This window comes from Thunnus albacares, chromosome 12, assembly GCF_914725855.1.
Source record: "Thunnus albacares chromosome 12, fThuAlb1.1, whole genome shotgun sequence".
NCBI classification, from domain to species: Eukaryota; Metazoa; Chordata; class Actinopteri; order Scombriformes; family Scombridae; genus Thunnus; species Thunnus albacares.
The window spans coordinates 12,890,788-13,162,999 of NC_058117.1; the positions used below are offsets into that span (position 1 = coordinate 12,890,788).

The window sequence follows — 272,212 nt, forward strand, 5'->3', positions numbered from 1 at the left end:
TGTGCTACCTTTTCATATTTTTGGGAACATGTAAATATTGAGACATGACATTTATCCATGTTTATATTAACCTGAAAACAAAGACTCTCTTTTTTATATCAACTTTTATGGTTCATAATCTTTAAATTATATAATTAAAACAGCACACAGTTTATTGTGCATACACTACTCAGTTAGTGTGTTTATGTAGCTACAATAACAGGACGTGTGAAAGTACTCTTTGCCTAATTTGACCCTGAACGGCTACCGTACCTACTATCACCACCGAGGAGTGTCACTGCTGCCAGCTGATAGCAGTGTGTCCGGTGTGTGTAGCACGAAGCAGAAGTCCTTTTCCTGACTGCAGATATGAGCTGCAGCACTCCGTCACATCCCGAAAACATCAGATAGCGAGACAGCGACGTGTAACTGAGTTTCTACAACACAGTCACCGTTTTTCTCCACGGTGATCTGACTCCGTTAGCACGTTTTCGGTCGTGGAAATGTAGCCAGTTTCCCTGTTGACTTGTCTTCAACCTGCGTGTGTTACTGCGTCAGTGATCGTGATGCGTTTCAACGAGAAGGAGCTGGTGTGTCTGAGCCGTCAGCCCTCAGAGATGGCTGCTGAACTGGGGATGCGAGGACCCAAGAAAGGAGACGGTACTTATTAAATCACTTACTTCCGTTTCATGTAACGTGGGCAGCAGCAGCTGTTAACGTCAGCAACAAATGGAGATATAATGTCTGTGTCTTTCATCACCTGTGGTAACAATACTGCACTGTATGTTTGTGTGTGTGTGTAGTCTGATCAATTTCATCTCAGTTCCCCTTTTTTTGTTGTTATCATACAGTTGTAAAGAAGAGGCTGGTGAAACTCGTCGTTAACTTCCTCTTCTATTTCCGGACTGATGAGGAGGAGGTGACTAATATTTGAACACCTGTACTGTTTATTCTGCTTTTACTGTCACAGCAAATGTCCTTTTATTCTTTGTATGCACTCTGTCTACCTCATGATGATGGATTGAGTTAGGGCTGAGCGATATGGACCAAATCAAATATCGCAATATTTTTGACCAAATACCTGCTACAGTATTGTAGGGATGACCACTGGTGCTTTCACAAAATATTTACATAATGATAAATAATCATCAATAATGTGGATATAATGACTAAGTAGGTAAAGGCAAATAATAGAACAGCTAGAACAGTCTGGTAAGTTCAGAAAATTACATCACTTTACTGTAATGCAGCCTTTAAAATCAGAAAAAGAACACTTATGCCATATCATGATAGTACGATATCCAAAATCTAAGATGATATATAGTCTCATGTCATGATAGCAATATAATATTGATATATTGCCCAGCCATACATTTAATTGTTTCTCTGTCAAAGAACAGGTTCACATATTTTTCAAGTGTGTCCTAAAACAACAGTCAGGAGCCCAAATAAACATTCAAATAGGTTTTTCTTGCTCTTATCATTCCCCCTGTTCATACTGACCATTAGAAGATCCATTCACAATGCACTTACAGTGTAAGTGATGGGAGCCAAAATCCACAGTTCTCCTTCAGTGCCAAAATGTATTTAAAAGTTTATCTGAAGCTAATATTAAGTTTCAGCTGTCCAAATGAGTCAAATCAAGTAGAAAGTAAACAGTCTTTTAAGTGCCAAAGTTCCTCTTTTTGATACTATACTTCCACTGCAGCTCAACAGGGAAACACTGTCTGAGGGAATTTGATGCTAAAAAGACTGTAAATGTAGCAGATATCCACTTGATATGACTAACTAACAGGAGGAATGATTACAGTGAGGAAAACCTCCTTCAGTGTTCATATTTGGGCACCTGGCTGTTGTTTTAAGACAGAGCTGAAAAATTGTGAACCTATCCTTTAATAACACCAAATGTTGAATCGAAATTAAATAATCTTTTATTTGTCAGCCAATTGGAGCTTTGCTGTTGGAGCAGTGTCGGGTGGAGAGGGAGGACAGCCAGACCTTCTCTATTGGTGAGCTGCAGTTTACACGTTATTCATCCAGCAGAATGGATCAAACTGCTTTGTTAATATTTCACTGAACAGCAACACTGAAATGTACCAAAGTCCATCACTGATGCCTCAATATTTCTGTCACTGTTTGTGCATTTGCATTATGTATCTCTATTTAAGTGTGTGTGTGTGTGTGTGTGTGTGTGTGTGTGTGTGTGTGTGTGTGTGTGTGTGTGTCTGTCTGTTTGTAGCATTTCTGGACGAGGCAGAGAGGAAGTATCTGTTTGAGTGTGACTCTGAAGAGCAGTGTGGGGAGTGGATAGACTGCATTATCAAGGCCAGGTTGGACTGCTTCTGTTTTCTTTTTCCATCTTGTTACAACAGATGCAAAGGTTTACATTTGCCTTGAGACCTGTCAATAACTAATCAATCAATTGAGAGACAATAAATTGATTCAAAAAACAACAAATTATGTTGTCATATATCAAGTAAAAATACAGAAACGTATTAAAATATATTTCTGTTTTATGGCTATTGGTCACAGTGCAATTTAAAACATAACTTTAGGCACAGACACTTTGTGATGAGCATTTGCCTGTATTTTTATATTTATTCTAGAAAATAACATAAATAGTGATGAGTTGCAGCAGCTTGGGTTGTAATGTTACATTATTTGATGCATAACACAGATTCGGGGTCATAGTTTGACATGTGATATGATAATATGTGGCCCATATTCTTTTCTGTATATATTTAAACATTCATACATATTGTTTATGGTCGTTGAATAATGTAAAAGAAAACAAAAGACAGTATTTCTCCACAGTAATAACAAGACAATAGGCATGTGAATGAATATTGTAGACTCAAGGACTTTGTGTTCTCTACAGGAGAGTCCTGTATATTAACACGTCTGCAGTCAGTGACAAACACTTTGACATTGGTTGAGGCTCTGGCAGGTTTTGACTTGCAGTAAGATGCTATTTGAACACTGCTACAGTAGTAAACTCTCATGGGTGAAACCGTCACAAATGAATGATGTAGCTGTTTCCAGAGAAACAATGTCACAAGTCAACAATGTGACTTCAGTTAAACAGTTTGGAACAGATCCATAGCTAATTGAGCCTGTCTGGTGTTAATGTTTACTGGGAAAACCATAATAATCCTAATACAGGACAGTGTCAAAGCTTTCTTGGTGGAACATGAATTTTTGTATTACTTTTCTCTGTTAAGATGGTAATAAAGCTGTAATGATTTGGTTCATAGAATGTACTGAACTGAAACAAATCACATACTGAACCCAACACCCAAGTTGAGCAATTTGTGGCCCTCAAACGCATAATCAAGTTGTTATTTCATCTCTTGCAGTTACGAGTTCATGAGGAAGAACCTTATATTCTATAGAACAGAGATCCACAGACTTACTGGCAAGGTGAGACCCTTCACAACAGCATGTCAGTGCACTAAATGCCACACAGATGCTGCTTCTGTCCAACAGTGTCATACCAGGAATGGTTTCCCAGTCACTAAGGATGATTCACTATAACCTCTATGTGAACTGCTCTCAGTGATAGTACGTTAGTCTGAAATAGTTCTCAATTAATTTCATTTGACAATCTGGAGAGAAATTGAGTTTTTCAAATGTAAATTTTGGATGCTGTGAGAGCCACCAGTGAAATCTAGCTCATTTCCACAGTATTGAGGTGGAGGCAGAAGTCTTCAAAGTGGAGGAGATCTCTAAAGGTCACCAACATCAAACCCAAACTTTTTATATGGCTAGATGTTTTTTCTGTTTGTCTGCGTCTTTGTGAACTAACCATTTAATATAAAGTGTACTTTTGCTTCAATAACTGAGAATTCGCTCTGCACACCCTGAGCTGTTGTTTTCTTACAGTCTTTACTCATCGTCTGCGTTCTCCACAGGACCCGCTGGAGCAGTACGGTATATCAGACGAAACTCGCTTCCAAGTCAGCAACGGCCTGCAGCTTAAGCAGAGAGATACCTCCTCTCTGTAGACCAGCGCCCTGTGTCCAGATGTTCTCTGTCTTCATTTTAGTTCATTCCAACATCACTGGCTTGAAAACAGAGGCGTTACCATAAGCACACTAGCTTTTTAGATTGTCACTGCTCTGAATGTATTTAGTGTTGCTGTAAATTTACAGAGAGGCTCTTATGCAGTTAACAGGGTATCTTAGGCCATGTATTATTTCTGTTATCTCATTGTCACTCAGTACAGGTAACACGGGGCTTTGGAAAATTGTACTTTCCTTTTTAGGTTTATGGGATTTTTCACACTCTGCTTGACAGGTTGACTGCCTGTATAAAACGTCTCTTATATACTATGTTTTCTACTAGACATGCTGTAATTTTAGGCGATGTGATTCAGGAAGCATTTGTTCAGGAGATCTGGGGTTGTGCCCTGTCTCAGGACTGTTAGCACTAAAAGCAACACTTCCTTAAACAAGAATCAATCCAGGATATATTAACATTTGGTGCAAACCAATTTGGGAGTATTAACTGTCTTCATTTGAACTGCATGGGCCCTTTGATCTGCTGAGTTGAGCCACACATTGTACTCAGTTTTTGCTTGTGAGAAAAAAGACCTTTAGTTGTCCCAATATGTATTTATCATTTAGCCCATTTAGATTATTTAGTTTTTAAAAACTATACTTTTGCACATAGTACTTTACTGGGAGTTTTTTTTTTAAATTAGAATTTCAATCATGTACTTGAATCTACTGTACCTTTTCTGTGGCACTTTGAATGCAGTTCCTTTAGGTAAGCTGTTGGACCATGCTGGGATACCAGGCTCCTGACATGTTTGGTTTGTAAATGATCACACTATCTGTCAGTGTAGCTATAACAGAATTGCAGCTTATCATGAGCTCAAATTTTGCTCTCAACTACATTTCATTATAAGGCGTTGCTGTATCAAATTGGTAAAATATTTATTTCAGTAGTCAGGAGTTTACCCACAAAGAGGATATGTCATTGAATGTGTGTTTGTTTTCAAACTTGTGTTCAGTCTGTTTTTACTTCATGTTAGATTGTATTTGTTTCACTGCCTTTTCAGTTCTATAGGTTATCTTTTTTACTAATAAAGCCATTTGAAAGATACATGGATACAGTTTATCTGTTAACAAAGATGAAGATATTTGTGTCACAACAAAATGTTACATGTTGCTTTACACTCTGTGTCTAATGAAGCACTGGCTTCATCACACAGAGTACGGGCTAATACGGAGGTCCATTTGTGCCCCATTAAGCAATGTGCAAATCTGGATAAAACAATAGATAGAACAATAGATAAACTCATAATGAGGTGACTCATAATCAGCTTGAGATTTTTCATTTGTGACAAGAAGTGCTGTCAGTCATTTCCTGGTTTGTGCCACTTATGCTGACTTTGCAAGTTTGTGCTTCACATGTTTATACCCAGTGGTGGAAAATAACTAAGAACATTGTACAAGTATTGCACTTAAGTACAATTTTAAGGTACTTGTACTTTACTCAAGTATTTCCATTTTATGCTACTTCATACTTCCACTCCACTACATTTATCTGACAGCTTTAGTTACTTTTCAGATGAAGATTTGACACAGCTTTTAAAATACAACACATTGTTAAAGATGAAACTGGCAGTTTCCAACCTTTTTGGCTTTTGACATGTTAGAAAAAGTAGTGTGTAGTCAGGGTCACATTTCAGATGTCTATGTGTTGTTAACAGCTCCACCAAATAGTGATTTTTCCCTCTAAACTTCTCACATTGTTTCATTTCAATAAATGTTCAAATGATCAAATATTTCACCAAAAATCAAAGATTAGAGAAAAAACCCCAAAACTGAAAACAGATTTGTGTATCAGAACTTTGTTTTTTCTTCTTTCCTCTCCCATTAATCATCTCACAACCCCTCAGATTTATCTGGTGACCCTTTGGAGGGGCCTGACCCCTAGATTGGGAACCAGTGGACTAAACTAGCTAACTATATAAACTAGATCAAACTAGCTCCACCTCCAGCAGCTACAACAGTAACATGCTGCTTACACACTGATGCTTCAGCATTAATAATCTAATGATGTCATATGTAATAATTTATCAGTCTGAGGGACAAAATGAGTACTTTTACTTTAATACTTGTGTACCTTTACAAGATATGTAGGGTTTTTCATGCAGGACTTTTACGTATTTTTACATTCTTGCATTTGTACTTATACTTCTTCCATCAATGTTTGTACTTTCTTGTTGAGAATAGATTCAGAGCTCAGTGGTAACAGTGTTCGGCACCGTACTGATGCATTGTGACACGTTTCCTTGGCAACGCCAAATGTGTGATTCAAAAATATCGACGTCACATCCTTCCCGTGATGCTTAGCGAACACAAATTGAACGCTCGGCAAAAGAAAACATTTGTATTTTGTATGCCGTTTTTGAGATTAAAACTGTATAAAACAAAAAACATTTCATCTCGAATTGACACTGCTGGGAAACAGCAATTCATCGGCTCGTAACGGGTAGAGTTTATCAGGGCACGGTAGGTGTTAATTCAAGTGTAGATTGTGAACAAACAATGTTGCTAATACGTTAGCCAGGCAGCTATCGTATCTTTACGTTAGGTCAGCTAGCGTTAGCATTAGCTTGGCTCTGTATGCTGGATGATTGGATTATTTGTTTTTTTAATCATTTTAATGTTACGATTTCAAATCAGTGACAACTGCCACATTGTCTTTTTTTAATTTAATGGAAACAACAAGCAAATACCTGCTGTTAGAGTGGATTTACGGTCGTAAGTTGCTAGTTTTCTCAAAGATAATTTAAGTGCTGTTGTTAGCAGAAGACTGAACCCACCCGCAGCCGATCATGTGCACTGTAACTAATGTCATTGTCTTGTAACACATTTGTCCATTGTTAGCTAGTTAAAGTGGGATTTAAATCGTCCGTATTATCCGTATCGATTGTTTTTTATGCCATGAATCGTGAAAGAGCTTTGTTGTTAGCACCACAGAGCAATTGTCATGTCAGATTTCTCCTAAGATTAGATTAGAATTGATAGATAGATAGATAGATAGATAGATAGATAGATAGATAGATAGATAGATGATACTCTTTTTTTTCCTCCAATAATGACAAGCTCTAGTGCAACAAGAAAATGCACATTTTCTCAGTCTGCCACTGGTAGTTTAAGCTGTATCATTTATTTACTGTGTAATGTTAAGAAATAAATTGAACATTAGGCCTATATCTTAGTTTGCTTATTATTTTTTGAGTTGAAAAAGACTGAGCTCTCTAGTAAAGCACAACAGTAGCTATTAGATAATTGCAAAAAATATCACTTTTCCACATTGCTAGTCGACATCTGCTCTATGGTTAGTGGCTTTTACCGACCTGTCATGTGATGTGTGCATTCAGGAAATTGTGATATGATTGTGTTATCAGTCTCATTGTTTTTTTCAGGCATCATGGATCAGGACTATGAGTGCAGGCTGCTCAGGCAGATAAACATCCAAAATGAGAATGCAAGCCCAATAGTAAGTAAATAATACACACCCTGCATTGCTTTGTCTGTTATGTTTGTTACTGGCATGTACAGAAGCTGCATTTCCTCTTGAACTGAAACAAAACATAAAGTTCCTTATCTAGCTGTGGTTTCAAGTCTTGACAAGTATTACTAGTATCATGAGGTAATCATCCTAACTGTAGCATGATAATGGCCAGCAAAAGACTTAAGATAGGTAGAAAAGGCGTGTTAGTCTCCATGTGTTAGAGGAATAAACGGTTTAACGGCACAGTCTCTTTCATTTGACGGTGTCATTAGTGTTGAGTGAAAACATGACCTCACCAGCCCAATGACTGGGTTTTTGTGAATGTTGCCTCCTGTTGTTAACACCTCAAACAAATGCACCATCTGCCGCCTAAATGTTCTCCTGTTTTGTTATCGAGTTTTCTAGTCGCTGTCCAATGGCTTGTTTGTGTTTGGCTCCTGGTCAGAAATGGTTTCTCCTCTCCTCCTTTGTGCAGAAATCTTTAGGAGTGGTGCGAGCTCTGACACCCACCAGCTCCCCCTTGTCCTCCCCTAGCAAGCATGGCGATCGTTTCATTCCCTCCCGGGCCGGAGCCAACTGGAGTGTCAACTTCCACCGCATCAATGTGAGTCTGCTGCAATACACCAGGGATATAAGTGTTACTCCTACCAAAAGGACAGTGTTCTCAAGATCGGAGTGTTGATTTATGGCTAATAAAGAAAAAAAAACTAACCCTGTGCCTTTTATTTCAGTTTTTTTGTCTTGATGGTAAGTGTTTTAAGATTTGGTTGAGAATAATCATTTATTTATTTTATTTTCTGAAATAGGAAATTGAAAAGTCGCACAATCAAAACAGGAAAACCAAAGATGGCACAACAGACAGCAACAAAGGTAATTTTATATCATAATTTGATGTCTTGCAATATGTTGTGGATACACTGGCACTAATATCAAGAAAGATTCTGTTCTCAGACTGAGACTTACTTTACTGCAGACATCTGAATTCTAACTTGTTCTGCTTTCATTCAGCCATTTGTCAATCACGACATTTAAGTGATGGATATACATGAATATAGCGCTGCTACAATTAGTTGATCAGTATTTTGTAAGTATTTTGCTAATTGATTGATTGATTTAGTTCTTTTTTTAAAGCAAAAATGCCCCAAATTTGCTGGTTTCAGCCTCTCAAATGTGATGATTTAATGCTTTTCTTTCTCAAACATGACAGTAAACTGAAAATCTTTGGGTCAGACAAAACAAGACATCTGAAGATGATACCTTTGACTCTGGAAAAAAAATAACAGCCATTTTCACTATTTTCTGACAGTCTATAGACAAAATGATTAACCGAGAAAATATTGGCAGATTAATCATAACTGAAAATAGGACATACTGTAAGTAGTTGCAGCCCTACATGAGTACATATATTATTTTGTGTTAAAAACGCTCTGACTGAAAGTTCTTGATAATGCAGTGAATGCTTGGAGTTTATGGTTGATTCCTGTTTTAGAAAACATTTCACCATTTTAGAGGCGTATTTTTCTTTTCACTTTCACAGCTACTGTGATGTATTGAAGATGACTGCCTTGAAATATATTGTATTGCAGAATCACCTGTATTATAACACCTTATCGTAGGAGAATTATGATAGTAATGTATCTTGAGTTATCCTGTGATTCTCAGCCCAAAAAGAGATTAAAAAAAAAAAAGTCTTCTCTTCTGTAGCTGCACATTTGGCCCACGTCTTTTTTGGCTCATTTCCACAGGTATCTCTGTCTGTTCCAGTCAAACTTGATAATTTGACCTTCTCGTGTTTACTAAGTCTGGACAGGCTCATGGAAACTGGAGATAAGCGCTAAACAAAGCTCAGTGAGAAATTCTCCCTGATCTTTAGAGATGTGAGAGAGCTAAGAAATTGCAGAGGGAGCACAGTGTTTGAACTTAATCATTTCAGCAGCCCGGTTTGATTTCCCCTCTGTCTCTTCCTCTGTCTTCAGCGGACGGTCTGGCTTACTCGGCTCTGCTGAAGAACGAGCTGCTGGGGGCAGGCATCGAAAAAGTCCAGGACCCCCAGTCTGAAGACCGCCGCCTGCAGCCATCTACACCAGCCAAGAGGAGCCTTTTTAGTGTAAGAAATGTTAAAATAGCTGTAAATGTTAATGTATGAGTTTTATATGTTTTTTAAAAAAAAAAATCTGCATCAGTAATCATCTGCTTGTGTTTTGCAGTATTCTGTAAGTACTAAGAGGGCTCTTCCTGAAGAGGATGGAAACACAGTCTCTCCTTATTCTCTATCACCTGTCAGTAGCAACAGGTAATATTTTTTCCCTGTCATCACTTGAGTGTTATCTCTTCAACTGAGAAGACGACGTATCATATTCCTCATTATGTTGTCTTGTGCATTGCAGCCAGAAACTGCTACGGTCGCCAAGGAAACCAACACGCAAAATTTCCAAAATTCCATTCAAAGTTCTGGACGCTCCAGAGCTTCAGGACGATTTCTACCTCAACCTAGTCGACTGGTCCTCTCTGAATGTGCTCAGTGTTGGACTGGGTACCTGCGTATACCTGTGGAGTGCCTGCACCAGCCAGGTGTGTGTGTGTGTGTGTGTGTGTGTGTGTGTGTGTGTGTGTGTGTGTGTGTGTGTGTGTGTGTGTGTGTGTGTGTGTGTGTGTGTGTGTGTGTGTGTGTGTGTGAGATCTGTTGATTGAGTGTAGTGAGCAAACCTCCAGCTGTAAAAATATGTCTAAGAGTAAAAAGTTTAGACCTTTCTATCTGTCAGTTATGTTTCACTGGTTGAGCATCAAACATATTAGCTCATGTAAGAAAAAAAAAGGATTTAATTGGATGTCCGTGCTAATCTGTTTCCTCTCCGTCTTTTTAGGTGACCCGTCTATGTGACCTTTCTGTAGAAGGAGATTCTGTAACATCAGTGGGCTGGTCAGAGCGGGTGGGTTTTTCTGTCGTCTTTTATTATTTTTAAAGCTGTTGTCAAGTTGCATTAAAAGGCACCCAAATAAGGTTGAATTAGAATCTGCACACACAACTCTGTTCACATTTTACTGATCAAGCAAGCAACTGTCACTTTGACCTAACAAAGATCCATCATGGATCAAGTCTGTCACTTGATGTTTAATAGAGATGTAAAAGAAGTTTCTGTTTGCAGACTTTGTTTTAACCTTTAAAAATGTGTGCTCTTATATTTTTAGACTGTACCTGAATAATCCATACTTGCTGTTATTTTTGTCACCTTGCAGCCTGTGAATCTGTGTGTAGCAGGTTGCAGCTACAGGGTATTTATTTTTCATAAATGCTCTTACGTGTCATTGTGCTGTTTTTATTTTTTTTTTATTTTTAGGGTAACCTGGTGGCGGTGGGGACTCATAAAGGATATGTACAGATTTGGGATGCAGCAGCAGGGAAGAAGCTCTCTGTACTAGAAGGACATACAGCCAGAGTGGGTGAGTTGAGAGACAGTTACAGGAGTAGAATATTACTACATTCATTGATTTTCACACAGTTGTTTGGCATCATCTCTCATTCATGGTCGGTGAATCATCTTCCCTTCCATCTGCCTTTCATTGTCTGCCGCCAGGTGCGTTGGCATGGAATGCGGATCAGCTGTCGTCTGGGAGCCGCGATAGGGTGATCCTGCAGAGGGACATCAGAGCCCCGCCTCTCCAGTCAGAGCGCCGTCTGCAAGGACACAGACAGGAAGTCTGTGGTCTTAAGTGGAGCACAGACCACCAGCTACTAGCGTCAGGTGGAAATGACAACAAAGTAAGCAGGAAGAGATTTTAATCTTTACTAGCATCTTATCAAAACTGCTTTTTCCAAATATACCACAGAAAATGACCAAAAACTTACCAGACACCTTCTCTTTCTCTACCTCCTCTCTTGTTGTCTATAGTTGCTTGTGTGGAACCACTCGAGCGTCCTCCCGGTGCAGCAGTACACAGAGCACTTGGCCGCGGTGAAGGCCATCGCCTGGTCTCCCCACCAGCACGGCCTGCTGGCCTCCGGAGGTGGCACCGCCGACCGCTGCATCCGCTTTTGGAACACTCTGACAGGCCAACCGCTGCAGTGCACCGACACTGGCTCTCAGGTGTGCAACCTGGCCTGGTCCAAGCACACCAACGAACTGGTGAGTCACCTGAGGCTACTGGTTTGGAGCGTGCAGTTGTGAAGTAGAATACATGCCCCTGTAAGTGTTTAAAATGCTGGGAAATGTACAATACAGTAATATACAAGAAACTGTCTTTTTGGTCAGATGAAAAGATCAGTACAAATTTTTTCTGTGGAAGCTGCACACAGCATCTTAAAAGTCATGTTCTCAAAGTAAAGTTGACATTTTGACACATCATAGTAACTCTTGGATGAGTCTTTGATGTATTGATGAGTCTAAAATACATACCATGTAAATAACAGTTTTTAAATTGCTGAAAGGCATATTATTTCCGCTAGCTTTTACCGCTAAGCTAAACACAGCCCTCTGCACTAGAAGCAGAGATATAATTAGGTTTTTTTTTTATCTTATTTGACAGGCAACAAGCAAGGGTGCCAATTGAACAATGTTGTTCCTCAGGAGGTAAACGTGTTGTTCTTTTTCTGCAGGTCAGCACACATGGGTATTCCCAGAACCAGATCCTGGTGTGGAAGTATCCCTCCCTCACTCAAGTAGCCAAACTTACGGGACATTCCTACAGAGTACTTTACTTGGTCAGTATATACTGTATGTTTTGATATGTGTCTGTCTGAAGAACATTATAGTCCCAATAGTCCCATAGTTATCATGGCAAACTAAAACTGAAATAGAGAAAACTAGGTGCTAAAAACATAAATGGAAATGAAAATAAATATAAAAGCTAAATCTAATTAAAAAAGAAAAGAAAAAAAGTGAATTATTTCTACATTTTTAGATTAATCTCAAATAAAGAAATGTTTAGATGAACTATATGTGCAGCTATAGAAACTGTTATTATGTTGCTGTAGAGTAAGTAAACCATCCACAAGCTCGTCCTGCTCTCTACATAACCTCCCACACTGAAAGGGAACTATAATGAATCTGAAAATGGCAAAAAAAAAAAAAAAAAAAAGAGGGAAAAAGTGATATACTGTTTGCCTAATTTCTGTGTTAGAAAGATTTCAGTGTATAATAATGAGTTACTGTATTTGCAGGCCATGTCCCCTGACGGAGAGGCCATTGTGACGGGGGCAGGAGATGAAACACTTCGCTTCTGGAACGTCTTTAGCAAGATGAGATCCACTAAGGTATTTATTCTCTCCATTTTCTTCCTTGTGTATTTTCATTATCTATGAATGTGCCCATTATCTTCACTATTAATTGCTTGGTATATAAAATATCAGAGTATAGTGAAAAATGTCTGTAGCTGATTTGTTGAATTAAATGTCTTTTATTTGTCGGACCAACAGTCCAAAACTCAAGAGAGACTCAATTTGCTGCAATGGAAGACAAGAAAATGTACATGTTTGGCTGTTTTTTGCTTAAAAGTGACTCAAATTATTCATCAGCTATCAAAAATTGTTAATTTTATCTTGCAGCTCTAATTGAATCTGTTCTGTTTATAATATTACCTCACAGTATCTGTCGCTTCTGTCCTCCTTCCTCTTTCAGGAGTCGGTGTCAGTGTTGAACCTCTTCACCAGGATCCGGTAGTCGGCACACCTCTGTACTACGAGGGGAATAAAGACTGGAAGGGAATTTATTGTAGCATGTGTCAAGTCCGCGCTCTACATGATGAGCCCCTTCTTTTGAGTATTCGCCTCAGTAGTCGACAGAGGGCCCACTCGATTGGCCTTAGTTTAATTAGCGAAGTTGTAGCTGGAGGTGGGAGGAGCCGGTGACGTGCACAGCCTGAGTGTCGAGGGCAGAGGTGATACATACGAAAAGTATTCCACTTCCTCCTGGATGACGGAGCCGCTGCCTCCAACAGACCCGTGATCTCTGATGATGATGAGGAGAACTTTAGGGAGTTTGTCTCCCTACGTGATTATGTTTTGTTTACAGACTGAGTGTGTGCATACCTGCCAAATATTGAGTTTGTCCTTTTTGATTGTCTATTTATTTTCTTTTCTTTCTTCTTCTTCTTTTTTTTTTTTTTTTTTTTTTTTTTTACATATTTTAACATATATTATTACTAGTGTGTTTGTTTTGAAGGCTGGTAGGTTTTCTTTTATGTGTGTAATTGCAGTTTTTGGTCTGATCTGTGGAGTATGTCTGACTTTTTCCCTTCAAGGGTTAAGGTTTGCAGAAAAATGAAAACTTGTCATTTTGTATTTTACTGAGCGGCAATAACCTTACATGTTCACGCTGTACATACTGTAATCCTGCGCTGATCTGAGAATTGTTAATGGTTAAAAAGGACTGGAAAAAACAGGCCAGATCTCCTTTTTTTTTTTTTTTTTTTTTTAAAGCTGACATTAAGTTCATTTTAGTCTAATAATATGATATAAAGCAATGTTGGTAAACATTGTTTCATAATCGCTCAAGAAAAAACAACCAACAGCATGCGGCACATCTTAGAAGAAAAAAAAAAAATTCTAAATATAATTCACATGAAAAATGCTGTGTAGCCGCCACATTTTGCTTTTTGTGTGACTTGTGTGGAAGCTTTTCTCTCATCTTGTTTCCTTAAATTCTTAATAAGAAAAATCAGGCAAAAGGAAAATTAAAAGAAAAACTCGTTGGCTTATCAGTGCAGTCTGTAACAGCAACTGAAGCACACAGTAAAAACATTTGGGATTCAGTCAGACAGTGAAATGCTGCTCTGTGCTGCGTCTGCTAAGATATTCAAGCCGAGGGCACTTGTCTTTTGCTACTTCAGATCATTTCTGTCTTTTGAGGTGTGATGCTGTTTTTTGTAAGAAACTTTCATATCATCTGCAACCTTCTCCCCCTTCCATCCCATAATTTTTATTTCCTTAATTCCCACTTTGAATGTTGAGCCAACTAGTGTGCCACATTTAAATGAACACTATTTATTTGTGTTGTGTAGAAAGGTTGTTGTACAGCGATGGCATGTTTGTTGACTAATGTTATCTGAGGGACGCTGAGGAGCAGTTTAATGCCACTTGAAAATCAAGACGATGCTGCCAACTTGAATTACAGAAAGAATGTTAAAAAAATATTAATATTTCTGTACTGAGAGATAATCAACAATTAAATGATCATATCTTGTACATTATGTCTCAGCTGTTTTATTTTCCTGTAAGTAGACAAAATGTAACATTAAGTAAAAGAGGCTGTATCTGCGTTACACTTCTTTCTAGCCCAGGCTCTCTTATAGGATGGCTGATGTTCAATTTGTCAACAAATCCCATAAAATGACTAAAACCAATAATGTGTAATTTTAGGTTAAAAATATGAAGTTTGATTTTGAAACAATTGAGCTCTATAGAATAAGCTAATAAGATTACTATGTTTTAGTCAGATCAATTAATTGTTGTTTTGGCTCGACAATGAGAAAAATATAGAATATTTCAGACTTACCTTTTAACCCTTTTCTTGATTCCGTTTTAGATCCAAACAAATAATCCAACAAGTTTTTGTCTTGCTTGTCAAGAGCCATTTATTATTAAAAAAAATCATATAAAATCTATTGATCTATTTATTAGCTCTATCTGTGATACATCTTGAGTAGAGCTGCAACTCATCACCCCGTACTGGTCTCCCTTCACTGGTTACCAGTGAAATACAGAATTGATTTTAAGATTCTTGTATTTGTCTTTAAAGCTCTGAATATTTTGGCACCAGCCTCCAACTCAGGTCTCTCTGTTCCACGTTCCCAGTCAAAATCATAAAGGTGACGGAGCTTTTTCCAACACTGCTCCCAGACTGGAACAGTTTGCCCTTCACCGTCAGATCTCCACCATCTATCACCACTTTTAAATCCCAGCTAAATACCTATCTTTATAGAATCAGTTTTGAGTCCCCCTAATTTTTTTGTAGCATGATAAAACTGTTAACTGTGTCTGTTACAATTTACTTATCTATTTGTTTTATTTTGCTTTAATTACTTGAAATTATTTGACTGTATTTTACATTTTTCTGTAAGGTACTTTGGTCAACTCCTGTTTTTAAATGTGCTCTATGAATTGACTTAATTATATTCTCAATTAATCAATTAGTCATTTGGTATAAAAAATGTCAGAAAATGGTGAAACATGTCGATCAATGTTTCCCAAAGCTCAAGGTGACATCCTCAAATGTCTTGTTTTGTCCAGACCAGCAGTCCACGACCCAAAGATGTTCAGTTTACTATCATAGTGGACTAAAGAAACCAGAAAATATTCACATTTGAGAAGAAAAGTATGACATTTTTTCTTAAAAAATGTCAATCGATAATCAAAATAGTTAGCAATTAATTTCCTGTTGATCAACTCATCGTTGCAGCTCTAATCTTGAGGTTCTGACATCAAGATTGGAAAACTGTGTTCTGTCTTCATTTTGTCATGCAAAACATTGTGTTTCAGACAGATAAATACGTCATATGAGCCATAAATATGAGCTTCATTTTCATGTTCCCATGATAGTCTTCTGATTAATATAAATACAAATGGGTTATTTTAATTTATTTATTGTTTGGCCACCATGAGCTGCCTAAACAGTTTCAATGCTCATGGGCATAAAAGCGATTTACACCATTCTTCCAAAAGATGTTCCTTCATGTGGTTTTGATAATGGTATTGGAAACTGCTGTTTCTAGTATAAGTCAGAAATCTTCCATATATAGTACAGTACAGTATGTACTATTGTGTTGGGATCTGGAGACTGAAGGCCACAACATAATATACAGACACAGAAGTGGGTCTTTGTGTTCTTTATGGAAGCATTTGTAGACTTTATGTTTCTCCAGTCATGTATTCAGGTTTTTCTTTAACTTATCACCCATCTGAACATCTTCCAGCAGGTGTGACTCTCTGTGAACACCACAATCGACCTGTGTGCTCATTTAGTTGTGAGGACGTGTTGACCTATGAACAGCTTTAAATTTAGTGATTCACTGCTGCTACCACACTCAACCTTAACCAGGTTACCTTGAAGGTGAAAATCAGGTTGAACACTCACAAAGAAATATCCTGTCAGTAATATTAACTGTCTTTATCTCAGGCTACGAGGAAGGTTAAACATCCCAACAGACAGCTATCCTTGGTTACGCATCACATTTATTACAGAACAAGAGCTTTTAACGGCTACAAAACATCCTGAAGCTTCATCTTATTCCCTGGAAGTTTGCGGATTTTCATCAAATTACTAGTCAATCCCACACAAGCGTAGTTTTGACCCAGAGCATGAAAAATAATGAATGTTCGCTGCCTCCTAAAGCGCCTACACCTCTGCTTGCACCCTGTGGCCTATCCAAACTCACTCTTACACATTTAAACAGCAAATGGATTTTATCAGTGTAAACAACAGCTGAAGGGTGTAAATACATGAAGATAAAAGGGGATTTTGAACGATGGGTTTTTGCTACGATTTTACAGATAGAAATCCGAAAATGGCAAAGAATGAATATCATCCTTTAATAATTTGTAATCTGACTATTTATTAGATGGAGTTTAGATGGGGAAGACAAAATAATTAAAAAATCCCAGTGCTAATTTAGTGGTTTAAAAGGTAAAGATCTTTTTGGGTTTGTTTTTCTGTGTGTTGAAAATCATTGTACTGTTGTCCTGCGTGACCCAGCTTCTATCAACTTCTATTCTGAGCCCTTTCTTCTCCTTCAGACTCCATTATAATGTCATCTAAATAACATGTGTAGTCCATTATAGTAATCAGATAACTAATTTGAATGGAAGACATTCAAAACAGTCCTCCCAGCTCATCTTTGGCTCGCGGTGGGCAGATGTTAACATTAAGCCCTGAAAGCAGAGGGAGAACAGAGGAGGATCACTAACATGCATAATCCTACCTCCTGATGTTTCTATCAAGAGGCGCAGAGTGCAATGTTCATTATACAACTAAAGCCTCACAACACAGCGAGCGGGATCTTCCCCCAGGATTCCTCCCTAAGCCCAACTCTTGAGTCGCATTGATGACTGGCCCACACAGATATCAAAGGAACAAGGCTTTTGTGATAACTAATGGCTGCAGCCACCCAGGCTTCATTCAGGTCATTTTGTCAGAGGGAACAGAGCACAGAGAGGGTCACTCGTGTGCCTTATTTACAAATACACACACGTCACCCACCCCAGCAGCGCCTTGCATTCATAAAATGGGGGATGGGTGTTTTCTCCACAGCCTGTAAAAACTGTGACGGACCATCAAATAGCAGGTGTCAAAGAAGATGCTATGATTTAAATAGCTTACAGAACAACATAAAGATTCACTGGTTGATGACTGATTGTCATGAGATTTTGTCAAAATGTCACACAGGCCCCTGAAAGCAGCAGGAAACACACAAGCTTGTCCTTATAACCTCAAGGCAAACCTTTCCGCTGCTTTCATAGACCAAAAGTCAAATGTTGCACTGTCACATTTCATTTTTCTCTTTGTAAGAAAACAAACATTTCTGACGGTTAATGATGACACCAATGACATTAATCCAAAACTACAAAAAAAAGAGCTTTTAAACCTACAATAAGCACACATTTAAATCACTGCTTGTAATTTACCAGCCTATTGTGACTATTGTGTCATTTGAAGGTGGCACAGTGGGAGAATAATACAGGAATGACTTTATTATTATCTCCCAACCCACTGGATAGACTCGTGTCCAGCTGTGGTGCATCATAATTCCTCGCAGTAGACAAAATTTTATCGAAGGAGGGTTGGTGATGTATTCTGATATACACTCACCGAGCATTTTATTAGGAACACCTGTGCAATCTAATGCAATCCAATACAACAGCTCTGCCATAAATTCTACTTTTACGAAGCTTATACATTGTTTAGATTTCGTTGACATTGACAGTGTTCCTGATATTTTGTGTGTGTTAATGGGGTGGACAAATTATTAGAAACACTTTTCAATACAATGCACTCCAGTACACCAACACCACCCACTCCACTACGACCTCAATAATAAACATAAAGTAGAATTATCACCTTTCTGACAGCTTCGTGAAAGTAGAATTTATGGCAGAGCTGTTGTATTGAATTACATTAGACTGCACCAGTGTTTCTAATAAAGGGCTTGTGAGTGTATATCTGGGGTACCTGTACTCAAGGTTTGGAGTCCCTATTATTCGAGCTACAATTGACAGATGGCTTTATATTTGAGAGTGTATGGATATACAGTATTTCCACAGGAATAGAAGTAAAATTACATTTAAACTGTAGCCAAGTGCCATGTACCTGTACAATTTCCACTTATTGTAACAATTTCAATCTTGTTGTTTCCATCACAAATTAATTAGATCCCTAATCTTGATCTCACTGCTCAGGTTTAATTCAATTACATGTGAGCTCCTCGCCACAGTCAGGCGCAGGTGCTCGCTCAGGTGAAGTCTTTTGGACTCTTGGGACGCATGATTTCAATTAAGTCGGGGTGTTTCCTCGATCGGATTAAAATGATGCGCTGCCATTAAGGTTAGATTGATTTATTCCTGCAGTAATCAGAAATCTGTCCTCTTTCTGACTGAGGTTTTAAATTAAAAAAACAGGTGTCTTCCACCGACATACACCCTCAGCCATTTATCCATCTGCTTTATTCATATGGATCCTTAACCTTCATATAATGTAATTTGGCTACTGGTTTGGGCCGCACCCTTAACAGGTCTGGAAAAAAAAAATCCACGTCAATTGGCCTCCTCCCGCAGCCGTCACTCCACATCGTCCCGCCTCTTCCTCGTCTTCTCTCAGCGGACGTATAAAAACACACTGATCCATCTTCCCCCAGCCTACCCAGTAACATCACGATAACCATTACGTGGAGCTCAGATGGGAGGGCGCACAGGCTCAGATTGTGGCTAGTTTCATAGAAAAAACCCAGCAGTGAAAGAGACGCGCTGCATAACATTATGTCGGCATCACCTGTTGTTCCCGTCGATAAACGGTGAGTCCATCCACTTAGCCTTTGTCCTGCTCGTTTTACACAGAGAATGCAATGTTAGGATGTTTTTATTTGCAGGATATGAATGTGTTTGCAGATTTTTCGCTCCACAAAAGCTGCCTTTTTGCACTTCGGGGACTGAAAAGCAAACATCATGATGAAGCAAACAGCCTTCGAGCTATTAAGGAAAATATAAACAGCTGCTGAGACAAAATCCCGACTGCGTCTGAGGGAAATTAAATGACATCCCCTTCCTCCTCTTCCTGCCTCGCCTGGGGGAGAAATGTTTATCGTGTCGTCATGTTTGCCGTGATTTGAGAAGAAGGGAAAAAAAAGATAATTGACCTTATTTCAGATCAGGAGCAGCGTCAACTGCAGATTATACATGTCAGATATCAGTGGACTTGGGCTTTTTAACCTCCTGAGAGCAAACTTCGGTGCAGCAACAGGTGGCATGTTTTTTTTTTTTTTTTTTTTTTTTTTTTTTTACCCCGGGCCTGAATCGAGGCGAGATGCTGAGGAGATGGACGTGGAGGAAAAGTAGGGCGTCATTCAGCACCGAGACACTGGACAGCTCCCACGTCGAGGGCTACAGTACACGTTTCCTTCAGCCGCGATCTGGACGGAATAAAAGGTTCATTTCTCGCTTTTTTTAGCATTACTTCCCGTTATCATGTTGACACGTCTTCTGAATATTAACCTAATGCTCAGCGTTAACATGCACCTACTATTTGGAAACTAGATGGACGATTTCTGAGTGGTAGAACAGCAAATGAAGTCGTTTGTTTTTAATCAATACTGTATTAAAATGAGCTTACTGGACATCATGGATCATCCATTCTGGGGTCTTCTCTTGGTCTTAATAGAGTGCTGTTTCTGCTCAGCCATCCTCTTTTCATAGTTTGCATTCAAGGACCCCCCCCCCCCCCCCCCCCTTTCTCTCCTTCCTTGCTCGCTTCCTTCCTTCCTCCCCTTCCTTCCTCTCACTAAACTGTCCCCATCTTCCCATCCCCCTCTTCCACTGACTCCCAGTCTTGTTGCATAGCTACCAGCTCAGAAACATACTGGAGATGCAGGACAATCTGTCTGTCTCTTTTCTCTCTCTCTCTCTCTCTCTCTCTCTCTCTCTCTTTCTCTCTCTCAGTCCAAATGTGACTTATTGGAACACAAATCACTGGTCAGATTTCCATTTTCTACACCTAAATAGAGTAACCACAAATTGTGCACAGCTTAAGGTTTCTGTCCATTGCATATGGTGAACAGCATTTACTCTAAGTGCTGTGCTGTGATCCTCTCTCTCTCTCTCTCTCTCTCTCTCTCTCTGTTCCTCCCCTCCTCCTGTCTCCCTCTTTTGAGAGGAGCTGAAAGGTTGGCATTACAACAACAAAGGAAGGATGGAATGTCAACAGGCTTCAGAGAGAAATAGGTTGAGGGAAAACACAGAGATGGGAATTGCATGTAGTGTTTCCATCTCCGACATCTAAAGTTCAAAACCTGTCAACACACCTCGAGCTGGTGGTCGGATGCTCTGTAGCACCTGTTTCACATACCTGCAGAAGCTCTTTAAGTCTGAGGGCTTTATACGTGACGCTGCAAAATGAATATGTAATGTTTAACATCAGTGCAGTGAAGGGGAGATTCAAACTTGGTTGTCACAAGGTTGTTTCTTTTTCTTTCATTACAGATTGCCAGCCGTGGATGTGGAGCCACCAACAGAAAGGAGGGGAAGTGTTGGTAGTGCTGAGTGGAAGACTAGTGATTTTGTTGTGACGCTGATCAAAGAACAACAAGTCCCAGTCTGCCTCTCAGCACAAGCAGTGCTCTTCAGGCCACGTCAGCTGTAACCTGCACAGCTCTTCAGAATCTACGTGCATTTTCATGTTGCCATTGTGGCAGAGTTTCCCTGTTTGTTCAGCAACAACAATATGAGATGTCCTTTAAAAATGCACCAAGGCTCTGGTGTGCGCCTGTGTGAATGGGTGTAGCCTTAATGCTCAGCAATGTTAATTACCAGCATAATTGCAATCAAAAGCATCATTTAAGTGGAGAAATTCATGGAACAGAAACACACACACACACACACAATGAAAACTGGTCTCAGACCTTGGGGAAATACTGTAATAATGGCATGTAGCACACTTTGTACAGAACAGACTGAAATAACACAATGTTGATTAATAAATCTGCACTGGAGCGTATTGTTGAGTTGTTATAAAGGTGAACTAAAACCACAGTGTAAACCACTGAAGTGTATTTCTGCTTTCTTTTCTCACATCTGCATCAACACACACATGGCAGCATTGGATCTGAAACCACCACATACAGTGTACGACACACACCGAGGAGATCCTTAAAGACAAAATCTATCCAATCTATCCTGTTCTTTCCTGCTAACTATACTTCATCCTGCTGTCCAACATATTACTCCTCTTAGATCAGATGGCCTGCTGCCAGAACACTTTACTATGTGCAACACTTTGAGTACTTAGAGGACTAAATACATGTCATCCATTAGTAAGAGGGGTCTAAATCATTCTATGGACTTAAGTGGCTGCCTTGGTTGCTGTAATGGGCAGTGGAGTGGCTACCCTTCTTGTAGTGCTCTAGTAGTTTCTTCAGTATGTGTTTCAGTTCTGAGCGACCAGGTGAATGAAAAGGGGAGATAGAAGGACTCGTTCTGATCCCAGCTGTGGTGTGCATAGAGCCGGAGAGGTCTTTGTGGTGACGTATAGAACACAGACATGCATGCATCTAAAGTCACACAAAATAATAAATCACAAAACCAACAGTGCAGGCAATCATCCTCATTGTTAAAAAAAAACCCAACATTTGGAGGCTGACCTGACTTTCTGCATGGTGACTAACATGTTGCTATGCCTCATGGTGTCACAGAAACCACTCAGTGTGAACTTGGTGGCAGTGTTAGGGGCCCATTAGGACCAGAAATAATTAGGGAATGTGTCTCATGCACACAGTTTCCATTACTTTATGTAGTTCTGCATTACCCTTCACTTGCCAGTATTTGGTCTGCTTATGAGCTGGATGCAGAGCCAGGTCTTTCTGAGTTTTGATTAATATCAGTAAACAGACCTGAGCAAATATAAGATATCCACAGTCACTAAGAAGTCTGAGAGGCGCGCTCACACAGCAGAAGACATCTGTGATAGATCATAGTCCTCTGCCAGTATAACAGCTGATACTGTATTCATATAGGAAAAGAAGGATGAAGACATAACAGACACACACACTAAAAAGAATTAAATCAATCCACTTCACCAAGGTATGTCAGATTCTACCAGCTGTATGTAAATATATTAACGTAGACTTAAAAAATAAATGGATGAAAATGATTGAAAAGTGTTGAAGCTTTCAGAAATTCAAAAAAAATGTTGTTACTAGGATACCTGAATGATTTAAAACAATATGAAAAGTAAAGATTGTGACATTTATCTTGTATATCACTGAAATCCAAAGCTGTGAATATTTTTGATGAGACCAACACACAGTTACATTTGAACGATGAAGCACCTGAATCATCTTTATCTCCACTGACTGTAAATGCAGAGCAAAGAGCAAAAATCAATCATGTCATCACCGTTTCCTACAGTATTAATTACAATCCTTACAAACCCTGTCTTTTATAAAAAGCTTGCAAGGATTTAATTAAAAATGCGTCGTGGCTGGTCTCATTCACACTGCACCCTGTAAATCTCCAGATTGGCGGCATGCTGGTTTTTCATATATAAAACCAGGGACTGGCTTGCGTTGCTAAGCAACACAAAGGAGTCGAGTGTATTTGTTTATTGGCCAATAAGAATGCAGACAAAGTTTCAAGGTTTTCTGGGAAGGTCCTGTAATAATATAACTCACAGGAAAAAAAAAAGAGCAGAGCATTTTCTAATAACAACCTTTCATATACATATATCTGTGTATAAATATATTATGCATAAAGAGGCTGCTCCCCTTTGAATCCTTCATAGAGCTCTAAAACAGCTTTCAGCCTGTTTGGTAAAGGAGTAAACAGGTGACTAATTTACTGTTGGTTTTAACAACACTCCCACACACATAACAAACATAAAATCACTACTAAATCCTTTGTCTCCTGTGTGAAAGAGGCTTAATAAACGTAAAAATGAAATATAGGGTTCAAACCTTTTTGCACTAAACAGAAGGAAGCAGTTCAATCAGCCAAAATGAAAGCCACGGGCAGCAATGAGTGGGTTTCAGGCTTCACAAAAGTGAGCAAAGTCACTTCAGCTAGTTTAATTCTGTTAAAGAAGAAGTGACATCAATTACACACTTACTTGTTTCATCATCACAAAGCCTACAGCATTTCAATAATTGTGCACTCAAAGTTCCACCATTTGTCCCCCCTTCATTGGATTTGATCGAAACGCGATGTGTATGTTCAGGAAATAGTACAGGATGTCTCCAGTGTGTTTAATCAGGATTGCTCAAAAGCATCTTGAGTTATGAGCAGATTTGTGATAGGCCACGCCTATTGCACCAATCAATATTTTGGTTTACACTTCTTCTCAGAGCATGCACACCAACTTTGGTGAAATTCTGTCTGCCAGCTTTTCAGATACATGTCACGTGTGGCACCAAATTTGGTGTTAATGGAGTCAAAATCCAAAAAGTACATGCCATTATTGTTTTTTCAGTTTATGCAAATTAGCCAAAAATCTATCATGGCGGACTTTTATGGTCCAAGATAGGCTCGTAGCTACCACTGAGTACACCGAGGTCATGTCCTCAGTATTTTCTCAGTATTTTAAATTAAAGTGACAAATTGCTAAAACTACTTAGTTGTATGGTGTGTTGTGAACAAAGGATGGATGATACAAATCCACTTAAACAATTTAAGAAGAATATAGAATGGCAATAATAAGGAAGCGCTGCGGTTACATAGCCTACCTCTCGAAGCAAGATTGGTCAGTTCCATCAATGGTAAGCCTGGCTACGGCCCTCCATAGACTGTATTGCACCTGACCTACACACTCAAAACAAGTAACTACGAGTTACACCACAGGTACAGAAGCAGCAGCTCTGTTCAAGATCTGAGCTCACAAAGCATTAACCTATATGCTTGCAAAATGTGACATGTCCAAACTTTTGCACACAGAATCAACGAGGAGTTTCTGCTCTGACATTTCTAGTGGCAAAATATTCAGGGTGGGAAACAGGTTACTACATTATAATAAAGTTACACTGCATGGCAGCAGCTTTGAATAAACAAATACCTTATCGCCTCCAAAAGTGGCCCTTGCCAGGTCATGCATGAGGTTTGTGGTGATGAAGGATCACATCAGGGCATAGAGCCATATTCGCATGCATGAGAGAGAAGTCAATCTCTTCTGGGTCATTGTGCTGCTAAACATTTTGAAATGACAAGACTTGCTGTTTCCTTTGGCTCTCTAAAGCTGCACCTTCATGTATCAGAATCTTTGAGGACAGGAAATGAGGCACATTACCAAAATGTTTCAGTGATAATTTATCACTATAATTAATTGATCAATAATAAGAATTTTATACATCTTCCTTGAATCTGTGGAACGTGTTGTTTTTTGTTTTTTTTTCAAAGAAATAAGTTTGAATCAAATTGTAATTGTCCAAGTCAAAAATGTTCCAGATCTTCTTTCTTCCCTTGTATTGAACACGCCATTTTTGGTGGGTGTAGCACCCACCAAATTTGAAATTCATTATTTCTGTCCCTGCCAGGCTACTCCACACCCAAGAGTTAAAAAAATTACAAAGTGGGCAGTAAGCTACAGTACATTAGGTAAGCAGTGATACTGGCTCGAAAAAGCACAGCTAACTGATTGATCAATGCTAATTCATTGCTTGTGTCCCCATTGTGACATCAACAAGGGCAATAACTCTGAACAGCTTGTTTAGACTTGTTAATCTGAAGACTCTGTCCAAACACCACGGAGTACCACATTTATGTAATTTTCCTCCAGTACCTAAATAATATTTCAGCCTGCCAAATCCATACAAAGACTAGACAAAATCCATTTTCCATAACATGTCCCCTTTAAAATTGTAACCTCAGCCAGTAGGGGGTGCTGCAGCATCCTCAGACCCTGTACTTCCTGCATTATGAGTGAGCTATGTTTTGCAGGTAAATTGCCTTCAGAACTGATAACTTGACATACTATTTTATCATTTAAATAATTTCTTTCTTTTTTTTAACATATCTTTTTTTATCTTGCATTTTTATGTTGTGGTTGGGTCCAGGCCATATCTTTGTTTGGCTAAAGCTTTTCCCTTTGTTCTACTACATTGGCATGCTCCCGAACCTCCCTAGCAGGGCTGTATCAGTATTTCTATAATTCTGGCTACAACCCTGGTCCAAGAGGTTTTTTTATAGAGCACATTGTGCTGAACCTGAGTGTGAAATTTCAAGTCAAGACTTACAGTGTTAGGGGCGTGGCCTTTCCAAAATTTAATTTTTGGGTCTTAATGACAGCGCCACCATCTGGCTGATTGGGCTCATATTTCTTGGGAAGTACATGCACATAATTTCCAGTTATTGGGCCAAGTTTCATGGTTTTACCTCATTCCAGCTCACAGCAATTTGAGCTGGGGCAGAAGACAACAAATGATAATAACACAAACCCTTCAGGGTTTGAACCCTGAACACGTTTTAGTAGACAGCAGTGAGTATAACCACTTTCAGGGTCCAAAAGAAAAGGACATGTATCATTTTAAATGCAGGTCTACAACATACTGGGCCCCCAAGCTCTTCTGCCGCCCACAGGACAGGGACAGAGTTAGAGCCATAACCAGGCACATATGGTCCTTTATTTGTTCTGTTTTGCCTGAACTGAAAACCAAAGCCAGGCAGATGGTGTCATGAAGAAATAAAAAGGCAGAAAGTACTGATGGATGTGTAAAAGGAAGTGCACAACAGGTAATAAACTGCATCAGACACATTCTCAAGAGTGCAGACCTTGTGCAATGCATGTGTTCCCTCCTCATCATTATTACTATCTGGGCACCGAGCCTGGTGTGATGGTATGCCAACTGTTCCCCGATGGCTGTACTGGCACCCGTCACCACCAGCACCCTGGCACCTCGGAGTGACTCTGAAGGATGAAGGGTCTGACTGCAGTCATCAGTAAGCATGTGGCTACATGTGTGGTCAGGACGAGCAGGAATCAGGAGACAACATGTCCTCTCATCAAAGCTGCAGCTGACATTTGATGTAAAGACACAGATAACCCTGCTACATGGATATCAGATATAAGCTGCACCTCATGGCAGATTGTTTGGCATTAAATAATTGCAAATATCTGAGCAGGGGTCACCTCTAATATCATTTGTGGGTGTTGAATGATTTCAAACACCAGCATGACACCATTAAACAAATAGTAGCAAATAACAAGCAATCAGGACTAATTATGTGATCTCATGATAGTCTTTATGTTATTTCACCAGGTACAGAAAATAGGAGAAAGCTTTTCATCTCATAACAGAGGACATTTGCACAGACAAACACGTGCTGCATCTTTAATAGCTCACCTTATGGGGCACAACTAATGATGAGAAAGTAGTCATTAAGGAGTATGTTAATGTTTAGCTAACACAAGTGTCTATTGCTTTAAGATGAAACAGACATTTAAATTATGCTGATCTTGAATCATCTACAGCATTAATCACAAGCTTCTTTTCCTCTGATTTTATTGGCCTTTAAGTGCAGATGCTAATCAAGAATCTAATTTAAATGGGCTCCAAAAAAGTGAAGCAGCGCAACTAGAAGGAAATGTTGAGTTTAACTTTATCGTGTTAGTAACTTGACTTTTTAGCCACGCAAGCGGCACGGCAGTAGGGATGACTGTGTTGGTCAGTCTGTCCACCACTTTGGTCCAGACCGAAATATCAACAACTATTTAATAGACTGCTATGACCTTTTGACATTCATGGTCTCTAATGAGTTTAGTGATCCCCTGACTTTCCTTCTGGCACCACCATGAGGTTGAGGTTGCGGTTTGGGACTTTGGTGATCCCTTAGATTCCTTCCAGACATGTTTTAAGAAGTAAAAATACTATGGTTTTTCCACAGAAAAAAGTACAATGACCCCATCAAAACCCCTTAAAATGACTTCTCGTCCTTCTCCCTTATTGAAAAATACAGAATATATAAATATGCAAATATTGTTCATTTCCACACACAAGATGTCTCCTACTTCACTGGAAAGTCCGTTCTCAGTGTTTGTTCACTGGAGGCTTCAAGTTTCCACATCACACTTGTGTAAACTGTATACTGGACCATTATTGGCTCCAAACTAGTTGTGATGTCACAAATCATGCTCGGAGGTTCACACCTTAAACTCGTATTTTCAGTGAGAAACTTTCCTTCAGCAGATGCATGTGAAAACTTCTAGTGTCAAACTCTGCACATACATCATTCTGCACAGTGAAGCTCAAACATCCAACCGAAGGAAGAAAAACACATTTTCGAGTGGAGGGGGACTTTAACTTTTCCTCTAGCACCATCATCAGGTAAAAACTTTATTTGAAAATTTGTCCTGTACTTTGGTTTATGGCCAAATACTTGCAAAACTATTGACATCCCCACCAGTCTCAGTTGTACTTTGTGTTTAGTTAATTAGCAAATGTTAGCAAGCTAACACACTAAACCACGATGGTGAACATGGTAAACATCAGCTATACATTGTGGACATAGCATTTAGCTTTTATTAAGCTTTAGAGTAGAAGGTAGCATCTATTTTAACTTTAAAAATTAAAACCTTTAAACATTTTACTCACATATCTTTGAAAGTTGTTTTCACCACTACATTTGAAAGGTGAAAATGTGTTCTTTTGAAAAACTAGCACTGGATTGAAGTAACATTTTTGTCAAAATTTGTGAGTCCATTCACGTTTTAAAGAATTCACTGTGTTTAGGGAGGTCAAGATGAGACATTTCTCAGCTCATATAACTGTATAAAGACTGGCATTCACACATTCTGTCACTGCTGTATCAGCAATAAATAGTTAAAGATGTAACAACAGAGGTCATAAGGTCAGGTCCTTGGATTGTAGCTTTAAAGTGATGGATGTCATTATGTAAAGGAAAACAGCCCAATTACAGGGTCAAAATATGCTCAACATTTCATAACAGATTAAGAACAGTATGCTAATTAATCATATATTATATATTAAGATCCAACTTTTAAGCTTTTCATTGGTCATTTGAAGAGCTTAAATAAATAATTTATCAGGAGTTGCTCTTGTTCCTTATCTGATAAAATGTGTTTACTATTTGGTTAAATCTAAATGAATGTGTTACTGCTCACACCCTAATTCACATGATGGAACCACATATAATTTATCCACTGCAACGCAAACAGCTGTCAACAATAACTGGACATGAAAATAATTTTCAAGCATCTTTGTTTAACGTTCATAAAAATGTTTCAGATTATATTTACAGAACAAAACATATTTAGGGTCACAATGAATAATATTTTGAGGCCTGAATATATCATATCACATCATTCAGTTTTGGCAAATAAAGACTTCAGTTCAAAATACTAAACAATGTCTGTAGCCAATTTAAACTACATAAATAGTGTGTAGCACAAACACCGTTGAAACAACTTGACATAAACATCGGAATTTTCTGATATATTATTATAATGTAGAAAACTTGCAGTTTACATGTTGAAACAGAAATATGATACATGACTTTTTAGAATAATCTGTGGTTTATATCCATGAAGTGAGACACAGTCGAGTCTCATCGATGCCTATACACTTTAACTGAAATCTGAGTTCACTGTGATGTAAAATCAGCACACTGGTCAAATGAATATTACTTCTAGATTCAACAAACTGAGGCGTACCCAGTGACACATATAAAGCACAGCAGACAAGTTTTGCCAAAATGTCACCAGCAGCACAGCCAGATATTCCAGATGAAATAAATAGCACAGGCATATAAAAGTGAAATGAAATACAAGTAAAACACAGAGGTATAGGTAAGAAAGCGGATTCTTTTAGTCTTAAGTGTTGTTTACAAAAAGTATGAATTTGGAGTTTGAAAGTTGCACTATACAAGTGTGATTTAATCAAAACAAACCTCTAGCTCCATTTCATCTGCTGGGCTATACAGCTGGTCTCAGACCTGCTTTATTTACACTGAAGAGGACCTAAGAGTCATACATTAAGGTCAACTTAAAATTGAGAATCAAAAACCTAGAAGTCTTGTAATGAGAGAACGAAAAATAAAACCTCTGGGAGCCAAAAAACAAAAAACAAAAAAACAAGACGGGGCTTTTGATCTTCGGCACATCGCCTCCCATTGAGGGAGAAGAAAAATCTGTAACACTAGAACAGGTAACGACTGGTCGGCACGAAGATAAGCCGTCAGCTGAAGACGAGACGGGACAGTCAGTACTAGGTGGTCTTCACCAGGTCGTAGACGTGGATGTGGACATCATCATCATATTTGATGTAGTATACCGTGGGCTTAGCTGGAACCTGGTAGATGACCAATCCCGTCCTCTTCAGACCATTATCTGTGACGTACTCCACCTGTTTACCCACAAGGCTCTCCGGCTCCTCACCCGGCTTTCTGTCAGCTGGCAGCAGGTGTTTGTTTTCTGTGTTAAGGACAGATAAACAATAAGATAAGGTAGAGAAAGACTGAATAAGACCAGCCAGTCAAAGTTTAAACATTTATTAAAAACGCATGGATAAAGGATATACCTCGTGATTTCCTATTTTTTTCTTGTTGTCAACAAAGCTCACATGCAGAGCCAAACCAGCAATGAACTGATCCTACTTACAAGTACTGCGTGTGTAGTGTATACGGTGGTTTGTTTAGAAACAGCTCCAAAGAGTAATACCAGCGATAAGACTGTCAGTCTCAGAAGAGAAGTTCCTTGTAGAGCAGGCGCCACTACACCTGCACAGGAATGCAGTTCTGTTTACAGAGCTTCGCTAGCTTGTTGTGCTACATACCACAACCTCTTGACTTTAGACTGAACTTCTTTGAGAAATTTAAAATGAAGTACAAAGTCAAGAGCTTGTGATGTGTAGCACAACAAGCTAGAAAAGCTATGTAAACTAAACCGCATTCTCACGCATGCACAGTGGCATCTGCTGTACAAGGAACTACTCTTGTGAGAGCGCCAATCTTATCGTTGTTATTACTCTTTGGAGCTGTTTCTAAACAAACCACCGTATACACTACACACACACAGTACTTGTAAGTAGGATCAGTTCATTGCTGGTTTGGCTCTGCCTGTGAGATTTGTTAGTTAGTTTTTGGAGCCGTTCCTAAACAAACTACCGTGATCACAATCTTCATGAGGAAGCATGTCAAAGCAGTGTGGCACACTGATGAGTTTTTAATAGTTTTTGGACAACAACAGAGGCTTATGGCACAGAGGAATATGATAAATAAGGCTTTGGATACACATACAATGTAAGTATTGTATGTAAGATGAATTCATTGTTGGTTTGACTCTGCGCATGAGATTTGTTGACTATAAGAAAAATACAGAAAATGCCAGCCAAATCCTTTAAGGTAGTAAATCATCTACAATATGCTTGCCCCAGTTTATATAAGCGTTTAGCCTAGTTTCCTCCAAGATAGTACTAGTCTCTTTGTGATAAGACCTGAGTGCTCGTTACAAAATGGATTCTTACTTTTAAATAAAGCAGAAACAAGGCAGAGACACTGAAGTGTTTTAATACTGACTATGTAAATTTGTCATGTTCTCTTCCTCCCACCTTTCCAGGAGCATCTGACATATGAAACATTGATGGTTTTATGCGCATAAACAATAAAGCTCTATATATGGTACCTGACTCAGGCAGCACACGTAGATCTCCGTCCTTGTAATCATCCCACAGCTGGTACATGTACAGCACTGGGTCCTTCTCGTAGGTGATATAATACCAGTGGGTCATGATGGGGGCTCGGGACAGCACCATGCCTCGCCACTCGTTTTTCTCACCGTCCTCCTTTTCAAACAGATGTTCCACAGCTCGGCCCACCAGCTCCTCTGCCCCAGGAGGCACCTTGATCTTATTATTCACTGCGGGAAGGACAAGACACTTTGATACGCCTATTAACCAGACTTTTTTTTTTATAGATCCCAGATGATAAAGCATACTGGGACATTCAAATATTATTATCTGACACTGCAGACAAAGCACCAATAAAATCTGCAAAAATCCTTGACAGACAATCAGTTGTGCTTAGTTCAGCTCTTTATCATATTAGACATTCTTAATTAAATTAAATTATTGACTCATGTATTAGATATAATTAGTGTCTCAAGACTCAAGTGTTTCTATAACCAATTACTTTAATAAAAAATGATTCAACATACAGTTTAGTTTAAGTTTTTACATTGCAGGCATATCTGGTAAAAAGTCAAAATATATCCATGATTAGAGATGGATGCTGTGACACTCACCGACTTTCTCTGACAACACCTGGAGGTTGGACACCCGATTGTCTTTGAACAGCTCGATGCCATAGACGCAGTCAAAGCCATCGTATTTGACCATGTAGAGGGAGCTGTTAACGGTTAGGCGCTCCAGGACCGTGCCTTTCCACTTGGTCACGTTACCCTTCTCCCTCCAGGTGTGCTGGATCCTGCGGCCCAGCAGGTTGTCGGGATCTGGGCTCAGGGTCGACGCCGAACTCTCACTCAGCTCTTCACTGCTACGCTTCCTGTCAGCATATTAGTATTAAAATGAGTTGGAGATCTACAGTGTGATGATCTTTTTTAAGCTACAGATAAACACATTTCTGTCATAGGTACTACTAATGAAGACTTTAGTGCTTCTAGACAAGTCATTATTAATATAAACATGGCAGGGTAACTTCACAAGTGTTGTCTTCTAACTGTAGTGCAGACAGGTCGGTGCTAGCCATTCATTGTGAATAGAGCTACAACGACAATCAATTAGTCGATCAACAGAAAAGTAATTGTCAACTATTCTGACAACTGAATAATTGTTTTAGTCATTTAAGCAAGAATGATAAACATTTGTTGGTTGCAGCTTCTCAAATGTGAGGATTTTAGGTTTTTCTGTGTTATACATGACAGTTAACTAAATGTCTTTGGGATTAGGACCATTGTTCAGACAAAACAAGAAATTTGAAGACATCGCGATGGACTAATTTTTCACTATTATCTTACATTTTATAGACAATGCTATCAGCCATATGCCAATCAGCAGATTAATTGATTCCAAAGAACTGGTCACAACATAGTGTAAATGGCATTACAAAAAAATCTATTCAATGAAATATGAATGTTTTAAGGCAGTTTGACACCACTGAGGCTGAGGTTAAATTTAAGAGGGATGCTGGAAACTTTAGGATTAAAGTTGTTAATAGAAGTTATTAGCTTTGTAGGGGGTTTGTTTACAGAGCAGATTACTGTGTGTTCCTGCTGGTGGTGGATCATAGATAAGTATACTGAGGTTCACTGTAATGTACTGTAGGTAAGACTGGCTTGGTGAGCCTACCTGCCCCGTTTCTTTGACATGTTTCCATAAATTCACACAACCCTGTGAAACACAAAAGACACTCAGTTAGTGATAATGACAGGACCCTTCACTCCTCACTAACTTCACATCTTAATAAAAATATTTTAACAGTACAATGATCCACACTTAGTTCTGTACCCAGCGGGTCTGCTGCCCTGAACTCAATCAACCACAGTCATGCAAATTAGCCAACAGACCCGCATTACCGGATGTAAACAACAAAACTGCGACAAGCCCAATGCTACTGCTAACTAGCATAGCTCGATGCTAACACAGACTACAGGTTATATATTTACACAGCTAACTATATGGCTAATAAATGTCTAACTTCACCGAGGCTAGCTGAATAAATGTCAACGAGTCGAGTGTCGTCGAAAATGTGTTGCAACAGTCTGTCTTAAAATAGTAGGTAGCCATGTAGCTTAATAACATTAATGAGTCCTTTCAGTCTCTGTTTACCTTAAATGAGTCACAATTCTGAGAATTTGGCTCCTGCATTTCTACACATAAGCTAACTGAACAAAAGGAAATGCATCGCCATGTAAGCGCTGATTTTGCACCCTGGTTGAAACTGAAATTAACGGGTAAAATAAGGACTGACTTTCAGAAATTAATTTACATTTTTAATGTGCTCGATAAGCTCAATAGGCGGAAGCCGCCAGAATAAACTGTTTGCCCTACCTGATCAATAATTTCACATGTGTTTGTCTTTGCAGAGCAGATTCCACCACCTAACGTAGGCTAAATACACGGAAACGACCCTGATGTGGACTACAACTACCAGAAGGACGTCAGAGCTCTCAAAGCATTCTGGGACTTGAAGTCAGTTTCATGTATTTCCTGTCAATTTAGTTCAACCACTAACAACTCTGGTGCAAAGTGACCACGTTTACATAGTCCTGTGTTTAATGTATACATGTTATATTATGAATTACTTGATATTCATATTAACAATATTTTTTCCCTTTTCGTTGTTTGTGATTATGTTGAAGCAACGAAAGTTTTAAAACTACATTCCCCATCATTCACCACATGTTAATGCCACTGTTTGTTTGTTTTTTTTAAGTTTAATCGTTGACTACTGCAAATTTCCACTATTTTTTTTATCCCCTTAACACCAAAATAAAAATATTACAGTCACAGACAGAGCTAGAGGAAGCAAGTTTTAAAAAGCAAGTTATTGAAGGTAATCAATATAGCCTAGCTCGGCTAAAATGTTTTTCTTCTTCTTTTAAATTAAATTTTAAGTTTAAATTACATTCCGCTAACACTTTTTAATCTGATGTAGGTTATAACCCCTCAATGTGTATCTTTATTGAAAACTAAAAGCCAATTTATGAATTTAAAATAATTATTTTAGCTTAAAATCACACAATTGATATGGGTTTTGCGGTAGCCAATATGGGCAGAATAGCTAAACTGCTAAAGTGTATATATACACCATAAGAAGTACTTTCATATCAACAACATTTTGACTGTTCGCTATCAAGACAGAGCACTGAAAAAAGGAAGGTGGGTGTTTTTTTTAGGCTGAAATGCTAATATCTGCCACAAGATGTCACACTAAACACAAACTCTCTGCCACTGGCTCTATTAAAAGACTTGAGATGATGGAATGACTAGTGTAGAGAGTGAAAGATGCAGTACCCTTGGGTGCTTGTCTGACAGCTTTTTCAGGGTGAAAGCTTTTGCTTTTATCTTGTGCCAAACCACCTGCGTGTGTATGACTCACCTGAAGTGAATAAATAGAGTGCATAAACCTTCACCTCCTGTCAGCAGTGATTATACACACATCCTAAATTAATGATGGTTCCATTCCTTAAAAAAAACTTTATCATTCCATTCATTCACGTTTATTTCTCTCTTGTTGGTGTGAAATGTCAATTCTCTGACATACTAATACCCATTTACCAAACATTACACATATTCTATGACCAAACTGAACAGCACAGTATGATGCATTTGCCTGCAGCCCATTTTTGAAAACAATTAAGTATAAATATAAATGGCTTTCCAATGAATTAACAATCCAAACAGTCTGTTTTGATATTTACTATCATTTATATGATCAGGATCAGAGCTGCAGCTACTATTAAGGACATTAAGGTCATGTCCTCTGTATTTTCCTGGGAATTAAGAGGTACATTTTACAATTACAAAATTACACATTGTGGGTATTTCATAGGCTGATTTCAATATTGTTAGACTTATTGTATTCAAATTTGAAAACTCTTGATCCAAATAGAAATAAAGAATTTAGTACCCAGAAATGTATTCCTGGCAATGTGGCAAAGGTTCAGAAACTGTATTTTGACCTTCACACTTTCACAGAGAGTATAATTCAATAGTTAAGTGTAATTTTAAGTAAATACAATTGGTTTTTAAAAACACAAAATATGAACCGATTAGAAAAAAATGTAGACCTTTTTAGTGTGTGGTCCAAATTTCTGAGGCGAATGAAAGGGGTTTTGGGGGCACGTGTGCTGATGATCTCGGTTTTTAAAATCCTTGCTGTGGTTCTGATCATAATTTATATCTGCCTTAAAAAAGTTGAGTGAACTACTCTGCAGATACAGACGGAAATGCTGTGAGCTGTGAGTCAGTGTTGTTGCGCTGTAAGCTGACAGCCTTCATGAGAATGCCAGTGTTGTATCGACACAAAGCTGTCCGGCATCCAAGGTTGCCTCTCTTGTCCTTGTTGTTGTCACAGCAACAGAAAAGACCTGGATGTTGGAGAACCTGACTGGCTTCTTCTTTTTGTTACATTTAGTCCCAAGATGCCATACAGTAGGCGTTCAGTAAATCAGTAGAGGTCACTCAGTTTTCAGGGCAAAAGCAAGTATGGAGCGAACCTGCAACTCAGCACATCTCAAACCCAGCAGTCACATCTTCGCCACTCAAATGTGTTGATTTAAACTGAGTGTGTTGCTGTTTCTCAGCCACAAGGCCCCAAAATATGTTCACTCATCTGTCTGACTGACATCTTCCGATGCTCGTCTCTTGCAGTTTTCTCCAACGCTGCCATCTGAGGAGGGGAGCCCACAGCGGCCCTCTCTCCCTTGGGATACCGTGAGAATACCGTCTCCAAAAATAGAGGTCTCCTCCTCTCCTTCCAACCAGCTCCTCCAGGTATCTGTCACTTACATTTTTTATGACTGGATGGAAGAAACACAGATTATCCACACACTCATCCACATAAATGATCTCCCACTGAGAAGTGCTGTTGATGGTTTTTGTCAAGTATTGCAGGGAGATTGCATAGTAGACTCATAAAGTCAGCCCAAGGTTAGTGTGTGTGTGTGTGTGTGTGTGTGTGTGTGTGTGTGTGTTTGGCCATTGATTAGATATCTCTATTATTAGCAACATCCCTATGCAACCTGAACTATGATAGCTTTAGAGGGATGGCATATCATGGCTGTATCATGCGTCTACAGCTGAATTGAACTTGACTGTTATGTGTGTGTGTGTGTGTGTGTGTGTGTGTGTGTGTGTGTGTGTGTGTGTGTGTGTGTGAAGAAGGGTGTTGGAGCTAAAAGTGAAGTGTGCTGCTGATGACTGTTTTCAGCAGCTTTAATTAGCAGGCTTCTGTCTCCGTCTGGATCACAGCTCACCTTTCCTCTCTGAGGATAAAATAGCAATTATGAACATGTTTGGCAAAATCTTATGAGCCAAATCAAGACCAAACATGAGGATAGAGTATCTTGAGTATTTCAATTTGATTTGTAAAGAGTTTCCAGAGACTGTAAGGCCACTGGATATAAAGCAACACTTGAACACATGCATTTAGTTGGTTATTCCTGTGTTTTCTTAATGTTTTGGTGAAAGCTAATTCCCCTTCAGTGCTGAGACTATTTTCACATGTTTAACACAGTTTTCAAACAATACTTTGGCTGCATATTTCCCAGGAGAAATGTCATCTATGTAGAAGTGTGGAAATATATTTTCTTCACAGTTAGGAATGAGATTCACAGGGGGGCACACCTGCCTTTGGCTTGTGGTAGCCCATCCTCATATACTTAGCCCAATAAATTCAAATCCCCAAAGACCAAATTCAGTGTTTCTAGTGAGAGAATGAATCACCTTTGGATTCCATGCGCATAAATTAATCTTGGAGTATATGTGATGATGAAGTGCTGCATCGTCAGGTTGACAGTTGGGGTCTCCCTGAGGTGTTTTTCTCACCTATTCTTCAACTCATCCACAGCTAACACACGAACATGCGTGCCAACAAGATTTACTGGTTTACTTTTACTTCATGGACGTTGGAGTGTTTGGTGTTTCCAGTTTCCAGTGTCAGAAGGCTGTCTTGAATAACAATTATTGATGCTACAAAGTATGAATAAAGTACCACCAAAATAACACCAACTGCATAATTAGCAATTATCCTTTCTGACAGCTAAAGGTAGCCGTAGCATCTGTCATCCAGCACTTACCCATAACACTAAATGTTTCAATGTAATTATATCATGTCGGTGTGATAATAAGTAAATCCTCTCATTAATTGGGTCTTAGGATTGTGTAGCTCTTGCTGTCACAGCTAATTGACCCCAAGAATGAGGTGGAGTAGATCTGCCTTCATTTATGCACAACTCTAATTAACACTAGAACCAGAAAGGAATGCAAGCACGTGTGTGTGTGTGTGTGTGTGTGTGTGTGTGTGTGTGTGTGTGTGTGTGTGTGTGTGTGTGTGTGTGTGTGAGTGTGTGTGTATGTGTGTGTGTGTGTGTGTGAGTGTGGGTGGGCGTGTGTGTGTGTTCTTGTACCCCTGTGTGTGACATTGAATCTCTTGACCCCAATCAACTGAGCCAGGCCATTTAGAAAAATCTTTAAGAAGCATACATGTAGAGCACTGTACATCATGGTTTAATAATATACACTCTTTTCATATTATATACTATAGTATTTGGTAGTTGTGTCATACATATTATACTTACACTAACCAAAGTCCTTTGTATATGCTAGTCTAGTACCACACATTAAAGCCTTTAGTATATATGTTATAAATCCATGGTTCCCTTCCTTGTTTGTCCGATGTACCACCACAGCTCTATCAGATGGAGTTAGGTTCCAAGTCTTCATACGATTGTTTAATAGTATTTCATTCTAGAGGAAACACAGTGGCCATAGTGGATTTGTGGCCAGATATAGTGATTGTGTGGAGCTGTTGATGGCTTGTGGGTCTTTTTTCTTTTTCTCAGTAGGTTTGGTAATTGGTTTGGTAATTCATACTACAACCACATAGAGTGGCAGAAGCAGGACGTTTCAGCCATTAATCTGTTACTCTTAGCTATCCATGTAGACTTTACTGCTTGTTTGTGAACACCACTTTGTGTAAAAGTGTTACAACTCACTCAGGTAAGCGGGAAACTGAAGCATGTGATGTGCCGTCGGCCTTAAACCTGCAATAACTTATTTTTACGAGAGCAGTCAGACTAAACCAAAACAGAAAGTTAAAGTTGCAGGCTAGAAAATCACAAAAAAGATCTGAAAGATGCTAAAAATGCACCGTTGAGCTGTGGGGAAATGCTGTGTCAGGTGATATTTCTCTGTGGATTTGTTACTATGAGCAACCTCTTTCCCACACAAGTAGTCATCTGATTCATTGTTTCAGAAATATTGATTATACTGTAGCACTTTAAGATCAGCAACACACCTATTTGTAATATTTTTTTTGTTTTCCTCCTCAAAAACACAAATATGTGGATATATAATTTTTTAAAACTAAAATCAGAATTTATATTTTTTCAGCTTAGCTGAGTCACTCCACAATCTTTCCAGGTACCACATGGCAATTGTACGTACATATCACACAAAAAACATATATATGTGGCACTAAAGTGAACATTTTTGTTATAATATTGTAGACTTTATATTGTTTACTGATTGTTTTTGATTTTTTAAAAATCAGAATGTTTAAAATGAATGGAAATGAAGCTGGTCATATTGGATTTTCTGGAGAAAATCTGCTTTTTCAAATTGACTTGAAGGTCCATTTACTTGCGTCTATTATCCCAAGTGACTGATGTAAATGGGAAGGGTGTAGCGTCTTGCTCAAGGACACTTCGACAGGAATCTGTGTTATTGAAGGACAGAGTAGCTTTGGTGGAGATGCAATCTGACACTGTCTGCTTACGGGACAGCCTCATTCACTGTGAGGCAGCCGCCTCAGAGGACACAGACGTGTCTCCTTTTACTCCTCACACGTTAAACAATTTGAGCTTTGTGTTCCCCCACTGAGATAATAAACAGTGTTGAATATATTGATCACTGCACCTTCCAGTGCTACTGCATCAAATGTTGATTCCACTTCATTTTGGGTAACAGTGCCGTGTTACTCTCCGTAGTCTCTCCTGCAGACCTCAGGACTCCTAGTGGACTCTCTGTGTCTGCCCACGCTTTCTCTCCCTTGTTCTTCAATCCTTTAATCTCTGCATAAACCCACTCTGACTTTATAGCCCTGAGTCATACTGTATCACAACAGACTCCTCTCCTCTCCTCTCCTCTCCTCTCCTCTCCTCTCCTCTCCTCTCCTCTCCTCTCCTCTCCTCTCCCCTGTTTCTGCAGGTATATTTTAGGGTTTTCACAGCGTTTCACGATGTGTGTGTTCTTCTTGTCACCGCTACACAGACAGCAGGGGGTGCTGCTCAGTCGATTGATTGCTGATTCCATAGGAGCTCAGCTGTGTGTGTGTCTAGGGTTGTATTATGTGTGTGGGCAGTAGTGTTGCTTTTCTGCTGATATACTAATATGTAGATAGTAACTACACCAGAAAACATTCAGATATTTAACAAATGAACAAATTGTTTTTTGAATATTGCAGCTGGCATGATTGGAGTATTTAGAAAATCATCAGCCAATTATTAATATAATAAATAACTAATGTATTTTAAAGTATTTAAATCTCAGAAAACAAAACACAAATGATCACAAAATTCACAAAGAGCAGAGTAAAGCTGAAGCAATGGAAGAAGTATTCTGATCTCTTAATTGAGTGTATGTTGAAATACTGAAATGTAAAAATACTCAACAGCAATTCTGCATTCAAAATCTCACTTAAAGTATGTAAGTTTAACAGCAAAATGTTCTTAAAGTATCAAAAGTACTCATGCTGCAGAAAGGTCCCTCAGTGTTATACTAATATAAATAATATATATTTATTATAATTTCTGATCAATTACCCTGTGACCAGCGTAACTTCTAACTAAAGCTGTTCAAATAAATATAGTGGGGTAAAAAGTACAACATTTTTCTCTATAATGTGAGGTATTAAATGGAAATACTCAAGTTAAGTACCCGCAGTGAAAAATATTTTTCTCTTATTGTCACCTGACTGTGATGTTGTGACTGTGAAAGCTGTTTTCAAATTAATCTGGTGAATGAGGAAAGTTTCACTGTACTCACCAAAAATCTGAGTTTAAGACATGAACCTACGAGCAGGTTTTGTGACATCACAACTAGTTTGGAGCCAATCATGCGCTGGTATGCAACTTACACAAGTGTGATGTGGAAACTTCAGCCTCCAGTGCACACACACTGAAAATAACGTTATAGTGAAGTAGGAGACTTCTCGTTCCAGCAGTTAAACTTTTGAAGTCAACAATATTTGCATATTCATAGTTTCTGGAAGTTTTAATGAGGAAGAAATAGTAGATGTAATTTAAAAAAAATTTAACTAGTTAACTAATCTTTTTTGTGGAAAAGAGCAAGCAAAACATTTTTATTCAAAGCAGATTATTTTTATATAACTTCAAACATGTCTGGAGGGGATCTTTAAAATTGTGCTTATGTGCAGTATATGAGTAAGGGTACTTAGCTACTTTAAATTAATGTAAAGTAATATTTAAAGTATTATAACTGCATGAAACGACCATTGTTACTGAGTTGAATAAACATATAAGTCATAGTTGTACAGCATGTACAGTAGTATAAATGTCTGTCCCTGACTGACTGAGTGAGTCACTGACTGAGTGATGAAGTTAACTTCATTAGTCAACTGACCGATACTCACCTCGGCCGGGTGTCGCCACGTGTCGCCACTTCCTGTATTCATTGTTTGAAATTGAAGGCCCTCTAGTGTTTCATACACAGTCCAGCCATGTAATAGGTTTTGACCTAGTGTTGTTTCCTCCCAATATGCTGCTGTTGTTATATAGTCACTATACTTGGCAAGTACAACTATAAATATAATCCATCTTGACCAATCAAATAAATGCTTTCTGCCCACTGAGCAGTGTAATAGATAGGATTATCAAGCTTTGCCAATCACCGATTTGCACACACTAATTTCTGCTCCAGAGGGCTGTGACTTTCCAGTAAGTGGAGCATGTGAGTCTGATTTTTATACGGAGTCAGAGGTTTTATAGCTGCAGCACAACATATGGGAAGACATGACCATTGGGGGCAAATTTCATAGCATCCCCATGCGCATGTTGTGGAAACAAAGTGCAGATATGCGCAATAGCAATGTGGTGAGCTCTACAAAATGCCATCTGTGGCCAGAGGCTGTGACTGTTAAAACGGCATTAAATCTTCAACCTTCTTCTTCTTAATAGTGAATACTTACTGAAACCTGCAACAGTGTGAAGCCCATTTGTGACAATACTGTTCATTGAAAACATATCAGGATCTGATGTCAAACACGCGTCCACTTACATGTCATCATCTGACTGCAAGGCCTCCAAACTCTTGCTTTAGATTTAAATAGGTGAATTTTTATTTTCCCGTTTACTGCGATCTGGTTTGATTTCATGAGTCCGTATGATGAAAGCACTGCTGATAACGATACCGCAGGGTAGCTGTGGAGTAACAACATGCCTCATCCTCTTTCCTGCACCCATCGTTCTCTTTGGCTGTGTGTGTGTGTGTGTGTGTGTGTGTGTGTGTGTGTGTGTGAGAGAGAGAGAGAGAGTGAGTGTTTGGTGGTGACGGTGGCAGTAGGGTGGGGTGGGGACAAGCTGTGTGTCTTGGTGTGGGGCTTGTGGGTGAGGAAGAGACAGCAGGAGAAAGAGAGCTGGTCTGCAGCTTTACTCTTCCTGTGACTCAGCAATTTCAGAGATTCATTTTGTAAATAATCCCCGCTTCTCATTTCTGTTCCCTCCACTCCTTATCCCCTTTGCCCTTTTCACACTCCATCACCAGCTCTTCCCCTCGCTCCCAATATTCATTGATGCCTCATTACTTAATTGCTTTTGTATATAAAAATAACATCTCATCATTATAATGAATCTAAATTAGAGAAAAGGGAGACGGAACATTTGAAAACTCATCATACAACCATTGTCTTATTATCGCTTCTGTTACTAGAAAAGTGATTGAGATGGGAAACATAATCTGGTAAAATAAAAAATAAAAAAAAGAGGAAAGGCATTATTTAAATTCTGGTGGTTTGCGGTGGGATCTTCAGCTGAATACCCATCACTGACAGCCCTCATCTGTTTAGTGCAGAGAGAGACGTCAGAGGCACTTTGCTGAAAGCAGAGAGAGACGCAGGGACAGAAATAGACCATACTGGGATATCTGAGGAGAGGAGGAGAAGGGAGAGGCCTGGGGTATTCTGCCATCCGAGATAACACCGACTCTCCAGCATGGTGGGGTGGAGAATTAATGCCAAGAGAGACAATGAGGAGCATGAGTGTGCTCTGGGTCATGCAGTGAACTTGTGCGTGTGTCTGCTCTGAGACACGAGGTGGTCGAATCAGCGGAGGCCTGAAAGAAGACAGAGGGAGGAAGAAGAAAGGAAATGAGCTTCCATTTCAACCCTATTAGATTAGGAAGAGAGTCATGGGGACACTGGAGAACATTTGTAATGCAAGAGCAAATGCGTATAAAATGTAAACTCAGCAGTGGATGTTGATCATTTTTCTCATCGGCCCATTATGTATCAATTAACAGCACATTTTAGTTTAAAGCACTGACTGCTAGGCTGATAATGACTTACATTTTAATTTCACGTCATTATTCAGTCTGATATGAGAACTAATTTCTGTCAGGGGAGGCAGTGACTGACAAACAGTAACCATCTACTCAATGTCATTTTCAGTCAACACAGACATGGCAACAGTTAAAGGATCCTTTAATGCTGAAGCCAAGATTGTAAAAATACTGACGTCAAGTCCCCTCTGCCATTCCAAGTAAAGTCATATTCATTATTTTTTAATTATTTGGATTTTTTTTAAAACATTTTATTCATTCAGTTAAATGTTCATATTGTATATAAAGCTTCCTTCACATAGCCAGGAATAAGGTGGGCAAACAAATGAGAGAATCCTGTATTGTGTTATTTGTTGGCTTAAAAGTAGTCAAATTCTAATTTTATTGAGTATAAAACAACTAGAATCAGCCTATCAGTGTTAAATTTTAATTGTAGGATATAAACTTCCTACAGAATGTTAAAAGCTAATTGTCCTTAGCATCCTAATTGGTAGCTATGGTCCTGATAGCAGTTGCTGGTTTCTAACTTAGAAAAGATGCAGATGTAAGAGTTGTTATTTTTGTCAACTTTCAGCAAGCTGTACATGCTGCGTAAATCTCATCTCCTGCTTTTGTGCCCATTTTCCCTCCATAGTTTTCCTGGCTCTGGCACAGGAAAGTGACCGCTCTTAATCCTGCCTACAAAGCTCCGGATACTGAGTCAGAGGTCTGGAACTTGATGCAAGAACTCGTCATGACAACATTAGTGACTTTTCATGACGACACCTGACCTGTAAACCAGGACTCACACGCCCACCTGATATCCTCTGACTGCAAATTACGTCTCTCAACATTTTAGTCCAAAATCAGTGGGATCCTCACGTCAGCCACGTCAGACTGCAGGGTCACTGGTTTGACTTTTCCTCGAAGCTCACTGTGCCCAGACCTCACTCCCACTCATTTCATTACTCACCACTTATTTATACTGGTTTCACTTATCATATGAAGGCCAGAACTGATTGAAGCCACATTATTAACATGTGCACAGATGACATAGGTTACAGCGCATGTTCAATAAAGCCGAAATTGAGATAATTTCTTCAGTCAACTTTGTCCTGAGCAGTGGGGTCACCCAAAGGATGAAAGGACCATATCTTTTTTATTGCATCTGCGACCTCCCTCTGTTACAGTGCACTTCTTCTTTCTTGCTACCAGACTTGTTTTCCGTCTGGCCCTGTAGATAATTAGTTGAAATCATTCTTTATTTTTCCAGGTACAAATGATGCTGTTCACCTTTCCGATGATACAGGTCACATTCATTCAGATAAACCCTTGTAATTACATATCAGAATTATCATAATTATAATTCAGTGTGCAGGGAGATCCTCTGAATTATCTGAGGAAATCTGAGCAGGGTATTGACTCACATATAAATTCAATGAATATGCAATCATTGAAAATAAGTTTGTTATTTTACATGTGAAGAAGTGAATATTGTCTAATGCACAACGTGGGGGGATTAATTCATTCAAAGGAAGGTGGTGAACTCTCTCACACTGTCCACACCAGGTTTATTGAAAAAGCAACATTTCAGTCTAAGACCATCACCAGGTATTAAACTCCCAAAATGAAACATCTTACTCCAGTCACAGGTTCCTGCAATCTATCAAAATGGAATAAAATCACAAGCACCTGAGACCTGGACAGGCAATTATTTATCAACGAGTGAAGTTTAAACAGGCCAAGTGGTTGGAAGTCTGAGCATACGTGGGAACACGTTAAATTTCCAATTTCTCTTATGAAAACTGGAGCAGAGCTTTTCAGGCAGGACACTTAGGTCATGTGTGCATTATCTATCATTATTTATATATCAAAATCACTGGCTCATTCTTCTAGGCTACCAGCTGACAAGTAACATCCAATCATGTTTATTCAGATGTACGACACGGCCATCATGACCTGACACTCTGCTGATTCACTCATGCTAACACCTTTTGCTGCTACAGCTCCTTCCTCCACCTTAACCTCCTCGTTATGTGCTATATTTTTTGTATTATTCATTTAAGGAGGATGTATCATGCACATTTTCAGGTCTATATTTATATTCTGGGGCCCTACTGGAATATCATGATTTACAGTTAAAAAAACTCCTAATTTATGTTATACTGACCGTTAATGCATGCAGCCCCTCAGTTTTAGCTCCTGTCTCTTTAAGGCCCCCCTCCCAATGAGCCCGCTCTGCTCTGATTGGCCAGCTTTTGGAGGTTGCATCTCGTCCAACTTCCGACGGTTCCAGAGGCTATATAAACAAACAAGAGTAGTAGGATTTCATTCTCATTCTTTACTTGAAATGGAAACATCTCAAATACATCTGTACATGTTCAAGCCTGAATCCGATGCGAAATATGCGAGTGGACAACGTGAACAACCTTTGGAACATCCTTAGCAACAAAGGCTACAACAACAGAAAGCCATTTGTGGGCATGGGCAAACAATCTGACCTCATCACGAAGAAGAAGTAGAGGTAACATTGCAAACAAAGCGTTAAGAGCAAGCTGAAGCCCTCGCTTTTGACTTGCAGGATGCATTTTTACATACGTTCACCTCAAGTTTTTGAACTTTGACCATGTTTAACATAGATATCCAACATCATAAGAGTATCAAAATAACTCCTCTTTAACTTAAGATTTCACTGTATGCAATCCTCAAGAGAGGATTAGTCCTCCAGCTGAATCCTCATGAAACCATAATCCAATGTGGACAATGAAAATAACATGAAAAAGCAAAATTGTGCCTTAAAAGCAACAGGAAACACTCAACTCCAGTCGCCTCCTATTTTCACGCGTCCTTTAGCAAAACAGCTGATTCTCTAACACTGTGTTTGATTGTGGAAGCTCACACATCTAAGATTGTTTGGCTGTAAATAATACACACTCCTGTAAAAGACCAATGCTTCCTTGAAATAAATAAAGATAAATATGCCACGTCATGCTGAGAACAAACAGATAGACACTACGGCATACAGGCTCATTAGATGCTATGCTGAGCACACAGCCGAGCCTTTCTGTGCTTTTTTATTGCATTTGTTCGTCTTAGCAGGACTTACCCGAGGTCTGTTTGTTCCCAGGTGAGACAGAGAGATGAGGGTACTGTTAGGACCCAGGGGTACTCTGTGCGGAGTTGATGGATGCTGGTGGGATTTCTCTATCCTCCTGACAATTACCGTCACTGCTGTTCTCCCCCTCACACCCAGAAACAATGGCCTGCTTGAGATGCCTTAGCACACAGTCATCAATCTTTTCTAAGGCCACTTTAAATCACTATTGGAGATTATGTTTCTGCACAAAGTGCTGGATTACACTAGAAATGCAAGACCCCACAGCAGTATATTAGTGATTATGGTCACATAGCCAAACACAATGACGGAGCAGAACAGACTGGCCCTTAGGTTAATGCTCGACAAGAGCAAAAAGCCCCGCACAGCCGGAATTAAATAGCTCTGTTAAAGGGTCACAGCAACAAATAGTTTATCTTGTTTATAGTTTTTCTGTTTTCTGTCACTTTCTCTCTGCCTCTTCTCACTCCCACTTTACAAGCACACAATAAATCTATGGCAGCTTAGAGACAAGAAAGAATGACCTTGTGATTTGCAGAAAGCCATTTTTGTGGTGCCGTTTGTTTCACTATGCAAGCACGTCAAGAGGAGAGAAATTCGTTGCTCAAGTTTGTGTTTGAATATCTTTGGAAACATCTTCAGCATAGATGAATCCAGGTTGCAGGAAGAAGTAGTTATGTCTCCATTACGGCGATGACACTTGTAAACCCACATATAACACTATCATTTATATAAAAGGGTCTCACTGTTTGAATGCTTGTGCCAAGAAATATGTCCAGTTGATCTAGTGAAAGCAGCTATATGTTTGAAATATAGTCATCATACGCCATTAAAATACAGTTATAATCTACTAAACTTAATTTTTCAGCAAAATTTAACTGCTAGTCCAGTTTGTACAGATGGCTCTTTACTGCTCTCTGTGCTGTTCTGTTATCAGCTGCTCTAACAATAAAACTAAGACTTTGGAAAAACAAGAAGCGTAAGTCACAAGCATCTGCACCATGAAATCAGTTTTGCTTTCATATATCTCCATTAAATCCTCATGTTTCAGTTGCATTCAGACTAGTCTTGTGATACCAGACAATCAGAGATCTCCACCTACCAAAGTCTGGGGATTCCTAAATGCACGGTAGTTGCTTGAACGGCGGCAAGAATGGCTGCTAACAAACAAACAAACAAGGAAACACCATACTGGAAATTATGCTCTCCCCACCATTCTCCTCCATAGTGAACTGCATGTCACCGTACCAATATGGAGGGCTGCCCTAAAGACTTAATAATGAAACCTGGGAGACTGTCCTCAGTCTCTAGGAGCAAAGCGTTTAGAGACTGACCTGTGAGTCTACATTCAGACCGACCAGGTGGATGGGGCTGATGGTGAGCTGCCACCCCACTGATCTCTTGTTAGCTTGGTAACTTTATTATTATTATTTCCCACAGAAATTCCACTTTTACAGTATCATGTGATTTTTTTTATTAGTTTAAATTATGCTTTTATTCTGATTAAAATGCAAGAAATCATGGAGTTTTATGAAATGAATCATACGTTAGCAAGTCATTCGTGCTGGGTTAAATTTAGCTCACTTTAACATCCAGATAGTGGAGGTCAGACAGAAGTGCTACATTCATATTTTTTCACAAAGCCTGCTTATTAAATTGATTTTAGACCTGTGTTTAGAGATTGTGTTCAGTTCCACTCAGACACCGCAGTAATGGCGGTGGCGCTTGAGAGCGCAACACATATATCAGTGGCTGGATTTGTCTATAGTATCATTTTCACTTCAAATGTTACCACAGCCAACATCAAGGAAAATTCACATTTTGTATTGTATTTTGCATTCACCCTGTTGTAGAGATTCAGGAAATGCAGACGTATTTCTTGGCGAGCTTCCTAACACTTTCCAAATGAACTTCAATTTGACTTAATTCATTTAGGCAGCTGGTTTGCTTGGAAAGTAAGTTGTCATAGAAGTCAGTCCCCGTGTAATTAGCTACAATCGCTAATCTAAGGGTGTAATTTCTATGTTTACTTTCAGGTTGGACTCAGAGGCAAGAGTTAAATGATTTATGTAAAACTGAAGTGTATTTGCAAATAGTCAGGAGGCTTGCAATGCTTGCCACAATATATTGTATATTGTTTTTCCAAACTCTGCGTTAGCCTAACGAGCTACAACAGAGGCTAAAGTTTTATACATATTCAGAATGGACACAAATTTGAGAATAAAACCTTTAAACATTACAAGATGTTTGAATTAAATTTAAATGTTTAAATGTTTAAAGACATAACACACACACAAAGATTGGGAGGTAACTTAAGTGATGTAATTTGAATGTGTGTAGTTATTAAAATCGTTGCAATGAGGGGCACACTTGGATGGTGAATTTTTTTTTTTCTTTCTGTGCGTGTGTGAATGTGTGAGTGTGTCTGCTCTGATGAATAACCACAGAGTCACTGAGTACAGACCTTGACAGAGCAGAACAGATCAGATGATTCAGACGCCAAAGCATTGTCCTGGCTCTCATCACTTCAGCCGGCGGCCCAGAGCAAATATTATCGGTGGAGGTGGATGATGGAGTGAAATTATTGAGCGGGGGCCTTTGTTTCCTGTTGCAGAACAATCACAGCTGAAAGAGCCTAAAGACTCGAGGAGGTTAAATGTTTTGCTAACGAAACAAAGTGCTTGAGGAAAAAAAGGTAATACCTGCCTGGACATTTTTTTTCCATTTCTCCATGAATCATATTTCCTGTTCTCTATATTTCTTGTATATCAATGCTTTGCTCTCTGCATCAGTTTTTTTTCTTCATCCTCTCTCTTTCTCTCCTGTTCTTTTGGCCAGGGGGTTCATGGACGTTTCTGGGTCGTCTGTAATGGGAAGTGTTTAGCAGAGCAGATGCATGGAGAGCTGCTCGGGCCAGCTGCTCACTGAGCCCAGCAGCCAGCCTTTTAGCTTATCTTCTCTCCTCTGCCTTTCCTCTCATCTCATCTCATCATTATCTTTTCTCAGTTTCATGACGAAAGCTTTCAGAAGCTGTAGGTCTGAGCAGGGGAAAATTTCATATGTCGGGATTTATTTGCCAATTGGGGGGCAGCAGAAACAAGTTGTGAACACAATATTGACATATCACCTTTTAAGTTGATATGCTGAACTTGTTAGCAAAAAGTTGCTTATTTACACATTCAGCAGTTAAAGAGCAACATTAACATTGATTTTGAGTCATGTTTCTGTCCAACTGATGAATCTAAGTGCAATATTCACTCTCCTTTAGCTCTGTTTTTGGTCTCTACCAAAAAGAAATATCTGGCTCTTTAGCTGCTAAATGCTCCACTACATTTGTCAGCTAGTTGCTAACTGTGTTTGTTTGCCATTTGGTGCTGAGCAGGTAGTGTAAAGTGGGTTTTTAGAGCTTTTTCGCTGAAAACAGCTGCCTGCTGCGGCCAAAAATGACACTATGAAAGCTGCTACCAAAACGGTAAAGATGCTGGCTGGTAGACCAAAACAATAAGCTGAAAGATGCTATAAATCTCTGTAAAACTGAGAGGAGCTACAGTCGGGTGATAATTCTCTATAAGGCAAGTTTGTTTGTGCAGCACATTTCAACAACAAGGCAATTTTTGTGCTTTACATAAAACATTAAGACAAAGTGCAAATGAAACATTATGAAAGGACATTTAAATACATTTAAAATAGTTAGAGTTAAGAAAATAGAAATAAGTTAAAATACAATAAGACAGATAAAGTGAGAATAAAAGTTACAGTGCAGTGTAAGAAATGAAACCAAAAGCCTCAGATTTGATTTAATAAAAGGCAGCGGTAGGCAGAAAAGTCTTCAGCCTTGATTTAAAAGAGCTGAGAGTTGCAGCAGACCTGCAGTTTTCTGAGAGTTTGTTCCAGATAAGTGGTGCATAAAAAATGAATGCTGCTTGTCCATGTTTAGTTTTGACTACGGAGACAGAAAGCAGACCTGTCTCAGACAACCTTAGAGGTCTGGATGGTTCGAATCAGGCAAACAAATCCAAAGTGGAAAAGGCAGGCAGGTAGGTCAAAAAAACAGGCTGAAGGTCTAAATCACAGGAACAGACAGAATAAGGTTGACTAGAACATAAATGTCCATAGAAGCAGCAGCAATGACAAACTGGCAGAGAACAAAGGAAATGGACCGATAAGTAATGAGTGTCTGATGAGGGAATGAGTTGCAGTTGAGGAGTGGGCAGAGTAGGCCAGTTAACTGCAGGACCAATGAGAAGTGGGAACAGGAGTGTAGATGCGGAAAGGAACGAAAGTCCGAGGGCATCTGTTGGACAGCTTGAGGACGGCAGGTCTGGGGAGTTGGACGAAATTACATGGCGTAGGAGAAGTGAGGAAGGGCTGGAGATGAGAGAGTGTGGCTGCAGAGACAGACTGAGGAGCAGACTGTCACACCAACAGTAGTATTTTGAGATCAATTCTTTCACCAACGGGATTGATTTCATTCATTGATTTAGATGAATGTAGATTTGTCACAATGAGTGACACCCCTGACATGACACAGTGTCATTTGATACATTGTTATCATAAAAATATCAGTTATAGCTGCTTTAAAGATGTTACGTTGAGAATAAATAGTTGCTGAATTATTTCACTTTGAAAACAGTGTTCAGGGACTAAGAGGTCACAGGCTCATAATTTATATAAGATACTGTACTGTATGTATGAGCTGCATACTTTATGCAGGCTGTGCCCTTGTTCCTGTTGTTGCCCTCTTCCTCCTCCTCCTCCTCCTCTTCCCCAAAAGACTGTTCATTACATAATTTGTTGCTCTAAGCAGATATACAGTACTAGATTTTAAAAAATTACAGTTGAATTCCTAAATTTAGTGAGAAATTGTGTTATAAAATCATCTCATACATCTCATTGCATAATCATAAATAAAACTTGATGTATTTTGCATTATTTCACAGAAAATATACAGTAATGTATGTAAACATTTTGAGAAGAAACTATCCATAATCATATAAAATACTTAATAAAAAAAATAGATTAAGATCATGTTTTAAAAAATGTATGAATTTCTTGAGATGATTGTGGCCACAATATAAGAATCATACAGTTCATTGTACAAAATGGCTGAAATACAGTTGGATTTATATGTGTAGTGGGTGAAAATATGTGTGTGATCAGTTTTTAACTAGAAATTATAGCAGACGTTGTATGTTTTGTCACATGTGGTATTCATAAATTCTTGGATTAGTGGACACTGAGGGGGAAAAAATCTCTTCACCATTTCCTGTCTTATGCTGTATGCTTGCAGTAAGTGTGCCATTGAGTCGTGTGACTTGTAGCTGCGTGTCCTTGGATGAAGACTGCATTGATTAGTCAGAGGAAAATATCTCTATTTGAACAATAAAAGACAACGAAACAACCCCCATGCAGGACCAAAGATAACAGGACCACCCAATTAAATTGAATTTTTCTTTCTAATTAGATGACACAGAAAGATCATGTGGCCCTTCTTGTCACTTACTGTATGTTTTTCTCTTGATCATTTCAGTTTGACGCACTTCTCACTTCCTCCCCACCCACTGTCCAGCAACTGTGATGTTACTGAGGCGGCCTGCGGCTGTTAGATGATTTACTCTCTCTCTCTCTCTCTCTCTCTCTCTCTTTCTCTCTCTTTCTTGCTCACTGACTCATTCATGGACACAGAGCTCGGACCAAATGCTAATCCTGGCATTCAGATTTTAGCTGTGTTCTCTAGACGCTCCCCAGTGCAGAGACATGGCTGAAGGAGATTCAGCAGTAGGGAAATTTGAGGGCAGCAGGGTGAATGCTTGTGCCTGTGTGTGTGTGTGTCCTCTTTCCATACACACACACACACACACACACACACACACACACAGAGCACATTCACAAGAACACCTGCAAATGTTACAACAATAACAAACGTCCTTATGAATCGCTGATGCTGAAAATGCAGGTTTGGTGTACTGGGAAGACCTGGAGGACACAAATGTTTTGGCTTCTAAAAATGGACAAAACAGCAAGGTGATGAAGACCTGTGCACAGTGGTGGAAGAAGTACTCAGATCCTTTACTTGAGTAAAAGTACCAATACAGCAATGTAAAAATACACCATTACAAGCAAAAGTCCTGCATGAAAAATCCTACTTCAGTAAAAGTACAGAAGTATTAGAAGCAAAATATACTTAAGGAATTAAAGTAAAAGTACTGATTTCATCCCTCTGACTGATATTATATATGACATCATTAGATTATTAATACTGAAGCATCAGTGTGTAAGCAGCATGTTACTGTTGTAGCTGCTGGAGGTGGAGCTAGTTTCAACTACTTTATATACAGTTAGCAAGTTTAGTCCAGTGGTTCCCAACCTAGGGGTCGGGCCCCTTCAAAGGGTCACCAGATAAATCTGAGGGGTTGTGAGATGATTAATGGGAGAGGAATGAAAAAAAAAGTTCTCACACACAAATCTGTTTTCAGTTTTTGGACTTCTTATCTAATCTGATTTTTGGTGAAATATTGGATCATTTGTACATTTATTGAAATGAAACCATGTGAGAAGTTTAGAGGGAAAAATCACTATTTAATGGAGCTGTCAAATAAATATAGAGTAGAACGTACAATATTTCCTTCTCAAATGTAGTAGAGTGGAAGTATAAAGTAGCAGAAAATGGATATGCTAAAGTACCTCAAAATTGTACTTAAGTACAGTACTGCAGTATCCAGTACTCCAGTACCCCAGTTTCCAGTTTCCAGTGCACAGGCAGTGGGAGGAAACTGGAAGGAGATGGATGGGAAGGGACAAGGGTACCAGTAAACGGCTAAATAAGCAAATTGCCCTCTGGAGGTAAACAGCCAGGGGGGTAGTGCAGGAGATGCTGATATGATTAATTGAAGTAGGACAACCAGGGACACAGCAGAGGAAACGAGGTAGAGGACAATCCTCGGCCATATACAAGATGAAACTGTATACTCAGACTACATATAGCTTCACAACTTGGTGTAGTATCTGCCTGCAGCCACTATCAGTACATTGCTTCCTCATTGAATTACAATGAAATGGATAGATAGAGAGAGAGAAAGAAAGAGTGAGAGAGAGAGAGAGTGTGGGTGTGTGTGTGTGTTTCAATTGAGTGGAAGAGAGAGAGAGGACATTATGTCACGTCAAGGTAAAACTACGTACACGCACTGCGGATCGCCTCACCCACATTTGTACCAGTGCCGTGTAGATCTGAGGAGGCAACATGACTGGTGTAAAGCTCTGTGTAAAAACCTCACCTTGCATGTAATTTTAATATTTCTATCTCAGTGTGCCATGCATAATCACTGAGTATCCAGACAGCAGTGTATGTGTGTGTGTGTGCGCGCATGCATGCGGAAAGCAAAGGAAAGGAAATAGACAGAGGGGGAACGGGTGGGTGCTGCTCCCAGGCTGCCAGAGGAGTGTGTCCTTGGACTGCCCTCATCTCTGACGCACACACCCACCCACCCTTTCACACACGCATGCACACACACACACACATACACACACACACACACACACACACACACACACACACACATTCCTGCCACTGGTTCATTTACTCTCTCTAAATATCAGACAAATACAAAACTAGGGCTTGCATTTGCACTCGTGCTCTTAGGTACAGGAATAAATACACTTGCTGCTGTGCTGCGCTCATTCACATGCACACACAAGCGGAAAGCTCTTAGACGGAGCTCAGACATCTCATCAGGGATGCAGCAGAGCCCCTGTCTGCAGAGAGAGAGAGAGAGAGAGAAAGAGAGAAAGAGAAAGATCTCATCTGATGTGGGGTAGAATGAGGGTGGAGGGGTTGCTGGCTGATTTACAAGGTTGAGGTGTATGTGTGTTTGTGTGCATGTGTTTGCAGCTACCAGTGTAACTCCAGGAAGTGCATTAAATGTTCACACACACACACACACACACACACACACACACACACACACACACACACACACACAAACACTGCATCCAAACGCAGCATACTGACCAACAAAAACACACCAATGAATAAATGTCCACACACAGATAAATATGCCAATGCGCTCATCTTTTTATTGCACAACAATGTATCGTCTTTTTACGAACGCTTAAACAACATTGCCACTGACTGACAGACCAGCTTATTGAGAGAGACCAGGGTGTGGCTCTGTGTTCTCGGCCAGCAGAGGTGGTGGACAAGACAGCCTTTTGCATGCAAGTTCAAATCAGCCCCGTGCCCTCACCGCCAGCTGTGCATCTCAGTCTGAAAGGACTGGACGGCGTAAAATATCGCCAGCATCCCAAGCATCACCCTGATCCTTTGAGGTCTATTTGGAAGTGCTGCGGCTCGGACTGGGAGCTGATTTGTCCCTGGATTATAGACATCAACTTAGACAGAGCTGGAGTTCTGAAATACTTGAACCTTTTTGTTAAGAGCGGAAGCCGAGCACAGCCTGAGATGGTTGCAGACTGGCCTCTAGAGAGAGAGAGAAAGAGAGAGAACACATGCTGTGTCATATATCTGTGTTGTTGTCTACATAGTGCTGGTAAAGTGTGTCTGGATGCCCACACCGAGCTGCTCGTGCAGGCTGTGGAATGCTACTAAGTCTAGAGATGTGCTAGAGTCATTTCTAGGAGCATTACAGTGTTTTTTGTTGTTTTGTTTTTTTTTTTTAGATCAAATGGAGTCGTGACCGTGTAACACTTTCCAGCTTGTGCTGGCATCTCTCTCGGCTTCACGTGGGTAATAAACCCCTAAATGGCATCATATTCTCAAGTGGGACCAACATTATAGAAGGAAAGGCACAGGAACACACACACGCACACAAACTCAAGCACACAATACACAGAGTCCTGAAGCAGAGAGAAGGCTTAGGTAAGCTAAGCAGGCTACAGTAGCTACGACACAAAGGTTTAACTGTTAGACTAAATAAAATCATTGTACAGTTGTTGGTACACGACAATGTCTAGATTTGAAGGTCCCACTAAGAATCGTACACAGAACTCTGCTTAGATAAGAAAAATACAAGCATGCACTCTGCTATTATCTGTCAAGGTAACTCAACCAGGAGTCAAGCTCATGACTGCTGTGGCTCGTGAGCCAAATTCAGCGTTGGAAAGATTTTTTTTTTTTTTTTTCAAAATGGCAAACACCAGATCAGTGTGCAACCAGCATCAGAGTTCAACTGTGCAACTTATGGTTTGAGAAAGATTTTCCAGCATGTTCACAGCCTAGTTATGTTTCTTTATATTGTGCAGGCATCTCCACAGTTTGTTTTTTTATATATCATTTCTTTGTTATTTTTGGCCCTGTGCAGCAAGCAGGTCATCTAAGCTAACGTCTATACTGCCGATATCCACCAGAAGCCTGTCAGAGCTCACCCTCTCACTGTAGAAAATGTTTCTTGTACAGCAGGTTGTGGTAAAAACACAACAATGTGCCCCACATCTCTGTGTATACCATATGTACAGAACATGAAAGTACAGAGTACAGCGCGCATGGTGTTGGAAGGCTCAAACCAACAAAAATGTGCAATTTTGTGTTTCCCAAATCAGGGAAAATTATATATACTGACATTGTCATTTTAATTCAGCAATACTAGTCTTCATCTAATGTTTTTTTACATATATTGCAAGTTGAAAATAAAAACACGTATTTGCATTTTTACAGGCACATACATACCACAAAAATAGACTATGTGGAAACTAGATATACTAGGCACAAGGTATATACAGTCCGTGTGCATGGGGCACATTGTAAAAACAATAACCAAACAATAACCAAACAATAACCAAACAAAATATACTGATAAATCAAAGACACTTTTACAAACGAAAAGAATACCCTGATTTGCTAACATATCAACACCAAGGCATTCGGTACCTTTAATATCTGGTACAGCAAGAATGAGAGGTTTGAAACTTAGATACTCTCAATAATTGTCAGTCAGTGTCAAACATGTGTGAGGGATTTCAATCCCACTTCACAGCAAGGTCCAGAAGAAGAACCATTAAACAATCGCACCTTGAACCCCCAGCCATCAGGAAAATACAGCGCTACGGCACGCACACAGCAAGTCGATGGTGGCTCGGAGCCAACTGACTGAACACACTTGTGACACAGACACGAACCAGATAACTGACAGGAGTGTGTGCTTTGGCCAGGGCTGTATCAGCCTCATGGCTGAGGGTTCAAACAGAGTGGTACTGATCAAAGTGTCTGGGATGCCATCCTTTGAGTGGGAGTGAATTACACACTACAGTATCTTACTGGATGGATGCAATGAAACAGACACGGTGCCTGATATTGCCTGAAACATTAGCTCTTTTAACTCTCCTTCCATCTTGCTCTCACTGACTGTGGACTCATTCAAATAATATCAGCACAGTCCTGATAGCAGCTTAATAGGGCAAACTCTGGTATTAGCACAAAGGAATAGGGAAGAGGACCAATTGATTGCACTGGAACAGTATTGAAGCACACAACAGCTATTGACTCAAATGGACCCGGTTCATTCACAATCGTATTGGCCTTTTGGCATGTACCTTTCCCATAGGAAAAAAAGCAATAGAAAAATCCTGTGTTGCCAATGAATCAGGTCGCAGCATTGTGACCCAGGTATGACAAAGAACAAGGTTTAGTGCATGTTATTGATCAAACATAAAGTGAAAATGCAGCTGCTCTACAATAACAATGAGCCAGGGTTTACAAGCCATATGAATGAAGCCCTTGGATAAAAAATAATCACCTACACCTTGTTTAAAGATTTAAACAGCTCTCAGGGAAAGTGATCGGAACAAAATGGCAGCATCAAGCGAGATATACTAATAGCAATCTAAGGGTTATGACTCCACCAGTTCCTCCTTGTTTTTCTAAGCCAATCAAAATTCAAGGGGAATCTTTCAGCATGGTTAAATCAACAAGTTGATTATAGGAGGATAGACAGGCCTACATAAATCAATGGAAAGCCACGCTGCGGCAATCAATACATCTCTCTGGAAAGGTAGCAAACCTGAGTGAAATGTCCATTGCATCGATTTTACAGTTTGGCTCTGGATCAATGCTCAGAGCTGAAAAAGTTGGACACCGTGTTTGTTTAACACATTGAATCAGCTGCCTATTTTGTATCCCAATTGGATTCACTTTTTGTCCTTACAGTTTAACCAGGTAATGGGTCCAGGAGAAGTACCGCAGCCGTTTTAGAAGAATAGAGCATTGATTTTCATTTTGATTACAAGGTCATAGTGCAACACAAGGTGCTTAACTGGATGTCCTCAGTGTTTGCTTTGGACAGAGGAGTTCAAAGTGGTTACGTCTCGCTCTCGCCCGATTCAATAAATGAATAATTTAAAAAAATGTATCCTCTCATGTTAGATCTGGGGGGGGTGGGGTGTATGGTGGGTGGGGGTAGCATACAGGATAAATAACAGCAACGTTCAACCCAGAGAAGCATCATCAAACCTAAAAAGATCGCACAGACACTCAGCAACACATACAGCAATGCCCACAACCCCCTTGCATCATAAAAGCCTCTTTAAATCTCCATCCCTTTATTTACATGGCAGTTTGTATCTGATTAGCTCTCTTCCTTCTCGTATGGCATACATTCAGCAAGAGAAGGCTTTTAGGTTCAACAGGATCAGAATATTTAGAATAAATATAACCAAAAGCCTCAACTCAATCTTAAATTTGATTACTAGGATTGTTGTGGATCAAGATGTTGAGACATTCATAGTAGTTTTCGGGTGACACGGGGCATTTACTTCGATATGGAGCAAAGATATTTTACAAGTGAGGCCTTCATGCCCCATTCATCTTACAATTTCACACCTTCAAATGGGCTGTAAAGTGACATTTTTTGAGGATCTGAATTGCTGAACTCAAAGTGTGGATTCCTCCTGCGACTCTTAAACAGTTTGCCCCTTCTGTTTTTTTTTTGTTGTTTTTTTTCACTAAAATGACACTGCACATCCTCTCATTCCCTCAAACATTTTTGGTTAAGGTAACAACATGGTCACTGGATTACAATACCTCAAGTGAAGCCACAATAGCTGCTGGATTCTTTAAGATTTCACATTAAAAAGAAAAAAGAAAGAAGAAAGAAGTTCACTTTCCTGTACAGCATATGTATAGATATTGGTATTCATATATATTTATATATATAGGCGGGGTAGAGTATTGCAGAATTATATTGCATGTGTTAATCAATAAACCTAGACAAAAACAAGCAAGTATACAGTATGGGTTGTTCACAAATGTTTCTTTCCAATAAAGCTCAGATTATTTAACCGCTTTTGCCTTCAGGGTTACAATCAGTACGCTGACCAAACAGCTGACCACTTCCCAGATGTTTCATGAAAACGGGTCAGTGCCACCATCAGCACGTCAAACCAATCGCGCTTGAGCCGTGTAGAGAGTGTGTGAGTCCATTCTCTGAAAATATAACCAAAACATACCAACAAACTCACGCACACAAACTTACACCCACATATATACATACACACAAACCAAATATATGGCTTCTAACGTTGAATCAAGGCAGTTAAATAAATGGCATTTTCTTCTATGTTTCTTTTTTAGTTGATACAGACACAACCAGACTTTGTGTTCAAGCTCAACTTTGGTTTGGGTAGATACAATGAATATAATATCCTTCCGTACTTTTTTCATCAAATATTTACACATCGATGTAAGATCGACCAGCGGTCTAAAACACTAATTTCACTACTATTTTAAACAATATGAAGAGCAATGTGTTCTTTTGCTACGACAGCTTATACGGAAAAATTACACTCAAAACACTTTTTGAACGCTTAAAATGTCATTGTCATTTGACCTCAAGTCCCTGATTTTCATTTTTAAGTCCAGCTCCTGCTAGATTGCATTGCATGGATTCTACACAGTATGCAAATGTTACATTAATCATACTTTTCTTCATATCTTTACAGTAAAGACAGCGATATACAGTAGGTGTTTGGAAGCAGAGTGTAAGGGGTGATACTAAGACTAAAGGTGCTGGCACAGTAGATTAGACCAGTTCCACCTTATAGTTATACTAGTTTAATTGTATAGACTCCTCCTAGCCAAAGTGTCTCAAGACTTTGAGTTGCTCTTTTCCTTCTGCTGACACCAGCGCACTGTGCATCCAGGCCGAATGACTTGTGGCGCGGGCAGCCGATTGGTCATTTAGCAGGCTGACAGATCAGCTGAACTGACCTAAACAAACAAATTCTCCTACAAAAAAGGCATCTCTCCTGAACTCTACCAGGGTCACAAGTTGGAAGACAGCCGGGATCTGGCAGAGTCTAGCTCTGGAAGGCTGACAATTGAATCTTTCTTGGGAACTCCAGAGTCTGGAGGTCCTGATCCAGCAGCTGCTGCTACTGCTCCTACTCCAGCAGGTCCACTGGGAGGAGGTGTGGAGGCAAAGGCCACCCTCTGTTGCGCACCAGCTGATCTCCCCACCCCTGAGGGCCCAGGCAGGCTGGGGTGAGGTGGCTGAGAAGGGCCGATCGAGGTGTTGGAGGTGCGGGTGGAGGGCGGAGGGCTGGGGGCTGCAGAGGCAGCTTGTGGTGTTCCCTCCTGTGGGAGTGAAGGCTGGGAGGCAGACAGGGCGCGGGTATCCTGGCTCAAGCTGCCTGTATGGAGGGAGTGGGTGCTCTTGTGTGAGGCAGGCCTCTGCTGGGTCTGTGTGGGGCTGGGTGCATGGTGCTGTACAAGGGACAACTGGGACCCAGACGGTCCTGCACTCGCCATGTACTGGAAAGTCCGTCCTGAAGCTGCGAGCGGGCTTTGGACAGGTGGGCTGGAGACTGCAGATCCAAACATCCCTCCGAGCGTCTGAGGAGGTTGAGACTGAAGAGGAGACATGGAGACTGGGCTGGACAGGTTCTGCATCACCTGAAACCTTCGCACCATACGGGGAGACTGCAGAGTCCCTGGACCCACCAAAGGACTCGCCATCTGAGGGCAGAAGCTCATGGCCACAGCCTGCTGGAGGGTGGCGATAGCAGAGCCTGTCTGTGACTGGCCAGGAGGAGCAAAGATACCACCGATGGACGGGGTCATAGACATGGCCCGCGGCCGCTGCAGGTCCACCAGCTTCACCATTTCACGGTCATACTTGACAATCTCCTGGATCATCTCGTTCTCCTGGTTGTTGAAGACACCCGAGTTGAGATCATGCTGAACCTTGTGCATCAAGATGGAGTTCTTTTTACCTATAGAAACAAAAAAGCATGGACTGATTATTAAAAGACAAAGTATACACAGGGAAGAGAAAGGACAGCACAGGGAGGACGAATGGAGAACAAGGCATGAAAATGTGTAAACAGGAGGATTTAGAAATGGAGAACCATATGAGTTAGATATACCATGTGATGTCCTTCACACCAGGTACATCCTCTAGCCGAACTAGCCCTGAGGAAAATGGACGTGTCACCCTGTGCTCTCATCTACTGTTACAGTGTCCCGTATCATTCTGCGGGAACAGCACAGCTCGTTTTACTGCCGACTGTATTTCAACATTAATATTCTGCAACCATTTCCTGAGCACAATATATGTATTTTTTGTTTTATGTACAGGGGTTCATTTCAGAGTGCTTTTTTTTATTTTATTTTATATGAAGAGCAGCATTCAGGCTGATGATGGCAATATGGATGCTAATTTGTGTGTAATGCTTTTAAAATGCTAATGTTATTTATAGATGTATTTATTTCAGATGTTTGTCATTATGTCTCTTTTATCCATTTTACTGTGAACAACTTTTCTGATCATCGTGAACTGAATGAATCTTCCTAAATTAGTTCAGCTGTGAGTCTATAGTTTGCTTTTTTTGCTGTTGTTTTTTACCAATGCGGTCTAGACGGTCAATAGCAACAGTCTCGAAGGCTCGTCTCATCATGGGATATTCTTCCAGCACCTCGTTGAAGTGGTCAACAGAGAGAGAGTAGAGTCGACAGTAAGTCTCGGCTCGGACGCTGGCTGTTCGCCGACCCCTCGTCAATAGACAAATCTCTGAAAGAAGGGAAAAGAAAGGTCAATGGCTTAATAGAAGAAGGTAAAAATACCATTAAATGCATTGAAACAAAGCCACTAAGTGTATCCTACCTCCAAAATATGAGCCATCAGAGAGTTTCATTGCAAGGGTGCCCTTAGTGATGACGCTGCAGACTCCATGCTGGATGAAGTACATTTTCTTCCCAATGGTGCCCTCCCTTATAATGTAGTCATGTGGCTGGAATACTTCAAAGCGCAGCTTGGTCAGCATGGCGGTCACAAAGTTTGGCTCTGCGTTGGCAAACAGTGGCATGGAAGCCACCAGCTTGCGACAGTTGAAGTTGACAATTTCCTAAAAATGGAAACAATGTTTGGTGCAAACAAATACAGAGAAGCTTATGTCAAATATGCAACTGAAGCACTACACTGAGGTCGAGTTTGGGATACACTATAAACTATAAACTATAATCTACTAAATAAAGGTCAGAATTTAATTAATACATCAGTGAAACTAGGATTACAATAAACATACCACTAAAAATCACAAGATAATTAAAGAAAAATTTGATATACATGTCGGAATTGAATGTGTTTGTGTATCTTACCTCTCTTAGAGGCTCGCTGAGTTCTCCCAGAATGCTCTCCTCATCAAACATCTTGCCCTGATATCTGTGCTCATAATAGTCATGGATTTTCTGTCGGAAGTCAGCGGGCAGCTTGTGGAAGGACATATACTGCTCCACTTGTTTGTACTAAGAGGGAGCAGGTCAGACAGAGATAATGTTCTGTTAATGCAGGGCGTATAAATATTTTGTACAGGAAAAAAAAACGCTTTTTATAAATCCACAGTCAGCATGTTAACTATTGTATTATAATCGCCTAACCAGAGATGAGGGCTTTTCTTTTTCCTATGTAACGATGTTTGTATTGTCCTTGTGAAAGGATAAGTCCAGTGATGTGCTTTATTTTTCTTATTGTCAGCAAATCCCATAAAAAGACAATAAGCGACAATAAAATGATGCCACTAACGGGTATTGTCTGTGTAACCACACTCTGATATACTGTAGCTTCTATGACCCTATAAATATCCAAAAACTATTAAAAACACATCAGTGAGCCACACCATTGCACTCTGTGACATGTTCCTTCATTATGATGAACACAGGCACCATAGTTTATTTTGAGTATATCTAACACACACAGTCCTGCTGCCATAAATACTCACTAGAGCACCAAATTTGCAGCTGAAAATAGTCCCTAACAAAAGCACTATTTACTCCTGTTTCAGTAATATTTGCTAAAAACTACAGAGCCCAGCGGTTATTATTTAACCTTTTTAAAAATGAAAATATATGCAGTATTTGTGGCCCATTCATGTATATCTTCAGGAAGCAGTGAGCTGGGGCTGAGTGCCACAGGCAGGTTAGGAAAGTCAGACAATATTAAGAGACAGACTAAGGTGTTATTTGTTTTGGCTTTCTCATGGGATTTGCTGACAACAAAAAAGATATAGAATATTGTCAGCTTTATCCTTTAAATAAACATAAGTAAATAGAGTAAGCAAATACAATACACAAGCAATGTGAACAAAAGACAAAGTCACCTATCAACCTTGAAAAATACAACAATTACACAAGTTTTGAAGCATAAGGGATCAGATAGTGTGTGTCCATATCTTCACACATTCCCATATGTATATATATATAATGCCTACTTAGCAACATTTTTGACATGTAAAGTACCAGTCAAAGGTTTGGACACACTTTTTTGGTACTGTATGTTTCTGAGAATGAAACAACAGCATTTTATCTGTATTTCTTCCAGTGTGTCAACAAACACAATACAAACATCCACAGAAAACAGTGCGAGCACATGCCCTTCAGCTGTCAACTGAAATGAACACACTCGCCCCTTTGATCAATGCTCCCTAGAAGTTAATCAAAGCCAGATCAATAGAAAGTGAAGGGTCCAACATGACAACAACACAAACAATCAGCTTCTATTGTTGAGATATGCTAATCGCAGTCCATCCAAAGTGACCACTGAGAAACCAAAAACTACATGGCCGGGCTGCAGACGGAGGAGAGATAGATGTGGCAGTAAACAGAACAGACAGTAAACTGTTTTGAGAAAAAGATTTCTCCTTGTACTTTGCTGTCAGACTGTGTGCACTTCAACACCGCTCAGATGGAGAGCTTCATAAGACTGCAGCTCAACCCTGCACCCATAAAGCTGTCTGAAACCCAATTTTGAGAGGGCTGTATTGACAGCTCAGCGGGTTGGCACATACTGTGTACTCACAACTTGCAGGGGCTGAGGAAGTCATCCTACATATCCCCTCTATCCCGTCGATCCTAAAATGGTACTGTTTGGTGGATTAACACCGCAAAACTGTCAGCTGGCATCAAGTGACATCCCCTGACAGTGGCTGACAATGGCTTTAGCAGGTTTGCTTCAGAGTAGCAAGACTGCTGCTCTACTGCAAGGTCCCAGGTTCAGTTCTGCAACAGACAATATTGTGTCAGCAGCCGCGTGTCCTGTGCAAAACAATGAGGTCCACCTGTTCATACTCTGTACCTTGTGCTCTCTATCATCAAGAGCATCAGATAAACTCCTAAATTGGGAATTGTTTACTATCTGAGACAGACAGACTGGCTCTCTGTTTCTACAAGAGAGGCACATTTGGCAAACAAAGATTTCAGCTTAACTGAATACTAAAAGTGTACACAGGGAGGATGCTGGCTTCATGACAGCAGTGCAGTAACTCATGTTGAGATGAAAACCATCCTAGTGACTCGATAACACTTTAATTCCAGATAATATAATGTTTGAACCTGAATTACTAAACTTAACAGACGCCCCGCTGTGATTGCTATTTCACATAACTTGGTCACATCAGTAAGAAAATTCTTGAGACTACAGTATTTATTTCCAGTATGAACAGGGCCATCAGGTAGTATTAGAGTTGAGACACATTTTATGTTGTGCTGGCTCTGAATTGAAACAATAGATCTGGGGGTGGCGCGCTGACACTAAGATTCAATTTGAGGGTGATTACATTCACATCAGCTGAACTGTGTAGAAATTATAGCTCTTACTATAAACAGTCCCCCAATTTCAGGGGACAGAGAGTAACAACATAAACTTACATATTTCATATTCGATTGAAAATCCAGTGCAGTAAATAACTGACTGGACTCTATGACCCAAAAACATCAGCAGACCTCTTGGCGCCTTCCCTCATGATGCTCTGCCAGGTTTGTATTTAAGCCATTTTCAGTTCTTGCTTATTTCAGCTGTTTTTTGACTGGAGTCTGGTCTTCAATAAATGAAACACATACTACATTAGAGTAAGGTCAGGTGTCTAACTTTGCAAGTCAAGAACACTCTGTTTGGCCACCTGGCCGAACATTTAGGAATATTATCGTGCTGCATTGTACTAAAAATGGGGAATTATATAGAAAAAGTACTACCGGTCCAACACTGTTCACCCAGTATGGATGTGAACGACACTTTTAACCTACTCCCATTTTAGAGATTTGAGTATTTTTTATCAAGATTTAATACTTTGTCAAACAGATTTAAAGTAAGACAGACACCACATTTTTAAGGTTTCAGTTGTGGCCTAATCTTTGCCATGCATTTGGGCTGGGACTACTTTTTATACTTTTTACAATGGGCCGTTATCTTTGAATACCACCACATCGAGTCTATCCTACAGAATCACTGGGTCAAAATTTTACTCAGTTTGGGTCAATATAGTACCAATACAATATTGGATTAACTTTGCCCAGTAGCAATCTGTTATTTTGACCCAGTATTACACACAACAAGCTTAGCTAAAAACTGTCACAAAATTATTGTTTCTTGTACAAAACGATGTGCATATTGTGATGGAGAAAGTGTTGGTTGCATGAGCCCAAGTCTAAGACCTCCTATTTAATAAAGAATCCCTAGATGTAGTTGCTTAAATGAATTTGCAATCACCACAGATAGTCCGGTAAGAACTGGAGAAGAAGATGTCCTCAGATGGTGCTTTATTCACTACCACACATATAATGCAAGTTCAGATCAATATCTGTGAACTGACATGGTGTCTACAACATACTAAAAAGTAGAAATGACATGCATTAATTATCATACTAAATGCAATTTACCACTATACAACCCACATGAAACTACTATATAACTACAATGAAAAGAAAATATAAATTCATCTCATGTATAATATAGACAACAGTAATAAACAGTAAACAGAGAGCTTACTCAATTATGAAAGCAAAGTTACTGCACTAAGGCCTTTTAGCTGTGGCTGAGTTGATCCACACATACTGTAATGAAATAAATGAGAATTACACACAGAGCGCATTTACTTAACCAAAGTCATGGATTTTAACAGGCAGGAAATAACAACATTAATATTCTTAAACCTCTTAACAGAATTATTTGTAAAGACTTACAGTCTCATGGACGCACAGGATCTCTCAGTGCACAAGAGTCTCTAAATAAAAGGAATTCATGATGGAATTATTGGAAAGGAGATAAAATATATCCTGCCAACGAGGCAACCCACTTTGATATGGTGAACTATCGGCAACACTCTGACTGCTACAGAGCATGAAGCTGGAAAATGGATAAACTTGAACTGTCTATTGCCAAGTAAAACCTGTTTTTAATGCTATTCTTTTACCGATTGTTGGATTACTTTATCTTGCTGTTTTAAGTTTTCTGTTTTTACAATCACGTTGTTTTATGAGTTATACTGCTATACTTGGACTGAAAACAAGCTATTATGGCTGTGTGTGTGGACTGCAAACTTGCTTACTCACAGTTAAGGGATGATATCCACTGCCTGGAGTCAGAGCTCCAAAAAAAGGATAAACTGATTGATGGCTTTGTCTCCATTGCTGCTGCCCAGGCAAAACATATTTCGCATATGCAGTCTTCCACTCTTGCTGTCCCAGCTGCCCAATCACCCACCTCCCTGATGTCCTTGATGGTCTCAGATACTGCAGCCACCCTCCTTTGGCTGGCCTCGATGCACACTGGCACTGTGCTGGTCCACCTGAAGGGTCTAGCAGCTGAACAGAGTGACCAGTCCAAGAATGTAAGCTGGAGTCAGGGGCAGCAAGCACCATCGTTGCTGCATTGGTCCTGGACGCTATAACACCGTAGATGGTCACCCCAACACCGTCAGATGATTCAGGGGTTCACACCGGAAACCAGGCCCAAGGCCCCAGTTTATAGCTCCACACCAAATTAAGCTAATCCATGGACCAAGTTGTCCAGGACGGAGGTGGTATGCCATGGCTGCAAGAGAGATTTGATTGGGGCTTCTCTAGAACCTCCATTAATTCTCTCTAACCGCTATATGATCCTGCTGGATGAGGTCCTGTCCATCCCGGCAATGCCCCTGCAGTCCCGACTCCACCCAACCTGGACCATTTTCTGGCTTTTCACTGCGTCTTCTCCCCCTTTTGCCAGCATTGATCAGGTGGCTCATCACCCCCACCATAGGATGCTGACGGAGGCCGTAATCAGATGCTCAGGAGGTCTTCCTCGGGCTGAGCCTCAGGGAATAATTCACTTTCCAAGACTGATACCATCTTCTTATCCCTGTCTGCCTGCACAGACCCTCCAGCGTAGTTTGCCAAACTCAATGCAGACTGAGGTAACTGAACATTCACTGTACTGTCCAGGCAGCCCACATGCAACATCTCCTTGTCCCCTCTTCCTCCCCAATACATTAATTATTGGAAACTCCATAACCTGAACATCCGCTTCTTAAACGCAATCACACACTTTTTCCCTGGAGCCACAGTCCCTGACATCCTGGATAAACTCCAGGATCTACTGCCCTCACTCCCAATGGCTATTAAAAGAATAATAGTTCATGTGGGGACAAATAAGACAACACATCAGGAGTCTGGGTGCACCAAAAATGATTTTAACCTCCTTTTTTACATTTTAAAGAACTGTGGGACGTCTGTTTTTATATCAGGCCCCATCCCCATTTTAGTAGAATCCTCAGCCTTCACACTTGGCTCCAGTCCACTAGCAGGTCTCACAACATGGGCTTTATTGACAATTTAAAATTTTTTGGGGGGATCGTTTCTCCCCTTTCAAAAGAGACAGGATCCATCCCTACATGCATGGTAGACAAATGCTATCAGCAAACTTGCAGCATGTGGTGCAGTCGCTCCCATAGAACTGAATGTTTACATCTCACATACACATCTCTGGATCCTCCCTCTTCCTCTAAGGTACAACCTCAGCATACTGTTTCCCATTAGAGATCCCTCCACAGGTTCCTCCTGTCATTTAAACCACTATCTGATCACACTTATTTCTCTGTTTCTACTATTAGGCCTAAATCTCCCACTCCCACACATTCCAATCAGAGTCACTGACAGATTTATATCCTGTAGCAAAGCTAAAAAATAAAAACGTCAGAGTGTCTAGACCAGTCATGACAAATAACACTCTTGTTCCATTAAAACACGGTGCACAGCAGCATAAGCCACAGAAACTGCAAATTGCATTTTTCAATATTAGGTCCCTATCAAACAAACTTTCCTGGTCAATGACCTTATTGTAGAGCAACACCTAGATTATTTGTTTTTATCTGAAACTTGGCTGAATTCTGATGCACCTGTTGTCCTCATCAAAACGCCCCTCTCAAACTATGACTTCTCCTATTCTTGTAGACAGGGAAAAAGGGGGGGGGGGGGGGGGGGGGGGGGGTTAAGGCCTTTGAGTGTAGAAATGTCTCCTTTGATGTTTTTGGCTCTTTTCAATATCTCACTACTGTTTTCAAATGCCAGTCACCCATACTAACAATTACTGTATATAGAGCACCAAATTGCTGTTCCGAGTCTTAAACAGATTTCTCAGAGCTTTATTCTATTGTTAACACAAATTACGATACAATTCTTATTGTTGGTGATTCTAACTTACATATAGACAACATAAATGACAAAAGGGCCATCAATTTTATTAATCCATTATAAGATCTTGGTTTCACACAACATGTCTATGAACTAACCCACAATCGGGGCCACACTTCAAACCTGGTAGTTAGTAAGGGGCTAAATGTTGAAATGTCATCAATTAGAGATGTTGCTCTATCTGATCATTATTGCATTGAATTTAGTGTGGCAGTGCCCATGACTCAGGTTAATGCTGAACTCACTGTAAAGAAAAGACATCTTACACCTGAAGTGGCTGAAAGTTTCAATATGCATATGAATATGTTGTCCTTGCAAACTCTCCATTCATCTATTGATTCCCTTGTAAATGAGTTTAATACAAAATTATGGACAACAATTGACCTTGTTGCACCACTAAAACTCAAAAAACCTGGTTAAAATGTAAGCCTCCATGGAAAAATGAAACTGTTAACAAACTTAAAAGAAATTGTCGAAAAGTCAAGCGTAGATGGAGGAAAAGTAAACTCCAGATTCACTATAATATTCTACTCACTTTCAGAATATAATAAGGCGCTGAGAAATGCCAGACAGACTCACTTCTCTAAACTCATAAATAAGAGTCAAAACAATCCTAGGGTCCTTTTTACGACCATTGACAGACTAATAAATCCCACTTCTACATGCCCCAGTGCTTGTTTTCTCAAATACTAAGTGCAGTGAATTTTCAGAGATAAGATAACAACAATTAGAATGCATATTAATCAGACAAGGTCAGATAATGTTTTAGAAAGCACTAAGCAGTGTCAATATACTTTGCACTCTTATACTCTGGTGGATACAGAAGTGATTAGAAAGGTGGTCTCTGAATTAAAACCCTCTAGGTGCTTGAACCCATACCTACCCCATTTTTTTAAAACTGCTTTTAACTTCCTGTCAGAGGAATGATGTACTGTAAACCACTCTTTGTTCACAGGCACCTTCCACCACTTCTCAAAAAAAGTAATATATTCTTCAGTTCTTACTACCAACCTATATCAAACCTTCCTTTCTTACGTAAGATTTTAGAAAATGTTGTTCTTGAACAGGTAAATACTTCAAATCACCATAAATCATTAAAAACAACAATATCTTTGAGAATTTTCAGTCAGGTTTCAGAGCCCACCACAACACAGAGACTGCATTGATTAAAGTGGTGAATGACATAATAGTTAACTCTGATTCAAATAAGCTCTCAGTCCTGGTTCTCCTAGATCTCAGTGCGGCCTTTGATGCTGTCGACCATGAAATCATACGTGAAAACTGAGTTGGTCTCTCAGGAATGGAAAGCTGGTTTAGATCATATTTGACTGGCTGGGAGTTTTTTGTTTCCCTGGGTGACTACTCCTCAGAGAAAACAGACATAACCCGTGGGGTCCTGCAAGGTTCTATTTAAGGTCCAGTCCTTTTTAGCCTCTATATGCCATCAGAAAGCCTAAAATTTCAGAGTTTCATAGCTATGCAGATGACACCCAACTATACATTTCTGTATCCCCAGATGATTTTAGCCCCATTTATAGGTTAGTGCAATGTATATATAACATAAATGTATGAATGTCCTACAACTTCCTATAGCTGAATCAAGACAAGACAGAGATCATAATATTTGGGGCACAAGCCCAGAGAGAGCAACTGTCTGTGCACCTTCAGTCATTAGCCCTTCATATGAAGGACCAGGTCAAAAACCTTGATTCTGACCTCAGTTTTGAGGCACACATTAGAAATGTCACCAATGTGTCCTTTTATCATCTTAGAAACACTGACAAGGTTAGACCATTTCTCTCTCAGGCTGACACAGAAAAACTAATGCATACTCTATAACCTCTAGGCTTGACTATTGCAATGCTCTCAATGCTTGGTCTACCTAAAAAAGCTGTTGGCTGCCCACAACTTGTTCAGAATGCAGCAGACCGAGTACTGACGAAGACAAGACAGAAAGCATGTATAACACTTGTTTTAGAGTCATTGCATTGGTTGCCATCATCATATTTTAAGAGTTTCTTACTAGTTTTTAAATCACCGAATGGTTTGGCACCAGCCTATCTCACAGACATGCTTTCAGATCCCTCAGATCCTCTGCAGCTGGCGTCCTAGTCGTCCCAAGGATTTCAACAAAAACACACGGGGAGACAGCTTTTAGCCACTGTGGCCCTAGTCTCTGGAACAGTCTGCCTGGGGATCTGAGGGACTCACCTCTGTGGACATTTTTAAAAGAAACCTTAGATTAGACATATCTTTTTAACCCGGCTTTTACTTAAGGTGCCGCGTCATTTGTTGTTTTATTCATCTATTGTTGCTTCATGCTTTTATTTGTTGTTTTGCTCTTTTGTGCCTTTGCTCACCTCTGTTTGTTTGCTTTTGTTTTTGTTGTGTTGTGTTTTGGTCATGTGCAGCACACTGGGCTACAGCCACAAATGTGCTTTATAAATAAAGATTGATTGATTGATTGATTGATTGATTGATTGATACAACAGTTATTGGTGTCCTTCCCTGATTGGCTAAGGCTTTAATTGATACTTAGCTACATGGTGGCGCAGAAATGAACCTACTGAAACAGGCTATTTTATTTGTCCACAAGGAGGCGCTCAAGGATTATTTAAAGGCCCTAGTGCTGACCTTTTGAACGTATGACATTCAAAAGATACACAAGTTATTAACAATATATAACAAACTGTGACATTTAAGTTTAAAAAGAATATAGTAGATTATAACAAGCCTCAGTCTGGGTGAATAACCCAACAGTAAAATTTAAAAAAAACCACTTCAAAACAATTCAAAACAACCCCTTGTCTTGAGTAGCTTTCTGAGTAACATTAACCCACTGTCGTGTTGGTGCTATATTCACCCAAATTGGGTAAAATTTGAACCCAGTGATTTTTAGTGTACATTTAAAGTTTTCATAGAACTCTGTAATGGTTGGGTATAGTGTTAGCATCTCACAGGAGGAACAACAGGTGCGAAAAGATAATCCCTGTTCTATTCCAAATTCAAAAATAATTTAAATGAATATTTTCTGCACTGTTTATAGGTTTAACGTCACACCACATACTGTTATTGCAGAGAGGATGTTGGAATATCATGATTCCACACTGTGCTGCACTAAAAGGCGTTAAACGTATTGTCACTATGCCCAGAAAATGCAATGCTTCCTTCTGCCATAAACATAAACATAATAAATAACCCAAACATGCAACATCTGAATTATTCAACATAAGAAAAACTCTCCTGGGTGGGGGCAGCTGCACAGCTCTGATGGAGTTACGCAACACAAAGTCTCACCTGCATGAGTGACTCTGCTTCCTGACATCTGCAGATGGAGCGTGGCCTGAGGAGCTGACCCTGTGTCACAACTCTTTATCTGACGCGTCAAAGCTAACGCTGCAGCTGGTGTGCCTTTCATAGGATGGAAGTGCTGATTGTGAACAAAGTGTAGGTGTGGGGCACTCTGGTAGCGCAGTGGAACCTTACACTCCCCCGCTGAGATGCAGCAACAGAGCAGCTGTGGTTAGACATGGAACTCATGCCGGTGGATAGTGACTAAGTCTGAATGAATGAGGCAGCAAAAGCTTATCTGATTGGACCAAGATGGTAGCATTTAATGACTTGACTTTGAGAGCCATGTCACGATGTGCCGTATCGATCATCACCAGGCAGACCTGCAATCTCTCTAGTGTCACCAGGGGCAAGCATTTGGCTGGTGCGTCACAGCACCCAGAGGGGACTGACAAACACCCAAATAAGAGTGAAAATGACATCCATTTTCTGTCACTTTGATGACAGTGTGCGTGGCAGTGAAACACTCCGCTGACATTTTGTCATCGAAACTGCATTTTTGGGAACTGATTACATTTTGTAATTTATCATCCAGAGGGAGATTTGAGAGTTTTGTCTTTGACTTCGCTTTTTTCTACTTTTAAGCCCATTAACTGGTGACCCAATATAACTATTAGCTTTTATCATTCCCTTCTCCATTCCTTTCCTCTCCTTTTCTTTCATTTCCTTTCCTTTCCTCTCCTTTTCTCTCCTCTCCTTCCCTTCCTTCTCCTCTCCTCTTCTTCTGCTCATTCATCCCACAAACTCTCTCCATTGGAAATTCTAATTCGGGTTCATCCCAAACAGCTATGTGGATGTATAATTCATTCACTTCTTTCCCTGCTAAATCGCCTCATTATATTATGAAGCACATTCACCAAAGAGAAGAAAATCAGATAGCAGTAAGTCAGAGCTTGTCTTGTCTTTCTTCAATTCAGAGATGTGTACAGAGGGAGGAACAACACACTGTGGGGTCTCACGTAGTACAAAGTCTTATTAAATGAAATGAGGCTTCTAAGGAAACTGAAAATCCTTTAATTCAGTCAAAGGGAGTGACGACCAAAGGAGACCTCCTGATAAGGGTTTGTACATCAGACACACTCTCTACCAGAGTAGTGAATATCATTTGGCACAACTAAGGAGACACTGTTTTTGTTATAGACGTTGGTGAAGGAATCACTTTAGCCACTATCTTTGCAAAGTCAGCCTGGTTCTGGATAATTGGAGCGATCTGCAACAAGCCGTGTGGCTAAGAATAGATAGATCACTGTTGTTGATGGTGGCAGCCGCTTTAAGACGAAGAGGAGGAGGAGGACAGGGGAGAAGGTAGAAAACAATCTTGTATCCTGTCCTGTGCCACATCATGCGAAAGAGCCCAGACAGTCTGCTCTCTGTCTCGCTGATTGAGATTAGTGTCTCCCACTACAAGAGAGGAGCACTGACTCAATGTAAAACCCCGTGTGAAGTCACTAAGAGCTGATTATCAATGCAAAGGTGTGTCTGCGAAGAGTTAAAAGGGAGTCCCCTTTAATTAATTGACATATCTTTTAACATATTGACTAAAATTAAACAATGACTAAATACACAGTATACAGTAGCAGTATTTTTGATGGTATACAGGGTTTCCTTAGAGTAGAATAGGCCTATATATTGAATTATGACACATGAAATGCTGATTTTACATCTTTAACTAAAATTGTCCAATTATATGAACATTTCTCAAATTTATATTGACAAAAAACTTAAGCTGATAGGCCTTTTTCAAAGGGGACGTTTTGACATGTCACAGTAGGAAAAGCCATGTGTAAGCTGTGTGTAAATAATTAAATTAACAAGAGCTGAATACATTTAGCTGCTACGGTTTCAGGGTCCTGGCATTGTGCATGCTGGCTGGTTAATGTCATTAGTAACACCTGTGGTTTTCCCACAATGATAAGTCAAAGTGTATGCTGTGAAAAAGGTTATTATACTATTATATCTGAAATTTGCCAAATAGACCCTTTTCACAGCAGACATTTTGACTTGTCAAAGCAGGAAAAGCACAGGTGGAGCTTTCTATTTATTCTATTTACCTAGCAGCAAACAACTAGCGATGGTGAAACACACTGACCACTGCTCAGTAAATGATTCAGGCCGTTCACACCCACAGAGGTGTTTTCACTTCTGGCTTACTAGATTACTGCTCAGGTTTAAGTTATTGCATCTGCACATTGTATCGTTCAGACGATAGTAGTAGAAGTTGGAAAGTACGTTCATGTTACCCACCGAGTTGTAATTCTGAGTCTGAGATATTGAAAATTTCTAACAGTGACAACGTCTGCCTCTTGGTGAAAAGAACTGCAGAACGACAAGTGTCAACAGACTGCTGGCAAAATGGCTGCAAAGCCACCATTGCTGGGAGTTACATCTTACAAACTTAGTTATGTTGCACCTTTCATAAACAAAATGAGCTAACAGTGCTCAATAATTACACTAATACTGTTGTTTCAGATAATTTCAGTTAAAAAGGGAGCCATACACCATTTGTTTGTATCTCATTTCACTTGTTACAATCTGCTCCAAATATGTAACACTGCAAAAGTAGCTCATTTAGGCTATTTAAGTCATGTGGCTACAAGGTTAGCAGTGTGGGTAACCATCTTGGAATAATGTGTGAACACTCCCAAGTCTGAGAAACAAAAGGGTTTCATGTTCTTCCCATTCTGCCAACATCACATGAGTGCAGCAATAGATGAGGTCTAATCAGGCAAAGTAAGTGAAAACCATGGAGCATGGGTGTGAGGGGCCGTAAACGCTGCATTTTCCAGCGACCTGCCACAGTATAAAATGAAAGATGGTGATGTCAAGATCATACATTCAAAAGCAAAGAATATGACACACCAAAAAAGAAGGAAGTGTTTCTGCTGCACAATACAAACACCTCTTTTTTTGGGTGCATCAAATTCTATGATTTTGAATTCGGCATACGAATCTCCAAGAGCTCAAAGCCAGATTTAGTGCAATAAAGGTGAATTTGCAGATGCTGGAACAAGTGAGACTGCTTCTTTCCATGCTGGTCTGTCTGCCCCTCTGCTATGTGTCGGTGTGGACTGTTACTATGTATAAATAACCCTCAGGTCTCAGCACCAACACTGCCAAAGCCAATTTCTCTAAATTTACAATTTCATTTTCATTTAGCAGATTAAATTTAACCTGCATGGATTCTAAGCCCAACAGTACTGAAATGGAGACCTCCACACAATGCTAGCTCGAGCCATGCAGGGGCTGTAACAGACTGCCAGCAGAGTTGTTTTGTTAACACTCTCCAAATGCTAAAAATGTCACTCACAGTCCTATCTGGAGGCGTGGCGAATTCACCCAGCGGCATCAGCATCAGCCTCAATGGCATGGCTGGCACTTTCTGCTCTGCGTGGTTTTTTTTTTTTAATAAACACATCTTCAGCTCAAATACTAATCCTCACAGAGCAGCAGAAAAAAACTAACTTTGCAGCAGAGAAAGAAAATCTGACAACTGGTCAGAAAAAGGGTTCTGGGGGAAAATGTACTTTTATTCCCTCAGCAAATATACGCATATGTATTCTGGGATAGGGTGAGGATGCATTAGAAAAAGAGCCTGTCTAAATGTGAGTGAATACACACAGAAGACGTGACATTATGAACAAATTTCTGATGTGAAAGCGAACATTTGAACTCACGATATGTTTCAGTTCGCAATTTATCCTTAAACTGAATTCAGACTGAGGATTATACAAACATCTTCTTCTCATCACAGCTCTTAAATACATAAGACAGTGTTCAGACTGCTTGTAGTGCAGATTCAAAACAGAAAATTTAAACTTTCAACCACCAGTAACAGGAGAAGGGGGTCTCTTTATTGGACATGTTACTCATTTAGGTGACACATCCCACCCACAGATAAAACACAACCAGTTTTAACTCCAATCAATCATCCAGGACACACAATAAGCACTCAACTTGCTGAATTGTAGTCTTCTAAACCATTTATTGGACACAATTTGTACCCCTCTAGAAAACCTATGAGGAGTTCCACATAAGGCTAGCCGGACAAAAAGCTGACAACAACACTTCAAACACTGTGAAAAAGACAATGTTCAAATATCTCGCAGTGCACCAGGAGTTGTGTCGACATCAAGGCCCTTCTGTCTCCCACAGGTTTCCCCTCCCCCTCCCTTTGCTCCCTGTAGCAGCCAGTTAGCAGTAGCACTGCACCTCTCAAGGACATCAGCACCGGAGAGGATAGAGAGAGAGGGGAAGAGAGAGAGAGAGAGAGAGAGAGAGAGAGAGAGAGAGAGAGAGAGAGAGAGAGGGAGAGATACTCAGTTTTGGAGGGAGATAAATGAAAGAGGCAAATAGGAAACAAGACGGAGAGGCAAAAATCACAGGGAGATATTTAAGAGATAGAGGAGAGATGAGAAAAGAGGGGATGAGATAATGTAAAGAGGGGGTAAAGACGCATAAGAGATGACAGAGTGCAGGTAGAGTGAGAGCCAGCGAGAGAGTGATCAGGGCAAAAGAAAGAGAGAGAGGCAGCCATGGTTGCTTACGTCACCTTCAGGATGACATTGGCAGGACACACAGGTCTGCTGCCTCATCAATTCTACTGCTGCCCAAGGGGACATCATATCACACACACACACACACACTCTCTCTCTCTCTCTATGTCTCATTCTTTCTCTCTCTCTCCCACATCAGCTACCCCCTCCCCTCATACGCCCTGCCCCCGGCGACGTGGCTCTACCTGGCCGAACACACCCGCAGCCTCTGATTGGCTGCTGAAAGCCAGCAACACTCCCCCTACTCCCCAGCCAGCAAGACTCTGCTTGGAAACAGAGAGGCTGCGCTGTTACCACTACAGGCCACTGCTGCAGCACTGTTCAGCACGCCTCTGATCCCCATCCCTGTTTTTTAGAAGATGTCAGATAGTCAAAGACAAATACCATCTAATGATAATATGCTAAACAGCACCTGATGATTTGTGATTAAGGTCACCTCCTCGTGCATGTCCTACACAAGTGTCTGGGTGTGACCTCAGGCTGTTCCACCACAATACATCTATTTTTGTACACATTTTATACTTTTTAAAGTTCACGTCTGTTGCATGCAAATCCTGCATTATAGATAAATGAAAAGACGAGGCTGCAGCCTGATAAATTACCATTTAATCAGCAGCAAATATTTAATAATGCAAAATAAGCATCAGCCAATGACTAACAAAGAGAAGTCAAGTGGATTTTTTCACTGTTTTGATCCACTGACATTTTTTTTTAAAAATTTGATCTCTTCAACCCCAGTGACACATCAGCAGCTCAGTGAGTACAAAACTCCTGCTGTGTAGCCGAACAGTGTTCAAAGTCACAAAATTAAATTAAAAATTCTAGTGGGGATCCCAAAGTTTTCAAAGATACCAAATATGTCTGACTGATTTTGGGGGAAATGAGTAAAAAAATATGCACAAGACATCTAGAATATTTCCATCTGATGGTTTGGTGCAGCCATAAACAAACATGGCGTCCTGGGTTTGAATACTTCACATCTTATAGCTTCAACAAAGAGCTGGAACAAGCTGATACAGAATGTTTGTGATACTGTCAGGCTGTGAGGAGTAAGATGATTTTAACAACCTTAGAGCTACTTGAGAGGAAATAAAAGTGAAGAACTGGATGTTCAGGGGTTAAGAGAAAAGTGTTGAGAACATGGAACAGAGTTGTTTTAATGAAGCCCCTCACCTTTTCCTGATACTGTCGTCTGGAGGAATCCAGGGATTGGATGAGAGCTGTTGCATGGCCAATAAAAACAGCATAGCAAGTAGCTCCTACAATCATACTCAGCATGGTGAGCCAGATATCAGATAGACTCTCCGGGGCCTGCCGGCCATAACCGATGCATAGCATGTGGCTCATTGCCTTGAATACAGCAAAGGAGTACAGCTCAGACCAGGTATCATTCTGCGGAGAGAGAAAAAAGGGAGATAAACAAACAGTTAAAGACATCAAGGTTACATAAAACGACATGTTTTGAGGGCAAGTGGTGGCAGAGAGTAGGGACCCAGCAGAAAAGCTTTGGGGACAGCCGTGTCATGGAATAGCACTTATACAAATGAGAACTCGAGGGACAGAGTTGCATTACAATGAAACAAGGAGGAAGTGGAAACGACATCAGGGGAATCCTTTGAGGCCTAATCAGTAAAGTAGAGACGGTTTGGAAATTATTTCCTCAGAGAGAAATGATAATGAGAGGTCATTAAATATGCCCTTTCAGAGCTGTGTGAACAGGAATCTGCTACAGACAGTGACAGCGAGGCCCCGGTCACCAGACTTCATGAAGGGACAAACCTCAGACTGTAACTTACAAAAACATCAAGAGGCATATTCATAATGATTATTTCCATTATCAATGAATTGTTTAGTCTATGAATAGACAAAAAGAAGTGGAAAAATGTCCATCAGAACTTCCCAGAGCACAAAGTAGTGTCCTAAAAATGCTTGTTTCATCTGACCGACAGTCCAAAAACCAAGAAGTTTCATTTACTATCATATATGAATATATAAAAAGAAGCAGAAATCCTTCTTTTCATAATCCAGAACCAGCAATGTTTAGGCATCTTTGCTTGAAAAATGACTGAAACGATTCATTGATTGCAAAATAGTGACCAAATAATTTTCTTTCGATCAACTGATTAATTGACTAATCGTTGCAGCTCTACTAAGAACATGTAAAATTAGCATTCACATACTTTTCTAAATGTAAATACTGCGTCTGTGTTATTCCACTATCACATTGTGCCAAACTCCTTTCTTCATGAAAGAAGGAGCAATGAGAACAAGCTCATTGATCCAATACTTTTGTCCACCAAGCTTCCCTTGTTTCCCACTTTTTCTTTCTTTTATCAGAACAGAGTTGTGACCTTGGTGACCTCGGCCTGAACACACTGCTGATACTAATTAATTAAAGCTAAAGCCAAAAGTAGGGATTGGATTTCAGTCTTTTTGGTTGTATTTAAATTCATCTAGAAAAGAAACATTATTACATCATTATTATATAATGTTATATCAAAGCCCTGTTTCAAGAACACAAAAAAACAATAGTTTCAATCATGGCCCCCTGACACACACACACACACACACACTCTAAATTTGTGCCGTGGTACACTGAGGTTACAGTCTGCACTTAGACAGCAAAGGCAATCAACATATCCTCTCTGATATCTTATAGAAGTGCATTAGGAGTCAATTAGTGCATTTGCTATTATATTTTAAACCTCAGCTTAGCTTATTTCAAGTTACTAAAACAGCCCCCTTATAATACACATATTCAAATGTAACGACTGTGTATAAAAATAATGAATGTTTTTTCGAAGCAGTGAGGAGTTGATTAATTCAATTAGTCAGTGGACAGAGAAGTAAGTGGCAATTGTTTTGATAGATTAATCAATTGATTTGATCAATATTTCTGCATTTACCAAGCAAAAAATGCAAACGTCTCTGGTTTTGAGTATTTGCTGCTTTTCACTTTGTTTCGTGATTATAAATGAGCTATTTAGGGGTTTTAAAGTGTTGGTCAGACAAACAAGAAATTTGAAGACATAACTTTGGGCTCTGGGACACTGTGACACACATTTATATTTATCAAAAAATATAATATATTAATCAATGATGAAAATATAATGCAATATAGAGAAAATGGAAAGAATTACAGGTACAACGAAGTAGCACATCTCCTCTGTATAGACATCTGTTTTCATCCATGAGACACAACATTAAAGGGCCACAGCGACAGGAGGACTTCTCCGTCACAAGCTGGAAAAAAATGAAGACTCCAAAAATAAATACAGCTCCACCAAGTGGGCTGAGGCTAAATGGTGTATGCGAAAACAGAAAGAGAAACAGTAGAGTGAAACAGATTGAATAATAGATGAACGATGAGCACTTTGATTCTGAAATAGCACAGGCAAGAGAGAGAGAGAGAGAGAGAGAGAGAGAGAGAGAGAGAGAGAGAGAGAGAGAGAGAGAGAGAGAGAGAGAGAGAGACTCCATATCCTCACAGGTCTCAACAGTCCTCCCGAGAGATTTCAGTTTGGGAACTGTCTGTAGGTTTGGTGGTAATCACCGTCTGCATTAGCTGCAGATAGTCTGTTTGAAGTTTGCTGATAACGCAGGGGCTTTAAATTCATCCTCCGCTCTCCTAAAATACCTCTTTGTATATGCTGCTGCGACCTTGCAGCGTAGCAGACCACGCAAACACACTCAAACGGGAATTTTACCTGCCAAACAGAACGACTACATGCAAGTGAGTTATGTGCCTTCAAGAGATGACACATTTACTCACCAAAATGTGACAGCATTTGGCTCAGGATGTGTGCGCATTGTAAGAAACAAGCCTGAGGTTGTAATGCTCATTGTAAAAAAAAAACTAAACGACAGATAAAGGTTAAAAGCAGTCATAGTGATGTAACTGTAATAACTGCCTAGTCATGAATAAAGATTTTTGGCAACATTTATCAGAAGTGTTTATCATGTCAGGAGCATTAAAGTGTTAAGAAATATGTGTGGTGGTATTACATACAGTGGTTCATTTATGTGAGGATGGTGTCAGCAGACACTATGTTAAGTCACTATGTTAAGTCACTTGTGAGATCATATCTAGTGTTGAGCTAGAGAGATGTAAAAAATACAGTCTTTATTTTTTCTGAACATTTAGGCATAAAGTACAAATTATTTATAACATGTATTTTACTGGCCTGGTTGTCATTTCTGTGCAGTTTACGTCAGTTTAACATCAGCAGTGTTTTCATCAGTGTCTACCACTGTTACCAGCATTGTTTAGCATGTTAGCGTGCTAACATTGGCTAATTTTGAAGTGAATGATAGTGGCGCTTGAGGAGAAGTCAGGTGATCAGCAAAATCATTAAGATTCAAACTGTGGTGAAAAGTAAAATCTGTATAAAATTTCATAGCAATCCATCCAATAATTGTTGAGATATTTCAGTCTGGACCAAAGTGATGGACGGACTGTCATTGACATCCCTTGAGAAATGACTAAAAGTGCACCCAAAGACCCACACAAAAGATGAACTTTTGCCCTCTCACTAGTCTCATCCGTTCACACCTCTCTGCACCAGTGAAGGACGGAGGCTCTGTGCGGGACTGATAGGTGCAGGGATGGAAGACAAGGCAGAGACCAAAAGAAGCAGATAATGGAAAATTTGAGTTATATCACACTGAAGGACCAATTACTATGTGTGTCCGACGGCCGATAAGCTGGACAAATACCAAAAGATAATCGACACACATGTCACAAAGCCTCTGGTCTGGCACTGTCAAACACACACCGGTTTAGTTTACAATGGCTTATCTGAGTTTATTATACAGTCAGCTTTCTCTCTCTCTCTCTCTCTCTGTCTCTCAGTGAGGGAGCTCTCTTTATGATTTGCAGGGCGGACAGTGAAATATGTTTGTTTATTCCAGCTTAGGAAGGCAAAGCATCATCTGTCCCAGGGCAGTTCATTTTAAGGCCAAAAGAGTTCCTCAATATTTCACCCAATGTGATGTTATGGCTGCCTGGACTGGTGTAGATGGTTTGAGTTCAGTCATTTAAACCCTAATTTACATTTTGGGAAATATTTGCTTTTTTTTGCAGAGATGAGAAGAACATCTCTCTCATTCCTGTGCAAGTATGCAGCTAGAGCCAGGGGTTGATTAGCTTAGCTTAGCATAAAGGGGGAAACAGCTAGCTTAGCTAACTCTCTGTAAAGTCACAACTTGCCTTTTTTACATTTCTGTTTGTGTGCGTATTAAACAACAGGATACAACATTTTAATAATGGGGATTTTTTATTTTTGTTACAGCATAACAATTTAAAAGAAGTTGTTTACCTTGATGACGTGTTATAGGTGTGCTGGTTTACAGAAAACTCACTAAGAGCCCGTCGTCTGCAGCTCAATGTCTAACGTCTCACTGTTTCCGCTTGTGTTATTCCTCCCTGCAATATTTAAAACTGAACTGAGTGAGCTTTGAAGGAACTGGTGGGTGTATCTTATTGTAACTTTGGAGAGAGTCTAGCCAACAGTTTCCAGTCTTTATGCTAAGCTAAGCTAATTGCCGCCGAGCACTTAATGTATAGACATGAGTGATATAGAGTGAGTGATATCGATCTTCTCATTTAATTCAATGAAAGAAAGCAAATAAGTCACCCACTCTCATGATGTATGTTTTCAATGCTTGTTAAATGTCTACATTTTTAAAACTCTGTGCTTCAAGTTGTAATGCAGTTTTTGGTTTTTCGTTGGGTTTTGTTGTTATAATTTTTAGTCTCGAAGCCCAAGCTGAGATAACCTTAATGACATCATCCAGGTTATTTTCTCAGACTTTAGAAAGCTCCCTCCAGAGAAACAGAAGACATTTAAAACAAGACAAAGTCAGTGGATTTGCCCTTTCAGTAAAGTTTTGATGAATTATATTGTATTTCACAGTTTAGCAACAATCTGGAGGATGTTAAATTTGCTTTGAACCTCTTCTCTATTATGAGGAAATCTTCAAGGAAACTTCCTTCCTAAGATGAGATGATCGCCACTGTGGAAAGCATCACTGAATTTGAAAAGGACATTTTGGCTTTGATTTGCTGGTATATTTGTTTTGAAAAAAGCTGCTTTCAAAAGTGAAGATAACATATGTATAGAGCAGCCAAATATGAATTAGGAAGAGCAGTGCAGCAGACAAATACACATACAATATAAACATTAAGGCTATTAGACTCCTATTAGACCTTTGACATTTTAAGGTACATTGTGTTTTTCAGTTCATGGTTGTCTTTGTAATTATTTATGATGTGTTGACCATTTTTTACATATTTAAGTTATTTTACTTGTGAATCACAAACCACTTTAAGGTATATCATTTTAAGCTTATCTTTTATATTTATGATACTTAATGTGTATTTTAAAATGTTCTTATGTTATTATTTGTAGTATGTTGTGTTGAATGTTGCCCTGTGGCACTATGAGCTCCTAATAACATTGTTGTAATGGCAAAAAAAAAAAACCTCATTTGCACTTCTACGTGACTAGTTTATAAACACAAGGGTAAAATCTAAGTGCAGGAGCAGTATTTCTTGCTTGCACTCAGCACCACAAGATCCCTCTTAACAAAAACACCTTACTTCCTCTGGGGCCGAGATAATCGCATCCTTTCCTCTCCTCGCCCAGGAAACAAACATCACCTAATTTCTTGTCCATTTACAGAGACTGGGCAGCAGCTTTCACTTTTCATGTTTATATTCTTTTACAGGCCTGGCGAGTAGTTCAAATCAAATTTGCAGCACCCATCAGTGGACCCGTAATACTGTTTGGTCAACTTAGGTGAGGTGAGTAAATAAAGTGATTTAACACCATACATAGTGATTACCGGCTTATCTCCCATGTTGCTGATGGCAGTAGGGGATGATAGGAGTGAGACGTTTCTCTGTGGTGTGTGTACAGTAAGGGATGGATACACACACCGTTGTAATTACAGAGAGGAAACTACACACCCTTCTTCTGTCAGTTAGCACTGCTGTCACTATTATTACCCAGTCAACTCTGTACTCCACCGACGCAGCCAACAAACCGCATTCTTCCATGAAAATTAACTTTGCAACTGACAAGGCTGCATAAAGCTAAATATAATCTAAATGAAATTAATGGATGGAAGTTGTGTTGTACTGCAAAAATACAACCTATGTTCCCTGAGGTATTACAAGTTCTACTGAATCCAATTACTGGTTGGTGGATGTCAACCAGAGTTACAGAGTGTTCTCAACGCCCTCCATGGGTCCCGCCTGTGGGCCCCACACCACCGGAGCCACTGTAGGGTGTGAGGCTTGATGGATGGCCTGGATGCAACACTATGGCTAATGTTACAAGTTGTCAGCCACTCAATAGGGGGGCGGTCTCAGGTGGCTGTAGGCAGCCAGCACCACGCCAGAGCAGCTCTTTAGTTTGAGAGTGACGGCTCTCTGGGGACTTTGATTACACAGAAGGAGAAAGCAATGGAAGAGTCAGTGGCCTGTCAGCCCCAAACTTCATCATCCTGGACTTCAAACTGTACGCAGCACAAGGTTGTCCTCCAGTGTGTCATGTAAGTTTAAAGAAGCATAGCTGATTCAAGTTTCATAATTTCTTGACACTGTGGCTGTTAGGCTTCAAGTGCTTGTCAGGGAAGGTCAGCACAACCCCATAAATTTGATTTTATACATAGGCCTACAGGAAGTTAAGAAAATTCCGTATTTTGTGCCATATAATTGCTTCATATGTAGTTTATCTGATATTTATTAGATAATGTATTATCTAATTTATCTAATCTAATTTTATGTCTAATTTATCTATCTAATGTATTATCTAATATCATTTATAGGTATATAGGGACAATACCAGTAGGCTATTGGGGCGCATCACAATATGATTTTTACGATAATAATAGATTAATGTATCTCTCAGCTTTGCTATTTGTTTTTTTTTTGTCTTAATTCAACTATACATGGATTCAAATCTACCTTTGCTTTGTTATACAGAGGGTTGTGCGTGTATTTCAGAGGAAGAGCAAATAGTTGAATGATGTAATTAAAGCAAACTGAGTTTTTAACGGTCTACAACATGAAAAACTTATGGTTTAGAGTCAATCTTGGGGAAAGTGGACACACCTGCTCTGGTGAAACTCTCTGTGTACTGGTAGCTGTAGCTGAAATGTTCTCTTAGAGGTCACAGTGCAGCAATATGAAACAACTTCATCAACATATTTGATAGTTTTAGCTGACTAAAATGCCTCAATCTCTACCATCATTATACATAGTTATTTTTTTTCCTGGAGATCGTGTCACCAACTGCTAATTCTGATTAATGAAAGTACCATTCATCAGACCCAGAATATTCCCACAATATTGATACTGAGATCATGTTGTGATATATGATTTTGTCAATATCACCCAGCTCTACAAGACAGAATCAGTAAAATTGCAGCGTGACCCCATACGACACATTAAATAGAAAGGAATCCCTTTCCTTTTTACCAACAAGGAAGAGAGGATATTTATTCTCATCATGACATTAACTTGTTTTAACTTGAATTACTTTTGTTCAGCAATAAAAACAAGAGCTGTCATCCAGGAAATATTTCAAATCTGAAATTTACAAGCAGCCATAGCAAGCCCCGACATTGTTGTGGAGCGGGACCCAATCTGTTTAAAACTCCATTTGGACCTGTGCCTTGTGGCTGGGTTAGTGTGGTCTCCCTTTGCTCGGTAAAAGGCGAGGCTGACAGACAGACCTATAAACAACCAGCTTTTATCTCTCTGAGAGAGACGTAGCAACAAAGAGCCCAGCTGCCCAGCTATATCCCTCTGTTTTTCCCCTTTTATCTTTCCTGTCATCACCCACCAGGCTGAGGAAGAGGCACGGAGGGATCTAGAGGTACGCTTAAATCTCTCTGGTTTCTTTTGTCACCACTTCTTCATTGGTATCCTACGGTTGTTTTTTTGTGTCTGGTGATATGAGTAATTTTCTTAATTTGATGGAAACAAACACTTATCCTGACTCAGTAATAGCATAATTGCAACAGAGATCACTTAGGCTAATAATGGTTCTCAAAATAGTGCAGTGCTCAGTTTTTTGTTTTTTTTTAAGTGGACTATATTGATCCAAATGACAGTAAATATAACTATCCCTGCTAACCTTGCCTGCATTTTTTTGAATGCACATATTTATTACAGTTTACACTTTAAAAGGAAAAGTCAGTCTTTGAAGAATGACTGATTCTCTGCCAGTACTACCAAACAACTATTTCTCCTGATGCCAAGCTAATTTAACAGTCAACAAAGGTGGGTTGGTAAGGACATGAGCACATTTTCTGCTCATTAAAATCAAACTAAGCTCTTTCAGATGCAAAAAAAATCAGGCTTTCCTTCTCCCAACATCCTCACTGGATTATCCTGTTTTAGGAAAGACATGAAAGAGTCGATCATGGTCACAAAACATTGATTGACATTCAGCCAATATTTTCTGATGACGGTCAGACACTTTGATCGATATTCTGTGACCCCGATTGGCTCCTTCCCAGTCAACTCCGAATACAAGATGCAAATCCAGTTCCGGTGTGAAGTGTGCGCTCGGTATGCGCAGGCATGATTCCCAGACATGACACATATATACCTCCATTTTGTTGAGGGACACCCAGCAGTCTGAGGGGAAGTCCTGCAGCATGGGAACCAGGAACTGTAGGCAGCCGTCCCAGTGACACAGCAGCAGCATCATACCAATCAGGTTAATGATCCGCATCACCGCACTGGCCAGGTCATAGGTCATATGGAAGATCTGGAGCAAGACAACAAGACAGACACACAGAGGGAGTTAAAACTTGGCTGGGAATTGTGGAAACAAATAATATTTTGGATTTAATTAAAGAAAGACAGAATACTTCATATTGTAGTTGTATTTTGACTTTCACTAAATTTCATAATTGTCAAACACTTTAGACTTTGAATTCATATCTCAGACATAGAATTGGCTTCCCACTCAGCTCCACCATCTCCTTTGGATCATACCAAGTTTGATTAATGAGTAGGGTAGACAGGTTCCCATCAGTCCCACATCAAACACAGCAGGAGCAGGCAAGACATTTTTTACACAGAGATACATGACATCAATCAGAGCTCTGACACGCACACAAAGTCCAGTCACATACACAAAACACTCACGCAAGCCTGCGGGCACACTGATACACTAACATCACAGACAGACATGCCAACACATGTGCAGACACGTACACATACACACGTCGAAACTCACAGAGTGATGGACAGGGACCATCATGATCCTTAACAAGTGATAGTCTATGTCGTCTCACACATCAATCATTCTCAGTCACCGTACTTAAGCCAATCATCTATCACCTGACTGACTTCAACAAAGAAACTCTTTGATGCTGCTTAACAGTTTTATGGCTGTTTAAATACAACAATGATGTCTACAGTAGAAGGTCTAAATCCATAGGAATCACAGTGCTTTTCATAGTAAGAACAGCCAACACGTGTCTGATACAGACTACAATGAAGGAATGAGAAATGGGTCATTTCTTACTCAGTGCAGCTGAGGGAGAAGTGATACTCTGTGATGGGAGTGATGAGGGATGGGACTAGGCATGAATCACATGTGCTGATCTTTCTTAAATGCCGCTTTAACCTTTATGGGTTTTTCACTGTCAGTTTTTATCAATCTGATAAAATTAAGTAATTTGTCATTTCTTTTTTTACTGGGGATAGATGAGAGAAACTGTCTTATGTCGGCTGATGGAGGAGTTCAGCACCATGGAGAGCTCAAAGAAAGTTACAGGAACTGAGAGCAGTTTGGGGCTCCAACCAAAAATAACTGATGATTGATATCAATGATGGAGTGAGGAGAAGACAGGCGTTTGAGCCGGGCATCGCCTGCGTCAGTGTCTCACTCTTCACCAGATCTCCGCTCTCATTCTCCATGCATGCCAAGCATCACTTCCCATCATGCACCACTGTGAGTGTGTGTGTGTGAATCACATCATATCTTCAGAAATCCAATTATCCAAAGGTCAAGTGAGCAGCCGAGCCCCACTGCACTGCTCACCACTGCAAAATGCCAACACCAGGCTGCAAATACTGTCATAAACGAAAAGTCGAGTGATCTCATGACATTGCTGGACCTCATGTCTCCCGGGCTGCTCTCCTGCGTTTGAGGAAGGAGTCTGAGGAGAGGTTGGAGCGTGGGCCTCGACAAAGTGCATCCCTCGGAGAGTAAATAAAGCCGAATGGCCAGGGAGGGCAGGACTGGTTCGTGGAGTTCACTTTACACGAAGCAGGGACTCTACCTGGCAACAGCTCCCATCCTCACCTTCAAATACTGCCAGTCACTCACCTGAGGAAATGTCTGTTTGCTTACCTAACCTCCCCAATTCCTATAAACGAACAATTAGTGACATATATAATTGTAGTCAACAGCCCCCTAGTGTTGCATATTATCATCACCCCTTTACCCCACCTGCTCTTCCTCTGGTGCCTTAATTGATTAACTGTGTTTGCCCCGGTAATAGGCTGCTTATTAGGCCGCCTGATGCTGCCTGTGGGAATGCCAGGTCAGACAGGCAGACGGAGTGGGGGGGTTGGCGGGGTGGCTTGTGTGACAATAGCAGTAATTAGAATGCAAAGTTTGTTAAAGCTCAAACATCCTGCTGACATTATACAGTTCTCACCAGGTGGCAGGTGAGAACATTAATATTGAGCCTCCAGACGGAGGAGAGCAGGCCACTCGGAGCAGAGCTGCTCACAGACAGAGAGGCAGATTGTTGGTTTGGTCACGAGCCAACATCAGCATATTGGAGGCAAATCAGTGGCCTTTTATCACCAACAAGATTGGGTGTTTCTTTCTCTGTGGATAGGAGTGGTGTGATTGGAGTTAATATAATATTTACTCATGGACAATTAGGTGTCATAATATGCATGTTCTTACCTCTTCCCATTGGTGAATGTATCGTATTAATCTGGAGAGCCTCAACAGCCTCAGAAGACTTAGGATCTTGGTGAAGCGGACGATCCTCAGGGCTCGAGCAGTCTTGTACACCTCCGAGTCGATCCCTTTCTCCACTATGAGGAATATGTAATCCACTGGGATGGAGGAGATAAAGTCCACAATGAACCAAGTCTTTAGGTACTTTTTCTTAATGGTTTTAGGGTCCAAAATGATGTCCGAGTTGTCCTCGATGATGATTCCAGTGCGAAAGTTGAGCACCAGGTCCATGAGGAAGAAAGTGTCGGAGACCACGTTGAAGATGATCCAGGGCGTCGTGGTCTCATCCTTGAAGAAGGTGATGCCCACGGGGATGATGATCAGGTTGCCCACCATAAACAGCAGCATTGTGAAATCCCAGTAGAACCTAACAGGCATGTGTGTGTGTGGTTGTGGTGTGTACATGACAGTGTGTTTACATGGATGTGTGTGTGTGTGTGTGTGTGTACAGGATGGGGAAAAAGGGGGAGAGGAGGACAAAAATAGAGTCAGAGAAAAGCGAGTTGCTGTGGAAAGCCAATAGGCTCAAGAGACTTCCTAACTCAAGATGGAAAAGTGTAAACCAAGTGCAGGGCTTACTTTTCCCTTGATTGACATGCACTATATATAACATAATCATTGGATATGCATTTTGCATTCTTACATCAAATAATGCAACAAAAGAAATAATGTCATTCAATGGTCATGTGAGTTCACCTTGGAGTAAAAAACATTTTAAAATCATGGCTGATGATGTTTCCCTGTCATATGGTTGTTTTTCTAATCTAGGACTGATTATGTTACTGGGTTATGCATTAACTAATATACATTCCTTTTTTTGCCAAAAAAAAATCATTCACAGACAGAAGAAATTCACACTGTGTTATCAGTGATGTTACTTATGTTTGGGGTAAATTAGACCCCAGAGAGGTCGATCTCCGTTAGGTATCATATGAAAAAACTGTGAAACTGCAATAGGAGAAATCCAAATATACATTTTTGGGATTTGGGAAGGGTAGTGCTGTGTATAAAGTACTATCAACACCAATCACAGACATACAGCTTATGAAAATCCATTGTACTTAAGAGCATGTTTAACAGAAGTAATGTTCATCATTTTCTGTATGGACTTCTGAATGTCATCAGTTCAAAATCAGGTTTATAAGCAATTCTCGTCAAATTATAAAATGTCATGAAGGACTGCCTTTGGAGCTCATATTGACCTTGCAGTACACATGGGTACCAGTGGCAGTAGTGATGTGGCAGGTTGGTAAATGGGACAGACAGAGTCAAGGTAGTGAGGTTTGAGCCCGTCAGAGGAATCTCTGCAGGACAGGTGCAGCGCTGAGTCATTACACTGCGACTTATGCAACAAGCTCTGACTCCTGCACTTCACGGCAACAACAATAACCGCCCCGGTGATCATGTTTACAGCAACTTTGCTGCTTTAACTGAGCATTAATTAGCATAAGGATCACATCGGGGCAGCTTCAGCTTCTCGCCGTGTGGGAGGTGGCGTGGTAAAGAAAGGTCTCTAAAGTGCTCAAATGACGTCTCTGCTGTTGAATACGTGTCTCAAGTTTAGCCTTCAGTGATCTACTGACTCGGCGATATGTGATACAAATGGGCCAAACATGAATGGCGCTGTAGCCGATGTGAAGGGGGGAGGGGGGGGGGGGGTGAAGGTAGAAGAGCGCGAGTCGACTCCAAATGAGACGGGAGCTGTCCGCTCCTTGTGGTGCTGAAACCGAGCAGCCCAGCCGAGAGGAAAATCGACTGATTTTCTGATCCAAATGCAATTCAGCGACTGATACATGTCGAATAAAAAGCCGTAGAGGCTAATGCATCAAGACCGGGTCACGAGGAGCCTTCCTGTCATGCAGATTTGCTTTAATATGTGTTTGACAAAATAGCTTCTGGACGTTCATTTAGGTTATCGGGTATTTGAGCGATAAACAGAGCGCGTCCGTCATTAAAATGCAGGATCCGGGGAGTCGTACAGGCGGGTATGTCTCCAGTGAGCATGCTTGAGGTTTTCGCACACTTGGCTCAAGGTGACATTCCATTACTGAGTGCATCGCATACACACACACACACACACACACACACACACACACACACACACACACACACACACACACACACACACATAGCCTACATCCTGTCAGCACGGCTTTTTGTCGCAGAGCATCACCTACTACCACGAGTAATAGCCAGATCTTTATAATAATTGCATTTTAGATGAGCCCAAATTAGCGTCAGAGCGCTGTCCTCTTTGTTAAATATGAGCTTATACTGCCACGAAAAGTCGAGATGTATTAGCAGGCCGGGCTTGTTGAGTATCCCAGACTGTACATGCAGACTGGAATAGGATTTGTTTACAACCTTGAAAGGACACTCTTTTGCTAAAGTCAATTTGCCTGACAACAGGTTGGTGGGGGGGAGGGGGGGGGATTAATGGCAGCACGTTGCAATGCATCGATTCAAATCTCTACAGATTCAATCATCAGGGATGAGATGAAAAATCAGCAGCCGGTAGCCTTGAACAATAACCATGCATGTGCTCCCGTGGACTCACAGTGGTTACTCACTATAAAGTTGTAGATGACAATGAGGACCCTTACGGGCCCCTCATGACTTTCAACGTGCAACCAATGGCAGCCCCAGCTCTTACCTGAAATCGCTGTAAGGGTGGATAATCCAATTTCCAGCTGATTTTACCCTCTCCTGTTCTCTCTCCACTGCTTTTTGACTACCATACATGCGTAAGGAGAATTTGTTAACTCCAGGCTGCAGCATACTACTAAACTGCCGCTGCATGAAGCTGGCTTGGCTGCCCCGAGGTTCCGCATCCTCGGCGGGCACAATTGGCGGTCCATCCTCCGGCTTCTGGAAAGTGACAGAGTTCCTGGGCTGCTGGGTCTGGGTCGGGCCATGCAGAGAGGACGAGGCTTTCCGGCTCGGTGCGTTAGAGAAGGACACCTTGGAGTCCTTTTTCTCGGGGACACCGCTGGACACGGGGGTAGTGCCGGGGTTTACGCTCTCTCCTCCGTGCCCCCCGGCTAGAGACCCGCCTGGTGTGATCGAGCCGTCCATGCTGGCGGTGGTCGAGTTACAGGCTCCTCGCTTGGCGCTCCCTCCGTCCTCGGCCCTCCCCGACCCTCCTGTCTGCTTCTCCTGCTTGGAGATGATTGAGCGCAGGCTCCCGGTACCCGAGTCCCTCCTGCATTCTCCGTTTTTGTTGCATTTCATGCTGGAAATTGGAGCGACGCTGTTGCAACCATCACCCGTTGTCGCGTTTAAAACCTCTACCGCGACCGCTGATGCCGACGCCTCCGCCCCTGATACTCTTCTGGTCTCGCCGCGCTGGGCAGCATCGCCCGGACAGGGTGTCTGGGTCTCGGTAGGTCTGGAGGCAGTAGTGGGCCGTGGGGCGGCAGGAGCGTCCTCTGTGTGCATAAGGCAGGGCTCCTTGTTGGAGTTTCTCCTGGAAGCCGAGGACGCGGCTCCCCCTCCTGGCGTAAAGTTCTTCATCCTAATACTGCCGCCGCCGCCTCCTCCTCCTCCACCTCCGCCACTGCCGCTCCCCCCGGCTCGGCGCAACCGCGGATGCTGAAACTTGGACTCCTCTTCTCCGTCCTCCGTCTCGTCCATCACGACGTTGCTGGCCACACCGGGCTGCTTAGCGCTCGGTGCGCCGGGAGAACCGGAGTCCAGACAGTTCTGGCTGCTGTTGCTTCTTGTGCATTTGGACGCGGAAGCTTTGGGTGCGCTGATGTGGCTGCATCCACTGCCGCCCACCGCCTTCTTTTTCATGGTGGCAGCAGACGCCGGTGAAACCTCATTCCTATCCATGACATTGAGCATATCAAATTTTGCCTCCAATTATCTTTGGAGAAAACCAATCAGAGACACAGGGAGGATGGGGAGAAGAAGAAGAGAGAGGGAGAGAGAGAGAGAAAGGAGAGGGGAACAGAGGGAGGGGTGGACGTGACTTCTTTGCAAACTACTGCGCTTATACTTTCACTAGTCATTGTGTCAGAGATGCTCCAGCAGCAAACTAAATGAGCCCTTTGACCGCGTCAGATATCATTAAACTATTATGCTTATGCTGCTCCTAATTCAGCTCAGGTTTATTTCCAGCTGAGGCCTCTCAGTCATGACCTAACGCTTGAATTGCATCAACTAACTCAACAATCGCATGGAAATAGATGCCTAACGTGTTGTCAATCACGATGAGTAATAACATCAAAAGTTTAATTACCACGTGTTAATGAAAACTCAAATGATGTCATATGTTTTAGAAGGTGTTTTCAATGACAACCTCCCTGAATGAATGTGACCCATAGTTGGTGTTTAGCGCACCCTACTGGACATACAGCTGGAGCACAGCTGGTGTGAGAGAGAAACTTAAAATAATTTGTGATGCATCAGGACTGGCAGCCTTGCAGAGGCTGCAGAGTCAGTAACAGCAGCAAGTCTACAGTGCAAGTCTACTATTTGTCTACCTAAAGGTGCACTTATTGTCACACATGTCCCCTCAAAGGTGCATGGTCCTTTGGGTGATCTGTTGTGGGTTCACGTCCCTGAGGGTACCTTCCACTTCTCTGCAGTTTTTGTAGCAAAGCACTTTTTAAATTTATATTCCTTGAATTCCATTCTTGTATAAATTTGGACTGTGAATACAGATAAAGCGTTGTGCATTTAAAGTTAATAGTCCAAACAACAAAGTATTTGGAGGGTTTTTTGGTGCAGGTTTTTGGGGAGTAATCAATAAGCTCTTCACGTCCTCTTTCAACAGCTGACCAGCCAAAATGATTAAACATTCAGAGACAGAGTCAGCTTAGTCAGCAAGTGCATAATTTGTGCAGATACTACCTGTAAACAGCAACAGTACAGCAGAGGTATTCGTGTATAGCAAACACTGACAGAAGGATGCAGATGCAGGGCAGCATCACTGATGGGCTGCTCTGCGCTCTGCTTTAAATTGCATGGTGTCCGCATAAAAATGGCACGTTTTTCAGTAAATGTCTTTCAATTGACATCTCTGTTGGAAGGAATTATACCAGTTTATAGTCTGAATCCATGTTTGTGCCATGAGCCCAAGCTACAGAGCATTATCCCTACACATTAAGGATATAGGCCACGATAATCGAGTGCTCTGTCAGTAGAGCAGAGATAAAGTAGCTAGCCTATTTTCTTTGATCTAGATTTGGTTGAGTCTAATTTTGGTCACATGTATAAAAGATGGCTTTTTGTGTGATGAAAGTAAACTTTGGCTTTACACACAAACACACACATACTTAACCAAGGCACTTTAAATTTGCCAGGAATACAAAATATAACTGATGCCAAACACTGAATTTCCCCCCAAAAAACAAGAATAAACATGAATCTACTTAAAGTGACCACTGAGTCTTATTCTGCACATTTCTTACCTTTTAACATCAGTGCCAAGAAGTCAGAAGCATCATGTCGCTCTCACCCCCTCCCGCCTTCCTTCCTTCTTTCTCTCTCCTCTCTCTGCTTCATTAGTCAAAACTACGCAGCTGCAACAAGGTTCAATTTAATTTCCTGGTAGGATGAGGCAGTGGTGTGACGCTCGCTCATACATACAACCAATGACAGAGACAAAAAAAAAACCCAAACACAGTGACTCCCTGAAATGAAAATTAAATTATAAGAAGTCAAATATCAGACAACTGCAAGTAGAATGACCCAGAGACATGTCATAGAAAACATCTCCTAATGGCGTTAATCTATGAATCAAAATGAAAGTGTTATGTGCCTATATACAGGGAGGATTGAGTGATAACCTTATTGGTGTTGAGCAAAACATACATAAATGTCCTGCATTAAAAAAAAGAGAGAGAAATAAATCAGTTTCACAAATTAAGCCAGCATTCTGTGAAGGTCATGTGAATAAGCCATTAAAACCAACCTAACAGCTTTATAAGTATATATGCAGCGAGTGGCAACACTTCATCTATTTGCATTCACAACTTTGGGACCACGGGGAATAGAAATTTAATTTATTTCCATTTATTAGAGCAGGAACACCTCACAGGTCGCTGGTCTAGTGACTCAGCCACCACCTGCTTGTTAATTACAGCTAAAAATGTCTGAACTCGCTGTGAACTTCTGACAACTACCTCTGTTGTACATCACAGAATGGCAGGCTGCCTGCTCTTAGGGAGGTAGTAAGGGCGTAGAGTAATATTCATTCTGAGTCTTGTTGATGCCACAGCGCCATATGAGGACCGATGTTGCAAATTACAAGAACAGACATACTGTATATTTTTGTCTCGAGAATAATTTAGATCTGTCATAAAACAGGTGCCACTGTAAATATGTTTAAGGGTCTATCAAACAACCACTTTACTACATTATCAGTAACAGACATCAAGAAGTCTGCAACACAAATAATTCACACACTTTAAAGAAATTACAAGATAAATGTGATTAATCCTGTGAAACACAGGTGAGAAAAATAGTTTACTTCCTCCCTCTCACCTTGCCAAGTACACGGCAAAATTGTGCAACACTGATTAAAAATAACTGCGGTTTGATCAACATTGAAACATTATTATGTGTGTGAAATTAAGCCACCAAAAACCAGAAGCAATAGTACCAGTAGGGTAACATTTGCATTACAAATATAGAGCTGAATTTATATAATTTAGCCAGATCTCATGTTACCAGCTCCATTCAAATCACTAATCATCTCACATCACTTTAAAACTGAGCATTATCGACAGATACCTCAGAATCAGTTTTCTTTAGCACTTTATTGTGACTGTACAAAAAAAATCAGTTAATAAAATAATAAACACTTGTTATGTGAAACACATTTGGCCAGTTTCATAGAGGTAAGATGTTCCCATGCCTTTTTTTTTTATTTCTCTTTTTATTTCTTTTACATTTCTCTATTCGTGTTTTGGGCAAGGGTTCAATAAATAAGTAGTAAATTTTTCTACTTGAGGAAACGCAGTAAAAATGTGTCCACATTTGAGCTGTGAGGATCTTTACCTTGTCAAGATACACCACATACACTGGATCACACGCTAATAATAAAAAGAAGAATCTAATAAACACAAAAACAAGTCCTAAAAGACTCATTCAATGCAAAAATGTGGGGATTTTTTTGTTTGTTTTTCAGTAGTTTACCCAAATTCACATTCTTAACATCAGACTGAATGGTGTGCAAAATAAAAAAACAGAGGTGCAAATAAAAATAAAAAAAATCAGATGCATACACTCGTTTCAACAAGGTTTTAGTTTGATCCATTAGCTGTACAGTGGCGGACAGTTCGCTGTCTGAAAAATGAATTCTCTATCTACACATCTATGGACTCAGCTTGAAGTCTGCACCACCACAGGCAATGTTTAAAAAAAGAACATTTTGTCTTTTAAATATAAAATGTGTCTCAGCCTTGTGGCAGAGACATGTCTCCGTCAAAAAGCTGTCCACTCTGGCTCAAACTGTGTTCCAGTTCTGGTCACGTTCCCTCTTTTATCATCATTTTTATTCACAGCCTCCTTATCTTCCTTAAATACTACCCAGCCCCGCCTCCTCAAACACTCAGCAACAATAGCAGCAGGAGTTGGACCCAGCGTCCGGTCTGCACAGGGGGGAGGAATGATGACTGAATGAATAGTCTGCAAGAAAATTCAGAGTTCAAGTCCACTCATATCATCCCCTAGAAGTGAGACGGTCCTGGTCTCAGCTGTGGAGAGGAGCCGTTGGGTCTCAGTTGGTTGTGAGGTTTTCAGATATGAGGTGTTGGTGGTGGTGACGGGGAGGGGGGGGGGGGGGGGGGGGAATCTATGAGTTGCTAGCAGCGTTCTCATTGCTTGGTGAGCTAGGAGAGGAAGAGGATGAGGAGGAGGGAGAGAAGTTCATTCCTGATAACCCTGGTGGGTCTGTGGCTGTGTTCTGTCCGCTAAGACTCTTTCTGCACACGGGACACGTATCATGCTGCAGGAAAGAGAAGGATAAACAAAGAGTTGTGTAAAAACTGTAAAATAAATAAACCCTTGAGATGAAGCATAGATATTAGGGATCAACTTTTCCTTGCCACTTTTCCTGAGCATCAGCCAACACACAGTCCTGATCTAATATTTTTATTTTCTAAATGTATACACTCCAATTCAGCAAGCTCTCTCCTTCCAGTCAGAGAAACAATTGACCAATAAGAGCTGACAAGGCAGAATTAAGAGCAGGGATGTCATCTTCTTACATAGCTAGCTGACTTACTACATTCATGAAATATAACGACAGAAAACTGGGACAAGTGTGGATGAGATTAAAGCAGCTTTACAGCTTGTTGTAAGTTGAAATAGCTCTTAAATCAATATATTTCTTTAACCGATGTAAAAAAAAAACATTAAAGTTAACTGTTCCTTCCAACGGATATCGCAGCTTCCGTGTCAATTGAAAAGGACATCTGACTGGAAAAAAAAACTAAATTTCACCCTTTCCAACAAGAAATTAAAACAAAATGGCAACTGAGCCTGATTATCATTATTATCTTGTCAACCAACAGCAGTGCTCGAGGAGCATCAGAGAGAAGTCACAAAAATGGAGGCAAAGCATCAGGTTTTTATCTCTCCTTAGTGCACACTGCTGTGAAATTAAACTGTTTGCTGCGATGTGCTTGTGCTGCTCTCAGTTCACTTTCTCACGATGTCGTACCTTAAGAAAGGCTTGAAATGTTTTAACGAAGCACAATGGGTTTTAAAAAACAAACGATCTAAAACAATTCTGGTTTCACATAATCGTAATTGATACCAATCGATTAAGAAAATGATGTAATTGTTTGATATCGGTCTTGTAACTCTGTTTGATAGATATACATACCTGTTCCAGCCACGGGACTATACAGTCATTATGAAACAAATGATTGCATGGCAGTTGTCTAACAGTCTCCTCAACACTGTAGTCTTCTTTGCACACAGGACACTCTAAACCAGCACCTGCAAAAACAGAAAACCAGTGAGACTCACAGTCACATGAATCAGCTGCATGAAAAAGACCTCAGATTGTGTTCCAACTGCTTCTGTTTATTTGTGTTGAAGTAGTGCTGTGAAGTGAAAGCTTAAATTCAAAGACTTCACTACCACGAAAAAAGCATTTTCAGAGGGTGATTATTCTCAGCTGTTTTCTCATAATAGAGAATTTAACTGGTTTAAAGGCCTATGTGCAAGATCTATTATTAATATCTTTTAATGTGGTTTGCTTAGATGAGTAGGTTGTAGCGACATGTGAGCCTGTGTGAAATAGGTCTGACAGATAACCAAGAGGAACAGCTTCAGACTGGGTGATCCAGCGAGTGAATAAGAGAGTTTGAGAGAGACCAGGACTTACCCACATGTTCCTCTGTGATGGAGATGATGGGTAAACTCTTTATTCTTTCCCTGTCTGCAGGAGGAGGACCTGTGTTTTCAAACTGGTTCAATAACTACAAATGAAAAATAAATTATGATATAATTAGTAATTATAACACATTATTGATTCACTTCCTCAGACTTGTTTGCCCCCCCCCCAAAAAAATGCTCTTCAGACACAGCAGCCACTTCACTGATATGCAGTTTTATTTCCATTATAGCATAGCAAACACCACTTTTCATACCTGCGTTATGATCGCATCAAGCCCATTGGCACCCCAGGCATAGTCCATTGGATTGGAATGTAACATACCCCTGCAAGACGAGAAGATGTTCATCATCAACAAAAAAGAAGAAAAGAAGTTAATAAGAGAATTAAAACAGTAAAAATTTTACAACTCAGAGACATGAAACGAGAAAACAGACCTGCATCACAGTTGCTTGTACTTACCATGGTCCCATTCCAATATTTGGCATCGCTGTAGGTGCTATGATGCCATTAACTAGCTGCTGGATGATCCTGTATCAGGAAAAAACATCCACAGTTCTCAACAAACATTCACTGAATTAACTGAGATTCAACTTGTCTTCTTACCTAAAATCGGAATGTAAAATGTCTGTACATATCAATAATTTATTACAGCTTTGTAGAGATGGTCAAAGTAGACACTTGTGGTTTAGTATATACTGTAATCTTTTTTATTAAATTCTTTGTTACACTAAATTTTGTGTTTTATATTTTAAAATCTGATATGGTAAATAGGTAAATAGAAAAACTGACAAGTAGTAATGAAAAGTAATACGTGAAGCAAGAATTACTCACACAAAATAAGCAAAATTGTTTTCCCGTACCCTCTCATGTCCCACAACAACCTCACACACACACCCTACTGCCGAAAATGTCTCACCCCTCTAACGTGGGCACTCCTTCATGGCGCGTACCCTGACGTCGAGGAACGTGTCGACCCCGTGGCTGCCGCGCACTGTATCGCTGCCGTGATGCCATTTCCCGTTCTCTCCGGTTTTCTGTCTCTCGGTTATCCTCTGTGGGCAGCCGGGTTCGAAGGTCAAAGTTTTCATCAAAAATCCCAAGGGCGAATGGACCGTACCCAGAGGGAAATGTGAATAAGTGTTGGGGATCCAAGTTCTAGTAGGGAAAAAAAAAAAAAAAAACACACACGGGCAAAGTGCCAAAGTCAAAACATGGTTCAGTGAGTAAAATGTTTTCGTGCTCCGGCTGATTTAACAAGTCACACTGACCTCAAAGGCCGGGCGGTTCTGATCACTGGTGGAGGATGTAGATGTGGATCCATTTTCAGTACTGCATGAACACAGTGGTAAAGAAAGTGAAACGATCAAAACACCCACTTGAACATCAAATTAATCAAAATTCATGGGACCTACAACACTTTTACATACCTTCTTTCCTCAGGCAATTCCTCAATGAATCCAGATTCACAGCGTGGACAGGTGTAGTCCTACAGTGAAAATATAAATATGAATATATATAGTATGTCTACAGCATGATCAACATATACAGTTGTCTGTTTATTAGGTAGACTATGTTAAAATTAATGCACTCTAATCAAAAGGACACTATAATAGAATAGTAGAAACACAATACAATTGAAGCAACACAAACTACAGATTTCAGAAGAGAATATAGCAGATAGAAATAATGATGGTGGAAATTATCTTAAGCATTGGGAAAAGTTCATTGTAGTTGAGAATTGTTAAGGAATGTGTTTTTGTTATTTGTCTTTGTATTCAACATAATGTTATTATTTTGTATAAGACAATGAGGATGGAGAATTTCTGTTTTTGTTCTTTGTTGTCAGGCTTGGTAGTAAATGTGTGGTTTGGTCTTTGTACAGTGTGTGTGTGGTTTCTGCTGGTAACATTTTGGCGGGCCGCCACGCCAAAATCTTTGCCGCCACAGCAAAAAAAAAAAAAAACAATCATCTTTAAGGTGGTCATAAAAGTCAGTGCGAGCTGTCTGAAGTCAGTCTTTTTCTCATCTTTAAGCTCTGTTAAAATGCAAGAGAGAGAAAAGGAGAGAGAAGCAGTGGTCGAGCAAGCTAGAGAGTGGATGAGGAGAGGGAGCATTGATGACGTTAGTGAGGAAGCTGGTGAATCAGATCAATAAAACATTATTTTCTGATTGTTACAACGGTTATAAATAAATAAGCCCACAACCGCGCAAACCTGCGGAGGTGCGCTGCAACGCTTGATAATGTTATTAGTCTTGTTAAGCTCCTTCTTCCCTTCAAGATAAGAAAATGTCAAAATATGTCAAAAAGATCGCCTTCATTGCCGGTGGAGCAGGTTGTATTTGTTTTTCTGTCAAGTTCTCCATTGCTTGCGGTCTCTCCAGGACACACACTTCACTTCCTTCTTGCCCCCGGAGTTGGTTCCAGGCAGAAACCGGCGCGGTGTCATTGCGCCATCTATGGGATTTAGCGAGCTGACTCATGTCAGGAAAAAATGGAAACCAGCATCGTGGTAAGACTACAAAATGTGAATCGATTCTTGGAATTTCTGAATCGATTTTGAATTGGCAGGGATAGAATCGCGATTCTTATGTGAATCGATTTTTTGCGCACCCCTACTTTCTAATGTATGAACAGATTAATAAACGAAAACACACACTGAATCCTCCAGCGACGAGCGCGTGGTAACGAAAACCTCCTCCTCTCCCGGCTTATTCATGATCAAAAACAGCCAACGGGTTAACAAAACAGAAACTTGTAGTCACAATTTTCAGACCTAAACCTCGAAGTTTGTGTGACACTCAAAACAATTTATCCACCATTTTACAACCACAACAGTAGGTTACGACCAGCGGTGTATACTGGGCCATGGGGCATACTGGGACAAATCCCATGTTTTTGGGCCGGTGGACTGTCAAAACGTATCATCTCAACATTTCTAAAGTGACGTAGTTCACATGCGATCTATATGAGCTGATCTTTTCTCCTGTTAGGAAGAGGAGGGGTCGGTGGATGGTTAGTAAGTTTCTTCTTGGAGGTTGGAAGTCAACAGAGAGTACGGTTCGAGACCACCTAGAAACCAATGTCCGTTTCAACCGACAAAAGCGGGTTTATTTTTTTTCAACCCAAACGATGATCTTTCCCTAAACAAATGGTCTTTGTGCCTAAACCTAACCAGACCTTAACCACAGCGTTGTCACACCATAAAACATCATTATTCAACGGATAGTTAGATAGAATGGACGTTTGTAGAAATGTTGATATGATACGTATTACACGTGTTGAAACGTATATATTCAACATTACTGTGGTTCACAGAAACGTAAAGTGCCAACATTTTGTTCTGGCGATTGGGTTGCTTTAACTGGTAGTATTAATCGGTCATAATTAAATAAATAATAATAAAATAATTAAGAACATCCCTAATGGTTTACAGCTAATTGTACTCAGTTTCTAAAGGCAGTATGCAGTAAATGGTGTATGTGTTTTTATGTACACCACCCCCTCACCCCCAATCATGACCAAAACAGCTCCCTAAAACAGTCTTTATTAAAACCAATCAGTATAACCTTCATTACATCAGGATTTATTGCAGGGCTGTGGTGATAGGCTGCTTTAGTTTTAACTAGTTGAACCTGATTGACAGGAACCTGAATGGATGTCTCTACACAAAGAGGAATCTGACAAGCTTAACAGAATCATCACAGACTGACATTATCATTAGGTTGATATTTTGTCATATACTACAATTAAGGCATTGTGATCATTTCCAGTTAGTTAATATAATCTCTTGACAGTATGCTGTCACACAGGTGAGCAGCAAGCTGTCTATAACTGTTACTGTAACATTCAAGAAGCTTCCCATGAATGGCATAACAACAGGCTGTTGTCACAACAGCAATGTTGACTACTGACACTGGCTTTAGATGGAGGTGATAGTTTTGGTGCAAGTTTTACTTCTCTTTGCTGTACAACCACAATAAGATAACAGCACGCTTTATGGTAGAGAAATGCACATGTAGGATTTTTATATCAGCCGATGGAAAAACCTGCCTATCACCCCTGTTAGATTTTTGACAGTCAGATTTGTAAAAAGGTACAGATTTCTCCTGTTGGCCAGCTTGCGGACGTTAAAAGCCGCCCAAAGACCTGTCAAGCAGGTCAGACGAGCTTTGATAATAAATTTAACCGCGATATAGTTAATGTTACATCTCTAACATAACGTGAGTGTACCGCCAACTTCATAACTACCACTAAACTGTCATCCAGGACCGTTGTTGCCTGTATGGGGCTAGTTAACGTAGCTTAACAGCAGCAGTGTGTCGACGTGACGGCTGAACGCGCCCCCCTCACACACTAACACACACTCATACAATCACACAAACACAAATAGTTTTCATTCTTCAAATAGGTAAATCTGCCTCGTCGGTTCTTACCGGTAAACGCGGACTGATCTCTGCTGAACACCGGTGACAAAAAAACCGGCAGGGCCGTGGGGGAGCTTCAGCCATTTCTATGCAGGACACCAGTTCGTACGGTACGGACGGAAAGCAGCGAGGGACAAAAAAAGACTGCAACGAAAAAGAAAAGGTGGAAACGGAAACATACGAGCGTCGACGTCATGTTGCCATGGTAGCTAGCAACAATTACTAAGAAGAAGAGTTCCGGTCGAGTATTTTCCTTCAAAATACAAGCGATGGTCTACATCCCATATACATCATCATCATCGTCGCCGTCGTTATCATCATCATCATCATCATCGTCATCATCCACCCATATATCCTTCGTCTTACATTATACATATAATCACACTACACAGTACATATACTCCCCAGCCTTATCCATTTTGCTCCTTCTTTTTGTTTGTATATTTACATTTAGTGAATGATATTTAGTGAAACCTTTATTTTGTTTATGAAAACAGAAAAAAGGGTGATTTCTCCATACAGACCACATTAGTCAAGGTTCAGATCAAAAACCACTATACTTAGACTCATCAAATCTGGACTGGATTAACAAGGAGACTCCAGAAACATCGCTGTCTCCGTTCCTCCCCTCTGTTCTGCTGTCTGTGGACATGGATGTGTAAAAGCGACAGGTCTCTGGAGGTGAGCTTTGGATGAGTGGTCAGCGCAGTCGTTCGTGTGGGAACCCTCCCTTGCTAGACCATATTTCACCGGGATTACGAATAGTGAAGTTTTTCATCCTCTACAATGCGCAAATAATAGCCTAATGTCATTTTGGAACCTAACCAAGAAACCACATCCAGATTTCTCAGTTGAAAGCCAGTAGTGCAAATCCTGGTGTAATGTGGTCTAACGTTTAATCAACGTCTTCACAGAGTCGGTGAAAAAACGTTCACTTTTGAACCTGTTTTGAATGTCTTTTTGCTGGTCAGCATAACTGTTTTTTAAACGTCTTCTCAATGGGAAAATGCTCACTGGGAGTGTTGAAAAACAACTGGCCCGTGGTAGAACTTAAAACATCTGGCCAATGGTTGAACCTCCCGTCACACAGTCCGCGATAGAGACGATGCTTTTATTCTGAAGCTATGCCCGGAAATGTTGATCTTGTTTGTTCGCGCTAACATAGCTCAGCGAAGTAGCAGCGCAAGTGGTGAGACGTATTATTGTAGTCCGCAAACGTTGTTTTCGAAAAAGCTTTTTGCTCCTGCTACGACCATGGAGTCTAGCGATGCAGGTAAATATTTAGTGTGCATTTACATGAGATTTGGACATTAAATATGTAGCAGCTGGCTCCAGCGAACACTTAGCGCTAGCCCGGTTAGCCGTTAACGTAAGCGAACAAATGTAACGTTAGCACAGCAGCTATCTGGTTAGCTTAACGTTACTTGTTGAAGAACACCATTTACGTTATTATATTTGCTTTATATCCAACAAATGCAGACCTTTCTTCAGATATGCAACATGTAACATCCTCCTTTAATATCACAAGTGTCTTGTTTTCCAGATCAAAATCTAACAGCTGTTGAAAGTTGTTTTTGTTGCTCAGTCAGAGAATCTATTAGCTAACGTTAGTGTTTGCAAGTCTATAGTTAATGGCAACCAACGTCACATTGCAAAGTTATAATATTACATATAGCATATATATATCTACCTTTAAGAATGAAAATCATTGAATGTATGCGAGATTTTAAATCAGAAAATGTCACTGTTATCTTTGCTTCCTGAACAGCCATCTCTACGGCTGTATAATACATAGCCTATGTATAAAATAATACACGTTTATTGCTGTCATACATTGCATTAACCCTAAAATCTTCTTCAGGACGAGGAGGATGGAAGTCCAAGAACATGCAGCCACAGAAAAATAAGATGAACATGAATATTCTCCGTCAAGAGAAGCTGATAGCCCAGAAGAAGAAGGAAATTGAAGCCAAAATGGCAGAGCAAGCAAAAAAGAGCGTGCAAATCACAACTAACAAGCCTCTGCCTCCAAGGTAACCACAGACACATGTACCTGACAATATGACACAGACACATTAAACAAATGGCAACCACTTTATATTTCAATGACAGTAATATCATATTCTGTCAGCCGGTATTGTTACACATAAATGCATAGCCAAAAAAATGAATATGACATCTCATCTGTTCTGATCCCATTAGTTCCCCCACTCTCCAAGGACCCTCCTCAAACAAGTTTGCAAATGATGGGAGCTTCTTACAGCAGTTTATGAAGATGCAGAAGGAGAAATCCAGCAGTGGTTAGTGCCTTCATCTGCACAGTTTTTACCAAAGGATTACAGTCATTCTCATGTCCTTGTCAAAAGAGGACATTGATATTTTGCACAGCAACTAGAGCACAAGACAAATATATACCTTGAAGGGTTGAGAACCAGTCACAGTTGCTGCAAAGGTTATTGAACATATTGCATTTACAGGTAGCACACGGATTTTATGGTGTGTGTTGAATACCAGCTGTGTCAATGTAAGAGATATTCTAAGCATGCTTTTTATTTTTCCTGAACTTTGTTATGGTTAAGTTGTTGAAGTTTCATGGAGAGTCCCAGTAAGTTATGTTGAAGACATAGACAGCATCAAAATCAAACTTAATAATGCATCAACAGAGACAGAGTTGTAGAAATTAATCTCTGCAGTGAAAAAATAGATGTAATCTTATAGTTTTGGCGAGTGTAGAAGACAGTTTCAAAGGCTTCAGGCTACAATATGTCCTTGACAGTGTTGCAGGAGGGCATCCTGACCCAAGAAAGCTGATTAAAAGTATGACAAACATTATTTCATTTTGTTTTTCTCAGTGTGCTCCATTTTGTTTGGTTGTTTATGACTCAGCAAGTATCTCTTTTTGTTTATAATAGGATATTGCAACATAATATTTCAGAGATAGTTATCTGCCAAATGTTCTGGTTGAAGATTAATTCTCACCCTCTCAAGCAGCAATAATAACTGCATTTAGCCAAATGCTGATACTATACTTTTTAAATGTTTCCTAACTCATACTCTCTTTAGGTTCCACCAGTGACGCCAAAACTCCCTCCACCTCAACGACATCACCAGTAGGAAACTCATTGCAAAAAAAGAGCATCCTTGTCGGCAAGCGGCCTGGCCTCGGAGTGAGCAGCATGCTTAGTCAGTTCAAGAGCTACTCACAGTCCAAGAAGAGTCCAGTTCTCAGCCAGAGGCCGAGCGTGTTTTGTTCTCCAGATGAAGACGATGAGGAAGAAGAGGCTGATTACTCCAGATTCTTAGAGATGAAAGGTAAATCAAGGCCTGTGTTTTTCACTTTATCTCTGGAGAACTCGATGGCTTGGACATTTCAGTGCATCTTCTGCGTGCTTCAATGGCACAGTTGCCTTGTGACTGGCATTTTGTCATAGGTTCCCATAGAGTAAATGTACTCATAGCCTGCTTAAAGTTTCTCCCCCAGAGGATTCAGACACCAGACTCATTATCGACAAGATGGCCTCTTTTGTGGCGGAGGGGGGATCGGAGCTGGAGAGGAAGGCCAAGGAGGACTACAAGGACAATCCTGTTTTCTCGTAAGTCTGAAGGGCATTGAAGCTCCTGCAGGTTTATGTAACCCATAAAATATTTTCAAACTCATCTGCTTTCAACTGTCCTTGCCTTTTAGGTTTTTATATGATAAGAGCAGCATGGATTATCTCTACTACAAAAAGAGAGTTGCAGAACTGAGAAAGGATTTGCTCAAACCTGAGAACACCTCAGATAATGGTAAGATTACTTTTTCTCACAGTTTTGTCTCTTGTTTTCTCACCATTCCTCTCAGGAATACTAAACTGTAATTGCACAGGAAGTGGACAGTTACAGGCATCACTAGTCACAGCATGAGTTCACAAGGACACCCACAGACATTATGATGAATTATGGTAGCTTTAAATTACCTCATTGCTAAAATAGTTTTCCTCAAACCCCTCCCCTCACAAAGACATTACTGTAATAAAGTTCACCAACAACTGCCAGTTAAGGTGACCTGTTTCACTATGAAATGTCTCAATAACAGAGTGCAGTGTGACATTTTTAGTGTTTCACTACACAACAACAACCGCAGCAGGAGGAAGGGACTGATTCAGCTTTCCCTGGTAACTGGGGACTTTCATTTGGTTGTGTCTGTGATGGTAGAGTCCCTAATTGTCTTTTGCAATAAAAGTCCCATTTGATTCTTCATGAGGGTGTCAGACTTGAGTGAAACAGTATTACTGACAGATGTATTCAGTTGCATCTTAAAAGGGGAAACGTATCTGCATACAGGCTTTTAGACCATCATACAAAAATAGTTACTGGTCACAGTACTAATCTAACTCGCAACCATACTGCCTTTCATTTTCGGCTGTTCATATACAGTACAGGTAATAGCTTGTTAAGCTTCTCTTATTCTCATGTGTTTAATAAACCAGGTTTGTTTTTGGTTTTAAGGTGCTAATGGAGTACTGTAGTTTTGCCAGCAACTTGTGACATACAATAATTTGTCTATATTGCTCACCCTTAAATTGTGTCTTGTTGTTTTAGAAGCATATAAATATTTAAAAGATGCAGTAAAACTTCCTCTCTTTAATTGCACATGTACACCATGACAGTATACAAACAGATAAAAAGCTGCAAAGGGCTTTATATGTTCTTAATTTGTTACATTAAAAGACTCACGTCCATTCAGTTCCCCATTCACCACCCCTGTCCCCCTTGCTCCTCCTCCTCCTTCCTTCCTCTTCTTATCCCCTATTGGCTCTAGACTGGTGGTGTGTGAGGGCCAGTTGAGTACGGTACAGTAGTAGAGTGTGAATTGAGCCCCAGTACTGATAGGCTGCTTAAAGTCTCCCCCCCAGTGGACGCGGAAACCCAGCAGGTGGCTGAGAAGCTGGCCAGGTTTGTGGCAGAGGGCGGCCCCGAGGTGGAAACCATCGCTGCGGAGCGCAACCGGGACAACCCTGCATTCAGGTCAGTCGTATTAATATCTTTCCTACTTTCCGCATTTTGTTTAACTTGCATTTTCTTTAAAGCCTGGTTTCACTTGGGTAAATTTCACACAAACCATCTTCTGCATCCTTTCAGTTTTTTATACGACCATCAAAGTCCAGCCTTCCACTTCTACAAAGAGAAATTACAGGAGTATCGTGCTACAGCCTCCCAGACCTCCTCATCTCCAGCAGCAGAGTCAAGGATAGACCTGCAGCTCCCAGCTGCTCCTCCATTACTAGGGATCCCTCCATCACTGAACCCAGTATTTCAGCCCCACAATCAGGAGGCAGAAACCCCGCCTGTCAAACGGAAGAGAAAGAGCAGATGGGGGGCTGAAGATGACAAAGTCGAGTTGCCTATGCCTCCCATCATTGTCCCGCAGGAGATTAGTGTTCCAGACCCAAACACACCCTCTCTCTCTGGTATTAAGACTTTTGTTTTAGATACTGTGCATACACATCATGGTCTTTTGTCCCTTGATGCATTTTTGGAGGTGACACCATTATAAAACATTTTCCAACACATACATGCAGATACTACTATTCATTTTTGTTAAATCCTCAAGGATCTGACAAATAATTGATACGGGAAAAAAAACTGTAACTCTCTCAGGGTATTATTATTATTAAGACAGTAGATCTACTCTCATTATATTTGTTGATACAAAGGCACCAAATGTTGCTTAATTAACCATTGTTTTTGGATTTACATCCTAATGTACTATCTCTGCCTTACTGTCATCAGATCCAAAGGATGATTTATGAATCTAAAAGGCTGTTATGTGATGTCTGTTTTAGCTCAGGAGCTGAGAGGTCTTGGTTATAAGAAGGGGAAGCCTCTCGGTCTGGTAGGAGTGACAGAACTATCTGAGGACCAGAAGAGACAGCTCAAAGAACAACAAGAGGTACAAAAATACTGAATGAATGTATGAATGGATTTTTTTATTATACCTGACTCCACCTATAAAAATATTAAACTCCACTCCCTGTGTGTTGTTTTTAAATGTATTTCGCCTTGTAGAGGAGTAACAGGATTACTAGTCCCTGTGACCTGTTATCAATATGTAGGTATGTGGTGTTTTTCTCACACACTCTGTAGATGCAAGAGATGTACGACATGATCATGAAGCACAAGCGTGCAATGGCAGATATGCAGGTGATGTGGGAGAAGGCCATGAGAGACCACCAACATGAATACGACAGCGATGAAGAAGTGGATCAGCAGGCGGGCACCTGGGAGCATCAACTCCGAAAGATGGAAATGGAGAAGACACGTGGTAAGGCTGACCGTCAATATCGGTCTTTCTTCTGCAACATGATCAGCTGTCGATGTTTTATGGATGTGAATGTTGAAGCCTTGCTGTAAAAAGAGTTTTTGTTTTCCAGAGTGGGCAGAATCTCTGACAGAAATGGGTAAAGGAAAACACTTCATTGGTGACTTCCTGCCTCCTGAGGAACTGGAAAAGTTTATGGAGACCTTCAAGGCACTGAAGGTCAGATTTCCTCTGAATTCACTTGTTCTCTAGCCTAGCAAGGAAGAATTTAGCTGTTATCCATAAACCTTTATCCATAAGGCTAAGCTTTGTGTCAAGTGAGGCACTAAACTCATTTAAATAATTGTTTTCAGTTATCGATTTTCTCTGTATACTATAGACCCTTTTAAAATTACACATCAATCAATTTCATAATTATTTAACACAAGAATCTCTTTGCAGGGATCTACCTGGATTTTTCATATACCTATATTGTATCTTGTGATGGCTATCAGCCATTAAATATATACTGTTCCGCTGTAAGGCCATCTAGCATTCAGTAGAACCAGGGTCAGCTTGAAATGTCTGTAAACAGATTGTAATCATCCATCCATGCCTCTATTTTCAAGCTGCTTATCCAGATCGGGGGCGCTGTGGTAACAGCCCGCAGAGCTACCCAGAAGTCCCTTCTTCCAGATAATTTCTCTAGCTCTTCCTGAGAAGATGATAATTGTCACTTGTTTATTTGAAACTCTGGTTAGCCCAATTTGGCACTGTTGTAGAAACCACACTTTTTAACCCTTTAAAGGTTTCAGAGTTGAATAACAACATAGGTCTGTCAACAGAGATTTTGTAATGGTAATTCGCTGCCAAAGTCATGGAAAGTTCCTGGAAAGTCAGCAGTCACGTATGACCCAGGATCAAACTGCTCAATGCCACATGGCATGAAATTTGAGTGAGGGGATGATACTGTGGGATGAGATGTGTGTCATTGATTTCATTCTTTCCCAGTTAAATCAACCTTGCCTCACTTTTGCTAAATTAGTAATCAATAATCTGCCCACCATACCTCTTTATTTATTATGCCACATATCACAGTATTTATAGCCTAAGCTAGTGCAATGCCTGTCTCTAAATGGGCTTTTAAAATACATAAAACCGAACAGTAAAATACATATGAAACTAAACAAAACTCAACAATACATATGCACACATTACAACATGAAACTCAACAACAAAGTACATACAAAGCAGCACGAAACACAAACAACTCACAAACAAACACAACATACAAACCTTTGTCTGTTGGTGTCAGTGCAGTATTTCTGGAACAGTCCTTGTAGACACAAAAATCAGAGCCCCTTTATTGTGTGTATGGATAGCATTGATGCACAATTTCAGTCCTCTTGACTTGCAGGAGGGCCGGGACCCAGACTACTCAGAATACAAAGAGTTCAAGTTGACAGTGGAGAATCTTGGTTTCCGAATGCTCATGAAGATGGGCTGGAAGGAAGGTGAAGGTCTCGGCAGTGACGGACAGGGCATCAAGGCTCCTGTTAACAAGTGAGTATTCATCTTCATTATGTTTACCTTTCATTGAAGTCACAGTAGTAATAAAAATGACAAAAATTTGACCATGTTGCATAGTTTTCTATTTAATGATATGTATACCAGATATCAAACAAGCTTTTCCATTAGACTAGTTTATTTTTAGAGTTTACACCATTGTGTAAATACAAATGTATGCCAAAAACATAATCAATTTTTGTTGAATCCTACTTGTTTGTCCCTATAGTTAAATCAAACTATCTTACTGTTCTATCTCATTGGCTTATATTAATTATATATTATATTTTTCACACAAACACCTTGTTTGAAAACACTACAAATACAAAATGCTTAAGGCAGCAAGTAGTGCTCATAGAGGCAGTTTTCCATGTGACTTTAAAAGTGCACGTCATATAATCTTTGCAGAATGTAAATATGCAACATGACCAACATGACAACTGTATCCCACATCAAATAAAAAAAATGAATCTCACTGGCTCCAGGGAAACTTAATCTTTAAAAGGTTTAATGTTCAAGGTGTTTGTTTATAGAGGTACTTTAAATATGTGCTGTTGATGCCAATAACAGCATATAATATGTTCATTCTCCAAAAAAAAAAAAAACTGACTGGGTGTCTCTGTGACCCTCTCTAGGGGAACTACAGCTATGAACGGAGCAGGGTTTGGAGTTGACCGTCCAGCTGAGCTCACAAAAAGCGACGATGAATATGACGCTTTCAGAAAGAGGATGATGCTTGCTTACCGCTTCAGGCCCAACCCACTGGTAACCAACGTTTGATTGTTTTTTCTGTACCAAAACACTATGAATGCATACCAGTTTACTGTAGCATTAGTTTATGGTTATGTTGGCTAATTTGTAAATGCATGCATAGAGATTTGCACTCACTACTACTGCTACTATAATTGCCTATACACATTTTTACACTGTCATTTTATTTACTGTGCTGTTGATCCACTTGAGGGTTGATGCAGAAGAAATGAAACTGTCTGGTCAAGTCTCCGTTGTCTTATAAGAAAGCATTTATTCAGGGCGCTGGAAGCAGAGTGTACACTTGAATGGAGCATACAGAATCACTCGCAGACAATCCTCACACTTTATACAGACACAAAGAAACAACCCATTGTATAACGAGGCAATGATTCCCCTCAATCTCCCACCCTGGAGACAGCCTGAGCAAACACACTGATCCCCTGCAAGGACACATCTTATCTTTACGGCTGGAGCCCGATGTAGTATACCAGGAAACACATAGTTATGAGCGTCATGAATGACCCTGGCTTAACAGAGACTAAGCATCTCAGTACCCAACTTCAGCATCTCAGTAAATTTCCATCAGTAATCTTTCATCTCCCAGAAGGGTAAAGCACACTTTGCAATAATAATAATGGAATTCAATCAAGTGTTTGTCTTTTTTTCCCCACAGAATAATCCACGGAGGCCATATTACTGAAGTAGAGGACTGTTCTTCTTTTTACTTGTTCTTGTTTATCATAACTTAAAAGCTGGTTGCCACAGCTACAGCTCTGCTCACTTGTGAAAATGGACACTGTTGCACAGTAGAAATCTTGAAAATTTGAAGTGCGTGTGTGCAGGAGGAAAATGAGGTCGGAGAACAGTAGAAAGAGGAATAGATTCATCCTTATATTTGAAGTTTCTTTCAGGTTGAAATATCACAACTGTTTCTTTTGCATAATCGATTTGCCTGTTTTGTTACATTTCAATTTAATACTGTAACAACTTGAAATATATAAAGACCTACAACACCTGATGATTTCACTCTTCAATTTGTGTTTCCTTTCAAAACCTGACTTTACATTCCCAATCAAATAATACTGTTCTGTATAGTACATGATCCTCTGTATAATTTTTATGTTGAATAATTTACCTCACGGTTCCAGGCTATAATCAATTTTTGCTGCCTTTCATTTTATGCTTCAGTGTTCACAATAAAAAGGACCTCTTACTGAAATGTGGAGTTGTCACAGATGTGTCTACAAACAAATGTGGTACACTATGACTACTGTACTTGTTTATTAGCAAATACGTAAGAGCTAAGATTAACTCACTCTCAGTTTATGATAGACATGTGCAAGTATTCATCCATTCATGTTGATAATCACCATCAGTATTCATTTCTGTATGGCTCTGGGCTGCAGCAGTAGTGGAGTTGACAAGTCTCGAGCAGCCAGTGGTGAGGAGGATGCCAGATCAGTGAAATCAGACCTTAAGTTTGCCATTTCCCAGGGGGTTTACACGGGATAAATATAACTCCGAAATCCCAGCTAAGCAAGAGTCACTGTGGTGTTGGCTACAGCATCAATCAGTGGCAACTTAAGCCACACTACAAGGTTAACCAGGCATAGATGATTGGCATAGGGGAGTTCATAGTTGGATGTAGAGTTATTTCCATCATGGATTCACCTCTTACCACTGACCCCATTTTTGTGCACAAGCCTGAAAATAATGTACCCAAAATAAAGTGGTTGCTGTTCTTCAACACTTTTGATTACAGTCATAACTCTGGTCTCTTTTAAAAGGTAAATTTTAGTGTATAAGCGATCCTGAAAATAATACCATCAAGGCTAAAGAGTCACTTAACAGGTTAATGGTTTGATCTAGAGGGTGTCTAAGGTGATGTCATCAAATTGGTTTTTTTTTGTTTTTTTTTTAAAAGCAGCAACTCTGATGCTGAAAACTGAGACTGTTTAGTACTTTCTGCTTGGGAAATAAGGATTAATCGATAATAAAAATAGTAGTCAATTATTTTTCTTTAAATAAATTTAATTGACTTATAGTTTTGGCTCTGGTTGGATGCTCCAGTACAGTTGGAAGTTAGGGGGAGTGTCCAGAAAGGGAAGGAAAGTGCTGGTTATGATCAGTGCTCACAAACATTATAAATTACAATTCTTGAGTTGTGATGTATGGGAATAAAGCTAATAAATATACCGACAAATTAATGGCATCAGACTAGTTAAATACGTTGAAATGACTGAATTCTCTCTCATGTTTGTACCGGTTGTCACTCCTGCCGCCGCTTCACCGTGAGGAAGGAAAACTTTGATTTGACGCATTAACGTTAGCGGGGGGAGGTAAACAAGATGGCGACAACCTGAGTGGCAGGAGTAACACGAAGAGTCAGAAAATTCAACTGATATCTAGCTAGACCCGAGTTAAACGTTTGCAGCACCGAGGACGGACAAATCACTCAAAAAAGGCAAGTAAAAGCCGCGACGGAAACACGATTCAGGTGGATTTAGGTGAGAGCCGATAACAGGAGTTAGTTAGCTTGTTAGCTAGCCCTCCGGTTAGCTCGCTTTAGCTGGATGCATCTGGACGGTTTTCTCCGGTGCCGGTAGCTAGTGTGGATGTTAGAGCTCACATTTGATGTGCTGTTGGTTGAACGTGATGCAGCATAATCAGATAGTTATGCTCGTTATCTAGATAAATAAGGTGAAGTTGGCTAAAAGCTAGTAACGTCAGTCAAAGTTGGCTAGCTGACGCCGGAGCTGCATGTCACCGTTAGCTACAGTTGTGTGACGACGTTTAGGTTATCCCCGCTTACTTGTTTACCGTTAGTCCTCATCTACATTAAATTAATTGTTGCTCTTTTTGGAAGTAAACGTCTGAATTAAGTGTTGCAGTTTCAGCTGAAGGTGTGCATATCCAGGAGCCTTAAAGTGAGAGTTCGTGTTGGCAAGCTAGTTCATTCAAGCAGACGTGCTATGGTAGCTTCGCTTGCTAGCTGACTGTTAACACCTATTAATCAGGTTTATTGCAACCCAGCAAATTCACCGTCAAGTGTAACTCACATGCTGCTCCGTTTTAATTAAAGTAGGATGCTAAATGTGTACTAATATATAAGTTATATTCTCTTCATGTCTGTGTTAGTCTCACAGTAAGATTAACTGTTCAAGTGTTGATGTCTGGACAGATTGTTTACCAAAGAGGGCTAACTTAGTTCAGAAGCGAGTGAAAGCCGTGTGCGTTTGTGTTTTCATTAATGTTTTAAAATGAACCCTTGTTTTCAGGTTCCAGGCAGTAGGAGCCGTGGTGGCATGGAGGACACCTGAGGACGGGTGGACACATTGGATGGCTCAGTCGACCTCCACCAGCCGGGCTGACACCACAGATTGGGCTGATACTGCTGCATGCGTTTGGCTGTAGGTCTGTGCTTGGATCCGGTCCAGCTGTACACACTTATGTGTCCTGAGGCAGACTATGCCATGCAGCATGGACCTTTGACAGAAATGTTGTGCTGCATGGCCTTGAACCAGGACTGGTTGCCTCTACCTAAGGCTGTATGGTGTTAAATTCATATAGAGGCGACGTGACCTAGAGTTAAGGGGAGAAGAATAACAGTTGAGAATAACTGTTTTTGTTTTGTTTTGTTTTGTGTTTTTTGTTTGTTTTTTTTGTTCAACTGCACTTGTCACAGTCGCAGTAGAAAATGCACAGTACAAAGCACTAACTCAGCACTGGACCCAACAGGTTCTTCACCTCTGTCTGCACCTCTTGAGTAAAAGGAGCCCTAATGTTTACAAATTGGGATTGATCCCCACCTTCTCCCTCAACTCTCAGGCCTGATTACTCCCTCACCCATGTTCAGTATTTTGTAATTCATCTATATTCCATCTTGTGGAATTGAAAATACTCGGCTTAAAGCCTAAAGGTTACCGGTGGATTACGCTCCAGCAGCAGTCGTAGCTGTTTGCAAATATTTTTGCACAGGAGGCCTAAGCTGTGGTTGCTGAGCTGTCAGTCATGAGTACCGGGGAGTTACATCATCTTGACTATCTAAATGAAAACGAACTGATGGAGATGGATACTTTCATCCACCGTATTGACTCTACAGAGGTGATCTACCAGCCACGAAGGAAGAGGGCGAAGCTGATAGGAAAGTACTTGATGGGGGATCTGCTAGGGGAGGGATCTTACGGCAAAGTGAAAGAGATGCTGGACTCAGAGACACTTTGTCGCAGGGCTGTCAAGATACTGAAGAAGAAGAAACTGAGGAGGATTCCAAACGGAGAAGCCAATGTGAAAAAGTGAGTATTGTTTGGGTTTGTCAGCCCACTTCGTTTGACCCTCGATCTTTTTCCTGTATTCTAATAGTTTAAGCCATAATACCAGGGTCACTGACTCAACTATACATAGTGATTTATACATGCAAAGAGGCAAAGTCTTTGCAGACTGGTCAGTTATCCTGAGATACAGTTGCATTTGCAATATTAATATTTTACTCAGAGCCAACAACTTCCTGACACATGTAGTTTTCAGTGTTTTTGAAAAAGCAGTCATGGTACCCAAACTTATGTACTAATACCAAAATGATCTTTTCAGTTACTTACTTTGCAGAGTAAAACATGGTTCTCTTCACATTTTTTTTTCTCCTCTAGAATAATAAGTGAGCAGAGCAAGGTTTTTTTCTCTTAGATTTCTGGCATTTTTGCATTTATTGGTTAGAGGATAGTGAAGTGGACAGACAGGAAACAAGAGGAGAGAGATGAGTATGACATGCAAACAAAGATCCCTGGCTGGAATCAAACCAATGATGTTGCGGTTATGTGGCGTGCACAGTAATCGAGGCACTCCTTAAATGTTTTAAAGTACATCTTTATACAGCATTTATTCTCTGACTTCTTCTGGTTGAAAGTTCATGTCTGGATTGAGGCCAGAACATCAACCACGAGAGGCCAGAACAAAACAAGATTTTCAGCTCTTTTTTTTCAATAACTTTGCCTAAATAAAATACTTTTATAAATTAACAACATTATGATTTTAAATCCGGAAATATCTGCTAGAACAAGAGAAGAAAACTGTCGTTCTGTGTCAGTGTTCATGAGCTGGACAGCTGTCAACGCTCATCACAGCCCCCGCAATTCAGGCGGTGCGCCTAACCAGACAAATGAGATGAAACTTCATTGATAACGTGCACAGCGTCTCGGCCTTTACACACACACACACACAGACTAACATGTAGAGCTGTGCCATCATTTAAACATACAGCAGTCATAATCTTAACAATAAGCACAACTGCAAGTATTAAGAACAGTTCAGAGTTAAAATGTCCATAACAAAGGAGAGAACGGAAAGATACGCCTCTGCTTCATACGGTGGGGGTTACATGAACTTCAGTAAATAGGCCATTGTCAGCTTTTTTCAATAAGCCAGTCTCGTAAATATATCTTATACAGGAAACCTGGCTGCTTTAATCGAGGTGAAGGAATAAGAGAGAACTGGTTAACACAGATATCTGTGTAGAGATCAGAGCACATTGTCTTAACCAGATTTCACTAAATAACATCGTTTATTCTTTGTACATAGATGTTAGTCATCACTACCCAAATACGCTCTATCTGTGCAATTCAAGAACTATAAAATTACCTTCTTAAGTCAATAATTTATACCTTTTTTTTTAAAAAAAAAAAGAAGTTGATGTGTTGTGTCAGTTAACCTTAGAAAGAAAATGTATTACAATGTAATGCTTGATTATTTGACCTCGAATAATATTATGTAGAGTACAGCACAGACACAAGATTTTGCAACTGCATGGCTGATAATATATATTAACATGCTGTTGTCTAATTAGATATTTAAAATAGATGGACATTTTTAAAGCTATTGAATGGATTTTTACAGTATCATTAGTTTCTTTCCACATCGTCCTGACTCTCCATCTCCCTCTTTTTTGTCTTACTGCTTCTGTGATTTAGCTGTCACGTCTGTGTATTCAAACTTTTATTGCTTCATCCCCCGTTTCCTGATGAGTATCAGAGGTTTTAATCACACAGTAGTTTATTAAGTATTACTCCAGCCCTTCGCTGCGGGCCTGTGCTAATTATAGAGGAAGCTTTAGAAAGCTGTCAAATGAGTTCACACAAAGAGAAAGAAAGTCTTCAAGATGGCGTGTTTTTAGGCGGTAGCAGAAGAACGATGAAAAGCCCATGCTGACAGCTCAGGAAGAGTCATTTTGTTGCGATCATATTAACTTGTATTCATCTAACTTGACTCTCCTAGAACTGTCATAAAATAGTGTTTACCACTCGATGATCATATCACATATGACAGCCTTTTTTACATTTACTGATAAATTTACTTCTAAAATGATACTTGACATCAGAGAGAGAAATAATGAAGGGATGGACTGTTTAAAAGACGAGAGGTGGGTAAGGTAGCTACAAACATATTTAGAGGCCTGATAGTAATAACAGATGTGCAATTAAATAAGAATCAGTCTACATGCATTTACATGACAGCAGTTAGCACAAGACTACTTTATACACTGTATTTCCTCTGCTCAGTCAGGGTTCAACGTTAATGAATTTTTCCACATGACCGGTCGGACATGTGGGTCAGAAATCTATTTGCCAGAAGTCAGTTTTTACTTTCCCTCATACAAATAGTTTTATTTATTAGCAGTTATCAAATAAAAACAAAGACTAAAGTTAATTGCCATGTTTAATCTTTATTTAAGTAAATTAAACAGAACAAGGACACAGTCATAGATGCAAAGCAACAAAGATTCTTGCATATTGAAAATGGTATGACCCATCCTCTGTGTTTCACTGAACACTAAATTCTTTTGATCAGCTCAGTTTCTTTCAAATAATGGAATAGACTCTCTAACCCGATGGCAAATACATTTTTTAGACCAATTTCTTCCACTCCAAGCTTCCTGATTTCCCTCTTTTGATATTTCTTGTTCTCAAGAGTATTTATGGCAGTGAAAAACTACAGTGCTCACGTAATCGTTACTACTAGCCTACTCAACTCTTGATTGGCCGACGACATGTGCCAATATTCTCCAATGTGCGCAAAGGGGAGTGGGCTATGCTGTGTGATCGAGAAAATAATTTATGATACAACGAAAAAACATGATTGAAACTGGATTCTTTTGTTTGTTTGTTTGTTGTTTTTTTTTTCCACTTGCCCGATCAGGCAAGTGAGTTGCTAGATTTACCAGCCCAACGTGGCATTTTACTTGTCCCGGGCAATCAAGCAAGCCTTATTGTTGAACCATGTCGGTTTTCAGTTAGCTGGGACTTAAGGGAAGTCAGAATCAGCTGCAGTCCTCCATCAGTGTCCTCATTGAATCCCTTCACCCACAGTTCTGCTGTACACTCAAAACAGTTTTGAGAACACTAGCAGCCCAAACCACGATGTGTTATGTGTGGAAGTAAAAGAGAAAAAGAATTTAAGCCTAAAATGATGCCTTGGGTTGCATTTGTGTGTGTGTGTGTGTGTCAAGCACATCCTGGTATGCTGGTGTAAAGTGTGACATCGATTTTAAAACTGATTAAAAGTATCATGTAAGTGTTCACACTAACTGAGACAATAGTCAGTAGACATTAGAGAGATGACAGGAAATAAAGGGAGAATAACATCTAACACATGTCCTCAGCCTGACTTGAACCAATGCTGTTAGTGGGCTTTCATACTAGGGCTGAGTATCGATTCGATATCGATTCATTTAGGGACATTTCAGTTACAATATCAATTTTGCCTGGATATGAAAGAGATTCTCAGAGAACTAATGTTGTAAATTATGCAAGGAACCCTCTACCTGGTGCATTATTAAAATATTAATGTTTGCCTTAAGAATTGACCTCAAAGCAGTTACATTAATGTACTTTTTATTTAACATGAACACACCACAGCAGTCAACTCTACAGTCAGTGAGTACTGAGTGACTTTAGTGTAGTGTATAAACAACAACAATGATTTTAAATCAAATCACCAGGCAACCAGTGTAAATACAGGGGCTAAAAGCATACCTACTGTAATGTAAACATCACTAATACCTCAGGAGAACATACACAATGTTGTGACTGTCTCACAAAGCTTTTGTGCAACAGGCTTGGCGATGCCTTCAGTGGAGCAGCTCCTGCCATCTTCAACAAGATCTGGCAGTTAGATTTAAAATCCACAGGAAAAGGCATATATTAAATGATCAATCTCAGATTTTATGAATCGATATTGGAAAATGTTAATTAAGATCGATTTGAATAAGAAATTTTTTATTTTTTTTAAACCCAGCCCAAAGTCACACTGAAAACAGGCCTGTGTTAAAACAGTGCAGGGGGCTGCGTAGGTGGAGGTTTGTTGTTCAAGGTACCTGTGAGACGGTGAAATACAATCCAGAAAGTCCAGTTGGATAACGTTTACGTGCGTAAAGGATTATCAGATGGCAAAAAACCACACAATGCTTTATAAATCTCACATATAGGTCTTTACAAGTCTGGAAAATTATCACAGCGGCAACTACTTTATCTTTCATCTCAACAGTTGAACGATAAACAATAGAAATACTCAGTTCACATCACAAAGTAATCCACAAGGAATGTGCATTAGCATGTTGCACCTTGCCAGATGAAATCGCATTGCACTATTCCACAGAGGCCAGTCATAAAAAAGGTCCTCGTGAGAGGGCTGCAAACAGGCCTGTAGCATCTCTGAGATGGTTGACACTGTGCATGCAACAACTGTTGCCTGGGTTCAAAAATCTCACAGTATTGTTCATGATAATATTGGTATAATTTTAATATGATAGAAAAAAGTCATATCGTGATAATGGCAATATTCCGACTTGTCGACGTTATGACTTCATACCATTACGCACAGCAAAAACAAGCATGGCTGACAGCGAAAGTGATGTTGCTACTGGCTCCACAGTGGAGGAGTTAGTCCTTGAGTAGTGTGGAAGTGGTTTGGTTACAAAAGATCAGATGTAAACAAACCATTTTAATATGCAAGAAGACTGTAACAACAAAAAGGGGCAACACAACAAACTTATTTTACCACTTCAAGGGGAAGCACCCGGTTGAGTACAAGGAGAGCCAAAAATCTTGCGAGGAGTATTATCATTATAGCAGAAATAGCCTGAAATATTGTGATATTATTTTAGGGCCGTATTGCCCCCTACGACAGACGACAGCTTGGTTAGTATTTGCCAAAGGTGAAGATAGTGAGTATAAGAAATTTGGAAAAAATATAGAGAAATCCTGGGGAAAAAACCCAATGCATCTTGAATGAAGATATATTTTCCTATAACACAGTGACCCCAAATATGAATCTAAAGCCACAAAGGATTATAAACAACAAACTGTTTTTCTGTGACACTCCCCAAAGTGCAAAGCAGACATAGACCTGTCAACATAGGTGAGGCTCTAATTGCTGCCAAATTACTTTAGATCATTTTGTACAGATTAAAATGTTTTCCACATTTTACTTCACAAGAGTTTTTTTTTTTTAATCTGTGTTAGAAAAGTGTGATAAAAAGTTTTAAAGAGGTGCGCCCTAGTGGCTTTAAGTCCAGATGAAACAGCATTTTGAGAGTATCTAACATCCGTATCTTCGACACATTTCTGAGTGAAACAGGATAGACAGGGCGTGTCATAATAATAAGACATCAGCAGTGTTTCTTGATGTGTGAAAACGGTTTGTCTGTGTTCTCGTTCTACATCTGTCTCAGTTAGTGGAGGCCTTATGTTTTCCAGCCTGAGGAAGCTGGATCCTTGATCCTGTAAAGGCCTGTCTCTGTGTGTGGATACCATAGTAGCCCCCAGTCACCCCATTCAGGCTCTGTTTAGCATTCCTGTCTGCCAAACACTTCCTGCTTTTACAGGGTTGCCATGGGGATGGGCATGCTCATACAGGCATTGATTGAGCAATGCCACTCCCGTTTCTACGGCAACACCCCAGGAATGCCGGCCAGTGTTTGGAATGACAGGAGTGCACATGGACATGGACACACACAAACCCTAAACCAGACACAGACTCCAGACCAGTGCGTGTAGATGCAGACTTGGGTAGCGGTTTATGTTGCCACTGTGAGCAAGAGTTGCTTCCATATCAGTGAGTGTTGAAATCCTTTCAGCTCTGCAGCCTGCAGGCCTTGAACACACAAGGTCCATCAGTCCACATCAGAACAGAGACTGCAGATGGACTGCAGTAGTCACTGTGCCTGAGGTGGCAGCGCTGACTCTGCCTCATGATTTGTTTTATGGAAACAAGCAGTGATGCAGATCCAGTATTGGTTTGCTACATTTCAGACATGTAATTTACAGCTTAAAAAGCAGAGATATTTATTGTGCTATACCCTATTTTAATCATAACCCTGTTTTTTACGACTACATGAGACGGGTGGGTGTATTTTTACCAGGGCAGTGATGCAGCAGTAACTGCCTGTGCAAGCGAGAGGCTGACTGGCCCAGAATTTGCATTTATCAGTAGTAAGATTGTGTATAAAGCAGAGGACTGGCTCGTAAACTGCAGGCTGATGTGGGACGGATAAGCTCCAGAGTGTTTTTTGCGAGATTGTGTGAGAGTAAAAAAAGAAGACAAATGATGCCTCAGTGCTGTAGGCACCATGAGAGTTTTATTTATTTTTGGCAGAGGCCAACTCCCTTTATTACTCTGACCTGGTGTGTGTGTGTGTTTGTGTGTGTGTGAGATCCATGAAAACACATGTATTGCCAGGAGAGGTGAAGGGTGAAAATCTATTTAAGTAAGAATCAAGATTGTGCTACAACACGAGTCTTATCTGCATCAGCAACAACAGTGATTTTTGTTTTTTCTCGTGAAAAGCATTAACATTTTAACAATTCCATCAACATTGTATATTTAGTGAGGAAAAAAACAACTCAAAGTGCCATCATGATGTCAGACAAGCTTTTAGAGCTGCAATTGTCAGGCTTTTACTTGCAGTAAATCAGGAGAAGGATTTACCAAAGTTTTTGTAGTCTGCAAAACAAAAACACAACTGGCATTGAAGCTAACTTGTTAGAAGGTCGTCTGACTGAAACACAAAGTAGAAAACGGTGTGTGTGTGTGTGTGTGTGTATAAAGTTATGGTAACTGCTGTCATTTGAAACATTGCTGCAGTTATCCGAGCAATGGAGCAGGGAGGCAGATGGTCATATTTCCACATCATAAATAATACTTGCACAGACATAAAGTGATAGCACTTTTATTGAATTGATAATTGAAATGTTGAATCAAAGTGTAATCGATTGCAAAGCGTAATCGAAGTCTGTGGTTCGCACTTTGTGCTCTTCCTCTCCAGATCCAAATTCATTACTGTCCCCACTCACAGCTCTCTGATGAATGTTGAGTCTCTTGGGGGTTTTGCCGTGCTGGTGATTTAAACCTCTTCTCCTCCGGTAGCGAAGTGAACTGTCAAGTTATCTGTCTTTATAATGAGACTGGTGTAATTGACTGCCGCTGCACTCGTCCACTAGTCTGTTTGTGGTGGTACATGTTAATTTAAGCTCAGCTATTCTCAAAAACATCAAACATTACAATATTTTTTTTATTCATTAGCTCAGAAGATAATAATTCAAATCTTTGATAATATGAAGTCTAGTATTAAATTGTTGTATCTTTATTTTTCTTTGTTTCACCTTTTACAAGAGTCTCACTTTTATTTTCCCACTTAAATTAATCAACAGATTAGGTTAATGCTTACTACATTGAATAATAATTAACGAAATTGATTGAATGTTAGAGGGAAGCACAAAAACTAAGATGACTAAATTTAAAATGAATTGAGTTGCTGTTAAACCAACAATTCTCCTCCCTGCTCAGCAGCTTGTTAGAAATACCATCAAACCGTGATATGATACAAATAATATGTGATGATCTATCACACCTGGCCTTAAACATAGGTACATTGTAAACAAATAGCAGTATTAAATGATAGAGCTTGTGTATTAATTTTCTCTTTTTCTTTGTTCTTGTTATTTACAGGGAGATTCAGCTGCTAAGAAGACTCCAACACAAGAATGTGATTCAGTTGGTGGACGTGCTCTACAATGAAGAGAAGCAGAAAATATATCCTTACACCCCTTTATGAGTGTGCAGAATTTGTGTGAATTGCTTTTCTCGCTGATGCAAACACAACCAAGCAGTTTGTGCCTCTTTATTGTTTTGTTCTGTGTGGAATATTTGTCTTTATATACAATTCACTCTTTCTCTGAGTTGACTTTTAAAAGTCACTGATTTTACACTATAAATGTTGCTGTTCATGTGGGTTATTTCTTTGCCTTTTCATAAGTTCTCAGCTTTCTAAATGGCTCATTTTATTAAAGGATCTATTTGTTTGCTTTGGCAAATCTCCTTAACCCCTGACTTACGTATATGGTGATGGAGTATTGCGTTTGTGGGATGCAAGAAATGCTGGACAGCGTCCCTGAGAAAAGGTTTCCAGTATTTCAAGCTCACGGGTAAGTCTCTCTTCTTTTTCCTTTTTACTCCTCCCTCCCCCCGTCTTTCTGTCAGTCTTTCTGCTATATTTAGTCTGAGCCTCTCTGCAACGATAGCTCCAGGCCTAAGTTTAGATCCAGGACTGCAGGGCCTCTACTGTTGAAATAACTGGCCGTAGATTGCATGAATGTCTGGTCACTGCCGGGGGGAAAAAAACGCTGAAGCTAAAGTACAAAGTGATGAAGGTTCATCTGTCCGCAGTGATGTTATTTGATATGTTCATAGTGTTTTTCCACATCTTGCACTATGGCACACTTTCACTCGTCCTTTTAATTCGATCCATCGACCCCTGTTTTTTGTTTTTTGTTTTTCCAGGTACTTTTGCCAACTCTTAGATGGCCTTGAATATTTGCACAGCCAGGGAATAGTTCACAAAGACATTAAACCAGGGAATCTGCTGCTGACCACAGACGGGGCGCTTAAAATCTCCGACCTGGGAGTAGCAGAGGTGAGCATCACCTGAAGTATCATGTTGTTAACCATCCAGGGGTTTGTTTATCTTGTTTACTGTAGCTACCAGATTTCATTTCTACCATTTCTTTGATTTTTAATTCATTTCCACACATAGTGATAGTTTTGGAGTAATGTAACTACACACTGAATTTGTAATAACTTTCTATATGAAAATTATTATTTTGTGGAGACAGCTAGCCCAAATAAACTGAAAAAAACAATCACTGTCCTGTTCATATCTTTTAAACTTCGATGCACTGACAATTCTTAGTGTATAAACTGTTTTCGCTGTAGTTTTTTCTGTATGTGCAGCAGTGGATGAGTGTAAGTTCTATTTTGCCTCCATAATTCTCTCTATTCATCAAAGCTGTGGGTCCAATGTAAATAGTGTTGCTTCAAAAGGAAATAGCTGAAAATTATCCAGTTATTTCATATTTTATGTTAGTGGAGCATCAAAGTTATTTTTATTTATATAAATATGCATTTTTCAGGCTCTTCACCCATTTGCAGAGGATGACACATGTCGCACCAGTCAGGGCTCTCCGGCCTTTCAGCCTCCAGAGATTGCCAACGGACTGGACACCTTTTCAGGATTTAAAGTGGACATTTGGTCTGCTGGAGTAACACTGTGAGTAATCAGCACCGCAGGGTGAACTATGGTCAGTTCTGTGGTCTAAGACAGGCTGCCTACAAGTTACAGAGAGGACAGACAAAGCGATGGTGTATGTAGACATGTTAAACTGTGACAAACAGACAGAACTATCACAGTAATATGGTGATAAGTCAAAGATAACATCAGCAGGCCAAGACAGAGCCTGTTTACAATACACTTAGAGTGTTTGTCGGCTGCTTCCTCCCATTCAGATACAACATTACAACGAGCCTGTATCCGTTCGAGGGGGACAACATCTATAAGCTATTTGAGAACATTGGAAAAGGAGACTACACTATTCCTGAGGAGTGTGGACCCCTCCTGTCCGACCTGCTGCGAGGTTGGTGTCATTTACAGCTAAATTACGCTTAGTCATCAAGATGTCGGTGTGGTTACATATTTTGCTGTAGTGGGTGATTCATGCTACATGACTGTATGAAGCATTATCGGGCAATGTCATACATTTGTTATAACAATGGCGGCAAAAAGGTTTGTGGTAGCTTTTCTAGATTACAATTTGCACATTTGTGTAGCATTACAGATGGAGAAGTTTAAAAGAAAAAAAAAAACATTGATATGACTGGTGAGTCATGTTGGAGATGAATCACAAGAAAGTCCCTGCCAGGTGCACTGTGATCTTTTCAGTGTGTGTCCAGTAGGTGGTGCCGTGACATTGAGAGTCACCGTGCCTCCTCAGCATGCGAGGCTTCCTCCAAAACTGTAGAAACCCTCCAGCTGTTGATGTAGTTTCCATTGATCTGGAGCCAGCAGCAGAATATTAAATGCTTCTCCCGAGTGGAATGCTGCAACGCTCCCGCTCCTCGTAAAAGCAAATAAAAGAGTCAAGAGTCTCTTATAATGAAACACGTAATCGGTTGAATGGCACAGAAAAACGAACCGCCTCTAAAATCTAAAAAGAATGTTGGGAAGATTATGTTTGTACCAACTAATGAGGCCATTCAACGTGACGCCGAATGGTTAAATAGTAGTGTAGCCTGTTATCCAGCTTTGCACTCTTTGTCCTTTTATGGAAGCGAAGCCACTATTCACGGATGCCTTCACTACATTTGAAATGACTTGAGGTGTCATATGGAGGTATTTTGAAGGATGACTCTGTCACCGCTGAATTAAACGTTAACTCCGAATAGGGAGAGAGAGAGAGAGAGAGAGAGAAAAAAAAAAATACTGCCACATTCCGCTGCTGTTATAACTCACTGGGCTTCCATCCCCCATTTTGTGTGAGCGTGTGACGTCTGTGTGTGATGACGCAGCACCTAAGAGATAGTCAGTCCATAATTACATGGTCTAAAATAAGCCCAGTGCCACAAAAGGTGTCCTTCAGCAGGCGCAGCACTACTATCAGCACTCTCCATGCTGCCCTTCTCTGCCTACTGGGAGACAATTACATTATTAGGTCTGGATAGACGCTGCATCACTGCTGCCTTATCATCCTGCTTTCTCTACATATTCAGCCCACATTATGATAATTAAGGGACAAAATTCTCATTACATTTGTACAGCTGTTATATTACTCATATAGATGTTTCCTTACTGTACCTCATTGACTCCTTAAGCTTCGCAGGATGTCTTGACACATGGTGATGAATGAGATTATTACTCGCATTAATTAATGTTCCTTGAACGAGTTTATCTTCTGTCTGCCGTAAGCTCTCCCCTCACTGCTGGGGCGTCCCACCAGTTTATGTTAAACACTCCATGGAAAGAAATGCCAGTGGAGAAATTGTTCAGGGTTGTTGTGATTAAATTGACCTTTTGCCATTGTGTGTTTACAGGAATGCTTGAGTATGATCCTGCGAAGAGGTTTTCCATACAGAACATAAGACAACACAAGTGAGTGATTTAGTATGTACCATATATCACGGAAACCTAGTTAAGGTGTATTTGTCATTTATATACCCATTTTTTTCTCTCTGCCTGTCCCTGGCAGCTGGGTGCGTAAGAAACACCCTCCATCTGAGCCCCCTGTGCCCATCCCTGCCAGCGCAGAGAGCAGGGACCCTTGGCGGAGTATGACGGTGGTGCCCTACCTGGAGGACCTGCACGGCTACACCGAGGAGGACGATGACGAGCTCTATGATGGAGAGGACGAGATCATTTACACTCAGGACTTCACAGTGCCAGGTTAGTGTGAGCTCAGACCTGAACTGGATTAAAACATAATTTTTGTTTGTCATATTTTGCTGATAGGAAGATGAACGTTGGTAGTTGTCTGCAATCGCAGCTCTACGCTAAACCACTTTCTTGTGTCACAGATATGGTTAAAAAAAAAAGTAGGGCAAGTTCTCACTAACCTATAGTAAGCTGTAAGCTGTGACTAAAAGCGAGAGAAGCTATACGTACTGCACTTAGCTGGAAAGTCAAGTATAGCAACAGGTCGTTGAATGTGTATTAACTGTGAGCTAACATTGTTTATTATCTCTCATTTCACTTATTGTTTAGTTATTTCCCCAGTGGAAAACCCCTGGAAAGGAAAAAATAATTAATATGTTAAAGTTAAATATGTTCTTAAAAATGTATTTTCAGTCCAACATTATACTCAATTTGTCACCTTTTGTGCCTGATAATGAGACTAAACTACAATTAAATTTCACTTAAATTTATTCATCCTGATACTTTGTTCATGGTAGCAGTTTTCTTGTTGGGAGAGGATGTTAATTTGGTTTGTCTTGCCCGAACCAATCAGTAGGAAGTGATATATCCGTCCTGCCTACGTAATTTTCAGTTGACACAGAAGCCACCGTAGCAAGGAGCAGTTAACTTTAAGTCTTTCACATTGATCAAAGTAATATGTTGATTTAAGAATTGCTAATTATCAACTATCAAAGTCAACTACAACAACTTGTGCAGCTATATCAATCTCATCCACATTTATCACCATTTTTCTGAATGACTTTAGCTTGCTAGTTCTAGCTAGCAGTGTCAGAAGATGATGTCCCCATTCTTTATCCTGCCTACTAAGTTCTGATTGGTCGACTGTTTCTCTAACCGTTAAAAGTAGGCGTCCAAAACACTTACTGGAATTGCTGCTGAAACTAGGCGGCTCTCTATGTCCTTTATGGAACTTGATGCAAACACATCCTGTTTACTGCTCTAGCGCTCTAATACTGAATACTTTTATGTAGTAGTACCTTTTGTGTACAAACTTTAACAGTGTTGACTGACTTTGGGGTGAATAGATGATGTCAACATCTTTTTATTTGATTTGATCCTCAGCTCCTTGTTTCTCTTTTCTTTTCTTTTTTTTACCCCAGAATTCAAATCCTTTATCAGTTGCTAGGCAACAGCCAGCAATAATAAATGCAGTAGTCTGTGTCGGGTATCTAGAAGTGGTGCCCCACATAAAACCAAACGGAGCTGCAGAATGTGAATGAAGTGATCTAAAAATAGTCCAGCTGAAATGGTTCTGGTGTGGGAGTATGAATGGTTTTTCCAGGGTCCACTCCCACACATGCAGAGAACTGTCACTCATAGATGCTTTATTTCAATGAAATGATAGTGTGTGTGTGTTTGTGTATGTGGTAAATTGAAACAGTTTGACTCAATGTCAATATATCGATCTATCTCGTAGCTTCTAATATTCTCCTCAGTGTCAATTTTTGCAGTGTTAGAGCTCATTTAAAGTTTATCACAGACACACCCACCTACCTCGGCACTTAAAATGACGTCATCACATTAAGGTTAGGTTCTATTTTTCACTCAGATGTCCTGTTGTTGTACGTTACTATTTGTCTTGGTTATCTGCTCTGACATTTTGCTGCTGCTGCTGACACATTAGCTTTTTAAAGGTCCCCTCTTAAAACAAACAAACATGATTACAGTTTTTACAGCAGCAGCTCTGCAGTGATTCACGTTGTGCACACTCATGCTATTACCTCACACTCGCTCAATTAAACAGTGGTCAACTCAGCACTTGTGTGGAGGACTGATGGATTGTCTTATGCCTGATGTGTGTGTGTGTGTGTTTGACTTTAGGACAAGTGGCCGAAGAAGATCAGGATCAGGGGAACGCCGACCACAGTCCAGCTGTAGCCAAGCCGGTTTGTGTGAACGGGACAGAGGCGGGGTCTCTGAACAGCAAGGCCAAAGCCGAACGTCGATCCTCCTCCTCATCCAACCCCTCACGTAAAGGAGTCTCCACAGCCAGCAAGATCCGCAAGCTCTCCACCTGCAAACAGCAATGACCCCCCCCTCACCTTCTCCATCCTCCCTCGGCAACAGCCCACCTGGTGAGTGCGTGGACCGTTCAGCTTTTCACCGAATTGTGCTGCAAAAGTCACCATCTGCTTGGAGGACACCTTTCATACAGTAAAAAAAGAAAAGATAAGGACGAACAGGTGCAGCAGATCCAGATAAAAAGATAGGAGGGATGAGATGCTTCAGAACAGACAGAGACGTAGAGATGAGTATCAGGCAGGCTGGGAGGGGAAAGAGAGAGAATCTGTGTTGATATTCAGGGAGCAGTGCTCTGACTCACCACCACTCCCCAGGCAAACACACGGGCGGTTTCCTATAACAGTCACAAAAACTAGATCTGGACTGGTCCGGTCTCGAAGCATCACTCTCCTGTTCCCTGTTACAGTTCATCTCAATTACAGCCTTCAGTGGCCCTCATTCAGGCGAAGAAGTGGGGCAGATTTATGCTGCAAGCACACACACACACACACACACACACACACACCAATATAACAGGTTGTCTTCCTCTCTTTCCAGTTACCACCCACAGTTTGCTCTTTCAGTCTCTCGCACATACAAACCGCTCACTGCATGAGGCAGTTTGTCATGGGTGCAGTGCAGAGGAGATGCTGTGTGTTAATTTGTTCAGGCGATGACTCACCCTGGATGAGATAAAGTGGGCTGTGTGATGTTTGTCTCTCTCTTTCTCACTCTGCAGATGAGTCTTTCCGTGTTGACAGTAGCAATTAGTCGCCGTCTTGTTATAATTCTGTGATACTGTGGGTGTTTTTATCTCGGGGGTCGTCAGTCTCACTCTGTGCTCTGTCTCTGTCTCCCTCAGGTTGATCTGTTCCCCATCCTTCTGTGTCTGGAGTCCTTACAGTTGTGAGAGAAACCTGCTGAAGTTAATGCCCCCCCCACCTCTACACCCCCCAAATACCTCCTTGGACCACCGGCCTGCAGAGTCTTTTTTTTTAAAAGATGCGGTATGAGTGACGGGGAGGAGGACAGCATGAAATGTTCTTTTTGCTCTGAGACTGAGGCACTGGATGTGAAGATGGTGTTTTCTTTCCTCACATATTTTGGCTCCTTCAGCTCCTGTCATCCAGTTCTGTCATCCAGTCACCCCCTCCTCCTCTTCCTCCTCCCCCTCCATCCTTCCTGTCATCCTCTTAGGAGGACCAAGTGTTGCACCGGACGTTACAAAACACCATCACACCTGTTCCCACCCCTTCACCCTTTGTTTCTTTGACTACCTTTGTTTTTACAGAACCCTAATGGCAGTTTTTAAGACACATTGTGATGTGTGTATAAAAAAAAAAAAAAAAAAAAAAAAAATTAAAGAGAAAAAAAAGAGAACAAAAGTTATGAATAATTCTATATTTAAATCTATGATGCGAATAATTATGATAGTACTCTACTACCACCAACATAAAAACTGCATGCTGTACAGAGCTGGAAGAAAGGGAAAGTGTTTGGTTTGTGGACAGACGGACAGACTGAAGCCTTGAAATCCACCGCTGACCTGTTGGGGATTTTTGATTTCCATTTAGGTTTTTTCTCTTTTTCTTTTTTCCAATGAATATTTTTTAATTATTATTTATATAAAATATGTCCCAAACAGGCTGTTTTGTTGGATGATCCTTCCTGTTTAACTTTGAGTTGAGCATATTTTTATTATGCAATACAGCTCAATGGTTTACGTCCTTGTTTTTGTTTATTATTATTATTATTATTATTATTATTATTATTATTATTATTATTATTTTGTGTGTCCTTTTTAAAAGCTCACACCCTTATAGGTACACTCTTCTATCGCCACAGTGTCTTTCTCTGATGTCGACCAGTTTGTAGTCAGATCCTAGAATATCAAGAACCGATGCCGCTCAGCTGCAGATGGTGGGCCGTCACAATCAGCCAGTCGCCTGTTTTCCAGCGATGCTCTTTGTTGTGCTGATCACATCAACGGGAGCCCTGCCCACCTTCCCCCATCCCCCCCATCCCCTCTTACGCAGCCAGGCCCATCATCAGCCCCTCGCTGGGAATAGATCAGGGAGCAGGTGAGTCACAACCGAGGGAGGGAGAGTGCAGAGCTTCCTACGTCAGCAAGGTCGACAGAGAGGTTCTCTGTTCAACGAGACATAGGAGGAGCAGCGCGGTGAGGATGATGAGAATATGATTAGTATGTGAGGACACATACTGTTCCTGACGTTTTTCTTCTCATGGGGAAGATTTTGCTGTTCTGACAGTTTACAGACATCAGCTTACATGATTCACATTACGACAGTATAAAATCATCAATGGGAGGGAGTCGCTAATATATTTTTTCCACTTTTTATTCAGAAAAATGTCAAGACCAAAAATGAATATGTGCCTCAGTTGGTCCCACAAGGTCTAATCTTTGTCAAGGCTGAAAGACATTTGAATTTTCTGCATGACTCATCTCACTATAAAGCAGATGGTTCACCATGAATGTGGACAAAGACGTGAGTTTCATAAGATATACACACACCGTTATACACACACTGCTCAAACCAAGGTCTGTGTGAAAGGAAAAAGGACAAGCTGTTCTGCAGTTCGTAGGCACAGCGTACCTACCGCTGCAGTTTCCCAGGTGACATCATAACATACAGCAGCGCGCTCATGTTGAAGAGTTGAAATTTGACATGAATGTAGAATGAATTACACTTCACATCCATTCATACTGGAAGATATAAAGTGGGATGAAAGCTGTTCAGTTTGAGACTAAATGACACTGAATTATAACTCCAGATTAGAATTACAATGATTAGCTGATTAATGAATTGGTCCATCAACAAAAAATTCATTTGCAACTATTTTGATAATGGATAAATTATTTCAGCTTCTCCAGTGTGAGGATTTGCTGATTTTCTCTGTTTTATGCCATAAATTAAAAACCTTGAAACTGATGAATTTGACAAAACAAGACATTCTTAAGTTGAGTGTGAACAGAAGTTTAACAAGAAAAGATATTAACTTAAAAAAAAGATATTAACTTCAGGTCTAGTTAAAAAGCTTCTTCTGGAGCTTTCAACTACAGCTCAATCTTCCTCAGTGAATAGTTGTCTCAGACTGAGGAAGACGCTTTGGGAAAAGCTTGTAAGTTGATCTTGTTTTTTAACAGAAATTTACAGACTTCTCCTTTGGGTCTATTATCAGCAGATAATAAATTATCCACAGAATAATAATTGTTTCAACCCTGACATACAAAGAAGTATATTGGCAGAATATCAATTAAAATATTCTGTTTTTCTTAATGTCAACAAAACCCATGAATTACAAAAACCTAATGTGTTAGTCCATCTCTCAGTAATTTTCGACATCCAAGTAAATGTATACTTTTTTTTTCCCAAGGAAAAATAAAATAAAACAGCAGGGCACTTGAGTTGTTCTATTACTCAAACTGGAGTAAAATAGTGAACTTTTGGGGGACTATTTTCAGCTGCGGATGACTACACATTTGGTGTGTTGGTATTTACGGCAGCAGGACAGTGTTTGTGGGATTGATTGAAAATAAACTTCAGTAGCTGTGTTCAAGTCAGCATGTTTTAATAGTTTTTAGACAACAATGGAGGTTTGTAGCACTGACGAGTAAGCTATATTCGACTTTGGTTACACAGGTAATTCTTAATAGATTAATTAATTTGTTTTTGGTCTGTTCATGCTATTTGTTGACAATAAGGAAAATACAGAATGTCATCGGCTTTATCGTGATATTGACAATATAGACTCATTCTGGTGGGATTTAGGAGTAACTAATGCTGCTGGTACGGAGTTTTAACCTCCACTTTCACAATCTCAACTCTGTCACTGGACCATCTGTCTAAAAGCCTGAGAGGCTCCTTTGTCAGTGACTTGAAATATCTGACAGTCTCCCCCTCAGCAGAGTCCCAGCAGTGACACAACTCTCAGCTCGAGCTCCCAGAAGCTCCTTGACTCCAACTCCTTAATTAAGATGCCTAACAGGGACGGATGATTTACAAAAATCTATAAAAATACATGAAATATGGGTATAAAAATGTTTGATGCTCATATTTTCAACCACAGTGTTGATGTATAGTTTGGGTATCTCATCTGTTTTTACTTCTAGGACAAGCCCGATCTGCTGATATGGTGTTAATGAGAGGGGGTTGCAAGCACTGAAGAATTATAATAGGTTTTTTTTTTTTGTGACATGGTATACAGACACAACAGCTCTCAGGGAGACATTTACCCTCATGGTGATCGAGACAAGAAGGACACTTGAGGAGGATATGAGTTTAAATGAGAGAAATGGGTGACAAACTCCATCAATATCATTCTTCCCATCAAAGTGCTTTTTGTTTTAGAGTTAAAACTGTACAGTATTCACATACAAGTTGTTTAGACATACAGTAGCATGCTCAAAATTCACAGTTATGTCTGAAAATATTTGAATTTTTCTAAAGATGGAGGCAAAGTATGGATCTATATTTTCAAAGCTATGTAATGAATGCATTTGAGTTTTTAGAAAATAAAAAGGGGCATCACATGACACAGCACATGGCGTCACAGTGGAAAATAAGGTCTGAATGGAAATACTGGAAGAGACTGGCCATCAATAAGGTACTGCTGTCCTTTAGAATATGTATGTGACTATTTTATTAATCTTACGACTGACCAAGTGTCTAACACATGACAATGTTTAAAGTGCTATAGACCATTTTGTTCAAGTCTGTAAATCTGAGGTCTATAGACAACGGACATGAAATAAAGTCGATGAAGGAGATGACATCGTTGACAAGTTATATGGGACTGAAGCCAGGCGAGGCTGTGTGAGACACGGTAAGCACACGCTCTGCTCCTCCCTGGCCGAGCTTCTCTGCACTCCGCAGGCTGCCGTAAAGCCTTTCTTCCACTGACACGACCAGCTTGTCTGTCAGGCTGCTCTCTGACTGCAGGGAAACCTCTGATAGGATAGTTTGACTACTGTTGTTGTTTCTGTTGTCGACTTTCGGATCCATGTAGCTTGTTCCAGTGGTCGGCAACTGGCTGCTTGTGCTTTTTGTGTCTATATTTGTAGAAACTTGGCAACCGTCGGCCTCACCAGCCAACTCTGCACAACTCGTTGTGTTGGTGCCTTGAGAGGTTGTGTCAGCTGTATTTTCTGTGGCTCCCCCAGCAACTCTTTCACTTGATGGGTCTTTGTTCTCTGCGCTCTCTTTGGCTGCTTCTTCGCAAGCTGCAACTTCGCTGGCTTCTTCATCGGCAGCACTCGCTATGCGTGAGAGTGTGCTGTGATATCTGGTGTCCAGTGGATAACCGGCGCTGTCACCTCTCCGCAGCGGAGTAAACCTCTGCCTCTCCAAAGATGGGGAGTACCTTCCTCCTGCGCTTGACCCTGGGTCACTGTATTGCTTGTGTCTCTGCCACTGCTTCCGGAGGTGAACTCTGGATCGGTGCCTGGAGCGCAGCGGAGAGTCCTGCTGGTCAAACCGTGGATCGTGACGGAGGAACTCGTTGAAAAGAGCGTCTGTCTTCTCATCGATGCTGTAGTCTCGGCGGCGGAGGCGAGGTCGGTGAGGACTAGAGGGCTGAGGGATTGGCTTTGTCAGAGGAGACATTAGCTGTGATTGTGATTCCGGAGGTTTCTGAGGATGAAGGGATTTCATAAGTTGATATGGTTCTTGGAAGGTGAGCGACTGGCTGCCAGTTTGAGGTCTCTCCTTTAGTTTCTCTTCTTTCTCTGTGCTGTCTGCCATCTCATCCTCCAGCTCCTCCTGAAACAGCCGGGCCTCGATGCTCTCGCACACTGAACCTTTCCTCCCCGAGCTGGTGAAGAACAACCTCCTCTCAGACGCCGTCTTGCCTCGAGGTGCTCCAGGAGTCCCGAAAAGCCGCATCTCCTCAGGTGCCCTGGATGGTGCTTCAATGGAGGCATAGCCGCTGTCCATCTGAAGAAGTTTCCGGTTTCCCGCCTCACCCTCTCCTCCAGCTCCACTTCCCATCTCACTGTCCCCACCTGACGCCCCTCTAATGCCTCCCTCCAACGCCTCTCCATCCCCTTCACCTTCAGGCTCATCATCCAGGTCTTGGGACAAACAGCTGTCCAGGCCAGAGCGAGCTCCTGCACCGCCTACGGACGACACGCTGTCAGCATCACTGCGGATGGACTCCCGGTCTGTACTACTCTGGTCTGAGGAGGCGTATTGTTCCAGAGAGGCTCGCAAGCTCCAAATGTCTCTGTAAAGTGAGGGAGGGGCCTCCAAGCTCTCTTGGCGAATCATGAAGGAAAAAGAAGAACCTGAATCTGTCCTTCGTCTGGCCTCAGCCCCCAACACCACCTCATCTCCTTCATCTACCTCCGTCTCACTCTTTTTCCTCACATCTGATGTTGCACCGTCTGTTTTTGTGTCTGTAGTTTTTCTTAACATGTCTTCAAACCTTTCCTGAATGGCAGCTTCTCGTTGTGGCCCAAACAAGTCATCATCTTCTAGAGATTCAAGCCCGACTCCTGTGGCTTCTGTCCTTTTGACTGCACCTAACTTTGTTTCTTTCTCTACTCTTGATCTGTTGCGTATGGCTTCCTCTTCTCTTTGGACGTGACAATCATCTGTTGGCAAACATGGTTCCTCTCTCCTGCCACCTACCTCCACCATGGCCTCCAGCTGTAGCCTGAACAGAAGGAGAAGGGGTTTGTTAATCAATTATAATGAAAACTTCATGGTGCAAGTTGTACAATTATGGGAAGGGATGTACCTGCTGAGGAAGACTGAGGATGTCGATGCACTGGCGGGGTGAGACAGAGACTCTGCAGACAGAGACTGGAGGCCACTGGTTTGGATGGGAGTGTGTGGGAAAGACTCAATGTCATCTCGCAGAGGAGAAGAGTCATCTTCTGTATGATCAGTGGTTTCACTTGCTGCTCTCTGTCTCTGGAAGGGCCTTCTCTTGGGGGATCCTGATACAAATTCACAAGAAAATGATACATAATAACTGTTTAATACCATTTCCGTTGCAATTTCTTAGAATTCAATTTTAATCTTAACACAGATGTCCAAACCTTTGGCATCTAGACTGGCAGCCCGGTGGCTGCTGTCGAACTTCCACCTCCTGAAATAAGGCCCAGCCCCCTCCAGACTCGCATGGCGCCGCAGTTTAGTGAAGAAATGTAGAACTGAAGTCTGGCCTGGAGCTTGAGTCGATTCTCCTCTCATCCCCCGTTCGCTCTCAGCCTCTGCCCTGTCCCCGATAGCCTCCATCTGACAGGAGAGATGAAGGGAGAAGACGATGGAGGGAGGTGATGAGACATTAAGGAGCGGTTGAGGCAGAGGAGCTGAGATGAATCGTGACGGGCAGAGGCAAAGCCCTCAGGGGACAGCAGTTTGTCATATTGTCACTCAGTTGCAGTGATGACTGATGTCAGAGAGCATCAGTAGGTTTGAGCCTGTGGCAGCTGCTTTTCACAGCTCTGTTTATGTGTGAAACAAATGGATCAATCTGCACTGAAGAATCTGTCCGTGCAAATGTGTTTCTGGCTAAACTGTGTAAAAAGCAATTACTGGTTCACAAATTTTTCATCTACACGAAAATGTTATTTAAAGCGCAAACTAAAACATGAGAAAAATCTCAGTTATGACTAAACTTTTCTCACAGGCATTTCTGAGAGTCTAACCACCGAAATGCTGCAATTTTATTTGAGGCAAGTCTCCTGAATAAAATGTTGGTTTTGTCCAAAGAACAAAAAAAAAACTCAATAAAAACACTGAGCATCTCATTCCATGTTGAGGAAGGATAAATCAATAATAGGAGTCAGCCATGAGGTTGTGCTTAGGCACAGTGGCACTTTGAGCTAAATGCTAGTATTAGCATGCTAACATGCTGATGTTTAGCCAGTATAATGTTTACCATGTTCACCATCTTAGTTTAGCATTTTGCAGGTATTTGGTTATAAACCAAAGTATTGAACAAATTAAATTTTTTACCTGATAAAGGCACTAAAGAAAATGTAAAGGGATCCCCAAAATTATTACATTTCAACCAAGGGTCACTCAAATGTCTGTACCAAATTTATGTACCAATTTTCATTTGTGATTTTAAGCCATTTCACACAAAGCCATGAAAGTAAAGCTCATGGTGATGCTAGAAGTTAAGTCAGGTGATCACCAAAGTAGGCTTCATTCTATGGGGACCACGGATGCCTTGAAATCCAACCAATAGTCGTTATACCACGGATGCCTTGAAATCCAACCAATAGTCGTTATTTCAGTCCGGACCAAAGTGGGCGACCAACCAACTGACTATCTGACAGACCTACAGAACCACATTGGCATCCCTAAAAATGTGTTGACCTGTATTATATATATATCTCACAAATTTTTAAATTTTAAAAGATGCAAAGTCAAATAAAAACAGGTGAAACTTACTGTCTGGGAGCGTGTGTGCTGTGTTTTCATGGCTGATGAGGCCTGCATGGGGCCCTGGTCCAGGATGATGGAGTGGTGCGGATCTCCTGGCAGACCTCCGCTGATGCTCTGTCCCATCCAGTCAGGGACTCTTCTCTCAGTGGGCTGGAAAGTGAAAACAACACAGGTTAGAGAAAACAAATGACTGATGTGTGAGATAAATCACACCCAGAATCAAGTCACCTGGTAGATGGTGAGGGGCAGCTTGGGAGGTCGAGTCTCACTGATGTTGATGGTGCTGCTCTCTGTTGAGTCACACTCCATGATGGTGAGGATCTTCAGGTCACACGGGGCCGGAGGCAGGTGGAGGTGGGTCAGCCGGGCCTTTTTCAGGTGGTGGAAGTCTCCCTCAGTGAGAGTGTACCTGAGGAAGAGGATGGGAGGACCAATCATCAAATTTAATTCCATACACATCAAATAACACAAAAATTCACCTTAGCTCAGTTGAACTGTACCTGCGTCCTTTGTCCTGCGTTGTCTTCTCCTGTTCGTAGAGTGCAGATTCGTTGAAGGAGACTCTGCGGCCAGTAGACCCAGTGGAGACGAATCGCTCCGACTCTCCATCATGACAGCTTGTAGCTGAGAGAGCGTCTGATTCATCCAGACGAATGGTGATCTCTAAGTGACAAAAAGGACAAGGACAAACAGAGGGAGAGAAATGATGGAGTTAGTGACGACAGTGGGCCAGAATATATGGACTTTAAAAGAATACACAGCTCTGACCTTGGGTGGGCTGAGAATCTTCAGCGTAAGTGGTGTTTGTCTTTTCAGGGTCATCGCTCGCTCTGAAAGGAGGAAATTAGTTTTACTCCTTGTGCTCGTTCATGGAAACAAAAATGCCTCGTCACACTTATCACAGCTTTCAATTTCATATTCAATAGAGCTTTAATCCACTGCTGTCATAACCACGCTGGCTCCTGTAATCCCTGGGTGTTTGCAGATGAACTTGGCCTGCCAGTCGCACACAGTGTGTCACTCTTTGTAGGTACCTGGAGTAGCGTCGTCCACCCATGCAGCAGCGGTGACAGAAGAGCAGCAGCAGGGAGAGCAGGACCAGCGTCCCCCCGGCAAAAACACTCAGCAGCACCAACAGCAGCACATAGCTCTCCACCTGGCCCGTCGACACAGGCACATCCTGACAAGGTGCAACCGAGAACAGAGGTTAGGATCCCTGCAGCAAGTCAACTACTGTGCTTGAGTACAAGTTGAAGGTACTTTACTTGAGTATTTCTATTTGATGCTGCTGTATACTCGCTACATTTTACTCTGCTACATTAATTTGACAGCTATAGTTGCTACTTGCTACAGATTAAAGTGCAGGTTCATAATTATTCAAGTCTGTCTTAAAACAACAGTCAGGTGCCCAAATGAACAATGACACTTTTTTTGTGCTGTAATCATTCCTCCCATTCATACTGGCCATTAGAAGATCCCTTCATAATGCACTTTCAGTGTAAGTGATGGGGGACAAAATTCACAGCCCTCCTTCTGTGCAAAAATGCATTTAATAAATTATTTTGTAAATGTAATATGAAGCTTTAGCCATCCAAATTAGTCAAATCAAGTAGATATCTTTTAAAGTTAGTCTTTTTAGTGCTAAATCCCCTCTTCAACTGCGGCTGAACAGGAAAACACTGTTCATTGAGACACAAAAAAGGAATTTTTTGCTGAAAAGACTGTAAATGTGGAAGATATCCACTTTGTTTAATTAGCTCAGACGGCTGTAGCTTCATATTTTTTTCTCAAAATGAGGACTGTGCCCCATCACTTACATTGTAAGCACATTAAGAAGGGATCTTATAATGGTCAATATGAACAGGAGGAATGGTGACAGAATGCAATTTAATTTAATAAAATATGGTGCATATAAAGCAGTTAGTAGCTCCACCGCCACTAGATACAACATTAAAATGCTGCTCATATATCAATGCATCAATAATAATAATCAGATATTAAAATATAAGGTATAAAGTAACAAGCTGAGTGGGGTCATTATTCATAATGAGTACCTTTACCTTTGAAACTCAAGTGCATTTGGTTAATAAAACTTCTATAATTCACCTTAAAGATACATTAATAGATTTCTTTTGTCCAAGCTATAAACACACTGAGATGTTATTCATCACCTTATGAATTTAATATGAGTAGTGTGTTAGCAAACAGTTGCTTATTCACATATCCAGCTTACCAAAGCAACAGTAGCATCTATTTGCAGTCGTGTTTGTGTCCACCTGATAAATGTTGTTTTGGTTCCTCTGACTCCTGAGGATATCTGACTCTTTAGCAGCTAGATGCTCCACTATGTTCGCCAGCTATACTCACTAACCTTGTCTCTGTTTTTATATTTTCACTGTGTTATTGCCACTTTCGCTTTGAGTTCTTCTTCCACCACTTGATCCTACACCGTATAAATATGGAAAGTCTGTAATACCACATTATGAATTAATTTATTTGTCCGATTATGTGTTGCCTAAATGAAATCTTCAACTAAAGGTGGAGATAATGAACACCGCAGTTAGTCCTACTGTTAAACAGATGAGCTGAATCACTCAATGAGTTGTTCAGTTTGATGTTTTACTGTCACCATTTTAGAGGATTTTCTTTCCTTTTTAAGTTTTTAGTCTTCTATCATCATAACAAATCAGTATGTGTAGCTACAAAAAACATACAGGTAGGAATTTGTTTCATAAAGTCACGTTGGTGTAAATTTAAAGGATATTTGCTACTTGTGTCAAGTCAGAGCAATGCAGAAACCTCAGAAAAACTTTACACAGTCAGTTTAATTTGCTTTCTCTCAGGGTGGAAGTTTTATTCATCATTCTTTCTCTGGATGTTTTTGGTATGATAACAACTGTGCACCAGCAGCGTTAACCTGTGTGCTTGTGTACTTTTTTGAATATATAGTTTTTTTTAATTATTTCTCTACATTTTTGTATTCATTATTTGTTGAATGCACCACAGGGACATTAAAGATGTACCTCTCTCCAAGAAAGAGGAGAGAAAATACTCCCTTCTCCCACCTCACTAACCCATAAAACCACAACATCCACACACACATACAAACATGATTCAATCCTCCTGATCCTAGTCCACCTCCCCTTGAATAAAGAGGCATAACTTCAAAAGAAATACTGAAATACAAGACCAAATATTAACTTAAAAGATACAAATAGGACACAGCTTTTCCTTGCTGACAAGAACAACATTTAATACTGACGGAAAATATCAGCTGTGTCTCTAACTATCAGCCAAAACTCATATCAGACAAATCCTGCTACTCACTGTACTCTGTCATTGTTTGGGTGGCACAACATCAATTTAATTCCCTTTGCTTGTATTCAGATGACACTGCTGGTGCTCATAACTCATTCCTTTAATGGCGCAATAAGACAGAAGCGTACGTATCTCTGTTGTCATGTGTGTTGTTGTGAGCTCGGTGGCTTCGTTAGTCCTGCTGGGACAGTAATTGATTCTTCTCCCTTTGAGCTTCGGAGCAATGAGGAATCTCTTTGTCGCATTACGCCTGCAGCTAAGGCGCTGTAATATTTAATAAGGAGTGGAATTAACACTGAAAGACTCTCTTAAGTCCCGGCCTCCTCACAGTGATTCTTATCAACGGACGCACAGTCACATACATCCACAGTCTGCCCATGAAGACACACGCATACAGAAAGAGACAGCACAACTGCTCTCCTCTCTGCTCTCTCTGATTAATACTCTCAGTCTCAGCTGAGTGAGCCTGGGGATGCTAATCGAAACGTCAGCGAGACCCTTAATTCAATTTCCCAGCTCTTCTCAATGAGGGGGAAATGAGGCCTCCGCAGGCTAAAAATGGAAATTGGAGGAGGAGGATGCAGACGCACATGAGCAATCCCCACACCAGACTTTCCTGGCTCTTTTCTGATGTCAGAGTCAAAAGGAGAGTAGAAATAATTGGGTTCTTTTCACATCTGTTGCAACATTTAGCGTTATATTGTATAATGGATGAAAATGTGAAAGGTGGCTGCACACGGTTTTGAGGGAAATCATGCATGGAGCGATCATCCCAAGAAGATGGGAAGCTCCTCGCACAGCACGGACCGACCTTGTAGATGATGATGACCTTAACAGAAGCAGCAGCAAGGTCATTGTAGAGAAAACTAAAAGCCAGCTGCTGACTGAACATACAGACATGCAGTAAGTGGAGGATGGAGTAAGAGAAAAAAAGATAGCGGAGGTGGAGGTGTGTTAGCGTGAAAAAGAGCAAAAACAGCTGCTTTTCTGCTCCCTTCCTTGAGTCAAAACATCAATCTATCTGTGTCAAACACAGGCTCAGTCTAACAGCAGCACGTCATAGCTGAGGATGATGATTATGTGCGTTGACACACATGAAAACACGCTTTTTTTTTCCTTTCCATTCAACCCCAAACCAGCTTCAGGCCAGAACATGCTAAAATGAGTACTCTGTCACACACAAATGCGTACATGTAGTATATTTTTACATACATTAGATGCTGTAGTGGTTTACATTTAGCTGAAGCCTCTGGGGAGATGTGTATAAAAAGCTATATATGTGTTGTACAGCAACATGCACACCTTGATACACCCACAGTTACACATCTGTGTGCCACACACACACACATAAACAAACACACGCAGTTTGTCTGTAGCTTAATGAAATCTGCTGTTTTTACAAGCTCAGCCAAACATGAAGAGCAACACAATCAATCAGGTGCAGCAGCGGAGCCTCTCGCCAGTCTTCGGGCCATGTTTCTAACACACACTGTAGAGGCAAACAACAGTCAGTTCTCCGTCCACAAAGAGACAGCATTAACTGTCCGATAATCACCACCGCTGGCTCAGATCTCAGATATCCCCTCCGCTCCGTCCTCCACAGGCTACATGGCACACAAAGCCAGCAGCACACTCAGTCCTGTTTTTGAGTCAAATCCTCTTTGGAAACAGATCAGGCTGTCCTCCACTACTGCTGCACCTGAGATACAATACCTGTTACTGGAACACTGTCAACCACTCTGTCTTTTTTTTCTATCTAATGGCCAAACACCTGGACCTCATTCTGCTTTGATTGATCCATTGTGGAAGGTTTTCCAAGCAAAGGTGAAGTTGTCATACGGCAGACTACAGACTGATGTGAAGGTGTGGGCGGTATGTGTTGACGGTGTTGGACAGAGAGGGAGGGGGGGGGGGGCGCAGCAGTACTCACAGTGGAGTTCTCAGTCAGACTTGTCAGAACAGGCAAATCATTGCTCATGGTCCAGGTCAGCGTGGGTGAACCCTGCAGAGGATGAGAAAAGTAAAGAACGTCAGACAGATGTTCTTTCGAGACAATAATACAATTTCTGTTATTGTGCGTACTGAACGATGGAAAAGAGGCTTCACGTATGTTGCTCGCTCTGATGGGAACACGCTGCACACAGAAATAAAACTTGAATAAACTACTGTATGTAAGTAGGTTGTATGTACTGTAAGCCTTTAATTCTCTTTGAAGCCAATCTGCCTGTCAGTGTTTCTAAACCAACATTTGGTTGGAATATTAGCATTTATTGTGATCATCTGTAATATCTGTAAATATCACTTGTAGTATATTTACTGCTGTTATATTTTTTTTTATCAATCCTACTTTCATTACCCTTGATTTTTTCATATTTTTTTATTCATTATAACTCCATGTTTTATATTTTATAACCTCTATGTTTGAAAAAGGAGATTTTTACTCTCAGTGAGGTCTTTTCCTGGTTGAATAAAGATGATTGCCAAAGTGCAGAGGGACCTGGTAGTCCTTGTTGATTGGATTGTGACCCTTTTTGTGTCGTTATGTCACAATCACTACAGACACATACGTATTAACTGTGGGCAGGGCTGCAGACGTCATGTTTTGGGATATTTTAACACCGTGAGAAGGAGTTGGTTTTCTAGACAAATTATTATTCTGACATTTTTTTTAAAGTCATTATCTATAAATGTGACTATTTTAGGCACAAAAAATAAAAATAAAATAAAATAAAGGACATTTGTATTTTTTCAACAGAATGATCTTCCCAGGAATGTGGAGAAATATTTGAAACAGCATTTAGATCATCATGTAGTGAAATCAAATGTACAGAAAACACAAATAATATGTGAAAAATTAAAATTAAAATTTGCAGATTTTTTCCTGTCAAATATTTTAGAGGGCTGAGGTCACGCTGGTGGAGTATTTCTAAAATCTGGCTACAGCCCTGACTGGGGATACTCCAGCAATTTAACACTGTACTTCCATAAAGATTACAAGAGACATTTTTTTTTAATCCATGCAGCCAAGATATCCTCAGTTTTAGTGCCTAATTTGGGTCAAACTCCTGTAACGCAGCTCAGTTGTGTCTTTCGTTAGACCCTCCCTGTCTGATAAAGGTCCTCATCTATAAAACTCCACGCTCCAATTTGTAATGCAGGCTTTTTCTTAAACATTTAAAGTCTCGAATCCCAAACCATGAAAACACCAATGGCATCACTATGGTTATTTTTTCAGACTTTGGAAAGCTTCCTGCAGAGCCACAAAAAGCATTTACAGGCTGAGTCGACTGTGTAAAATCAGTGCAATGCCCCTTTAACATCCTGGAATAATGTAAACCCAACTGTTGTGTAGATTGAGTGCTCTGGGTTGAGCACAAATGTGTCTAAAGATACACTGACATCTTCTGAAGACGGACCATTAATGGCACAATAACCAAAAATCCTCCACTCTCATGTCCGTCTCTCACCTGTAGTCTAATCTCTGTAAAATGACTTTTTCTATGCGTCTGTGTCCACGTGAGACAGAGACAGAAAAAGACAGAAGAGCTGACAGCACGTAATTATTTACTCCGAGCACAGCTTGTGTAACATCAGTCCATGATTGCATTCCTCACACATGCTGGTAACCCTGCTGCACATTCCCACATCATGTGAGAGTCATGTTTTATGTAATATCTCACACATGCAAACAGCTCAAGGTAACTAGGATGAGCACACATAGAGAATCCAACACACACACGCACAACTTCATACATTCAATACTCGCTCTGGTTCATGATCTTCAGTGATACAAATTCATGTGGAATTTTAATCAAAGAAACGAAAATACTCTGATTTTCGAAAGTCGTAGCCTGAGCAAGATTCTGCCTGATTTTTTTGTTCAGACGCTGTCAAGGTCTCCCTCAGGATAGACCAGCTGAGCACATCTGTCTCCTCTTCGCTGACTGAATAATAAACTGTTAAAATGGTGTAAAGCTGCCTTTCAGAAGCATGAAATGTCTTGATCTTGAGCACCATAGTGTTGAAAGTCCTCAAAAAATGTCCTTCCTGCAAGTCTTACATTTAGTTTTTCTTTATTATTGTTGCAGACAGAAAAAGCCACACTTGGAGTAAGATTTTAAATCAGAAGCCCTTTAAAACTAAATTCACCATTAACAACAAGAGAAGCAGCTGTTCAGTAGTGAGTGAGTTCCTAAAGATGAAAAATACTGACTTATTGAGCTACTTTGCATTTTATCCATCACCACATCTGGACATAAAATGAAGATCTACATATGCTTTCAATCAAACTCATTCACTGCTCACCCGCTGCATCATTGTTACAACAGTAAGCCAGCAATTAAAACAGTCCAAATGAAGCCACACTGATTTCCTTAATGCGTTTCTGACATGAAATGTGTGTGTCAGTCATTACAAACATTGCAAACTCATAAAACGTTACGTTTAAATAGCGGAGAGCATAAAGTTTCCAGATAGATACCAGATACAACAGACGGATTTTTGTGGAAATATGAATTAAAATGATGCACGAGACAGCAGCACGAGTCTTGAGTTGGAATATTTCATGCACAATAGCCAACACAATACATATATATGTTCAAACAAGAAAACTGCCGTGCTCAGCTCAGATGTCTTCGGAGTATAATGGGTGTCAACCCAAAAGGCACAAAAATAGCAAATGGAGTCGTCAGCACTCGCAAATAAGTATGTAGCACTTTTAATAATGCACAGCAGCAGAAGGAAAACCCCCAGGCTGCAACGCGTCCGTTTCCTTCTGCTACTGTGCATTATTAAAAGTGCTTATTTGCGAGTTCACACAATATAGGTGTGTGTTATACTATCAGACAGTAAGAATATGATCATTTATCCACCCTTAAATCTACTAAAGGGGCAAATAAAACTGTATGCTGTATTTTGAATTGTATTTTTTGTTTGTTAAATTATCATGATTATTATAATTATTATAGAATTATACATGTATCTTATTTTTAATTCATTCACATTAACCTGTTTCCAATTAGTCTAATTTTGAGCACACTTAAAGTTGTAGATTATTTTTATTAGCCTATTGTTAGTATTACTGTTGTTATTAATAACGTTTGACAAGCCCCATACATTAATCCTACACTAAAAAAATGTATCCTATAATAGCAGGCTATAGTGACTTCTTTGCTTCTCCATCATTTGATTTGCCAGTAAATACTGACATTTAGTAAATAGAGAAAAACTGAACACTGACCCCGACTGGCGGAGGGAAAAAAATCCACATTGTGTGTGCGTGCGCGTGTTAGTTTCCAGGGTCTAATGACATGTTACATCCTGTCATCATCATCTCGTCCTCTCGCGCTTTAACCGCGGGCTATACATCAGGCAGACACACACTTTCTAGTTCATTCCATCACTGGGCTGTAATGATGCTGACGGTGTTTAAACCCTCATAAACACCGTCAGTAGTACATATGGAGGGAGGATGGAGGGAGGGGATTGACTGCATCTATCATCCTGACGCGTGACTGGATGCTGATGCTGTCCAGATGTGCAGCAGGCTATCTTACGGTCTATACGGGCGGTGTTGGAAGCAGCTTCCCTACAGCGAGCCGCTGCAGCCGGCGGCGCTCAGCAGCAGCAGCAGCAGCCTCAGCATCAGCATCGGCAGCATCTTCCTCTCTCCTCCGAAAAGCCACCGGTCAGGGCTGTCCCACATCTCTGCGTCGCGTGCTCTCAGCCTGCGGGCAATAATAAATCAATCACGACCAGTCACACACACACACACACACACATACACACACACACACAGGAGCCTTTCTCGTGCCGTGCGGTCTTAGCATCTCTCACTAAATCAAATGCTGCGATGATCTAGAGCCGGCTGTGTCACACATCCCGCATCTTACATAATGAGATAGTGCCACATTACACTGTGAGCGACGCCTGCAGGTCCGCTGACTGATGAAAGATCGGACTCACCCAGCTGTACACTCCGTGAGAAGCGGTCCACAGGCTGCCTGCCCCGTCTGCATACTTTAATTCGGGCTTCAAATGAAGACTGTAGTTATGAATGAAACCACACGCGATTGGACACACCCACCGCCCGCTCCCCCGACGCACCACGTGACCCGGCACTGGTGATGATGATGGTGGTGATGATGTGAGATGGAGGAGAAAATCCGTCTTCATTCACATTACAGCTCATGAATGGCAGCGGCTGTCAGACCGATTGATTGGTAATTTATCAGATTGATTTGGTATCGATGACACTCTGAATCAGTGTTTTAATATTTGCATTTTTCTGTGTTGGAGACTGTCGGTGTTTCCTTATAGAGAGGCAAGTATGCACGGAGAAGGATGAGTGATGAAGACGTTTTGGAAATCTCAGGTTTCACCACATGGTGGCGGCGTTGCATCGCTGACTTAAAGTCAAAACAGTCAAGATGGAAGATCTTCATACAGGAGCCTACATCCAGTCCTGGTCCAGACCCTCGGGAGTCCATGAGAGGACCCCCAGCAACATGAAAAAACAGTTTCAATTCACCCTAGTTCAATAGTTATCCAAATCAGGTGAAGATATGATCTCACAACATTGTTATCTACTCAAAAAAAAAATTAAGGTTCTTGGTATGTTTGCCTTCATTGCACTCTGTCAGTGACAGAGAGGAAACAGAAAGATGAGTAAATGAGTTATGACATTTAGTGCTAAATGAAAAGCAGTAAAAAAGGCTATCCATAGACTATATGAATAAAATGATCAAATGTTAACAAATAGTATATTGGTAAATGGGACAAATGGTCATAAAGATGATTCTATCAGTGGTGGAAGATGTATTTAGATCTTTTACTTAAGTAAAAGTAGTAATACTGCAATTTTTTTTAAAAAAATACTCCATTACAAGTATAAATCCTGCATTCAAAATTGACTTTAAGTTTCCCTCCAGACAAATAAAAATACTCTGCTTGAAACAATAATATTAATTACCATGTTAAAATCCTTAAAATGGCATCTCCTTCCTCTCCCTCATTAAAAAGTCCAGAATCTATAAATAAATATTGTTCAACACAGAAGTTGAACTGCAGGACACAAGATGTCTCCTCCTACACTGAAAAATCCAATCTCAGGTCTCAAGTTTCCAATCACACTTGTGTAAATTGAATATCGGACCAGGATTGGCTTCAAAAGTAGTTGTGATGTCACAAACCCCTTCAAATCACATTTCCAATGGGAAATGTTGGGTCTCTGTAAATTAAGGAGTACGGTCTAGACCTGCTCTATGTGAAAAGTGCCCTGAAATAACTTTTTGTTGTGATTTGGCGCTGTATAAATAAAACTGACTTGACTTGAGCACAGAGAAACTTTCCACTTTCAGCAGATGTATGTGAAAACAAACTCTGTACACACATCATTCTGCACAGTGAAGCTCAAACATCCAACTGTAGACACAAGAAAAAGTGTCCCGTCCACACTGCTATAAAAGGGAACAGAGCAAAAATGCTTCATAAAAAGAACATAACCTTTGAAGTAAATCACTAAAAACTGCTGCAGAAATGGCTCATATTGGTTTATGTGGCTGCCTGTTAGCAGCATTTGTCAACCTGCTGTATACTTAACATGTCTGTCCAGTTGATTAAGTCCCAACTTGGGACTTTAGATGCAGTTTGTTGGTTTGTGCACAGATGATTTGAAGCTCTTTGAAGCTCTATTATGGGAGTGTTTGTGATTGTATCAGGGTAAATTCAGAGCATAAGTCCTTTTCCATGAGGTATTTGTTTATGTTTTGTCTGTTATTTCTTCTGTCCCCTGTGTGTATTTTATTTTTGTTCATCAAGTAATTTTTTCCATCAGGCAAACTCTATTTGCAGTCGCACTCAAATCCAAAAACGCTCCTTGCAATCACACCCTCTGCAGTGTGCGTTCTTGTGTGATGTAGAAATGGAGGGAGTTGCACAAATAGAAAAATGCCTCAGCAGCAAAGTGGCGGGAGGTCTAATCTGTGCCTGTATGATAACAGAAAGCGGGAGGACGGTGGCTCTGAAGCAGCAAAGCAGCCAGTTAGACATCTAAAGAACTCGTTTTTGGGTTTTTTTGCATCTGCCCAAAAACTTTCCCCCCAAAAAACTTTATCAGACTGGCTCAGAGCTGGAGCAGCTGGTTGGGTGACAGAAATAACAACACACATGAGCAGGGATTACTTTGATTCGACTGGGGAGACAGCAAAATGACCTCCTCACTGAAGTTTTCTGACATAATAAAGTCTGTTGGAGGACAGAGGAGTCACTTTTTTTGGGAGGGGGGGTAGGGTGTTGTGGGGGAGTATGGAAAAGATGCATTTGATTAAGGAATGTGACCATATCCGTGCAAACATTTATGACCTTTCATGTCTTCTCAGCCAATGTTTCTTACATTCCAGGATATTTTGGGACATTTTAAGATCTCCAAATTCCCTTCTCCCCTTTACTTAGTTTACGCTATGAGCAAAAAGCCTGAGAGGCCTCTTTCAACATCTGAAACATAAACACAGTATATGGTTTTCAAGGATTTTGGGGCACATCATGATTTTCATGTCCACACTCTGTATTTTCAGTGTTTTTCCACTTCAGAGGAAACAAATGTCACCACAATGGGTCAAATCTCTGTGTACAGCTGTAGTTTTACATGCAACTCTGTACATATAACCTTATAAATACATTTATTAAAGGTATAATAGACTACTAAAGTTTAAAAAAAATGTAGTTTTCTCCACTGAATACAAAAAGTATCCTTTTTTCAGACATTTTTAGCATAATTAGTTTCAAATCTTGTTTTGTGACTGTTGAGACTGTTTGATGCTGCAAACTGTTTTATATGTTCATGATCTTTTCACGTGTGAGTTTTTGTGAAGCGCCTCAGTAACAAGCAGCTTCCACAACAACTAAGACTTTTAAGATGATTATCATTGTGCAATTAAAATTTTAGATAGTAAGCTGATAAGATCCCACCACTACTATGTTCTTAAGAAACTATTAAGTTTGAGCATTTCAGTAATTTACCTACAGATGAATGGGATCACTTTGAACTCAAGTTGAAAGTGCTTTTACAGAAGAGTCAGTCAATCATTATTTGTGTTGTTTTTCAATGCATTTCTGCTGAGTTTGTGTCTATTTGTACAATAGTTCATTTAGGAAAAGGCAAACTAGCTAAGGCTATAAATACTACGGTATGTGGTAGTGGTCCGTGATAAATACTGTTTCCTATAAAAAGTAAACATTAAATAAATAAATAGTATTTTGGGGTCTGCTATACTCGAGCAGAGCATGAACAAAGCCAAAATTTTCACCCAACCCCTTAAATGAGCACTGAAGAGACATAAATGCTCCCCTTCGTCTGTGTTTGAGTTTTTCAGGAGGGAGCTGAGATAGTGTCGGCCATTTGCTGGTTTTCTCAGTCTATCAACGAGATTCTTGTTGAAATATTCAGGACAGATTTCTAATGTCCAATTGTTTTTTATCTCTGAAATTCCAGGTACTGAGGTGTAACATACCAGAGGATTGAAACATCTGGGAAATTATGCCAGGAGAGGCAGTGTAGGAGTGGGAGGAATGTGGAGGAGGAGGAAAGCCGTGTGTGTGTGTGTGTGTGTGTGTGTGTGTGTCTGTGTGTGTGTGTTCCTGGTCCGTTGACGTCAGAGATGCGTCTGTGCATGCTCTGGAGAGCAGGACATCCTGTGGAATTGGCCCCTAAGAATGTAAAGCAGCAACCTCTCCCCCCCTCACTCATCTCAGTTCAGTGTTGGAGTGACACGCCGCCATAGAAATGTCGGGGAGGAGAGAGGGCTAGAGGGGGCAGGATCTCACCAAGACATCAAGTTCATCAAGTCACTTACAAAGAGAAAAGACCAAGAAGAGATCAGTGTGAGATTCCTTTTGAATTCAACAAAGATTAAGGTGAAGTCAGGGTTGTACATTTGATTTGCTGTGTATGAATATGTGACAGTAATCCACAATTCCAAGGATGTATCTCATATTTATAAAACAAACCAAATATACAGAGACAGACGTGCAAAGGGAATGAAAACAGAACAGAAAAGAAAAGAAGAAGAGGATCGATGCTGGTTTTCTCACATACTGCACAGGTTGGTTTTCCATAAAGGTAAGCAGGGTGATGAGACAAAGAAAAAACACCGTGTGTGTGCATTTAGTAGAGAGTGGAGAGAAGAACTGTGTGGGGGTGAGGTGAGGAAGGGAGGTGGGTGATATGGGAGTGGAGTGACGCAGGCTGGATAAAGCGGGGGTGTTGTGGGTGCAGCTATTTTTAGCCGTCGTGAGGAGACACATATTAGCTGCATTGCTCTGCCCTCCCTGCCTTCCTACGTCATTTTACTCCAAGCCGGTTCTCTCCTCCGCGCATCATGTGACAGGTGCAGCCCCACATCCTGCTGTGAAGTAGAGGTGCGACACGAATACTAAACAGCAGAAGATGAGAAAGGCTGCAGGATACAAAGAGTTTTCTTTGTGCATCTCCACCCACTGACTGAACAGTGAAATCATACAACATCCATAGATCAAAGGCAGGGTGCTTCCCTGCAGCCCAGTGCATGCTGGGAGATGATGTGGCACCCATGTCACCTTGTAAATGAAAGGTTGAGAAAATGAATATATCCTTATTTGATCTTATCCTGCAGGTAATTATAAACTGAAAGGCATTTTTTAACGATTAAATATCCCAAAACAGAAGAGCATGGTTCTTTTTTGAATTATCCATTTTCTGACCACACAAATATGTCCAGGTATGTAATGAAAAGTCAAGTGAATTTTATGTATGTAGCTCAGAATCACAAATTAGCAGCAGAGGGCTTTACAACCTGTATCACATTGACACCCTCAATCCTTAGACTTTAAATAATGAAATATGACATAGAAAATAGAGAAAATTAAGTAGATTTTTAATTTTTCAAGCTGCTTATCATCCAGGATTGTAGTTTCAGGCTAATTTATAGGTGATACTGCATTTGGAGGCCATACAAATATTCCTGGCTCAATGTCAATGTATGTATGTTTGTGTATATAAGCATTTTTTTGCTGTTTTATTTTAAAATCATGTAAAGCACTTTGTATGAGATAGTGCTATATGTTAACATTTGAATTGAACTCTATCAAATTCAAACACAAATAGATTTCTTATTATTGGAGGCTATGTATGAGTCACTATAGGACAGCTCAGAAATATTGTGATTTATCTCTGGGAAGCTTTAAATGATGTGAATAATTATAATAATCTAGTCTAGACATTTTGACATGATGACATCCTGTAGGCTACAAAATGTTGTAGTGCTTTGAGGATTGCATCATTTACTTTATGAATGGTGAGGAGGCACCAAACAGGGTGGAGCCGTTTGAGAATCTGCGGTTCTGATTGGACAATATAGGCTGACTGGTGTCTGTCCTCTCGTTGATTGGCTGAGCGGTCCAGGTGGGCGGGGTTTCCTCTGACAGGATGGTGGAGTAGAGCCGCGTATCCGTCACAGCGAGAGAAACGAACCACAGAAGAGCTGTTGTGACTAAACTGAGCGTTTATTCTCATTTTTAAACGTCTGAAGATGTTTCACGCTCTCCACTGAGGAATGAAGAGCAAGACTAAAGACAATAAAAAACAAATACCGTCACGTTACGCCTCAATTAGCTGGTTTTAAACTGGTGCTTTTTCATCCTCGCTCAGCTGAATGGAGCAACAGCAGCAGCAGCAGCAGCAGCAGCAACGGGGCTTCTGTAGCTTCACGCCGGGTCGGACTGCAGGCTGCGGGGCTGGGGTCTCCACCGGTCAACCCACCATGCGTTTATCCATCACCTCGACCACCGGCAGCCCGGTGGAGCTCACTGTCCCCCGAGGAGAGACTGTGGAGGGACTGAGGACACGAATCTCCCAAAAGCTTAGATTGCAAACGGACAAAATCGTCCTCCTGCATAAAGACAGGTGAGCCTGCTAACATTATATGTCTGAGGGTTGGTTTTTTTTACACTGCATGTTGTGTCATGTTGACTGTATAAGAGGTGCAATGCAATTTTGAAAATTGCACTGAGTGACTAAGACTTGATCTTTTTATCCCACATGGGTTATAAAATAGGCAGCTGACTGCAGGGAAACTGCTGGACCTGGGTGTAGCAAATGGCAGCAAACTGACCCTGGTCCCTGTCATTGAAGCTGGTTTAGTAGTAAGTAAACCATTAATGTACATCCTACACAGAAAACCCCATTTCCACACACATTTAATCGCATGTCACTTCACTGAGAGAAATGTTTTGTTCTATCTTTATCGCCACAGTGCTCAACTGCCAGAGCTGAGAAGACTATGATGGATGTTTTGGAAAGTTTAACAGAAGTTCAGGTGAGAGTTTAAGAAGAATTGAATCTACATGCTGGTGTTCTTTCATATATTTTGTGGAGGAGGATGCAACACACCATCTGTATTTTAATACTGTTTGTGACAGTGAACTGTTCAACAACCCACACATTCTTGTTTTCATGTTTTTATCAATACACAATCAAGCATGGTTGCATATCTTCACAAATGCACACTTCACATGTTTCACTTTCCTGGTAAAGGAGGTTAAAGTAGAGTTCAGTGGCCGAAAGTTTATTTAAATCTGAAGTGTTTTTTTCCTGATAATCCTGCAGATCAGTGACTTCCTGTCGGGGCGCTCTCCTCTCACCATTAACCTGGGAATTGGTGCCCACATGATGTATGTGCAGCTCCAGCTGTCTGCGCAGGATGTGGTGGAGCTGCAGCAGGACCGGGACTCGAGAGCTCGGAGTAGCAGCAAGCTGCAAACCCGCCTGCCAGCAGAAGCCTCGGCCTGTTCCTCCACTAACACAACAGACTCCACTACTACCTCACCTACTTCACAAATCTCCTCTCCAGCCCCAGACACTCCTGACTCTACATTCCCAGTCCAACTTAGCACCCAAAGACCCACCACTGTCCCTGCTGTGAACTGCCATCGCCACTCATCTTCACATCACTCCTGTCCCCCCTGCTCCACGCAGACATCTGCCACTATTCTGTCGACCTCTTCCTTGTCCTCTTGTAGTCCTCATCCCAGCTGTCCGCGACAAGCAACCACACCAGTCTGTACACCTGGCCCCAGTCCTGGACCCTCAAGCCCAGTACCAGCCTCAACCTTCAAAGAGGTTAGCCTTACACAGTCATGCAGAAGTCCATTTAAAACATAACACATTTTCCTGGGCTCAAAACAATAAAGAATTCAAACTCAGTTTTCTCACTTTGTCCATTTCATCCTGAATGGTCAAAATAGATATTTAAGCAATAATCTTCTTCATCTTGTTTTACAGAGTAATGTTAATTCCTCCTCCACTGCTGATCTGTGCAAGCAGCCAGGAGCAGTTATAGAGAGTTTTGTGAGCCACTCTCCAGGAGTCTTCTCCGGGACTTTCTCTGGTAAGTCCTCCTCGGTGTGTGAGCAGCAAAGGCCTAAACCCGACTCTAACCCATCACATTACAGTGAGAATATACAATACAACTATCTATCTATCTTCAGTTTAATTAAGATAGAGAGATAGATAGAGTACTTGTACATGCTTCCTTTAGGTGATATTATCAGAGAACATAAGCTTAATTTCCAAAGCTATGCAGATGACAGGCAGCTGTATATTTCGTTGGACCCAAGTGATGACCAAACCCTTTGCCATTTAACAACTGGTCCAGCTGCAGTAAACAAGTGGAGGCAGACCAACTTTCTTAAATGGTGACAAAACAGACATTTTACTAGATGGTCCACAAACAAAAAGAGAGCTAGTTCTCACCAAACTTGGCAGTTTGGCCCCACAGGTTAAATCAAGGCCTGAGTCTGGGTTTTATTCTAGACTCAGACTTAAATTTTAAATCTCACATAAAGAAGGTGACCAAAGCAACTTTCTTTCATTTAAGAAATATTTCAAAAGTACAGCTGTTCCTATCCCAACGAGATGTGTTTATTTTAAGAAGATTAGACTAATGTAATGCTCTTTACACCGGTCTTCCAAAACAATGCATTCCAAAACTAGAACAATAAATAGAGAGCATATCACCCCAGTTTTAGCGAACCTGCACTGGCTCCCAGTGTCTTTTAGGATTGATTTTATAGTTCTTTTACTTGTTTACAAGGCACTTAATGGTTTTGGAACTGCCTACATTAATTCTTTGTCGTTTTATGATCCTCCACGGCCTCTTCGATCCTCTGCTGCCTGTTTTTCAAATACAAACTATCACACAAATAAGAACATTGGCTGCTGAGCCTTTTTTAACTTTGCACCAAAACTATGGAATTTCCTGCCCAAGGATACAAGAGATGCAAACTCTGTGAACATTTTTAAATGACAATTGAAAACGTATTTATTTAACATTGCTTTTAACTGTCATCTTTTACACATTGTTCTTAGCATACCTGCTCTTGCTAGCTGCTGCTTCTTTCATTTATTAATTTGATTGCTTACTGTTCTCGCACATTATTTGCACTTGTTTTAATTTTCCTGTTTTTATTTATTCTTTTGTTTCTTCATTTTATTGTAAAGGTGCTATATAAATAAAGTACTATCAGTCTAAAACAATCTAAAATACACTAAATAGAGTCAAATAAAAACAGAGAAAATAGACTTAAGTTGAGACCATATATATATATATAGGGCTGCAACTAACAGTTATTTTCATTACTGATCATCAACTATCAGCCCAAAACCCAAAGATATTTAGTTTACATGATATTAAAAAAATAAGCCCCACATCATCTCATTTGAGAAGCTTGAACCAGTGAATTTGGGGGATTTTTGCTGATTAATTTTACACTCAATCTATCAATTGATTAATTGTTGCAGTCTGAACTATTTCTATTTTCATCCACCATTAACCACACTATCTCCTCTCATCCCATCAGGCACATTGGCCCCTTGCAGTCAGAGCGGCATCAGACATCCTCGACGTGGCATCGCCATCATTCTCCAGATCCTCAATGACCTGCTGAGAGCTGCCTACCACCACCAGGGGGCTTCACCCACCCAACCCCACCTCCACTGTTCTGCTTCAAACACGCCAGTCAGCCCGCTGCTCACAGCAGAGGAGCCCAGCAAAACAACAACCAAACCGGTGGTGACCCAGAGGCCAGACCACCTGAGTAAAGCTCCAGGTGAGCTTGACTACATGTTATTGTGTATACAGTGAGAATATGATCTTATACACTTGCACACTTGAGGCACAATTCCACACGTTAAAGTAGATTGAATTTATTTATATTTAAAGGACAAGAAAATAAATGGGAATATAATCCCAAAGATTGTGAGCCACATTCAAAATGGACATGAATGCACTGGCTCATAATACAAGTCCAACTGGCTTGAATGACACTGACCAAACATTTAATGCTGTACTCCAAGGCCATATTTAGCTACTGGGTCACTGGTAGAGTGTGAAGACTGTTACTATGCCCAGTTTCGTGAACCTCACAGTTGTGTGTGTGTTTGTGTTTTGAGTCTATGACTCGGGCTACAGTCTAAATGTCAATGTTTGTCAATGCATGTCAATGATATGTTGTAATTCTGCAGCTTCCTGTGTTTTTAGTTGTCAATAAGTCAGCCCACAGATCTCAAATTGTTCAAACTTGCTGTTTTTCTTTGTCGTAAGTCACAGTAAATTGAAGTTTTTAGGGTTTAGGACTATTGGTTGGACAAAACAAGACATTTGAAGACATCAGTTCGGGCTTCAGAAAACTGTGATAGACATTTTCTCCTGTCTGTGCACTGCACTTTAAGAAAACACATACATGGCATCATACATCGCTTGTCTTTTCTTAAGGTGCAGTTCAAGCTCTCTCAGCCATTTTTCTGACATTTTATTAACGAAATAATGAATTAAATAATCAAAAAATAACTGACAGATTAATCAATAATGACAATAATCAGTAGCTGCAGCCCTACTTTGGGCTTAGTTGTGAACTGAAATTCCCTTGTGTGCTTGCATGATAAAACAGGTGTGCTCCTTTTGATGTCATTATATTCCCATAAGTTAAACATTTACCCTGAAGGACTACTGTCTGAAAGCTTGTGTAAAATATAATTATGTAGTTCACAATGTTTCCTCTCTCTCCAACAGCTGAGGAGAGTCACCCTGCCCTCTCATCTACAGAGGAGAATCAAACATTGCACTGTAAGCTGGAGCAGCTGCAGTTTTTGATGCATCAGAGGCGTCTTCGCCGGCGCACTCGCAGGAACTCACACCTCTCACAAACGTCTCACCCATACCAGCACTGTCACCATCGCCCCTAGTCTCCTGGACAGCAAACACTCTGTAATAACAGAAGCAGCTTTCAGAGGACGGAGGGCAAGATGACAGAAACTGCAGGTCACAGAGGAATCATCATGGAAACTAGAGCTGACCTCTGACCTTGTGGAGTTACGTAAAAGAGCAGTGGAGTGCACTTAAAGTTAAAAAAGTGTCTGAGAGAAAGGACACCTCTGAGGAAATGCTTCAATACTATTTTTAAACTATGAGTGCATTTCTGAAACATGTAAGCCCAAAAGATCCAAGGAGTCTGGTTCCTCTGGCTGTCACTGTACTGAGCATGTTATTCATCTGAGTCTTTGTAAGGACTTACAGTGGTCCCAACAACAGTATGTAGCACACATCACAACAGGTTCCAGTGTACATTCTCATGTTATACATCTTGGTGTTTTGTACAAAGACCTGTTAAGTGTAAACTGTAAGTTTATGTATTCCAATGCCTTAACTGTCTTGAATGTAGTCAAACTGTTAAGTTTTGTTCTGTGCAGAGGATGTTCCTCTGAAATGTTTTACTTATGCAATATTAAAATGTAAATGCAAAAGAATGCAAAAATATGAAAAAATGAATAAAGGGGGAAAATGGAAAAAAACCTGAACATATTTTTGAATCAGTTTGGTGCAGTGATCCAGCAAATCAAAAAAAAAGTTTTCATTAGAAAACCCTAAATTTTCCTGCCAGGATTTCTGAATTTCATAATGTGCACAGTCATCCAAGGATTTACAACTCTGAATGGCTAAGTCCCAGATAAACAAAGAAGGCTCTGTTAGGGGTCTCTGCAGTAGAGTTAAATGGTTGGTTCGAACTCACTGAAAACGGTTTTACTGGACAGACAAGACTCTAGAAATATAGCCCTGCAACTGGTGAGGTATTAGTCAAAGCAGAGTGTTCAGGAGATCCTTGCTGGAAATATTCTGTCAGAACTGAAGTCAAACTGGAGGAAAAGTCTGAGTAGCGAGAGCTGATTCTCATTTCAGCTGCGTAGGCCCTGGTGTAGGGGGTGGGTAGGATAAGAAGGGTTGCTGAGGTGTTATGGGGGTGAAAGGATGTTGTGTGTGTGTGTGTGTGGTGGGGGGTGGGGTTGATATCAGTGAGGACAATCGACTGCCGACCAACTAAAGCAGCAACAGCCATCTTGTCCTCTTAGTGATACACAAAAGCACTTCTTCTTTCTTGTTTTCCAATATGAGCTCCTGAAAAGAGAAAGACAGTTTATTTTCATTTCACTACTAAAGGTCAATTCTGAAACAAACCAGCCCTTATACTTAGGCGACACAATTAGGCAACTTCCGTGGAGATGTATGCTTTGAACAATCAGGCATTCGACCTCCTATACTGTTGCATCCAGCCCTGCTCTCTCTCTGGAGCCATGTCTCCTCCAGCTCTTTCTTTTCTTTTTCCAGCTGTGGAGTCCTCTTACTCCAGCTCTCCTTCTCATAGAGCTCCTTTCTAATTCATTCCTTATCGGCCTACAGTTCTTTGTTGAAGTTCCTCTCCTTGAAGGAGAACTCCATTTTGAAGTCCTTCAGAGAAAGCTGCTCTTTTGAAGCTTCTCTCCAGAGCTTCACATCTGATGATCTCTGTCTTTGCTCCATTTCACAGCTCTTGTTTTTTGTGGGCCTCCAGAAGTCTTTCCACATTCATGAGGTCCCTCTCTCTGTCTTTCAGTTGCTCCTCAAGATGGCTCAGCTTATTCTGCAGCATCTCCTGCATTTCCTTGCACTAAAAGGCGTCTTTCCAGTCTTCTCCAATAATTTCCTTCAACCTGCTGTGGTCCTTTTTCTCAAACTGTTCAGTCTACGTGTCTTTGGTCCATTTTTGGTGTTTCCCTCCGAAAATGCAGATTTGTCTGAAGGATAGAGATTTCTTTGTCCTTGTCCTGCATGGTTTTGTTCTTTTCACTGTCCATGGAGAGCTTCTTCTGAAGAGTTTCAATTTCTTCCAGGTCCATGTGGTTCTTTGTTTGGAAAACACAATTGTTTGCACAATCATTTCAAACTCCAAATGCTCATAATAATCTGTTGCTGTGTCAAAAAATTAAAGCATTTCATTATTTGTGAAACCTATACTAAAGTATAACTTCACAAGATTCTTCACATTCCTCATTTTAAAGCAGGCAGCAGAATACTCCTCTGATATTTCCCCCTTAACTAAACTATTAAATTTTTCTAGTATTCTCATAAAATTATGACTTTTTTTCTTGAAATATTACAACTTTATTCTATTATATTATTTATTATATTTTTATATAATATTGGGACTTTTTTTTAGTAGTAGTAGTAATAGTATTTTTTTCGGTTCTTATTAACAATTTTCCAAAATATATGCACATAGAGATAAAGAAATAACAATAAGGTATTAAATTGAAAGGAAAAAACAACAAAAAATATTGACTGAAAAGGTGTAGGCTGAAGCTTTAGCTTATTATACCTACCCTTTTTTTTTTTACATAATATAATAGGCAACCTTTTCACTACTAGCCTTAGGCTATACAAAAACAAAACAAAACAGAAACAAAGATAAAAGTTCCAAAGGTTTCATACACAATAATGATCATACCTCAGTTTTCTATTTGCTTACAAAGACAAAACAGAAACTTGTAGGCCTTAAATTTCTCGAAATGTTATGACTTTATTCTCGAAATCTCAGAATTGTTTTCCTTTCAGTGTGGCGCCATAATACTGACCTAGAGGGCATGATTTTAACTGGGAGGTTCGGTGTTTACACAGCCCGGTAAGAGAGTTTACGTTTCCTAGGATGGCGACATAAAACCCGCATTACGACCCGTCGCTATTCTGCCTCTGATTGGCTATCACCCTGATATTCTTACCGTAACCCAACCATCTCACTCCTCGTGCTTCAACAACCTAAACCAACGGAAGAAAGAAGCACTGGTCCTTCAAAGGCAGTGTAGGGCGGACGGTTCCGTCGCCATCCTAGGAATAGAAATTACAGCCGGTACAGTAGATGGCGCTGTGGGCCTGACGTGTTTTTTACGTCATCCGCTTTCCATCACGCAGAAGAAGAAGAAAGCGCGCGGCGCTAAAAGGGGAGTGCTCCTTCTCTCCTCTCTCTATTCGACCCGAAGCCGTACAGCAGCCATTTGATATTACAGAGAGCAGGTAAAACACGATGTATTTGTTGTATTTTAAACGTACATGTGCATTTGAAAGGAATGATTGATATGTTCGTGGTTTCTGTGTGTATATATAAATATATGTGTGTTAGATATTTAACCTAATTCTTCGTTAAAATATACATTGTTAAACATTAACATATGAAATTTAATTGGTAGCATTGACACGATGTAAACCACACGGTTAATATTTAGATTGTTAGTATTTTATTGCTGTTTTAGACATTTAAAAAATCGTTTTTTAAGAGGAATCGTGAAAGCCAGAACACGAAGCTTGTCGCCGCATCTTAAAGCCGCTCAGCGGAACAAAAGTGAGGAGCGGAGCTAAAATGGCGCTGAAAGGAAAGCGCTAAGCTTAACGGCAGCACGTTTATGTGGTTGAGGCCTAGCTCGACCTGCTTCTCCAAACGGCGGCAATTTAGTTAATTACTCAACCAAAGCTTTCCCTTACATACGATTTTATGCGTCTTTAATGCTACTAAACGTATCTGAGACATAAACACGTAGGTAGTGGAGGCCCTCTGATGTAATGGACCATTGACCTAATTTTCTTGGTGCGTGCTGCAGCAGCCATGGCGCTATCAGCTACTAGTCATTTAATGGGATGGTTGACCACATACACGTACATATTGGTATGAGATGTTTATGGGGTCTTTTTTTATTCTCTTCTCGTGTCTTCTAGTTGCACATTGAAGATGTCGGACGAAGGTAAATTATTCATCGGAGGACTGAGCTTCGAGACCAACGAGGAGTCTCTGGCTGCGGCCTTCGGCAAATATGGAACCATCGAAAAAGGTAGACCCCCCACCAAGGCCTCAATTTCATTTGTTTTGTCGATTTCCAGATCACCAGTGTGCGCTCATGAAGCGTTTTGAACGTTGCCTCTTTTTCTTTTCTTTTTTTTTTTTTAAATGAATGTCTTTGTCCTCCCTCCCCCACTAGTGGATGTGATCAGAGACAAAGAGACAGGAAGGTCTCGCGGTTTCGGCTTTGTGAAATACGATAATGCAGAAGATGCGAAAGATGCCTTGGAGGCCATGAACGGCAAGGTAAATAAACTACTGCATTTATATTCAACATTTCACCTTTAATTTAATTTTGATTAAGTTCGGATTCTGTAAATATTGTAATAGTACAATTTTTAATTGTTTTAATTCCTACTCTCAACTATTTTCTGCACATAATCTGGTAAATGTAAAACTAGAAGAAACCTCAGGCTCTAGCTGGACGGCCATCTGCCATGACTGGTTGGGTTGAGAGAGTTAAATTTACATTTTTTCCCCCTTTTTTTAAAAAAATGATTGTCTCTGTTTTTACAGACTCTTGATGGACGGGCTATTCGCGTGGATGAAGCAGGAAAGGGAGGACGCTCCAGAGGAGGTTTTGGCTCGGGTCCCCGTGGTGGTAGATTCAGCGGGTCCCGGGGGAGAGGTGGGCGAGGTTACTCCAGAGGTGATCACTAGCAGTACAATTTGTTGTGGGTTATTTTTATTGTTTGCTGTTAATTCCTCCCTTTATCTCAAAATTTATATTTTCTATATTGGAGGCGGTGGATACAACGGGGACAGGGGATATGGTGAGAGGAGTTATGGTGATAGGAGCTTCGGAGGTGGAGATAGGAACTTCGGAGGTGGTGGATACAGGAGTGGAGGATACTCTTCAAGCGGATACAGAGAAAATAGGTAAGAACTTGTGAAATCTTAGTTGAGCCTTTTTCTCAGATTTGCTTGTAAAGGAGTTTTAAGTTGTGAAACATGTTAATCTAAAATTTTTGCCTATTTTTCAGGGGTCAGGGTGGATATGGTGACCGCTCTGGATCCTACCGCGATGGATATGACAGCTATGGTAAGCATGAATAACATGCATTTGTACTGTGTATGTAGACTTATGTTGGGGCTGTCGCTACCATTTTTTTTTAAAGGCTTTACAACACACTAACTCTTAAAATACCACAAAGACTATCAGGATGGAGCAATAATGTCTTGGACTTGTTTCCGTCGGCTTTTTAGAATAATAGCGCTTTAACCTGCATTTAGTATTGTGTTATTTACTTAAAAGCCAGTATAATGAATATATAGGGTGTCTTTTGGCTGTTGTATGCTGAGTCTTGTTAACACCATATCACACTAGGCAGTGCCAGACATTGATTTTTAATGAAGACAATGTCACAGCCCCAACATATGAAGAAACTTGAATCATGAATGCCCCTCAGTTGTCTCTCACTGTACCAAATTTTGCTAGCCGCACCGCCCCACTCTGATAGAGGCTGGCAAACAATTTGAACCTCTAAAGTTACTCATCCTGTTGAATAGATATTGCTCGTATCTCGGCCGATGGAGCCCCTTTTTTACAAAAAAAAAAACTGAGGGAGGGTTTTTGGACTGTCTGGTGGGTTGAGTGGGATGTTGTGAAACTCCAGTGTTGGAACTTTCAGTGTCTTTACCTGTGTGCCCACTTCTTATCCTCAGCTACACACGAGTAAGCATCTCCCTGATTCAAGATCATCACTTGGCTGGCTGTATTTCAAAGATGCGCTCCTCAAGAAAAATGTCCACGTGTTATTGCTGACCTTAGTTTTGTAGTTCTGTTGTAGTAGCTCAAGCATCTTAAAAAAAAAAATGTAGCCATGAGTTTTGGTCATTCCTTAACGAACCATGTTAAAACAAATTTACAGTTCGGGACTCTTACCTTGCTTGATTGGGCATCTTTATTCCTAAATAATTCGTCTGTTCACTAAAAGGCATCTGTGTAATCTGATCAATACTGTAAGGTCCAATTTAGGGGATCAAACAGCTCTCCACATGGCTTCTCATTGATCAGCCACTTACCATCGCTATAGAGTTTTTGTCCAGCACGTTGAAGTGTTTCCTGATTTGATTCCTTAGTAATGTTTTTTTTATATTGAAATATCTGATGGGGCTTGTTTTTTTTTCCTTTCTTATTTCCCCTCACGGTCTTTGTGACTGACCTACCTCCTGCCAGGTTTTAAACTGAGTGAGGGAACAGATCCATGTACTCTTAAATAGACTTTTTGGGGGATTTTATGCTAAATTCCTTTTTACTAGTAAACACTTAGTTTAGCTGGGGCTCCTGTGTGTTCAATTTCCCAAAAGAGTGAATTCCTTTCAGACTGGTGAACTACACATCCGAAGTGGCCGGCTGTTCATGAAGTTGCAAATTGCAGCATGCTACAGTCTGTCCAAGGTATCTTCTGTGCTCTGCTCAACATCTGCATTTTTAAATGTGCTGTAAAATGGACTAATCTTGTTTAAGTGAATCGAAAAATGTAACTACGTTTCCCTAAAGTAATATTTCAACCGGGAACAGTTTTGTACTTTATGTTTGTATGATCAACATTTTTTTTTTTTTCTTTGTCAGTTTGGCTTCATGGAGCCTATTAAACAGACTGTGGAAAATAATCTTGATTCTTTTGCCTTTTAAAACTATCGCATGGGGGAGTTAAGCTGATTTCACTGTAATGTTGCGTTGGAAGAAAGTCATCTGCTTTTAAAAAAAAAAAAAAAGAAAAGAAAAGAGAAAAAAAAAATTACACGTGGATTTCTTTTGAGGGCAGTTTTAGATCGGAAGTCTAGTTAAGTTCATACGTTCACAAGATATGACTAAAGAGGGATAAGAAGTAATTGGGTTTATTAAAAGTCCGCTTGATTTGAAAAGCTGCCTGGTCTCTAAAGTTTGGATACTAAAGGTGTTATTTGGCTCAATGAATCCTGTACTTGTCTCAAACATTGATTAGGCAAATGTATTTCGACAGGCAACTGTAGTGTATTGGGGTCAAACCTCTAGTTGAGTTTTGACTTGAGAGAAGCCCCTAAAAGTGGCACATGGAGATGCTGGGGGAAAAAAAAACATCAGCTGGTGTCTGGTCATGTTAATGCTTCATTACGTTCAAGAGGTCAGCTACTTCAAAAACCTACAAGTCCTTGGAGAATGAAGTGTTGCGCCTACCAACAAGTGCTCATCAGAGAGGAAAGCTGCTCTCTTGCCTAGGTCATATGTGGAGAAAGTAGGCCAATGCACGTGAGGTAAAAATCTCCTTTTGCTTTGCTCACATCCTTCAAACTCAGTTCTCATTGTTTCCATGAATACCTTCAAGTTAGTCGCTGTTTATAGTCCTCTGCTTCTGATGTCGCCCACAAACATGCCATGGCCTCTCCCCCCGATTGATTCTTAAAAGTTCATTTGAGGAATAAAATGTTTCTATGAAGCTCCTCTGGATTGTAGTGCTCCACCTTCCCGAGTCCACCACACACCAAAAAAAGCATTGCCCTCTGAGTCATGGGTAATATTGTGCTCAGTCCACTTCTGTTCACTGCATTAGTCCTTTAATTCGCTCCAGTAATGTCCCACAGCAGTCCTAATTGATGTGTAAGGTGTCTAGACTGTATTCAGTTGTCTCTTTTTTGTACCCTTACATATAAGTGGTGAGTTTCAGACTCATGAATAATAGTGTTGCATGCATCTTACTGTTTTGTCTTGTTATTAAACATTAAATGACAAGACTTAATCCATCTCTTAAATCTTTTTCTCTAGGTTGATCTGATGGTCAGAGGCTTCACTGATCTCCTCACAGCTCAAGTGTCCAGCCTTACATGGCAGTGACTGATGCAGCTATCAGGTAAATTCTGTTCATCGTTGAAACAACATAGTCCTCATGTTTGGCCACTGTCAGCCTGATTATAACAGTCTTACTGTCCGGTTTCAGGTTCAGCATGCGGCAGCAGCGGGGCAGCTGTAGGCGGTGGCCACATGGAGGAAGCCTTTGTGAAACATGAATGTTGGCTTGCCTGAGAACAGTTTCTCAAAATTTAGTGTGGAACAAATTGGACATAAGGCCAGGATGACAAGATAGAATTTCCTATTTTGTCTGAATGCAGCAAAGACGTCCTTTCATACAACTAACGTAGCACTGTATTGATCTTCCTGTTTAATTCCAACACAAATAACTTAATTCAATCATGAACACTAACTGTTCTGCTGTTTGATGTTTTTGTATTGCAATTTCAAAAATAAAATCTGGAACTACAACTATATACACCTCATTGTCTTCTTTTCACACACTACTGGACAATTTTTACTGAATTTAGACATTTTTGTTCTTTTTTTTTTAACACTTAGATGTTGACAGAAAAATAAATACAAGGTGTGAGGTAAACCTGAAAAGGAGCATCTGGTTTAATTTGTTTAAAACCTGAGTGTGTTGGTGTCAGATTAACTTGGATTTAAAATTTAATCAAAACCATAAAACATGTTGGAAGAACCAACCCAAGCATAAACAAATATTGCAAATATTGTCATCAAAAATAAACATCTTTATGTGAAATAACACTATAATCTGTTCCTGCAATATGATTCCTGACGCTTTCATGTATTCACATAATTAATGTTGAAGCTGGTCAAGGTGGAGCTCATTTTATCTACTGTTGGTTTAATTCCTAACAAAACACATCAGTTCATCGTCTGCTTCAGGTGAAAATCTGTATTTGTAACATTACTGGTAGCTGTCAATTAAATGTGTTGAATAAAAAGAACAATATTTGACTATAAAGTGACATATAATGAAAAGTAAAACTTTGACCCACTGGACATGATCCTGTGTGACATGAATATGCTGTGAACTTCAGTCCAGACTGAAAAAAGGGGGCCAGTTAAACCAGGATGAGGTACAGAAAAAAAGAACTTTAATATTGAACATTTACAATCTGGATTGAGCTCAGGTCCACGTGATATCGGTTGCAGAAGGTGGTGAAACTCAGGACACAGTCCAACTTGGTGGTTTTACACATATGACAAGAAGCCGAAACGCTTGTGTAAAAGCTCTTCACGGGGCCGGAGGTTGAACAGCTCCTCTGACAGAGGGGCAACCCAGCGCTCTGTGTTGAAGACACTCTCACCGACCTGTACGAGTGTGAAGAGATGCACAGTTTGCACCATTATGAAATATTCTGGATCTTTGTGTGATAATTACTGACCCCAAAAAACAAAGTACAGCAAAGTACAGCAGGCTGCTGCTGTGATCTTTACTAAAACTAGAAACACTCACCTACTATTGTCCTTTCAATTTGTATGGTTTTAATATTTAATTACATTTTATATATTTAAAATATCCATTCATTGATGGACAAACACCAGATTATACTGATGGTCAAAAGTAAAATATTTTACCATAAATACTGTTGGATGTGAGTTTACCTAAAAGTTTATTTTGTTTTTGGGATGTCTGACTTGTTTTTTTTCTTGCATTTGAGCCAATCCTGTTTTTCAATATCTGTGGCTTATATTCACTCATAAACTACAATGAAATGCTGCAATCAATGTGAGGAATGTTCCATACCAATAAAACTTACTGTTATTGTTAAATCATCAGATGGCTTCATTGGAAGCCATCCTCTTCCAAAAGTCTAAAATAACCTGTATTAGAATCTGTGGTCTTTGGTAATAATACATATAAAACAATTATGAAAAAAACTGAACATTAATTGAAAACCTTGTGTTCAGTTTGTGTGCACACAAAAAACCTACAACTACAGTAATAAGCTAACGTTAGTTAGCCATAAAGCAGGCTAATTTAATTATAAAGACACTTTCCATTGATAGTAATCAATTTATGATGGTTATGTAAATCATGTATCAAATGTTAACTTTTCTTTCTGTGTAATATGTGGCTGACAGTTTAGATGTGGTTGACAGAACGCACACTAGCTGACAGAAATAACTAATAAGGATGAAGAGTATCAATATAATTAGAAATGCTAAAGGGTTATTTTACCCTCTTATGAAAAGACATAATTTTCTTAAAACTTAAAAGACCTCAATTTAAAAGAAGGAATGGGAGGTAATTAAAACAAGTTTTTTAAGAATGCCTGGAATATGAAATGCTGAAATATGTTTGTTGCAAAGTTATTGTCAAAAACTGACCAGCGGTGTCGTTTTCGACACACGCATGCAAGGGTTGATCCTCTCAAACAGAAAACAACAGCTTTTCTTTACCTTCCAGCCTGGAACGTCCTTCATGATAACCGCCTCCTCTTCTAAATTTTCCCTCAGCATCCGTAAATTCCTGGACAGACGACAGATTCAACTGTTACATAAATCGCTGTTCTACAGGTGTCACCACCAAATTTAGAAACTCAGTATTGTGTGAGAGTTTTTTATTGTCACCTGCGGTCTTGCTCTGCCTGCAGCAGTGGCATCAGAGCTATCCTGGCCTCCATCTCCTCAATCTGCAAGCGCCTGCGATACACAAACACATGATATCAACACTTGTTTCAGCCTGATTGGGAATTTGACAGTTTGACTGTGAACAAAAAAATTAAAAAAAAAAAAGTTCTTACCTCCTCTCTCTGTTCCACCTAAAAAGCCTCCAGTAACCAAACACCATGATGCCGATGCCAATGCCGAACATGCTATATCCTGTTGATTAAAGGATTCATCAGTCACAGTTAACCAGAGATTATTTAGTATTGGGTTTTGAGTGACATATCAACTATATTCTCAGTTTAGTTTAGCTATCAAAATTAACCTATTTTGACGTCTACATCAATGATAAACTATTGTATTTGTTTAGATAAGCAGCAAAGTTAATAAAAAAGGTAAATGAACAATTTGTGCTTAAAGTTTTTTTTCTCTAAAGTTACAAAAGATGAAAAAATCTATAGAAAGTAGAAATTAGCTGCACAGTTGTGTCTTTAAGAACTGAGGTTTATGCTGTCATTAGACATATAGATACTGGAAACTGATCAAACCAGTCTGACAGACCTGCGGTATGTTACAGTGTCTGCATTAAGACATTGTGACAAATGTTCAGTGTTTCTCTTGAACAGGGGCCAAATTAACATGACCAAGAAGATCTAGACTCTTCACGTGGACATTTTTCACTGCACCTTTAGCACTCTTTTCTATATATTTTTTATTCGTTTAGGGTTTTTACAATAAGCACGTAGCTTTGGGTTGAACCGAAAGTACTGGAGGTGAAGCAGACCAGTGATAAGTCATCTCAGAAAAATCCTCCACTACCAAAACACACACTGCAGAGGCTATTACTTTCCTTGCCTGTAGATGTCGCACAGCAGGATGTTTATACACACAGCTCTTATAAGTTGCAGCTATTACTGTACCTGCCTAAAGGGCTCAGTATCACAGTTTGGCAGCAACCACACATGTAAATCTGCCAGTTGTCTGATAACTGCTGCGCCTGCTTTCAGGTGCCTCACATCACTGACGCTATCTAACTGCTGCTCAAATGACGTGTGCAAAAAGACGTAACTTCAGGCTCTTGTGACTTGCGATTGACATTTATTATATTTAATTTTAAAACAGAAATGACTGATTGAATATGCAAACAGTATTTGATTAATTAATCATGTAAAGCAGCTTCAGTGGGTCCCTTCAGTGGGACCTTTTTGGTCAGTGGGAAATCATCTTTGTAGTGTTACTGGGTTGATTAGTTCTGTGTACTTTTGTTGCAGGTAGATGCATATTTTGTTGTCTTTATGTCCATTTTTATTCATTTATATAGCTGCAACAATTAATCGAGTAGTTGATCGGCAGAAAATTAATTGGCAACTATTTTGATAATTGAATAACCGTCTTAGTCATTTTTTAAGAAAAGACGCCAAAAATTCAGTCATTGCAACTTCTCTAATGTAAGAATTTTAGGTATTTCGGTGTCACATGACAGCAAACTGAATACCTTTGGATTTTGGACTGTTAATCAGACAGAACGAGACATTTCCGTGAGCTTTTAAGAAATTATAACAGGCATTTTTCAGACATTTTATAGACAAAACAATCAATGGATTAGTCAAGGAAATAATCGGCAGATTAATTGATAATGAAAGTAATCATTAGTTGCAGCCCTATTAATTTCTTTAATACAGACCATAATAAACTTAATAAACTTAAATTTAAGTTTCAGTGAATATTGTTGTAACCTTTGTTGTATCTGTGTATAAAAATAACTCACAGTAGCCCCAGTTTGCAAGTTTTAGTTTAGTAACAGAAACTATTACAGCTGCACTGTTACAATATATTTTATAAACTATTTAACAGTTAGGACAACATGTGACCTTATTAAGCAAAGTCACAACCTTTCAAACTGTCATATCTGAAACTTGTGTCCAGTAGTGTGCATCTGTCTGAACAGCACCCAAATATTTGACAATATCAAATCATTTCATGGTGGCACAAAATCTGAGGGGTCACATATTTCGTTGCAACACAACAATATAATCTATTTACTTAGTATTGTGACTATCCGAGCTTTCTATGCTTAACTTAAAGTGTTTGAATGACATGCATTAAATAAAATTTTGTGTTTTTTTCCATTTTAGAACAAAATAACACTATTTGTGTTCGCTAGTTAGCAAGTTGCTAACATCTCTGACATCATAAACTCGCACAAAACAGTTCTTAAACCAATAATTTAGTAGACATGCTAACAGACAAAGATGTTATTTGTCCATATGACAGGCAGTAATTCAGGAGGCACTTTGAGTTTAAACAATGTCATTATTCTGTTTAGGAGCTGACTGTTAGCATTAGCCGCTGTTTAGCAGGTAAACATCACGTCGCCTGGGTTACGTATTTAACGACTCGTGTATGAAGCTGTATATTTAGACAGATGAGTATGTAATGTATGTACCTGAGAGTCCTCGTTTCGGTAGATTTCTCTTATAGTCAAACGGGGCATAGCCTCCCGGAGGAGGCATGTCCTGCTTCACCTTGGACCCCGCCATCTTCCTCCAGCCTGCTTCTTCCACAACACGCTGCTGACGTCACGAAAAAACGCTCGTTCTCGCTGACGTCACAGCTTCAGCGGCGCTCTACCGCCTCCACCTGTATGGAGGATTAATGGCAAAATATAGACAAACACTACCAGTCGGTTTTCCATACTTGACCCATTTACAAAACGTCATGTACATTTTTCGTTAAGAAATGCTGTCGCTAGTGTTCTTCATGTTTTTATGAGTACCACTAGTTTTTATTCATAGTATTAAAGGACAGGTTGACAAATTTTCAAGTCTGTCTTAAAACAATATTCAGATGCCCAAATGAAAATAGAAATTGTTTTTTCTTGCCATAATCATTCCTCCTGTTCATACTGGCCATTAGAAGATCCTTTCATAATGCATTTACAGTGCAAGTGATGGGGTCCAAAATCCACAAGCCTCCTTCTGTGCAAAAATATATTTAAAAGTATTATATTTGAAGTCATATGAAGCTTCAGCCGTCCAAATGAGTCAAATCAAATAGATACATTTCAATGTTACAGTCTTTTTGGTGCCAAAGTTCCTCTTTTTGTTACTATACTTCCACTGCAGCTCAACAGGGAAACACAGAGAGGGAATTTGATGCGAAAAAGATGTAAATGTGGCAGATATCCACTTGTCCCCATCACTTACATTGAAAACACATTTAAAGGGGATCTTTTAAAAGCTAGTATGAACAGGAGGAATGTTTGCAGTGAGGAAAACCTCTTTCATTGTTTTAAGACAGACTTGAAAAATTGTGGAGATTTTAAACTTGCTTGAGATGGGAACTCTTATCACAGTGAACATAATATTTGCTTGTCAAAGTAATATTATCAATTCGTGTCAATGTAGTGTAGGCTTTTCACAACCAATTGTTCATAGCGTCTTAAATAAACATACAAAGCAGACATAGTGTCTATTGTGATCATATTATAACCACACATTACCTCAATGTTGCACATCTTAGTAATGGAACTATTCAGATCTTTTACTTAAGTAAAAGTACAGAAGTATTGTCAGCAAGATGTACTTCAAGTACCCAATATGCAGCAATATCGCCCCTCATCAAAATGCACGAACATATAAACACTTTAATATTGTTGCTGGTCAAGGTGAAGCTCATTTGAACGACTCTATATCATTCTAGGCAGTTTAATCTTTAACAATGATTATATTTTAAAAGCTGATCATATATTTTATATGTCCATATTGAGTAAAAATCACAATAATTTCCTCTAGAATGTAGTAAACTAGAGGTATAAAGTAACCCTAGAAGAACAAGTGCACATATCTCAAAACTGTAACTAAGTACAGTGCTGAATGAAACGTACCTGGTGACATTCCACAACTAAGTATGTTTTTCGTACTTGAATGTATAGAGGGCATGACTACCAGATGGCTGTTTGCTTCTGGCAGTTGATAGTCTTGTTTGACATTTCCTAATGATGACTGATCCAACCAACCTGTCTTTCAGGTATTCCATCTCTACAACTATCAGCCTTTGGACAGTGATATTTCCACTTTCCTCTTGTGACTCATTAACGTGGTTTTTCTCTGACTTGAGACCTACACACTGAAGAAGTTACTTGCTTTCAAAGGTTTTGGATTTCTAAGGTATGACTTCACTGCAACTGGTTAAAATTCATCAAGATGAAACAGGGAATGCTGAGGAATTGATCCAACAATCCTTGTCCTGATCATATGAGAAAGTCTGAGCAATGAAGACGCCATCATACTAGTGTCATGTGATCTACACAAAATAAATGACAGTGAGTGTTTAAAATGTATATTTTTATTATTTCTTTAGGAGCTAGGAAAAAAGTAAACCAAATAAATTTGAACATAAGTTTGTACAATGCAGTTAAGATCAGGTAGCAGAGAAATTATGCAATATGATGAGGCGGTGTAAGATAAAAGACGGTGGTCTTGTGTTTTCCAGGTTCTTGGTGGCTGAGGAGATATTTCCTTGAAGAACTGATTCATGGCTCTGTGTACGCCGCATGTATCATGGATTATTGTTGAACAAAGTGGAGGCTAGATCTCCAGCACCAGTGTGGCAAATTCAGCTCCGTCAGAGTTTGCATTTTCTCAGTGATGACATAATACTCAAAATAATCTTACAATGTTGACATTAATATAAAATGAGCAAATTACAGATGGTAATTACAGATGAATTAAGCAATGACACCATGCTTCTTTAGCTAAGGTGCAAAATGAACAGAAGGTAAGGGTAGGCATGCTGTTAAACAGGAAAAAAAAACAAAGCTAGAATAAACTCTTCATTTGTGGAAACCACAATATACAGAGTGATTTTTAACATCAGTCAAAAAGAAAAAAAAAAACAAAACAAAATAACTTACTGTAAATACAAAATAAATTCAAACCTTTAACTACAGGGGTGATGTACTGAACATTTTACAACTCAGTTATCTTGTTTCTGCTTAAAATAAAGGTGTATTTTGTTGAATGTGAACTCTTGGGTATGACTATAACCATTCAAGTGTCAATAAGTTGGGTCAGTTTGACCCACATCATGGCAAAAAGGGCTCATGTGCCCATTAAAAGAGTACTCATTCTTATCAAAGTACTCAATGCAGACATAAACTCTTATCACGGCACCATTTAACTACCCAGTCTGGAGGACAGAAGTACCCAGGGGAAGTCAAGTATTTGTTTTTTTTCTTTGCCCCAATCAAATCAAAAATGGTTTCTGCACAATTACCAAAGAACAGCAAACCTTAAAATAAACAACAGAAAAGAAGAAAACTAAAACAACAATCATACAAAGGCAAGGAAGGAACGCTTCTTCACTTTGAGAGATTGTATTTGCTTAATAGTCCTCCAGGTGGTGCTGTTGACCATATCATTGGAGCTGAGGAACTTGGTCGAAAACTAATCATGAATAGTTGAGTATTGTTTCAATTATTTCCATGTGTTTGCAGTCTGCGAGATCGACGAGCGAGAGGGGATCATGTCCAGCAGGTACTCCCTCTGGCGAGCGTCGACGGTGGCTGATGTCTTGTGACCTGTCAGGCTGGGGTTCACGTAGGCCATAGTCACTCCTGTGAACATGCAACAGAGCAGCAGGTCAGGCAATGGAGCAAACTGCATGTTGTCAGTTTAATGCTTTCAGAGTTAAATAGGGAAAAAGATGTATGATTTGCCAAAACACCTGAATCTATAGGTACCCGTGTCCCCACAACACACTGACAAACACAAAAGAGAAATGACAGAATTTCTACTCGTATTGTAACGACACCCAGGAGAAAATATAAAACCACCAAAGTGAGGGACTACAGTGGGAAGATTGAGATTACTGGCAGGGAGAGAATTGGAGAGTGGGTTTGCCTTGTCCGAAAACATTTCCTCCTACATGTGTCTTTACTGTATTTCATTTTTTAATGTGTGAGATTATACTAAATAGCGATTGCTACAAAAAATTTCTTAACACTTGTAGAATTTGGATGAAATGGTCAAGGATTGCTTTTGGACCAGACAGGAATTTGAAAGAGCAGATGTCAGGCGCCAGAGTCGGGCTGCTATTCATGTGAGTCTACCTGTGTTGCTGTTGCTCTGCTTCTTCCATGCAGTGGATGAGGCACTACCTCCGCTGACATTCCTGCCGCCGCCGATCCCACTGCTGCTCACCTTTGAACTCTGGACAGAGCGGTGGGAAACATGGGCGTGCTTACCTGGCCGGCTGACCAAAGCTGCGGCCGCCACTGCGCTCTGCAGCTGGGAGGAGGAGGAAAAGGAGTGGGGGATGCCCCTCACCCCCAGTGATGAGACACTGCCATGGGACAGCTGGCTCTGAGGGGAGGTAAGAGACACAGAGAGGGGTTTAAGTTACAGTTCCAACAGCTGCACAAGTGTTTCACTTAAAAAAAAAAAAAAAAAAAAAAAAAAAAAAAACTAATACCAACCTGCTTGCTGGAGTGATGGTGAACAATGTTGGCTCCTCGGCTGGCCTGGTGGTGGTGCTGGAGCGAGGACGCTCTGGCGTGAGCCTGCTTCAGCTGCTGAGACACCAACTGCTCTGCCTTCATAGACGAAGAGCTACTGTGAGAGACTGACGAGGACGTCTGCTGAATGATACGCTGCTCTATTTCCTGCTCTTGTTGCAGAGCTTTGACAAATGCAGCTTTCAGCCTGTTGGTGTGCTCAGCTTTCAAAGACTTTTTCTGATTGGATGACATGCAGTCTTCACAGAGGACTGCCCCGCCTTTAGTCTTGTCCTGCCTCCACCGGCAGGTGAAGTCAGTATTGCACTGGGTGCAGATGAAGGGGTCTCTGACAATGGTCTTGGACAGTGCTACACCTGTCTTTCCTGGATGGAGAGACGGGAAACAAAGAGGTGCTGATTAAAAACAGAAAGAAGGTGCTTGTATGGCATCAAAGTAGTAATTAGAAGAAACTGAAACAGGTAGACATATTTAAATCCTGGGAAAAGTGGAGATGTCCTGACCACATGTAGTCAATATTTCTGTTCAAAATAAGCAGGACACTAGATTATGACATCAATGAATTGTTTGGTGTATAAAATGTTAGAAAACAGTGAAAACGCCCGTCACAATTTCCTAATTGTGTGTAAACAGTCTAAAACTAAAGATTTTCAGTTTCCTTTCATATATAACGAAGACAAGTGGCAAATCCTTGCAATTTAGAAACTTGCATTAGAGAATATTTGGCTTTTTTGCATAAAAATTACTTTTATGATTAATCAATTATCAAAATAGTTGGCAATTTTTCTGTTGATCAGCTAAACATTGAATCTTCTAATTGTTTCAGCTCTACTTGTATGGCCTGCTGAAAGATAACATTAATTAGAACCAAACTAGATGCAGGTAGACAGATGGATACAATGGGTTGAAAGTAGGGATTTCCTGACTGCATATGATCAGTATTTCAATTCAGTAAAAATCAGCAGGCCAGCTACCAACACTTGTAAGAAGCAGACCCAACATCTAAACAAATGCCATCAAGACAGAAAACCAACACACCTCTATGGATGGTATCCAGCAGATTCTGTACTACTTCCTCCAGTCCCACCAGGTAGATGAACTCATTATTGGCTGCTGAGGGCAGGAAGTTAAATTCTGGGGCAGGGGGCTTGGGTGGGGGAATCTCCAGGAGGGTCTTCTCCAGTTGTTTCCGCAGGGCAAGTTTAGCTGCAGCTTGGCGGCTGGCTGGAGAGTCATTCACCCCGACTGAAGACAGTCCGCTGCCTCCTGAGCCCTTCAAACTGGATGGCGAGGCCTTTGAAAACAAGCAAAGACAAGAAACACAAACATAAGCACAAACAAAATATCTTTGATTGTTTAGGCAGTATAGAAGTTAACAACTGGCAGCTAATCAGTGTAAACCTAACACCAGAGTGTTTAATGATCAAATGGAGTCATATTTCAAGATGCTGTGAAGTTGCTGTTACAGAAGCCACTTTTAGGCAAGAAATATACTTCTAGATGCAAATATAACATTCACTAAGTAACAGCCAATACATGATTAATATAGTTTATAATACATTTATATCTATGACCTGGTGGTGCTGTTTTCATGCAGTGGTTTGCAGCTTCCAGTCGTGACTAATCATAAGTTATCATGAAATACGCTCTCATGTGAATTATATGGTAACTGTTTGTGAAATAGCATGCGTTAAATCCGACTGTCATGTGATGATGTCATGCTGCTGTCTAGCGCTAACGCTACCTAAGTTAACGCTGCAGTCTTTAGCTAAACACCTGCTCTGTCGACCAGTCGAGAGCTCGCAATTCACGTCTGAAGTCAATGGCGTTACTATATTTCACGCACTGTAACCTATTACCTTCACTTTTTGCCCATCAGTTCCCCGAAAAAAGTTGGTTATGGATAACTGTGTCATCTTTACTGACAGTCTACGCCAGGAATAGAAATAACGCTAAGTAATTTTAACATGCGCCATGAGAACAGATCGTTTCTGATTGGCTGGTCTCTGTCCGTCAGTCAACAGTTTGACCCACAATGTTACATTGTAAACTATCGCACAGTGTTTAATTGGCACTAAATGTGTATCTAGGGGCTTTTAAAGTCGATTTAGGGTTAACCAATGTTTTCACACCTATAGTTCGTTTGCTCTGGTCCGAATCAGTTGATGATTTGGTGAACTTGGTGCGTTTTCACAGTGATTCGGTTTATTTTCACACAGAGAAAAATCCAAAATGCAGCAATAGAAGCCACGTGACAACGTTCACTTCACTCATTGGTCAGATGTGTCTGGGGCGGGAGTAAAAACGTAAACACAGGAAGAAGGTCTACTCATGGGCGAACTGGCCAAATACAACGCGCTACGTTGCATTAGTCCAGGTCCGACCTCGACTCATCCTCCGGCTAGTTGTTAGCGATTGTTACGTTCACTAATCTGCAGCCCACTATGCAAAGCTCACCTGGTTAAAGGAGCCGTTTCGCTCAAACTTGTAGAGTGCGCCTAGTAAGTTAGTCAGATCGGATCAAGGTCGGATCACGTTCCCACCACAAACGAGCCGCTCCAGAGTTCGCTCGGGACCGGACCGAGACCACCTCCTTTAAAGGGGAAGTGGTTGTTTTGGTTTGCACCCGAGTGCGATTACTGAGTTCACTACCGCCCAAACGAACCGCACCAAGGGGGAAACGAACCAGACTAACCGGACTAAAACATGCAGGTGTGAAAAACCCCTGTCCAGTACTGTAACGTTTGTAAATATCAATTTCACTTTAATATGGACAGATGTCCCCATTGTCACCTTTCAGCCTTTAAGAAAGACTGATGAAAATGAACCACATATCTGGACGAAGCTACCGTTCGCTAGTCAAACAAACTATGTTGAGAAGTCGTAAACTAGTTAGGAGTCGAATCAGGTGGGTTTTTTTCGCATAAAATGCCAGTTGTATTTTACTACGCCTGCCTCCGTACGACAAGATTTGCATGACTTAAACTGGTGAACGAATAAGTATATTCTGTAAATAAATCGCACTTGGATGGTAACACCCTGTGTCTCTGTTGTGTTTTCTTCCAACGTCGAAAGAAAAGTAAGGTCTAATAGTTTCCTTTTTCTCTGATTCATATACATTTCTATAGAGACCGTTGTAACATCTTCAAATGTCTTATTTAGTCTGGCAAACAGTCCACAAGGAATTAAACAGTGGTAGAAAGAAACTAAGTACATTAACTCAAGTACTGTGCTTAGCTACAATTTTGAGGTACTTTTACTTCCCTTGAGTATTTCCATTTATGCTACTTTATACTTTCTACTCCACTACATTTATCTGACAGCTTTAGTTACTTTTCAGATGACAGAGATAACAGATCAGTTGACACAGTGGATAATATAACAAGCTTTTAAAACACAACACATTGTTTAAGATGAAACTGGTGCTTTCCAACCTTTTTGGCTTTTGACGTCTTACAAAAAGTAGTGTGTAGTCAGGGTCACATTTCAGATGTCTATGAGTTGTTAACAGCTGCATCAAATAATGATTTTTCCCTCTAAACTTCTCACATGCTTTCATTTCAGTAGATATTCAAATGATCCAATATTATTAGATTTGTGTATCAGAACTTTGTTTTTTCTTCTTTCGTCTCCCATTGATCATCTCACAACCCCTCAGATTTATCTGGTGACTCTTTGGAGGGGCCTGACCCCTAGATTGGGAACCACTGGACTAAACCAGCTAACTGTATATAAAGTAGTTGAAACTAGCTCCACCTCCAGCAGCTACAACAGTAACATGCTGCTCTAACACTGATGCTTCAGTATTAATAATCTAATGATGTCATATATAATAATCTATCAGTCAGAGGGACCAAAAATAGTACTTTTACTGTAATACTTTGAGTTCTTTAAGTATCATTTTACACGCAGGACTTTTACTTGTCATGGAGTATTTTTACATTGCTGTATTGGTACTTTTACATAAGTAAAGGATCCGAGTACTTCTTCTATCACTGGAATTAAACATTATAACAATCACATCAACAACTTGAAACTATATTTACAACTGAAATTTAATCCTTTTTATTTGTTTTTCAATACGAACTAAAGTACTTTTACCTGCATAAAAATAAAATTCAGCCAAATTAAAAACACCTCTATTTGAACAGGATATTTTAGTATTTTTTCCACTATAGATGGTTAAACATATTCATTTGTGCATATTCTCTTTTTTAAAACTTGGAAGCACCTGTAAGATACTGACCAGCGCGTTAGCACCGCTGCCTACTCTGATGAGGCCTGACTGGACCATGCCTCTCTGGCCCTGGGCTGAGGTCCTGGGGCCCAGCAGCAGAGGAGGGGGTCCTGAGCTTCCGCCTCCAGAGGCAGCCAACTGCTGCTGCTGCTGCTGCTGGCGGAGAGCCTGGATCTGCTGTGAAGATATAGACATGGGCTAACCAGGACGATGAGAGGGACGACACAGACGCAGGTAGTGGAGGGCATGGGGGAGGGGACATCACAAGCACCAAAGCAAGGGGCACACACACAGAGAGAGAGGTGCAAAGAGAGATAAGTCCTAAATTTAAGGGTAATATTTCCCTGCAGTTTGTCTCAGAGTGAAAGACAGCAGTAAGAGAATATCTCAGGCTATCATTGCCCTGCCAAAGATTTAAATATATGAAACATGATATATTAATATCTTAGCGTGCTAATAATATCAGCATTTCTCCATGACTCACCTGTGCCCCTCTGACCAGAGGCGGCATGATGATTTGGGAGCCATGTTTAGACGACACCTGCTGCCCTCCTCGCACCAGGGGCGGAGGGATAACTGTGCCCGAACTCTTGCCTGTCAAAATCTGAGAGAAGAAAACACCATCAGAAACAGTATGCAGGTGCTATCACACTGACATGCCGCCTGTGTGCATGTATGCATGTGTGAAATTAGATTATTAACCTGCTGTGAGCCTTTGTTGCCTGCGATCGTTCCTCGGATTAGAGGAGGAGGAGCAGAGGAGCCGGACAGACCTGAGGGCTGAGAAGGAGAAACGGCATAAAATATTACACAAGGAACGTTCAAAGAAGCAGCTTGTATTGTGGGGGATATGAGACTATGCGTGACCCTGCGTAAATGTTATAACTGTCGTTTACCTTCTGGAGAGTGTCCCTCTGTATCTGGCTCTGTCGGAGTTTCTTCAGCAGCACCAGCTTAGCTTCCTCCAGTCTCAGCTCCTCCTTCAGCTGCTTAATGATGCGCTCCCTCTCCGCCGGGCTGCTCTTCTACACTCGACAGATCACAACATCACTTACACCACCCGCATCATGAAAAAAACCCTGTCCAGTAACTGAAATGTGGGATGTTGGGAGCCTCGACAGGTCCAATCGTGTCGATTAATAGTCATGCATCCTGTCGAGTCATGCATCCTCTGAAAGTTTAACTGCTTACTAGGTTTGACTTGTTCAATTCACACAGAGCTGAAAATCTTTCAAAGTACGAAGAAATAGTTCAAAGTCGAAGGAGGACAGTAGCCTGACATGTGGTTTTGTGTCTGAGTGTCTCACCATGAGCAGATCTGTGTCCAGTTCCTTGAAGTGGCTCAGGCCATTCATCGGTGGACTCGGGGAGTCATTATCTGACAAGATGATGACATCGTCATCGTCGGGGGACGGAGGGCGCTTCTCCCTTTTTATACTGCTGTACATAAGAAAGAGAATGACATTCAAATGTATTTTTCAGTACATTTTAAATTGAGTACTGATGCTGCATGTTGTAAACACAAAACAGGATTATCCCTCTTGACCCCACGGTGCCCCGGAGCGCCTGTTCTATATTTCACTATAGCGCCCAAGAGCGCCTGGCATTTTAAAATTATTTCCAGTGTATCAAAAAGTGAAAATAAAGTCAAGAGCTTTGTATTATAGATACTTAATTTATACATCATAATGTTGAGATCTGTGATTTTTTTGGTCAGTTTCCACTTTCCAAAGCTATTATTTACCGACTTTGAGATTTTACTTTTTCTAACTGCGTGTTAAGTTTTTAGTGACTTTTGCAGTTATGATAATAAAGTTTCTTCCAAAGAAAAAATAATGCTGTGTATGTGTGTGTGTGTGGAAGATAAGATAAATTGTGGAGTTATATTGTCATATTTCATACTGTAGAAACTGATCAGTGCTTCGTCACATAAATGTCATCTTGAGGGAACGTGGGGTCACATGAGAGTACAGGTTTATAGTGATAATTACTTGATTTTTCTGCTACACAAATGCCACATACTGGTACCCAATTAAAGAGGAAATTGTGTTTTTTAAAATGAAAACAACTTTTGATTGTCAATTTCTTTCTGTTTTTGAGGAAAAAAAAGCAAAATTTAGGTGCAATTCAACTCGCTCAAATATTAGAACCCATTAGTAATGTCTGTATTCATAGAGGTCTCCTGCTCAACCCAAATTATAATTTATAACCGCGTTTTGATCCGTCCCACTGTAATCTTGCAAGTCCAGACGTCTCTCTACGCAGCTTCTCTTCATCTTGATGTGATTTCAGCAACATGGGAAAAGTCCTAAATGCCAAGGAGGGGCAAGGTGGGACTTAAAGCTGCAGCAAAGGTCTTAAAGTCACAATGAAATGGCTGTTTGAGAGCATGAATTTCCTGTTGAAACAGGATATTGTGGCAGAGCATAATAGGTGTTTGTGGCACTCGAGGATGATCTGTATAGGGCTACATACGTCACACAAAGAACAACAAGGATATTAAAGAAAGGAGCGACCGTTTGGATCGACGTGAAAATGAAAAGCGACTAGTTTAACTGCAGGCTATATGTGAGCTGTAGAGCCGACGACCTACATTTTTTTGACTAGTGGCACTAAAAAATTGAAGAATGTGAGTATTTCCTCTGAAAAAAAAACAAAAAAAAACAAGGATGGATTTGCGATTACACAGATTATGCACTTCTATGAAGCATAAAGAGTCGTTAAAGTCAACGCATGACATCATGAGGCCTGTCTTTCCTGGCCGTCCTCCTTGTGTGTATGTGTGTGTGTGTGTGTGTGTGTGTGTGTGTGTGTGTGTGTGTGTGTGTGTGTGTGTTAGTCTCTCCTCAGGGCTTAGCGCCATCATCACTTCCTGTGGATTAATCACTACTCTTCCAAAGAAGTCACATGACCTCAAAGTCATCATCACGTGACACACTCACTTTTCCTCCCACCCTCCCCCCTCCCCTCGCTGCTCCTTCCACTGTGGAAACCATGGCAACAACCGGCTGGAACCGGTTTGTGACACACAGCTTCATTTTGTGTGAGGGGAGTTTTTAGGGTTCAGGTGGTGAGTGGGGGGAAAATGGAGGTAGACCAAAGGATAAAGTTAAACATCACCTCTGAGGACAGACACCCCCTCCCCCACCCCCCCTCTCTCTCCTAGACAGTCATTTTAAAACACATCAAGAGCCTTGAATGTTAACTTTTAACATTTTTAATCTCTTAAGATTCAAATAAAGTGTCATTTTATCTCTTTTTTACAACACCCCTAGTGAGTTTTTCTAATAAAAAAAAGAAGCCCGCAGCTCAGAAAAACTATATTCACACATTTACTTATCTGACAGGTACTTCATATGGTTGTCACTGCTGGAGAGAGTTCACTATAAACTGTTTCTCACCCTCTGGAAGTGCTCATGTCGACAGGCTGCTCTCCCGTCTGGACTTCCACTTTAATGGTGGCCTTCACCTCGCCTGCAGCCAGCATGCCGCCGGTCGCCTTTGGCTCCGTCAGTCGGACCCGGCTCTTTGTATCCATATTCTGCTCCGTCTTCACTCCCCTGCCCGCTCTGTCATTGCAGTCAGTCCGATTGTCTGAGCTGCGTTCAACCTCCTTTGTCTGGGTCCGCTTCAGATCATCCTTTGCCGGTTCAGAGGTCAAAGGTAACACTGAAGGTAACGGCAGCCGGCTCTGCTCTTGCTCCTTTTCTGATCCGGACATGGCCTGGCTCTGACCGTCCTCTGCCAGTACGGGGTCAGGTTTAGGACTAGTTTGTGCCTGTTCTGAAGGTTCAGATGGGTCCAATTTAGGCTTTTTGCTTTCATTGTCGGCATCGGAGGGTTCTACGGACTGGGGAGCAGTGTCTCTCTCCAGTGCCCTCTTCTGGCTGCGAGTCTGGCGGACAGCCTCCTCAGACATTCCCTGCAGATACAAGTAGAAATGACTGGATTATCTGGATTGTTGGATAGTCAAACAGGATCAAAGTTACAGGTCAAATCCAACAAAGATACAGATGTTCATTATGTAAGCGTTCACCGGCACCGGCATTGTATAAAGCATCACACATCACATCACAACTGCCAAGCGTCTAACCCAAACTACAGCTGGCAGAAATGGTGACAAATAAAATACCGACTAAATAAATATACAAGTCTCTAGGAGGAGAGCTTGCTTAGGTTATCTAACAGTCATCTAAAGTCATCATAAGTAATCTCAAAAACAGAGAGAAAATCCAGGTGTAAAAACTGTAAACAACTGTCTTAAAATGTTAATTGTTGAAAGTAGAAATGTCAGTTGAAGTTGGATTTATGGTTCTCTGAAGACATCTCAGTGAACCTACACAGAGAAGGGTGTTATGGGTAATCCTGATCGCAGAGGCTCACAGAGGAGCCGACGTGAACACCCTCCAAATCTCGACAACGTGTGGACCTGCCTGTCAAGCAAGTTGTTTGCTGAATACAATTGCAGTTGGGAGACACGTCCAAAACAGAAATAGAAACAAACAGAAATGTGCCACAAAAGTATAAAAGGAACAGCAACACACAATGTCTCCGAGAGGAACCCGCGCATGTTCCCACTTTAAGCACTAAAAGAAGTTGAACTGTCAGACAGCTGTACAGTTGACAGTGAAAGTTAAAGTGTGTTTGTGTCAGTGGACATAGTTGAACATACACTAGAATTTGCAGCTGTTTACTCTGTAAACAGGTTTACATGTGAATTCTTTTTATGTGAAATACTGTACAAGAGTTGCATTTTAAGTTGAATTACTGGAAGTGTTTGTTGAAGTTGAAACCCTAAAAGCTCAAACAGCTAAAACAGTTTACCAAATAGCTCTCAGCAACCAAGGAAACTACAGAAATATGTAGACAATTAATGATTACCAGTAAAATCACAGATTTGGCTCAAAATGAAGTTTTATTACAGCCATTTAAAATTTCACAGCTGAACTGCATCTACTGAGATTACTCAGAAATAAATGTTTATAAAGACAAGCAAAGCTCTGATTGGATGTCATGTAATGTCTATATTATCTGACAAACCTTCACTACAGAGTTACTAGCCAGTAATAAATTATATTTCACTCAGTGTAAAAGGTTTGTGATTGTGTAGCCATCATTCAGAAGTCTGGTAGACAAAACTGACCTTGAATTATCTGCGGGGGATGCAGGATGACAAAAACAGCTGCCAGACAAAACATGTTGGATTATTATGGTCACACGACCAAGATGTTAACTCAAGTATGATTCCAAAACATCCAAATATCCACATTTCAGTCCAAACTAAAAAAAAATAAGAGGGGGAAAACTGAACAAATAAGATGGAGTGACCACTCAGTAGTCAATGTTCAGAGCAGAACAAGGATCTCTAAATGACTGAAACTAAATGACTCGGGGTAACAACATGAAATGTTGCAATGATACATCAAACAGCTGGAAGAACACAATAACTTTGTAATTAAATCAGAGTTAAAAAAGACTTGGGGAATATCTGAAATTAACTGGAGCATGATTTTTTTAAATATTTATCATGACCCATGAATCCAAGTAGTTTAGTAATTTATGTGTGCGAGTGAAATGGTTTTTTCATTCATTTGTTCATACTGAAAGACTTTTGCTTTTTACAGTCTTTCTCTCCCTGAGTCACTAACAGCGGATCCATTAACGTCTGATATCCTACCAGATGTTGACATGCCAACAGTAGTGGAGACATACAGCTGCTCGTCCTGTCAGACAGATGAGCGGCCGCAGTGTGCACTCGCAGATGTGCATCAGTACATGCTACATACAGGCGCACATTATCCGCTCAGTAGCTGCTGTGAATCTCTCAGTGTCAAGTCAGAATTTAGAGAGGAGACACAAGGAGATGATAGATCACGCGGCTTAATGAAAGCTAACTTTTACGCTTAGATAATGACCCATTGAAGCCATTTCAAACTCAAACTGGCCTATCACACTGTCCTCTGTACATCTCTTATGCACTTTCCATATGTGTGTATAAAGAATCATTTATGTATAAACAGAAAACCTCATTGAATTCAAATAACTTGTTTTCTCTAACAGTCTAAAACCAAAAAAGTGTTATGTTTAAGGCTGCAACTAACATCAATTAATCCGCCAATTAATGTTACAACTATCAGATTCATGATTTGGTTTATAAAATGTCAGCAAATAATTTAAAAAATCCTGTCACAGGTTTCCAGAGCCCAGGGTAATTTTTTCAAATGTCTCTTTTTGTCTGATTAACAGTTCAACACCCAAAGATATTCAATTCACTTTCACAGAAGAGAATGAAAACTTGCTGTTTTTGCTTTTAGAAAATGACAGATTAATTATCAAAATTGCTGCAGATTAGTTTTATGTCTATCAACTAATTGATTTAATTCAATTTACCATCAAATGTGACAGAGTATAGCAGCAAATCCTCGCATTTAAGAGGCTGGAACAGCAAATGTTTGGCATTTCTGCTTGAAAGAATGAAATGGTTATCGAAATAGTTGCTGATTAATTTTCTGTTGATTGACTAATCGACTTATCATTTCAGCTCTGACAAATCAGTGGACTTTTATCGATTTGGCTTGAGTAACAAATTCACCTCAGACCATACTGTGTACTGATTGGTCAGAACTACACTCTTATCAGAGGAAGAGCTCTTATCAGAAACCATTTCTTATTCACATAACAACAAGGTACTGCACTTACTTACCTGTATGAATCTCATTACATGTGTATGAGAAGGTAAGAAATGCTGAGCATAAAATATACAGAAAAGAATGTGATTGGCCAGTCCAGCACTAACTGCCTTTACATGCACACATCCTGGTTATGTATTGCAAATGTTATCTTATTATTCTGGTTTCAGAAATATGAATAAGCCCTTATCCTGGTTTTGAGAAACCCAGATATGCAAGCTGGAGTACTCTGATGGAAACCAGGATACTATGGCATATAAAACTATATTCAGGTTTCTAATCATTCTCTGTCTTGAGCGCCTTCAACTCATGTTTCCTGGTGGTTACTCAGTAAATCAAAAAACATCATGATAACTGACGTGATAATGATTAACACGCTGAAATATAGAGAAACTATGATTTCTGTAGTGCAGGACATGAATTGTATTGTTGCTGTCATTTTCATGTCAAGTAGTTTATTCCAGAGATGGACATCCAAACTGTTTTCATCATAACTCAAGTCAGAGGAGAGAAAACACAGAGTGGCTGATTTGTAGAATAAAGACACCAGAAACCATGTAAACATGTAATCTGTGTAAATCCCTCAAGATCAAAACCAGGATCCTAACATGTTTGTGCACGCACCCATTGAAATCACTTAGGTCACTATCAAATATGTAAAAAGGTAAACACGTACTGCTGACCGATACGGCATACAGCAGTAAGATGAAGGCTCAAAGTTCACAGACTCTCAAACAGAAAGTGACAAGTCACACTTGGATCCATCGCCATTTACTGGACGAAACACAGTTTCCAGTCATGTCCTGCGTCATATTCACACGTGTATCCTACAGATCAGCGAGTCAATCCTGCCAAGTGCGTCGAGGCCCTCGGTCTGCCCAGTGACGCACTACAGGAAGCTGTGGTTTTTGGAGAGGGTGGAGGGGGGGAGGTGGGGGAGGTGGGGGGACAATTAACCCTTACAACCTGTGTATTTCTAGGTGACACACTCCTACCCCCTCCCCTTCCTGTTCTCAGAATGGTTATAACGGCGAGCATAAAGCAGACTCAGTGTAACCCATGATGTACCTATACAATACACACACAGAGTCACAATGCAGCGTGCAGACCAATCATCTGATAACAGAGAGCCGACTAAGTTTTTTTTTTTTAATATACTCTTACATCACTGAGACACACATGACATGACCCTTCCCAGGATTCAGTGGGACACACAAAGCACTTTTCCTGAGAACCGGTTTAAACCGGTTGGCTAGTGTGTGTGTGTGTGTGTGTGTGTGTGTGTGTGTGTGTGTGTGTGTGTGTATGACTGAGAGCGAAGCTGAAGCTCGTTTTAACCCTTCAGGTGCTGGAGCAGACGCAGGGCTTCCGCACCGACGGCCATTATACAGTGTGTGTTTGTGTGTGTGTTGTGGTGGTTTTATCAATTCTGATGCATGTAGCTGTGACTTGATGCTGGTGGCAGAAGTAACATATACCCCCCCCCTCCCACACACACACACACAACCCTACACAGACACTGACCTGTAAAAGAGGGATCTGAATGGCTGACAGGTTTCACATTTCATCTCCGTGGCACTTTACACACGTTTCCTTCAAGCCCACACACACACACACACACACACACACACACAAACATATGGTGGATCAAACCCCCAACCACCCATCCAAGAACTTCACATGCAACCAGTGCAAGGCAACTAAAGGCAACTAAAACTGAAAGGAGAACTCAACTTTACACATCTGACGAAACAAAGTCACGCTACATAAACAAAGTTACCCGTCTATTCACCAACACACGCGTCAGGATAATGGGGTCTTTTGTTCAATTCACTGTTTTTTTGTGGTTATGAAAGTTTCATGCTACCATTGTCGGAATCTCGTTAAACAATACCACCCTGATAATCATTCAAATAAGATGGAAATCCTCAAACAGTACTTAACAACACTGTTAAAGACGTCATAGAGCAGCGTGTGGTCATGGAGATGTGTCCTTAAGTTGGTTTTAACAGACTAATAGCTTTCCATCAGCGATGTTGCAAAACTGAAGTATTGACACACTTTGGGCTGAATTTTGACCAGTGGAAAAACTTTGACTGTGTCTGTTTTCTTTGCTGACAAAACCCTCCTTTTCCTACCTTTCTCCATGATAAACATGCATTTCCCTGCATGCTTTGGGGTCAAGTCTATAGTAAGGACAGGCGATATTTCTGTCTACTGGGTACAAATAGCACACCGGTAGACATATGAGCCATGATGTGAATTTTCTTTACTGTTTGTACAGTTATGAAATGGATTTTTACATCAAATTAAGTCAGCAGAACTCAGTGGAGCTGTCAACATGACTGTCACACAACAGTACCAGTCAAAAGTTTGGACACACTTTGTCATTAAAAGGGAATGGGACGGTGTGTCAAAACTTTTGACTGGTACTGGCCACACTACCCAGCACTAGTCCATAATGTGTAAAAGGGATCCCCCTTGTGAAAATAAACAATACTTGCATTTCTAAACCTGTTTCTATGACTATTTAATAGTTATTCAATAAAAAAAAACACCCCAACTGAGCTGGAGAAGCAGGCAGCTTTAACAGAAACTTTACATGTCTTAAATATAGAGACAAAGAATGAACTGAGCCCATATTAAACACAATTTTTCTCTGATGTCTGAATGTTTGGAGATGTTTTATGAGATATAGACCTAAATTCCTGCAGGTACACTCACTACACTACACAGAGTCATAAATGACATATTATTGAATCAATAATCATTCACAAAAATAAACAGGATTATGATTTTTGTAGTAATCTTCCAGCTCTCATCACTCAGGCTACATTAACAAAATGACAGCTCATCCTGGAACAAACACTACTTCATCATCATCATCACATCATTAAAATATGATAAATAATGAGAGTTAATATGGCTCTTTACAAACATGTAAGATCTCTTAACCAGCTGTGGTCCCAATAGCACATTTACTGTAGATGAACAGTCTACAACGACTTTTTTTAAAAGGGTTTCTGCGAGTCTGTATCTAATCAAACTCAATCCCCACATTAACATTTGCAGTGTAATTAAATCACAAATGATCGCTACCACATTATCAAGTTGCACTGTGCAGGTACTTGACTCTTGGCGAGCGCAGCTTTCACCAATGCAGAATGTGGGTACTTTAATCTGGTATCAGGTTGCTACCACTATCAAGGCGGCGCTTGTCAGAATGTACAGTTTATTTACACCTGTCTTGTTTTCTGCTGCGTGTCTTTACTTCCTGCCCTGAGGTGGTTATTTAGCTAGTCAGTCATGGATCATGTCAACCACCTGTCACTCAATCATCCTTCATTGATGCTGGCAAACTCACTCTCAACCATGAACCATGCCTGGCTGCACATACAGCATTTTATTTACCCACTGATAGACCTTTACCCTGTGAAAACATATTTCTGCACTGCACACGGTTTTCAGAAAACTGTGCAAACACGCAGCTGCACTACCAGGTAAATCTGCTGCTGAAGCATAAAATCCATATTGATTATCTGGCTGCATCTATCAAAATAACAAATGATATCACAGATGTTCTCCAACCAATAAAACTTGAAACAAAACCTTTGTATATTGAACAATTTAGCTTTGGAGCTGGTCACAGCCAAAGCTATCTTGGGTCACTGATTTTGCTTGATTAAATAACTTAAACTGTGAACAAGTCAGAGCTTTTTGCAGCAGCTAACACCGCTGTCTACACCAAACAAGCAGAAAAGAGCAATTAGAGAGCAGATTGATGCCTATACATTTGATAAAGTCATGAAAGCTTGACCAAACAGCTGCCCTGTGACCCGGCAGTCATGTGCAGCAGCTTAAAATGTTGCCAGCAGACGACCCTTTCCAGAACAGTGGCTGATTACACAACTACTCTGGATCAGTCACTGGAACAACAATCCTGAAACTTCTGAGCAGTTTCTGACTCGCTCAGTCTTGTAATTTTAATACTGGGAATACAATCGCTCCAGGGCGGATAGGACGTCACGCATCGTGCTGTAGATGCACTATTTCAGCAGTGTCCGTCGTGACAGGTAGTTCAGTGGTCACGGCGTGTCAAAGCAAAGCATTCTCCTCTCTTCTTTATGTCGTTGAACAACTCCATTCACTAAGGACATCCTGCATTTGTTCACAGTGACAGTTCATAAACAATGCAACCATGCAACAGATTGTTTACATGCAAATAACACTTTACAGGGCCTTTGTTCACATGAACAACTGAGTGTTCATTCCAGATCTCCTACAAAGAGGCAATAAAGTCTCCTAATGGCAGGTCACTTTACCATCATACTATCCCCAGTCTACGCCGCATGCACAGGACCTTCAAGTGGCTGTGTTGTGTTACAGCAGTACTAATTAACTAACGATTACTGGTAGGAGTGATGAATGTGTACGCATGTTTGAAAAAAAGTAGAGCAGCAACGATGAGTTGATCGACTGACTGAAAATGAATCAATTGATCAATCAACTACTTAGATAAACATAGTTCTTTGAGAAAAAAAGGGCAAAAATTCACTGGTTCCAGCTTCACAAATGTAAATGTGTTCTTTGTTTACCCTTTAACTGTTAGTCAGACAAAACAAGACATCAGACTCTGGAAAAATGAAATGGACATTTTTCAAAGTTTATCAACTAAACAATGAAAATATAGAAAATAATCAGTAGATTGAGCGATAATGAAAATAATCATTAATTGTGGTCCTAACCAAACAAATCATGAACTCTGTGACATTAACCATTACAATAACTTATTCATTTACTCCATTAATCACTTTTTAAATAAACTAGTTTTAAAGCAGGGATTCTGAGCCACAGCTTTGTCCCGAAGAAAGCGCTGCAAACTGGCTATGGAGGAGAAATGTGTGTATGTGTGTGTGTGCGTTGTCTGGGTGAGAGGGAGTGTGTGCGGTGTGTGTCAGAGAGTGAGTCTATGTGTGTGTGTGTTCAGCTTTAAGAGGAGGAAGACTACGGTTGTCACAGAGAGAAGTAGGAAGATTAGCTACCAGATAGCAGAACCAACACTGGTGCCACGGGGCTTAAAAGCGGGCAGCGGCGTCCACCATTTAACGTTTACACCACCCAATAACGTTACACCAACCAAACCAAAAGTCGGCCCTTTAAAAAACTAAACCCAGCCCACACTACATGTGCAACTAGCCGGCTTTTTTTATATTATTGACACCGCCTCAGAGGAGGTGAGCGTGTTACTACTTAGCGAGCTAACATTAGCTACATCGCACAAACAAAAAAAAAAAAAACACGAAGCCAGTGGAGCTCGGATATTAACGGCTCATTTCTGAACACCAACGGCTCATTCGTGAACACCAACGGCTGATCAGAGACTAACAGTCAAAGTAGTTAAAGTCCTCCAGCTGCTCGTCAACACGACCCACACATCCAGAACCGAGCCCGAATCGATGACCGATGCGGGACAAGCATCAGCTCAGAAAAAAAGGGGGGACACAAACTTTCAACATACAGCCCTAAAAGTGAGGCTGTGTGTGTCTCACCGGGACGGTTTACCTGGGTGTCCCCTCCGAGGAAAAGCCTTCGAGTCGGAACTCATAAATTTCATCGACCGGCCCACGGACTGAGCTTGCCGCCGACGAGCCGCTGGCGATGTTAACGTTATAATCCTCACCTCGTTTAACGACTTCTACCGGACAAAACCAAGTCCAGGGATCATACTTACAAGGTGGCACGCTTTAGGAAATGTAAAATGAAATAAATGTTGGCTGAGCGAGTCTCCCCCCTCCTCCTCCTCCCCTTCAGCAGCGCTCAACCTTTGGCTCTGCGGAGAAGTGTTACTTTTCAACAGCCCATCAGCTTCTTTATCGTCACAGATAGGTGGAGGAAAACCTGGCTCCTCTCGACGAGTCCGAATAAAAGGCTCCCCTCGATCCACTTACTACAAAACTTCGGCTTCACCTCAGTCAACTTACTCGGTCGCTTTGTCGCCCGTTCTTCGCCGATGGTCGACCAAGGAATGTTTAATCTGCAGTTAACCTCGATAAATCGTTGCTTTTTTGAAATCCAGGGGATATCCTCTTTTTTTCGGCCCTCCCCGCTGCCGCGTCTGTTGCCAAATAATGCGCCTCAACACACATGGAGCCGCTGCGTCCTCTTAGTGGGCATGCGCACCTCGGCGACCGGATCACATCATGTAAACCACTGACCACCAAGGGCCAAGGCAGCACGACCATGCCCGGGGCCCCGGGCTCCTCGGGTTGACCCATGACTGTAGCAGCGAGTAAAAATCCCCCTCTAACACACACTCACACAGTTACACACACGCACAAACACACACCATGTTACACTAAGGACCTATAAAAACAAAAAGCATCACATACAATATATCACACAAAACACTCACCAGCCTCCATAATATTCAATATTCAGTAGGGACCTGAACCAGCAACTGCAGGTTTATTGCTGGTATGATGAATCTAGCTTCATTATGAGCCATCATGAACCCTAACATACTGAACTATTTACTCACCATAATGTCACTTTATATAACGTACTGCATCACTGCATAAGTGTATATCTACATCTTGTATATCTTGTAAGCTGCTCATAGTTATTTATACCACGTACGTCAGCACTTTATGCCTAAATTGCACTTTGGTTAGATGCCAACTGCATCTCATAAAGTACTTGTACTTGTTCAATGACAATAAAGTTGAATCTAATCTAATCTAATCTAATGATGATCATGGGACTGTTTTTACCAAAAAAGCATGAAACACGTGACAATGAGAAACAACATACAGAAGACTATCAATGCACAAAGAAAATAGTGGACAAATAGCAGCTGCAAAGTCATGCAGGACTTATAATGCTATAGCTTACTGTGCACGACAGCTGGGAAGCGAGGCTAGATTGCAAACCTGCTAAAGTTGGTAATCCAGTCCATTACCCAGGGGCCCCAGACCCCCAAGGACCCCAAAAGTCCCAGATTTGCTACAGCTCAATTGGTTTTTGGTAATCTGATTGATTACAAATATGTTAGGGGACTTGCACCACTCAAGTATAAAATCAGCTAATGTGGGTCCTACAGTGCTTGTTGAGGGACACTGTGTCTAAATCTAGTTTTAAGATCTAATTATTTTATTTTATATTGTGCTCACAAAACACATATTCATAAATAAAGTTGTGTTTATTCCAATTACCGACATTAACTAACTTACAGTGAACCTGAGGCCATATATAGTCTACACTGTACTTGATGGAAACTTTGAAGCAACAGAGGCTGAAGCTGTAAGGTAGTGGGTTATAAGGGGCCAGACAGCAAATTTTCTCCCCAGGTCCTCTTAATATATTTGTCCGGCTATGCTAGGAAGTCCAGTAACTCCACATGGCTATAACTAGGCAATAAAGTGCGTATTTCTCTCAACTCACAAAGTCCACCAATTCCAGCATTATATTATCCCCCAAACTAACTTATTTGTCTTACTCCAGCTTCATCTTTACCTCCAGGCTCTCAGCAGAGACCTGCATCACATTTGCCTCTCTATCCAAATGTGCACCACTAACATCAGTATCACATCATTCGTCTATGTAAAGTTCTAAACCATCAACCACAACCATCCTTTATACTCTCAAAAAATATCCCATCCCAGCATCCATCCTCAAATATCTCCTGATTCATATTACTACAGGTCCTCAACGTCTCCCTCACAACTCAGAATGTGAACTACTGTGCCACGAACCCGACATGTGCAGTATTTACCTCTCACTTTGCATAGGGATTAAGATGAGGGTTGCATTAAGGACCAGTCATCTAGAGTTGCAGTCAGGTCCATGCATGCAAGTGCACGACACACACTCCCTTCAAACATCCCTGTGAACTGAACTAATCCTCTCTCATCCACAAATACTTGTACACATGTACACACACACACACACACGCATTTGAAATACTGCGATCCAAGTAAGAGAAGTAGTCGTCCACAAAGGGGCTGCTATCCTCTAACAGGTGGGGGTTGGGGTGTTTGAGTGCTTTGTCAGCCTCATCCTGCCGTTCTTTAAATGACAAAAAAAACCCTCCCTCTTGATGATGCTGTGTCATCAGGTCTGATTGTTTCCGTCCTCTCATCCCACCACTCCATCTCCTGAGGCTACAGATTGTCTCGTATAAACGCAATCAAATCGGCACCAAGAGGCCATCATCACATAATCACCCTGCCCAAAGCAAAGATTAAATGAAGATGGAAAAAGTACTCTAGAGTTTAATGATGAATCTTTCTATAAATATTGTAAGTGTTCCTGTGGACCCTGGGAAAAGTAGCTGTTACATCAGTTACAACAGCAAACAAACAATTTGGGCTGTAAACCACAGGGGAGGTCACATCTTCTGTATTTTCTCTGGGAATTTATGTGTTTTAGTAACTGGCACAGCAGCAGTCTTAAAGGATCAAAACTCCAGCAACACTTGGACTATTAGAGGAATAGTTTCTACATTTTAGGAAATACACTTGTAAGATGATACAGTCCACTCTCATGCCTGTACTGTAAATATGAAGCTACTGTCAACAGCAAATTAGCATAAAGACTGGAGATTGGGCAAACAGCTAGCTCTAAAGGTAACAAAATCTGCCTTTCAGAACTTCTAAAGCTCACTTATGAGAGCCTTATATCCTGTCCAAAAATCCCAGTGTAAAAATGACAAGATGTAGTTTTATGGGGGGGTTATGTGCTGCACTATTTCTTGGCCGGAAACGGTAGCTAACTTCCTGGAGTCTCTGTTATTGTTGCCCGGAAACTGCTCCCGGCCAAGAAATAGTCATGTATCCTATAAGAACAACTTTACTGCCTTGAAAAAATGTTATGTTGTATTAACAAAAATTATGATGAAACAGTTAAATAACTAACTAACTTGGGAATGGAGGAGGGGGGGGGGCTTGGACTACTTACCTCAAAATTCTGGCCTCGCCCCTGCAAACAAACTACAGTAATTAAATAATTTGTCTGTTAATGAATGCACAGAGGTGGACAAAATAACAGGAACAATTGCCAATACAATACAATAAAACAGCCCTGCATTAATGTCTACCAACTTGTGTGTGGTAATAATGTTCAGTTTTCACGATTATATCAGAGTTTTTATTCAAATTGATGATTGATAATTGGTGATTTTTTTGATGCTGGATGTTTTGGTGTTGTTGCTGCTGACGGAGTTGTAACAAGGACCAAAAAAGCTCAGCATATATCTCCAGTTTTCAGATCACTGCAATGTTACCAGTATCTCTCAGAGAACCAACTTCACTATTGCCTGTTCATAAATCATTGAATGGTTTAGGTCCTACATACATATCAGATCTCCTGACCCGGTGCGAACCCTGCAGACCTCTCAGGTCGGCTGGTTCTGGATTACTGGTCGTTTTAAGGGTGAAAATTAAACATGGTGAAGTGGCCTTTAGCTTCTATGCTGCTCAAATGTGGAACAAACTGCCAGATGAGCTCAGATTTGAGACAATGCTACTCCTTTAAAATTCAAACTAAAGACCAACCTATTTACTGTTGCTTTTAACTGAATTGTGTGATGCTCTGTATTTTATGTGGTCTGATCTATAATTTTATATACGTGCATAACTGATTACAAACCAACTTGCTCTTTTTTTTTATTATTGTCTTATAATTCAGCCTGCTTCAACAATTTGATCAGTTTTTCTTGTCAAATGTATTTGTTTGTATATTTTTATTCTGTGTACTTTTGCTTGTTTGCTTTTATTGTATTTATCATTTGTTTTTGTGCTTTTGCCTTTGTACTCTGTGAAGCACTTTGGGTTGCCTCAGGGTATGAAATGTGCTATATAAATAAATTTGCCCTGCCTTGTAATGAATGATATTATATTGTCAGGTGTAACTCTGTCTACATCATCTATTTAAGAACTGTGTGTTGTTTTCTCTTTGTTTCTAACGATCAATGGATCTAAACCTGTAGATCATGAAAATCATGAAATGTGAGAGACATAGAATGTTTTTAAATGAAATAAATATTGTGTTTTTAATGAACTGATATGTTGGCAGAATTGGGAAGTGACTTAAGGTTGAATATATATTGTATGTATCTAGAGGACAGTGAGTGTAAGCAGGTAAAAGGATCAGCTCTGATAATTAAACTGAGGTAAGGTCAGACTCCAGCCTCTCTCTCTCTCTCTGTCTCCTCTCTCCCTCTCTGCGTGTGCAGCAGGCCTAATGGCCGCCCGTTACAACATGACAGCGTCAACTTAATCCTCATTAAGTACTGTAACAATGCAGGAAGTAGCTGCTGCAGTCACGATTAGACGGGCTCACTATTTGGCAGGAAACGGCTCCGCTCTGCTGCGTCCAAGACACCTAAAAGCGTCCCAAAAGTTTTCACTTCTCACAGATTCTCTCCCCCTGTTGAACATAGTTTCCTCTGATGCTCCAGCACGAAGGAAGAAAGGAGAAAAGCAAAAATACGATCATTTACATGGAAAAACGAGATGAGCTGTCGGTTAATGAGCTGCATGTCATGGATGTTCATACTGGAAAATAAACGCGACTGTGTCTCAGATCTCACAATAATTTGTTTTCTGAATGTGAATCAAAGCAATTGAGAATTTCAGTCAATATTCAGCCGTGAGTTTGCTTTGATTGAAGCATTTTTTAAATTTTAAATGATGCTTTCATGATGTAGATTTTTCAAGCGTCCTTTCAGTATCTCGACTAAAAGTGCGCATGTTCATTATCTTTGTGGCCTAATTTCAAACGAATTTTTAATACTTGAAGACAGTTATGGTTTGCAGTCTATTTTCCATTCTTGACTGCTTAAAAACCAAAAGAAAATACATCTCAATCCAACATTTTTCAATGTAAACCAAATGTATTTAATACTAAATCAATGGTTACCTGTTCTAAGCAAACTAGTAGTCCTTTGTCAGTACTTTAAGGTTTAAACCACTTTGCCTCCACAAAGTCCAGACATTATCCAATTAACAACGTTTATTTTAATACCTGGATGCTATAAAAACCTCTAGAGCTTTGTCATTTAAGACTAACTTCTAAATACTTCTCAAATCCTCCGTCTTAAAATATGTGTAAATGCTATTTGTACATCAAGCATAATGTATTATAGTTGCCATTTTGTAATCAGATTACACTGAAGTTACATGTAATCAGTGTAATAAAAATGGTACACTTGTAATGGATGTCATGTCTCGCTGAGGAACAAAACTCTCAGTCAGCCCTGCAGGATCACCACAGTCCCCCCTGGTTCATCTCTCCAGAGAAGATTGAAGCAGATTTTTAATATAAGTGCTGCGAAATATTAAATATTATGTCACAAATGGGAAACTGTATCATCCTGAATGATCTGTGACATTATTTTCTTTATCCTGGTTGGTTGTTCTTTGTTCAAACAGCAAACATCTGGTTGTCCATGTCAGATATTGAGGTTTGAATATGTTGTGACATAAATCGCATCCCCTCCAGAGATATTTCCACTCAACAGTTGCTTCTCTCTAAACATTGCATCTCATTCAATCAAATGACATGATTTCAACCTCCATTTTTTATAAGACATGGTATGAACAATCTCTCAGGCAGCTGTGTGTGAGCACATATAATAATAAGACCTTTTGATGACCTTTTTCTGAACAGGTGACCTGATCCTTATCCTCCCCACTGGTCTTTCTGGTTCCTGCATTGGACACCAAGTTTTGTCATTTCTTCGACTATTTCCTCAGAGGTCAGTTCCCTTGTAGCTGATATGAACAGCAATGACCTCCACACCTACACGGCAGTTTGAGAGTATTTGCAGTGACACGTTTATTTGTATTGTGTTGATTATGAATTCCAGTTACTAATAACCTTTAAGACTCTGTTGGTGTTATTGAACAGCAAAACCACACAGTTCACTCTGCATTGTCTAATATTATAACAAACACAGTGCTGTCTGTTTCTTGAGGAAACTATCTCTGACCAAGCACAGACGCCTCCATGTACAAAGCACATCAACACATCCAAGAGTTTCGTTTTGAGTCAACTCATGGATGTTAATTACCTGCAAATGATTAATTGGCCACAGACTAAAAATTTAACCCTTGGACCTTTAAAAGAGAGCAGGCCATAATCAAAACCTCTGCTCTTGTGGTTTGAAAATTGCTCTCTTTCAAATTGGATTTTGATATAAAACTATTGTGTTTGGCCTTAAAGGACAATTCCAGTGGGTTTAACTGATGATTTTTAAATACATGTTATAAAGTTGAATAATTTTCCTTTTGCTCTCGGCAACCACTTACATTGTGTAAGTGCAGGCTGATTTGAAAAGTTTGCACCACATTACTTTATTACTATGATAAACCTTTGACAAATATTAATGCAGACATGTTTTGTGTGATGTATTACACAACTTAAATTATAGATTTGCTCTTTTTGTATGCGTGTCTTAGTACAATTCTCATATACTGTCATTTATGCTGCACAAACCATCAGTTATAACTACTGTTTTATTTCACACATTAGTGACATTAAGCAGTAAAGAACAGAGAGCATCACACTTCTCTACATTCATTGTCTAGCTCCTCTCTTCACATGATGATGGTGAGACAAATTTGAAAGATTATTTCATAAGAATGATCAAGTAATTCTTTTTATTTATAAAAACTCATAAATGTGTTCAGCAGCGTTACAATGATAAAACAAACGGCATCCATACTGTCGATTTTATTGCAGTAATTACTTTGAAAAAAAAGTAATCTCATTATGTTAAGGAAACAAATATCCATAGTATGAGGATAAACTGTAAATCCTAGGGGGAGGTTTATTATAAGCCCTTTGGGGTTTCTTACCTCTCCTGCACAATCCCAGCTATGTCTGGTTTTATCACTTCCTTTGTGCTAATAAATAAACCAAACTAAAATGTTCCCAACTAAAAACACATTAGTGTAACTAAACTGACAGTATATGGTAATGTATTGGGTATATATAAAAAAAAAAAAAATTAAATAATTAAGTTATTCAAATACAGATTTATGTCGCCATCATCTGGAAGAAATAAGTAAAACAAAATATGAGAAAAACCAGAGTGATAAAAAAAAAACAATTACTCCAAAATGTTTACATGGAAAAGATAAAAATGTGAGTTTCATCATGAAACAACATATGTGCAAAGATTTAACAGTCAATCTTATTCAGTAGAAATATTACTGGTTTCTTGACTCCAGGCAAAATGTGCACAACATACACATGGACACCACAGTGGGAGTGAGGTGGTACAACTCTAAAGGGAAGTACAGTCAGGCAGCGAGTCGACTCAATATCAGTGTCAGAAATGATCCAAATACCTTTTTGATCCATCTCAAAACATGTAAGTACACTTTTCATACATTAATAAATACTATTGGATGTAAAGCAAGCCAGTGGCTGCATTTACTGTGTATAAAATGTTCAGCTGGTTCCAAGGTCTTGTGAGTCCACTGTATAGTTTTGAAATCGTCTTCAATCTCCACTCAAGAAAATAAACCAACACGAATCCTTGAGTGAATAAACTACATATGCAGCTGTTCACTCAACCACCAAGCACATATCAAACATACCACTACACTACATTAAGATCATTTCAGATATATAGTGTATATCTAAATGTACGCTAACTAATACTGCGTGTCAGAACTGGTCAATGAATGCTTTGAAAAAGACAGATAATGAGTTCATGCACAACAATAGAGTGAGTCCCATTTGGCTGTGTTTGTTTAGCCAGTGGATGGATTATAAAAGCTAAATGTGCTCTCAAATTTCCCATTTTACTTCATCCCAAATAAAAACGCCTCCATGATGATCGTAAGAGATGAGCTAAATGAGACAAACCAGCTGAATTTAACCTTTCATTCGTTCTCCAGCAGGTAAAATAAATTATTACAACCACTCAACCAAATTGTCAGTGTGGTACAAATGTGGCACTTAATGCTTTCTAAAAAACTTCAGATCCAGTCATGATGCCCCAAACAAGTGAAAGGATGCATCAAATAGAAGCCTACCAAATGACATATTGCAGTTTATCTTTTCATTGTCTGCCTCTCCTTCCTCTTACCCTTTCACCAACCATTTCTTCCTTTTTTTCTAGTCTTTTTATGCCATTTTCCAGCCATTGCTCCTCTCCTCTCCTTTCCCATGTCAGGCTGGGGACTTGCTCTCAGAGCAGGCTGGCCAGGCTGGTTGTAGGTCCGTTCTGAGGCTGAAACTGCACAGGGGGAAGGCCATCGGTCCACTGGAACACAGCACATTACACAATTTCTTTCAAAATCCGAGCAGAGTGGATTGATTTGCTGTTTCTAGGTGGACTGACAATATATTGACTAATTGATGCTGTGCTTACACTGATGAGATTGTGCTCAGGGAGGCTGCAGGCCGCGATGTGGTCCTGCAGGAGCTGCTGGGAGAAGTTCTGATGCATCTGGGCTGCCTCGTGGGCGTCCATAGTGTTTCCACAAGCCTTGTTCAGATCTGCTGGGAAAAGATCTTTGTGAGTAGTGATGACCACACTCATCAATACACTCAAGACATACAGTACTTTGCAAAAGTTAAGGCACTAAAGGTAAAGTGAGGATGCTACAAAAATAATGCAATAAATTGTTTTATTTATCAATTAACGTCATACAAATGTCAGTAGAGAGAAAAATCTCTACTGAATCAATATCTGGTGTGACCACACTGTCTTTAAAACAGCACCAGTTCTCCTCGGTACACATGCACACAGTTTTTCAAGGTATTTGGCAGGTAGGTTGTTCCATGCATCTTGGAGAACTTTCAGGATGTCTCAGTTGTTTCTGTCTCTTCATGTAACCCCAGACTGACTCCATGATGATGAGCCCTGATCTCAATATCATCTCTCTGGGAGCCATATCATCTGTTGCAGGACTCCTCGTTCATCTTATCACTGAATATGGTTCCTTATGACTCTGGTTATATGTTTGGGGTCATTGTCATGCTACAGAATAAACTTTTGCTCAGTACTGTATATCATGTTGTCTCAGTGTGATGGTTTGTTTCTTCAACCACTTTGTTCCTTTGTCCCTAAGCCTTGTCCACTTCTAATCCAGTCTTGGCTTTTAAGTGACCCTCTAGCCCTTCCTCTGGTGCCACCATGAGGGCAATATGTCCACTTGCACACCAGAAATATGATGATCTAATGGGCAGATTGCATTGAAATGTACTGAGCAAATCTACTGTACAGTATGTGCTCTGAGGATGAAGTCTTTCCATTTTGGACACACCATCAGCTTTCCTCTTGCACCCCCCTCAGGACAAATTGTAAACTTACCTTCCTAGCCTTTGAATTGCCACCTACATCTCAGATTCGTTTAGTGATTAAGAATGAAATTCAGTCTGATTATCAGCCTGCTGAGGATCAATAAAGTATCATCTAATTTTAATTGTCATAGACATTTTAGCTTGCAGGAGAATCAAGGTTTTAGACATTCTCGTTTGAATACATTTTGGGAAAATATTTCCTGTATCAAAACATTACCATTAAACCTAATATTGACTTCAGTGTGAGGTAAGCTTGGCCGTACCTTTGAGCAGTGCAGAGGACCAGAGCTGCACAGACATATCTGGGATCTTGCTGGCCAGCTGCATGGCAGGAACCACCATATTGTTACTTTCCTGGAGAAAATATGGAACCAGAAATGTACTCATGATCATCCTAAGACATTACTGCATGTGGTTTTAATGCATGAGATGGTCGGATATATGTAGACTCACCCTGTGATTCCCCAGGACAAAGAAGATATGACCCAGTAGGACTAGTGAGCAGGCAGTCAGCCTGTTTAGATCCTCAGCATTTGACATCTTTAGAGTCTCCCTTAGAAATCTTCTGTTGATGCAAATTTACGTTAAGCTTACTTGCTTTAAATATAAGGACAAAACATTAAGACTGAATGTAGCTTTGTACATACTGAAATGAAACAGAAGATGTTCTTACTTTGCCTCATTGTAACGTCCCTGGAAAAAAGACAGGAGTCCCCTGATGTAAAAAGCTGCGGCTCGTAGACAATGAGAGCTGAAGAGGTCAAAATTATATTATTTTAAGGACCTGAACAAAATATGAACAAACATGATATGATGTTGCATCTATAGTCACCTGACAGGAAAGTTGTGATCGGGGTTAATCCTCTCTAGAAGGCTGTACAGCTGTTGATTCAAGAGGTAAGTTAGATTCAAAATTAAAAAAAAAAACAAACAAAAAAAACCAGTAACACACATTTGCATCCATTTTTATGCTGGACAGAGAAGCAGCTCTCTCACCTCTTGATGTCTGTTGCCTTCCCGGATGTAGACGCTGGCCAGGTTGGTCACAATGAACGTCCACAGCTCCTGGTGTGTTGTCATCTGACAGAGGGAAGAAACAGCGACAACATTAAAATCATCAAAGCATCATTTCGTCAGTTATACTGCAAGCTTTTCGGGAAACTGGTGGCATGATCACCGTTTTCATAAACATTTACAGACTTGTTGGCTGGTTAATGACAATAAATCTACTAACTTTAAAAGATCTGGATAAACCCAACCCCAGGGAACTTTAACTGATCTACCTACTAAAAAAAAACAACAACACACTAAATTGTAGATGTGACATTATGAAATTCACCTGTAGAGCAGCAGTGAACTGAGCCTCTGCATTATCCATGCAGTTCACAGAAATACAGTAGAGGCCCTGACACAGAAAAAGAGGAAACAGATGTGAATGGTTTATATTATCTGGGACAGATGCATCTAGTAAATAGTAACAGTGAGCAATTCTGCAGCTATTTTACTCTGCAACTGAGGCAAAACATAAACAAGAAAAAAGGGAAAGGTCCTACAACATGTGTTAGTAGGATACAAAGTCCATTATTATAGTCAACACACTGCATGGGACACCAGTTGAAAGGCAATGGCTGAGCTTTGATAAAGGCTACAAACAACAACAACAACATATTGGTTTCAATGAACTTAAGTCCAACAGTCATTCCTGAACATTGTCATTCTTACAGATGTATCATGTTCCATTTCTATAATCATCAGCATGCCTTTGTTTCCCTTTTAGTAACAGTGTTTTCTTTGCTTGTAGACTTACGAGTAGTGTGTGAAGCTGAGCAGCATGATTTGTAAACAACCTGGGAGACTGCTGGCAAAGCTGGCAAACCTGAGAAATCTAACACACACAAACAGGAATTATCACCATCTTAAGCGGAAACCAGAAAGTTACAAAGCAGACTTGTGTTCGAGAATCAGTCCTTTTATTCATCATCCACTCCTGTCTGGCGACATACAGTCTGTGACTCACCTCTTGTAACGCTGTGGCTTTGTGTCCGGTGACCAGCCGACACATGATGATGTGCTCCAGTAGGATGACTTGGAACGTGGACAGGATGGGACTGTTGTCCAGCACTTTGAACACAAACAGACGGATCAGAGTTAATTCAACATTTCTGTCACTGAGGAGGAAATAAGCAGCGAATATTCCAACAAACTTACTCTTCAGCTTCTCCAGCTGCATGAGAGCTTTGTCCGTGTACTTCTGCGCCTTCTCCAAGTAGCCCGCCTGCATCGAGTGCATCACCGTCACCTTTTAACAAAACATATCATGTTTCAGTTGCTTTGCGGCACAGACACAGAAATATTATTTAAAAAATGTTGAATTGCACAAGAGTAAAAACCACCTGCGTGTGTGACAGAATCTCACCAGGTACACAAGCACACACATATGCTCCTTGGGCAGCCAGTGGAAGAGAGCAGCTGGATTAGTGGGAAGGATCTCATCGTCGTGGAGAGTGGAGATGGTCTGGATACACTGCTGAAGCTGCTTGAGACACGGCTTCACGCTCTTTACCTAAAACCAACATGTAGATCAACAGTCTGACTTTGTCACTTTAAGCATCACATCCCATCAGAGAAGCAGCTAATTATTATTTTCATGATCGGTTAATCTGCTGATTATTTTCTCAATAAGTCTTTTTATCTATAAAATGTCAGAAAATAGCGAAAATGCTGGTTTTGATTTCTTAGAGACCATAGTGACGTCTTCAGTATCTTGTTTTGTCTGATAAAACAGTTCAAATTAAGTAAGTTATTCAGTTTACAATCATGTATGACAGAAAAGCATCAAATACTCACATTTGAGGTGATGTAAACAGCAATTTTTTTGGCATTTTTGGCCAAAGGTGTAATTTCCCTTCAAGTGTGTGTGTGTTTGTGTCTGCGTGCACAGCCTAGGAAGTAAGTATTACAATTTGAAAGACTAAAACAATTATTGGATAATCAAAATAGTTGCCAATTAATTTTCTGTTTATCAACTTATTTATGAATTGAATAATATATTAATTGACTAATCGTTGCAACTCTGTATATGATCAAGAATGCTTTTAATTTTACACAATAAACATGAATCAATCTATTAGATAATTCTATTAACTGTTAATTACCATCACCAAGAGAAGCCTCTCCTACATACAGAGTGAGGTTGCAAAGACACTAGACACGATTCATTAATTTAATCAACAATGACAGCTTTTACGGTTACTAGTTTAGGGTTATGTGTAAATATAATTCACTGAATAAGTTTTCCTTTAAATTTCAAATGTTTGTGTGAAAAATGCAAAGAACCATCCTGTATTAGACATGGGCTTTTAAGATTGGGAAGATAAACCATTTCATATTGTATCTGAGCCTTTCATTTGCATCATATTCAAAAACCACAATGAGACAAACTGAATGGATACATCTGTACCTGTCCAGCATCCAGGTAGTGTGTAACCTGCAGCACCAGGAAGAAAACTCGGAGGGACTCCTTCTGAATGGGGTTTCCCTGCCAGTTCTCTACAATAGTCCCGCACAGCGTCAGCAGAGGGTGCACTTCGCTCAGCTTCCTCTCCATCAGCAGCAGCTGCAAACCCCACAAAGACACATGCAGTTTACAGAGTTGCATCTTGACGCTAACAGCATGTAGTGTGACTTTAATTTGCAGTATGATTTAAACTCACCATTCCTTTACTTAATAAGAACAGAGCTCTGCAGGAAAAGAAAAGAACACCAAACTTAATGTGAGAAAATGAGCATTAGAACAGAGATCAATGTGGAATCCTGTGTTCTCAAACATAAATCTGCTCCTGTTTACCTTGTGTACTCTGAGCCCATGACTCTTGCGTACTCTGCTCCGACTCCTAGCAGGTCACAGGCGGATACCAAATCCTTCTCCAGTGCATGTAGTTGCTGAGAGAGAGAGAGCATCCTGTACATGACTGAAACATGCTGCCAATAAGATGAGTACGTTGGTGATAGATGTTATTTTCTTACTGCCAGTTGAAAAAGCAGTCTGCAGTGCCAGTAGGGAGTTTGCTGAGAGATCTGGATGGCCTTACGCAGCACTGGCTTTGCCGAGTCCACCAAGTTCTTAAAAAGATGCCAACAGATGAGTTCAACTAAGACAGAGAAGAACAACCAGCAGCATCCGCTACAGAAAGTACAGGAAATTATTTTACTCTTGTGTTTAAGTTAAAGCCTAATTAATATTTCTACATGATAAAACAACAAAACGCAGTTTCACACTGAAACATGAATCTTTGTGAACTTTTCACATCACATTAGGATGACTGGATGCAAGTCGGGCGGCAACTAACTTTGCAGAGTATGGCTTTCATGATCAATTATTCTAACAAATAGTGATGAAAATCCATGGTGGTGTCACAGCGACACTCCAAAACTTTTATATTCAATATCTTTGAATATAAAACAGAGAAAAGCAGCAAACCCTCACATCTGAGAAGTTAGAACATGAGAATGGTGAGCTTTTTGTGTTTGATCAATGAATTAGACAATTAATAAATTGTCAAAACAGTTGCAGATTGATTTGCAACAGATGGACTCACCTACCTGTTGACAATAAAACTCTGACAGGATACTTGCTGCTTCAAACTTCACATCTTCAAATTGAGAAATCTGAAGTAAATAATTGAGGAACTGCCCCATAATCTGCGAGCTTAGTGCCAAAATAACTCCTGAGCATCTTCCTAGGACAAGTGTATATGATTATGAGGGAGATGCAATGATGCTGAGGTCACACACCTTGTATTAATTTGCATTTAAGCTCATATTCAGAAAAAGGATACTTGCTGAGATATGAACCACTGTGGAAACAAAAAGAAAACACTATATTAATGTCAGCAACAGCAGTGAAGTGATGGTGCAGTGAATGAAAAAGGTATCACACACCGCTGGACGTGTTTCCAGTGTGTAACTCACCGCTTTCTCCAGGTGAGTCTGGGCCAGCTCGCTGTTCTTTGTGTGGCGGTACAGCACCGAGCCCAGCTGGAGGTGAGTCCGGGCCTCGACCCTCGGAGGCGGCTTGAACTGAAACACTGCCTGCAGACAGTGGACGCACAGACGGATCTTCGGCGGACTCGACGTGCGGAAATGTTCTGCAAAGCCCAGTAGGGCCAGGTACCAGGGCTCCGGGGCGTCTGTGCTCGCGGCCATTCCAGCCGCCCGGAGACAGAATAACAACAAAAAGATATGAATCTACCCCCTGACTCCCGCCGCCACCGCTGGCCTCTCTCAAAATTTTACCTACTACTTTTTGGTTTTTACGGCGGTTGGCAACCAGCGTGTTAGGTGCATTACCGCCACCTCCTGCTTCGGGGTGTGGACCTGAGATTAAAGGACCAGTGTGTAAGATTATTGGCATCTAGCGGTGAGGTTACAGATTACAACTATCTGAATAGTACGGTGGCCCTGAAGTGTACATCACAATGACAAATAGGAAAACACAACAACAAATGACAAAACACAACAGCAAATCAAAAAACACAACAACAAATAAAACACGACAACAAAAGAGAAAGCACAACAACAGATCACAGAACACAACAACAAATAACAAAACACAACAGCAAAAGCAGAAAATATAACTGCAAAAGCAGTCAACACAACCGCAAAAGCAAAAACCACAACAACATGAACTTCTACCAGAAAAGGTAGGTACCTGCTATCGACAAACTTGTTGCTGATTGGACGCTTTCCTATTGACAAAGATCATCGCTGATTGGACGGACGCACTGTTTTAACAGGAAGGAGTCACCATCCTATCTATCTACCTATTTATCTATCTATCTATCTATCTATCTATCTATCTATCTATCTATCTATATCTATATCTATTTATCTATCTATCTATCTATCTATCTATCTATCTATATATATATATATATATATATATATATATATATATATATGAAAGCATTTGGATTTTCGTTTTTTTTTTTGTTTTTTTTTACTTCACACAAAAAACAGAGAAACAAAGTAATACATTGATTGTTTATCCTGTTATGAATCAAGTTGAACACAGCTTTGGGTGGAGACTTCACGGACCCCAAATGAAGGCAGACAGCGCCTCCTTCCTGTTAAAAAGACAGACAGTGCGTCCGTCCAATCAGCGATGATCCTTGTCAATAGGAGAGCATCCAATCAGCAACAAGCTTTGTCAATAGCAGGTATCTACCTTTTCCGGTAGAAGTTAATGTTATTGTGTTGTCTGCTTTTGCAGTTGTGTTTTGTTATTTGTTGTTGTGTTTTTTGATTTGCTGTTGTGTTTTGTCATTTGTCGTTGTGATGTGCACTTCAGGGCCACCATAGAATAGCCCTTCCCTCACCCTCTCCCATGGATGTATTATAAGAGCTGGATATACTGAACCGAAAATTGTTTGGTTGGCACATACCATGGATGTATAAAGAGAACTGGATACAGGGATAGTGCTGGGCTTTGAAGCCAATTTGATATAGCGGCCAAATCATGTAATTACAACGTAACGTGACGCTACTGGGCCCAAAAAGACTTTTTCCCATAGACTTACATTTTGAAAGAAATGTCTGTAAATCAGCGGATATGTTTTTTTGAGTGTCAATACTCCCGCCAAAATTACTTGTTTCACTATTTGATCCATTCGGTCTGGTCACATTTCAAAAGTCTAGAAGAGCTGCACGATTGAATCATTTTATCCCCATTCAAGTTAGCCAGAGGGATAAACTGGAAGTTATCCATCTTGGCCAGCGGAAGTCTCTAGTGAGCATGCTCCATGGGCGCATTGGGCCCATAGAGTGTGCGCAGTATGTTTTCGCCACTGAACAACTTTCATAGGAATGAATGGGGCCCTGCCTCCGTATCCAGTACCCACTCTTTATACATCCATGGCGCATTTTGATGATGTCACAGATTTTAAAATTGCTTTTCTTCGCACGCGGAAAGTTTGACAAATATAAAACCTCTAAGAATCAAAAAGTCATAATGGAAAGTCATAATTGTCCTTGTTTGCAGCTCGAGGTGTCCTGTCAAAAGTTTAACAAACATCTCTTTTACAACGGTGGTCCATGGGAAAAATGCTTTTTGGGCTGCAAGGGGGATTTTTCAGTGCAATGCCACCAATTAACACTGGTTGGCAGCAAGGCTGAGTGGTGGTGCCCTATCCAGCTCTTACAATACATCCATGCCTTCTCCTTTCAAGTGTGTAGGAGAACCTACAATGGCCACAAACTCACTAAAAACGTGAAACGCCCTCTCAAAAGCCAGTGTTTGGTTTGTCTGTTCTTGGCTACTATGGAAATATGGCGGGTTCTGTCGAAGAGGACTCGCTCCCTATGTAGATAGAAAGGGCTCATTCTAAAGGTAACGAAAAGAAAACAATTCTTATTTTCAGGTGATTAAACACTAATAAAAACATACTTATAAATATTATATTCCATTTCTGTATTCCGCTAGATGCCACTAAATTCTACACTCTGGACCTTTAAATCAGTTGGGTCTAGATGGTTGCCCTAGATATGTGAAACTATTGCAAGATTTGTGAGTGCTGTGTCATCATTGTGCACATTGTACAAAATAATTATGTTTTATGATGTGACAACGCTGTGGTTAAGGTCTGGTTAGGTTTAGGCACAAAACCATTTGGTTCGGGTAAGTGAAAGATCATGATTTGGGTTAAAATGATCACTCTTACCAGATATTTCACGGGTCTGGGGTTACCATCTAGACATTAAATCCTACCCACTAATTTTGTCTGTCTAATAAACTCAAAGAAATCTCTATTGCTCAAGCCACTTGGCAGGTTCATTTAAGTTTTAATGCTGAGCTTCTGAACTCCAGTTTCTCAAGTTCTTCCTTCATATTTTGTCTTTCTTGATCGTACTTAGTAATAATCTATCATTGCATGTGTAAGACTCCTCAGCCTGACAGTGCTCATATAAACCGGTTGGATGCCTTCCTATTATACTGAACGTGCTGTTTAAGTTGGAATGACCTGCCTTGTTCTGTTGCACATTACCTCTTCTTTCCTTGACCTACCTATATTTCTTACTGTTGAATTGACTTTGTGGTTTAAGCTGTATAGAAACCGACCCCTTATTTCAGTGTTCCACTTTCCTTGCCACTCTTCTATTGGTTTACTCCAAACTGTTACCTTGACCTCTGAATTTGATTAATGGGACTTGTAAATGTATGGTGTCTCTATGTAAAGATTGTTTTGCTAATCTGTCCACCTCCTCATTCGCCCTCAGACCTACATGTGCCAGAACCCACATTAACCCAATGGGCATACCTTGTCGAATGAGTCTGGAATGAGCTTGTTATTCTTTGAACAGAATATCTTGGCAGCTGGAGTTGATGGAGCTCAGGCTCTTGAGAAGTGAAACATAATTAGAGCAGTGTTTCCTGGTTTATTCTGCTCTACCCACTGCAGAGCCAAAAGTACTTCCAGCATCTTCACTGAGTAGACTCCAAGATAATTTGAGTTTGTTTTATTCCAACAACTTTCCTGTGTGGAACTGAAAAAGCTGTTGTCTGATGTTCTCGATCTTTTGACCCATCTGTATATACTTATTCGGAGCAGTGCTCTCTTACATGGACTGAAAATGCTGCTAACAGGTCCACATTCCCTTTCTCTGTCTGCGGTGTTGTTGTGTCCATGGCTCAATCTCTGGAATAACTACTGTTGGGCTCAACTTGATTTATTAACCCCCATTTTCTCTGCATATATTTTGCCAGCCCACCAGAAGCTTGGTCCTCTGCCTGGTTCCCACCACTCCTGTATTACCACCTTTGTGGGGTGTTGCTCTTTATGCCCTTTGAGGTTAGCCCAACTGCTTTCTTCTAATATCTAGTGGCATCTCTCCTGCCAGAACCTGCAGGGCTGTGAAAGGGGTTAACTTCACCTCTCTACCACACTGTGTCAGAGCTTTTATCTTAAGCTTTTTCAACAGTTTTTGAGGCTGAACCATATATCACACCACCATAATCAAGCACAGAGCAGATCATTGCCACATAGATAGTTTCTAATGAAGAGAAGTTTATATTTTATACTTCAGTCATTTGCATGAATCTGAGTACTAGCACCAAGTAGTTGTCATTAAAATAAGACTGCCTGAATAATAGTGTGACAAACATAACATAAATTCTGGTGCAAATCAGGTTATAATAGTGACATAACAGTAACAACAATAAAATATTTACATATACCCACTGTGAAAATATGCATTTTATGGCATTCATCCACTAGACATGGGAGTTTTATCACAGGAATATTATGAATCACTAAAAGGCTTCATTTGTTTTGAAAGGAAAGTTGCCAAAATAAAACTTTCATTCAAAAGCGCATGTATATGTCTGCCCCATATAAATGACATAACACTTGATATGCAAAACTTTTGATCTAGAAAAAACAGGAAAAATGGTCCATGCTTTATGGTAGTGATATTTTATTTTATTTTATTTATATTATTTATATTTATATCTATATTAATTTATTTTAAAATAACTCAATGGACAAGAATTTTAGCTTTTTAAGTCAACTGATTATATTTTTTGGCAAATTCCATACACATAAAATGAAATGAACCAATAGAAAAACAAATTTTACCTTTGTTATAATTGATATTACAATTCTCCAGTCAAGCTGCAAAATAAAAAAGCAACAAAGACTCAAACAATAATTGGAATGAAATTATTGACTAATATTACGTGATTATTAATCTATACCCCTTTATTTATTTATTTATTCCTCCTCCTATGTATTAGTTTGCCTTTATTAAATGTAAAAAGCTTCTTGCACAACCCCCTTTACTGAACGTTTTTATTTTATTTTATATTTTTATGTCATAATTGAATTTCCTGGCACTTTGTTTCCTCTTTTTGTTCTTCATACTTGTTTATATGTTACTGTTTTTTTGAGTTTGACTGTTGTCAGTGGAGTTGAGAAAAACAAACAAACAAAAAAACAAACAAATATTAGCTACTCCATTTGTACATTTATTCACAAATAATGACCTTGGTGATAAAAATAATGGAGCTAAACACTATCCTGAGCTCACATTTTCAGTGTGTGGAACTATAATCACCGCAGTGTGTCTCACCCGAGCAAATATATGCGAGGGACGCTCTTGCGGACTTTGCTATTCACGTAAACGGATCCGCACAATTCACGGCCCGCGCTCGTTGCTAGTAGCAACCAGAAGAGAACACAGCCGACTACGCAAAGTGCGTAAATCGACAGCGGTGGTTGGTTCAGTCATAACAGTGGAGCAGGCTCTCTGTAACTGGGCGGTGGTATTAGCAGGTGATGTGACTTTTATATTTTACGACGATATCATTTCTGAAGTGAGAAAATCCTACATTACAGCAGCATCGTAAATGTCAACAACCATAGTCACCAACATCATCTATCAGCTATCAGACGCTGCCAATCAACGCCATTGATCTGAATCATCTTTTGACAACGCCGTTATCTCACTGCATTACAGAGTGGACAATAACGTGGAAAAATGGCGAGGCGGAGGATCACACAAGAAACCTTTGATGCTGCTGTCCGGGAGAACATGGAGGAGTTTGAGATGGATCCTGATGAAGCTTTGAGGGAAGCCGTGGAGCAGTTTGAGTCTCAAGGTAACAGGACACTCTCGTCTGCAAGAACACCTCTCTGGTAGTTCAGTGATGTACGGTGCTCATGGCGAGCTTAAATATTAAAGTTATTGGGGAGAAACTAAGCTAGTTATGAAGTATGAAGAAGTGCATGTGTACACTTTGCACTTGGAAAGAGGTACAATTGTTGATGGCCATATTAGAGCCAATAATATACCATATATATGTATATATACGGGTATATAGACGGATGACAAATTAAAGGAAAAAACAACATGAAGTGTCTTAGTAAGGTGTTGGGCCACAAAGTGGCGCCAGAACAGCTTCAATGCACCTTGGCATTGATTCTACAGTCTCTAAACCCTACAGGAGGGATGAACATTATTCTTCAAAAAGATATTTCCTCATTTGGTGTTTTGATGATAGTGATGGAGAGTGCTGTCTAACACATCAGTCCAAAATTTCCCATAGGTGTTCCACTGGGTTGAGATCTGGTGACTGCGAAGGCCATAGCATATGATTCACATCATTTTCATACTCATCAAACCATTCAGTGACCCTTCATGCCCTATAGATGAGGTCACTGTCATCCTGAAAGAGACCACTTACATCAGGATAGAAATGTTTCATCATAGGATAAAGAACAACTTTGTATTGATTTGCAGTGACTCTTCCCTATAAGCGGACAAGTGGACCATGCCAGCAAAATGCCCCCCAAAGCATAACAGAGCTATCAGATCCCCTCACTGTAGGGGTCAAGCATACCAGTTTTTCCTTTAATTTGTCACCCACATATGTATATATATATATATATATATATATATATATATATATATATATATATATATATATATATATATATATACACACATACATACATATATATATATATGTATATATATATATATATATATATATGTAACAATATCGGCACTTATGTCGGCCAATAACTAACAAGAAATAGCATAATTTGCAGAGAGCTTATTTTTCAACTATAAAGTGTCCCGCTCTCTACATATCTTGGCCACAATCATTTAGAAAACCTTATGTAATAGTGCTCATGTTAAATAAAGTAGAACTAATTATATATAATTATTGGGTTGTTTTTTTTTTTTAACTCAAAAATTGTTATCAGTATCAGCCTAAAAAAATCCAATATTGACTGAACATTAGCCCTAACTGCAGATGCTCTGGTCACTAAAATCCCTAATTTATGTAAATGGAAAGAAGAACGGCCTCAAAAGTCACGACAACATGTCCAAATGTATCTATAATGGATCCAAATGCATCTATAATGCATGGGCCGGCATCTCACTCAAACCAGAAGGTCTGACGATCGGTGTGCATAATGGCATAATGGTGAGGAAATATGTGGAAAGAAAAATGTATGATGCCTAACCTGATGATACATTTTGCATCTTATGATGATTCCAAAATGTTAAAGCATTCATACAGACTACTGAAATGTTCAAGGGCTGTCTGATGAACACTAGGATACATTAAAATGAACTCAGTGGCCTTTCAGACAAATATAAACACCTCTGTACCTTTATGGGGAGGTTATACAATAATTTCCACCTCCTTCACCTCTTAATAAACTGGTGGCTTCTGTTATAAGGGTCCAGTATCCCACACACAAAGTTAGGCTGCAGTATGACACCTCCCTCAAAGTGTGCAGTTTAGTGCTGCTTTGTTGAAGGGAACACACACACATACACACCTGTGCGGCTGCCAGACAGGTGTGGCCAGCCTCTGCATGCTAGCTGTATGCTGTAAGTTGATTCAGGTCCTTCTCTGTTTTGTACTTGATAATTTGATGTGTGTCAGAGTATTAACTCTAATCTGATTTGTGGATGCAGGTGTTGACCTCAGTTGTATTGTCAAAGCTGTACCAGCTGTGTCATCCGATGATAAACAAGAAGAGCAAACGCATGAGGTCTTACAGGTGAGTCTTTAGTTGAAAGAGGAATGTTAACTGCAAAAGTGTGTGTTCTCACTCTACAGTTACCTCGTCTTGGTTCATGTGTTTTTCAACCTGCAGGCGTTGGAGGCCCTACGGATTGGAAAAGACTCTGCTGGTGTTACAGAGGTCACAGCAGATATAAAATGCTTCACTGAGCAATGTTCACTTGGATTTGCTCAGAGGTACCTGGCTGCTCAAAAAGATGCCTATCCCATAATCCTATCGTACTGCAAAAAGAGTGTGGAGGAACGGGAAGCTGTGTTGGCTGCCGTGTCTGCCCTGGCTGCACTGACAGATGGACAGCCAGACCTGTTAGATGCAGGGGGCCAGAAGTTCCTTTTAGACGTCCTGAAGAAGTACCGGGCAGATTCCTCTGTGACGTGTGTAGCTATCTGCGCAGTACGTCACTGCTGTTTGAAACACGAACAGAACAGGCAGGATTTGGTGAAAGGTGGCGTCCTGCCTCTGCTAACCGGTGCTGTTACACAGCACAGCGGATGTGCTGCGCTGGTTAAGGAGGCCTCTGCAGCGCTTAGGGTCATGACCTTTGACGATGATGTCCGAGTTACGTTTGGGCACGCTCATGAACACGCCAAGATTATTGTTTTAGAACACAATGGACTGAAGGTCTTAATTGAGGCTGCGAAAGGTAAAACCAGCTGATCACTGCTTTATTTGAGGTTCAGCTACCATGTTTTTTTTAAATCAGATGTTTTTAATTATGCAATTTGCATTTCATTAATGTAATTTCTTTATTTCTTGTGTTTCTCCTCCACAGCTCACACTGATAATACTGTTCTGAGTGAGCTGTGTGCAACTTTGTCCCGTCTGGCTGTAAGAAACGAGTTCTGTCAAGACATCTGTGATCTGGGAGGATTGAAACTGATGATGACGCTGCTTGCAGACAACTATGAGTCACCGGTAGAGTACAAAAACAAAGCAAAACAAAACAAGGGATTGTGAATAAAATTATTCAAGTTTCAAATTCCATGTTCATTCTCATTGAGCTGGTTTTCCCCTTGCAGGAGTTAGTTCGGCAGATCCTGAGCGCTATACGAGCTGTGGCAGGAAATGATGATGTGAAAGACGCTGTTGTCAGTGCAGGTGGAGTTCAGCTCATTGTCATGGCCATGAACAAACACATGAGCAACTCTGCTGTAAGTTAAATGTCATACCTACATGCTTAGCGTCTGTCAAAGAGTTTGATCAAGCATCTATTACAGATGTTTTGAATAAAATTAATTTGAATGCAAAATAAATTCAGCAAATATCCTAATAAGATAATGTTCATGTTGTGCTGTAGGTGTGTGAGCAGGGCTGTGCATGCCTCTCTGTGCTTGCTTTACGTAAACCCAACAACTGCAAAGTCATCATGGAGGACGGAGGAACCATGGCTGCTGTGCAGGCTATGAAGGCACATGCTAATGTGGCCAATGTGCAGGTAATATTTCTGTTGATCATCAATAATTAATAGGCTTACTTGAAAAAACAGACCTCATGAAAGTCTACTAACTGTCTATTGTCTTTGTTTTCCTTCTTTATAAATAGAAACAGGCATGTATGCTGTTGAGAAATCTGGTTTCACGTTTGCGTAACTTGAGCCAACCAATCCTGGAGATGGGAGCGGAGGCCCTGATAGCACAGGCACTACAGACCCATCAAGACTGTGGTGATGTGGGTAAAGCAGCCCTCAGAGATCTGGGATGCAAGGTGGAACTACGAGAGCTGTGGACCGGCAAACATGGCAGCCTCACCAACTGAGGGTGGAGGAGAGCAGCTCTGAAAACTTAACATCTCTACCATGAGTTTGCCTGAAATGCATTTGCCAGGCAAGATGTCACATTCTTAATCCGAGCATAAATATTTGTGATGTTCGTACGTATAGCCAGTAGTTGAAACAGATGCACACGTGTTGAGCTGCACATATCTTAGACATACTTGTAGAGTTAAGTTGTTGCAGAGGAGGATTTTGAGGAGAGCTGCAACTAATGATTATTTTCATTTGCAATTAGTCTGTTGATCATTTTCTTCTAATTTGGTCTATAAAATTGTGAAAAGGCCCGTCACAACTTGCCAAAGGCTAAGAGGACATCTTCCAAAAACTAGCTTTGTCTGACTGACATTCCAAAATCCAATAATGTTCAAATTACTTTGATGCAAAACAGAGAAAAGTAGTAAATCCTAACATTTGAGAAGCTGGTACCTTGAAGTGCATTTTTGTCTGGAAAATGACTTAAGCGACTGATCAATCATAAAAGTAGTTGTTCCATTGATTGAGAAAATTGTTTAGCTTGACTTGTGCACTGCACCAAGCCATCAGTCCCACACAACATTTTTCCAGGTTGAATATATCCTTTTCAACTTTGGTTTTTGAAGTCTAAAAAGGTCACAACAGTCCTGTTTTACATATTTTATTTGCTGTTAATATTTCATCTGTAACAAATTTATGCTGATGAGATGTTAAATGTACATTTGTGTGTTTTGTGCCATGGGTAAATATAAGTGTATTTGCTGCTATGCAAATAGTTTAACTGCGCTGTTTTGTGCAGACTCCATTCCCATGTTGGCAGAGCCAAATTTTAACATGTATTGAATGCCTTATTTTTTACTGGCACTTAACATTTCTTCTTCATGAATATTAAAACAGTCCCAAGTCAAGGTTCACTTACTAGCTTTATCTGGCATTTTCAGCTGTATGGCAGAGTCTTCATCAATGGATGTAGTTGGCTCAGTTGTCATGGAAATTGATATGTTGACATGTGAGCCAGGCAGCTGTTTCATTTCATTCATAGCAATTTAACCCTTCACATCCATGTTGGCTTTAAAGCTAAGCATGAAAGTTAATTGACCTTTGAAACTGTACTTGGACAAATAATCACCAACTCAAGTACCATTTCATCCAAGACATTGTAAGTAAGTGTGAGCAGACTCCATCTGCAGATGAGAACCATGTGAGACAAATGGTAGGCCTAGGTAAAGCCAGAATGTGGACTTTGGAGTGGGACGGTTTTTTTTAGGTTTAATATTGTTTTTTAGTTGATATTTAACATTACAATGTTAAACTTCAATCTCTGAAAATAAAGAACGACCATTGACAACATATATTCTGCATGATTATGATAAAACCCAGTTTTGGTGCTTCACATTTATCTTTTTGTGTGGGTGTGTTTTATGTGTGTTAATGTGTTTATTTGCGGAGACTGATGCTGAACTCATAAGGAAATTAAGCTTTCAGTGTACTTAATGGACAGGAAAAACCTCAGAAGAAAGGATAGTACACCCAAGTTGTTGCCAAGTGTCTCCTACTCACGCCCCTCTAACCGACCTATCCAAGCACGCCCCACCTCACTGGGACTTCATTTCCCACAATCCCACCGCACTCGTCCTTGTCAAACCAAACCTCGCTGTGGTCAAGCTAACTACCCCTGGTCGCTGTCAGGAAGAGTAACGGCAGAAACACAACAGCATGGACGATACCAGTCACTCAAAGTCACTGCTGGACTAATGAAAGTGAGAAATATGTGGAAGACAGTGCCTTCAGCACCGGGAGACATTTTTATCAACTCAAGTTTACTCTCAATATTATCACTACGCCGTTGACGAAACTACGTTAGCGTAAGTAGTAACTGATGAAGCGGCAAGCTAACGGCTAGCTATCGTTATCTAACTAACCTGCTGCTTGGCTCATTTGAGTGTTAGAGGAGAGCTTCAGTTGAGAGAAACCTGCTAACGACTAGAAATAACGCACGCGGTGAAGGATACCAAAACTTCTTCGTGCCTGTGTCAACATTTGTCAGGTAAGAGATGTAACTGTTAGCTAGTGTTTGTACCTAGTGACAGCTGGCTGCAAAGGGTGTCTGTGTTATGTTGGTGGACAAGTTTAGACATGACTGGGAGTCGGAGAGACAAGAAAAGAAGCATGATAAGTGTTTTATGAATGTCAGATTACTCTACAGAATTAATATCACATTTTATTTGAGGTTATGCTGTGTCAGTGTTAGCAGAGGTGATTTAAATAACAATCAAATTTCCAATGAAAATGGTAGCATGTGGGATAAAATGCTGTGACAAAACAGTCAAAATACAACAGCCATCAACACCACAAACAGGCTGCTTCAAAAATGTCTAACAGAACATGAATTATTATTGTTATTTATCCTTTATTTAGTCAGGAAGGTCCCATTTAGATACAGGATCTCTTCTTCCAGTGAGTCCTGGTTAAGATGGCAGCAAAAGCAGTTTCACTTAAAAAACAATTTTGCATGATAAAACACATACAATTATTTAAAGCTACACAAGGGAAAGAGTAAAAGAAGAGAAGCATACAGGCCATACCATTGATAAAACAGTCCACCTCAAGTCAAGGTTATATAAAACAGCAGCATGTTTCCTTCAGGGCAGCTTGTAAAAGACCTTTAAAGGTATTTAAAGAAGGAAGTGTTTCTACACATGCAGTCTATCCCTGAAATGTTCAGGAACATTTCCTGCATGCAGTCATGTGTGAATGGGAGCAGGGATCGATATTCAGGGAAATCTGTACTACCAATTTCCCACCTAAAGACCTAGTAGCATTTCAGGGAAAGAGGCTTTAAGTAATGCAGCTCATTCCATGCCCAAGGTGCAAAAAAAGGAGAAAGCAGTTTTACCAGGAGCGCACCCTGGGGACATTTAAAAGAATCCAATTAGTAGATCTAGTGCTGTAGTTGCTGGTATGATAGGATAAAAGGCTGGACGTATAAGTAGGTAGTTTACTTGACAATGTCTTGACAATAAATAGCAACGTGTATTTTCCTCCTCTGGTATAGAGAGGACCGTCTTATAGATATCATATAAAATACAATGTTGAGTGCATGAGCCTGCACTTGTTACTGTACAAAACATAATGCAGCTTGATGTGCAGAATCAAGTTTTTTAAGTAGGGATAAAGTTGCATGCATGTAAATGACATCACCATAATCTAATACAGATAGAAATGAGCTTTGCACAATTTTCCTTCTAGCTTCAAATGGAAAGCATTTCTTTTTAATGGAAAAAAAATCCCAGTTTAGGCCTAAGCTTTTTCAATAAATTTCAATATGCATAATCAGCAACCATTTTGATAATGGATCGATCCATAAGTCAGTTATGATGTGAGTATTTGCTGCTTTTATCTGTTTTATATCATTGGACATTGAATATATTTGGGTTTTGGACTATTGGTGACAAAACAAGCTATTCAATGATGTTATCTAGGTCTCAGGAAAATTGTAATAATTATTTTCTGACAGTATTTTGTGAATTTAACGAGTACCCTAACTCCATACATAACGAGTCTCACAAAGGTAGCATTTACTGTATGGATATTAAATAGGAATATATTATGGTTGCTGCCTTATTTTCTTGTTCATATGCATGTGTCTACACAGAGTTACTATAATACTATAATATACTAATATACTATAATTCTCAGTCAATTATTATTGATATCTTAGCATATTCTTATTTTACTGATATACTGGTATTTTACTGACAACCATTTAGGTAACCCAGCTGAAAGGAGGTTATACACGTACATTTCTCACAAAAACAGTTCAGCAAACAAGACGCTGTTGTTCATTAATCCCTATCAACCCACATACAGTGCTATAGATCAACACAACTATCTCCACTGCTATGTGCATTGGAACGGCGTATTTGATTGTAGATGTCTTGTGGGTAAATCCTGCAGCCTAGCCCGAGGGATACCAAACAGACTAGCTAACAGTCAGGAGGAACAAGGAACTGTAAAATGATATGCATGGGGAAGGAGGCTGTAGGGAGGGGTGAGGGACAGGCTGTGAATAAGGACAGTGGATTAGGTGAAAGGGGACACATGAGGGGTCTAAATGCTCATTTGAGGATCTGGCTTGAAGCCCTCTTGTACTGATGCCAATACTAGTTGCCCATGACTACCCTGCTTTTCAGCTCTCATAGCTTTCTCTCTCCATCTTTTCTTGATCCTCTTCACTGTTGCTAAACCTCTCGAGGTGAATTTTCCTCAATAATTTCTATTTAGCCTATGTGTAACTAGAGCTGCCACGATTAGTCAATTGCCAACTATTTTGATAATAGATTTGTTGTTTTGAGTAATTTTTGAAGAATAATGTCCAAATTCTCTGGTTCCAGCTCCTGAAATGTGAATAGTTTCTTTAGTCTTCTATGATAGTAAACTTAATATCTTTGAGTTGTGGACTGTTGGTCGGGACAAAAGAAGAAATTTGAAAGCGTTACTGTGAGCAACATATTTTTTTTCCATTTTCTGACATTTTATAGACCAAATGACTAATGGATTAATTGAGTAGATGTTAGCTTATCACAGAAATATTGGTACTGGTATGTGTATATGACAGCTGATAAGTAACAAGAAATTGCAGTACAGAAATGTCAACGGTATGTTTGAATCAGTTTAGATCAATACATATCATAGTCAGAATTCTATAATAACCACATTTAAGTGAAAAATGTTGGTTTGTGTCATTTTCTTATGTAAAATATTTGTCGACTTTAGAATTGTATTTAAAATTAAGATGGTTTGAGCAATGATTTGCTGTAAACCAGAGTGTCTGGGAGGGTTGAAGGTTGCATGAATAGGTGATTGTCCAGTAAAATGATTAGCTCATTACAAAACATGCAGACATCATTGTTTGTTAAGCAGTTTGATTGACACAGATAATGTTCTTCTTCTAAAGTTCATTTCATGGACGTTTATCAACTATGTTGGCCTGAATGTACTGATTGTACAAAGATGTGGTAAGACTGTGTAATCTTGTTAATGTTAGCATGGGAGAGGCTTCAATGAACACCTTTCACCTACAAGTCCTCAACTCCGTCCTTCAAGAGATATTTTTGGGCGTTACTTAGCTCTGCTTTTCTCAGTCTTTATATATCCTTCAAAGGTGTGACAGTCGGTGAAACGTAACTGGATAATTCCTCAGGTAACTATTCACAAGAGCAGTGGTTTCCAAAGTGAGTGTCATGACACCATGGGGTTCATCAAGGGCAGGCAAAGGGTGCCGCCATATTTTTATTTTTTTTATTTGTAGCTGTACGTTTGCACATTCGCAGTTATCCCTCATAGCTAAGACTGGTGACAAAAGCTCATGGTTGCCAGATGCATCATGCTGTCTAATACTTCAGTTTAATAGTTACTGTCAGAGCAAGTGATGGAAGGATTTGTCACTGTAAATATAGAGCTCGAAGAAATGCTGGTACATGTCAGCCCTCGACACCTTCTGAGGCAACTGAACCTTAGCAGGCCAAAACAACAAACCAAAGTGTGTAGTGAAACCTACCTGGCTAATGGCTTTTCATGGATTAAAAAAAAGGAATTAAAAATCACTATGAATGGGGTGCCATATGCCATATGAATGGAAACCACTGAACTAGAAGTGCATATTGTTTTTACAGTTTATTGTTTGAAGATAACCGTCCTCCGTCAGCCATCATATGCTGACATGAAACTGCTTTAGTCAGCAGGAGGAACGCAAATAATTAAACCAGAACAGATTTCTGTGCTTAAAGGTTTACACAGAGTTAGATATGAATAGTTTGCTGCTCATTATCTTCATTACAATCTACATTACAACATAACATTTAACCTGAAACTGACCTATCTCTCTCTCTGACCTCTTGCTCTCCTCTATAGCTCTCGGAGCCTGCAGTTGCTGCCTCGCTGGTGGTCGAATTCATGAACGTGCTCCGTGACAGCCGTGTATAGTCCTCAGGGATGGGGAGTGGAGTCCAGGAACAACGGGCATCACTCACACAGGGAGAAGTGCTGCCCCTGGCTTCGTCCAGTCAGTCAGAGGTGAGCTATGAGGTGAAATCTTATAAACATGATCCTTCCTCCCGCACAAGAAAAAAAACAGTCACTATTTCAGTGTCAGTGGATGTTTAATTTTTTTTCAATTTTAGCTGAACGTCACTTAGTCGAGGAAGAGAGACTCGTGTGTGTGTGTAGATAATGACTTAACCGACGAAAATCACTACAATATTATAATTTTAAGTTTCAGGGGAACTCAAATTGAGTAAATACTATATTATTACGGAAAAAATAACTCAGGGATTATTTTCTGGTGATCTTCATAGTCAGAAAGGAAGATTCTTCAGTGTTTGTATTTTATCTGAGCTAAACTCAGTGGCCTAATAGTTCAGTCTTTAGTTCATTTAAGGGCGTCTGGTCACATTTGTTTGTGAGCCGGGTAGTCAGACATCATCTATTATCCTTATGCAACCCTGGTTTAATTATCTACAGCAACCCAAACACAACTTTGTTCACGTCAGGACACAGTTGTTAATTTACAGGATTCACTTTGTTGGTGACCCTAAATGTGATTCCTCCATTGCTGTGCAGGGCCTGAAGCAGACTCAGTCTGTCCTCAACTCACTCTTCTCAGGGGCTTTAGCAGGAGCTGTGGCCAAGACAGCTGTCGCCCCTTTGGACAGGACTAAAATCATCTTCCAAGGCAAGTTGGATGCTCTCTGCTGACCTCTCTGAAGTGGAAACAGTTTTTAGATTTTTGTGGATTAAATGACCCACATGGATGACGTTAGTTTATATCTTGACTTGATGTCATGTTATAACTGTTTAAAGTGCTGTGTGATTATTAGAAAATGTGAATATGGTGTCCTTAAAAAGAGAAAAACTGAACTGTCAAACAACACAGCACACGTGTAATTTCTGTTGTATGTATGTTTTGTTTTTCAGTGTCTTCAGCAAGATTCTCTGCCAAGGTAGGTTTGATCTGGTGTTACATAAATATATTAGATCACATATTTCCTTTGCAGTTCACATAAGCAAAGTTTAACCTGACCGTAACAGCATATATTACAGGAACAAGACAAAACGTCTACTCAGTCTGAGTATGAGTATTTATATGTTTACAGGAAGCCTACAGGTTGATCTACCGCACCTACCTGAAGGATGGCTTCTTCAGTCTGTGGAGGGGCAACTCTGCCACCATGGTTCGGGTCATCCCGTATGCTGCCATCCAGTTCTGTGCACATGAGCAGTACAAAGGGCTGCTGGGAGGCTACTATGGCTTTCAGGGGAAGTAAGTGTCAGGTTGAATCTAATGCAGCTCATTTAAGATTTATTCACATGTTTCATGTGAAGTTATAAAAACTTAAAAGGCTGATGTAGATTTGTTTTTTTCTGTGTTCCAGGGCCCTGCCTCCACTTCCAAGGTTACTGGCCGGGTCTATGGCAGGCACCACAGCAGCCATGCTGACCTATCCTCTGGACATGGTGCGAGCTAGGATGGCTGTAACGCCAAAGGAAATGTAAAGACTTTTTTTTTTTTTTTTAGCTGCAAATACACAGTCATCAGTGAGTGTTAAGACACCTCAATACTGACTACAGCAAGGCAACACAACAGGCTGTATTAGTGTGTGTGGTTCTACAAGGTTCAGGTTTAAGATGAAATATGAAGCCATGAAACTGCACAGCAATTCCTCCCGACATAAAATTGTCATAGTACAACTCTCAAGAATCCTCACAGCAAAAATATTTTTTTTTATCAAGTCTTAGATCTGTTAGGAATGATGTTTTTGTTGATGACACTCTTGTAATTTTAGGTGCTGATTATTAACCAATATTCATTGCCAAAGAGTTGATAGCTGGTCTTAAAATTTGCCAGACTGTGTGCAAGTACAGATTCAGTTGAAATCTATGATCTAACAAGGCTATAAGAGAACATCAGAGTGTTTTCTGAATGAAAACAGAGTTTTCATCCATTTTTACACATCTGTAAAAACAAGCCTGCCCCTTTCATGACTACCTCCACTAATACTACCCACTAATGAAATGATATGCTTTGGTTTTGTTTCTCGTTTAGGTACAGTAACATCCTGCACGTGTTTGTGCGGATTTCTCGAGAAGAGGGACTGAAGACGTTGTATCGTGGTTTTACCCCCACCATTCTGGGTGTTGCACCCTATGCTGGTCTCAGCTTCTTTACCTATGAGACACTAAAGAAATTACATGCAGGTACTGCATTAGCACAACCACGTCCTGTGTATCCATGTGTTAACCTACAACCACTTTCTTTCCTCAACGTACACTCACCTCCAGTCTTGTTGTTTGTACATACAAACACTTGTTCCTCAGCCCTCATACCTTCAATGCTTCTCTCCCATGTAGAGAGAAGTGGACGCCCGCAGCCCTACTCATATGAACGCCTGGCCTTCGGAGCCTGCGCTGGTCTCATCGGTCAGTCGGCGTCTTATCCTCTGGATGTGGTGCGACGGCGCATGCAGACTGCAGGAGTCACAGGTCACACGTACGGCACCATCCTGGGCACCATGAGGGAGATAGTATCTGAGGAAGGGATTATCCGCGGACTCTACAAAGGTCTCAGCATGAACTGGGTCAAAGGGCCCATCGCGGTGGGGATCAGCTTCACCACCTTTGATCTTACTCAGATTCTCCTGAGGAAGCTGCATCAGATGGGCTATACGGCTCGATAATGTCGAGGAAAGGAGGAAGACGGGGGGATAGCAGGATGAGGAGGAGGAGCGTCCCCTTAGGCCCTCTGAGGAGAAACTGAGAGAGTGACGAGTGTGTAATCGCTGGATGGAAGAAAAAACACACACACACACTGTCTCAGGATGCGTGGGTAATATTAATGTATTCTCCCGCTTTATCTGTGTGCAGCAGGAGATGTTCTGTCCCTGTTGGCGTGAGGTATGTTGGATGGTACTGAGTACCTGTACACACTGTTGTCATGTACATCTAAGTGCAATACGCTCAGTGATTTTATGTGTGTACACTTAAATTATAACGCTCCCGCCCTCGTGGACCAGACCTGCGAGTGTGTTTCCGTTAGTCAGAGAGTTCTGATGTTCACACACACACACACACACACACACGCACTGAGGTCTCCCATCTGCCTTGTGTCCGCTTAAAACTGACACCTTCCAATGCAATGCAGGTTGCCACTCATTTAACTTTTAAGATGCATTTGACTTGACAAGAGTAAAATATGCCCCCTTGAGATTTGTTTTGTTGTGATTGAGTTTGTTTTAAGGAATTATACCAAAGGTGAAGATATGAGCTAGCTGCAGATTATATATGGTGTTAGCATATTTAGGCACAAACGTTCTCAGAGTATGACTGAAGAGCAAAAAATCTTGCCCAGCACAGAGGAAGCAGCATCGTTACTGCTGTCACACAGTCAGTTTTTGTTTGAGTTGAATATCACTATGGATCTTGTATGAGTTAAACGGAGCTTCTACAGATTGAATTTACAGAACCAAGACTTTCATTTGTAGTTTAGCTGCTGCAGTGACTGCAGACAGATGAGCTATATGTTTATGCCAGTGCCAACATATGAGGTGTAAAGAGTGCCCATATTATTTTATGTTTGTTTTCACTGTAATCATATCATGGGCATTTTAAAATATATTGTGAATTTTTGTTGTCTGAATTATTGATAAAGGTGATAAGACAGATTTCAGTCAAAAGATAATAATTGAAAAAAGAAGCTAAATCTGACAGCAGACAGTTAAAACAGGTTATTACAAACATGAGATTACACTCATTTAATATTTTATTAGGAACACTGGTACAATATAATGTAATCAAATAGCCCTTCAATGAATATCATCATATAAAAGTTTATGATGTATGTTGTTGCTGACATTGTGTGAGAGGCGTTGATTCAACTCTGGTCATTTTTTGAGTTTTATTGTTTTAGAGTTCAGTATATTGTGCAGTTTGGCCAATATTCTGTCCCCAAATGAAAATCAATGTTGGAGTCACACACATACAAAAATTGTCTTCCGTTTGTTGTCAGTAAGGCAGCTGCAGGACGTCTTTTGCTGCCGTTCATGCTTGTTGTGTTAAAATAATTTTTGACAGACTCATAACTTTTAGTTTGAGTGGATTTTTCCTTTTAAACATTCATCAAAGAGTTGTAGCAGTTTTTGCTAATGAATTAACTTGACTGGAAATATGCACACATTTAGTGAGGAGATGATTTGAGTTCTCTGTGATAGTTTGATATAATTTAGTTGTGTCAGTATTTTAACTTACCTCAACACAAGCAAATGTTCATGATGTGTTATGTGGAGCCGTGTCAAAATGGGATTTAGTTTGCATTTCACCGTCCGTGAGGCAGTGTAACATTTCAACAGCGCTGATGCCGGCTTACAGGTGTTGAGGAGTGTCAATAGTTTCTATACTTAGAGCACACAAACGCAGGCAGGACTGTTGAGCTGAGTGAGCAGCTGAGTGCAGAGCCAAGTGGAGCAGAGGGCATGAAAGTGTCATCAGAATAAAGCAGAAAGTTTCCCCTGTTAAACAGATCGGAAGATCTCAACTGAAACCTGAAAAACAAACAATAACCTGTGTATTTTTAAGTCTACTAGGGCTGCACAAATGATTATTTCTTATTATGGATTCATCTAAAAATGATTCTGACCAGCGGACAAGAAACCCAAAATATTAATTTTATGGTATTAAACAACAACTTTTTTGCATTTGTGAATCTAATCTGTAAATGTTTTCTTTTTTTGTTTTTTGCCCATCGGCTAATTGATTTTTCGACTGATTATTTTTGCTCTTGTGCTCGGTATCACTTAAAATATTTCTATGCTAATGCCAACATGATACTTGAATTTTGGTAGTAATTCCACAACAATCCCTTTTAATGCCCTAGTTTGAGGAATATAAACATGATTCCTTTAACAAAAGAAGCCAAAGTTCTCAAATGTTAAATGTTTAAACACAAGCAGTTGTATAAAAACTTTGGCCAAACAAAATACATCAGAAATTGTCTGATCAACAATTAAATTAAGAAAATTACAAATCTGAGCGAGGATTTGTTGTCAGCTCTTGGTACTTGACTTTTAGGTTGACACCCAAAAAAATATTGAGTTTTGACAACCAGTTGTATTCAGCAGCATTCATTAAACTCATAACTGACCTGTAACCTGCCCCCGTCTGACCATCATCACCTCATTCAGCTCTCTGTTTGTTTTATGGATGTTGTGATTGTTTCCATCCATCATCAAACCAATCAGGACACACGTAGCGTTCTGCTTGAACACACCTGAACCCTGTCAGACCATATTCTCATCAGCATGAAACCACAATGCACTCTGGTTTACAGCACAACGAGGAGGCTGATATGCATCGGTACTGCTTCCTCTCTTTGCTTTTGCAGATTGTGACGCCTTGCAGCGCTCGTCTCCTGTCAGTTTACAGCTCTTTTGTCTCTTGTCAGCTGCAGGTAGATGCAAATTAGTCTTTTAACATAAATGTTGTTATCCTTACCCCTTGCCTTAGCAGGAGGGAGATATGTGTAACTTAGCTTGAAAACCTGCAAGAGTGCTACTTGGGTGAAAATATAGAGTCACTGAAAGCTGAGTGAAGGTCCGTTACCGACTCTTTAAGTGCCTAGCAAGGAGTAGTAATGTTTTTACTATGACTGAGCTACTTTTACTAACCTTTTTGAAGGTTGCTGCTGTTTTCTAGCCTTGCTTCGGTCTTGAAGTTACAGATTTTTACAGGGGCAGCAGATGGTTTGAAGTTTGGGGATTGTGACTGAATGTATACAGTTTTTGTATGTGAATTTTGTAATCTTATAAACTGCCTTGCAGGCTATTGCTGCCTAGGGTGAGATACATGATCCCTGGTTCCCTACGAATCCATTCCAACCAGTCTAGGACCCAGATTTCAATTGGAATAACATAATAAGTAATGTGAAGTTATTGTCTCCCTGTTGATCGGCTTGTAGTTCAAAGATGATGAGTAGATACATAATGAAATACACTGTAACAGGGAGTCCATAACAAAGTTTGAAAACCCCCTGACAATCATGAAATGCCAAAAAAAAAGTATGTTTTTTTTTTTTGTTTTTTTTTAAAAAGAAAATAACAATTTTAGCTGATTGCCTGCCAGCCGCTTAGTAAGAAGGAATACTGAAACACTACGACAACAAACTTGTGATTTTATTTGCTCTCGTGAAAAGCAAATTTACTTGTTTTGACCCTATTTGCGGGTAATCCCACATAGACGTGCAGACACACAATGCTACTGTATTTGCATGTTATAACAGATGATCTTGTATGTTTTTGTTACAGTGCAGCAGTGACGCAACGGCTGTTTTGTAAATCCTCGTGATTTGTGCCAACTGAATGTATACCTACCTACTAATATCACACCCTGCGTCCAGTCTGTAGTGATGATGATGTATCTGTAGGAAAGTTTTGAAATATCAAATTCTCTAATAAAACTGGATGTTGATGAAAGACTGATACTTGTTTTTTTTTGTGTGCCTGCATAATGTCTGTGTTTGACTCTGGGGTAATTTTTGAAATAAAACTCAATACAATGTGTGATCCTCAAGGAACATCCTGACTTTACTGAAACATACTGTTACATAAAACAGTGGTGACAGAAATGTCAGAACCAGACCTCCATTACATCTTTATCATATCTATAAGATGAAAACATCATACAGGGCTTTTGTGGAATCAACTAATCCTTTGTCACTAACTTAACTGAAATATGAAAGTTTTATTAATTTCAAGTTAATTAAAATGTCTATTTTTCATTTTCAGACCATTTCTGAACTTAGAAACATGAATTGAAGTCTTTTAATTTGAAATTATGAGTTGCATGAATGTGCAGCTGAGAGTTCACTTAACTCCTTAAATGAAATCGGTTAAGAAACATGATCAGCATGTTGGCAGAGTTCCCAGCATGCATTGTTTGTATTGAAAACTATCCTTTTGTAGTTTGAGGGAAACACACTTTGATGGAAACTTGTTGTGTCTTATATAAAATGTAAAGATGAGACATGGTTGTTTCTTTTCATAGTAATGAAAACAATGCAAAACATGTTTGGGGTTTGGTTTCCAGATCAGTGTCCAGTACACTTAAATTTAACAGAGTCTATGATAGTAGCTCTGCCTGTTGATTTTGTGCTGACTCTGCACATTTCAACAAAAAAACTAAGTTTTTTTTGTGTGAAATGAAAAATGGACTCGTCAAACTGAGAAAATGTAAAAGGAAAGAAAGTTTGACTCTGACCTTTTGTCAGTATCACTTGTTGATTGAACTTAATACTTAAAGATTATTGAACCTTTTATCTGTAGTTGAGTTAATTTATCTCAGTTTATTTTTAATTTTCACAATTCACCAAACTACTCTGAACTAATCAACTGAAGTTCAGTAAACTTACATTTTTAAGGCAGCAGAGGAACTTATGTTTCTAAGTTGAACTAGATTAAAATGTAGAACAGCATATTTGTATTATACATAAATCAAGCCCTAAATTTCAATTAAAACAAAAAAAAAGAAAATAAATAAATTGAAAATGTGTACATAAGGCATGGTTATCTAACTCAGACCACTTAAAGATCCCCTCCAGACACATTTTACTACACATAAAAAATATTCTGTTTTGAATAATTAATTGTGTCAAATATGTTTTTTCCTCAAAAAAAAAAAAAAAAAAAAAGTTAAAATACCTAAAAAGTCTTGTGTAAGTTGCATACTAGATCATGATGGGCTCCAAACCGCCAATTTAGTGTCCTGACAGTCTTTGTTGAACGGAACACACATAGTATGTAATGACATCAAATGGCCGCTAGAGGAGGCTCCATCTCCATGAATGAGTGAGTTCCTCCGGCTGTACTTCAGCAGATGGCCGGTAGGTGGCGGTGCAGCCCGGCGCTGGGAGCAGAGAGGAGGTGAGCTGGGTCAGATGCTCCTCTGAGGCCGCGCAGCCGCTTTGAACTTGACCGTGAACGCAGCACAGCAGCAAAGGCGTCCACAGCTGAGAAAACTGACAACAGACCCAACCAATTAAAATGAATCACATCATTAAAATTCACAGCGTGTCTCATATTAGCTTCAAATATATCCAAATAGTCCAGAAATGAAATCCAGATGTATCTAAACGGTACTGTCTGTGCTCACTGAGCGCCTGTTGGCTATAAATCAGGAGAAATTCGGTTTAGTCCGGGTTTTTACTGTTTGAACCGGACATGCAGCTTCAGCTCTTTGTGCAAAGATTTCTGGGAACGTGGAGGGAGAAAAAGAAAAAGAAAAGAGCACTGGAAGAAAGGAGCCATAGGGAAGATATAGGACTAATTAGTGAGTGAAGGAGGGAGGGATGGAGGGAGACTGTCAGAAGATGTGGTTGCTATAGATACTTGGCAAGATGCCAGGTGGAGGCAGAGCCAATTTGCATTTATTCAGATGATGACTGCTCTCTCTCTCTCTTTCTAGGCCTATAGTTATATACATGCAGCAAGACAATGGTTTCTTCCATTAAAATGTTTGAGTCTGAATGATTCAACGTACTTTTAATGTACTTTTATTATTTATTATTTTATTTTAATACAAGACCCAGTAAAACTGATTAAAAATGCAGTATAACATTAACCTGTGGTCAATGAGAACGACATGCGCTGTTCAGGTGAATACTCTTCATATTAAACTGCTGAAGATGCCACAAAACAAATTTTGATCTGAGAGAAGATCGAGGCTTTTTGTCATGATTTATTTATTTATTATTTATTTCATTTATACTTAAAATCTGTAAAACACACACACACACACACACACACACACACACACACACACACACACACACAAAACCACTTCTCTCTTCTTTTATCGAAAATACAAAAGATAAAATTCTGCAAAGCTTGCTCTACTGTAGGCCTTTGGACAGTTTCATGTAGGCCTAAATTTGATCCTCAAGTTAAACTTTGTGGTGCATGTAAAAAAAATAAAATAAATGCAAGCAAAATTTAAAAACTAGGGCATCTCTTTTACAGCAATTTTGCCCTAATAGCCTATTCAACATTTAATAAAACTATGATTTTGGTTTCAGGGCGACATACATGGCCTCCTAATAGATTTCGTAATATTTGATTGATATAAAATATTTATTTATTTGCAGAAAAATGGGAGGATAACCAAAATAAATAGATAAATGACATAAATAAATCACCTAAAGTGCTGTAACAGCAGTAAAGCCTGAAAATCCGATGTAAGAAGTGTAAAGCTCACACAGTATTTATCATATAACAGAAAGTATTGTCTGTTTTCATGTCATTTTATCTTCATTACATTTTATTACAAAGTAGACACTGCTACACTTTTCTAAATTAATCTAAATTAATTTAATGGTTACAACTGATGTAAATATCTCAAAGAAGATAAAATAAGGTAAAAGATAACAGATCAGATAATGAACGTTTGTCCTGTGTGCGCAGGCTTTAATCAACGTGAGGTCATCACGTCAAAGTTATGAGCTTGTTTGATATTTACAGAAAATATATTTAGTACAAAAACTGAATAAATTCACCAGAGAATAATGTCAAAGTCAATGTTCTCTTTATTTATACAGTATTCACACACACAGAATCCCAGGTAGGACAAACATACTGTACATTACTTCTGTTTTACTTCAAACTTAAATGATTCAAATAACGGTGCATTTTCAGCAGAGTCAAACTTGAGATCTAGTAGTGACGGCTCTGACTTTTTTAGTAAAAAAAAAAAAAACTCTTCCAGTGATTTTTGAAGAAAATTTCAGTATCAGTAACAGTATTAAATACAGCAGTGAAGCCTGGATGGCTGCATTCAGAAATCAGTGTCACATGTAGCTTTACATCTCTTAACACCCTCATTAATACATTTAGAAAAAACATTCACTTTAATCTTTATATATTTTAATAGATTAATTTTTAACCCAAATACATTATTAACAGTAAAAACACATCTTAAGGCACAGCTGGTTGAAAAACACGTATCTTGTGTTTATCACATTTATCACTGTTTATCACAAAATGTCGAGGCTTTAATTGCACAGTAGAAAAATCAACAATAACGCTGAAATGAGTCCAGTCGGGCCAGAAATCCTTTTCTCTTTGCGTCCAAAGTTGTTCAGCCAATCAGTGGTTTTCCAGCACACCGTCAATCTGCAATGAGAGACGAGGAGACACAGGAAATTAGTGACAGAATTGGGACACAGAATAAGGAGACAGAATATACATATTTTTTACATTCAAGACCACCAAAACTATATCACTACACCTGAGCTTTAAAGGTTTATAATCATGTCACGTAACAGGACTGACACAGCAGTTTTAGACTCAAATAGAAAAAAAAAGGGTGGGGGTTTGAGATACAGAAGGGACTCCCTCCTCATGACTACCAATATTCTGTCTGCGTTTGAGTCTACACTCCTCCACCTCTGACCTCCAAGTCTGGAGCGTCAAGAGGACACACAGTCAGCAGGGAACCCCACACGCCCGAGGGAAATGACACACGCACACACACATGCACAGTTCTGCTGTCTGGTTTTGCACCGTCATGACTGAACAAGATAAGGACTCGACTAGCAGAGATAATCCTAATTCATCCAGACTTTAATCATGAAAGTAAAAGCAGTAACAAGAGGACATGAGAACTTGTGAGACCCACTGAACATTTTAACTATTCAGCAAAACTGTGCGTAAAAAAGCTAAAATGACTTCGGGTTCGTAGGTTTGAAATTGCCAGTTTCTACTCAAACAGTGCAGACTGATGGACGGTGAGAGTCAACGTGTGTGTGGGTTGTGAGGAGGAGAAGAGGTGTAGTCATGATTGAGGAGCTAGACTACAGTCCCTGGATAGATGCAGCGTTTCAGACGTTGGGCAATTATGAGGGGCCTTCCCGAGCCTGTAGGGCTCTCCAGAGCTCTTCTCCTGCCCACGCTGTCCCGACAACTGGCTAATGTATGCAGAGGGGAACCTACAGATCGTCTCCACACCACACACACTGTTAGCGTACAGAGAGCAACTTCCAAAGACTGTAAAATATGTACGTTTAATTTCCTAGTGAAATTACAAGCAGGAGTGCGGAGTGGAAAGGTCAGAGCAGTGATGAGATTATGTGACCCTTGAATGATGTAACAGTGTTACAATCAGAATAATAAGAGCCGCACAGATACAGGAGGTCAGTAGAAATGGATGCACCATTTCCAAACATGACTTATTTTAACGCCTTTTCTGCTTCCCTCCTCTGTACACGCTCACAAAATCCTAAAATAACAACAGGAGTTTTAGAGTCTTTGTGAGCAGAGACCATTTCTTTGTGTCTTCTAACACAAAATAGTATTTTGGTCTTGATTGATCAATTTCTAATATTGAGAATGCACAAATAGCGAAATGTGGATACATCTGTGCTTCCATCAAAATTCAAACACACCACCTGCACTTCATACACCAACATTTTTGGACATCTTGCCTTCATCCTTCATCAAAAACTATATTTTAAAAAAGGTGACAGTCATGTTGTTTTATATACTTAGTATCTATGGTGATATATAAGTCATATGACTGATCAGTGGACTGTAAGGAAACTGGAAACAACCTCAGACACCCTGATGAAAGCAAGACAGCTGAAAGCATTTGGTGAATAAACTGCAGCGTACTGAGGAAGAATCGTGGGATGCGTTTTTATTTTGATGTTCTTGATTTATCCAATATGTATTTTAATCAGAGACTGCTGTGAGACTTTATTCCCTAAAGTCTCTCCTTGATTTAGGACTTCAAAACAAGAACATTTAAGTTTTGACCTGGTAAAATCCCAGAACACTCAAAAGAAATTAAGGGATTAATGAGCAGTCTTCAGCCATATGTCTTAAATGCTTCATTATTAGTTTGATGCATTGAAAGGATCTGGTTGCATAAAACACAAGTTCACAAGTTTGCTGAGTCATTTTAATGGTCAGCATTATCTGAAAGATCTTGACTTTCACTTTGCTTAAGAAGACTTGAGACTTGACTTGGAGTTGCAGCAAGAACTACAGATTTGCTTTGACAAAACTTGAATTTATTGTAACTTTCACTGCACAAATTCTGCTGGACGTGGTCAGTCTTTAGAGGATATTCTCATGGTAACAAGGGTGTTTTTTCCCCCCACAGATTCAAGAAGGCAAGACAGAAAGTGTGTTTATGTGTGAAAGAGTTGGAAAAGTAAGAAAAGTCTGAATTCATCCCCATAAGGAGGGTGTGTGAAGGTCTACCGGACTCTCTCTCCCTCCACTTCCCCTCTTTCTGTATTTAACCCCCCTCCCCAACACACACACACACACACACATACACACACCCTTATACTGACATTGTGTCCGTCCAACAAAGACGTCCCCGTAGCCCCCTCATTATAAATACATGTCATTGGATCACAGCTCGTCTGAATCCCTGAGTCTGCTGCGCTCTAAGTGGCCGTGACTGAGCCCTGAATGGGTGGCCGAGGGACAGCTATACCAATAGAGCCAACAGTGTGTGTGTGTGTGTGTGTGTGTGTGTGTGCGCAGAGACGACCACAGCCCCCAGCCTATGGGAATGAAAGCTTCACAGCAGGACAAGGTCAGAGGTCAGGCTGTCTGTTACATACACATGTATACACATACACACACACACACACACACACACACACATGCAGTTTACTGGATATTTGCAACTCTGATTATAACAAAACATGCAAAAATTAAAATAAAACAGAAAGATGAAATTAGGATTGAAAATATTTTGAGGTGGATTCAGTTGAAGTGAGTTAACAGTTAACTGCTGCATGTGTGACGGAGGTTTGCTTTAAATCTGGGGCAATAAGTTTCCTGCTGCCTCAACAACAAAGCTGCACGAACTGAGTGCTGGCTCACTTAGACGGAGGGAACAAGGTGTGCGTGCATGTGTGTATTTGTGTATATTTGTGTGTGTGTGTGTGTAAAAGAGCTCATCCTATCTCGTTTTGCAGGGGAAATGCGAAAGTGTCTCTATCCCTCTGGAACCACAAACCAGGCCACAGTATTGTGCTCTCATTCCTCCTCCTCTGTCGGCCTCTCTCTCTCTCTTTTTCTCACTATTTCTGAGTCAAAGCTTGCATTTCTCTGTGGGTGTAACAAAGTTTCCCTCGCTCTACTTTTACCCGAGTTTTCAACCCCCAGAGATATGACCTGGACTCGACTTGAAATCAGTAATTAATGAATAAACCAATCACCATCAAGTAAATGGCAGGTGTTGATGTGTATGTCTGTGCTTTTGCATGTTTAGACTGTGTATGTGAATGTGTATGTACATGTGTGTATCATGAGCAGATTGTCTGATGCGCGCCAGGCTCATTAATGCAGCACTGCAACAATGAGCAGAGGAAACGATGGCGGATGCCCATGCTAATCATCTCTGCTAGCACCTTTGCCTATATATATGTCTCCTCCCCCTCACTAGACGAGGACCCCGAGTAGAATAGCTGCCCGCACATGCTGCCTGATGAGAAACTTATTTCGAAGGATAGGAGCCTCCCTTCGTCCACACAGGATCGCTGTTTTTCCGTAATTTCCTTAAGATTATGTCAAGTTAATACACAGATGGCCTTTAAGCATCATGTCTGTCAGAAGGTGTTTCAGTGATAGAAAAAATAGTTTAATCTGTCAATTGCAGTTAAATCACAGGTAGTTAATCCTCACCTGCTGATTGCTTATAATAGAGGAAAAAGGAAAGTATTATAAGTATCAAATTTGCTGTTGAGCATTATCTCAATTATAATACTATTAATGGCTGAAGATCAGTGTTGTAAGTACCAGCATGTACTGAATCAGACTGATGAAAAGCAGATTCTTCGCTACTGCGTGTTGTGAGCTCAGTTGGTCTTTTTGAGTTTACGGGTGTCAAATTTCTGCTGACTAATCAATGCAAATACAATTAGTGTCAGGTTCATTTTGCAAAAACGGTAGTTTAAACACTGGCAAAACTGAATTTATTGGTGCAAGTTATTCCTTAAATTAAGCATTAATCTGTAAAGCCTTTTTAATCTCCAATGCAGACTAATCTTTTTAGAGTGGTATAGGCTTTACGCAAAGTCAGTAATGTGGAGAATTGTCAGAAAGTTTAACTAATTCAATAAAGGAACATGAGATTAAGTCTAAGAAAACAAAATCTGCTGTTACGTACAACAGTCGGAGTGCTGTACAGCATATGGTCATTTACTGAATGTCCAGTCAAAGACGAATAAAGCGCCTGAGAGAGAAAACACAATGAGGAAAAATTGTGAAATGGAGAATAATGGAAAGCATGTGAGGGAAAACGAGAGAATGAGGGACAAAGAGAGAGTGACAGAGATGTGAGTCTCAAAAAAGTGTCAATGCCAGGCTTCCTTTAGGCATGAGTGAGAAACTATGAGGCCTGGTGGTGTGTGAATGGTTGAGGGACACACATGCAAACACGCACACATACCGCAGTCACAAACACACACTTACACACACTTACACACACACACACACACACACCCACCCCACTGAGCCAGAGCCTGTGCCAGTGAGACAGGTCTATGGGTCTATTGAGGGGTCTGGGAGGGAGCTGTCCTTTCTGTAGAGCTAATGAAGCCTGCACCCACAAGCATAAAGGAGTGGAGAGAGTTAGCACTGCGCTCCTTCACCCATTCACTCACTTCCTTCCTTTACACGGCTCCTGATGAGGTAATGCTTTCTCTCTTAAAGGGATACCATAAGTAATACACCTTTACGCATGCAGCTCTTTACGACGACAGGACACGTCAAAAATTAATCCTTTGCATGAAGGTAATCCTGCTGGCTAAACTAGATACAGTGTGACAGAAGGCAAACACACGTGTCTCCGACTTGGTACAAATGCTGTTTAAATATGTTTAAAGGATCAGGCCGGCATTATATGTTTCTCTCGTTGTTAAGAAATCTCATGAAAAGACCAAAAACCAACAATGTGTTAGTCTGTGTCAACTTGCCACGCTGTCTGTGGCAGGATGGCAGCGCCACGTCCATCCCGACTGAACATGTGAATCTTTACAAGCAGGTTACAAATTTATAGTTTCATTGTTACAAGAGGCTAAGTTATTTTCTAAAACAGCTGGGCACTGTAGTTTTCAGCCAATGTTACTCAAACAGGAATACATAGCACTTTTGTTGGGGACTATTTTCACTCGTGGATTACAGTTTTTCTCGATTGCTGAGACACATTTCTTGAAATTATACTCCATTTCCCAAAACACAAATGCATGACTGCACACTCATCTTTACAGACTTCAAACTTCCACGTCAAAAACAAACTCTCCACTCAAAACCATGTAATCTTACATCTATACCAAACTTTGCCTTCAGACATCACATAAAAACCATCAAATACATAAACTCTACAAAACAGCCGTTACACACTGGTGAGATCAATTCAAAACACCACTGTAAAAACCTGTCACTGCAATGAATAATGGTGCTTATAGTTTTCCCCCCAGAACAACCTCTTAACACGATGAACATAATATAAAGACACAACACATGTATAAGTTTTCAAAATTTTTGATTCCTCAATATACTGTAGTAAATTAAACTGAAATTGAATGAAAAAGTAAACGTACTGTAAAATATGCAACAGATAAAGAACGTAGAATACAGTAAAATAATTTCCATGTATTTACCAGTAAAACAATAAAAAAAAAAACAGTTTGTACATAGAGAAAGAAATCACATTTATTCTAACTCAGGTCTTTGTGAATCCATTGTTCCAAAACAAGTGTACTGACTCACAGCCTTGTTGTCTATCTGTCCTGAGGTTCTGATTGGTGTGTGAACAGTTTTGACTCTCAGTGTTTCCACTTGGAGATTTGTGTGTTAACTGGGTTCCAGCTGTGATGACTTGAGTTAATGATTTTGAATGCCGGTGCTTTCTAAATGAGCACGAGTGAAAACAGGGGAATAGTGTTTATAGTTTTGGGAACTGGGTCTGTCTTTTGGTAGATGGCGTCACGGTTTGGGATGTTTAGTTAATAGGCCCAGTTATAGTGTGTAAGCGATCGAGAAAAATTGCAACACACATTTGTTTCTTTAGAGAGTATTTGGACTGATCTCACCCAGTTAACCAGTTAATAGTTTTGGTGCTCTATGGCACAGAATAATAAGATAAAAGCGTTGTTACTTGCGTTGTTAGTAGGATGAATTTACTTTTTAGTTTTAGTCTTTTCGTGGGGTTTGCTGGCAGCAAGTGAAATAAAGAATATCACCAGTCTTATGCTTTAAGATGAAAGACATTTCAAAGTTTTGGCAAAAACATTAATGAGATATTCAAGTTCGATTTGACAGAAATCACAGCGGCTAAAGCTGTAAATCTGGCATCTGAATAGATGCTCTAAACCAGTGTACTCCTGACAATTTCCTCCATCATGGAAATGTAGAGCCCTGGTACAAAGCTGCCATCAATCTGGAAAGAAACAAAGACAGGCACCACAGTGGAGAGCCCGAGACCAACGTGTCACTCAGAGAAGAAATGTCACAGAAAGCAGAGATGTGGGGAGAAAAGGCTTCCAGACAACACAATCACACTTTCAGCAGGGGAGGTCTGACTTTAGGCTGCCTGTCTGCTACTCTGCTGCGAAACACATGATGAAGGAGCTCTTGTCCAAGTCTACACCCAGTCTAGTCCTCTCTGAGCGAACAATAGGCAGCGCTGCTTATCAAACAGCCGGGCAACTTCATTAGCATCCTACAAGACCCAGACGACAACCCAAGTGGCCTACGCACACACACACACACACACACACACACACACACACATACACACATGAACCAGACAACCTCTTCAGTGGCCTTGACCCATGAACTCTAGGGTCCTCTTTCACCTGCTACAACAGCATTCATGCTAGCAAGGCTGTCTCGCCATCGCCCGACTGCTCTGCATATGTTCTCCTAACATTCCCACGCTCCGAGCTCAGACCTCCAGCGCAGGAGACTATCACGGCAGTATTCATACAGCACATTATGGAGATCTGCATTGTGCCCATGTCTAGCTGTCTGACTTTTTTTTTTTTAGCCTCATGACGACTGCCTCGCCTTCCTGACTTTATTCTTTTTAAGTGGAGGGGAGGCTTTTCTTTTCCTTTCTTCCCCCTCAAATTGATCTGTAAATATTCTACAAATTCTGCGGACATGTACGCACAAAGAAATGCTTGATAGCTAATAAATTACAACTTTATTTCCAATGCATGCGCTATCCCATTGTATTCTGTTTGGAAAGCCATGTCTGCTTCATCATGAAATAATGCTCCCATGTTATCCCACCCCTTCCCGCTATCCTTTTCTTTCCTCTCTTGCTGCTGAAGCTGTGTTGTTGATTCTCTTTTCTCTGGCACATGAAGGGTAAACTCATGACTCCCGTCGCCCTTTCCTTCCTCTTCCTGATTCTCTGCCGTTTGTCATTGGCCGAAAGCGGCTTCACATCTCCTCATTGGATGGTGTAATGGACAGAAACAGGGATGCGTCTAACATGAGGCTTCAGTATTGTAGGAGTGTTTAAGTGTTATTGTGAGAAATGGGGTAGAGCGTGTTCCTGCTCCCCGACAGATAATGTGACTGTCAGATACGGACGGGCGCAACACTCGGCGGGTTTTCCTTCAGTTCGTGTGAGAGACCTTGGGAGGTGTGCAAAAGACTGTGACTGAATTTGCCTCGCCACACAGCATATGGACGCCCTCATCGCTTTATGCAAATGGCCGAGATGCAGACACATGTTCACAAATGCAGACAAACTACCCCCCCCCCCCCCTCTTTTTCTCCAGCCCCTCATTAATGGTTCCTCCTAAAACCAGACGGGCCCCCCCCCTCCTCAAATAATAACCTCTCCACCAACAACCACCCCCCCCCCCCACTCCATCTTCCCCTCCTGAGCGACCCCCCACCCCACAGTCTAGACCCTGCAACCCTCTCTCTCGAACCAGACGCCCCAAAATCCTCCCCACTCCCCTCCCCCTCCTCCCCCCACTCCTCCCTCCTCCCTGCTCCTCTCTCTCTCCTCTCCTCAGCTCCCACGACCAGCAGACAGAACCCTGTGATTCGCGTGACCGCCATTTTGCTGCCCACAGTAGACCTAACTGTACAGCACAGCAGCTGCCTTGATGGGCGAATGCAAATACGAACGCTGCATTGTTACTCATCCGCTCAGACGACTCTCATCGCATGAATTTACGCTGCCAAAAACAAGACCTGCTCAATCAAATACGACCACAAAACGACACTCTGCGGGGATGCAGAAACGTGAGAAATGCATTTATACAACACTTCAGTCCTCTGACTACAAAACAGCTCCTGGCGATATTATGCCAAGTTATGAGATCAGACGTATTGAATATCTTCTATTTTGTGACTCCAGAGTCTCAAATATATGAGTTCAGTTTTCTGTCATTTTCCTCTAACTGGTCTATTCTTAGGAAATTGTGTTCACACGATACTTCAAAGCTACAATCAGTGTTCTTCAGGAAGCAATTTTTGTGATACCGCATATTTATATGTTTCATGTGCAACCCTTTTCTAGCAAAAATCAGTCACCCCACGATGTGTTCAGTGCCATGGTAACCAGACACCCATGTGCATGAAAATGAGACTATTATGGTGTGTCTGTCTGGAGTTTGTTGGGCCTATGGATCCCTTCTTAATTAGAGTCTGTGTGCGTGTCTGAGCTTCTCTGTTTGCTTAATGCTTTCATCTGTACATTATGTATGTCTGTGTGTATGTCGGCTTAATCTTTTGTACAGTGTCACATTTGCATACGAGGGAATCACATGAAAACATGCATGCCATATGGCACAGCAGGACCAGCGGACTCTTGATCTCACATGCACCGAACACCTATCAAACATATTTCTGGGTACAAATACTCACACCCCAAGAGAAAAACTAACGGCACCGAGTACGCTTTAAAACATCACTTCACTCCTGCTCGCTCCGCCGCGTTCATAGGAGCAATTATCAGCACATGCCAACAACATGATGGTTGGAGGTTATGCAAATGCAATTAGTCTCGATTTGCATTCGACAACAGCTAACGGATGCACAGATGGCAGACAACAGAGATGCGCCCGCCATCTTTGGCAGAGGGAAAGACTGGCGGCCATTTTGTCTGAAGCTGTGCCCATCTGGATGGAAACACAACAACACACTGCATTACTGTGACGAAGACAGCAGTTTGGGACCGGAGCTCTGTAGTGCACACCGCTGCTGCTCGCCGCTCGCAAACACTTACAGGGCCAAGCATCTACAGACCATTCATACACACACAGAGCTCTCTGTTGATAGTGTTTAGATGTATGATTCAATATGTTCAGATGTGATCTGATAATTCAGCAAACTTAACAAAACACTTAAATTAACCTGCTAAGTTCCAAACATTTCCTGATGTTAAAGATATATAAATATATATATAAACTGTTCTCAACACCCAAAAATCATCTCAGGCTGCCATGTTACACACACACACACACACACACACACACACACACACACACACACACACACACACACACACACACACACACAGACTATTTTAGGCAACATATTAGGTAATGAGAGCATATTCATTGAATGAGTGGAAAATGTGAAGAGCTAAAAGAGATACCTACCATGTTACCATCTCCACTAGAATCTCTGCCCTCTTTGCTGTTCAGTCAGTTTTTTTTTAACAGTCTGGGATTGAATAATAGACGTCATGGAAAAAAAAAAGAGATGTTCATACAGCATGTGCCGGTGTTTCTGGTTTGAAAAGACACATGTCTACGGCTCACCATAGTAACGGCAAACCGAGAGTGGAGGAGAAAATAAAGATCGCACTGTCTCTTTGTCAAATGTAAAAACTGGTTGGGGAATAAACAACAGGCGAGTCGAGGATGGAGAGTGAGTCAAAAGCTGAACTCCCAAACTGGTTTTTAAACAGCCAGAAGCAGAAGGTGGGGAATATGTCAATCTTATGAAAGAAAAAAAAAATCCCTCTCGGCGGTGTTTCAACATTCAGGGTATTGGGTATTATTTGGGGAGAGATCCCCTTCAGCAGAACCACACACAGCCAGTGGAGAGCTGGACTGAGGTCCAGTCTGAGGAGCTGGAGCTGCAGCTGAGAGGGCCACGCAGGGCCTGTCCTTTGGAGGTCTGCGGGCCCTTAGGCCACAGAATAACACAGGAAACCCCACTCAGAGCTGTGCAGGCTCTGTGTTTCATATTGATTTCTCCTGCATGCTGGTAGCTCCAGAGGTGCTTCTAGCCTTCAGGGACCTTCTCCATCCTTCCCGGCCCACTCACTAGCACTCCGCTTGGGCTTTACTGGCTGTGCTGGACCCCTGGATGGAGGTACGGGCCACAGGAGGAGAGGAGGAAGACGAGAGCCCATGGCAATGATGATGAGCTGCACCGTGTCTCTGAGTTCAGTCATCTAGCAGCCTTTATCCAGCCTTCCAACCACCCACCCTTGTTTCCATCTGAAAAAGGGGAAAATAGAGTGTTTTTCAAAATCTCACCTTTGGCATTCAGCATCCCTCTGCTCAATGCAAATGCAAATGTAAACACTAACACTTTGATTAAAAATATGTGGGAAGAAAACGCCAACTTGCTCTTTTGTAACCTGCCCCAAGGCGCTTGCTGCTATACAGAAACAAATAAAAATGCTCAGCGTACTGTATGAAACACAGACACATCTGTTCATATTTAGAAATGTTTTTTTACAGAAATATAAATCACTCAGGTTAAAATAATTACACCTAACCTACATTATTAGAAATGTGTAATTTTTCAGCCATGTCTTATGACTTTATGACGCAATATTTGTTTGCAAGTGTAAATTAAATGATGAGCATTGTAACTTTTTCGATCAATTTGTTTACACAGATTTCATCACTGCGGTGCATCTTGAAATGTTCTGAAAGCATTCTGAATCCTGTTATCATGCTAATACAATATAGTCCTTTATGTGTCGCTTTGTTCTTTTCTATGAGAAAAAGCGAATTGCAGGGGCCTCCTTCAATAACCGTACACCCATTGGCCCGCATTTCTGTCAAAACCAGCAGCAAAGACATATTCAGCTCAGTGTGGTCTGGTGGAAAATTAATAAGACACAAAGAGTAGCGGGTTATGAACAGTTGAGGGCGGTTATGGGATGATTTGTTCGTGAATTTGAGTTTGCTGCTATGTGCATGTTTTCAACATATAATGGGGGGAGCACCCAGAGTAGCCCCTAGCTTGGCCTGTGCAGGGGAGTGACGTGGGGTGAGATTGGGTGAGCTGGAGGAAGATTCAGACACAATGCCCCCATTGAGAGGGTTCAGACATGGGTGTTAACTCCCCATTCCTTCACACACAATAGGGCCCCCCACAAGAGCCGGCGTAGGGGACAATGTTGGTTCAGGGCAGCCCTCCACCAAGCAAGAAAGAAAAGAGCTGCATTATCAAGATGGGAGGAGAGGGAAGGATGAGTGGGGGGGGGGGGCAGGAGGGGAGAGACGGATGGGAGATAGAGGGATGTGTTTGTGTATGAGGGAGAGAGGGGAAGAGAGAGGAGCCCTGTGACCCATGGCTTTGGACTTGAGGGACAAAACAGAGACATGTCGACAAACACGTCGCATGAGACCTCCTGCTGCCTTAAATAATCACAAAAATTTTAAAGAATGTTCAGTAGAGATATGTTTACCTCTAGCAATAGTCAGTATCATTATTCTAACATTTAACATGCCAGATCTTATGTTTTTCTTTTTTAGATCTTATGCTTTCTCTTGGATTGGTTTTGTTTATATTGTTTGTTCTTTGTTATAATTCAACATAAGGCAGAAGGACAATAGCTGAAAATTTGGCCAATACTAGAACATGTTGATTATTGTGCATGAAGCTGCATTAAGGCATTAATTCTTATTCAAGACCATATTAGAGCCATTCATACAATAGAGAAATATTTATAAATAATTGATATTTTATACTATTTAATTTGTCAAGGATAACTAATCATAGAATACTTATAATGACCTCGGTTAGATCTTGCTTCTGATTGGTTAATATGTAGATCAAGTTGTCTGTGCTTGTTAGTTAATTTAGATGAAGCTAAAGAGCCTGAAAACATTAGTCTTTGACCGTGTTTATCATGCTCATTGTGCTTGATGTGTTTATTGTATTTACCCAACAAACAACATGAGCTTCTGAACAAATAGCATCTGTGTTCCATTTGTATTTTTGAAGCAAAAGGTTTTTTTTAGTAAATGGCTGAAAGGACTTTGACTTTGACTACTGAAAGGACTCTAGCTTATGTGGGCATTTTCAAGAAATACACGGAGCCACGCTAACAGACCACATGAAAAAAATTAAATGGTTTCAAACAAATCTCATCTGAAACTCAAGAAAGTTAGAGCTTGGCCACATGATCCATGTCTTGCAGTGACATGGTGACTCAGCAAACTGTTAGCAGTCACTGAGACTGAATTACTTTCCTTAATTTACTGAGTAAATGCTTATAGTGGCCTAAAGATTAAGGTGCATAACAGATAACTGCATGCGTCCCTAGTTTGATCTTGGTTTGTGATGTTTTCTGTCTGTCTCACACTGACACTAACCAATAAAAGCAAAATGCAAAAAAAAAAAACTAATCTAAAAAAATCCTTGTTGCATGTTGTGCTGACTGCGATAGACATCTAGGGATGAAGGGGGTGGAATATTAGCAACAGTTAATATCATCGGATACAACTTTTCCCCCTGAAGATGAAGTACTATTTGAAATAAAATACATGTCTACTTTTGTACGCTTCAAAGGTAACACCGAAATGCAGAGCCAGGCTGTGAATTTGATATACAGTATGTGCATGAAATGACAGATTGGGGAGTTTATCTGCAGACTTTAATGGCATCATGTTTGCAGCAGTGAGCAGGAATCACATCCTCCAATGACTTCAGCATTTTAAAAACATCTTTAGCATGCCTCCAAAGACCATATAACAAGCATTTGCTTGTTCACGGTTGCTTGTTATATATACTCTGCGGTTGTAAAGGAATGCTTTTTTTGTGAGTCGGTTTGTGTTAACAAGCCGTTGGTATTGTAAGTGTGTAAGCTTTTATTCTACCATCCTTTTCCAGACAGGTAAAATCTCCCCTGGCAAAACAAAAGAGGTGCTTAATATGTAAAAAGGAAACTATGGACTGTGTTTGAGGTCTAGCTACGAGGCAGTATAGGTGGCATGGGTGTGGGGGGGTTGTAGCTGGAAAATGTTTATGGAGATCCTGTGTCTCTCTGGGAGCCTAATAGAATCCTGTGGCTGGAGTGAGAGCTCATTGTGCCGGTGTAAAGGATTACACTGGTAAACTGGTAAAACAGGGGAAAGAGCCCAAACACTCTCTACCTCCTATGGAGAGGCAACGAACCATCGCACAATGAGAGGGGAGAGTATACTGCAAGCTGACTCATTTCATCAACGGGGAAAAAGAGACAGAAAGAAAGTAGCGGAGGAGATAGAGGAAATAGATAGGGAGTTCATATACATGCGTGTGCACGGACATCTCCTGGAAATGGAGTGAAAGATAGAAAAAGAAGATGCAATGAGGAGGGAGGGGGGAGGGCTACGTGGACGACAATTTCAGTAGTGGAGGGTAATATGGGCAAATGATGTCTATCTTGCTTGTCTGTCTGCATCCTGAGTGACAGTTTACAATCTCTGAGGCAGCAGGCAGGCCCAGCAGGTTGACTCTTTGGCTCCATACAATCCCTCATTTCCCAACCAATTTTTTTTTTCTCTCCATCTACCCTCCACCTCCGGCTCTCATCTGTTTCCAGCCATCTCTAATCTCTCTCTCGTTCCTCCGCCGCAACCACCCCCTCTCCTCTGCATTTTGTAAACTCTTTAAAATCTTTTTTTTCTCCCTTCTCACTGATCACCAATTATTTTAACCATCATCTTAAGTGTCCTTGTACTGAATGTATTTAAAGTTCTATGTTTCCCAACACTTTAATTACACAATGATCATTTCTAACAAGTCTTTCTACTTCTCCCATTCATAAAAAAACTGTCTTAGTGTCTTAGAGCTACAATCACCTTCTCTTGTGCTCAACCACATGAACTTTTCGCTAATATACCCTCGAAAACATGAATTTCTTCCTCCAGTTTCTCTTCCTGCTCAACCAGCTGAATCCACACAGTTTGTTGGAGTCGCTACAAATTTCTGAGGCGAGGAGACGTCCCCCCGAACGTCTGATGAGCGCGTTGACCCCCGTGCATTTCCCATAGTTTTTCACGAACGAAACGCAAGTGAAGCATTATTCTCCTCTCATCTGCTGTTCAAATGGAAACCACACTGAGCATAATACATCATCTGCATTCTGCAACCTGCAACGCTGAAAGACTCCTCTCTCCTCCTCGCTCTCTTCATCTCTGTTCCTTCAAAGGCTGCCGAGGGTGTATTCAAACAGCAGGATACACACTCAGCTAACAAACCTCATTAAGGGCCCATACACACTTTCTCAATGCTAACACTAGCTGTCACACATCCCCTCTCAATGCACACACTGGTGGCCACACTGACGCGACAAAGCATCTTTACAGAGCTAATTAGAAGGGTCCCCCTCTCTATTTGAAACTCATCTGAATAGGACGGGAAGATGATAACGAGGAGGGGAGAAAGAGATAGAGAAGGAGGGACAGGCAGGAGAAAGCTGGGAGTTTGAAGAAGAGAGAGAGAAAGAAAGAGAGGAGGGGATGCTTACTAATATGCTCAAAGAGATAGCAGGCGTGTCTTTCATAGTGTGGAATTAAAGCAAGGAGCTCGAGCAGGCAGGGGGAACTGAATTACAGGGACACCGCTCTGTGCAGCTCTGATGTAGCTATGGCAGGCAGTGGGGAGGGAACTGAGTGCTGCACCGTTTTTGATTGGTGTGCCAGTATCTAGAGAGAGATAGAGGGAATGGGTGTGACACCAAGCTTCATGTGGAAGGCGGTAAAAGAGCAGCTGCATGACATGGACGACATTTCTAAGAGCTTCTCGGGGAGCTCGATCTGCTCTTAAACACGAGCGAGTGATTAAACAAACTGGAACCAGCAAAACCCAAAATGTGAAATAGTGAAATTCAGTTGAACGGCAGGCTTTCAGTAAAATACACTCAATAAATGTGTGATGTTTTTTGCTTTCCTTTTCAAGCTGATTATCTTTGCGAAGTGAATAAAAGAGGTGATGATCAGTATTCTCTGTCTAAAATGTCCCCGTTGTCTTTTAGCTCCTCGCGCTCCGTGTTTGAAGAAAGACAGAAGGTCACACTGAGAGTTCAGCTGAAAAACATTCCTCTATAGTCCTCTATTCCTCCAACCCTCCTCCATTTCATGTTTAAATTTTTCTTTTGTCTGTCCCTGAAGCAAGCTGTGTGTGTGTGTGTGTGTGTGTGTGTGTGTGTGTGTATGTGTGACTCTGCGTGTGTGTGTGTGTGTGTGTGTGTGCACGCATACAATGCCAAGTTGACAGTTGGGGTCTCAGATCAAGCACAAGGCCAAGTTTATCTTCACAGACTGAATTAATGGACATATCAACAATTGCAAAAGTAAAAAAAAAAAAAAAGACAACAATTTCACACTTTTTCTCCAAAACGTCTTGCAAAAAAATGTTCTTGCGTCATTGCATCAAAAATACACAATTAGTGTGTAATTGTTACACTCTTTTGAAAATTATTATTTCCAAAATTTGGTATGTGAACTATTTAAAAATGCAAAAAAGAAAAAAGAAAAAAAAATCTGAATCAGTCCACAACAGAATTTTAAGTTCAAGTTGAAGTTATGACCTAATTGTTGTCCCATCAAGCCCAGTGGCCCCTGATGAGAGTGCAAAGCATTCTGGGAGAATAGCAGGTGTCCCCATGTCACAGAGCTTCCCAGACAGCTTGTTAATTTGCACAACTTTTACACACACATTTCCCCCTCTATGTGTGTGTGCATGCGTGTGTATGTATGTGTGTATATATTAGCGATGGGACTTGACCCTAGCGAGCTGCAGCAGTGTTTCGCGTCTTGCTGGGCGTGGGAAAAAGACGGGACCCCTTTTCACAGCTGCCTCGGCCTCGGCCCGGGCTGCTGGGGGCCCCTGTACCCCCTCCCCACACACACCCCCGTTCCCCCTTGTCCGACTCCCCCCCCCCCCCCCCCCCTCCTCCCTCTCTCCCATTCAGGCTCCGGCCTACTGGCTTTCAAAAGCAGGACCCCCTTCCCAACCCTCCATAAATACATCTCATTATTCAAGCCCTAGTTTGCATAGGGATTCCAAAGAGATCTTCACTCTGCTCGTGAGGCCTGAAGCCCCTCAGCCTTTTGGACCGCACAAGTGCAAATTTCGACTTAGTAATCTCCCTGTGTTAATATTTGTTTTAAAACAAATGTGTGCACGCTCGCAAAACTATTTCAGCAGCATTGCAACTGTTTTAAATTTTCTGTTTTGATGCATCTACTTTTCTCCTTTTTTTTTCTAGAAACGTGGCAGAAAACCTGGAGAAACCAAAACAAGTGAAAAGAGAGTTTAGCACGTCCATTAGCAAGTGCTTTGCTAGTCTGTATTCCATCTGCCACCGGCTATTGTACAGTACCTCACACACACACACACACACACACGCACACACACACACACACACACACACACTAACACCCCCCCACCCCCATTCGCTGCAATGCATTACTGCAGAGATTTATCTCCTATCAGCTTGTATAATACTGAGGTTATAATTTACATCCACTTTAGAAAACAGCAGCACAGGCCGGTCCTTGCATATGCTAATATAAAGCTTGGGAAAATCTGGGCAACTCAAAGAACTCCATACTAAATTTGAATAACTGAGCTTTCTATTGAGCTTCAAGGTTGCGGAACCATGAAGATTTGACCTTGCTAACAATATGTACTTATTGTTTAATTCCTAATGCTGAACTATTTCAGGGAGAACTGAAGAGAACACAGTGACAACCTTAAAGCTGAGAATGTTTCTGTTTCGATCTTGTTGAAAAAAAAAAAAAAAGGCATCTTCCGGCGTAAGTTTTTATTTATTTGAGGCATTAAAATTAAGAATTTTAATTTTTATATTAAAAAGAAACCCAAAATATGTCAATTGTTTCTTATATCTTACATCTTTCAACAGGCTTCTCTTGTGATTTACGGTACATTCAAGTGTTTTGACTAAATGCTGCCGGTGCTGAATAATGCATGTGCTATACCTTCATGCAAATCAATACGTTGCTTACAATAATCAGGAGACTTTGGACAATGGGAGGGTGGCTCGTCAAGGCATTAGGGGCGAAAAGGACAGAGCCACCCAAACACTCTTTCCACATGAGCAGGTCCAAACCTTTGGGTGAGCCCTACGCCTGCGCTCTCCTAACGGGATAAAGAACCGCAGCAAAGATTACACGGCCACCTCCCCTGCACCTACCACACACTCTACCTGACAAATAGGATCATAGTGTTTAAAGGGATAAAACGCTGACTGTATGAGAATGAAAGAGAGAGAGAGGTGTGTGTGTGTGTGTGTGTGTGTGTGTGTGTGTGTGTGTGTGGAGGACGGGGGGTTGATGTACAATGTAAAAAATGTTAATACTTCAAAGGAGAAACGAATGATGGGATTCAACATGGAGGTCTTACTTCACTCGCTCAAATCACTGCATGGCTGTAGGCTACAGTCTATTGCTGCTAGACGCTGTATATATGTATACATGAATGATAAAAACACTGACATTTACTGTGTGCAAATAAAAATGGTAGTAAATGTCCCTCTGAAAGCCCCTTTTCGTTTGAATAAAACAGTGAGGATTACAGCAGTTGAAAAAAAAGCGTTCTTGATGCAAAACACAAAATCCTCAATATGTCTGTCTGTCTCTCTTTCTGTATTTTTCACACCCACACATACACAACCAACTCCATCCACACAGCTCTACAAATATGTACAACAATCAACCACCAGCAATGCTGCACAATTGCTGGCTCATGGCACCGTGGAAGCAAAAACTACCTGCGTCAACTATCTGACCTGAACCTGTCTCCTAAATCCATGGACTTGTTGTTTAACCCAAAATATATGAGGCAGACTAAGTGAAAGTGCTTATGTGTGCACTTGGCAGCATTATGGGTTGTTCAATTCAAACCACCACGTGAATCACACCTGTGCATGCATGTGCTGTTATTTTAAATATTTACCTGCAGGCTCCTCATTCTGTCTGGTGGCCGTTTGGCTTCGTTGTAAGTTGATGCAAACTTTAGGGCTGATGTTGCCGGCATTCTCCTTTTAAGACAAAAGAAAAGAGGATCTATGAATGTAAAATAACAGTAGCACAGCTGTAGCTCTAAGTTTTAATGAAACAACATATTCCAGGAATAAATAAGTAGCTTGCAGGGCTGTGGAGGGAAATAAATGCAGCTCTTTTGACCTTGAAGCTAACAAATATCTGCTAAACTTGTTTGACTGTCTTCATTAGTGGTGTTTTCTCCCATGCACTTGTCATTATTGTTGCTTCTTTGCAAGGTTATATATATTTTCTGTTGCATGTAGAGTATGTCGTGTTTGACAAAAGTGTTTTTGAAAATACAAAAATGTAAAATGTAATGAAAAAGCCACACTTAGTGGTATTAGTGATAAACTATTCCACAAAGCGATGGTATGGAGAATGCTTCTGGGTCTGGGCAGCATCCCAGTTGCTAAGCTACTAAGATACAGGATTGCACAAGAAGTATATTGTATACTAAATAAACATGGAGTGTAAATTCTGCAAAATGTACCAATGTAATCTGAGGAATTGAACAGAAAGATAGAGATTACATGATAACATCATTTTTTAAATCCCTGATTTTCTTTGCATCACTCCAAGATGGAGGACGTGGAGGTCAAATCATACTGACTCAAACTGTACGACGGCTCTCATATGCAGATGACAACAACAACACACACACACACACACGCTCGCACAGTCACACAGTCACACATCATCCTAGCTCTTGTTTAACGGCGCACATCAAATATTGTCAGTCATGGTCTAAATAGAGCATGCTGGGACTTCAGGGATGTTCAGTCATCTCCAAGGCTTGCTGATTCTGCTCTAAGAATAGATCAAACTCTGAGCCGTTGTCCTATTTTGTTCTTATCTAGCAGGCGAGCGCGAAAATAATCCACCCAGCAAAATACAAATTTGAACATATCTGCCATGTCTAACAGGATTCAGCTCAAATGATGAAAGCATGTTCGAAAACAGGCTGAAGATGGTCGTGTCTCTTTCGCTCTAGATGATGCAATGTGCTGCTGAATTTGATGTGTTGAACTCTGCAGGTTCTGGTTGGGTAAAAAAGGACCAAAACTACCCACAATGTGTGATACTCAGCACTCTTTCTGTGTTGTTACAAGGCAGTCGGTCCAGTCTTTACACTCTCTGACTGTGTTCTTCTGAGGCTTCATCTTGCACCAAGTGATGTTCATGTGCATCCAATTATACACAAAACTCCTAATGTCAAGTTAATTACAGCCAGGGGACTTCACTTATCCTACAACACCCATATAAAGGAAATACAACTCAGAGTATCAGAGGAGTCGGGGAGTCTGCACCTCCACTGGATGCGGCTCTGCAGGAGAAATTCATGCAGTGTAATTATTGGCTATGATGAAGGCTCCACCAACTTCTAGGCCTACAATAAACGCCATAACCAGCATGTGAGATCTTTGCGAGCTGATGCTGCTCCTGATGCTGCCAACATACGTCACGTGAGTCCCGGATTGACCAATCAAATGAGACCTTTAACTATTTCTGTCTCCCCCCTCAAGATATTACTGTTATAACACCCACACAGTTATGACAACTACACAACAGCATGCAGTTTGTGTTTTTTTTTTGTATTTTTCCATATGCATCTCTCTCTTGTGTCTCTAAAGTTGAACCGATAGCCGATTTATTGATTCTCAATAGGCCCCAGCGTCACCGCGATGCCCAAACCACTGAAAGCAGCAACATTCACGCCCTCACAGACATGCAGGTGGCTCCTCTGAACGTGCCCACACCTCTCCAGCAAGCACCGCTAAAATCATGCCGGTGTTGTTTTCTGGATCAGCGGAATCCCACCTCCCCCCCCGTCACCCCCACCACCCCAAAACCACCACCACCACTCTTCCTCATCGGCGGCGGCGTTCAGCCTCCCTCAGCATCCGTCCCTCCTGCTTCCTCCTGCTGCCCGCCCCGGCATCATCATCTCCTCCATGCCGAGAGGACTCCCCCCCCCATGGCTCCGAAGTGCTCGGCGTCAGTTCGTACTTTCGGTTCTCTAGCTTTATGAAATTAAAACTCATACAGCTAGATAACCAAAGACACAAACTAACCCGTCGTCCTCTTAAAGGGGCAGCCTCTCCGGGAGAGAAGAGAGAGGACAGAAAGAGAGAGAGAGAGAGAGAGAGAGAGAGCCTGCCTGTGGTCACATTGCACTGAGAGCCCCCCTCACACACACACACACACACACACACACACACACACACACACACACACACACACACACACACGAAGAGAGAAAGAGAGAGAGAGAGAGAGAGAGAGAGAGAGAGAGAGAGAGAGAGAGAGATGGAGAAGCAACCAAACTGCTCAGGATACGAAAAGTGTGATATTTATGTGTATCATTATATGTAGGTGGTTATGGTGTCTATTAATAGTTTAAGCACACACCTACTCTCTCACTCTCTCTATCACACACACACACACACACACACACACACACACACACACACACACACACACACACTGATTGACATACTATCCAATTGCTCCTTAACTGGCACAATCTATCCCCATCAAATCCAACTCTTTCTTTATTGGCACCACCACGTTTAAAGCAAAGCAAAAAGCTTATTGCACAAGTACAAACTATCACTTTCACTATAGGCTATATTTTGTGTTTGCACAGCATCACAAGTATATGTAACTACAGGCTGCACACAACCCTGTCTGTCAAAACCATTTCATTTTTAAGAGACAGGTTTGCCTTTTGACAATATTGTGGGCTTATGTTGCAAGATTTGAGCAGTTATTCTGCAGCATCAGGCCTAAAAGACAAGCTAAGTTCCCATAAAACAGCCTTCACACAACGCCTGCAACAATCAATGTGATGGACGTGCAACAGCAGGCTATAAAACACACAACAGAACCTCTTAATTCATTTTACAGTCCAGTTACACTAGTCATCACATAAAGCCAGCATCCCCACTTACTTGCACATCAGGCTAACTCCACTCCTCTAAAGTCAATATCCTCCAAGGATCTCAGTTCCGCCTTGATTTGTTTTTAGTCTGATCGCGATGAGAGAAAATAGTGTAAAAGAAGCAGCAGAGTGTTTAAGCTGCAAAGTGTCCTATCTGTGCGTTGACTTGCATAAGAACAACACGGTGTCCTCTCCCGCACACATGCGAGCTGCGACTGACAAGTGCAGAGAGTCCACACGGTGAGCAGAGAGGATAAACTCCGCCTCAGAGAGAGAGAGAGAGGGGGGGGGGGGGGGGGGGGGAGAGGGAGGGAGGGAGAGAGAGAGAGAGAGAGAGCGAGAGCGAGAGAGAGAGAGAGAGAGAGAGGCGGTGATCTGAAATCATTATAGCCAATTTAAAAATTGAATACAGGTGTGTATTAATCAGGAGTTTATTCCCCCAATTATCCTCATCAGTCAAGCACTGCGTCAAATATCTTAAATATTAAATTGAGTCCGGATGGAGCTGAGTCTGACCTGCTATTCTGAGAGTCTACTTGATTTTTTAATTGAGTAGGCATTTTGTAACTTCACTTAATTAAATTTGTGAATTAAAAAAAAACAACAACCCAAAAACCCACACTCGTCTCAGCTCTTTGGGGATCATTTACTGTCACATTTACAGAAGCATTTTCTTTTTTTTAAAATATCCATAACGGAGCACAAACTTTATATATAAAAAATCCTCTTAATTCACAGCTATATTCTACAGCTTTGTGAAATTCATTTGGAGCAACAAATAATCTCCAAATAGCCTCTTTTGATCAGAGCTGAAACATGACTGAAATCATAAAAAACTGAGTTTATTTTGTCTTATATCAGATGATTCAACTGGGATGTTTTGAGCATAAAAACGTATAATTAATACGTTTCAAAATACTCAAAAAACTCCAGTCAGCTCTCCTCTGTTGAGAATGTACATTATTATAAAATGATAAACATGTAATTAAATGCATTTTAAGGGAAATAGGGATATCGAAATGAGGTCAACAAGTTGACCTACATTCTCTTTACTGTTCATTTGACCTATTTATGGCTGCTACAGATTATTTTCCATGATTATTACATTACTCTCAGCAGATTTTGTCCATACTTGTACCTACAGTGACCTTTTTAGAGGATTTGGCCATAGGCTACTCTAATCAATACCTTTTTCAGGCTCCGTACAGGAAGAGAAATTGTTCCAGATGCTTATTTTTCTTTATTTTAAATACAACAAAAACTCGCTGTGCAGGCACCTGAGCAGAGGAATCCGAGGTTTCTGTCCTTGGTGCAGAAAAGGCCTACGCCTAGCTAAATCCTGATAGCATATTCAGGCTATATGCAGCCTTATCGAGAGTGATATTATGATATGAGTGATATCAGGGCTGAGGAGATGAGATAGTGGGCGCGATAACAATCACACCCTTTGATAAAAAAAGAAGCCAGTGGCAGACACAAGACCCGAGTAGCAACTTGCAATATCTCTCAAAGTTTGAAAGGATATTTAAAAAGGTGTGTGTGTGTGTGTGTGTGTGTGTGTGTGTGTGTGTGTGTGTGTGCAGGTAAACCAATAAAAAGGAGAAGAAGAAGAAGAAGAAGAAGAAGAAGAAGAAGAAGAAGAGGAAGAAGAAGAAGAAGGAAGATGCAGTACGGGTTTCCAAACGAAGCTTGCATCAGATAGCAGTTACATATCTGATTATTGCGCATGGGCAATCTGTTAGTATCACGGAGGTGCAGCTCTTCTGTCAGGCTGCAGCACAGGTCCGACTCTACTGTATGAATCCTATTCTACTCTGCATCATTTATAAGTAGATCTAATCAGCTGTGGCCTCTGCTGCATGTCATCCTGTAATTGAACTTACACCTGCACGCAGCGCTGTTGGCACGGTTTAAGAAACAAGAGGCAGGCCTGCACAATTTAAAATATATATCATTATGTGCCACATTAGCATGAAAGTAGGGTTCATTTTCATTGGATGCACAGTGCTCGTTGCTTCTGAGCATGCGTGAGCGTGGTGTTAGAGGACACGTGCATCATCTACATTGTATTTGATTAAAAAATACAGTTATTCACGTCACTTAATAGGCTTTCATTGCATTTATAAATAAATAGATACAGTAAATGTTCCCTCAGGGCGTCACATGTACATTCATCTGTGTTACTGAAAATTTAAAATCTATTTAAAAATAGAGGCTGAAACATGAAACAATGTTTTAATGTAGCAACAAGAAAACACTCAAATTTCATGCATTAATTGTTTTTTTGTTTTCTTTTTTTTTTTTTTTTTGAAGAAATCTTTACGCACAAGAGCAGCTCGACCACTAAACATCTCTTAAGTCCTTTAAGTTGTGAACAGAATTACAACTATTTTTATTTACTCAATCACACTAGATGGTTGTATAAAAATATAACACAAAAGTTATATTAATTCCTGAAGATAAAGTACATTCAGTCAACTACACTGAAGGTTTGTTGAGGGTTTAAAAATCTGTTAAACGGTGTGTGTGTGTGTGTGTGTGTGTGTGTGTGTGTGTGTGTGTGTGTGTGTGTGTGTGTGTGTGTCTTCAGATGGATTTTCCCACAAACAAGTGACAGGGAAAATTTACCCCCCCTCCTCCAAAAAAGAAAAAAAAGACAAGAAAAAAAAGAAAAAGAAAGAAGTCAACATCAAGTTCAACAACGTGCCGGAGAGAAATTTACATGACAATCAGGTCTGGGATCCTCGAGGTCCCCCCACCCTGCACAGCAGAGTCTGGCGTCAGCCCCGCTACACTTTCCCAGGCTCACAACAATATCTCCCCGCTGAACTCTGCACTGCAGCGCTGCCTGGGGCCTCCTCCTCCTCCTCATCCTCCTCCTCCTCCTCCTACACCTCCTCCTTCTCTACTGCTGGCTACATGAATACTTCTTACATGAGCACATGGCTGCGAAAACCCTCATTAAATATTCTGAAGTTTTAAACCCTAAACGCAAACTAATTAACATTCTTCACTGCATCATGAAAAATTAGGTTAAACTTTGGTAGCATTTCTATGATGACTTCAAGTGTGTCTGTACTGCTCAAAAGGCCTTATTGCACTTTATAGTATTTTTAAATATATGTTATAGTTTTGCTTTGATGTTCTTCTAATATTTCAGGTACAGTTCGCTCATAGTTTTGCTCTGATATTAGCAGAATATGTGAGTAAATAGTTTAAAAAGGATGATTTTTGGGAGGATTATTAGATTTTGGGCTTTCTAAAAATTGTTAGTTTATCTTGTATCTCTAGTAAGGTAACACACACCAAGATATCTCATTTTCTAATTGAAATGAGATAATTATTTCAAGGAAAGGAAGGAAATTGTAAAATTAAAAAAATGTGTAAATAAAGCCCAAATTAACCTGCATCAGTCCCAAAAGGTTACTTACAAATTACTTCCACATAGATCCTCTGATTACAAAAAAGACAGATTTTAGTGTTTTATAATTTCACTCCATCCAAATAAACTGCTCGATATTTACACACACACACACACACACACACACACACACACACACACACACACACACACACACACACACACACACACACACACTACTTCCTATCATGCGTGGCAAAGACGAACCGCAACGCCTTCTCTCAAATGTTAGACGTCCTCTTTAAAATCTAATATTTATTTTTCTCGCTATTTCCACAAATACTATATAGAAAAATCCTCTCTTACCGGATGAAGCGGGTCAGACAGGAGTGTGAGAGCTGCGGCTGCAGACAGGGAGAGAGGCGAGTGGAGGGAGGATGATGGTGATGATGAGGAGAAGGAGGAGGAGGAGGAGGAGGAGGAGGAGGAGGGAATACAGCCGGCTCGGGCCTATCAAATTAGTCAAACAGGCCCTATAATATTAAGGGGGGAATAAACGGGAATAAACACTATGAAAGTAGGTTGATGCTGTTTTATTTTGTTTGTTTGCAGGCAGGAAGTCACTGATTAGACCCAAATGTTGTGGCGATAAATAAGGTGTGTAATAATCTACAAGTCTCCATTATTAAGAAATAACTACCAGTTTAAAAGCTCATCGTATTTTCATCTGGAAGACACTTAATTTGTGTCACGTTTTTCAAATATCAAACATGCACAGAGTCCAGAGGAAACGATAACATAATGTACAGCAGGATTAATTGATTTACATCTTTATACGTCTTACAAGGAAAAAAAACAGTCTCAAGGTTGAGTTGGGTTTATCCTCCAATATCCAGGATGGATCCTTTCATTCAATCTCCTTATTTATATATCTACAAATCAATATAGTCAAGGTGTGAATAGAAAACAAGTCAAGAGATTTAGCATCATATAACCTGCTATTGTTGCCTTGTTTCAGTGTTATATGCAGGATACAAACGCTTCCCTATTATATAAAAATACAGAGGAAGTTACCTGAAGGCTCTTAGCGGCTCTACAGTGATGTGTGCAGGTGTTTACAGCCTGTTTATGATCGACCTGTGACTCACAAGCCTGTTTCTTACAGCGGAATGATAATAAATACAGTCGCTTCTCAGCTGCTCACCGACAGACAACATGTGGCTGTTTAAGGAGCAGGACGAGAAATGAATTTTAACGATCTGGACCTTAAAACCAAACGATATGCTGCAAGCTCATGTCTGGTTTTGAATATGTGTAAACTGAAGAAACAGCATACAGTAAAAAATGCTTCTATACTGGACGAAACAGCGACACTCTTTGGTGAGAAGAGAATGCATCAGCTCGTCAAAACTGTATAACAGGTACAGTAATGATATAATTTAGATACTGCAGATGTATTTAGATATTTATTTGCTTTATTATCCTGTCATAAAGCTGCTGTGTGTTTACATAGATAAATAAATAAATAAAAAGCCAATAAAAAAAGGAAAGTAAGTAATCTAAAACTTATTCTGCTGCAGACAAAGTCTACAGTCAATCTACATGAAAATACAACAACAATTCATCTCCTTCACAGAATAAGAATTCATATTTTAATTATACAGAATAGTTTTAATTAAAGGCTAATAGTTCAGACTATGGTGAAAACACTGACACTAAGAAATTAAAGCTACAATAAAAAAACAGATTGATTCTATTTGTAAGAAAACGTGTGAGAATATTGTTAGAGAAATTAAACATTAAGAAACATTAAAACACTGCAGTTCAACCTATAATTTAGTTTTTATTTGACAAGTTAACCTGTTGAGCAGAAAAGGGCTGAAAGGCCTAAACTGACTGAAACACAGGCTGAAATGTTTTATACTGTAAAGTATGTAAAATCTATAAATATTGTGTGTAAACTTTGATTAGATATTATATCATAGTATTATCATTATTATCATTATTATTATTATTACTCTTTCAGATCATGAACATACAGCTCTAGTTGGTGAAGTCTTGTTGACAGATGTGATGATGTTTTATCCACACAGCTGTAAAATTATACATTTATAATCTTTGTTTTCTTATTATTAATGCTCAATAATGCCTGTTTGTATTAGATGATATGAACTTTTTCATGATAATAAAAGAGAAATTGTATTAATTCCATTTCCTTTTCCAGCCTTTATGAGGTGAATGTACAATTATTTAAAATTCACTGAATTGTTATTTATCTTATTTTTAAAAATGCAGTTTGATTTTATTACAAAATGTTGGGATACATTTTTTTAGTTCTTGCTGTTAAATTTGTGAGAGAATAAAAAATGTTCTGAACTAAATTAACCTGTAAAATTCAATACAAAACATTATTCTGCTCATTCAGCTCAGTGGCACTTTAGATTGTTTAAATTGTTGTATTTTTGTTTTATACAGACAATATGTTTGACTTAAATGAAATAATTTGTTAATTAATTTATACATATTTAATTCATTATGATGTCTGAAATTTATTGCTTTGACATAAACAATAGGATTTGATGTTACATGTGTTTTCACATTTGTTCAGATTTATTTATCTTTTAGACCTTACAAACACTTAATCCATCATCCATTTACTGATACAGGATCAGACAAGTTCTGCACATTATATAATAATAATAACATATTTAATTTAGTGAACATTACTGGGGAAATGAGTTAAAGAGTATCTGACAGTTTGTGGTTTACTGTATTTACTTTTACTTGTTCATTTAAAATACATTTTTATCTACTTTTTCAGAATATTTTTAACAAAAGTACAGATCTGAATCCATAATGAAAAATAATCTACTGTCTGAGTGTTTTAAATCACTGTAACTTTGTCACTCACAAAAAATTAAACAGAATGGATATAAACATGTAGATATTCTATTTCCCAACTTATTATGAGGTGAATGTGATTGTTGTTTTGAATAATATGATCTTGAATTAGATGTTTTTATTAATCACATATTAAACCCCATTTTTATATGATTATTATTTACTATATTAGTGAATTTGAGGTTTTCTATCAGGATCCGTCTGCCTCCTCAATTAACAGTTACTGGCAACAGTAATGTAGAAGAATCAGTGGCAGAAATACAAAGATGTTTCACTTCTTTAGGTTTTTATAGGCCGAGTCTCTTCTATGACCTACATATTGATTTGGTGTTAATGTTTCATGCTGAAACTCGCAGGCCTCATATCTGAACTGACTCTGAACTCAAAATCAAGACATCAGGCTCAAGTCTGGCCTGCAGGACAAGAATTTAGATGAGAAGTCGTCTCATACAAATGGGTTAAAATTACATGTCCAAAAATATTTGATCAATCTATTCTATTATTATTATTACTTGAATATGTCCAGTTATTTACAGTCTTGATTATATACATATATTTATTGCAGGGTTGCAGATTACTGCAGTGAGTGCAATTATTTAAAAAATGACATAAAACCATAACCATAGTTTAATTTCTGATTCAATAAGATCATACTGTTGTTGTTGTTTTTTTGTTTTTTTTAAAAAAGTGGAGAAATTGATCTAAATACAAGATTAAGATTTAATTAATAAAGGACTTGTGAAAATAGATTATACTGATTATAATGTACAACAATGAAATATACTTTAAAAAGAAGAAGTTCAAAAGCTCTGTTATAATCTATTATAATGCACAATTGCTCTGTTTTGTGTGAATACTGAGAAATGAAGAAAATCAAAGTTATGGCCTAAAAAGTTGAAGTAAGTATTGTCACATCTTCACTATAAATCCCACTTTTCAACAAATATACAGTCAGATAGAAATACAATGAGTCCTGCTTGGTGTAAGTTAAGTAATGTTGCAGATTTACAGTTTTTTTGTGCATGAGACAGTTTTAAAAAAAAATTAACAAGCATTGATCTGACCAACAAAACTAATCTCTCTAAACACAAAAAGTACAGACTTCTTTCTTTTTATTGGCCATGATATAAATGGTCAATAACTCCTAAACTTTAATAACAGATTTTACAAACATCCTATGAGAAAAAAAGTATATATACAGTACATTTTTAAAAGAGCAACATTGTTTTTAAAAGGATTGTTACTATCATTTTAAACTTTAAAAAGCACAGAGAAACTGTAGAGGCGGAAATAAGCAACATCACACTGGACATCAGCCTATAAAAACTTTAACAAGTTAAATATTAATCATTTTCATCTTAGACACAATTTCACAAACTCCACACAGTAGAAATATTAAAGTTTAATTAGCGTTACAGAGGGATAGGCGCTTAGCTAAACTTTGAGTAAACAGAGTAAACTTCTTACCACAGCAGGCTCGTGCAGAGAGACCTGTTAATTCCTCCTCTGCCTCGCGTGAAAGAGGGAGAGCGAGCCCGAGCCCTCGTGCCTTAATTTGAGGCAGGCTGGGTTTTATGATAATCAGAGCTGACACCGACCTGTGCGCCGTGAATAGAGGAGGGCACCCTCGAGCCTGCGTTCCCACGAGCCGCATTCCTACGGTCAAGTTCAAGCTCAAAGCGCGAGCCGCCATTACTATGCGAGGCGTGCCGCGTGGCTAATTCCAAAAAGGCGCGCGCTCCCCGCCGTGGGAGAGTTCGTCACCTTGTATTCAAATGCAGCAGCAGATAGATAGATAGGCCCACTGTGTGGCTGTCATCAAGTCTCTGCAGCCAACATCACACCAAAGAAGATACTGTTGTTTCTGTTTCCCTGAGAGTAAATAAGTAAACAAACATCCAAAATAAGTAAACATCATATGCTCGTTCAAATTATGCTTCTTCAATGAAAAATCCGAAAATATACGTCACCGTTTGAAGATTTTTTTTACCCTTATTTTATCACTTATTAGCCTGTTTTCTGCTGTGATGTTTGTAATTTAATCTTTTTCGTAGAATTGATTTTTATCAGTAAACATATCGATCATGTGGTGTTTCCACACTGCACAAAATAAAATAAAAACGTATTCCTGTTTGAAATAGACAAAGTGTATGCATGCTCATAAAATGCTTATTAATTACTGTAAGCTATAGGCTATCGTCTCCCACTCTATAGCCTGTATATCTGTAGGTGGTGGATCACGTATCTGATGAGCAGCTAAAACGCTTAAAACAATAACATTAAAGTTTTAAACAAACAAATAATGACAAGATATAATATAATAATAATGTGATTCAACGTTGATTTTTTTTATCCACAAGGACACAAATTCCTGAAAACCGTCTAAGGACTACTAGAGCAATTTTGGGAAATCAGTTGCTGCAGTACTATACAGTATATGGACAGATACTTTATGTTCAGTTACACTTATATATAGGCTATATATACATACAAAGCCTTCTTGGGTAGTTTAATGACGTAATGTCTCAAAGTCTGGGTTACATTTGCTTTTACCTCCAAAAATTACAAATTTGATCAGCAAAAACTATGTGCTGCTGAGCTTATGTGGTATTTGTTAGCATACAGTGTGCTCTAAATATTCACATTATGTTTTATGTATTCTGTTATGTTTTGTGAATCTTTGTGTTCAAATCTGCTGTAAGACAAATGTCTCTTTGGAGACAATAAAGTTGAAATTGAAGTTAAGCAGTTTTGTTCATAAAGGGCAGAAACAATAAGTGAAGAATGTTTTAGTTTTGTAATAGTAAAAAATAAATGTTCTGGTAATGAATGAATTACCTCTTACAACCATCATGGTTGTAAGAGTGATATAAGTTTTATATGGACAGCAGATCAGTAACAGTCATAGCTCAATACTTTATATGACTCAGAGAGTCAGCGGCTGTTAAAGAACACTCGGTTTTCTAAAACAGAAGATTTACATTTATCCATTTAAAAACCCACACAGAGACTGTTTCCTTTCACTTCATGCTTCATGATGCATATTTCTATTTTAGCGTATGTGACACATTATCACTGACTAAACAATCTGTTAAACAAAAGGCACTGACAATAGATGACTTTGAGTTAATTTACAAAAAGATTACAGACATTGTTTCAGTTTTCATCAAAAAATTGTCATATTTTCTCAGATACCATTTCAAAAACCTAAACTAGTAACAACATATTTCAACACTGGACACTTAGATACCTTATAGTCCTATATATACACTAACAAGCAGCAAATAATGTGTAGTCACTGTTGTTCAAAACTGCTCATCAAGCTTTGTATTTCTGACAATTTTCACAATATTTATCACTTATATTTTACACCATTTAAATAAAACATTCTGAATCTCTCTGTAGTATTTTTTAACCAACAATCAGTGTCTGTATATCTGAGAAGGAAGTCAGTGTGAGTTTGACGTCAAGAAGCAGAAGATTCCCACATATATGGCCTGTAAGTGTCTAGCCACAGTATAATTGGCTGGCTCGGTCCCAGACAGCCCCGTCCCACCTCCCCATGTTCTTGCATTTGAGGTCCCATAAAACAGTGTCTGGCTCGCTGATCCCACGACCCCTGAGGGAATAAATCCCTCACTCATGATTTGGATGGTGTGGTTCTGTCTGTGATCATGAAGAGAAGAGTTTAACATATCAGGAAGTTATGCCACCATAACCCTTATTTTACCTAATTTCATGTCAGTATTTGAACATACATTTAATCTGCAATCTCCCGTTACTTCACTAAAATATTGCATTTATTATAATTAGATAATGAGTCACATATAGCAGCTATTTCCTATCTATAGCTCAATTCATTACAACCACATCATCACAATCCTGCATCTTATAACAAAAACAAACGTAGGCAAAAAATTGAACCTCTGAACCAGCTTGTAGCTTTTCTGTTGTTCCACATTTACAAGCTCATATTCACTTTCACTAGCTTCCCTTTTACAGACTTCAGTTGGTCTTAAAGGGCTGAACAACCCCATAAAAACATTTTACTCACAACTCTCTGTGGTCCTGCAGAAAAGAGATAGATTTATCAGTGTGGAAGGGAAACATCTTATTATGTAATGACGACAAAGAGGGCTGGCCAGGTCAGAGGTGAGTTGAACTCCTGACCTCCTCGGAGCCGCCGGAGTGTGCCGGTGACCATTGGTCTGTTGATGAACTCGCAGGCTCGCGGACAGTGCATTTGGTGACCTTTGGTGTCATTTGCCGGACAGCAGACGGATGTGTCTTTAACCCAATCAGCACTGATCAGTTGACCTGTCGAGGCAGGAAACCACAGTGATGCTGTGATAGTGGTAGATCGTTGAACGTGAATCAAAAATGGATTCAAATTGGCTCATGAAGCAAGAAAACCAGTCCATCTTTTTCTATTATCACTTCTGTCTGTAACACATTATTTTGGTTCCCCCCTGTTTAGCATTTATAAGCAGTATATGCACACTTGATACATGATTTATAATGTATTTGTCAGCAGAAGTGTTCATAACTGAGGTATAAACAGTTAATGAATGATTGATAACACAGCTAGATTCTTATATACTGATTACACACATGAACACATCTTTACAGTGTGTTAGAAAACATTCACAGGCCGGTTTAAAACTGTTTATAAATGTGGTCAAAACTCAAAAATAAATGTTGAGCTTGAAGGTTCACTCTTGACCTCGGACACTCAAGGTCCACTTTCTAGATTCCTTCCAGAGTTTTCATCCGTATCCTGTGGCCTCCATAAGCAGATGGAGTATTAATGTCCAGATATCTGATATGCGTTACCAAGGTCTGGTTGTTTCAGTACTTATGGAGATGTCTGATATGGTCCCTCTTTAGGCTGGATGAATGTGAGGATGAGACACAATCTCATCCTCAGCCAACCGTGTAAGCCAGACACCCAGTCAGTCAGTCAGTCAGTCAGTCAGTCAGTCAGTCAGTCAGAGTTGTGACAGCATCTCAGTGAACACACTGTCTGGTTTATAGTCAGATGTGATGTACGAGTACACAGAGGTGACTCTGTAAAATACTTAACATCCTAATGGTATCATATATGAGCTTCATCAACAATGATCAAATGTTATAAACTTGGTTTATTGCAGGATTTGTTTTGTTTTGTTTCAGTTTGAATGATACAAAATGTCACTTTAGTAGATTTTTAGGCTGTAAAATAAACAAATCCGCTTTTTATATTATTATTTTCCCACTGCATGATGGTCAGTTTTAGCCAGGACTGGGCAGATACTGGTGGGCAGACATTACCAACCCCCAACCCACCACACACACACACACACACACACACAAGCACCGCAGGGCAGTCATTTTTCACACAGCCCTATGGGCCCCTGACAGGTCTGGGAGAGGGTCTGCCTCCATGTAAGGCAGACTGGCAGGACTGACACCTCCGTATAGCAACGTTAATTATGGGCATCTGCTTGGACGCCCCAGTCTGGGGGCCTTCCAGGGTCCTTGGCTGTTGTCATAGGGACAGTGGAGAACCGTTGGTGGTTTGGGGGGCAGACAGAGACCCCGTTATTCTCCTGAGGGGTGGCCAGACATGACCCCCCACGACTCGCCCCTTTTGATTTGGGTGGGAAACAGCGAGCAGCCAGCCAGGAGAGAGACAGATCATTTTAGGTTCATTTTGTGGACTGTGGAGAGAAAAACTGCTATGCTTTTGATACAAGAATATACTGTATCACTGCATGAATGCTATTCCTTGTTTCAAGAGTCTGAAACGTCTACGTAGGAATATATTCACACATTTATAAGAATTGTTTTGGTTTTAGATTTAGTTAACTTTTTGAAATTTAGAGGTTAATTTGTTTTGTCATTACACAGATGCAGAAATGCAGGAAAAAGGCAGACAAATTAGATATAATAACCAATTTACACCACACACACACACACACACACACACACACACTCACACACACACAGAGAGAGAGAGAGAGAGGGAACATTGCTCAGACTCGCTCCCACTTTGCATATATTATCCAGTGTCTGTGTTCTGAAATGCATTGTTGTGTTTTCCCACACCTCCCCATTTGATGTCTCTTTTGTCACTGTGAGTAAAAGAAGATTGATGAATGGGAGGTGGTCTGCAGCTCCATCTGAGGGGGGGGAAACTCATGAGGAGGCAGCTGCAGAGGCAGCGGCTGACCCCTGCTGGACAACACGTGAACAGACAAGAAGACACTAATAAATGTAAAGTTTGAAATGATTTTAACATCTTTAACTTAACTGGCATCTGTAGCTCTTATTTGTGACTTTATGGTACTCACAGAGGCTTTTCACAGAGTGTTGAGGACACCTGTTTCTCCACCGTGTTGGAATGTATGAAATAATGGATGCTTTGTGGTCATATATATGAAATATACAAATTCATCTTTTTATTTATTTAACCAGGTAAAATCCCATTTAAGATGGCAACCTCATTTTCAAGGGAGACCTGGTAAGGAAGGCAGCAGTACAAGTTTCAGACAGGACAATACATCAGGCACACAAATAAAACAACACTGAAACCAGATGGTAATGAATAAAGTATCAAAGAACAGAGAAGGTTACAGAACAATTGTAAGTATTAAGAAAGATGAAAGAAGCTAAAAACAGAGATAATAAGCCTTGATAGCCTTGAATTCAGTCTGGTCTACCGAGTTCTTTAATTTATTTTTTTTTTAATTTTCCTCTGCGAACTAAAAACACAAAGGCTTTTTTCATTGGTGGAAAGTAACTAAGTACATTTACTCAAGTACAATTTTGAGCTACTTGTACTTTACTTGAGTACTTCCATTTGATGCTACTTTATACTTCTACTCCACTGTATTTATTTGACAGCTTTAGTTACTTTTCAGATGAAGATTTGACACATTGTTAAAGATGAAACCAGTGGTTTCCAACCTTTTTGACTTTTGACGTCTTACAAAAAGTAGTGTGTAGTCAGGGTCACATTTCAGATGTCTATGAGTTGTTAACAGCTCCACCAAATAGTGATTTTTCCCTCTAAATTTCTCATATGGTTTCATTTCAATAAATGTTTAATTGATCCAATATTTCACCAAAAATCAAAGATCAGAGAAAAAGTCCAAAAACTGAAAACAGATTTGTGTATTAAAATTATGTTTTTTCTTCTTTCCTCTCCCATTAATCATCTCATGACCCCTCAGATTACTTCTTGTGATAAAAGATTATGATTGGAAGATGAATTTTGTGAAATATGTTTTCAGAGATATAAAGGAAGTTTGTCTAGAATGGCATTATAAATAAAAATATACCAAAGACTCAAACGATGCATAGAGAGAAATGACCAGTCAACTCTGAAATACAGAGCACAATAAAGTGGTGGTGGAAGTACTACTCAGAACCTTTACTGAAGTAAAAGTATTAAACTCAGAGAAAAACACAAGTAAACACACAGTGATATTATCAGCAAAGTGTATAAAGTAAAATGGCCCCTTTTGGATTTACTTTATGATATATTATATCACTGGTTTATTATTATTAATGCATTAACTTGATTTTATTATTGAGGATGATGCATGTGGAGTTAAAGTACATGTTTTATACAATTGATTATCTATAACAATGCATTATATCTTATGAACAGATCATAATTCTTTGTATGTACAATATGAGTCTGCAAACTAGTAACTATAACTGTGAGATGAATATAGTAAAAATGCAGTGGCGTACAAGTACAAAGTAAGATAAAATGAAACAAATCAAGAAAAGTGAAAAACTGAAGTACAGTAGTTAAGTATGTACTCTGTTACTTTCCACCACTGGATAGAAACAGTAAACTGCTGTCTTAGTGGGTACTGTTGAAAATGTAAAATTAAAGTAAGGAAACAATATATGATATGACGTGTTATTTTCATTTCAATACTCCTTCTTAAGACAAACTACAGTTTTTAATTATGTCTCTATTTTGTATCTTTAGTGATAAAATTTATATATTTTATCTAGTGTAAAAACTGCAGCTGTTCATCCCACAGAATAAAGAAAACTAATTAATTTTCTTTGGATTTCTCTTGATTTTTTGTGGGTTGTACACTTTATTCTCCTTTGTTTCTTTTCTTCCTGTAAACCACTTTGTAACTGTTGTATTTTAAGTGCTGCATAAAAATGTGACACCACTTATATCCACTAGATGGCCCTAAAACATCACTATCAAAGCTGCCACAACATCCTGAAATCTTCCCCTCTCTCTCTCTCTCCCTCTGTCTGTGCGTATGAAGCATGGATGTATTATAAGAGTTACTACTACTTATTATTATTACTTATAATACGCATATGACGTGAAGTTATATTACAGTAGGGCTCATGGGCAAGATGAAATCTAAAACTTCTGCTTTGTAAAGACACAAAGGACAAAAGAGAATATTTAAACACCACAAAAGTTTTCACTTTGTAGAGCTGGACTTCTCAAGGCTCATCTCACATATTTCGTTCAGTGTGGTGACATTGAGTTGTCTTCCTTGTCAGGGATCTTGCAGAAGTTTAAGACGGCTTGCTCATCACTTTCTGTCTGTCAGCAGAGTCAAACTGACTCTGAGGCGTAATTCACTTGAGCACCAAGGACGTGCCGCAGCAACTCTGTGTCCTTCAAGAAAGCTCCACCAAACACTTATTAGGCGAGAGGTGACAGCAAGGAGCGAGAAGGAGAGCTGTGGATGTGAGGAACGGTGGTTGCTGTGATGAGACCATTAACGGCACAGTGCTGCGGAGGGAGGAGGCAGAGGGCAAAAGGGGGCAACTTGATATCAGGACTCAGTGAATGTTACAGTTCAGCGCAGTTTAGCTCTCCTGAGGCTGCTGAGGTTTCAATTAGACTGACCTCTTTTACCCAGGAGGTTAAAGACCAGCCCTGTGCAGTGATCAATGAGTTTGTTATCCAGCTGGCCAGATGTGTGTGTGAATGTGTGTGCAGGTATATTAGCCTTAAACCTAGAAATCAATAAAATATGGGGAAAAACACAGGTGCATTCCTGTATTTTAAGGTGTCTGAGCATTTTGTCAAGGGCAAAATGATGGTGTTGTGATTTGCAGTAGAGTGAGCCCTGGATATTTCTGCTATTGAAGGATTTACAAGCCTGTCTGCATAATCCTCACACAACACGTCCCCCCTTCACCTAGCCAGTCAGGCTGCAACAGCACAAGAGAGACGGAGAGAGAGATGTTAAGAGTCTAGTGGACGGCTGAAGGACGACCAGGTTGCTCAGAATGACAATGAGGCATGAGGAGCCTATTTTAAATTCAAATGGACATTTATACTTATGGAAACTCACAAATTTTAATTATACATCAACCTGATTATGTAAATATGGGATTGTATAGAGCTAATTGGCACTCTGTTAATAGTCTCGTGCCTTCAGTGAGCACAATATTTCTAGAAGAGTTATGTGCTTTACAAAAAATACGTTGGATTCACGCTGCGTTAATGTTCTGTCAAGCCAAATGTGTGTTGTAATTAGGAAAAACAAACAGATGGGCATTTTCATTAGACGTGGGTGTGTGTGTGTGTGAAAGAGAGAGAGAGAGAAAGAGAGAGAGTTAATTTAAGTTTTCAGAGTTGATTTATAAGTTTCTGTGGGGGGAAAAAATCAAATCAGCAACAACACAGTTTTAAAGCTACACTGTAATGCATTTTTGCCATCCCATGACATTTTTATGGAAGCTGCATTATTTCTATTTTGCTGCTAAATACTGTGAAATTGTCATTTATATCCAATTTATTTCTGCATTATTCCGAACTGCTGATAGGTCTGCTGTGCATGGCAGTTTGGTTTCCAAGCAATCTGTTTTGGCCTTTACCAATTTGTTTTCATACTTTATTGCAAGAATATTTTAAGTAGATTGACATTTGCTTACATATAATAATATTCGTACTTCTGGCGATCTTACAGTATTTATATCTTTTCCAGTGAATTATAGAAAACACACATATACACCAATGAGAAAAGAGAGAAAAAAATAAACAAAACTAATGAAAAATAGCTAAATAAACTATACGAGAAAGAATAGTAGTAAGATGATGATGTATATATACACAATACATACTTTATATACATCACACATACAGTATACATATATACATATACATACATACTATACATTCATACATGAGTACACACATACAAATATACATATTCAAAAGGAGGAAAAAAAGGAAAAGAAAAATACTTGTTTATGCCATATCTTTAATATTGATTTGCTGTTACACTATCATTATAATTTAAGATGATTTCCTTTAGTCACTTCTGGGTTAATAGTAACACTTCTTTCTCTTAACAATAAATGACATCATGTGTTTGCAGTGATTGGAAATATCTATGGTCCAAGTTTTCCTTTCCAATAGGAAGCAGTAGAGAGAAGGCTGATAAGAGGTGGGGACAGAGCATTATGAAAGGTGTTTACTCTGTTATGAAATATAGTCCTTGAACGTACTGAGGCGTCATTGGTCGGCGGCGCAGAGAGAAAGTGGAGCATGTTTTTACAGCAACTCACTTGCAAACAGAATTAGGCTGAAAAAAAAAACACAGAAGACCTGGATGATGAAACAGGGTTAAAACTGGAGTAAAGTAGGTTAAGGAGTGAGTCTGCAGATCAACTTGATCATTTAGTGAGATTCCCCTCAGTGTGAGGGAAGCAGAGTGAGGCAATAAGACTGAAACACGCTCTATTATCAGGCCAACTAGGGCAAGTCCCACCTGCAGCTATGAGGAAATAAAGAGCTCACCTACTTGTTTCATTCTTTCATTAAGTTACAATTTCCGTCACATTGTAGAGTTACGATATGATGAAGCTGAGCTACAGGAGAGTGGAGCAGAGTAATGATGTGCAGAGGAGACAAAGATGAAGGAGACGAGACTAAAGTAGAGTAACGTAGAGTAGAGAAGAGTGGAGTAGAGTTAAAGGGCCAATCCACTGATTCTACAAATTAAGTTCAGTTCACTTGTCACAAGGAGTTCTCAACAGCCTGCGAAAAACATCTACAGTAAAATCAATAGTTAATATTGTTGATCAATAGTAAATCATTCAAATACCCCTTTAAAGTGGAGTAAAAGGAAACCTTTGTTGTTTTAGAACTTGGGGTTTATTTATGTAGCTCTGGCCATCAGTCCAATCAGCTATAATAACACATTACTCACCAAAGTATTTCCCGTGATTTGGAAATGCTGCAACATTGCTAGAAAGTGGTCAAACATGGCCTCAAGCATAAGTGGTCAGATGATCAGAAAGTTTTTAAACAAGCCAGCACTTTTACCAGATTAGAAACTACTTTATTTTCAGTCTGAACTGAAAGTACGTCAATGGATAATGTTGCTAATAATCTTCATTACACATCTGTGATAACTATGACATGTGTTAAGCCAAAGCTGTTAGAGATGTTTACAACGGACAGTTTGTGTGATAATTTTTCTGTTTGCCTTCATTTTCTCTCCTAAACATATGTGACTAATTTGGGGGCTTGTTAACAACCTGTCAGATCATCTGACTGCTTGTTGCCTCGTTGGGCCTATTTTTATAGGTGAGTTGAGCCTGTAGAGAAAAGTACAGTATATTTACAGCAGAGGAGACTTCAATAATGTATATGATAGATGTATTTTTTTATTAATGTTCATGATGTTTTCAATATGGGGTGTTGTTAATGAACATGATAAACCTGTGCTGAGCATGTGTCTGTGTAAAGGATAGTGTAGAAGCCAACGCTTTGACAGCTGAGCTTCCTGTTTTCAAAGCTCTGCGGTTTTTTATCTCTGCTACTGCCAAAGATACTGAATGAAAGGAGGAGGAGAAGGACGAAGGCTGAGTGTGACACAGACCACAGATGCCACACAGGAGAGCTCATTAGAGACTCACGCAGACACACGCACACACACACACACAGACACGCAAAAAATTTCAGTCACACTTACACAGCCCAATCATGCAAGAGAATGTACACATGTGCACAAGCATCAACACACACGCACGCGCACACACACAGCTGCTCCTCCACACATGACCTGAATTTTAACTGCCAAGGTAGATCAGTGCTTAATTGTGCATGTAAAAGGTTTTTTTTTCAGTGTGTGTGTGTGTGTATGTGTGTGTTGGTAAGGTGGGGGGTTGTGGGTGTTAAAGCTGTTATCCAGTCTCAATTAAAAGCCTTCACACATCAGCCAAACTGTAAGACAAGCACAGATGTGCACAAACAAACCGACTCCTGAGATAAAAAAAAAAAATCTGACAAAAAGCTTTATCAAAAAAATAGATAAGTAAGAAATAAAAAAGTCTCTGTCCCTGAAGCACTGAGCTCAAACATTTGTATTATCACTGCAAAACCATTTTTTGGTTTGGGAATTTGTAGTTTCTTTTGTTCTCTCCTCCCCCAAACTCTCAATTCCCTTGTCTGCTAATAGTCACTCTTCTGCTGTTTATGATCTTTCTTTCTCTTCACAATTTCTCATCTTTTTCCAGGCTTCCAAGACTTTCTTTCTCTTTGATTCCAGACTAATATTTTCTCTGCTAAACTATTGTCAAACTGAATTTAGGCCTAAAGCCAAATTATATGCTGCTCTATTTGTTGCTTATTAAAAACCATGACCACCTCTACAACAGAATAACTGATTTGACAAAAGAATATCAAGTTATGATCGCTTTTGTGGCTTTTAACTGCATCTCAGGGTATTCATCAGTGGGTGCGGTTTGATCAGTTGGAGATGGAGATTCAGACTGGATGATTGGATGTAACTGATACGCATTGAATTTTATAATGACATTGACAAAGACACTTAATTTAATGTGGATGATTCATGTCATGGCCAATTCCCCATCTACTTAAAGTAAGGTGAATCTCTAATATTTAGGTCTTTTGATGACAACTGAACCATCAGAGGTTAACTCGGGGGAGACTGTATCCCGTCTCTGTTCAAAGATGCTCGTGTCTGACATGAATGGCTTCTTTGATCTTTCTCCGGCCAGTTCGGTACTTTGTTCTACACACACTGAAGCATCTCCATCATCCGCTGATGAAGACTGTGAGATTCAGCTGTAAGCTGTAAGAAAAGACAATTTCAATCAGGACAGACTGAGTGAAAGAAGGAATTAAAGGATCACTGTGTGAGATTCAGGGTGATCTATTGGCAAAATTAGAATATAATATTCGTAAGTATGTTTTCATTAGTGTATAATCTCATGAAAATAAGAATCGTGTTTTCGTTAGCTTAGAATGAGCCCTTTATATCTACATAGGTGGTAGCGGGTCCTCTTCCACAGAGCCTGCCATCTTGCACCGCCATGTTTCTACAGTAGCCCAGAATGGACAGTGTAGGTTCTCCTACATGCTTGGAGGGGGAGGGGGAGCGGAGGTGTATTTATTTGGTTGCAATCTGCAACCTCACTGCTAGATGCCACTAAATCCTACACACTGGTCCTTTAAAGAGTTAAGAAATGACTTTATTTGATATAGTATAAACAAAAAGAAAATATGAGACATATGTGAGGAGTCTTTAGTGATTAGATCCCATTTTACAGGTCTAGTCATGCCATGAGCAAAATAAAAAGCAATATAAAAATATCAAAGGAATCAAGAGTGAAGGACAGCCCATAGTTGAAGATCTGGATGGATGTGATGTGGGGCAAGATGTGCTCACTGGACAGCTGGTTCTGATGAACAGGCTTGAGGTGGGTCGCATCATTGGAGAATGAATTGACGGAGGATGATGGGGAGAAAGGAACAGATTTGTGTATATTTCTGCAACATGTATACTTTAGCTACATGTCTATTTTTATGTGTACCTGTGTGAGCCACGTCAAAGACAAATTTCCAGTGAAATTTGTGACAGATTATAAAGTTGTTTTGATTTTAAAATTTGACAGCATCAAGATGATTGGCTCACAGATGTCTGACTGAGAAGTTAGCTGATTGAGTTGGAAGCCGTAAAGGAACAAGACTGGAGTCTACGGCCATACAAGCTGCTCTGTGAGGCTACAGCAGTACTCTGAGCTAAATGCTAATGATGTTCTCTGCAGGCTAACATGTTAATATGTTGATGTTAAGCAGATATAATGTTTACCATGTTCACCTTCTTTGTTTAGCTGCATGTTAGCATCATGCTTATATTGTCTAATTAGCAGTAAACACAAAGTGCAGCTGAGGCTGATGAAAATGTAATTAGTTTTGCAGTTATTAAGTCATAAACCTGTTGACTGACCTTATGGAAAATCAGAAGATCACCAAAGTTGTTAGAATTTGTCCTGAGGACCACATTTCATGGGAATCCAGATATTTCACCCAAAAACACATATGTGAACCTCATGGTGGCGCTAAAGGAGAAGTCAGAAGTCATTAGGTTTCATCCTCTGGCAACCATGAATATCTGTACAAAATTTTGTGCTGCGATATCTCACTAATAAGTGAAAACTTTGACCTGCTGGCGGTGCTAGAAGAAAATAAAGGGTACTCAAATGATTATGATTCATCCTCTGAAAATCTGGGATACATGTATCAAATTTTATGGCAAGCAATCTGATAGTTGTCATGACATCACACTAAAAAACATATAAAGGCCATCAGCTGGTGGGACTATAGATTAAAAGTCAGGGGATCATCAAATTCAGTACTGTTAGTGGTAGCACTGGTAGTGCCATGAATGTCTGTACAAAAGGCTATGTAATACTTTCGATAGTTGTTGGGATATTTCAGTCCAAACCAACCAAAGTGGTGGACCAACCAACCAACAGGCCAGCATGGAGATAGTCTTCTTAACTGAATATTTGCAAAGCTTTATGGTAAGATTTTTTCGGGGGTCAAACTACTGTTTCCAAGGAAAAGAACAAACTTTCACGGTCAAAGTAATTGATATTACAGTAAACCTTTCACTCCTTCAGTGTCTCAGATTTGATCAGTGGGATAGAAGCCCGTCTTTCCAGAAACACAGACCATTAAAAACCTTAAAAGTAGAACCCCTTAACGTATTCAGTGAAGCCACAGATGACATGAAAAAATGAAATTATGCCTGTAATGACAATCTACGTTGTGGTGTGTATGAAAACAACTCATGAATTTCAGCCATGGCAAAG

At 40.1% G+C, this 272,212-nt stretch overlaps 15 protein-coding genes and 1 long non-coding RNA gene across 31 annotated transcripts; 9 read left to right on the forward strand and 7 right to left on the reverse strand.

Moving 5' to 3' along the window:
• The first annotated feature begins 244 nt into the window (after positions 1-244).
• plekhj1 (pleckstrin homology domain containing, family J member 1) lies at positions 245-5,085 on the forward strand. Its single transcript, XM_044368071.1, has 6 exons — positions 245-639; positions 831-898; positions 1,922-1,988; positions 2,219-2,309; positions 3,336-3,399; positions 3,891-5,085. Exons 1-6 carry the CDS (start codon positions 546-548, stop codon positions 3,981-3,983), a joined length of 477 nt encoding a protein of 158 aa, XP_044224006.1. The 5' UTR covers positions 245-545; the 3' UTR covers positions 3,984-5,085.
• Positions 5,086-6,313: 1,228 nt separating this feature from the next.
• LOC122994348 (fizzy-related protein homolog) lies at positions 6,314-14,689 on the forward strand. Its single transcript, XM_044368977.1, has 14 exons — positions 6,314-6,500; positions 7,421-7,494; positions 7,985-8,113; positions 8,316-8,379; positions 9,486-9,616; positions 9,717-9,802; positions 9,897-10,080; positions 10,374-10,439; positions 10,848-10,950; positions 11,085-11,269; positions 11,400-11,633; positions 12,104-12,208; positions 12,668-12,760; positions 13,125-14,689. Exons 2-14 carry the CDS (start codon positions 7,426-7,428, stop codon positions 13,164-13,166), a joined length of 1,491 nt encoding a protein of 496 aa, XP_044224912.1. The 5' UTR covers positions 6,314-6,500; positions 7,421-7,425; the 3' UTR covers positions 13,167-14,689.
• Positions 14,690-19,302: 4,613 nt separating this feature from the next.
• LOC122994298 lies at positions 19,303-21,747 on the forward strand. Its single transcript, XR_006406561.1, has 2 exons — positions 19,303-19,506; positions 21,188-21,747. It is a non-coding gene; the product is annotated as an uncharacterized LOC122994298 (long non-coding RNA).
• Positions 21,748-28,888: 7,141 nt separating this feature from the next.
• Positions 28,889-33,820, reverse strand: LOC122994235 (spindlin-Z-like). Of its 2 annotated transcripts, none has more exons than XM_044368811.1 (5): positions 33,709-33,820; positions 33,007-33,048; positions 31,944-32,203; positions 31,326-31,559; positions 28,889-30,116 (listed from the first exon to the last, which is right to left on the reverse strand). In XM_044368811.1, the coding sequence occupies exons 2-5, from the start codon at positions 33,024-33,026 to the stop codon at positions 29,911-29,913; spliced, it is 720 nt and encodes a 239-aa protein (XP_044224746.1). In that variant the 5' UTR covers positions 33,027-33,048; positions 33,709-33,820; the 3' UTR covers positions 28,889-29,910. The 2 variants fall into 2 exon arrangements, with proteins under 2 accessions (XP_044224746.1, XP_044224747.1); XM_044368812.1 differs by lacking the exon at positions 33,709-33,820 and adding an exon at positions 33,487-33,672.
• A 20,278-nt stretch (positions 33,821-54,098) lies between these two features.
• Positions 54,099-91,752, reverse strand: LOC122994432 (potassium/sodium hyperpolarization-activated cyclic nucleotide-gated channel 2-like). The gene is made up of 8 exons (XM_044369116.1): positions 90,560-91,752; positions 87,850-88,273; positions 85,525-85,686; positions 77,075-77,293; positions 61,656-61,802; positions 61,162-61,402; positions 60,904-61,068; positions 54,099-60,271 (listed from the first exon to the last, which is right to left on the reverse strand). Exons 1-8 carry the CDS (start codon positions 91,750-91,752, stop codon positions 59,322-59,324), a joined length of 3,501 nt encoding a protein of 1,166 aa, XP_044225051.1. The 3' UTR covers positions 54,099-59,321.
• Positions 91,753-94,654: 2,902 nt separating this feature from the next.
• Positions 94,655-101,854, reverse strand: rnf126 (ring finger protein 126). Its single transcript, XM_044369273.1, has 9 exons — positions 101,699-101,854; positions 98,692-98,750; positions 98,533-98,593; positions 98,181-98,419; positions 97,724-97,792; positions 97,518-97,587; positions 97,253-97,346; positions 96,746-96,861; positions 94,655-95,863 (listed from the first exon to the last, which is right to left on the reverse strand). The coding sequence occupies exons 1-9, from the start codon at positions 101,771-101,773 to the stop codon at positions 95,711-95,713; spliced, it is 936 nt and encodes a 311-aa protein (XP_044225208.1). The 5' UTR covers positions 101,774-101,854; the 3' UTR covers positions 94,655-95,710.
• A 969-nt stretch (positions 101,855-102,823) lies between these two features.
• sugp1 (SURP and G patch domain containing 1) lies at positions 102,824-111,306 on the forward strand. The gene is made up of 14 exons (XM_044368801.1): positions 102,824-102,962; positions 103,551-103,722; positions 103,892-103,989; positions 104,753-105,001; positions 105,159-105,282; positions 105,375-105,475; positions 106,573-106,696; positions 106,811-107,139; positions 107,515-107,621; positions 107,816-107,993; positions 108,103-108,209; positions 109,387-109,532; positions 110,171-110,300; positions 110,962-111,306. The coding sequence occupies exons 1-14, from the start codon at positions 102,824-102,826 to the stop codon at positions 110,986-110,988; spliced, it is 2,031 nt and encodes a 676-aa protein (XP_044224736.1). The 3' UTR covers positions 110,989-111,306.
• Positions 111,307-113,194: 1,888 nt separating this feature from the next.
• On the forward strand, positions 113,195-129,467 carry stk11 (serine/threonine kinase 11). The gene is made up of 11 exons (XM_044367665.1): positions 113,195-113,215; positions 113,567-114,583; positions 122,286-122,369; positions 122,672-122,761; positions 123,117-123,249; positions 123,746-123,882; positions 124,119-124,246; positions 125,700-125,757; positions 125,855-126,048; positions 127,900-128,153; positions 128,942-129,467. Exons 2-10 carry the CDS (start codon positions 114,300-114,302, stop codon positions 128,106-128,108), a joined length of 1,317 nt encoding a protein of 438 aa, XP_044223600.1. The 5' UTR covers positions 113,195-113,215; positions 113,567-114,299; the 3' UTR covers positions 128,109-128,153; positions 128,942-129,467.
• On the reverse strand, positions 129,405-146,024 carry LOC122993484. Of its 2 annotated transcripts, XM_044367663.1 has the most exons (11): positions 145,782-146,024; positions 145,373-145,543; positions 141,748-141,819; positions 137,534-137,679; positions 137,268-137,329; positions 137,000-137,162; positions 136,728-136,908; positions 136,506-136,649; positions 135,143-135,341; positions 134,839-135,040; positions 129,405-134,754 (listed from the first exon to the last, which is right to left on the reverse strand). In XM_044367663.1, exons 3-11 carry the CDS (start codon positions 141,793-141,795, stop codon positions 132,885-132,887), a joined length of 3,015 nt encoding a protein of 1,004 aa, XP_044223598.1. In that variant the 5' UTR covers positions 141,796-141,819; positions 145,373-145,543; positions 145,782-146,024; the 3' UTR covers positions 129,405-132,884. The 2 variants fall into 2 exon arrangements, with proteins under 2 accessions (XP_044223598.1, XP_044223599.1); XM_044367664.1 differs by lacking the exons at positions 145,373-145,543; positions 145,782-146,024 and having other exon boundaries at positions 141,748-142,033.
• Positions 146,025-151,245: 5,221 nt separating this feature from the next.
• LOC122994433 (midnolin-A-like) lies at positions 151,246-156,639 on the forward strand. Its single transcript, XM_044369117.1, has 7 exons — positions 151,246-151,755; positions 151,907-151,994; positions 152,105-152,167; positions 152,458-152,970; positions 153,133-153,238; positions 154,710-154,958; positions 155,921-156,639. The coding sequence occupies exons 1-7, from the start codon at positions 151,505-151,507 to the stop codon at positions 156,091-156,093; spliced, it is 1,443 nt and encodes a 480-aa protein (XP_044225052.1). The 5' UTR covers positions 151,246-151,504; the 3' UTR covers positions 156,094-156,639.
• Positions 156,640-159,106: 2,467 nt separating this feature from the next.
• Positions 159,107-164,292, forward strand: cirbpa (cold inducible RNA binding protein a). Of its 4 annotated transcripts, XR_006406359.1 has the most exons (8): positions 159,107-159,229; positions 159,926-160,038; positions 160,186-160,292; positions 160,563-160,695; positions 160,790-160,925; positions 161,030-161,088; positions 163,795-163,879; positions 163,967-164,292. XR_006406359.1 is itself a non-coding variant. In XM_044367201.1 (7 exons), the coding sequence occupies exons 2-7, from the start codon at positions 159,939-159,941 to the stop codon at positions 161,723-161,725; spliced, it is 549 nt and encodes a 182-aa protein (XP_044223136.1). In that variant the 5' UTR covers positions 159,107-159,229; positions 159,926-159,938; the 3' UTR covers positions 161,726-162,662. The 4 variants fall into 4 exon arrangements, 3 of the variants coding, with proteins under 3 accessions (XP_044223136.1, XP_044223137.1, XP_044223138.1); XM_044367201.1 differs by lacking the exons at positions 163,795-163,879; positions 163,967-164,292 and adding an exon at positions 161,712-162,662; XM_044367202.1 differs by lacking the exons at positions 163,795-163,879; positions 163,967-164,292 and adding an exon at positions 162,373-162,662.
• Positions 164,293-164,920: 628 nt separating this feature from the next.
• Positions 164,921-169,060, reverse strand: ndufa13 (NADH:ubiquinone oxidoreductase subunit A13). The gene is made up of 5 exons (XM_044367204.1): positions 168,905-169,060; positions 166,596-166,674; positions 166,423-166,494; positions 166,252-166,321; positions 164,921-165,159 (listed from the first exon to the last, which is right to left on the reverse strand). Exons 1-5 carry the CDS (start codon positions 168,996-168,998, stop codon positions 165,040-165,042), a joined length of 435 nt encoding a protein of 144 aa, XP_044223139.1. The 5' UTR covers positions 168,999-169,060; the 3' UTR covers positions 164,921-165,039.
• A 1,727-nt stretch (positions 169,061-170,787) lies between these two features.
• On the reverse strand, positions 170,788-190,068 carry LOC122993635 (transcriptional repressor p66-alpha-like). 9 transcript variants are annotated; one of them, XM_044367971.1, is made up of 11 exons: positions 189,883-190,068; positions 180,614-181,134; positions 178,520-178,652; positions 178,109-178,237; positions 177,915-177,992; positions 177,697-177,816; positions 177,207-177,410; positions 174,014-174,269; positions 172,937-173,340; positions 172,706-172,823; positions 170,788-172,075 (listed from the first exon to the last, which is right to left on the reverse strand). In XM_044367971.1, exons 2-11 carry the CDS (start codon positions 181,129-181,131, stop codon positions 171,936-171,938), a joined length of 2,100 nt encoding a protein of 699 aa, XP_044223906.1. In that variant the 5' UTR covers positions 181,132-181,134; positions 189,883-190,068; the 3' UTR covers positions 170,788-171,935. The 9 variants fall into 9 exon arrangements, with proteins under 9 accessions (XP_044223906.1, XP_044223901.1, XP_044223905.1 ...); XM_044367966.1 differs by having other exon boundaries at positions 172,571-172,823; positions 178,520-178,649; positions 189,883-190,066; XM_044367970.1 differs by having other exon boundaries at positions 172,571-172,823; positions 177,207-177,386; positions 189,883-190,066.
• Positions 190,069-196,398: 6,330 nt separating this feature from the next.
• Positions 196,399-204,590, reverse strand: mau2 (MAU2 sister chromatid cohesion factor). The gene is made up of 19 exons (XM_044369282.1): positions 204,191-204,590; positions 204,058-204,075; positions 203,822-203,887; positions 203,246-203,341; positions 203,067-203,161; positions 202,933-202,960; positions 202,680-202,835; positions 201,636-201,782; positions 201,428-201,518; positions 201,237-201,340; positions 201,027-201,104; positions 200,559-200,624; positions 200,216-200,299; positions 200,052-200,101; positions 199,893-199,970; positions 199,673-199,784; positions 199,483-199,573; positions 198,285-198,412; positions 196,399-198,176 (listed from the first exon to the last, which is right to left on the reverse strand). The coding sequence occupies exons 1-19, from the start codon at positions 204,422-204,424 to the stop codon at positions 198,102-198,104; spliced, it is 1,797 nt and encodes a 598-aa protein (XP_044225217.1). The 5' UTR covers positions 204,425-204,590; the 3' UTR covers positions 196,399-198,101.
• A 4,843-nt stretch (positions 204,591-209,433) lies between these two features.
• Positions 209,434-214,961, forward strand: armc6 (armadillo repeat containing 6). 2 transcript variants are annotated; one of them, XM_044367254.1, is made up of 8 exons: positions 209,434-209,547; positions 209,732-209,873; positions 211,709-211,794; positions 211,891-212,461; positions 212,591-212,733; positions 212,838-212,969; positions 213,116-213,253; positions 213,361-214,961. In XM_044367254.1, the coding sequence occupies exons 2-8, from the start codon at positions 209,753-209,755 to the stop codon at positions 213,571-213,573; spliced, it is 1,404 nt and encodes a 467-aa protein (XP_044223189.1). In that variant the 5' UTR covers positions 209,434-209,547; positions 209,732-209,752; the 3' UTR covers positions 213,574-214,961. The 2 variants fall into 2 exon arrangements, with proteins under 2 accessions (XP_044223189.1, XP_044223190.1); XM_044367255.1 differs by lacking the exon at positions 209,434-209,547 and having other exon boundaries at positions 209,555-209,873.
• Positions 214,962-215,197: 236 nt separating this feature from the next.
• On the forward strand, positions 215,198-226,085 carry slc25a42 (solute carrier family 25 member 42). Of its 2 annotated transcripts, none has more exons than XM_044367256.1 (8): positions 215,198-215,609; positions 219,476-219,637; positions 220,184-220,295; positions 220,538-220,563; positions 220,717-220,883; positions 220,996-221,112; positions 221,667-221,818; positions 221,972-226,085. In XM_044367256.1, exons 2-8 carry the CDS (start codon positions 219,557-219,559, stop codon positions 222,295-222,297), a joined length of 981 nt encoding a protein of 326 aa, XP_044223191.1. In that variant the 5' UTR covers positions 215,198-215,609; positions 219,476-219,556; the 3' UTR covers positions 222,298-226,085. The 2 variants fall into 2 exon arrangements, with proteins under 2 accessions (XP_044223191.1, XP_044223193.1); XM_044367258.1 differs by having other exon boundaries at positions 215,198-215,427.
• The last annotated feature ends 46,127 nt before the right edge of the window (positions 226,086-272,212 follow it).

Coding starts and splice junctions, on each gene's coding strand:
- LOC122994348 (XM_044368977.1), top strand. CDS start 7,426: ATGGATCAGGACTATGAGTGCAGGCTGCTCAGGCAGATAAACATCCAA. Junction 10,081..10,373: donor GGAGTGCCTGCACCAGCCAG/GTGTGTGTGTGT, acceptor CCGTCTTTTTAG/GTGACCCGTCTATGTGACCT. Junction 10,440..10,847: donor CAGTGGGCTGGTCAGAGCGG/GTGGGTTTTTCT, acceptor TTTTATTTTTAG/GGTAACCTGGTGGCGGTGGG.
- ndufa13 (XM_044367204.1), bottom strand. CDS start 168,998: ATGGCGGGGTCCAAGGTGAAGCAGGACATGCCTCCTCCGGGAGGCTAT. Junction 166,675..168,904: donor ACCGAAACGAGGACTCTCAG/GTACATACATTA, acceptor TTTAATCAACAG/GATATAGCATGTTCGGCATT. Junction 166,495..166,595: donor AGGTGGAACAGAGAGAGGAG/GTAAGAACTTTT, acceptor TGTGTATCGCAG/GCGCTTGCAGATTGAGGAGA.
- stk11 (XM_044367665.1), top strand. CDS start 114,300: ATGAGTACCGGGGAGTTACATCATCTTGACTATCTAAATGAAAACGAA. Junction 123,883..124,118: donor TGGTCTGCTGGAGTAACACT/GTGAGTAATCAG, acceptor CCTCCCATTCAG/ATACAACATTACAACGAGCC. Junction 124,247..125,699: donor CCTGTCCGACCTGCTGCGAG/GTTGGTGTCATT, acceptor GTGTGTTTACAG/GAATGCTTGAGTATGATCCT.
- slc25a42 (XM_044367256.1), top strand. CDS start 219,557: ATGGGGAGTGGAGTCCAGGAACAACGGGCATCACTCACACAGGGAGAA. Junction 219,638..220,183: donor CTTCGTCCAGTCAGTCAGAG/GTGAGCTATGAG, acceptor ATTGCTGTGCAG/GGCCTGAAGCAGACTCAGTC. Junction 220,564..220,716: donor CAGCAAGATTCTCTGCCAAG/GTAGGTTTGATC, acceptor ATATGTTTACAG/GAAGCCTACAGGTTGATCTA.
- cirbpa (XM_044367201.1), top strand. CDS start 159,939: ATGTCGGACGAAGGTAAATTATTCATCGGAGGACTGAGCTTCGAGACC. Junction 160,039..160,185: donor ATATGGAACCATCGAAAAAG/GTAGACCCCCCA, acceptor CTCCCCCACTAG/TGGATGTGATCAGAGACAAA. Junction 160,696..160,789: donor TGGGCGAGGTTACTCCAGAG/GTGATCACTAGC, acceptor TCTATATTGGAG/GCGGTGGATACAACGGGGAC.
- armc6 (XM_044367254.1), top strand. CDS start 209,753: ATGGCGAGGCGGAGGATCACACAAGAAACCTTTGATGCTGCTGTCCGG. Junction 209,874..211,708: donor GGAGCAGTTTGAGTCTCAAG/GTAACAGGACAC, acceptor TTGTGGATGCAG/GTGTTGACCTCAGTTGTATT. Junction 212,970..213,115: donor AACACATGAGCAACTCTGCT/GTAAGTTAAATG, acceptor GTTGTGCTGTAG/GTGTGTGAGCAGGGCTGTGC.
- LOC122994235 (XM_044368811.1), bottom strand. CDS start 33,026: ATGTCAAAGAAACGGGGCAG. Junction 31,560..31,943: donor GGTGTTGTCAGAGAAAGTCG/GTGAGTGTCACA, acceptor TCCTTCCCGCAG/TGAATAATAAGATCAAGGTG. Junction 30,117..31,325: donor ACGTGTGCTGCCTGAGTCAG/GTACCATATATA, acceptor TCCTTAACACAG/AAAACAAACACCTGCTGCCA.
- mau2 (XM_044369282.1), bottom strand. CDS start 204,424: ATGGCCGCGAGCACAGACGCCCCGGAGCCCTGGTACCTGGCCCTACTG. Junction 199,971..200,051: donor GATCACAACTTTCCTGTCAG/GTGACTATAGAT, acceptor TGACCTCTTCAG/CTCTCATTGTCTACGAGCCG. Junction 199,574..199,672: donor TTGTCCTGGGGAATCACAGG/GTGAGTCTACAT, acceptor TATTTTCTCCAG/GAAAGTAACAATATGGTGGT.
- LOC122994433 (XM_044369117.1), top strand. CDS start 151,505: ATGGAGCAACAGCAGCAGCAGCAGCAGCAGCAGCAACGGGGCTTCTGT. Junction 152,168..152,457: donor AAAGTTTAACAGAAGTTCAG/GTGAGAGTTTAA, acceptor ATAATCCTGCAG/ATCAGTGACTTCCTGTCGGG. Junction 154,959..155,920: donor CCACCTGAGTAAAGCTCCAG/GTGAGCTTGACT, acceptor TCTCTCCAACAG/CTGAGGAGAGTCACCCTGCC.
- sugp1 (XM_044368801.1), top strand. CDS start 102,824: ATGTTGATCTTGTTTGTTCGCGCTAACATAGCTCAGCGAAGTAGCAGC. Junction 107,622..107,815: donor AGCTCAAAGAACAACAAGAG/GTACAAAAATAC, acceptor CACACTCTGTAG/ATGCAAGAGATGTACGACAT. Junction 109,533..110,170: donor ATCAAGGCTCCTGTTAACAA/GTGAGTATTCAT, acceptor GACCCTCTCTAG/GGGAACTACAGCTATGAACG.
- LOC122993484 (XM_044367663.1), bottom strand. CDS start 141,795: ATGAGCAATGATTTGCCTGTTCTGACAAGTCTGACTGAGAACTCCACT. Junction 137,330..137,533: donor GGTGGACGACGCTACTCCAG/GTACCTACAAAG, acceptor TCCTCCTTTCAG/AGCGAGCGATGACCCTGAAA. Junction 134,755..134,838: donor TCCTCAGTCTTCCTCAGCAG/GTACATCCCTTC, acceptor CCTTCTGTTCAG/GCTACAGCTGGAGGCCATGG.
- LOC122994432 (XM_044369116.1), bottom strand. CDS start 91,752: ATGCTCAATGTCATGGATAGGAATGAGGTTTCACCGGCGTCTGCTGCC. Junction 85,687..87,849: donor ACATTCACCAATGGGAAGAG/GTAAGAACATGC, acceptor GTCTTGCTCCAG/ATCTTCCATATGACCTATGA. Junction 61,803..77,074: donor GACGACAGTATCAGGAAAAG/GTGAGGGGCTTC, acceptor GCTCCCTCTTAG/TACAAACAAGTGGAGCAGTA.
- LOC122993635 (XM_044367962.1), bottom strand. CDS start 181,131: ATGTCTGAGGAGGCTGTCCGCCAGACTCGCAGCCAGAAGAGGGCACTG. Junction 178,653..180,613: donor GACATGAGCACTTCCAGAGG/GTGAGAAACAGT, acceptor TCTTATGTACAG/CAGTATAAAAAGGGAGAAGC. Junction 173,341..174,013: donor GCTGGATACCATCCATAGAG/GTGTGTTGGTTT, acceptor CTCTCCATCCAG/GAAAGACAGGTGTAGCACTG.
- plekhj1 (XM_044368071.1), top strand. CDS start 546: ATGCGTTTCAACGAGAAGGAGCTGGTGTGTCTGAGCCGTCAGCCCTCA. Junction 640..830: donor AGGACCCAAGAAAGGAGACG/GTACTTATTAAA, acceptor GTTATCATACAG/TTGTAAAGAAGAGGCTGGTG. Junction 2,310..3,335: donor GACTGCATTATCAAGGCCAG/GTTGGACTGCTT, acceptor CATCTCTTGCAG/TTACGAGTTCATGAGGAAGA.
- rnf126 (XM_044369273.1), bottom strand. CDS start 101,773: ATGGCTGAAGCTCCCCCACGGCCCTGCCGGTTTTTTTGTCACCGGTGT. Junction 98,594..98,691: donor GAATTGCCTGAGGAAAGAAG/GTATGTAAAAGT, acceptor GTGTTCATGCAG/TACTGAAAATGGATCCACAT. Junction 97,347..97,517: donor TTGATGCGATCATAACGCAG/GTATGAAAAGTG, acceptor TTTCATTTGTAG/TTATTGAACCAGTTTGAAAA.